This window comes from Scyliorhinus canicula, chromosome 7, assembly GCF_902713615.1.
Source record: "Scyliorhinus canicula chromosome 7, sScyCan1.1, whole genome shotgun sequence".
Lineage (NCBI taxonomy): Eukaryota > Metazoa > Chordata > Chondrichthyes > Carcharhiniformes > Scyliorhinidae > Scyliorhinus > Scyliorhinus canicula.
Genome location: NC_052152.1, coordinates 41,896,257 through 42,138,749, shown reverse-complemented (window position 1 = coordinate 42,138,749; position 242,493 = coordinate 41,896,257). Strand labels below are relative to the sequence as shown.

Below are 242,493 nucleotides of genomic sequence, written 5' to 3'. Positions count from 1 at the left end.
CCCTCCAGCCTGTTCCACGGCTGTGGTTGATGACACCTATTCATAGGCTATAGACCAGCAGGGAGACCCGCTACAACGATGCCCATGCAGCAACCAGGGGCGTGATCGAGCAGTGCTTCAGCCTCCTGAAGATGCGGTTTAGGTTCTGAACCACTCTGGAGAGGCCCTCCAGTATGATGCTGAGAGGGTCGCCTGCAACATGGCAGCCTGCTGTGTCCTCCAGCCGGAGAACCGCCGGGGGGGGGGGGGGGGGGGGGGGGGGGGGCGGCGTGAATCCCGCCCCCGCCTGCCGCAGAATTCTCCGGCACCGGATATTCGGCGGGGGCGGGAATCGTGCCGCGCTGGTCAGCGTCCGCTCGCAGTGGCCCCCCCCCCGGCAATTCTCCGGCCCGCGATGGGCCGAAGTCCCACTGGTTCTTTGCCAGTCCCGCCGGCGTAGATCAGACTAGGTCCCTTACCGGCGGGATCTGGTGGCGCGGGCGGGCTCCGGCGTCCTGGAGGGTGCGGGACGATCTGGCCCCGGGGGGTGCCCCCACGGTGGCCTGGCCCGCGATCGGGGCCCACTGATCCGCGGGCGGGCCTGTGCCATGGGGGCTCTCTTTTCCTACGTGTCGGCTGTATAAGCCTCCGCGCTGGCCGACGCGTAAGTGACCCCCCCTGTGCATGCGCGGGGATGACGTCAGCAGCCGGCTGGCGGAGTTCCTTCGGCCCTGGCTGGTGTGGCGCCAAAGGCCTTCCACGCCAGCCGGCGGGGCGCAAACCACTCCGCCGCCGGCCTAGCCCCTGAAGATGCGGTGGATTCCACACCTTTCGGGCTGGCCAACGCCGGAGCCACACTATGGCGCTTGTTCGGGTACACTGAGGGAGAATTCAGAATGTCCAATTCACCTAACAAGTGCGTCTTCGGGACTTATGGGAGGGGATCGGAGCACCTGGAGGAAACCCAAGCAGACACTGGGAGAATGTTTGGACTCCACACAGACAGTGACCCAAGCCGTGACTGCCTGGGTTCCATGTCCTGCCCATCCTTGCCCTCCCCCGCATCCTCCTCTTTAGACGATGACTGCCGTTCATCTCCCTCTTCCAGCATGTTGCCCCTCTGCTGTGCGATGTTGTGGAGGACACAGCAGGCTGCCATGTTGCAGGTGACCCTCTCAGCATCATACTGGAGGGCCTCTCCAGAGTGGTTCAGAACCTAAACCGCATCTTCAGGAGGCTGAAGCACTGCTCGATCACGCCCCTGGTCGCTGCATGGGCATCGTTGTAGCGGGTCTCCCTGCTGGTCTATAGCCTATGAATAGGTGTCATCAACCACAGCCGCAGTGGATCACCCCTGTCGCCCAGGGGTGAACACCTCAGCTGGGGCTGTGCCTCGAAGATGTCAGGAACCATTGAGTGTGCCAGGATGAAGGCGTTGTGCACATGGTCACACACCAGCTGCACGTTCATAAAGTGGCACCCCTTTCAGCTTGTGAAGACTGGCCTATCATGGGCCGGTGCTCGGAGGGCAACATGCATCCCGTCGACACCCACTGGACCTGGGACATCTCACCGATGGCAGCGATCCCTGCTGCCTGGGCATCGTGGTGGGTTTGGTCCACATTGAAATGGATGTATTGTGCCGACTGGGCATTTAGGGACTCTGATGGCACGGGATGCACCTGTGCACCAAGGACTGTGAGATTCTGGACAGGGTGACCATAACCTCAACGGCCTCTGGGAGCAGGTGTAACCCCCCACATTTCCCCGCAGTGCCAGGTGTGTCATGATCCAGTAGATATGTCGCACTGTCCCCCTTCTCAGCCGGAGTCTTCAGCAGCATGCCCTGTCCGGCAGGTACTCAAAAGACAGGCACTGTCGGTGCACATAAGGCTTCATGTGGTGTTTCATTCCCACATCCTTCTTCTCGGTCTGTTGGTCGGTGGCTCTCCATCCACACCGGCTGGCTCCTGTTACTTTGGGGCAGACTCTGCTGCTGCAGGGTCCTCCACAAGCAGTTCCAGCTCATACAGCCTCAAGGCATCCCCCAGGGCTGTGGTGATTAGGATGAAGGCCATGATTCCTTGTTCAATTCCAAAGTCCATTGACTGTAGGGGGTGACAGTCAGACATGTTACTGTATGTTCTTGTTGGATGGCCTGATTTATTACAAGAACACTGATAGTTTAAGTTATAAACAATTTATTAACATTAACTGGGGGTAAACTATGAACAACATGGGAAGCATGGTAGCACGGTGGTTAGCACAGTTGCTTCACAGCTCCAGGGTCCCAGGTTCGATTCCTGGCTTGGGTCATTGTCTGTGTGGAGTTTGCACTTTCTCCCCATGTCTGCATAGGTTTCCTCCGGGTGCTCTGGTTTCCTCCCACAAGTCCCGAAAGATGTGCAGGTCAGGTTAGACTCACAATGGGAAGCGCATGCATAGATTTTAAAATAAATTTAGAAGTGCTACTTTCTTACTTTAACTTATATTTAACTTATGGTAGCATAATGTAATAATTCTGCAGTCAACTAAAGTAAGTTCTTATCAGAACTCTGATCGAAGGTTTTATCCAATGCTTCCGGTCCAAAAAAAAAAGTTGCAGAGCCAATATGCAGCAGTGGCTGCAGGTTTGATTGCTATAATAAACTGACAGCATCAATTTCTCCTGGTCCTTGAAACTATATGAATAGAATCTGCATAACCCACCACCTAGTTCCCTTAGTTCATATTAGGAAACCCACAGAAACTTACCAGGAACGCTGCTCCTCTCTCACTGAATCTCCCTCCAATCAGCCGGCAGTGTCAATTTCAGCGGCCGGCTCACTTTGATCCGGAGAGGGAAGCTGACAGTTGGGGTCCATAAGCCCCCCCCCCCCCCCCCCCCCCCCCCCGCCGTATATAGCGAACCGCGGTACTGCGGAGCGCGGTATAACGGGGGACTACTGTATAGATACCTATTCACAAGAACAGCAAACATAGTATGTACAAATAGTCCAAATCTGCATATTGAGTTGATCAGGTTGTCTTCTTAACTGGTTGACCTTCTCAAAGTTTGACCATGCTCAGATTCAATGTTCTCCATGACATTCTCATGCTCAGGAACTGCTGAACTATCTGCCTCTGCATTTGCGTTGACTCTGATGTAGATTCGTCATCCATTACATTGTTGTGAAAGTCTTCTCTGATTTTCAAGAGTGAGCGACGATTTCTTCTTAAAACCAACCCATCCTCAGTCTGTACATTGTATGAACGAGGTGCTACTTCTTCAAGTGCAATGGCCTTTTTCGACCAAATGCCTGAATCTTCTACTCTCACGATGCCATCACTACTCAGAGGTGGTAAAGTTCTAGACGCTTTCATATTCCTGCTTTTGTTTCTCTTCAATGTTTTGCATTTCCACTGCTTTCTCTTCCTTCTTTGCCAAGAATGGAAGTGTGGTACGCAACCTTCTATTCAAGAGTTATTCTGTTGGCAATCTACCATGTGGCAATGGTGGCGCTCTGTTATATTGTTAAGCAGTGCTCCGAAAGCTAGTGTTTGAAACAAACCTGTTGGACTTTAACCTGGTGTTGTAAGACTTCTTACTGTGCTCACCCCAGTCCAACGCCGGCATTTCCACATCTTGGTATACAGTGATACACTGCTTGCCATTATACTTGACAGTACAGCCATTTCGGGATAATTTGAAAAATAGTCTATAATCTTAAATAATCTTTCCCCCGTAGGTGGAAGAGATCAGTATCTACTTTCTGCCATGGTGCTGCAGGTAATTCAGATATTTGAAAAGGTTCTATCGTTTGCTTGCAATGACGCGTTTGAGGTGGATCACAACAACTGACCATCCTGTCTATTTCCTGGTTTATATCTGGCCAATAAACAGAGCCACAAGCTCTCCGTTTACGTTTTTCAATCCCTAGATGTCCTTTGTATCCTCTGTAGTACATCCTTGCGAAGAGATTGGGGTATGACTATTGTGTTCAAAGTACCACTCCATTAATGATACTGAGTTCAGATCTTATATTGTAGAACTCCATACATTGACATCTGGGCCAATGTGAGTTGATATTCCTCATCACCTCTTGAAGAGTTTGATCCTTCCTGGTCTCTCCTTGGATCTCACGGAGCTTTGTATCTGATACTGGTAGTAGTGTGGAAATAAGGGCAGCACGGGGCAGTACGGTAGCATTGTGGATAGCACAATGGCTTCACAGCTCCAGGGTCCCAGGTTCGATTCCGGCTTGGGTCACTGTCTGTGCGGAGTCTGCACATCCTCCCCGTGTGTGCGTGGGTTTCCTCCGGGTGCTCCGGTTTCCTCCCACAGTCCAAAGATGTGCAGGTTAGGTGGATTGGCCATGATAAATTGCCCTTAGTGTTGGGTGGGGTTACTGGGTTATGGGGATAGGGTGGGGGTGTTGACCTTAGGTAGGGTACTCTTTCCAAGAGCCGGTGCAGACCCGATGGGCCGAATGGCCTCCTTCTGCCCTGAAAAATTCTATGAAGATGGACGTGCAGATCTACATCCTCAATAATCTCACCATCAATACTTTGCATCGGTGCTTCTGATAATGCATCTGCTAAGAACAAATATTTGCCTGGCATGTTGATGAGATTTAAGTCTTAGCTTTGTAACTTCATTATCAACCTCTGAAAGTGTGGAGACATCCGGTTGAGATTTCTTTTGATGATGTTAACAAAAGGACGATCATCTGTCTCAATTGTGAATGTTGGAAGCCCATAGATGTAGCCATGGAATTTCTCCAAGCCTACAACTAAACCCAAGCATTCTTTTTTGATTTGCGCGTACCTCTGCTCTGTTGTCGTGATGCATATGCGACTGGTTTCCAATCGGCATCCTCAAGTTGCAGAAGAACTGCTCCCAGATGAGTCTGTTGACACTTTAATCTGCTTAGATGGGTTAAAAAATGTGGAACTGGTATGGTGGTCAGTGAAGTCTTGAGCTTTTTCCACTCTTGCTCATGTTGCTCAGTCCAAGTGAAATCCATTGTCTTGTGCAGGAGGTCACGTAGATGTGTTGTTTTTGCTGACAGGTTTGGAATTAATTTCCCTCTAAAATTGATCATGCCCATCACTCTTAAGATGGCTTTCTTGTCGTGTGGTTTTGGCACGTTGAGAATTGCTTGGATTTTTGTTCTTGTCAAGTTCAATGCCATGCGATGAGAGCTTGTCACCTCAGAATGTGACCTCAGTTACTCCAAATTGGCATTTTTGCTTGTTGAGCTTCAGCCCATTTCTCCTGACACTCGTTAGATCTTTAAGCAACCTCTTATTGTGCTCTTCTATGGTTTAGCCCCAAATGATGATATCATCCAACTACACATATACACCTTCAATGCCTTCGATGATGTGCTCCATGGCACGGTGAAATATTTCTAATGCCGAAATTATGCCCATTAAGGCTCCCTCTATTACTTCCTCCAGCCAGTGCCTGGCCAGCTGACTTTACATTCACTTATATACTAGTGAGACTCCTAGTGATCAGTCAGTGAATTACAACACAACCATGATATCACTCCAGTTAGCATGGTGCGTACCCCCCTGACGAACAAGGTCCACCGGGCTACACCGTGCCCCAGTCTGCACTTCACACCATGCCCCGCATCTCCCTTCTCCTCCTCCAACATCCTCTCAGCCACCCCCGCCGATCCCCCTGGTCCCTGCCCTTCGCACCCCTTGCCCTGTTGGTATCCGGCAACATGGGGGGTCCTCAGGCCCTGGCGCCCGTTCCTGCTGCCGCGTGTACTGTTGGCTAGCGCTAGCTATGCCAGCAGTACGCTCCCTGGCCCCTGTCCGGCGCCCTCCTGCAGGGGCTATTGTGGCCACTGCCCTTGGATGGGCTGCGTGCTGCCCTGCCGATCGGTGGTGGGGGGGTGTTGGTGGGGTGGGGGGAGGGGGGGGTCTGGGGTCCGGCGGTAGGTGGGGTGGGGGGCACCCATAAGGTGGGTGGCATGACCAGGGCCACAGTGGGGAGTCAGTGGGGTGCGCAACAAGATGGCTACCTTGCCGGCCGCAAAAATGGCAGTCTGTGCCTTGACACCCCGCTCCTGTGGGGGTGGTCACCCATACCCCACGGCTCACCCCCTGGTCACCCCCGCTGCCCCCCCTCCCCCCGGGCCTGGCAGATGGCCTCCCCCTAGCCAGTCCTGCCAGCGGCAGGATGGACCGCCCACGTTCGCGCCTCTGCCCCACCTCCTCTCGCCCGCTCGTCAGCCATAGCACTTGTTTCCTGATTTCTGTAACCACAAGTGAGACTCACTGTCGGTAATTCCCACCGGCGGAGCATCGCAGAGACCCCGGAGAATACCGGATCAGGCCCGCTGATGATATGCCAAACGGTATTTACTGTGCGTGCGGAGTAGATCGCATTGATGTGGCTACTGAGACACCGGAGCATGGCATTCTGGGTGCCCGACTGATTCTCTGACCAATCGCGTTTCGTAATTACGTCAGCCGACGGAGAATCCTGCCCGTAGTCTTTTGTCAAATGCCGTGCCTGTTGTAATGCAGGAAACATGGCAGCCCACCGCAACAAGCAAATGGTGGGTCTTGTTTTAATATCTTATCCAAATGACGGCACCTCCGACAGCGTCGCACAACAACCTTGATCTTTGTGTTCAAGTCCTCGAGTTGCTGATTTAAATATGGTCCTGAACTCAACTTTGCTGTGAAACCAGCAGCAAATTCCCTGAAGTGGAGCCTGAATTGGGTGCGGGATGAGGTCTAATAAACTGCAACTGCATGGGAACATGGACAGGCTGCCTGTTGAGTGGGAAGGATGAAAGGGTGACTTGGGTTCTGAGGGCATTCCTATATCTATGAAAGTTGAATTGCTGCTTTCAAAACATCTTGTCGGCCAATCGTTAACATGTAGCTTTCTTGGTTAACTCTCTGCCTTTCCCAAACCTCAGGAGTACCCTGGAGAACATTGCCATGCATCCTGTGTACTCAGACTTTCAAGGATATTGGTTTTATTTTTTCCTCTGCATTTTCCTGGGATTGTTAACACTGGCTGGACATATTCCTCGAGCGTTTATAACCTGCCTGAATCCTATTGGCTGGGGACTATTGGTTATCCCAAGGAAATATTTTAAGTTTATTGACAACTCAAAAGTACAAAAGAATCAGCAAGATGCAAGTAAACACAGTCACGAATGACAGTACTATGCCAAAAGCCTTTACAAGATACAAAAACCACCTGCCCTCAGGCCAACACACACACACAACCACCCCTGCCCCCAACGGTAGCCCCACATCAGCAAAAAGGCACCCAACGAGCAGCACAGGTGACCGGATAAGGACACACTGGTATAGGGCACAGTTTGAGAGAGAGAACACCTCTCCCCTCCCAACCGCAGCACAGTAGCATGGTGGTTAGCATAAATGCTTCACAGCTCCAGGGTCCCAGGTTCGATTCCCGGCTGGGTCACTGTCTGTGCGGAGTCTGCATGTCCTCCCCGTGTCTGCGTGGGTTTCCTCCGGGTGCTCCGGTTTCCTCCCACAGTCCAAAGATGTGCGGTTTAGGTGGATTGACCATGCTAAATTGCCCTTAGTGTCCTAAAAAATAAGGTTAATGGGGAGGGGGGGGGGGGGGGGTTACTGGTATATAGTGGATGCGTTAGGGTGATCATTGTTCGGCACAACATCGAGGGCCGAAGGGCCTGTTCTGTGCTGTACTGTTCTATGTTCTATGTTCTAAGAAGGGGCCATAGTTCAATCCCAAACAATTCCTTTAAACAGGTGACCAGCTACAAAGCCCCCCCCCCCCCCCCCCCCCCACCACAACCAACATCAGTACAAACAGCATACATAGTCAATTGGGCCACTGCCCTAATGCTCTCAGTCTCGATATCTGGTCTCCAGACACCATCCAGTCTAAAAAGCCCGACAGCAGGCCAACCAAAATCCGCTCCTGGCCACACTCCAAGCCGATAAGCAGAAAGGCAGCCAATGACAAGTACGGGTCCCACGAGTGGCAACTGCAGGTAAGCACTCTCGTCTCTCTCCCCTGCAAGCAACTGGCAGCAGCAACTGATTCTCCTTTCCCTCCATTCAACCGGTCGTAGCACCATTCCCCCTTGCTGTAGTCCAGGCTTTAAAGGCAGCCAGCATGCAGAGCAGCACACCAGGTCCAGAAGCAGGGTTACAGACAGAGGCAGCAGGAGCTCAGAGTCAGATTCCCCTCCTGCACATTAGAGTGATGTGGAGATGCCGGCGTTGGACTGGGGTGAGCACAGTAAGAAGTCTTACAACACCAGGTTAAAGTCCAACAGGTTTGTTTCAAACACAAGCTTTCGGAGCACAGCTCCTTCCTCAGGTGAAGATTCAAACCTGTTGGACTTTAACCTGGTGTTGTAAGACTTCTTACTGTGCACATTAGAGTGTGAGCTACACAGATGGAGTGTATGCTCCCCCAATAAGGGGCACGGGGAAATCATTAGAAATTGCACCTGTATAAATAGAGGTGGCCAGTGTGGTACCGGCTACAGTAGGAAGCAGTGGTGAACTGCTTTTGTTGTAAATAAATTTACTTTCTGTTTGAATCCACAAACTTGTGCTGGATACTTCATGGCCCTCACAAAACTGGCGACGAGGGTTAAAGTTGGATAGCTGTCTACGCTGCTGAAGCCATCTCCTTGACCTGTTGTTGGATCCAGGTTGGAAGTTTATTTTTTCTGTTGCACCATGCCTCTTTACGATGTTTGGATGTCTTTGATGCTGCGCTGGAGAGTTGGGACCAGGAAGCACAATGGCCGTGTCACTACTTCTGAGCAAATAACATCACCGTAAATGAACACCAGGCGGCCATTTTGCTAACCACACATAAGTTTGGGGTAATGAGAAACCTTACATACCCAGCTGCACCTGACAGTAAAACGTTTGATGAACTTGTGACTTTGGTGGGTCAATATTTTGACCCCTCCCCACCCATGATAGTCCAGTGTTACTGGTTTAACACCGCAGAGAGGACCCCAGGAGAATCTCTTGTTGAGTTCTTATCCAGACTACACAAGATTGCAGACTACTGTGACGATGGTGACACTTTGTCAGAGATATTACGAGATTGTTTGGTTTGCGGCTTTACCAATTCAGCCACACAGAGGAAACTGTTAGCCGAGCCAGTATTGACCTTTCAACTGCCCATCCATATAGCGCTGTCCCGAGAGAGTCCAGACCCCACGGGGAGTGCAGGAGCTACAGGAATGGAGTCCATGCTTTGGGGTGCACCCCTTTCTGTCCAAAAGCATCTTCCCGCACCCATGCTGTATCTTGGGGATAAGGACTGACACCAGTGGCCACCGGACGTTCCACCCCAAAGGGAATCTTATCCAGAACTGATGGTTTAGGAACCGTGTCGGTGTAGGACTTGTGGGTGCCAACCCCGGCATGGACACCACTCCTGAGGACGTCAGAGGCCCCATCATTCCAGCAAAAACTGGGGCCAGCCCATGGGCTGTACTTTCCATTTGAATGAACCTAAGGGTACTACTCCTGAGGATGTGGAGATGGAGGACGACTGCCTGCAGCTGCATTGTGTGGCAGCTCCCCGAGTGGCCATCATTAAGGTGCCAATACGGGTCAATGGTCACCCGCTTGAGATGGAGCTGGACACTGGCGCAGTGGTCTCCATGGCTGGCCAGAAGACATTAGACCGTATCAACGAGGGTATACAGACCCTTATATTGACCAATTCACATGCCAGTTTGGCCACCTATACGGGGGAACTATTGGATATTGCTGGAACTGCGATGACTCCTGTTGCTTATGGACGTCAGGAGGGGTGCCTCCTATTCAAGGTGCCTTACGCCTTGCTTGAGAAAGTAGAAGAGGAACTCACTTGCCTGGGGTCCCTGGGTATGATCAGGCCGGTCCGTTTCGCCGACTGGGCAGTGCCAGTCGTACTGGTAGTGAAGCCAGATAATACGGTTCGGTTGTGCGGCGACTATAAACTTACGGTGAACACAGCTTCCCGGCTCAACCGATATCCCATGCCCCACATAGAAGGTCTCTATGCGAAGCTTGTGGGCAGACTCTCAGTCTGTGTGGAGTCTGCGCCTTCTCCCCATGTCTGCGGGGTTTCTTCCGGCCGTTCCAGTTTCCTCCCACAAATCCCAGAAGGTGTGTTTGTTAGGTGACTTGGACATTCTGAATTCTCCCTCAGTGCACCCGAACAGGTGCCGGAATGTGGCAACTAGGGACCTTTCACAGTAACGTCATTGCAGTGTCAGTGTAAGCCCACTTGTGACAATAACGATTATTATAAATTGGATATGAGCCGCGCCTTACTGCAGCTGGAGTTGGACCCTGCCTCCCGATCATATGTTACTGTCAATACGCATAGGGGCTGTATGAGTATACATGGTTGTCCTATGGAGCGTCCTCTGCCTGTGCTATTTTTCAATGCGTCATGGAATGCATCTTGCGAGGGTTGCCACGTGTCGCTGTTTACTTAGACGACGTCTTGATTATGGGAGCTTCAGAACAAGAACATTTAGATAATTTGGAGGCTGTACTTAAATACTTCTTGGGAGGTTGGAGTCCGTTTACATTGTGCAAAGTGTGCCTTTCAGTCGAAGGAAGTATTCCTGGTCTACTGGTGGATCGCAAAGGTTTGCACCCTGTGGCAGAGAAGGGGGGCGCAATCCCTGCCCCTGTTACGTTCTAGTGCATTGCAATGATTGAGTCTGTGCACCAAAAAACATCTGGTTCGTGATGAGTTAAGATTTATTAAATTACAATAACGTGGATAGAAAACAATACTATTACTACTAACGAACTGTTAACAACAAGAATACGAGAGCTAATAGAAAACACGACTATCCATGACGACTCCTCACCCAGACTCCCCAAGGTTGCAGTGTCATGTGGTGTAGTTCTACTGCCGCCTACTGGTTGGAGGTCTAACATACTAACATACAGAATTGCTTACGCATATCATTACAGCCCCGGTGGACACTTCGGCTCTTTGTTCTTTTCTCGGCCTCATAAATTACTACAGGAGGTTCCTCCCCAATCTGGCGACCACGCTGGCCCCATTGCACCTTCTGTTGTTGAAGAAGAATCACACCTGGGTTTGGGGTCAGCAGTACAAAACCACTTTTCAGCGAGTAAAACAACAATTGTTGTCATCCGGGTTACTAACCCACTATGATCCTGCAAAACCTTTTCTCAACGTGTGTGATGCCTCCCCAAATGGTATTGGGGCCGTCCTGTCCCACAAGATGGAGAACGGAGCTGAGTGGCCGATAGCTTTCGCCTCCTGCATGATGACTGCAGCGGAAAAGAAGTACGCGCAGATCGAGAAGGAGGGCCTGGCAGTGGTCTTTGCGGTGAAATGCTTCCACCAATATGTTTATGGCCACCACTTCACCATCGTGACCAATCATAAGCCTCTGCTTGGACTTTTTTGGATAAGCCAATTTGACCCATTGCTTTTGCGCGGATACAGCGCTGGGCTTTGTTGCTCGCTGCTTACTGATATCCTTTGGAGCATTAACCAGGGGCCCAGATAGGGAATACAGATGCACTGAGCCAATTGCCGTTGTTGACTGGTCCCTTGTCGACCCCCACGACCAGTGAGTGGCTGCAACCCCAAATTTTATGGACTCGTTGCCTGTCATGGCATCACAGATCCGTGATTGGACCCAGCCAGATCCAGTCCTGGCAAAGGTTTGGCACATAGTCCTGTATGGTGGGCAGCATAGACAGCTCCCAGACGAGTTGCGGGCATTTTCCTCCAAGCTGTCAGAATTTAGCGTGGAAGACGGTATCCTCTTGTGGGGGATGCGTGTGGTCGTCCCAGATAAAGGGCAGGAGCTGATACAACAAGAACTCCACAATGGTCATCCGGGTGTAACCAGAATGGAAATGTTAGCCCGGAGTTACGTCTGGTGGCCGGGCCTCAACGCCGACATTGAGAAGGTGGCCCAAAACTGCTCCATTTGCCAGGAGCATCAGAAGCTTCCATCGGCCAGGCCCCTACATCACTGGGAATGGCCAGGGCGGCCTTGGGCGAGCTTGCATGCAGATTCCGCTGGCCCTTTTCAAGGATCCATTTTCCTCTTATCGATCAATGCTCGAGGTGCATAGGATAGCAGGATCAACGCCCCGCGCAACCACAGAGAAGATATGTTTATCTTTCAGCACGCATGTCCTCCCCAAGGTGCAGGTCTCGGACAATGGCACAAGTGAGGAGCTCGCAGGGGTCATGAAGATGAACGGCATACGCCATATTCAGACCGCTCCATACCACCCGGCTTCCAATGGGTTGGCAGAGTGCGCAGTGCAACATTCAAACGGGGCCTCAACAGTCTTCTGGGTCCATGGTCACTAGACTGGCTCGTCGTTTGTTTTCTTATACCACTCCGCATGCGGTGACTGTGGTAGCGCCCGCGGAACTCCTAATGAGCTGCAGACTGCGTACCCACTTCAGAACCGATATTGGCGTGAAAGTACGGCGAAATCAGGAACGGCAGGGGGATTGCCCTTCTCGGCATCGGCTGGTCTGACAGTTTGCGCCCAGTGACCTGGTGATTGTTCGAAATTTTGTTGGTGATGCCCAATGATGCCCCCGCCTTATCCTTCGAATGGACCCAGACTCTTACCAGGTGCAAGCCCGGGGTCATATTCAACGCAAGCATTTAGACCACATTCGGGCCAGAAGGCCGCCTCTTCCGCAGATTTCCGCTCCCCAGAAATCACTTCTCCAGCCGCAGCAACTACTGGATTCCGAGACAATAGATGTGTGGTGGTATGATTAGCATAGCTGCCTGCCATTGGTGCAGAACACCGGCTTACCATTGGCCCTGGTCGGTCATGTGCCTCTCGACCGGTTGGTTGGGACCAGTCATGTGATGGCTCCCCGATTGGTCGAGAGGCTAAGTTAACCCCGCCTCCAGGGTGGGGTATAAATACCCAGTACACCCGGCGGTCGTCCATTTACTCTAATCGACCGTAGGGCTAACATCTAGCTGATTAAAGCCATACTTTTGTACAGCAACTCGTCTCGCGTTCAATTGATGGTACATCAATGTGGTTGCTGGGGGCGGGGTTAGCAGTGCCGGCGGGCCGATTGGAGCGGCTGTGAGCGGGGGCAGAGAGGCGCGCAGGCCGGGTGCAGGGGCCCGGGGGTGGGGGGGGAGAGATTGGCGTGGTGTGCAGGGAGGGCCCGGAAGGGCCCGGAGGAGGAGGAGAGGCACGCAGGCCGGGCGCAGGGGCCTGGGGGTGGGGGGGGGGGGGGGGGGGGGAGAGATTGGCGCGGTGCGCTGGAAGGGCCCGCAAGGGCCCGGAGGAGAAGATCCCTGGTCGCTGCGCGGCACAGCAACGACCGATTTGGCCTGGCAGACCGATGAAAAACGGCCCTTCTTCCTGCAGCTCTTACAGAGGGCGGAACGGGCCGGGTAGCGCGGGCGAGGGTGTCTAGCGAACCCACAGAAATAGCAGCGGGGCCCCGTGGCGCAGGCCTGAGGGGGGTCGGACGCGGCGGATGGCGGTGGGGAAGCGTGTCAGGGGGCCCAGGGCGCTGCAGTGCGGCTGGGGGCATAGGCGCGGGCGTTTAAGTCGGCGACCTCCAGGGAGGTGGAGAGAGTCCGTGCCTCAGTTAGGCTGAGGCCGTCTTTTTCCAGCATCCGCTGGCGGATACTAATCATTGAGGTCTCCCTCTGGCGCCACACTCAAGGCCTGCTCGTATCGTTACAGAACCCCATGGATATGCGGACGCCGAGATGACGGAGGTTCTTGACTCCGAATCCGAGATGGACATGCAGGACACCTCCGAGGGGGAGCCCTCAGTTTCATGGCCCGCAGACTTGCAGCTGTTACGTCATTCATCTCGGAAGAGCTGTTTGCCTTCTCATTACACACCGCCCAATCCAGCGCCTTGTGCAAATGATGCCCAGCCTGCTGTAAAACAAGTCGATGCCCTCCTTCGCCAAGGTCTTCGGTGGCCTCCTCAGACTTTTGGTGGTGGGGAGGGGGGGGGGGGGGGGGGGAATGTCATATTCTGCCTGAATACTATTGTCGGGACTGTTGGCTATCCCCTTGGAGAGTATGTGCTCCCCCAATGAGGGGGGGCGGGGAAATCATTAGTAGTTGCAGCTATGTAAATAGAGCTGGCCAGTATATTACCGGCTAGAGAAGGAAGCATCGCAGTAGGTCTGAAAGTATCTGTGGACAGAGAACGGAGTTAACTTTTCAAGTCTGGATGAAGCTAGAAACCTATAAACGTCTAACAGGACCCGACAGAGTTGGTGCAGGAAGGATGTTCCTGATGATGGGTGTGTCCAGAAACAGGGGTCACAGTCTGAGGATAAGGGCTAGACTATTTAGGACAGAGATGAGGAGACATTTCTTCACCCAGAGAGGCGTCGGCCTGTGGAATTTGTTACCACAGGAAGTAGTTGTGGCCAAAATGTTGTCAAGAAGGAGTTAGATATAGCACTTCGGGCGAAGGGGAATCAAAGGATATGGGGGGGTGTAATGACTTAGACCAGGCCTTTGTGATTAGCCAATTAGGATATGAGTTCCCTGATTAGTGGTCCAATCAGGGAACCCCTTTCTCTGTATATAACAGGGAGTGTCAGATACTCTGCATGCCCAGTGTAGACAGCAAGCTGAATGCACCTGCTTGTACGGCTGTTGGCTTTGTAAATTGTGGTGAATGTATTCATCTAATGCATGCATGATACTGTAACCTATGACCTGGAAGTGGTGATATGAGCTGCTTCCAGGTACTGTACTGTAACCCCGGTGGGCCCCGCCTCTGGCTCCGGCCTCACCGGGGCCACATATAGACCGGCCGCCTGTGGGCGTCATTCATCTGTATAACCGACTCTGGCGAGGCAAGTTCATGACTAATAAAGCCTAATGTTCACTCGCTCCCTCTGCCTCTCGGTGAATTGAAGGTATCTCAATTTATTAATCATAGACAGCACTATGGAAGCCGTTCTAAAGCCAGACAGGCTTGAACAAGACGCCCGCACGTCCGAAGCCAAGGAGATATTCAAACATTGGCTTCGATGCTTCGAAGCCTACTTCGACTCCTCCACAACGCCTCCCACGGAGACCCTCAAGATGCGACTCCTCCACGCTCGGGTGAACCATCAAATCTCAGTAATGAGCGAGAAAGCGGCCACGTACGAGGCGGCGGTCGCAACCCTCAAGGCACACTTTGTGAAGCCCGTAAATGAGATGTTCGCCAGACACCTCCTCACTACTCGCTGTCAACGTGCCGGAGAATTGCTGGACAAGTATCTGGAAACCTTGACTCTACTCGAGAGGAACTGCAGCTATCGAGATGTGATGGCGGAGGAGCGCATGAACTCACAGGTCCAGCATCCCTATATGGCGGGGTTCCACTCGAGCTATATCAGGCAACGCCTGCTGGAAAACGGGACCTCCGACCTGTGGGACACGGTAAAGCTAGCGACCTCACTAGAGGTGGCCTACCAGAACCTCAGCGCGTTCCCCAAGGGCCTGGCAAACCCCTCTTGGACACCCTCGTCACGGCCCCCGACGGACCCGACTACGTCGTAGGCCTGCACCGCATGTCTTCCAGCCCAGCCCAGGGAACCACAGTGCTACTTCTGCGGCCCACGGAAGCGTTGCCCAACCCGCACAGCGATGTGCAGCGACTGTGGGGAAAAAGGGGCACTTAGCTAGAGTCTGTCTGGGCCGACCTAAGGCTCAGAAATCGAAAACGCACCAGGCCCGACCCATGGACTCGCAGTCCCACAGACCCCGCAATGCGGCTGCGCGCCTGCTCGGAACACCCCCGTCAGATGCGTCATCAGCATGTGCGACTCGTGGGGGCCGCCAATGTTGGTCGCTGGCCCCAACACCGACCGACACGTGCGTCTCATGGGAGCCACTGGCCCCGGCACCGACAAACACATGCGACCGATGTGGGCGGCCAACATGGTCGCCATCATTGCCCCCGTCCGACACGTGCGACTCATGGGGGCCGCCATCTTGTGATTCCACCAACCACACAGGCTACCCGCAGCTGGGCGCAGTCACTCTCGACCAGTCGCAGCCAAAACAGCTGAAGAACTCCATGATGGTCGTCCGGGTCAACGGGCACGAGACCCCCTGTCTTTTCGACTCTGGGAGCACGGAGAGCTTTGTCCACCCCGACACGGTAAGGTGCTGCTCCCTCCACACCTACCCAGCCTCCCAAACAATCTCCCTTGCCTCCGGGTCCCATTCGGTTCAGATCCGGGGGTACTGTATCGCCAATCTCGCGATGCAGGGCGCAGAGTACGCTCGTTTTAAGCTCTACGTCCTCCCCCACCTCTGCGCCCCCCTACTGCTCGGATTGGACTTTCAATGTAACCACCGAAGCCTGACCCTACAGTTCGGCGGACCCTTGCCCCCCCCTCACGATGTGCAGCCTCGCGACCCTCGAGGTCTCCCCCCCCCCCCCCCCCCCGTCACTCTTTGCGAATCTCACCCCTGACTGTAAGCCCATCACCACCAGGAGCAGACGGTATAGTTCGCTGGACATAACGTTTATCAAGTCGGAGGTCCAGCGACTGTTGAATGAAGGGATCATTCAGGCCAGCAACAGGCCCTGGAGAGCGCAAGTGGTGGTCGGCCGGACCGGGGAAAAGAATCGGATGGTTGTGGACTACAGCCAGACAATTAACTGGTTCACGCAACTGGATGCGTACCCCCTTCCCCTCATAGCGGAGATGGTCAACCAGATCGCGCAGTACCATCTGTTCTCAACGGTCGATCTGAAGTTGGCCTACCACCAGCTCCCAATCCGCCCGGAAGAGCGCCACTACACTGCCTTTGAAGCAGCCGGCCGTCTCTACCACTTCCTCAGAGTCCCCTTCGGCGTCACTAACGGGGTTTCGGTCTTTCAGAGAACGATGGACCAAATGGTGGACGGTTTGCGGGCTACATACCCGTACTTGGACAATGTGACCATCTGTGGCCATGACCAACAGGACCATGACGGCAACCTTCAGAGGTTCCTCTAGGCCGCCCAATCCCTCAATCTCACATACAACAAAGAAAAGTGCGTCTTCCATACTACCCAACTAGCCATCCTCAGGCCTAGGAGTCCCAGGGCCCGACCCCGACTGTATGCGGCCCCTCACAGAACTCCCCCCTCCCCACATCCTCAAGGCCCTAAAACGATGCCTGGGGCTGTTCTACTATGTCCAATGGGTCCCCAACTATATGAACAAAGCCCGCCCACTTATTCAAACCACCACTTTTCCCCTGACGGCTGAGGCTCGCTCGGCCTTCAGTCGCATCAAGGCCGATATCACCAAGGCCGCAATGCACGCGGTGGACGAGTCCATCCCCTTTCAGGTAGAGAGCGACGCATCAGACGTCGCACTGGCCGCCATACTCAACCAGGCGAGCAGGCCAGTACCATACTTCTCTAGAACCCTCCACGCTTCCAAACTTCAACACCCCTCGGTCGAGAAGGAAGCACAAGCCATAGTGGAAGCCATGCGGCACTGGAGGCACTACCTAGCCGGTAGGAGGTTCACCCTTGTCACCGACCAGCGGTCGATCGCCTTCATGTTTAACAACGCACAGTGGGGCAAAATAAAAAAATGACAAAATCTTGAGGTGGAGGATTGAACTCTCCACCTACAATTACGATATCAAGTATCGTCCTAGGAAGCTCCAGGGCATTTCTGGCCATTGCAGGCGGGTTGGCAACCCTTTACCCCACATGGATTAATACTAATATGTTGCTTTCCCCCACCTTCAATAGCCCTTCTACCCTTTCCTTATTGTATATTGCTCTAAGTGTGATAACTCACTATCGTATGCCATGCCACTCAACCCCAAAGTTTTCTTCTCTCCTTGTTCGCCGTTTGACTTGCTTCAGGCCAGCCCTCAGTGTGTCTGATGGCTAAAGGCCTAACGATCAGTTGCCACCACCAAAGTCCCAACACCTTTTCAGAGTTGGCCTTTTAACAAGCCTTTAAGTAATTTCATTGGCTTATTGGAATTTGTTTATTGTCACGTGTACCAAGATACAGCGAAAAGTATTTTTCTGCGAGCAGTTCAACTGATCATAAAGTACTTGAAAAGAAAAGGAAATAATAGAAAATCCATAATAGGGCAACACAAGGTACACAAAGTAACTACACAACACCGGCATCAGGTGAAGCATACAGGGGTGTAGTGTTAATCAGGTCAGTCCATAAGAGGGTTGTTTAGGAGTCTGGTAACATCGGGAAAGAAGCTGTTTTTGAGTCTGTTTCTCCGTGTTCTCAGACTTTTGTATCTCCTGCGCGATGGAAGAAGTTGGAAGAGTGAGTAAGCCGGGTGGGAAGGATCTTTGATTATGCTGCCCGCTTTCCCCAGGCAGCGGGAGGTGTAGATGGAATCAATGGATGGGAGGCAGGTTCGTGTGATGGATTGGGCAGTGTTCACAACTCTCTGATGTATCTTGCGGTCCTGGACCGAGCAGTTGCCATACCAGGCTGTGATGCAGCCAGATTAGGTGGTTTCTATAGTGCATCTGTAAAAGTTGGAAACAGTAATGTGGACATGCCGAATTTCATTAGTTTCCTATATAGGCGCTGTTGTGCTTTCTTGGTGGTAGCGTTGACGTGGGTGGACCAGGACAGATTTTTGGAGATGTGTACCCCTAGGAATTTGAAACTGCTAACCATCTCCATCTCGGCCCCGTTGATGCAGACAGGGGTGTGTACAATACTTTGCTTCCTGAACTAAAGACCAGCTCTTTAGTTTTGCTGGCATTGAGGGAGAGATTGTTGTTGCTGCACCACTCCACAAGGTTCTCAATCTCCCTCTTGTATTCGGACTCATCGTTATTCGAGATCCGGCCCACTATGGTCGTATCATCAGCAAACTTGTAGATGGAGTTGCAACCAAATTTTGCCATGCAGTTGCGTGTGTACAGGGAGTATAGTAGGGGGCTAAGTACGCAGCCTTGCGGGGCCCCGGTACTGAGGACTATTGTGGAGAAGGTGTTGTTTATTCTTACTGATTGTGGTCTGTGGGTTAGAAAGTCGAGGATCCAATTGCAGAGTGAGTAGCTAAGTCCTAGGTTTTGGAGCTTTGATATGAGCTTGGCTGGGATTATGGTGTTGAAGGCGGAGCTGTAGTCAATAAATAAGAGTCTGATGTAGGAGTCCTTTAGGGATGAGAGTAGGGCCAGGGAGATGGCGTCTGCTGTGGACCAGTTGCGGTGGTATGCGAATTGCAGTGGATCAAGGCATTCTGGGAGTATGGATGTGATGTGCTTCATGGCCAACCTCTCGAAGCACTTCATTATGACTGAAGTCAGGGCCACCAGACGGTAGTCATTGAGGCATGTTGCCTGGTTCTTCCTTGGCACTGGCATGATGGTGGTCTTCTTGAAGCAGGTGGGGACCTCGCAGCGGAGTAGGGACAGGTTAAAGATGTCCGCGAACACCTCAGCCAGCTGATCCGTGCAGGCTCTGAGTGCACGACCAGGGATTCTGTCTGGACCCATCGCCTTCCGAGGGTTCACTTTCAGGAAAGCCGATCTGACTTCAGAAGCTGCGATGGTGGGCATGAGTGTGTTATGGGCTGCCGGGGCACTTGACAGCGGATTGTTGGTTTCCTGCTCGAACCGAGCATAGAATGCATTGAGTTCATCAGGGAGGGGTGCGCTGCTGCCAGAGATATTGCTCGGCTTTGCTTTGTAGCCCGTTATGTTGTTTAATTCTTGCTACAACCGCCAAGAGTCTGGAACACTAGTCTGTGACTCTAGCTTGGTCTGGTATTCTCTCTTGGCATCTCAAATGGCTTTGAGGAGATCGTCCCTAGAATTCGTGTGTAGGTCAGGGTCGCCTGACTTGAATGCCTCAGACCTGTCCTTCAGTAGGGAGTCAATCTCACGATTGAGCCATGGTTTTCGGTTGGGGAATGTACGTACTGCTTTCTTTGGCACGCAGTCGTCCACACATTTGCTGATGAAGTCTGTGATGGTGATGGCATACGCATTTAAGGTGGTCACTGAGTTCTTAAATATGGACCGGTCCACTGTCTCCAAGGAGTCACGTAGAAGCTCTTCTGTTTCCTCGGACCAGCACTGCACGACCTTCTTCCCTGGATTCTCCCGTTTGAGTTTCTGCTTGTAAGCTGGGAGAAGGAGCACCGTCTTATGGTCTGACTTCCCAAAGTGCGGCCAGGGGATGGAACAGTAGGAGCCCTTGATTTTTGATTAGCAGTGGTCAAAAGTGTTGTCGCCCCCTGGTGGGACAGGAGATGTATTGTAACGAGCGTGGGTGAATTTGGAGACCGGCCATGTCCCTTGCCATCACAAAACAACTGTCGAGCAGAGCTTCAAGCCCCATGAAGTTGCTACCATTTTTCTTTCCTGCCTACTTCCATCCAGTCCGAATTGGGCTGGGAAAATCTGACTCCGGGAATGGGAGTATGAACCCAGAATCTTGGGACTCGATGGAGCCACTAAAAATAGCGATCTCTATCAAGACATTTGATATCTAAGACAATCAAGCAAAAAGATGTTACCACTTTCAAGGTCTATTTTGATTTGATTTTTGATTTGATTTATTATTGTCACATGTATTAGTATACAGTGAAAAGTATTGTTTCTTGCATGCTGTACAAACAATGCATACCGTACATAGGGAAGGAAGGAGAGACTGCAGAATATAATACTACAGTTATAGAAAGGTGCAGAGAAAAGATCAACTTAATAAGAGGTAGGTCCATTGAAAAATTTAATGGCAGTAGGGAAGAAGCTGTTCTTGAGTCGGTTGGTATCTTTTTCCTGACGGAAGAAGGTGGAAGGTACGTCTATGAGAGACTATGGGCGCGATTCTCCCAAAACGGGAGAAATCGTAAGGCTGGCGTCAAACCCGGGCGGGTTTGACGCCAGCGCGCCCCTTCCCGACCGGGAACCGATTCTGGTCCCCGGTCGGGGCTAGCAGCCCGACGCCGCAAGCTCCGGCATCACGGGCTTAACGAATTTCGTTAAGCCCGCTTGCCGGAGTTAGCGCCGGCTGACGCGTCATATGACGTCAGCCGCGCATGCGCGGATTGGAAGACTCCAACCCGCGCATGCGCGGATGACGTCATCGCGTATTTGCGCGAAACCCGCGCATGCGCGGGCCGGGATGCCCCTCAGCCGCCCCGCGAATGGATACTGCGGGGCGGCGGAAGGACAAATAATGCGCGGGCATCGGGCCCGCTGCCCGCGATCGGTGGGCACCGATCGCGGGCCCATGGCACCCTTGGCACGGCCGTGGTACTGCCGTGCCAATCGGTGCCATGGTTATAAAAAGCGAGTTGTTCCCGCCGTTTTTACGAACGGCCAGACCAGGTCTGTTTGCCGTTCGTAAAAACAGCGTAAAGGGCTGGGACTTCGGCCCATCGAACAGCTGTGAATCGCTGCCGGCCGTAAAAAAACAGCGGCAGCGATTCGTGTCGGGAGTTGGGGGGGGGGGGGGGGGGAGAAAAGGGGGGGGGGGGGAAAAATGTCGGGAAGGCCCTCCCGCTATTCTCCGACCCGTCGTGGGGGTCGGAGAATTTCGCCCTCTGTTTCATTTCAGAGACAAAAAATCCTTAAAGCAAAATAACTTTCTTGCCGTCCTCGGTTTTCTTTTCATCATGTAATTTCCATAGGGTAGATATAGGGGCTTGCCTTATTTATTACCAAAATACAATCAAGCCGAGCACGCAAATATCGGTTTTTAACTTCCTGGTACATTTCTATTGGGGGCCAGTTTAGCTCACTTAACTAGACAGCTGGGGCTGGATTCTCCCCTACCCGGTGTGATGGAGGGCCCCGGCGTAGGGGAGTGGCACCAACTACTCGGGGGTCGGGCCTCCCCAAAGGTGGGAATTCTCCCCACCTTTGGGGGCCAGCCCCACGCCGGAGCGGTTGGCACCAGAAGACTGGCGCAAAAAACCGGCGCCCCCGGCAGTGGGGCTGGCCAAAAGGCTTTCGCCGGTCCGCGCATGCGCCAGCAGTGACGTCAGACGCCAGCTGCCGCTGACATCACCACCGGCGCATGCGCGATGTGGGTTTCTCTTCCGCTTCCGCCATGGCGGAGGTCGTTGCGGCCGCGGAAGGAGAAAGAGTGCCCCCAGGGCACTGGCCCGGAGTCTGAGCGGGGGCCCCGATCGCGGGCCAAGCCACCGTGGGGGCACCCCCGTGGTTCGCTCGCCCACCCGCACCCCCAGGACCCCGGGGGCCTGCTCACGCCGCTGAGCCCGCCGTTCCAGAGGTGGTTCAAACCTCGGCGGCGGGAGAGGCCTCCCAGTGGCGGGACTTCGGCCCATCTGGGCCGGAGAATCACCGCAGGGGCCTCGCCGATCGGAGTGGCGAGATTCCCGCTACCGCCACTTCCCGGGTGGCGGAGAATCTCTGCCACGGCGGGGGCCGGAATTCATACATGCCGGAATTCATACATGCCCTGACATTTTGTGTTGAAGGACATTTGGATAGTCTAGAAGAGTTGTAACCAGTAGTCATCGGTACACAGCCCAGCAGTTTGTTGAACTTCAAACGTCTCTTGATGCATTCAGAGTTTTCTTGCTCGTATTTTTCTTGTAATTAATGGATCACTTATCCTTGGTGATGTGACGTATTTATGTTATTCCAGACCTGATACAGTAATACTTTATTAATCTATGATTTAGGTTAACCCAAAGAGCAAAATCAGTTTCTCTGCTAAGACTCAAAATAGATCTCACGAAGGGAAAATGCTTTTCCGGGTCTCAGTTAAACAGGATCTCAGTTACTTTTTATGGGAAAAGGTCAGATGCGTCACTGATAACAAAATTGTTACCTCTGTCGTCGTGGGTCCTAGTCATTTAAGACAACCCAAATGAGTATCTAGGATTTTAAACTTTGAGAGTAAGTCTACATAGTATAATTTTAATAAAAGTATTTTTATTGTAAAATACTCTCAATTGATACATACAGAATTGCAGAGTTAAAAAATATAAATTGATTAACAGTCTTTAGTTATCTATGATGTGGAGATGCCGGCGTTGTACTGGGGTGAGCACAGTAAGAAGTCTTACAACACCAGGTTAAAGCCCAACAGGTTTGATTCAAACACGAGCTTTCGGAGCGCAACTCCTTCACCCGAGGAAGAAGCTGCGCTCCGAAAGCTCGTGTTTGAATCAAACCTGTTGGACTTTAACCTGGTGTTGTAAGACTTCTTACTTTAGTTATCTATTAATAATATAAAACAATTAACTGTCCTTTGTTATTTGCTAAAACACTAACTTCTCTTAAGAGAATGAGATATCTAAAACATGGAAAATCCTAAAGTATCTCCTATCAATTTCTAATACATTTCTAAGACGTTTAACAGAAACATATTAACAAAAACCACAATGCTCTTTGTTTGATGAGGCACGCTTAAAGAACAGAGCTTTTCTTCCTTCAGTAGCATGGAAGAAGAGAGAAGGGTCATTTTCGCTAAAGTGCTTCTCCTTATGTACATAAAGTCTCCTAATCGGTCAAGAATCTTTTCTGTAATCTTATCATTTATTGATGGTTAATTGCCTATAGCCAAATGGGCTAATTTGATGTACTATCATCAATAAATGTTTTAGTGATCTTAGTGTCTGCGTGGATGTCAGGTGTCTTAAGATATATTGGCATAGAGGGACTCGTATAGAGATCTGTCTTTTTTCAATGTTGCCATGTTTCTGAGATATATAGATTGTCAGACACTTTTTTGAGGGTGTTATTCTATGTGTCAAGAGGTAGATAGTTAAGGAAAGATTTGCTGTATTGTTTATCTGAAGAATGTTCCTGTCTTCATGGTTTGAATAATTATAGTTGCAGGGGAGTGATTTAGAGAATTTACAGTGTCTCAATGCAAGGATTTCCTTATCCTGTATTTGTTTGGAATGTCCTAATGATCCTTGAAGTCAGCTAGGAGTTTCTCCCAGCAAATGGTGACTTCTGGACGATCTTTAGCTGAAGTGGTTTTATTCCACTTTGAATTAAAATACCTCATGTATTAATCTCTGTTGCCTTATTTCAAACCAAATTCTGTGGCGAACGTGCTGTCCATCACAGTGACAGGTTCCATTACAATGATATTAGCTTTGAACCAGTCAGCAATTTTCCACTTTTGCTTCCCATATGTTCAGAGTGGTATATTAATGATTTAAAATATATTGGTAATGAGTTAAGGAGGTGTTCTGCATTATCTAAAGTCAATGTGTGATGAATCCTTGTTTTAAATAGAAACACATAATCTGATGGACAAAGTTGACCCTGGATATTATGATACCCTGTTAACCTTTCTTTTCTTAAAAAAAAGTCAGGATTTAAAATATTCTGTTTTGCTGGAATAATCCTGTGCTTAGATATCTGTGTCCTTTGTGACATTTTGTAACAGCCTGTGCCAGTATGTATAAATCATGATCGTTATCTTCCTTGAGGGGGAGGTAGTTCACTTGCTTGCACCCAAGAGGTGTCTTCAGGAAGTGGCTATATTAAACTGTTGAGGAGAAATGGTGCAACAATTCAGCTATAGTGTTTATTATCATGCCCCTGAGGAACCAGACAAGAGCAATAGATGAGACCTTTATTGTGAGCCAAGTTGGCACACCCGACAGCCCTGATTCAAGGATTGTACAGGCAGTAATACTTTATATGTAGTTACAAGAAGTTATCCTATGCCAATCATTTGTTCCTAGTTATTTATGTCCAATCTTGACTTTTGACTCGGTTTACATCATGCACAGCATATGAGAAACGGGCACATTAACAACATTTAGGAGGCATCTGGGATGGGTACATAAATAGGGAGGAAATACAAGTATATGAACTGAGTAAGGGCAGAAGGTTTTGTATTCGGTTAGGGCATCATGATCGATGCAGGCTTGGTAGGCTGAAGGGCCTTTTCCTGTGCTGTACTTTTGTTTTCTTTTCTTAGAACAATTATCCAATTACAAAAAGTGCACGCTTATCTAATTAGAATATCAAATCAGTGCAAAGGTACATACATATATCATGTATTACAATTATTTATATCGGTCCGTTATCTGGCTTGTGCCACGGTTGCTTCACTGTTCCAGGGTCCCAGGTTCGATTCCTGGCTTGGGTCACTGTCTGTGCGGAGTCTGCGCGCGTTCTCCCAGTGTCTGCGTGGGTTTCCTCCGGGTGCTCCAGTTTCCTCCCACGATCCAAAGATGTGCAGATTAGGTGGATTGGCAATGATAAATTGCCTTAGGTCCAAAAAAGGTTAGGTGGGATTACGGGAATAGGGTGGAGGCATGCGCTTAAGTGGGGTGCTCTTTCCAAGGGCCGGTGCAACCCGATGGGCTGAGTGGCCTCCTTCTGCACTGTAAATTCTATGAATCACCCTCCCTGACAGATACCCCTGCTGTTTAATGGTTCCTCTCAAGGACTGGAGTTTCCAAGGATGGAGGAAGAGCTGGTGAAGGGCCAAGTGGCCCCGACTGGGCTGTTTGAAGTAATGGAAGGATTGGAGGCTATACAGTCAGTCAGGGTACGCAGTGGAATTTTACAATATGTTTTCCGGGGTGCTGGGGCCCTTGCTGGTGAGGGCATTTAATGAGGCTAGGGAGCAAGAGGTTCTTCCTCCAACAATGTCACAGGCTTCAATTTCCCTGATTCTGAAGTGGGAGAAGGACCCGGAACAATGCGGGTCATACAGACCCAATCTCCCTACTGAACGTGGACGCCAAATTGCTGATCAAGATCTTGGCCTCGAGAATAGAGGATTGTGTGCCATGGGGTGATAGGGGAGGACCAGACGGGGTTTGTGAAAGGGAGGCAGTTAACGGCCAACATCAGAAGGCTGCTAAACGTGATTATGATGCCCTCCTAGAGCAAGGAGGTGGAGGAGGTAGTCGCCACGGATGTGGGGGAAGGCCTTTGTCTGGGTGGAGTGTGAGTACCTGTGGGAGGTCCTGGGGCGGCTCGGGTTTGGGCAGGGTTTTGTGGACTGGGTCCGGTTGCTGTACGAAGCATAGGTGGCGAGTGTGCAGACCGAGTGAGCTCGGATTATTTTAGGCTGCATCAGGGGACGAGGCAGGGATGCCCACTCTGTCCACTGCTGTTTGTCTTGGCGATAGAGCCACTGGCGATGGCATTGAGAGCATCAAAGGACTGGCATGGGATAGTGCGGGAGGGGGTGGGGGGTGGGGAGGAAGAGGGTAGAGCACAGGGTCTCGTTATACGTGGATGACCTACTCCTGTATATTTCTGAACCGCTGGGGGCAGTTGGAAAGATTATGAGGATCCTGGGGGAATTAGGACGGGGTATAAATTGAATATGGGTACGGGAGAGGTCTTTGTGATCCAGGCGAGGGGTCAAGAGAGGAGATTGGAGGGGATGCCATTCAAGGTAGTGGGAGGGAGTTTTCGATACTTGGGAATCCAGGTGGTGCGGGAGTGAGAGCAGCTACATAAATTAAATTTGGCTCGGTTAGTGGAACAGGTGAAGGAGGACTTTCGAAGGTGGGATATGCTCCCGTTGTCAGTGGCGGGGGAGGGGCTGGCCCTACCGAATTTTAGGAACTATTATTGGACGGCAAATATAGCTATGATCAGGAAGTGGATAGTGGGGGAGGGGTCAGTCTGGGAGGGGGTGGAGGCGGCCTCATATAAGGGCACAAGCTTGGGGCACTGGTAGCGGCACCTCTGCCGTTCTTGCCGGCTCGGTACTCCACAACCCAGGGTACTGGTGGCTTTGAGAGTGTTGGGATAGTGGCGGAAACATATGGGATAGGAGGGAGCGTTGGTAAGGACTCCAATTTGTGGTAACCACCAGTTTGTGCTGGGGAGGCTAGATGGGGATTTCCGACGTGGCAGCGAGCTGGGATTGAGAGGTTAGGGGACCTGTTTCATTTTGGAAGGAATAACAGGAAGACAGAGTACTGGGCTAATGGTAAAATTCTTGGTAGTGTGGACGAGCAGAGATATCTCAGTGTTCATGTCCATAGATCCCTGAACGTTGCCACCCAGGTTGAGAGGATTGTTAAGAAGACGTACGGTGTGTTAGCTTTTATTGGTAGAGGAATTGAGTTTTGGAGCCATGAGGTCATGTTGCAGCTGTACAAAGCTCTCGTGCGGCCGCATTTGGAGTATTGCGTGCAGTTCTGGTCGCCACATTATAGGAAGGATGTGGAAGTATTGGAAAGGGTACAGAGGAGATTTACAAGGATGTTGCCTGGTATGGAGGGAAGATCATATGAGGAAAGGCTGAAGGACTTGAGGCTGTTTTTGTTAGAGAGAAGGTTAAGAGGTGACTTAATTGAGGCATACAAGATGATCAGAGGATTAGATAGGGTGGACATTGAGAGCCATTTTCTTCGGATGGTGATGTCCAGCACGAGGGGACATAGCTTTAAATTGAGGGGAGATAGATATAGGACAGATGGTAAGTTCTTTACTCAGAGAGTAGTAAGGGCGTGGAATGCCCTGCCTGCAACAGTAGTGGACTCACCAATACTAAACACATTCAAATGGCCATTGGATAGGCATATGGACGATAAGGGAATAGTGTAGAGGGACTTTAGAGGGGTTTCACAGAACGGCGCTACATCGAGGGCCGAAGGTAAACTAAAGGTAAACTTGCAGGTTGAGTCCGTAATTAAGAAAGCAAATGTAATGTTGTCATTTATCTCAAGAGGCTTGGAATATAAAAGCAGGGATGTACTTCTGAGGCTTTATAAAGCACTAGTTAGGCCCCATTTAGAATACTGTGAGCAATTTTGGGCCCCACACCTCAGGAAGGACATACTGGCACTGGAGCGGGTCCAGCGGAGATTCACACGGATGATCCCAGGAATGGTAGGCCTAACATACGATGAACGTCTGAGGATCGTGGGATTATATTCATTGGAGTTTAGGAGGTTGAGGGGAGATCTAATAGAAACTTACAAGATAATGAATGGCTTGGATAGGATGGACGTAGGGAAGTTGTTTCCATTAGCAGGGGAGACTAGGACGCGGGGGCACAGCCTTAGAATAAAAGGGAGTCACTTTAGAACAAAGATGAGGAGAAATTTCTTCAGCCAGAGAGTGGTAGGTCTTTGGAATTCATTGCCACAGAGGGCGGTGGAGGCCGGGACGTTGAGTGTCTTTAAGACAGAAATTGATAAATTCCTGATTTCTCGAGGAATTAAGGGCTATGGGGAGAGAGCGGGTAAATGGAGTTGAAATCAACCATGATTGAATGGTGGAGTGGACTCGATGGGCCGAATGGCCTTACTTCCGCTCCTATGTCTTATGGTCTTAAGGGCCTGTACTGCGCTGTAATGTTCTATGTTTATTCACGGTGAAGTGGGCTCACAGATCGAGTCTGTCCGGTGCCTTGATCATTCTCTGTGATCGGCTCAGCTCCGACTTCGCTGCGGGCACAGGTGTTGGGATCGTTGATTCCGGGAGCGTGTCGTCTGGAGCTTTATCATGGTGGGTCGGCGATGGGGGTGGGGGGGGGGGGGGGTGGTATTCAGTGTAGGTGGGAGGGCGTAGGTGATGGTCGCTGGGGAACCAACGGATGCCAGATCTCGGAGGAAGACTGTATCTTGTTGGCCGTCGCGGTGCGCCACGTAGGCATACTGAGGGTTGACATGTAGGAGCTAGCTAGACCCTTTCGACCAGGGAGTCGGACGTACGGCTCCTGACGTGCTTCCGGAGGAGGACAGACCCCGGTGTTGTCAGCCAGGACGGAAGCGAGACCCCGGAGGTGGATTTCCTGGGCAAGACAAATAGACGGTCGTCAGGGGTCTCATTCGTGGATGTGCGGAGGAGCGACCGAATGGAGTGGAGCGCGTCGGGGATGACCTCCTGCCAGCGGGAAACCGGTGACTTCTAGATCGTAGGGCCTTCCATAATGTTGTGTTCTCCATCTCCACCCGTCTGTTTCCCCGGGGGTTGTAGCTGGTAGTCCTGCTCGAGACAATGCCCTTACTGAGCAGGTACTGAAGCAGCTCATCGCTCATAAACGAGGAGCACCGGTCGCTGTGGACACAAGTGGGAAAACCGAACAGGGTGAAGGTACTATGCAGGGCCTTAATGACAGTGGCTGCAGTTCGGGGCAGGGAAATGCAAACGGGGGTATTCGTCAACGACGTTGAGAAAATACACGTTGCGGTCAGTGGAGGGGAGGGGCCCTATGAAATCGACAATGAGGTGCTCAAAGGGGCGGGAGGCCTTCACCAGGTTGGCCTTGTCTGGCTGATAGAAGTGCGGCTTGCACTCCGCGCAGACTTGGCAGTCCCTGGTCATGGCCCTGACCTCCTCGGTAGGGTAGGGCAGGTTGTGGGCCTTGATGTACTGGAGAAGCCGGGTGACCTCCGGGTGACAGAGGTCGTTGTGGATGGCCCGAAGTCGGTCATCTTGCGAGCTGGCGCATGTGCCGCGGCACAGGGCATCTGGGGGCTCATTGAGCTTCCCTGGACGATACACGATATTGTAATTATAGGTGGAGAGTTCAATTCTCCACCTCAAGATTTTATCATCCTTGATCTTGCCCCGCTGTGTGTTATTGAACATGAAGGTTACCGACCGTTGGTCGGTGACGAGGGTGAACCTCCTACCGGCCAGGTAGTGCCTCCAATGCTGCACAGCTTCCACAATGGCTTGAGCTTCCTGTTCGAAAGAGGAGTGTCGCATCTCGGAGGTGTTCAGGGTACAGGAAAAGCAGGTCATGGGCTTGCCTGCCTGGTTAAGGGTAGCAGCCATGGCAACATCTGACGCGTCGCTTTCCATCTGGAAGGGATGGACTCATCCACTGCATGTCTCGCCTTGATGCGGCTGAAGGCCAGGCGGGCCTCAATCGTCAGCGGAAAGATGGTGGCTTTGATAAGTGGGCGGGCTTTGTCCGTATAGTTGGGGACCCACTGGGCATTATATGAAAAGAACCCGAGGCATCTTTTCAGGGCCTTGGGGCAGTGGGGAAGGGGGAGTTCCAGAAGGGGACGCATGCGGTCAGGGTCAGGCCCTAGGACTCTGTTTTCCACAACATAGCTGAGAATGGCCAGTCAAGTTGTGCGGGAAACGCATTTCTCCTTGTTGTAGGTGAGATTGAGGGCTTGAACGGTTTGGAGGAACTTCTGACGGTTAGCGTTGTGGTCCTGCTGATCATGGCCGCAGATGGTGACGTTATCCAAGAATGGGAACGTGGTCCGCAGCCCGTACTGGTCAACCATTCGGTCCATCATTCTTTGGAAGACCAAGACCCTGTTGGTGACGCCGAAGGGGACCCTGAGGAAGTGGGAGAGGTGACCGTCTGCCTCAAAGGCCGTGTAGTGGCGGTCTTCCGGGTGGATCGGAGGCTGGTGGTATGCAGACTTCAGATCTACAGTGGAGAAAACCTGGTAGGGTGCAATCTGATTAACCATGTCCGCTATGCGGGGAAGGAGGTACTCATCGGGTTACGTGTACTGATTTATGGTCTGGCTGTAGTCTACATCCATCCGGTTCTTTTCCCCGGTCCTGACAACCACCACTTGAGCTCTCCGGGGCTATTACTGGCTTCGATGATCCCCTCCCTCAAGAGCCGCTGGACCTCCGACATGATAAAAATCCTGTCCTGGGCACCGTATACAGTCTGAAATTATAGTGAAGCGGTGTATACACAAGGCACTGTTGTGGTACATGACCAACGTAATGAACTGAATTACTTAATGAAAACTATTGCAGTATTTTCCGGTTAGATTTTCAACCTGTTCAGCATTCAATGGTCAGGTGCAAGATCACTGTTTATGCAACCAGTAACTGACAATCACTGCGTTTTGAAGTTATCTGTAAATTGTTTCCTCTGGCGTTTGCAGCCGGAGGCAAGGTTTGGGAAGAGCGAGGGAGAGGCGACCTTCAGGGTCGCGAGGCTACATACGGTGAGAGGGGGTAGGGGTCCGCTGAACTTCAGGGTCAGGATTCTGAGGTTGCACTGGAAATCCAGTCCTAACAAGAGAGGAACGCAGAGATGGGGGAGGACACAGAGTTTAAAATGCCGTACTCGGCGCCTTGTATCGTGACGTTCATGACACAGTACCCCCGGATCTGCACTGAATGTGATCTGGAAGCAAGGGTGATTGTTTGGGATGCGGGGGAAATCTGGAGGGAACAGCGCCTTACCGTGTGCGGATGGATGAAGCTCTCCGTGCTCCCAGAGTCAAACAGACAGGGCGCTTCGTGCCCATTGACCTGGACCGTTATCATGGAGTTCTTGAGGTGCTTGGGCCGTGACTGGTAGAGAGTGACAGCGCCGAGCTGCGGGTAGCCGGCATGGTCGGTGGCAGCGGGGTGGTCCCAAGATGGCAGCCAAAATGGCAGCCCCCGTCGGTCGCACATGTCGGGCGGCGTTGAAGATGGCGGCCTCAGTCGGTTGCACGTGTCAGGCGGCGTTGAAGATGGCAGCCAAGATGGTGGCCCCCATGAGTCGCACATGTCGAGTGGAGTTAAAGATGGCGGCCCCCACGGATAGCACAAGGCGGATGACGCATCAGAAGGGGGCGGTACTGGCAGGCATGCAGCCAAGCTGCGGGGTCTGCAGGCCTGTGAATCGGGCCTGCGACTTTGGAACTTTGGTTTGGGCCAAGCAGACTTTGGCAAAATGTCCTTTCTTGCCGCAGTCGCTGCAGTTCGCGTTCTGAGCTGAGCAAAGCTGCCCGAGGAGCTGGTTCTGACTGCAGAAATAGCAGGGCGGCCCTCCGGGTTGCGCGGGCAGCCGCGCAGCACAGCCCTGGGACACCGCCGAGTTGCTTGATGGTCGCGCCTCTGGCGCCCACGAGGAAATAGTGTGGTTGGAGGGGAAAGCATTTAGGCTCTGGAAGGCTACCTCTAATGAGGTGGAAAGTTTTAGTCTCTTCTAGGTCGAGGGTGCCCTTTCCGAGCAGGCGCTGTCTGACATAGTTGGACCAGACTCCAGCCACATAGGTGTCCCGGATGGCGAGTTCCATGTGCTGCGAGGCCGTGACGTCCTTGTAGTTACAGGTCGTGTAGATATTCCTCCAGCGATTCCCTGGGGCGCTGATGATGTGTGGTGAGGATGTGCCGCGCGAACACTTTGTTCACCGGCCCCACGTAATGTCTTTTCAGGATCGCAACCGCATCTGCGTACGTGGTCGCGTCTTCGATTAGTACAAAGATTCTGCGGCTCACCCGGGCATGGAGGAGACTCTGCTTCTGTGCCTCGGTGATAGCGGGCGAGGAGGAAGCGGTGAGGTAGGCCTCAAAGCAGTGGAGCCAGTGTGAACAGATTCCTTTGGCTTCAGCTGCCTGTGGGTCAAGTTCCAGTCGATCAGGTTTGAGGGCGGCTTCCATTGCGATATCTTAGTTTATTAAATTGATGCGACCATCAATTCACACGAGACGATTAGTAGAAGTGAAGAATGGTTTTAATCAGCTAGATCTGTGCCTGCCTGCGACTGCTCTGTACTGAGTGCCGCCTACAGGCTTACAGGTTTATATACCAACCTGAGGGGGCGGAGCCCACAAGGGCATCAACATAATACAATACAATACAGTGGTGAATTGTAGTAGCAATACGTTCACCACAGAGGACCTGGTGGAGGAGTTTGAGCTGCCCGTGGCTTCTAGCGCCTCAGAGGGATACAGGACAAGGTAGTTTCGAAAGTGGGGGCGGGGGAGCGGAAGGTCTCGGAAATTTATAAAGAGCTGATGGAATGGGAGGGAACCCAGATAGGGGAGGTAAAGCATTAGTGGGAGAATGAGTTGGGCAAGGGACTTGAGGCAGGTCTGTGTGAGGATGCGCTGAATAGAGTCAACTTGTCCTCATCGTGCGCCAAGCACAGCCCGATACAATTTAAGGTGGTCTACAGGGCACATATGACTGTGGCCTGGATGAGCAGGTTCTTTGAAGGGGTGGAGGATAGGCGTGGGAAGTGTGCGGGAGGGCTCGCGAATCATGTCCATGTGTTTTGGACTTGCCCGAAGCTTGGGGGATTCTGGCAAGATTTGCCAATGTCATGACCAAGGTACTAAAGACAAGGGTGGCGCTGAGTTCAGAGGTGGCGATTTTTGGAGTGGCAGAAGACCCGAGAATCCAGTGGGCAAGAGAGGCTGACGTTTTGGCCTATGCCTGTTTGGTCGCCCAGAGACGGATCTTGTTACCATGGAGGGAGTATAGATCAGTGACATGGCCGGCTTGAGAAGATCAAGTTCACCCTGAGAGGATCAACGTTAGGGTTCGTCTGGAGGTGGCAGCATTTATCGACTTCTTTGGAGAAAATTACGATGGGGTTGGGGTTAGCTTAGGCGGGATCAGCGAGAGAGGGGACTGGGGAACTCTGTGTAAGCCATGTTGGCTGGATAGAGTTGTTGGTTGGGGGAGGTGTTGTTATTTACTGTGTTATGTTTGCTTTCAAAATTGCAGTTAAACATTACAAGCGCCTTAATAAAAAATTCTCCGACCCCCTGGCCGCCCCAATACAATTCTCCGCATTGGCGCCGGCGCGGCTCCAGTCAGGGTATGCGGCGACTCTCCGGCCCGGTCCGGCAAGCCAATTCTCTGGCTCGGATGGGTCGAGCAGCCATAATCAAAAATCTGAGTCCGCCGGCGACGTTCCAACATCCTCTGAGCCGGCATGACCTCGGCATTGAAGAGTCCGGGGATGGCCTGTGGGGTGGAGGGCCTCCGTAGTGGCCTGGCCCGCGATCAGAGCCCACCAATCGGCGGGCCAGCCTCTCTGCCCCCAGTCTCTTTTCCACCGCATCGGTTCCTTGCGCCATTTGGCGTCAGGGCCGGAGCGGGGAAGAAGGCCACTGCGCATGCGCTAGTTGGCACCGACCCAACTGCGCATGCGCGGACCCCGCAGCGCTGGGTTCACGTCGGGATCTGCAGCTGCAGCCGCGTAGTCCGCTCCAGCGCCGTACTAGCCCCTTGTGGGCCGCAGAATGGGGTCCAGGAACGGGCGCCGATGCCAGAGTAAAACACTCCCGTTTTTACTCTGGTGTCGGCACTTAGCCGCCTGGTGGGAGAATCCCGCCCATGTTTCTTAGTTTCTAACCTTTCAGCAACCCACTCTCTCTGCTACTATGTTGAACTTCTTAATCCAGTTGATGAAGGAGGAGCCCAGAAGTCAATGCCGGCCGGAGAATCGCACAACCGCGCCACGCCGCCCTGCGATTCTCCGAAGTGTGGAGAATTGGCGCCATTTGCGGCGGCACGTTTGGTGCGGCGCCGGTCGCGGCCACTGTATGTGGTGGGGTCGCCGATTCTCCGGCCTGAATGGAAGAAGCAGAGTCCCGCCAGCGCCGTCCATGCCTGGTTGCTGCTGGCGGGATCTCTGCTGAAGGGTTGGGTGGCGACTTGTGGGGGGGGGGAATATTCCAATGGGGTCTGGCCCGCCAAATAGCGGGCCGGCATCTCCCCCCCCCCCCCCTCCCCGGGCCTACTTTGTTGCGCATCCGGCCCCAGAACCCCCACGCCATGTTGCGTCAGGGCCGGAGAGTTCAGTAAGGCCACTGCGCTTGCGCCAGTTGGCGCTGCCCCCAATGCGCGCCAGGAAGTAAAGCTGGAGCGGCGTGAACTGCTCCAGCACTGTCTGGCCCCTGGCCAGAACCGCTAGTGCCCGCGCCCAATTCGCGCCGTCGTGACACTCTGTCCCGCGATCAGGGAATCGCGCAATGTTTACTCAGTTATAGATTTATTCACAATGTGATATTATAAATAAGTGTCGCTACATGTGCATAAGCAATGAGTGCCGCCATCTGTATCCCTTAATTTGTACAGAACAGTTAAAATGTGTAATGATAGCAAACTTGAGGGTGTTTCAACATACATTCATTGAGCATTTTTGTGAACCATTGTGATTGAAGGAATTTTCCGACTGGGAAGACCTGGGAATTCTTGTGGTAGCACGACATGAAGTCTGCAAGTTGGACATGTCCTCTGTTCATGCAGCCATGGTCCAATACACTACATGGAAAAACATGGTCAATCTATTTTAATTATTAAGTTTACAATTAACATCGATCTCTTAAGCATTGGTTACCGAGAGGTGCATGAACTATGGCGCGGTGATAATGGGATATTTGATCTACCCCGATATTGAGGTCAATGAATGCATTAACAACAGAAAGGAGAGAAAGTTCTGAAGTGAGTTCTGGACAATTTTGGTGAATTTCGTGTCCAACAAGTGAGGCAGCATTACTAGATCTAGTCCTGGGGAACGTGGGAATGGGCTCATGGAAAATGTCACACCCGGGGAGAATTTTGGGAATAATGACCATAGGATCACAAGGTTTAATCATAAAACAAAAATATAGCACCTTTCACGACCTAAGGGTAACCCAAATCAACATACTTTGGAAGTACAGTAATTCTTGTAACCTAAAATATACCGCAGCGAATTTGTGCACAGCAAGCTCCCAAAGCAGTGTGATTATGACCAAATAATCTGGTTTGATAATGTTGATTCAGGGATAAATATTGACCTGTCAATAAAGCCACTGTCACTTACTTCCGCATGCATCACTGTGTGCAGGTGATAGGTGTGAGAGAGCACTCTGCGGGCAGGCAGGAGTCAGATTATGGCACAGATTGAGGAGCACCAGTGCTCGGCTCTCAGCGGGTTATCACCACCCCCCGGGAAGCTTTGCTAAACCAACCCCAGGTGATATATTGGGGGCGATTTAATGGCCATGGTGCACCCGAAAAGCGGCTCACCGCGGTGCAGCATGGCCAATAAAAGCCGGGAGACCCTGCTCCCGGGATCTACCTGGCTCACTACGCATCATGAGATCCAACGCAATCTTGTAAAATGTTGCGATGTGAATCCCATCTGTTGTGGGCGGGATCACTTTTTAGAAATCTGCATATTAAAGCAGGTCAGCTAGTCTCACTTTAATTAATGTGCAAATTCCTGAGTTACCCGAGGCGTGGATCAATCTCCCTCCCCTCGGAGTGCTGTTTCGTACTGATCTCCACAAACGGGGACCAGATGGAACGGCACTCGTGGGAGTCTCCCATGGCATCAGAGGCCTCCAGGTTCATGCCTTTTGGGCAGGCTGGCACCCTGGCACCACCCAAGCATTGCCACCTGGGTTCCAGCCTGGCACTGCCTAGGTGGCACTGCTAACTGGCAGAGACATTGCCAGGGTCCTAGATTGGCACTGCCAAGGTGCCAAGCTGGCATTTTTTGGGTGGGATGATCACATTGGTGTGCCCTGTGGGTGTTGGGGAGGGTGCAGGGGAGGCCGGGACCCTCCCTTAGTGCGTGGGGGTGGGAGTCTCTTTGGGGGCCTTGGATGGCGTCCCGATTTCTTACTACACTGAGGAGTTCCGTCGAGTGGGACTCCTCAGTGCACAAAACAGGGCTATGTGCAGACTCGGCCGCAATTACTCCATTTAGGCCCTACATCAAACCTAAGTCGCGTTTTACAGCCCTGTGTTTCTCGGTAATTTAGTTAAATTATGCCCAATTTTGAGCACCATGCTTTAGGGGGAATGGGAAGGCTTTGCAGGGGTTTAACAGAATGGCTCAAGGGATGAGGGATTCCAGTGAAATGGATTGACTGGAAAGACTGGAGTTGTCTTCTTCAGAGCAGAGAAGGCAAAGAGGGGATTTAATAGTAGTGGCTGAAAGGATTTAGATGGAATAAATAAAGGAAACTGTTTCTAATGATTGAAGTGTTGTCCGAGATGCAAGGTGTTTGCCAAAACAAAATCAATGAGAAAATAAAATAATGCAACAAATTGGTCGAGTTTGGAATGCACTGCTTGATAAGCTGATGGATACAGATTCAATAGTTTCTTCAAAGGGGCACTGGTTAAATGAAGAAAATAAATTACAGGAATATGGTAACATACCAAGCTTTGCATTGTACAATGCTCTGTGATAGGCAGATTTGTAGGATATAAATTCACCCCTCTACTATTCAGATTTCAGGAGATCTCAGTTGCACCATTAGCAGAAACTACGGGTGTGATTCTCCCAAAACATGACTAAGTGTCATTTTGGAGGGCAGCACGGTGGTGTAGTGGTTAGCATTGCTGTCTCACGGCGCCGAGGTCCCAGGTTCGATCCCGGCTCTGGGTCACTGTCCGTGTTGAGTTTGCACATTCGCCCCGTGTCTGCATGGGTTTTGCCCCACAACCCAAAGATGTGCAGGGTTGGTGGAATGGCCACGCTAAATTACCCCTTAATTGGAAAAAATTTATTGGGTACTCTAAATCTATAAAAAAGAAAGTGCCATTTTGGGTGGGTTTGGCAGAGTGAATTCTGCCAGATATTTGGGCGCGATCCAGACCGATATTCAACTACAGTTAAATCATTTTTTGGAGCTTAAGGTGTTTCTCAGTGGAAAATCCCACTGTTAGAAATTGTTTTCTGCAGCGGGGAACTAAAGTCGCCATCAAGACTGGCTCCCCAGAGATCGGGACGCCCAGGCCTCTATGTAAAGTTGAGGGTTTCCCACACCCATGGACATGGCAACCCCTCGCAGACATGGACAATGCCCCCAACCCTCAACCGCAGAGGGGCAACCTCCCCCCCCCCCACCACCCATTAAAAATCTGGCCTCAAATGGGCTGCGTTAACGGTTCATTTAAATGTGATTATCTGTCCAGCAAGGGTGTGATCCACATCGCGCTGGGCGCCATGGGACAGGTGCATCGTGTGTGACTCAGCCCCTGTGCAAAACCCACTATGCATCTGGCGTAATGGGATCGGCGCCAGGGCAACGGATTGGAAAATTGCGCGCTAAGTGTTTCTCAGTCAAGAGCTGGTATAAAACAATCTGTAAGTATAATGCTACAATGCTCTCATACCTCCTAGTGGCTGGTTATAGATTGCAAGAATAGGTTATTTTTTTCCTGTTAGATATGTATTCTGTCGACATTTTGTTCTCAAATCGAAGTGTTCCTATTAAGAGATTTTCACTGTGATGGATCCTCTTTCTCTTTATTTGTTTTATAGAGGTCATAAAAATTAAGTTAATAAAGGCAAAATGTGATGATAATACCTGAGAGTGGAACTTGTGAGCGCATGGTAAAATAAGCATAGACTCTATAGCAAGTTCTTCATGACAGATCACACAAGGGTCTTGCTCATCAGTCTGCAAAACACAAGGATTATTTTGAGTTGCAACAGTTCTTACAGTATCTCAGTATACACAATGGGCTCATGACTTGGCAGTGCAATTGTAGATCAGCATGTAAAACGCAAATTAAAATCTCAAGTCCATTGACACATATGTATTAATTTAGTGAACTTCTCAATTGCTATGTTAACTATATATGTGCAGAAGATCCCTTTCACGGATGGTAAATGGCAAGGACACCAAGTGTTTTTTGCAAACTGAACGTACTCAAAGGAATCTTCTGTGCCTCATGTCCACACGCAATAATGAGCTCAGGATGCAACACCCAAGTTCACCCTGGGTCTCTTTCCAAACACGTTCCTTGTCTGAATAATAACTGTCATAATCCAAACTTAAAACATGCAGATTGTTTCATAACTGTTCGCCTTGTGCGCTGAACTCTTTTTGAGCCATGAGAATGGCTACTAAGTTCAATTCAAAATAAAGTTTAATCCAAAGTGACATCCTTCCACACTGCTATGTTATCTCTCTGCTATCTTCCTGCAGCCAAGGAGAGAGGAAAGTCTCGATCACAGACCTCTTCAGGCCACTGATAACCAGATTTTAGCTTATTGATGTTCAGTTGCGCTTGCTGAGGATTGCTATTTTAATCCTCTTCCTTGCCAACCCAATGATGGACAGAGACCCAGTCAAACAGATCCTATCAATAGTCAGCAAATTGTGATATTCATTGAGGACGGGGTTCAAACCAAGCCCTCTTGGGATGAGGGTTTAATTCTCTACTGCTGGCACTATCCACTGTAACTATGACCGTTTAAAATAAACTGTCGATGATGCCTCGTTAAAGTCCGCACAAATGAGCAACAAATTCTCCAAGTCATATTAGAGTTAAAATTCCAAATGAAAGCACTCTGGGAATGCATGTCACAGAATTGTGCAGTGGTAGCCTGTGATTTATTTCATCGATTACTTTGTAAAGATGGGAAATCTCAGGCTGGGAATGCAGGGTCTCATGCCAAGAGTAAAGGGCAGCACCAGTGATTAGCACTGTGGCTTCACAGCGGCAGGGTCCCAGGTTCGATTCCCTGCTGGGTCACTGTCTATGCGGAGTCTGCACATTCTCCCTGTGTTTGTGTGGGTTTCCTCCGGGTGCTCCTGTTTCTTCCCACAGTCCAAAGATGTGCCGGTTAGGTGGATTAGCCATAATAAATTACCCTTAGTGACCAAAAAGGTTAGATGGGGTTGTTGGGTTAAGGGGATAGGGTGGAAGTGAGGGCTTAAGTGGGTCGGTGCAGACTCGATGGGCCGAATGGCCTCCTTCTGCACTGTATGTTCTAACTCTTTAAAAGAAATGTACGAACTATATGTCTTTAAATTTTATATGCATAGTATCTCAGTACATTATGTATCATATGGGGCTGGTTTGGCTTTTAAAGCAGACCAAGGCAGGCCAGCAGCACGGTTCAATTCCTGTGCCAGCCTCTCCAAACAGGTGCTGGAATGTGGCAACTAGGGGCTTTTCGCAGTAACTTCATTTGAAGCCTACGTGTGACAATAAGTGATTTTCTTTCCTCTTTCAAGTGTAAATTACCAGTGCCCTGGCTCCTTCCCAAGATTGAAGCCCCTGCTGCCTCGATGAACGCCAAACAGATTGCTGAGAGGGTTTATTTTGACCACTGTAGTTGCTCTGAAATGCAGAAAGTCAAAAAGAAAAATATTAATTGCTATGGGAACGGGTTCATCCATAAAGCATAAAACTGCTGAACTGCTTGTTCCCAATTTTTGCAAGAGCAGTAATTGCTCAAATTTACCTCTGAGAGTTTTGATTCCACTAATTGTGCTACTTTATTAACAATCTCATCATAGGATAATCCCGAAAGGGATCCACCATTAGACAGCCTTACTTCTTTCAAGAAGTCTGTTAATGAGCCTCTAGAATGGAAACAGAAATAGAATTTTCATTTTAACATACCTCAAATATAAGACAATGTTCCAACTGTATATTAGAACATATGTACCAGAGTTGAAGAAAATAAATTGCATTGGGTATACTTCTGTGAGCAGAGAATTTGAGCCACAAATAATAACCTGGTAAATTGTGGATAGGATGTTGAAAGTTTCTCCATAATTCTCTCAAAGCTGTTCTTCCCACGGATTCCTATTGGTGTTGCTGCTGCTCCTGCGCCAACTTTTGTGGACTGCTGGGATGTGGTTTGTTCAGATTCTGGGACAGACCCTCGAAGCTATGGATTAATGCACAGAAACCTTTACTAATTTTAAAATAACATCAAAAGTAATCTATCACCTAAACCTCAACAAACCATATACTTAAAAGGTAACTAAAACAAGCGGAAAACAGGAGGAAATGTGTGTTTCTTCTCTCTATTTAAACAAGTTGCTTCATAGGTTTTAAAACATACACTGTTGTGATCCAGGCAGCACCGCTGGCATATTTTTTTTTCTTGTTGCAGTAAACTTCAAATCTTCACATCACAGCAAAGCTTTTACAACCCTGAAGCAATTGGCCTACACCCAATATTAGGGGTGTAGGGCTTACTCGGGAAGTCACTCCTTTGTGGTTCTGCAGATGGATTCTTCTTAACAATCACAGGATATATTTGCAGGAGGGAAAAACGCGAGTAGAACCTCCACCTGCCTCAGGCACCATACGAAAGACATGGCAACTATTTCATGTGCCCCATCCCAAATATTCCCCCTGCTCTTTACAGTCATGACCAGTCAAAATCCCCAATTGTGAACCATGTAGCACTAACAGATGACACAAAGCTGGGCGGGAGGGTGAGCTGTGACGAAGATGCAGAGATACTTCAGTGCGATTTTGACAAGTTGAATGAATGGGAAAACGGGTGGCAGATGCAGTAGAATGCGGATAAATGGGTGGTTATCCACTATCCAAAAACAGGAAAGCAAATCATTATCTGAATGGCTATAAATTGAGAGTGGGGAATGTGCAATAAGACCTGGGTGTCCTTGTACACCAGTCACTGAAGGTAAGCATGCAGCTGCAGCTGTCAGTAAAGAAGGCTAATGGTACGTTAAGTCTTCATAAGGAGAGGATTTGAGTACAGAAGCAGGGATGTCTTGCTACGATTATACAGGCCTTGGTGAGGACACACCTGGAATATTGTGTGCAGTTTTGATCTTCTTATCTCAGGAAGGATGTTCTTGCTATGGAGGGAGTGCAGCAAAGGCTTACCAGACCGATTCCTGGGATGACAGGAGTGACGTATGAGGAGACATTGAGATGGTTAGGATTATACTCACTGAAATTTAGAAGAATGAGGGGGGAATCTCAAAGAAGCCTATAAAAGTCTAACAGGACTAGACAGGGTAGATGCAGGAAGGATGTTCTTAATAGCAGGGGAGTCCAAAACCAGGGATCACAGTCTGAAGATACAAGCTAGACTGCAATGACGGTAGCATTGTGGATAGCACAATGGCTTCACAGCTCCAGGGTCCCAGGTTCGATTCCGGCTTGGGTCACTGTCTGTGCGGAGTCTGCACATCCTCCCCGTGTGTGCGTGGGTTTCCTCCGGGTGCTCCGGTTTCCTCCCACAGTCCAAAGATGTGCAGGTTAGGTGGATTGGCCATGATAAATTGCCCTTAGTGTCCAAAATTGCCCTTAGTGTTGGGTGGGGTTACTGGGAGAAGGTGGAGTTGTTGACCTTGGATAGGGTGCTCTTTCCAAGAGCCGGTGCAGACTCGATGGGCTGAATGGCCTCCTTCTGCACTGTAAATTCTATGATTCTATATTTCTTCACCAAGAGAGTGGCGAGTCTGTGAAATTCGCTGCCACAGAAAGCAATTGAGGCCAATTGTCTGTTTTGAAGAAAGACTTAGATATAGCTCTTGAGGCTAAAGGGATCAAATGATATGGGGGAAAGTGGGACATCATGATCAGCCATGATCATATTGAATAGCAGATCAGGTTTGAAGGGCTGAATGGCCACACCTGCTCTTATTTTCTATGTAGCAGAAATCACAATCAGAATATTAATCTCATTACATCAATGAACACTCCTGCTAATACAATGTCAAGGGGGAGATGGTGAAGTAATGGCAATGTCATTGGACCAGTTATCCAGAGCCTAGTGCTCTGCAGAAATAGTTACAAATCCCACTGTGGCAGCTGATTGAATTTAAATTCAATTAATTAAATTTGGAGTCAAAAGCTAGTCTCAGTAATGGAGACCATGAAAAACATCATTGATTGCACTAAAAACCCATATTTCATCAATAATAATAATCTTTATTAGTGTCACAAGTAGGCTTACATTAACACTGCAATGAAGTTACTGTGAAAATCCCCTAGTCACCACATTCCGGCGCTTGTTCGGGTACACTGAGGGAGAATTCAGACTGTCCAATTCACCTAACAAGTGGCATGCAGGGTGGGGGGCAAGGGGTTGAGAGGTAGAGCAGGTGGTAAGCAATGGGGGTAGGAGTGAGGGATAGAGAGGGTGATTCAGGATGGGGAGAAGATGAAGATGGGATTATGAAGCAGTTGAGGTAGCAGAACGAATAGATGAATTGGAAATTCTGTGAATGGGCGAGAGGTATTTTCTAGGCTGATTCAATCTGAGCAAAGAAGAGGTCCCCTCCCCACACAGACTCCATTTTACTTCAGAGAAAGTCAAGCAAACAAGAAAATAAGAGCCAAAGGCAGCTCCAGGTGCTTTGCGACACTTGGTGACAGAGTTGGGAAGTGAAGCAGACTCAGAGTGGTCAGGAACACAGGTAGGTCTGGGATAGGGGCCGGTGTCACCTAGAACAGTTACAGTCCAGACAGGGACCATTTGGATTATCATGTGTGTATCAATTCTCTGCAAGTTCCTCAGGGGAGCAACCCAGGCATTAACATTTTCAGCTGTTTCACCAATGACCTTCCCTCCATCCTAAGGTCCAATGTTTGATGTTCAATGTCAGATATTCACTGATGATTACAATGTTCAGCATCCTTCGATATTCCTCAGATGCTGAAGCTGTCCTTGTTCGAATGCAGCAAGACCAGAGGGAAATTTGCCATCCTTACCCTCTCTGGCCTACATGTGAATTCAGACCCACAGCAATGTGGTTGACTCTTAACTGCCCTTGGAAATGGCCAAGTAAACCATTCAGTTCAAGGGCAATTAGGGATGGGCAGCAAATGCCCATCCAGCCAGTGGCATCAACATCCCATGAAAGAATAAAGGACAAATAAAAAGCAGACCTACAACTTATGTAAACCAGCAAGAGTAATGAAAAGGAATTGGATTAGAGGAACTGGTTTAAGCCCCGACAAATGGTACAGACTATATTTTCTCCGCAAACCATTCATTTTAATTTTCTTCACACACCTTGGGAATCGATGCTATTTGGAGCAAAATTGCTAAAGTTTCAGAAAATTTATGCAAAGAAGAACTTTGAAGTTAACACTATTGTATTAGTTTTAGCTTGTGTTCAAAATTGAAAATTCAGCTCAATAAGTCACTTACTAAGCAAATAGGAAAACCATAACTATGGAAGGAATATGTTAAGTTGCGAGCACCTAGGAGGCTAACAAATAACCAAACATTAAGTATCATCAATAAACTGGATAGTTCAAGTTGGCTCAGTTTAGTCTAAACGTCACTGGCCTCCATTATTGGTCCAATAGGATTTATTGGTCCCCACCTGTTCTTGCACACCCGCAGAAACATCTGCCACGCCCGTGACATTTGTGGACCTTCCATTGGTAGACTTCGGTTGCTCAAATCCAGTCTGCACATTGTTTGCTTTTGCCTGTAAATGTTGTTCCAGAAAATGTTTCATCTGTAAATGAAAGGAGCAAAACACATACTGCTTGAGCTTTTAAAAAAAATATTTTTTATTCTCCTCCTTTTTCACATTTTCTCCCAAATTTACACCCACCAACCATAAACAATAATCAGTAACAAATATGTCAATCCCCATTTCAATAACAACAATCCCATCCTCCCACCAAACCCCAAACATTAGCACGCATGTTCACACAAACAAATGACAAAAAAGAATTTGGGATCTCCCATAATCGCCATTAACACACACAGCCCCCCCTCCCCCCAACCCTCCCACCCACCCACCCCAACTAATGTTTAATGTTATCCAGTTTTTGAAAGTGCATAATGAATAATGTCCATGAATTGTAGAACCCCTCCATCCTTCCCCTCAGTTCAAACTTAACCTTCTCAAGAGTCAGGAATTCCAACAGGTCCCCCCGTCACGCCAGGGCGGAGAGGCTGCTCTCCAATTTATTAGGATCCGCCTTCGGGTGATCAACAAGGCGAAGGCTACAACATCTGCCTCCGCACCCGTTTCCAACCCTGGCGGGTCCGACACCCCGAATATGGCCTCCCGGGGGCCCGGGTCCAGTTTCACGTGCACCACTTTAGAAATTATCCTAAAAGCTCCTTCCAGTAATCCTCCCGCTTTGGACAGGGCCAAAACATATGAATGTGATTAGCGGGGCCCCACCTGCAACGTTCACACACATCTCCTACTCCTTCAAAGAATCGGCTCATCCTCACCCTCGTGAGGTGTGCTCTATATACCACCTTCAGCTGTATCAGCCCCAACCTCGCGTACGAGGTGGAGGCGTTCACTCTTCAGAGAACCTCACACCAGAACCCCTCTTCCATATCCTCTCCCACTTTGCTTTGATCCCTGCCAGTGGTGCCTTCTCCTCTTCCAAAATAGCTCCGTAAACCGCCGACACTACCTCCTTCTCCAGTCCCCCTGTCGTCAGCACTTCCTCCAGGAATGTGGAGGCCGGCTCCACCAGGAAGCTTTGTATCTCCTTTCTGGCAAAATTTCAAACCTGCATGTATCTAAACATTTCCCCCTGCTCCAGCCCATACTTCGCTTCCAGCTCCTTCAATCCTGCAAACCGACCCCTAAGAAACAAATCTTTTAGTGTCTTAATCCCCTTCACCTCCCATTTCCGAAAATTTCCATCCCACTTCCCTGGCTCAAATCTGTGGTTCACCAGAATCGGCATTTCCCTTGACCCTGCCCCCAACCAGAATTGTTGGTGAAATTGCCTCCAAATTCTCAGTGAAGCTATTATTACCGGACTCCCTGAGTATATAAGGGCTGGTTTAGCACAATGGGCTAAACAGCTGGCTTGCAGCGCTGGTTCAATTCCCGTACCAGCGTGCCGAACAGGCGCTGGAATGTGACGACTAGGGGCTTTTCACAGTAACTTCATTGAAGCCTACTTGCAACAATAAGCAATTATTATTATAATATTATTATAATTTCCCCAGGGCCATCGGGAGCGGCGCTGTTGCTAGTGCTTTCAGCCCCGACCCCCTGCACAAACTCTCCTCCATTCTGACCCACTGAGAATCAACCAGTCTGACCCAGCTCCGCACCTTCTCCACATTCACCGCCCAGTAATAATACATCAGGTTCGGAAGACCCAAACCCCCTGCCTGAATTCCCCTCTGTAGCAGCACCTTTCTAACTCTGGCCACCTTCCCTCCCCATATGAACGAAGTAATCCTTCCCTCAATCTCTCTGAAAAAAAGCCTTTGGCAGGAAAATCGGCAGGTATTGAAAAATAAACAGAAAACGCAGAAACATGTTCATTTTAACCGCCTGTACCCGACCTGCCAGTGACAGAGGGAGACCATTCCACCTTTCCAGATCAACTTTCACTCTCCCCACCAAACTAGAAATGTTGTACCTGTGGAGCCCCCCCCCCCCAACTCCCGGGCAACCTGCATCCCCAAGTACCTAAAGTGAGTCCCTGCCCTACGGAATGGCAACCCCCCCACCCCTGCCCGAGACACCACAAAATACTCACTCGTCTAGATTTAGTTTGTACCCCGAGAAAGATCCAAACACCCGAAGCAGCTGCAATATTCCCCCTATCGACACACTCGGTTCCGACACGTATAACAGCATGTCATCGGCAAATAAGGACACTCTATGCTCTATCACACCCCCCCCCCCGCATTATTCCTTTCCATACCCCCGAACATCTTAATGTGATGGCCAACGGCTCAATCGCGAGTGCAAACAGCAGGGGGGACATAGGACTTCCCTACCTAGTCCTACGGTGGAGAGAAACTTCCCTACCTAGTCCCACGGTGGAGAGAAAAGTATCTCGAGCTGATGTTGTTTGTGCGGACACTCGCCCTGGCTCCTTACATAGTAGCTTTACCCAGTTCACAAATATTGGTCCAATTTCAAACCGCTCTAGAATTGCCATCAAGTATCCCCATTCTACCCGGTCAAACGCCTTCTCAGCTTCCAATGCCATAACCACCTGTTTCCTTCCCCTCCGCTGGTGCCATAACGACGTTCAATACCCTTCTAACGTTTAAAAAGAGCTGCCTCCCTCTCACAAACCCTGTCTGATCTTCATCTATTACCTTCGGGAGGCACTCCACCAGCCTACCCGCCAGTACCTTCGCCAATACTTTTGCGTCCACATTCAAAAGTGATATGGGCCTATACGACCCACACTCCGTCAGATCCTTATCTTTTTTTAGCAACAGGGAAATCGATGCCTGCCCCAAAGTTTGTGGCAACACCCCGTTCCCTATCGCCTCTTCAAACATCCCCACCATCAGGGGTGCCAGCTTATCCTTGAATTTTTTATAATATTCCACTAGAAACCCATCCGGCCCTGCCACCTTCCCCGACTGCATCCTTCCAAACGCATTCTTTATCGCCTGCTCCAATATCGCTCCTTCTAATGTAGCCGTGTCCCCCTCCCCTAACCTCAGGTACTCCAACCCATCTAGAAATTCCTGCATCTCCCAGGTCTCCCCAGGTGGCTCTGACCTGTACAACCTCTCATAAAATTCCTCAAAAACCTTGTTAATCAGATCCGGAGCCACCACCAACTTCCCTGCCCTATCCCTCACCTGAACAATTTCCCTTACCGCTGCCTCCCTCCGGAGCGGACCTTATCTCCATGTTTGTAAACTGCACCCCTTGCTCGTCTCAGTTGGCGCACCGCCTTCCTGGTGGACAGTCGGTTGAAGCTTGCCTGAAGTTCCTTCCTCTTTACCAACTTCACTGGGTCCCCATCTTCTGCATAACTCCTATCTACCTCCAACATCTCATCTATTACCCTCTGCCACTCCAACCTCTCCTCTTTGTCCACCCTGGCCTTAAACAGAAACACCTCACCCCTCACCACCGCCTTTAGAGCCTCCCAGACAACTGCCTTCGACACCTCACCCGTACAGTTGAAACCTACATATTCCTCAACTACCGTTTCAATTTTGTCACAGAACCCTTGGTCCCCCAAAAGTCCCACATCTAATTTCCACCCCGGCCTCTGCGCTACCCCCTTCTCCAGTACCATATCCATCCAATGCGGAGCACTCTGACACTGCAATTGTCGAGTATTCCGACCCCTTGACCCCAGCCAGCAAAGCCTTTCCCACCACGATAAAGTCGATCCGCGAGTATACATTATGGACTGCTGAGAAAACCAAGTACTCTCGTTCCCTCGGGTGCAGAAACCTCCAAGAGTCCACCCCTCCCATTTCCACCATTAGCCCAGCCAAAGCCTTCGCACCCCCTGATGGGACCAGCGAGCGCGGCTGTGACCTGCCCAGCCTTGGCTCCTGCACCAAATTCCAGTCTCCCCCCCCCGCACTCTCAGTTAGCGTGTGTCCAAGTCGGGGATGGCCCCAAACACCTTCTTCGTGAATCCCGCATCGTCCCAGTTGGGACCATATACACTTAACAGCGCCACTAACCTCCCCTCCAGTGCCCCTGTCACAATCACATATCTACCCCCCTGATCTGCCACCACCTTCTCCATCTGGAAGCGTCCTCCTTTGCTGACCATTATCGCTACTCCTCGAGCCCTTCCGTCAAATCCAGAGTGAAACACCTGACTAACCCAGCCCTTTTTAAGTCTCACCTGGTCCTTCACCCTCAAGTGAATCTCCCGCAGCATTGCTACATCGGCTTTCAAACTTTTAAGATGCGCAAACACCCTTGACCGGATCTACTAACCCCCTCCTGTTCCACGTGACTATCCTAAATGGGGGTCTCTCTCCCCCCCCCCCTTCTTATCCACCAACATCATACCACCGGGCCCTGCCCCATGAGCCTGACCCGCCCCTGTCCATTATTAACATCAGACCGCTGCCCCAACTTCCAAAACCCCCCCCCCCGACATTTCCTCTTGAAAAAACATCTCCCAGCATCAATCCCTCCCCGCCGCTCGCCTCGTAAAACCTGCTAACGAGGCTCCAATGTCCGCAGCTGTCCTCTGACCTCACCTCCGTTCACTAGCCGACTTTAGTTAGCGACCATGGGTGGCTCCCCCCGCCAACGTATACCGTCCCCTCCTATCCAGTCCCAGAGAAAGAAAAAACAAAAAACAACAATCCAACCCATATCATTCACTAAAATAAGATATAGCCGTCGCAACACAGAATGCCAATCGACCCAACCAATAACTTGAACTGTAATAATGTGAAGTGAAGTAAATTACAATACACGTCAGTAAAAAGAAAGTTATAGCATTTGTACATTTTCCAGCTCCCCAATCACAGTCCACAATCTCTCTTCCAGCTCCGCTCCTCACGTCTGTCCCAAGCCTTCTGCCCTCACAAGTGCCTCAGCCGCCTCCGCTGCCTCAAAATAAAAGTCTTTGGCATCATACGTCACCCTCAGTTTCGCCGGGTATACCATACCAAATCGCACCCCCTTTTTGTACAGTGCCGCCTTCACTCGCCCGAACGCCGCTCGTCTGTTTGCCAACTCCACCGTCAAGTCCTGGTGGATTCGAACTCCAGCACCTTCCCACACCACCTCACGCTTCTGCTTCGCCCAGCTTAACACCTTCTCCTTCATGCAGTACTATGGAAGCAGATAATTACTGCTCTTGGCGGCTCATTCACTTTGGGCTTCGGCCTGAATGACCGATGAGCTAGGTCCAGCTCATACCGGGAGGGGTTCTCACCCTCCCTCCATCAACTCCGCCAACCTCTTAGCGAAGTACTCTGTGGGCCTTGGGCCCTCTGTCCCTTCGGGCAAGCCCACAATTCTCAGATTGTGCTGCCTGGAGAGGTTCTCCAAGTCCTCGTGCTTTGCTCGTAGTCCTCTGTTGACCTCCACCTCCCTCTGCAGCTCGTCCCCCATCGAGGTGGACTGGTCGCTGTGCTGCGACATGGCCTCCTCCACTTCCTTCATCTTCTCGCCTTGCTCTCTCACCTCGGCCGATGTCTTTGCCACAGCTACCCCCATCGGGGCGATTGCCTCCTCCACCAACGACTTCAATGCGACCGCCATCTCCTTCTTCAAACCTCCATCTGCCTCGCAAACTGCTTTCCCAGCTCCACCGTCATCACCTTGGTCATCGTCTCCACTGTAAGCAATGCGGCCCCACCATGCAGTCCAGCATCCGCCATCTTATCAGCACTTTTGCTGGTCCTCTCATTCAGCACGGTAGCATGGTGGTTAGCATAAATGCTTCACAGCTCCAGGGTCCCAGGTTCGATTCCCGGCTGGGTCACTGTCTGTGCGGAGTCTGCACGTCCTCCACGTGTGTGCGTGGGTTTCCTCCGGGTGCTCCGGTTTCCTCCCACAGTCCAAAGATGTGCAGGTTAGGTGGATTGGCCATGCTAAATTGCCCGTAGTGTCCTAATAAAAAGTAAGGTTAAGGGGGGGTTGTTGGGTTACGGGTATAGGGTGGATACGTGGGTTTGAGTAGGGTGATCATTGCTCGGCACAACATCGAGGGCCGAAGGGCTTGTTCTGTGCTGTACTGTTCTATGTTCTATGTTCTAACAGCGAGCCCGCGTTTCCTCCCTTCTTTGACGCTGCTTTTCACATCCTTTTTTTTTTTAAATTTAGATTACCCAATTATTTTTTCCAATTAAGGGGCAATTTAGCGTGGCCAATCCACCTACTGTGCACATTTTTGGGTTGTGGGGGCGAAACTCACGCAGACACGGGGAGAATGTGCAAACTCCACACGGACAGTGACCCAGAGCAGGGATTGAACCTGGGACCTCAGCGCCGTGAGGCGGTTGTGCTAACCACTAGGCCACCGTGCTGCCCGAGCTTTTCGCATCCTTTAACGACTTATTATTTTTCCTTTTTTTTCACCCTTCTTTCCTTCTTCAATCTTTTTTCTTTATATAGAAAAACAAAAAAATTCTTCCTTCAAAAAAAAAAGAAAAAAAACTTTCACCAAGTTTCTTTAAAACTTCTTTCTCTTCTTTTTTGTATTCTTCCAGAATTCCGCTGGGACTGGACTTCAGTATTCTTACAACATTCTAGGTGGGAGCCACCTGATGTGGGACATCTCACCTACATTGCCCCCTGGCTTCGGGCCTGCCGCCTCGACCTCCATTTGGCTCCGCCCCCGTTGCTCCGACCTCCGCGCACGCTGGGCCCGATGTCTCAGCACCAGCCGCCCGATACCCATGCGGGGTTCCTCGCTGGTTTTCAAACCGGCCCCGCTTGATGCCCGGGACGGCCCCGAAGGCCGACAATAATCGGGGGGGGGGGGGGGAGAAGAATTGGGGAAACCCCCGAAAGGGCCGCAAATAGTGGCCACCGGCGGGAGCTCCTCTCGATGCGGCCAACCCGCTCGCAGACGCCACCCGAAGTCCACTGCTTGAGCTTTTATGGATGTTTTGATTGCAGACTTTTAACAGGAGCAACACAGTGGCTAGCACTGCTGCCTCCCTCAAGGGGTCAGGGAACCGGGTTCAATTCCGGTCTCGGGTGACTGTGTGGAGTTTGTACTTTCTCCCTGCGTCTGTGTCGGGTTTCCTCCGGGTGCTCCGATTTCCTCCCAAAGTCCAAAGATGGTAAGAAGTCTTACAACACCAGGTTAAAGTCCAACATGTTTGTTTCAAACACTAGCTTTCGGAGCACTCCATTCACCTGAGGAAGGAGCAGTGCTCCAAAAGCCAGTGTTTGAAACGAACATAGAACAGTACAGCACAGAACAGGCCCTTCGGCCCTCAATGTTGTGCCGAGCCATGATCACCCTACTCAAACCCACATATCCACCCTATACCCGTAACCCAACAACCCCCCCTTAACCTTACTTTTTATTAGGACACTACGGGCAATTTAGCATGGCCAATCCACCTAACCCGCACATCTTTGGACTGTGGGAGGAAACCGGAGCACCCGGAGGAAACCCACGCACACAGGGGGAGGATGTGCAGACTCCACACAGACAGTGACCCAGCCGGGAATCGAACCTGGGACCCTGGAGCTGTGAAGCATTTATGCTAACCACCATGCTACCCTGCTGCCCATGAACATGTTGGACTTTAACCTGGTGTTGTTAGACTTCTTACTGTGCTCGCCCCAGTCCAACGCCGGCATCTCCACATCAGTCCAAAGATGTGCAGGTTAGGTGGATTGATAAAATTTCCCCTTACTGTCCAAGGATGTGTAGATTAGGTGGGATTAGGAGGTCACGAGGACGGGATGGGGTGGGGTGTGTGTGTGCTAGGTAGGGTGCTCTTTCAGAGGGTCATGCAGATTTCATAATCAGGCCAAATGGCCTCTTTCTGCACTAGGAATTCTATGGTTCTAGGAATAAAAAATTATTCGAGCAAGATTAATCCAGGCAGAATATTCAATGTTGTAAAGAAATTACAGTAGAAAGAACTTACAACTGCATCAGGATGTGGAGGTGGTGGTGGGATTTTTATCTTTGGAAGCAGACTCAGTTTAGTTCCACTCTTCAAGAAACTTATCTGTTCGTCAAACTGATTCTACGAAGAAGAAATATCCAAATTACTACAAATTAAATAAAGATACCAATTATTAGAAAAGTTGATACTAGCACAGAAAGCCTGGTGAATGAACTAGGTTTGTATTACAGCATACGTTTGTAAGACGATCATATTCATACAGCCGTTGAAAAGTATCTTCTTAATTTCCTTCTCTCTTTTGCAGTAATTTAGTTTTATCTAGATAGTTTTCCAAAGTCACAAGGAACCTTCTGACATCAACAGCATTGCCTTTGTTTAAGTGCAATACCAGAAAATGAATGTTGGCAGACAATTCAATCATTTTTTGGGGCTTTCTTCATCCCCCTCCCCCCATCTTCCCCATGTGTAGCTCTGGCTGATCCGATACCCTAAGATTGCCACTATTGGGCATGGCTTCACCCTCACAACCTTGGACATTGCCTCGGAAAAGGCTGTCAGAACACAGCAAGCTTGGGGCAAGCCCAAAACATGTGGGTGTGGTTGGCCGGGCCCCTCTGGCACCGCTCACATTTATCCTCCGGGAAGAACCTACTCATTCGGGTTCTGGTCAGGTGTGCTTTGTACACCACCTGGAGCTGCATTAGGCTTAACCTTGCGCAGGAGGAGGTGGAGCTCACCCTGCTCAATGCTTCGCTCCAGAGTCCCCATCCTACCTCTGTCCCCAGTTCGGCCTCCCATTTTTGTCTGGTCCCGTCCAGTGGTGTTTGGGCTCTGTCCAGTAGCTGTCCGTATATTTTCCCACATAGCCCCCCACTTCTCGCTGCTTGTGCCTATCAGGTCCTCTAGTAGTGTGTTTTCTGGGGCCCCGGGTCTGTCTCTTTGGGGAGGAGTGTTTTATTTGGAGGTGTCGCAATTCCTGTCCTTTTGCTAGCCTCCACTTCCTCGTCAGTTCATCCAATGTCGCCAGTCTCGCCCTACGTAGAAGTCCTCAACCGTTAGTGTGCCCCCGTCCCGCCTCCATCTTTTGAAGGTGGTATTTAGCATGGCTGAGGGGGAATCTGTGATTGCCGCAGATGGGGGCCATAAGGGACATTTTGGTTATCCCAAAGTGCTGTCTCAACTGGATCCACGTTCTCAGCGTGGCCGCTACCACTGGGCTTGTTGTGTATCTTGAGGAGGATGGAATGCTGCTGTAGCCAGGGCCCAGAGGGTTGTTCCTTTACAGGATGCCTCCTCCATTTGTACCCAATCTGTGTCGGGTTCTTGTACCCATCCCCTCACTTTTTCTGCCGTTGCTGCCCAGTGGTAGTATTGTAGGTTCGGTAGAGCCAGGCCCCCTCTGACTTTCCCTCTTTGCAGTGTTGGTTTGGGAATTTTTGGGTTCTTACCCCTCCCACACAAACACCATGATTAGACTGTCTACATAGAATTACAGAATTTTACAGTGCAGAAAGAGGCCATTCGGCCCATCGAGTCTGCACTGGCCCTTGGAAAGAGCACCCCATCCTAGCCCCACACCTCCACCCTATCCCTGTAACCCAGTAACCCCACCTAAACCTTTTTTGGACACTAAGGGCAATTTAGCATGGCCAATCCACCTAACCTGCACATCTTGGGACTGTGGGAGGAAACCGGAGCACCCGGGGGAAACCCACGCAGACACGGGGAAAACGTACAGACTCCACACAGAGTGACACAAGCTGGGAATCAAACCTGGAGCCATGAAGCAAATGTGCTAACCACTGTGCTACCGTGCTGCCCTACGTTTTAGAAAAAGGTCTTGGGGATGAAGATCGGGATGGATCTAAACAGGAAGAGGAGCCTTGGCAGTACGTTCATCTTGATCGTCTGCACTCTTCCCGCCAGGGAGAGTGGGAGTGAGCCCCACCGTTGAAGGTCTTTTCTTACTTCATCCACCAGGCTGGTCAGGTTCCACTTGTGGATCTGTGTCCAGTCTCTGGCTATTTGGATCCCCAGGTAACGGAATCTGTCCTGGGCCGTTTTAAACGGGAGCCCCTCCAGCTCTGTCCCTTCCCCTTTTGGGGTTCACTGAGAATGTCTCGCTTTTGCCCAGGTTAAGTTTGTAGCCCGAGAAGGTTCCAAACTCTTTCAGTATTTGCAGTATTGCCTTCAGTCCCTCCTGTGGCTTCGAGACATAGAGGAGCAGGTCATCTGCATAGAGTGAGCCTCTGTGCTCTCCGTCCCCTCTCCGGATTCCCTTCCAGCTTTTTGGGTCCCGCAGGGAGACAATTCAATCATGGATAGGATCACAGTAAGGCACTTCACAGAGTATTAATCAGACAATAATGGACATTGAACCAAAAGAAGCGATACCGAAAGGAATAATTGAAACATTTGCTCAAAGAGAGATGGATCTACGGAGGAGAGGGAAGTAGAGAAACAAAGAAGTTTAGGGTGGAATTTCAGAACATAAGATTCAGACGGTTGGAGACACGCAGTCAGTGATGAGTTGAAGGGAGGGAAAATAGGAGGGTAGTAGAAGACTCACTGTCATCCCCCTTCTATCACTCTGGGTGCTGAGGTCAACCATAGCAGCTAAAGATCAGTTAACTGAGCATACATCAAGAATCAAACTATGATCTGTGTGGTTCAGTGCATTATAGCCTATGAATTCAAAATCTAACTAGTTATGTTTTGACTTTGGCAATGCAGAGAAACACGTCACGATGGAGGATTCCAATATTTAATTCATTGAATTTTCAGGGGCAAGGTAAGGAATGCATGCAGAAAGGGAATTCAAACTTCCGGACATCAAATGGAAGTGAAAGTTTGAGTGGCTTTGACATATAGACATGTAAGGTAAGGTAAGGTAAAGTCACCATCGTCCCAAATGACCATATGCTGCTTTCCTCTTTGAGGGAGAGAACGGACTGGTGGTGATTTAACCTGAGGATCATCATACCTCAGGTGAGGGGTAAGGTTGACAAGGCGGGCATTGATAAACACATGTATGACTAAAGCTCACAATTTCAACTTCCCTCACTCTCTGTTTCCAAAAGAAAACCATTGGACTACCAATAGGTATCGCTGTTCATTGCTTCCATCATCACAACTTTTAAAAATCTATTCATTCAAGTGGTGTGGCCATCACTGGCTAGGCCAGCATTGATTGCCCATCACTTATTGCCCTTAAGAAAGTGGTGAAGAGCTGCCTTCTTGAACCACTGCAGTCCTTGAGATGTTGGTACATCTACAGTGCTATTAGGGAGGGAGGGAGGAAGTTCTAGGATTTTCGACACAGTGAAGAAAGAGCAATATATTTCCAGGTCAGGATGGTGTGTGGCTTGAAGGGGAACTTGCAGGTGGTGTTCGCGGGTATCTGCTGCTCTTTCCTTCTAGATGACAGTGGTTGTGGGTTTAGAAGGTGCTGTCTTAGGAGTCTTGGTGAGTTCCTGCAATAGATTTTGCAGATGGTCCACACTGCTGCTACTGTGAATCTGTGGTGGAAGGAGTGAATATTTATGGATGGAGAGCCACTCAAGCAGGCTGCCTCGTCCTAGATGGTGTCAAGCTTCTTGAATGGTATTGGAGCTATACCCATCCAGACAAAGGGAGAATAATGGTATTGGAGCTATACCCATCCAGACAAAGGGAGAATATTCCAACAGTCTTGACATGTGGCCTGTAGCTTATGGGAGCTGAGTTACTGCTACAGGATTCCTGGCATCTGCCTTGTGCCTGGAGTATTTATATGGCTAATCCTGTTCAGTTTCTGCTCAATGGTAACCCAATGGTAAGCCCAGCAGCTACAGGTCAGTCTGTTGAACTTCGGTGGTGGAGAAACTTCTAGAAGCAATAATTTGAACCAATGGTCACTTGGGCAAACATGTGTTAATTAAGGAAAGCCAGCATAGATTTGTTAAGGAAAAATCACATTTAACTAATTTGCTGGAGTTAGTAAGAGGAGGTAACAGAGAAGATTGATGAGGGCAATGATGCTGATGTGGTATAAATGGACTTCCAAAAGGCATTTGATACACACAAACATGTGAGCAAAGTTATAGCCCATTGAACAAAAGGGACAACATGGTTATGAAACTGGCTGAGTGACAGGAAGTAGAGAGTAGTGTTTAATGGATGTTTTTTGTGCCGAAGGAAAGCTTGTCGCGGAGTTCCCCAGGGGTCATTGTTAGGATCCTTGTCTTTCTGATATTTATTAATGACCTAGACCAAGACGTACAGGTAACAATTTTAAAATATGTGGATGATACAAAAACTTGGAAGCATCATGTACTGTAAGGACGGTGTAAAACATCAATGGGACAAACTGGTTGGTGCAGTGTACAGACAAATGGCAGATGAAGTCAAAGAAATGTGAAGTGAATCATTTTGGTAGAACGAACATGGAAAGAAAATATAAAGGATACAATCTGAAAGGGTGCAAGAGCAAAGGGACCTGGGTGTACATATACACAAGTCATTGAAGGTGGCAGGACAGGTTGCAAGAGTGGTTAATAAAGCATATAGTGTGTCTCCCCCCCCCCCCCCCCCCCCCCCAACCCCCAACCCTACCTTGGGGTAGTGTAAAAGTCTGCCCCAAATTGAGTAATCAGACAAAAACTGAAACTGGTCCAATAATAGTACTTTAGCATAAGTTGGCATGGAAAAACTTACCTTTGTAAAATCAATCTTGTTTCTTATATCAGCTACAATTGCTTGCCAACCATCTACTGTTGCACGTACATGCGCAGACTCAAAACTCCTGTTAGCAAAAGGTACAATGGTTTTCATTAGATTTCAACAAGCATTGCATCTTGAAATACTTTTGCAAGGTCAAAGGTTTTTTCTGGATGAGACATTTGTCCGTATTTGCTTTATTCATCATTTGGACTTGGTGAAGGAGACTGTCTATTTAACACTTCTGTTCAAAGAAGAGAGAAAGTTTCAAACCAGGTCACTATAAAACATCCAACCTAACAATTATAGTGGCTAAGCCCCCAGAGGCCATAATTTGGGATTAAAATTATTACTGACCCAGAAAAACAGCCAGTATGAATTTGTAAAAGGCATGGTACCATTCTTCAAGAAGGGAGAAAGGGATAAACCAGGAAACTACAGGCCAGTCAGTCTAACCTCAGCTGTGGAGAAACTATAGGAAATAATTCTGAGACCAAATTAATCTGTATTTGTAGAGGCAGGGATTAATCAAGAACAGTCAGCATGGTTTTATTAAGGGGAGGTGATGTCTGATCAACTTGATTGAATTTTTCAAAGATGTGACCAAGGCAATGCATTGACGTAGTCCACCTGGACTTCAGCAAGGGATCTAAGGAAATTTGGCAAATTGGATCCAGAATTGGCTGAGTGGCAGGAAGCAGAGGGTGATGGTCTAGGGTGTTTTTCTGACTAGAGGTCTGTGTCCAGTGGGGTTCTGCAGGGATCAGTGTTGGGGCCCTTTTGGTTTATACAAATAATTTGGACATGAATGTAGGAGGGTTGATCAGTAAGTTCACGGATGATACGGAAATTGGTGGCATGGTAAATACTGAGGACAGCCTTTGATTACAGGAGGATATGGATGGGCTGGCCAGATGGACTGATCAGTGGCAAATGGAATTTAATGCGGATAAGTGTGAGGTGTTTGGGCAGGACAAACAAGGCAAGGGAATACATGATAACCACAGGACTCTGGGAAGCACAGAGGATCAGAGAGACCTTGGTGTGCATGTACACTGCTCTCTTAAGGTAGCAGAGCAGAGGTGGCAGCCATTCATCGACTTCTTCAAGGGGAATTGACTGTCAGCAGGGGGAGGGGGGTCAGCGGTGGGGGGGGGGTAGAAGCCTGGAAGCGACGATTAAAGGGTAGGAAATCTAATGTATGGCTAGTTAGGGTTCAGGGCTGGGGGAAGTTGGGTATGTTATTGTGGGCTTTTGCGTGTGTTGGATTTCTCTGTTGTTTAAAATTATAAATGCCTCAATAAAATATTTTCTAAAAAAACAAGGTAGCAGAGCAGGTGGATACAGTGGTTAAGAAGACATCATATGGTATACCTGCGTTTATTAGCTGAGGCGTAGAGTTTAAGAGCAGGGAGGTTACATAGAACATAGAGTGCAGGAGGCCATTCGGCCCATCGAGTCTCCACCGACCCACCTTAAGCCCTCACTTCCACCCTACCCCTGTAACCCAATGACCCCATCTAACCTTTTTTGGACACTTAGGCAATTTAGCATGTCCAATCCACCTAACCTGCACATCTTTGGACTGTGGGAGGAAACCGGAGCACCCGGAGGAAACCCACACAGACACGGAGAGAATGCGCAGACTCCGCACAGTCAGTGACCCAGCGGGGAATCGAACCTGGGACCCTGGCACTGTGAAGCCACAGTGCTAACCACTGCGCTACCCTGAGGTTATTCTGGAACTCTATAAAACATTTGTTAGGCCACAGCCAGAGTATTATATAAAGATGTAACTCTATGACTCCATAAAAAGCAGGTGGGTTTTATAAATAGGACCAAAATATGCAAAAGTAGAGATAATGAGACGCTTATAGTACTGAAATGAACACGGGGAAAACAAACTTAAAATAGGCATCTGATAAAGTTGGCTAACAATACTAAGCACATAGTAAGTAAGGAACTGAAGCAGAAAATTAAAAGGGCTAAAAAGAAATGGCACAAAACTAGTCGACAACGTAAAAGAAAATAACAACTTTTATAAGTAAAATAAGTTGTTAAAAGGAAGGCTTGGCCATTCAGCGATGAAGGAAAAAGAATTTGCAGAGGATGAAAGTAAAAGCAGCAGTAGGAAATAAATATTTTGCATGAGATTTTATAAGTGATGCTACATGAAATAGTTGAGGCTGTAAAGAAGGATATGGAACTCATAAGCATTAACTGTAGAAAAATAAGCTATCTTTTTATAATGAGCAGAACTCAAAGCAGATAGGTTACTGGCCTTATATAGCAGATGTTTTAAACAATGCTTATATGAATCCTACATGCAAATAATGACTTTTAGTCCCCCAGAAGTATTCCCCAGTGATCAAACAAAAGTCCCACCTTTTCAAAATAGACAGTATGCAGAAGTAAGTCAATAATACAGGGTATTTTCTTTGGGTTTTTTTGTGCAGATATTGACAGTTGTGGGCTTTCTGAATAACGGATACACTTCAGAACTGCTGTTTCACTGAAAAGCTGAGTGTAAATGAAATTTTTAAGGAGAGTTCAGCTGAACAGAAGTATCCTTAAAGAGGATAGGGTCTGCAGACTCCCAGAATACAAACTTCCACCGTGGCTTGCCAGGAGTCCAATGGTTATTGCTATTTTAAAATTAATACTTGTATTTGGAAGGCTGAAGTGACGGTCAAAAAAGAGATATGCTACGAGATCCACTGGTGCCAAAGTCAGCCAATGTGCATCTTCTATAGCATTGCTGTATGGATGAGCATCGATTCTCAGCAGACCCCGCTTGACAAATTTCTATCCCAATTTTGAGAAACTGCTACTGTCATGGAGTTCAGCTATTTATAGTAAAAGATAATGGGGCACGAGAACACAGCAAAGATATCAATGGTAATAACATGCATCCTTCAACAAGGTATAAATTGTACACTGATTTATGTTAAAACTATTGAGCTAGTTCTCTCACCGTGTCAAATTCTCTTCTGCAGCCCTAAGCTGAACCGAACAATCTTGCTCAGCCTGTTGCAACTGGAAGAGACCATGATCTCTTCGGCATTCTAAAAACAAAACCTGTAACAAACATTTAAATATATACAATGCAGTATGTGTGGACATGTACTATACACAAAATCCCGATAAATTATGTTAATGGATTCTATTGGGGATATGGCAACCAACCCAGAGGATAAAGCTTACAGCTCCTCTTGCATACGCATTCAGTAGACATCCAGGTTCGTTGTGCGCCCAGACATAACAGGCATAAATCTACTGCAGACGGTCAATATCAAAGGACGAAAGCAATGAGTATAACATGGGGGTGTAATTTTTTCTTTTTTATTCGGTCATGGGACGTGGGCATCGCTGGCTGAGCCAGCATTTATTGCCAATCTGTAATTGGCCATCAGGGGGCAGTTAAGAGTCAACCACATTGCTATGGGTCTGGAGTCACATGTAAGCCAGACTGGGTAGACAGGAGATTTCCTTCCCTAAAGAACATTAGTGAACCAGATGGGTTTTTACGACAGTCAACACTGGTTTCAAGGTCATCATTAGACTTTTACCTCCAGATTCCAGCCACAAAATTCACTCTCAACTTAGGTTGAAAGTGGGTCAGACTAATGATAACCGTGTCTGTGGAGTGGATACAGATGAGCATTAGGCCATGGAAACTACGTTCCAAAATACAGCACACTGCATTCACTTTGCACAGCGAAGGAATGTGCAGAATCAAGCTCCCCAAGTCAGTTATCCCGACTTTGAAGGATGGTAGAAGTCCCAATGTTATTGTTAATTGAATGCCCATGTGGCTGGTATAATAGTAATTTTTAAATTAAAGTATCTCATCTATCATTGCTGGCCACGTTGTTTCTTAATTAAAAAAGGAGCTACTTAATTTGAGCATTCACCCCATTTAGTATAATTTTAAAAATGCTGATAAATATCATCACTGCTGAAAACAGATGATTGTTTTAAGTGTTTCCAGCATAGATCCAATTAATCTTTGCAACATTTACATTTTCTTTTTAAATGGACAAATCTATAAGCTAACCGAATAATATGATGCAAACATAGATCAGCCAGTTTTAACAGCTGAAAATATCAAATAACTTGCAGAGACAAAACTAACAAAATATATTCCTGCGGTGATAACCACCTCTGAAATTCAGAAGTTCATCCAATAACTGGAACAGTTTGTTCCAATATTAGCAATAAAGCTTACCTCAGCAGCTATTGCACGCTTTGTTGCCTCTACTAACTTTGCAATGTTTTTGGCAGTTACATCTTCTAGTTTAGCTTTATCTTTATTCCACAAGGACCTACCATAGAAGGAACAACAGAGCTATAAGTATTAGCAATTGAATAGATACCTGGCAGCAGACGATGGCTGGTATTCTTCGCTCCCGGTCACTAAAATCAGGGGCTGGATTCTCTGCTTGCCGACGGCGAAATCATGAAACGGGAATGGGCGGAGAATAGCTTCCGACGCCAAAATGCCAACTGAACTTTTAGCCTGCATGGCGGTAGACGGCGGTTTGACGCCAAATCGGTGATCTCCGGCTGCACCCCGGAAATGGCGTAAACGCGTCGCCCGCCGTGCAGGCTAAACGTTCAGTAGGCATATCGTTAGCGGGCCTCACACCCGACGCTCCGGGGCCTCCACGGTTCACCGCGTCTGATGGGCCGATTTCCCGATGACGTCGTTCGCTTGTGGTTAGAAAAATCGTGAACCTGGCGTACTGGCTGCTGAATGTGAGAGTAGCAAAGATTTGTGTTTACAGATTCATCTATAAACACGGCAGCAGGGTAGCACAGTGGTTGGCACAGTTGCTTCACAGCGCCAGGGTCCCAGGTTCAATTCCCGGCTTGGGTCACTGCCTGTGCGGAGTCTGCACGTTCTTTCGGTGTCTGCGTGGGTTTCCTCCCACAGTCCAAAGATGTGCAGGTTAGGTGGATTGGCCATGATAAATTGCCCTTCGTGCCCAATAAGGTTAGGAGGGGTTATTGGGTTGTGGGGATAGGGTGGAAGTGAGGGCTTAAGTGGGTCGGTGCAGACTCGATGAGCCGAATGGCCTCCTTCTGCACTGTATGATCTATGTATATGTCAGAGAGGAGGTAGGAAATGGTGCGGAGTGACTGCGGGCTGCTGGGCCTGTCACCAGCCATGCCGGCTGTGGCGGCGGTGCCCTGCCAGAGATGGGGGGGGGGGGGGGGGGGGGGGGGACCTGGGGAGGTGCCCAGGTACTGACTGCCATTACAGCGGCCATCCTGCTGACCACCCACCTCGGCCCCTGGTTCGACACAGTGACATCGGCTATATGGGTGCGCCTACCCTCGCATCCCACCCCCCCATCATAGAGCCCCCCCGCCCCCAAACACCCTGCCCAAACGGCCGCCACCCATCGGGGGTCCACCCATGGCAATATTCACGGCAAGCCCCAGTGAGGGTCGTGCCAGCCAACGATACCCCAGGCAACAGGGCCGGGCACCAGGATCGGGGGCACCGACGGGGCCGGGCATGTCGCTCGAGGACCTGCCGGACCAGGCATGCAGACAGAGACTGCGGCTGATCAGAGGGACTGTAAGACATATCTGCCAGATGATGGCACACCTGGCATCGCAGGAGTATGGGGGAGGACACTCGCTCCCGGTGACTGTCAAGGTGACGGTTGCCCTCAACTGACCCGATACAACTATGCCCATACAGCGACCATGGGTGTGGTCGAGTGGTGCTTCTGAGTCCTGAAGATGTGCTTAAGGTGCCTGTACCACTATGGAGGGGTCCTCCAGTACGAGGCTGGGAGGGTATCCCGCATCGTGGTGGCCTGCTGCCTAGCAGAGGGGCAATGTGCTGGAGGAGGAGGATGAGGAGCAAGGGCAGGCCTTGTCTGACGAGGAGGATGCGGGGAAGGGCAACCATGAGCGGGACATGGGGCCCGGGCAGGCACAGGACACCGCACGACGGCATCAGCAGGGCCAGCAACACGGGACCCCCCCCCCCCCCCCATCTGCAAGACGTTTCACTGACTGGGGTGAATGGGTGGGGGGGGGAGGTGTTGCTGGCCGGGGACACTGACACTACCATCCTAGACCCACATCCCCTCACATCCCACATCACCAAACCATCTGCATGCACACCCCATCCGTTATCCATACCTGTGGCGCTACGAGCTGGGGGCACTGGGTTGGCAGTGACAGTGGGTCTGGTCCATGGGATGGAAGATGATGACAACCCACTCTGTTATGAGCTCCGGTGCGCCACATCGTACGACAGTACAGCAGGGGTGGAGGCGGCCTACTGTGACTCCTGCCCTGTGACAAGAGTCCCTGTTGGTGCACGTCTTGTGGGGCGCCCCGGCCTGGATTGGCCCGGCCGCTGCTCGGGCATCCCAGTTGGTGTGGTGCCACCCTGTTCTGCCCGCTGCCCAACAGATGCACCAGGGACAGGAGGGGGAAGAGTCCGAGGTGCTGCGCTGTTCCGCCCCTCCCCTGTGGGAGTCACTGGCATGGGCCCCAGCACCTCCTCCTCCCTCTGGGTGCCCGATGGCCCCCCGGGCTACATCATGGGATGGGGATGCGAGTGGAGCTATTCCCCCAAGACACCTGGCGCGTCCAGTTCCCGAGGCCCACTCTAGTCTCGACCAGGGTCTGCACGTTCACGGCCATGGAGCACAGGGAGTGGACCATCTCCGTCTGGAACTGTGCCACCACCCTGAGGGTCTATGCCACATCAGCCAGTGACTGGGCCATGTCCCTAAGGGTGTGGGACATCGCTCTCTGGGACTGGGAAACCTCCCTTTGGGACTGGGACACCCTGCCCAGTGTCTGCGCCACGCCTGGGCAATGCCGCCGACGTTCTCAGGCACAGCCTGCTGTGACTGGACCACACTGAGGAGCGCCGCTGCAAGGTCCAGGTGGATCTGGCTCATGGTTGCCTGTGAGAGGGCAGCCCTGCCCTGGGCCTCAGCCCCCGACTGCACAGAATGCCCCAAGGCTTGCATACTCTGACCCATATCCGACACTCGCCCTCATTCCCTCCAGCGCGGACGCCACGCGTGCAGTGCTGGCCTGGGTGGCATGCGTGACCGGCACCAGCCCCTGCTCTTGCACGCAGATCGACTCCTCCAACTGCGCCCACAGGTGCAGGACTTCGGCCGTCATCCCTTGTAGTCCCTGTCTCTCTGGCTGCATCTGCACTATGGCTGGGACTGGTTGTTCCAGACACCCAGGACCCGTCTGGACGGCAGCTGGTTCCTGGGCCGGAATGCCCCCCGATCGTCCGCCCCCTCGGCTGCTCCTACCTTCAGCTGCCGTACCAAATGCGATGTGTGGTGTGCACAAGTGTCATGGGGATCCGCAACTAAGCAGGGGGTCTCACTTGCTCGGCCACTGCCGACCTCCGCGTCAGCGACCTCCGTTTCATCTGGGCCGCCAACCACGTCCAGTGCCCTCTGCCCGGGCACGGTGAGTAGCCACACGTCTGGTGGACCCCCTCCGGTCTTCTCCCGCTCCTGGCGGTTGTGCGTAGCTTCTCCTGGGGGTGGGGGTGGGACGAACACAGACACAGACAATGACACTATTAGGTGTTCCGACGCAAGCAGTCCAGGGGTTGTGTAGATGGTGGTCTCAGTGGCTAGGGCACCCGGGCATGGAGGCTGGCATGGGTGCCGGCATGTGGGGCAGGGTGAGGGGGGCCGGGTTGCAGGTGTGAGGGGATGCGGGGTTAGTGCCAGGGGCACACCGCTGCCTACTCACCCTGGACACCCTGAGGAGGTCGTGCAGTTTCTTCCGGCACTGGATGCCAGTCCGGGCAATGTTGCCCACCGTGCTGACCGCATCTGCCACCTGCACCCAGCCACAGCGAACGGTGGCACCTGGTGACTTTCCACCCGGGCCGTGGTACAGGGTCATTCTTCTCTACTCCACAGCGTCCAGGAGGATGTCCAGCTCAGCGTCCCTGAACCGAGGCACTGCTCTCCTTGCAGCCATCTTGTTTACTGGGACTGTGTGTGTGTGGGGGGCGGGAGCGGATCATTTAAGTGCGGCTGTGGCGTGTGAGTCTCATGTGCGCCAATCACGGACCCGGTGAATCGGGCGGCGTTTTACATGGAACCGGTTGTGTTCCATGTGCCAATGGTGCTAGCCCATTTAGAATTGCTGAATCGGTACACCTGTTGAGCCGTTTTTGCTGTCGTAAAACACCACTGTTCCCACGCCAGCGTCAGAACCAGAAATCAGTTCCAGGCGGAGAATTCCACGTCAATCCAAAAACAGGATTGGCGCCAGGCAGCAGACCTATTCCCTGTCCCACCTCGCCGTCCACAGCTGGATTCCTGCACCACGTCGGGGGGCACAGGCCAGCAGCTCCTTTGCATTAATTTGAAGGTGATTAATGGTTTGGAAGCCTGAAGCAGCACCCTCCGGATCAGAAGTCACAATGGTGCGATTTGGTGCAATTATTTACAAACGGGGCTATGCTGCCATGGCCTTTGAGGGGGAGCAAGGAGGTAAGTACCTTCTTCAGGTCTGCTGGGGGTGGCCGTGTACATCTGGAGTTCAGCGACTAGTGGGGACTGACTTGGTGGCAAGGGTGTGGACTCGGGATGTCCCCCTCAGGATTAGGGTGTCCTGACTGAACCTCCCATTGCTGCTGTAAAAGACGAGCAACTTACCCTTTAGGTGTTATTTACAGGCTCCCAAATTGTTGACTGCTACTAGTCTCCTGGAAATGTTCGGAGGGCTCCTGATCATGTAGATATCCATCTACCCTGCCCATCTGGAAACCCTCACGTGTCTGCGATATAAAATCAAGGGAATGGGTGTGGCCATGCTCAAATCGTTGGTCTACCAGGTGTTGGGACTCCTCATTGCATTCCTTAGATGCACAGTTCCCAGCAGAGGAAGAAGGGGATTAACAGAGCTAACACCACTCAAAGGACACATGCTCCTTGGCACACAGCCCCTTAGAGTAACAGCCTCACTAGTGAGACGATCAGCTAACCCAGTCCTAAGGAGCAGGCGATTGCTCCAGGAACCCCAGGTCAACTGCGCCCCCATTGGTATCACACGGTATGAGTGTTTGTTGGATCCCGTGCCCACCCAGGAATCCTGAGCAGTTCCCTGTCACAACCTATGTGTTAAACCCAGGCCCCCACATCACAATGCAACCAATCTTCCAGCAAAGGCATCCCTCAATGACTCACATCTGTAGGATCTGCCCGCACACCAGTCTCTTTGTATAGAGCCAAATGCCTGCACAGTAGGAACGTCTGCACCACACAAGCAGCTGCCACCATTCTGGCAGGAAGGCACAAGGCTCACTCAAAGGGAACACCCACAGAAGACCCCAATGGACAGGGCCACAGAGTCCATCGTTAACATCTGTTGTGGCAACCCATTTAGCAGGGATGGGTGCATATCAATGCCAGCCTCTAATGAGGACAGGGCTGCAGTGTCAAGTACATGATGTGCCTGGCACTGTGAGGATTCGAAGGAGGACACCCACTCTCAGTGGCCATCAAGTTGATGGTTTCCCTCAACTGGCTCATTTCAGAGCTCGAGCGAGAACCTCGGTGCGATTTAGTAAATTTCCGCTGCCTGGACCGTTCTGGTGAGGCTCTCCAATACAGACCCAGAAGGTCTTGCGCATCGTGATGGCCGGCTGCATCCTGCACAACATCACCCAAGAGCAGAGCAATATGCTGGAGGGGGAAGAACGGCAGGCCTCGTTGGACGAGGACAGTGACCATGAGGAACCAGGAGAGGACCTGGAGCTGGCTTGACACGCCGTGGAATAAGTCGCTCAGGGCTGTCACACCAGGGACAATCTGCTCACCTCCCAATTTGACTGGGAGCCAAAAGACAGGAGCTCATCGCCATCATGCACCTTGGATACAGTCCCATTGCCTCCCCCCACCACATTTTCCTTAGCCTTTCACCCCATCTTCCCCTTAAGCCTTTCACCCCACCTTCCCCTCAGCCTTATATCCCATCTTCCGCTAAGCCTTTCACCCCACCTTCCCCTTAGCCTTATATCCCATCTTCGCTAAGCCTTTCACCTCACCTTCCCCTTAGCCTTATATCCCATCTTCCGCTAAGCCTTTCACCCCACCTTCCCCTTAGCCTTATATCCCATCTTCGCTAAGCCTTTCACCCCACCTTCCCCGTAGCCTTTCACCCCACCTTCCCCTTTCAACCCACCTTCTCCTTAGCCTTATATCCCACCTTTCCCTAAGCCTTTCATCCCTCCTTCTCCTTAGGACAGCTCCCCCTCATCCTTCCGAAGATCGTACCAGCGTCACAACTGGGTGTTGGCCCTGGGTTGGCAGTATCAGTGGGTCTTGTCTGCGGGATGGAGGAAGATGATGACTCGCTATGAGATGAGCTCTGGTGATCCTCATTGACAAAGTCTGACTCCTGCCTTTTAGCTAACATACCTCTGACTGCCTGGATGATCCCTAGTTGTGCGATGGGGACTCCTTCGCATGGGCCAAGACCCAGCCCTAGCCCAACCTTCCCACCCATGGGGCAGAAGTGAGAGGCAGATTGGACGGGTGACGGAAAAGCATTTATACAGATCGTGCCCACTTCCCCCTGACTAATCATGTTCTACTACACCCATGTTAACTTATGTGTCCTCCATCTTTCTGATCTCCTGTTGCCTTCCGTTCCTTCAAAGTGTTTCCCCAGACTGCAGATCAGGAGTGGAGGCGGCCTGCTGCTCGTCTTGCCCTCTGCTGCCCTTGGCGGCTGTCCTCTGGAGGGGCTGGACCGGGATGACTTTCGGTCTTCACAGGTGACGTTGTGTCACCCTGTTTTGCCCATTGCCCAACAGATGCTGGGAGGTGTTGGGAGGGGTTCAGAAGAACTGGAGTGTTCCAGCACCTCCCTTGCAGGAGGCCCTGGGATGGGCCCCATCCCTTTGGGTGCTCACTGACCCCCAGGCTACTCCAACAGATAGAGGACCAGCCACATGAGCTCTGGAGGCCTCATTGCCATCTGGCATTGTCAGTTCTGGAGTCCTGCCCTTTTCATACATTTTATTCAAACAGATTGCACTGTTGCTATCATTGTTGTTACAGGCTTGGAGTTACTGAAGCTGAATGTTCTGAAAGAATTGCTTCTGATCTCGATGTGTGGTGACATCCTAAACGCTTTCCAAAAGAAAGCTTTTGATGTTACAACATGTAATTATTATAGCAATTATTCATGCAGTGGGAGGAAATTAAATTAACAGGCATAATAAAAAGGTTTGAAAAATCTCAAAATATTTATTTGCAATTGCTTTTTATTTAAGAAAACTGAAACAGCATCACTAGCTTTGAACTCTCAGAAGACAAAATAACAAATTAAACAATCACATCTTATTCTGAAATATTTCCTTGCCAAATCTCTTCACGGAACAATATCAATGGTCCAACAACTTAAACTACCATCATTGAGTGGTTATTCCAGTTGAGGCTGATCTGGTATTTTATACTAGTTTAACGTAACATTCTTGCTTTTGAACTCTATACCTCTATTGTTAAAGCTTAGGAGCAGTACGCTTTAGAACATAGAACATACAGTGCAGGAGGCCATTCGGCCCATCGAGTCTGCACCGACCCACTTAAGCCCTCACTTCCACCCTATCCCCGTAACCCAATAACCCATCCTAACCTTTTTGGTCACGAAGGGCAATTTAGCATGGCCAACCCACCTAACCTACACGTCTTTGGACTGCAGGAGGAAACCGGAGCACCCGGAGGAAACCCACGCAGACACAGAGAGAGCGTGCAGACTCCGCACAGACAGTGACCCAGCGGGGAATCGAACCTGGGACCCTGGCGCTGTGAAGCCACAGCGCTATCCACTTGTGCTACCATGCTGCCCATCTTTATATGGGGAGGGTTTCCATCAGACCCCACCGCTTGCCCAAGGTTAAAATGTTTCAAAAGGAAAACCAGCAAAATCATATTTGAGCTCTGCACATTGTGCTCAAGACAGTCGGATCCTCTTCCGATGGGAGGAGGGTCTCTCGACATACGTACCCCGTGAAAGGAGCTTTTTAATTGCAGACAATTTAAAAAAAACTAGCGCGTGCATGCACCGACCCCGGGGTGGGGGGGGAACTCTGTCTCAGTCAGAGCTTTGGCAGCCGCACATTTTCCCGTTCCAACTGCTGCAGCGCACTCAGCCGGCTGCCTAAGCAGTGGTTTACTGACCACTCTCTCAACTTGTCCTGCCTTCGATGATTTATGCGCACATACACCTGTTATGTTTCTTAAAAGAATGCTAAAAGTCGTTCAGCAGTTGAAGGATGGTTTATTGTGCTCCACAATAAATTACTTTGTTAGCTTTTACTTACAGAATGGCACTTGTAAAGATACTGCTTTTCTATGCTCTGCAACTAGGCCTAACCACTTGTAGCCCTGAGCTCACCTTCCGTCCTGTCCTGCTCCCCTGCCTCTCCAGCCAAAGTGAGCGAGGACGGGCCTTCGGCGTCACTCTTATATGTCCTCGTGCTGCCCCCTGGTGGTACTTCCATTTCCCATCAGCCCCTTCTGTACACACTCGGGTGAGGATCACTACATCCCCCTTTTTCACTTTTTTTTTTTAGTTGCAGAGCTGTAACTAAACACAAATTCAAACAGTTAGGTTTATATACAAAAGACAAGGCAGGGCAAGCCAATTGTCAGTCCATGTTCATAAGTTCAGACGGTTGGGTGCATGTCTGATCCGGGTAGACCTCCTGAGTGGGCATGGAGGTCCAGAGTCTTTTACGTCCATTTGGACACCTGCTGCTGGAGTTCCAGGATGTTGCATGACAGAGTCCTGCAGATCTAGTGTTGGAAATACCTGTCGACGAGGTGTATCTTTTAGAAGGTCTCGGCGATTTCATCGAAACAGTGTTCCATCGTCAGACTGCACAACGTAGGATCATGGCGATATTTGGCGGAGAACCGTCGCCATTTTAGACCAGCCCCCAGCCGGGTGTCGCAACCTCACCGTATCGTTGATTGCCAACGGATGCAGTACTTTTGCCTCCTGGTCATAATGCTGCTTTTGCACTTGACGTTGGTGACGCATCTTATCCAGGACAGGCGAGTGATCGGGATTGGTGAATTGTAGTGCCGGTAATGTTGTCCGCACATCTCTGTTGAAGAGCATTTGAGCCGGTGATAGTCCAGAGCTCAAAGGTGACGAACGGTATGACAAGAGGGCCAAGTGTATGTCGGACTTTGAGTCCGCAGCCTTGCTGATGAGTTGTTTGATAATGTGGACACCTTTCTTCACCCTGCCATTCGATTGCGGAAAGTGTGGACTCGACGTTACATGCTTGAAGTTGTAGTACTTGGCGAAGTCCATCCACTCCCAGCTGGCAAAGCAAGGACCATTGTTGGACATGACCGTCCGTGGGATGCCATGCCTGGAGAAGGTTTTTTTGCAGGCCTTGATGACTGATGCCGCTGTGAGATCCGGGAGTTTCAGTACTTCCGGAAAGTTGGAGTAGTAGTCGATGAGCAGAACACAGTTGCGGCCCATGGCGTGGAACAAGTCAATGCCAACTTTGTCCCACGGTGACGTGGCCATCTCATGCTGCTGTAGTGGCTCCTTGCATTGTGCCGGTTGATGTCTTTGACACGTGTCACAGGTGAGCACCATGTTCGTTATGTCCTCGTTTATCCCTGGCCAGTAAACGGATTGTCGTGCTCTCCTTTTGCACTTTTCGGCACCAAGGTGCCTCTCGTGAATCCTGCGGAGCATGTCCGCCCGGAGCGCCAGTGGGATGACGATTCTGTCATTCTGCAGTATTATGCCATCCACCACGGACAGTTCAGTTCTGACGTTTTGGAACTGTGGGGCACCGCCCATTTGGCCAGCCATGCTGAAGGTTGTGCATGACTTGAAGGAGGGTGGCGTCCTCCTGTGTCGCCTGACGAATTTGCTGCAGCCTCTCGTCCGTTGCTAGGAGTGTCTCCTTGCACCACTGTGCATGAGCTTCCACATCATTGATGGAAGCCAGTGGCGGGTTGTCAGCGTCCATGGCTCGTGATAATGTGTCAGCTATTACAAGGTCCTTGCCAGGGGTGTAGACCAGCGTGAAGTCGTACCTCCGCAACTTCATCATCATGCGTTGTAGGCGCGGTGTCATATCATTTAGATCTTTGTCGATGATGTTTACCAGCAGCATATGATCAGTTTCCACGAGAAACGTGGGGAGACCGTACACACAGTGGTGCAAATTGGTCACGCCGGTGATCAGCCCTAGGCACTCCTTCTCTATCTGTGCATACCTGCACTCTGTGGCGGTCATCGCTCGTGAAGCGTAAGCCACTGGGACCCAGTCCGACTGGTCATTCTGTACAGAGAGGAGTTCAAAACTCCTCGACTTCGGTGGGAATGGAAGATCCCATCAACTGGAGAGGCTGGAAAATTCCACCCATTCTGTTCTTTCCAGTGAAATTTCTGCATTAAATTTCATCTGCCACTTGTCCAAACCTGCCTTTGTGCTTTTGAAACTCCACACTACCATCCTCACAGTTCACAATGCTTCCAAGTAAAGCATACAGCATCCTAGACTTTAACAATAGAGGTGTAGAGTTAGAACTGTTGAAATTCTGTCCTGTACACCGTTGGCAAAGTCATTAATATATATCAGGAAGAGCAGGGGAACGCCATCGAAACCCTTCCTAAAAACAATCAATAATTGCTTTTCTGTTGTTTCATGTCACTCAGCCAATTCATATCCACATTGCCATTGTCCCTTTTATTCCATGGGCTCTAAATTTGTTGACAAGTCTGTTGTGCCACACTTTATCAAATGCCCTTTGGAATTCCATATACACATCAACAGAATTACTCTCAGTAACTCCCTGCATCACCTCATCAAAAACTCTGGATTGTTCCTTGTTCTTTTCCATAGCCAACCTAAACCTTATAATCACTGTTTCCTAATGTTTCCCTCCTGACACTTGATCCAATTGCCCCACCTAAATTCCAAGAGCCAGATCCAGCAATGCCTCCTTTGTTGTTGGATTGGAAACATAATTCTGTAGAAAATTCTCCTGAACATGCTCTGTGATCTCTTGCCCCTCTCTGCCATTCACAAGATTACTTCCCCCATCTCTATTTGTATAATTAAAGCCCCTATTATATCTACTCTATAATTCTTGCACCTCTGTAATTTCCTGCAAATGTGTTCCCTCTACACCCTTTCCACTAGTTAGTGGCCTGCAGACTACACTGAACAATGTAATTGCATCTGTTTTTGTTCCTTAACTTTAGCTAAATGGATTATGTCCTTAACCCTTATGGGATATTCTCTCTCTCCAGCATAGCAATGTTCTCCTTAATCAATAATGCCACTCTTCCCCTTTCCTTCCTTTCCCATCTGTCCTTAACACCTTATTTCCAGGAATATTCAATATCCAGCACTTTCCTTCTTTGAGACAGATCTCCGTTATAGTCACGTTATATTTCCACATAGCTATCACCAATCTTATTTACCATGCTCCAAGCATTCACATTCGTGCAGTAATCCTTATTTAGACTTTATTATTTTCCCCCTTCTTCTGAATCCACTTCATTACTTACTATTTCCTCCTCTAGTGCTATCTGTGCGTGTCGCTCTCTCAATATTCTCTCCACCTTGGTATTTCTCTCTATTATCATCCCTCAACTCCCGCCAGTTCCCACACCCCTGCCATTTAGCTTATACCCTCCCCAATAACACTAGCAAATCGCTCCACAAGAATATTGGTCCTGGCTTTTCTTGAGCGCAACCCATCCAGTCTGTGCAAGTCCCATCTCCGCCAGAGCTAATCACAATGTGCCAGAAATCTAAAGCCCTCCCTCTGCACCATGTATCCAGCCACATATTTATCTGCTTAATCCTCATATTTCTACACTCATTTGCACGTCGTTTGCATGTGGTACTAACCCGTTACTAATTTTGAGGTCCTGCTTTCTCATTTCCTATCTGGCTCCCTAAACTGCAGGATTATGACCCTCTTTCTACCCATGTCGTTGATACTGATGATCATGGCTGCTATCAAATGTTTCACACAGTTCATACGTCTATTGTGCATCAGGAAAAAGTTAAAGAAATAAGCAGTGAAGGTCTCATGTAACTTCACTCGAGTATAAAGAACTCATTTTGTGATTAGACTGGAATATTTATGGCTTACTGTTTAGTCATGTTGCTGTCCTCTTCACAATTTTTATCTCTTCTTGCTGTTTCTCCTATTTCAACCTCTGCTTATTTCCAACTCATTTCTTACTTTTTTCCCTTCTTGGTGATTTCTTTGGTTATCACCTACTTTGAAGCTGCTGCGTTGAATTGAATTGTTCTTTTCTTTTTTAAAAACTTATTTGAATTTCTTTACGCTGTATGGTTAATGTCAAGTTCTTTCGCACCTCTCTACATTGCTGCTTTAATTTTCCTTTAATGTTCACAGTTTCTGATAGGGACTAGATTCTGTTCACATCACAGGGGAAGCCCAGGTAGGCTATGTTTTCCCCAAAGAATTACTTCTGTTGTGAGAGCACAAGACAGTTTTTTGATGCGTGTTTGGGGCCGGGAAGGGGTTGGGGAAGCACACTGAATTTTAATTCCTTATACAGTTTTTTCCAAATGTGTATTGGAACGTTAGCTCTGAACTCAAAAAGTAAGAGGTTCCAAGAATTAACTACAGGGCGTCATCTTGTCTGGCTGAGAACAGCAGAGACTGTAGGATGGCCCTCAGACTTATCCTTCACCACTCACAGCTAACTACATTGGAGTAATATTTTTATTTTTTATAAATTTAGATTACCCAATTATTTTTTCCAATTAAGGGGCAATTTAGCGTGGCCAATCCACCTACTCTGCACATTTTAGGGTTGTGGGGGCGAAACCCACGCAGACACGGGGAGAATGTGTAAACTCCACACGGACAGTGACCCAGAGCCGGGATCGAACCTGGGACCTCAGCGCCGTGAGGCAGTTGTGCTAACCACTAGGCCACCGTGCTGCCCACATTGGAGTAATATTTTACTAAAACACAAATTGATGTTTGCAGTTTTGGCAGGGATCTTACCGTTCATTTATAAACTGTGATGTAATTTTCTTTATTTCTTCATCTTTGCTTTGCAGTTGCTGGTTCAATCTAAAAGACACAAGTAAAAATGTTGAAGCAACAGGAGAACAAGGAGAAGTAAGGTCCATTGTGCTTGCTCTACCATTCAAATGTCATGGCTGAACTTCTGCCTCAACTTCACTCTCTCCATATCTCTATGTGGAGGATGCGCTTTTATATCTGTAGGTAATAATTTCCTTACATGTCTTAATGGGCTCCATGCTATGATCAATTTCACCGTTGAAATGGAGCAGTCAAATGAACTTCCTTTCCTTGATGTACTAGTTGAGAAATCTGCTGGGGGTTCTATACCACGGTCTACCACAAGTCTACCTTCACCAGTCAATATACCATTGGGATTCTTACAATCCCTTGCGCTAAAAGATTGGCCTTATCAGCAATCTCATAAATAGAGCCTGAGCCATAGGCTCACAATGTAAGATTGAAACTGAATAGAGCATATTAAAGACATCCTGCAGGATAATAGATATCCAATCATGTAAACTCAAGAATGGGTCAAAGACCAACACGTTCAGCCCTGAAGAGTACGCAGTCTCAGTCAGATTACCCTAGGAGGGCAAGGTATCCCAGAACTTTGAGCAACAGGTGAAGCTAGCTGCTCATGCTGCTACTATGCTGGGATACCCTCAATTACGACACAGGAGAGAAGATTGGTAATTCAAAGACTTTAATTACCAGAGAACCAGACAGCTGCCGAGAAGTGTGCTCACAGCATGCTGCCCACTAAACGTAACCTTATATACAGCTTCCTGGGGGTGGAGCCAGAGGCGGAGTCCCCCAGGGTTCCAAGCCCGGTCTTAAAGGGGCCATCGCATTAAAGGTAAGGTACAGCTATACAGATATCATTCATCACATATGTCGTGGCAACACAAGTGGTATTCACCATGAACAGGATGCTGCTGTCAAAGCAAAAACGGTGCTCTGTATATCACACAAATGAGTATCGCAGTATATGGATTTCAATGCCTGTGAAATGTTTGGTATGTAGGCCATATGCCTCAAAAATCCACGGATCATATGTAACAGCATGTCCCAGCCACTGTTTGCAATGGGCAAGTTACAAATCATACCAGATTTGACCAGAGAAAACTCAAAATAGTTTCCAACATTCAATGTGATTCTGCAATTGGACAACTTTTGCTAAATAATCCACTAAGAACTATGCTGATAACCAATTTAATATGGTCAGTCGGGCTCACAGTGTGATGCATTAGTGTGCACTGGAGGCTACATATATTAATACACAGGGCTCTGTTCTTTGCAGACAAAAATAACGTATGCATATTGCACCTGTTTCAGCTGAACAAAATAAGTGACAGCCATTTGCTGGTTTATTCTTCAAGGCAGTGCTTTGGCCTGCGTCAAGCTGCCTGGGTTAAATTTCAACCAATGCTTGGCAGTTAACTGTCAATCACCATCAACTGGTGCATTATCCATGTCACCACCTCTACCAATCAGAGTCCACTTGCCAACCAATCAGCACTTTCTTCTTATGCAGTAGAAATATTTTGATTTCCCTTACATTGGTATTTTTGTGTATTGTTTCTGATGAGTAGGAGACTAAAAGATTCGACAATATGTAGTTTTAAGCCAGATTAATCTCCATATCAGCCAATTGACTTAATGTCCAAAAATCTATCAATCTTAGTCATGAATATACTCATTAACTGACAAATCGCAGCCCTCTGGGGTACAAAATTCAAAAGATTCATAAACCTCCCAAGTGAAGACATTTTCTATCATTTCTGTCCTAAAAGGCTGATCTCTTATCTTGAGAGCATGGCCATTAGATCTAGACTCTTCAACCAGGAAAAATAGCTTTTCAGCATCTACCCTGTGATATATTTCAATGAGATCACCCTTCAGTCTTGTAAACTCCAGAAGAATTCTATTTATTCTCACCTTATAGGACAGCCCATTAATCTCAAGAATCTATCTCGTGAACCATTATTGCAGCCATAAATCATATTTTCTTTGAAAAGGAGACCAAACCTGGAGAAACATCTATTGTTTTGGTCTCTCCCAAAAGCATTAAATCCGAGCAAAATGTTATTACTCTTGTATCCCAGCATATTTGAAATAAGATTAACATACTATTTACCTTTGGTACCTGCATATTAATTTCCTGTGATTTTTGTCCAAGCCACCCCCCCCCCCAGGTCATAACCCTCTGAATACCCGCATTTCATTTTAAAGGAGACATTTTGGTTTCATTACAATTTTCAAAAGGGGTATTTTGCAGTTTGGTTCTTATTCTATTGAACCTGTTATAGAATTGGATACTGTTTCATACATTAGTCCAGATTTTGCAGTAATAATGAAACCACATCGGTGAACATATGCTGCCATTACTCTGTAAAACGGATAGTAATTTCACGTGCCCACATTTGGGCAGTTAAATTAATAAATTCAGAAGTTGCTGTTTGTGGTTCCCCACCCATACACAAGATGTGCTGTTGGAAGTCCGTGGATAGAAATCAGATTTTAAAAAAATCATTGCATTGGTTATCAACTTCTGCTATTTACTCTATTATCATCACTGTACCGGACCAGCACCCGGAGGAAACCCACGCAGACATGGGGAGAATTTACAAAGGAATAGTGTTTCACAACTCTCACTGAGGCAGTAGTAGAATAGAGAAACTGCAGGATGGAGCTTAAGAAAGCAATTAGGAGAACAAAGAGGGGATCCGAGAAAGCTCTGGCTGCTAAAAGTAGGGAAAATCCCAAGATATTCTATAAATCTTCTAAAATTTGGGGCAGCAAGGCGGCACAGTGGTTAGCACAGTTGCTTCACATCACCAGGGTCCCAGGCTCGATTCATGGCTTGGATCACTGTCTGGGCAGAGTTTGCACGTTCTCCCAGTGTCTGCCTGGGTTTCCACCGGGTGCTCCGGTTTCCTCCCACAGTCCAAAGGTGTGCAGGTTAGGTGGAATGATAAATTGCCCTAAGTGTCCAAAAAAGGTTAGGTGGGGTTACTGGGATGGGGTGGAGGCGTGGGCTAAAGTAGGATGCTCTTTCCAAAGGCCGGTGCAGAATCATTGGGCTGAATGGACTCCTTCTGCACTGTAAATTCTATGATTCTATGAAAATCCCTTGTAAAGGTTAAGTCTTGTTGAATGAGGTGTAAATTAGTTTTTTTAAACGGTGTACCAAGCCAAAATTACTGCTGAGAAAGCTTTCTGGCGCTGGAAATCTAATTTTATATTTGTAGAATGTCAAATTTCTCCATTCCATAATAAAAATTCTGAACATTAAAATAATGAAGATGTTTTTTAAATTTGTGATATTTCAACTTTTACCGTAATCCTGCATGCATATGTCCCAATTTTTTCTGAAAATTCTGGTCAGTGAATGATGAAATCAGCTTGTTACTTCCTGGTTTGCAGTCAGTGAGAATTTTCCAATGTGATTGGCTGCTTGGGGACATCATAAGTGCTGGACTCCAGAAATCCCCTTTCGTGGAGTGAAATTAATGTTGAGAAAGGGGGAATCCTTAGCACAGAGCTCACTAGATCTTTGTGGGCCGCTTTCTTTGAAGTTATGGGGGACACAGTGGCGCAGTGGTTAGCACTGCTGCCTATGGTGCTGAGGACCAGTGTTCGATCTCGGCCCTGGCTACTGTCTGTGTGGAGTTTGCACATTCTCCCCATGTGTGTGTGTATTTCACACCCACAACCCAAATAGGGCAGCACGGTAGCATGGTGGTTAGCATAAATGCTTCACAGCTCCAGGGTCCCAGGTTCGATTCCCGGCTGGGTCACTGTCTGTGCGGAGTCTGCACATCCTCCCCGTGTGTGCGTGGGTTTCCTCCGGGTGCTCCGGTTTCCTCCCACAGTCCAAAGATGTGCGGGTTAGGTAGATTGGCCAGGCTAAATTGCCCTTAGTGTCCTAAAAAATAAGGTTAATGGAGGTTGTTGGGTTACTGGGATAGGTATACGTGGGCTTGAGTAGGGTGATCATTGCTCGGCACAACATCAAGGGCCGAAGGGCCTGTTCTGTGCTGTACTGTTCTAATTCTAATGTGCAGGTTAGGTGGATTGGCCGCACTAAATTGCCCCTTAATTGGAAAAAAATAATTGGGTAATCTAAATTTATCCTAAAAAAGCTTTCTTTGAAGTTAGTGACAAGCAATTTCATCGCTGATCACTAAATCCAGGCCAATGTGTTTTGCATCTTCATCAGCAGATGTACACTGTGCATTTTCTATGTGGAGACATACCTGGATATTTCTAGCTGATAATATTCTTGGAGTCTTGAGTAACGGTTTTCTGTAAAGCTTCTTTGTTGTTGCTCTTCCTTGAGCTTAGTCATCAATTGTTCCAAGTTCCGTGTAAGAAGCTGTAAAAATTTCAAACAATTGAAACAGATGCTGAAGTAAAAGGTGTTTGGTAAAGCCAGAAATTCCCTCCATCAACAGTAATCAATAAAAAAGCTGCAAAATTATCTATCCAATGCCATTTTCCAATAGAGAGGCTTGTGGTCCATTTTAAGAAGTTCTGATGGCACATTGTCAGGAATGAATGTGTTACAAATGAAATAATTTTGGGGGAAAAAAAACTTACTTGGTTTTCATTTTGTGAAGCAATTAACTTTTGCCTCATTTCAGATTCCTCTTTCACATTTTGCCATATGCGCTCCTGCATTTTGAATGCTCCGTCGACAACCAATGGCGATGAATACAAATCCTGCAAGAGAAAAATCAAATAGCTTAAACTCTCTCAAGGGTAGCTTCTGCGTTGGAAAAATCACCAGTTCATCATATTTATACTTTTATCAGTGACATAAATCTCCCCCAGCAATCAGCAATTACGCTCAGGATAAGGAGACAGTCATTTAGGACTGAGATAAGGAGAAATGTCTTCACTTAAAGGCTGTGAATCCTCAGAATTCTCTTTCCCAGAGGATGTGGGTGCTCTATTTCTGACTAAAATTAAGGCTACAAGAGACAGGTTTTTGGTCAGTGAATCATGGGATATAGGGAGTGGGTGGGAAAGTGGAGCGGAAACCAAAATCAGACACTGTTGTATTGAATGGCAGAGCAAGCTCAACAGGTTATGTGTCTACTCCTGCTCCTATTTCTTGTCTTTTGATGTGTCCAAAGATCAGGAGCTAAATAAGGGCTAAATCAAGATCAAACCAAATGAAAATAGTCACAAACCCCTCCGCTTTAATGATTATAGCAAACTCACCATCCAATTCTTCTTCTCCAGAAAACATTTAACCTGAATCAAAGCAAATATTGGTTTGATTCTATGACTGCCGTATCCATATTTGAGTTGACTTTTAATGAGTTTCAAGCCCTGTGCAATAAGTTTTTTTTTAAAAAAATCATAAAAAATCATAAACGCAAATTTGAACTTACTGACGCGGTACATCCTGAGGAACCAGTGGACTCCTCATCAATGAGAGTATTATCAATGTCATCCAGCTCTCCATCGCTTTGGTATGTTTGATCAGGGAAGTCGTCAAGTGTGTTGACTTCATGACTTCTTATGGAGGGACCAGCATTACTGTTGTCAGTCACAGTTCCCAATGCCAGTAGTGGTGAGGCTGGTTCACTGCTGGAATTTGCCATTTGCTTGTTGCTTCCATTCTCATTCAGCTGGTTTTCTTGCACAGGAATTGATAGGGTCTCACTGTTATAAATAAAACTCAGTAAGTTGAACTAACACGTTTGGCGTTAACTAAAAATTAAGACAAACTGCAGCGAAAGTTTACTACTATTTTGCAAGAATGAAAGGCTGGACATTCAAATACTCATGTTTTATTCACAGGGGATTTCTTTATCTCCCACCATTTCTCCAATCTTTCCTGCATTCTTCCCACAGAAACAATATACATACATATCAAGACTGCTAATCCATAAAATGGAAAATGGCCGAACAAACCCTTCCTGGAATGCCACCCAATCCATTTAATGCTCGTCCATGGATGGATCGAACAGAATTTCAGAATACAAATAAGTTAAGAGCCCTTGGGTGGGATTCTGCGGGAATCGGCGGGGCGGGCAACTCTGGCGCGAAGGAGTGGCGTGAACCACTCCGGCGTCCTCCGCACCTTCAGGGGCTAGGCCGGCGCCGGAGTGGTTTGCGTCGTGCCGGACAGCGCGGAAAGGGCTTAGCGCAAAGGCAACCAGCGGCGAAGGGCCTCCACTGGCCGGTGCGAGTTGACGCATGCGCGGGACCGCCAGCGTGTGCTGGCGTCATTCCAGCGATTGCGCGGGTGGGGGTTCAGCTCCACGTTGGCCATCGCGGAGGTCCACAGCCTCTGACGCGGAGGAATAGAGTGCCCCCACGGCACAGGCACGCCCGTTGATCGGTGAGGCCCGATCGTGGGCCAGGCCACCGTGGGGCCACCTCCCGGGGACAGAGCCCCTCGCACATTTCCACACCGGGCAAGTATCTGTTGTAATTTACGCCGGTGGGACCGGCCGAAAATGGGCGGCCACTCGGCCCATTACGGGCCGGAGAATTGCCGGGGGAGGGGGGGGGGGGGGGGGCCCGACGGGGGGTCGGAGAATCCCGCCCCATGGTGTTAAGGGTAAGGTCCTGGAATGGATAGAAAACTGACTGACTGTCAGAAGGCAGAGAGTGGGGATAAAGGGGTCTTTTTCAGGATGGCAGCTGGTCACTAGTGGTGTGCCTCAGGGGTCGGTGCTGGGACCACAACTTTTCACAATAAACATTAACGATTTGGAAGAAGGAACTGAAGGCACTGTTGCTAAGTTTGCAGATGATATAAAGATCTGTAGAGGAACAGGTAGGAAGCAGGGGGGCTGCAGGAGGACTTGGACAGGCTAGGAGAGTGGGCAAAGAAGTGGCAGATGGAATACAATGTGGAAAAGTGAAAGGATATGCACTTTGGAAGGAGGAATTGAGGCATAGACTATTTTTGAAATGGGGAAATGCTTAGGAAATCAGAAGAACAAATGATTTGGGAGTCCTTGTTCACGATTCTCTTAAGGTTAACGTGCAGTATCAGTCAGCAGTTAGGAAGGCAAATGCAATGTTAGCATTCATGTCGAGAGGGCTATAATATAAGACCAGGGATGTACTTCGGAGGCTGTATAAGGCTCTGGTCAGACGCCATTTGGAGTATTGTGAGCAGTTTTGGGCCCCGTATCCAAGGATAGATGTGCTGGCCTTAGACAGGGTCCAGAGGAGGTTCACAAGTATAATACCTGGAATGAAGATCTTGTATGAGGAACGGTTGAGAACTCTAGGTCTGGACTCGTTGGGAGTTTAGAAGGGTGATGGGGGATCTTATTGAAACTTACCGGATACTGCGAGACCTGGATAGAGTGAACATGGAGAGGATGTTCACTCCATAGTAGGAAAAACTAGAACCCGAGGACACAATTGATGCGACCATCAATTCAACCAGAGACACGAGTTGGAGTAAACTGTGGCTTTAATCGGCTTACAACTGAGCCTGCCTGCGACTATGCTGAACTGAAGGTGGACTCGCAGGGCCGCAGCACTTATACTTCCTGAAGGGGGTGGAACCGAGGGCGGAGCCCTGTACATGCTGCTCATCTCCCCCTGTGGGCAGAGCCGTGCAACGGCTCACAGATGGAGCCCACAGGGACACAGTAATGTGCAGTGTGAATTATAGTGGTTACACATTCACCACATTCACCCCGTTAAAAAAATCAAGTCCGGCGGAGGTGACGGGTCTACAAGTTCAGTCGGTCCGGCACCCGAATTGTGCGTAGCGACCGACGAAGTACCGGTGTTGCAGCCGCCTCGGATGGCTGTGGAAGGATGTTCGGTGCTGGTTCAGGGGTGGACTCCGGGGATGGTTCTTCCTGAGCTTCCTTCCTGCGAACCCGTGTGTAGGGCGGAAGGGAGCGCGGGAAGCAAATAGGCGCAGGGCATGGGAAGTCGGGTGGGGTGTAGTGTGGGAGATACATCGGCGGTAGTGGTAGTAGAGCCTGCGGGTGCCAGGTCCCAGAGGGAAACGGTGTCCTGTCGGCCATCGGGGTGTTCAACGAACGCGTAGTGGAGGTTCGAGTGCAGGAGTTGGACCCTCTCTACCAGGGGTTTGGTCTTATGTGTCCAAACGTGTTTTCGGAGGACAGGGCCCGGTGTCCTCAACCAGGGTGGGAGCGAGACCCCCTTAGTAGTTCCCATAGGGAAGGCAAATAGGCGATCATGAGGGGTCTGATTCGTGGCCGTACAAAGGAGGGAACCTAATAGCATGGAGCGCATCAGGGAGGACCTCCTGCCAGTGGGAGGTCGGGAGACTCCTGGACCGTAGGGTCAGTAGGACGGTCTTCCAGACCGTCGCATTCTCCCTCTCCACCTGCCCGTTCCCCTTGGGTTTATAGCTGGTAGTCCTGCTCGAGGCAATGCCCTTACTGAGCAGGTACTGACGCAGCTCGTCGCTCATGAAGGAGGAACCCCTGTCGCTGTGGACATAGTTAGGGAAACTGAACAGGGTGAAGACACTGTGCAGGGCTCTGTTGACTGTATGGGAGATCATATCGGGGCATGGAATAGCAAACAGGAAACAGGAGAATTCATCTATGACGTTGAGGAAATAAACGTCGCGATTAGTTGAAGGGAGGGGCCCTTTGAAATCAATGCTCAGGCGTTCAAAGTGCCGGGATGCCTTTATCAGGTGTGCCTTGTCTGGTCTATAGAAGTGCGGTTTACACTCCGCGCAGATTGAGCAATTCCTGGTGACGGCTTTAACCTCTTCAGTGGAGAAGGGCAGGTTGCGGGCCTTGATGTAATGGGCGAGTCGGGTGACCCCCGGATGGCAGAGGTCATTGTGGATCGCCTGAAGACGGTCGTCTTGCGTGCTGGCGCATGTGCCGCGGGACAGAGCATCTGGGGGCTCATTGAGCTTCCCAGGATGATATACAATACCCTAATTGTAGGTGGAGAGTTCGATCCTCCATCTCAAGATCTTGTCATTTTTGATCTTGCCACACTGCGAATTGTCAAACATGAAGGCAACCGATCTTTGGTTGATGAGGGGGGTAAACCTCCTACCGGCGAGGTAGTGCCTCCAGTGCCGCAGGACTTCCACAATGGCTTGGGCTTCTTTTTCGACTAAGGAGTGTCGAAGTTCAGAAGAGGAGAGGGTTCGGGAGAAGAACGCTACTGGCCTGCCTGCCTGTTTCAGAGTGGCAGCGACAGCGACCTCTGAGGCGTCGCTCTCCACCTGGAACGGGACGGACTCGTCTATTGCACTCATGGCGGCCTTAGCGATGTCCGCCTTGATGCAGTCGAAGGCCTGGCGAGCCTCAGCTGACAGTGGGAAGAGGGTGGCCTTAAATAGTGGGCGGGCTTTGTCCGCATACTGGGGGACCCACTGGGCATAGTACGAAAAAAAATCTGAGGCACCACTTGAGGACCTTGGGACAGTGAGGGGGAGGGAGTTGTAAGATGGGGCGCATACGGTCAGGGTCGGGTCCTAGGACTCCGTTTTCTACGACGTAGCCGAGGATGGCTAGCCTGGTGGTGCGGAAAACGGATTTCTCCTTATTATAGGTGAGGTTGAGCTTTTGGGCGGTTTGGAGAAATCGGTGGAGATTGGCGTCGTGGTCTGCTGATTATGGCCGCAGATGGTGACATTATCCAAGTAGTTCTTTAAGCCGATTAAACTGATGCGACCATCAATTCAACCAGAGAAACGAGTTGGAGTAAACTATGGCTTTAATCGGCTTACAACTGAGCCTGCCTGCGACTATGCTGAACTGAAGACGGACTCGCAGGACCGCGGCACTTATACTTCCTGAAGGGGATGGAGCCGAGGGCAGAGCCCTGTACATGCTCCTCATCTCCCCCTGTGGGCAGAGCCGTGCAACGGCTCACAGATGAAGCCCACAGGGACACAGTAAAGTACAGTGTGAATTATAGTGGTTACACATTCACCACAACAATCTCAGACTAAAGGGCACAATCTCAGACTAAAGGAACAATCCTTTAAAACAGAGATGAGGAGGAATTTTTTTCAGCCTGAGGGTGGTGAATCTGTGGAACCCTTTGAAGACTGTAGAGGCCACTGTGAGTGTCTTTAAGACAGAGATAGATAGGTTCTTGATTAATAAGGGGATCAGGGTTAAGGGGAAAAGTCAGGAGAATGGGGATGCAAAAATATCAGCCATGATTGAATGGTGGAGCAGACTCGATGGGCCGAGTGGCCTAATTCTGCTCCTATATCTTATGGTCTAACACTTTTCGTTGTATCTCTTGGATTATATCAGCATGGAAATTCCAATAATCCTGGAGTTTAATGTGTTAACTTCAGCCCACTACACTTTCCCGTGATGAAGCTGCACCAAATCTAGGTGGCAGGGTAGTTTACATATTGGAGTCGATGTCCATGCCAATAACAACGTAACTCGGCACCAACCTACAGTTAAGCTGGCACCCAACCTACAGCTAAGCTACAATTTCAGAGTTGCATCATGTTGCTCCATGGAAAAGAGGAGAATGGTTTGCCTTCTTCCAAAGATCAATTTTGTTCCTTTGGTAGTGAGCTTCTCCAGTGCAAAAGGAGGCCATTAGGTCCATCAAGTCTGCGCTGACCCTTCGAAAGACCACCCTACCTACTCCCAATACTTGGGGATGGAAGGGCACCCAGGCAATCTGGGGGTCAGGGCTGATTTAAGGTGGCCAGGGTCAATTGCGGTGCTGGGGGTTGGGGGGGGGGGGGGGGGGGGGGGCTGCCGCGTAGGCTCGCTATTGGGCTGCCTGCTCAAGATGGCATTTAAAAATGGCGTCCGAATCTCTCGCTACAATGGGGAGTTTAGGCGAGCAGAGCTCCCCACTGTACAAAATGGGGCTATGTGCAGCACAGTCCCCATTCAGGCCCCTTACTCAAGCATCCGGAGGAAGCCCATGCAGACACGGGGAGAATGTGCAAACTCCACAGACAGTTACCCGAGGTCGGAATTGAACCCGGGTCCCTGGCGCTGAAAACAGCATTCTAACCACTGTGCCACCGTGCTGCCCTTATGATCATGGCTGATCATCCAACTCAATAGCCTAATCCTACTTTCCCCCCATATCCTTTAATCGCCTTCGCCCTAAATGCTATATATAATTGTTTCTTGAAAACATACAATGTTTTGGCCTCAACTACTTCCTGTGGTAACAAATTCCACAGGCCCACCACTCATTGGGTGAAGACATTGCTCCTCATCTCTGTCCTAAATCATCTACCCTGTTTCCTCAGATTGTGACCTTTGGGCCGGGATTCTCCCCGACCCGGCGGGGCAAGGGGTCCCGGCGTGTTGGAGTGGCGTGAACCACTCCAGCGTCGGGCCGCCCCAAAGGTGCGGAGGTCTCCACACCTTTAGGGGCCAAGCCCTCACATTGAGGGGCTAGGCCCACGCCGGAGTGGTTCCCGCTCCGCCGGCTGGCATGAACGGCCTTTGGCGCCACGCCAGCCGGGGCCGAAAGGACTTCGCCGGCCGGCGAAGGCAGAATAAAAAGTGTGCCCCCACGGCACAGGCCCACCCGCCGATTGGTGGGCCCCGATCGCGGGCCAGGCCACCGTGGGGGCACCCTCCGGGGTCACATAGCCCCACGCCCCCCCCCCCCAGGAGCCCGGCGCCCGCCCGCACCGCCAATCAGATAGGTGTTTTCATTCCCGCCGGCAGGAGGGGCTTTTCAGCGGTGGGACTTCGGCCCATTGCGGGCCGGAGAATCACCGCGGGGGGCCTGCCGACCGGCGCGGTGCGATTCCCAACCCCACCGAATCTTTGGTGGCGGAGAATTCGGGACACGGCGGGGCGGGATTGACGCCGGCCCCGGGCGATTCTCCGACACAGCGGGGGGTCGGAGAATCCCGCCCCTGGTTCTGGACACACCCACCATCGGGAACATCCTTCCTGCATCTATCCTGTCTGAATTTCATAGGTTTTTAAGAGATCCCCCCCTCATTCTTCTGAACTCCAGTTCAGGAATCCATCCCATCCCAGGAATCAGTCTGGTAAACAGTCACTGCACTCCCTCTAGGGCAAGAACATCTTTCCTCAGATAAGGAGACCAAAGCTGCATACAATATTCACCAAGGCCCTGTCTAATTGCAGCAAGACATCCCTGCTCGTGTACTCTAATCCTCTCTTTATGAAGACTAACATACCATTTGCCTTCTTTACTGCCTGCTGCACTTGCATGCTTATCTTCAATGACTGGTGTACCAGGACACCCAGATCTCATTGCACAATCCCCTCTCCTAATTTATGGCCATTCAGATAATAGTCTGCCTTCTCGTTTTTGCTACCAAAGTGGATAACCTCGCATTTCTCTAAATCATACTGCATCTGCCTTTAATTTGCCCACTCACTCAACTTGTCAAAATCACACTGAAGGATCTCTGCATCCTCCTCGCAGCTCACCCTCCCACCTACCTTTGTGTCACCAGAAAATTTGGAGATATGACATTTTGTTCCCTCATCTAAATCATTACTATATATTGTGAATAGCTGGGGTCCCAGCACCGATCCCTGCGATACCCCACTAGTCACTGCTTGCCAATTTGAAAAAGACTCGTGAATTCCTACTCTTTGTTTCCCGTCTGCCAATCAGATTTCTATCCATCTCAATACACTACCCTCAATTCCCATGTGCTTTAATTTTTCACTTACGCAGACTTTGTCAAAAGCCTTCTGAAAGTCCAACTATACCACATCCACTGGCTCCCACTTGTCAATTCTACTAGTTACATCCTCAAAGAATTCCAGTAGATTTGTCAAGCATATTTTCTCCTTCATAAATCCATGCTGACTCTGTCCAATCCTGCCACTATTTTCTAAGCACTCTATTAAAAAACTTTTGATAATGGATTCTAGAATTTTCCCCACTACTGATGTCAGGCTTACAGGTCTATAATTCCCTATTTATTCTCTACCTTCCTTTTTAAATAGTGGGGTTACATTAGCTACCCTCCAGTCTGCAGGAACTGTTTCAAAGTCTATAGAATCCTGGAAGATGAGCACCAACGTATCCACTATTTCTAGAGCCACACCTTAAGTACTCTGGGATGTAGATACTCAGGCCTTGAGGCTGTATCAGCTTTCAATCCCATCAATTTCCCCAACACTATTTATCTATTAATAGTCATCTCCTTCAGTTCCTCCCCCTCACTAAACCCTGCGTTCCCCAACATTCCTGGTAATTGACGTGTGTCCTCGCTTGTGAAGACAGAACCAAAGTATGTGTTTAGTTGCTCAGCCATTTCTTTGTCCCGTATTATACATTCCCCTGTTTCTGACTATAAGGGACCTACATTTGACTTCACTCGTCTTTTTATCTTCACTGAGTTATAGAAACTGTTACAGTCAGTTTTTATGTTCCCTGCAAGCTTACTCTCGTACTCTATTTTACCATTCTTAATCAACCCCCTTCTCCTTCTTTGCTGAATTCTAAACTTCTCCACATCCTCAGACCTGTTGGTTTTCTTGACCAATTTCTATGCTTCTTCCTGTGATCCAATATTATCTCTAATTTCCCTTGTAAGCCATGGCCACCTTTCCTGTTTTACTTTTGTGCCAGGCAGGAATAAACAATTGTTCCAGTTTGGACATGTGTGCCAACAGCAGTCGAAGGTCTGCTGGAGACCAGGACTCAGCTGAATCTCAGTCAGATGGCGAGTCTCTGGACAAAGTTCTCCCAGAGCTGATGCAAATGATAGGACCCAGCCATGAGATTCAGGAGGGGGTGCCAGCAATATTCCAATGACTGCAAGGCCGATTGGAGGAGTCCCAAAGGCTTCAGATGCCGGAGATGGTGCTGACAATGCATGGCACTGAGGCTAACACTGCTAGTTGGTGATAGCTGTGGAAAATCTGGAGCATGACTTCCACATCATGAGTGGTGGTGCCCAAGGTATGGCTCAGTCTGTGATGACAAAGAACAAAGAAAATTACAGCACAGGAACAGGCCCTTTGGCCCTCCCAGCCTGCGCCGATCCAGATCCTTTATCGAAACCTCTCGCCTATTTTCCAAGGATCTACTTCCCTCTGTTCCCCGCCTGTTGATATATTTGTCCAGATGCATCTTAAATGATGCTATCGTGCCCACCTCTACCACCTCCGCTGGCAAAGCGTTCCAGGCACCCACCACCCTCTGCGTAAAAAACTTTCCACGCATATCTCCCTTAAACTTTCCCCCTCTCACCTTGAAATCGTGACCCCTTGTAATTGACACCCCCACTCTTGGAAAAAGCTTGTTGCTATCCACCCTGTCCATATCTCTCATAATTTTGTAGACCTCAATCAGGTCCCCCTTCAACCTCAGTCTTTCCAACGAAAACAATCCTAATCTACTCAACCTTTCTTCATAGCTAGCACCCTCCATACCAGGCAACATCCTGGTGAACCTCCTCTGCTCCCTCTCTAAAGCATCCACATCCTTCTGGTAATGTGGCGACCAGAACTGCACGCAGTATTCCAAATGTGGCCTAACCAAAGTCCTATACAACTGTAACATGACCTGCCGACTCTTGTACTCAGTAATACATCCGATGAAGGCAAGCATGCTGTATGCCTTCTTGACCACTCTATCGACCTGCATTGCTACCTTCAGGGTACAATGGACCTGAACTCCCAGATCTCTCTGTACATCAGTTTCCCCCAGGACTCTTCCATTGACCGTATAGTCCGCTCTTGAATTAGATTAGGGGCGGTATTCTCTGTCGGCTCCAAAAATCACGGAGGCCGTCGTGAACTCGGCCGAGGTTCACGCCGGCCTCGGGGCCCGCTCCCCGCACCTAATTCACCCCCACCCAGGGGGCAAGGAGCGGGCCCCCGTCGTTCCCGGCCGCCGGTAATGAAGCCCGAACGGAGCTTCGCGGATATCATCCGCGCATGCGCAGGAACCCGTGCATGCGCAGATGACATCAGCGCACATGCGCGGTGCCGTTTTCTCCGCCGCCGCCCGGCAAGATGTGGCGGCTTGATCTTGCCGGGCGGCGGAAGGGAAGGAGTGCGTCCGTTTTGAACGCAGGCCCGACGATCGGTGGACACCGATCACGGGCCTGTCCCCTCTGGAGCACAGTCGCGGTGCTCCCGTCCCAATCGGGCCCCTGGATGCTCCAAACGGGCATCCGGCGCCCGTTTCACGAATGCAGCGACCAGGTGTGGTTGCTGCCGTGGTGAAATGGGCGTGAAGGGCCGGCCGCTCGGTCCATCGGGCTCGGAGAATCGCCGTTCGCCGTGAAAAACGGCGAGCGGCAATTTTTCCGGGAAGGGGGGGTGGGGGAGAATCGCTGGGGGCGCCGGGGTGGGAGAAATGTCAGGAGGCCCTCCCACGTTTCTCCCACGCCATGTGTGGAGCGGAGAATTCCGCCCTAGATCTTCCAAAATGCATTACCTCGCATTTGCCTGGATTGAACTCCATCTGCCATTTCTCTGCCCAATTCTCCAATCTATCTATATTTTGTTGTATTCTCTAACAGTCCCCCTCGCTATCTGCAACTCAACCAATCTTAGTATCATCTGCAAACTTGCTAATCAGACCACCGATACCTTCCTCCAGATCATTTACGTATATCACAAACAACAGTGGTCCGAGCACGGATCCCTGTGGAACACCACTAGTCACCTTTCTCCATTTTGAGACACTCCCTTCCACCACTACTCTCTGTCTCCTGTTGCCCAGCCAGTTCTTTATCCATCTAGCTAGTACACCCTGAATCCCATACGACTTCACATTTTCCATCAACCTGCCATGGGGAACATTATCAAACGCCTTACTAAAGTCCATGTATATGACATCTACAGCCCTTCCCTCATCAATTAACTTTGTCACTTCCTCAAAGAATTCTATTAGGTTTGTAAGACATGACCTTCCCTGCACAAAACCATGCTGCCTATCACTGACAAGTCTATTTTCTTCCAAATGTGAATAGATCCTATCCCACAGTATCTTCTCCAACAGTTTGCCTCCCACTGACGTCAAGCTCACAGGTCTGTAATTCCCTGGATTATCCCTGCTACCCTTCTTAAACAAAGGGACAACATTAGCAATTCTCCAGTCCTCCGGGACCTCACCCGAGCTCAAGGATGCTGCAAAGATATCTGTTAAGGCCCCAACTATTTCGTCCCTCGCTTCCCTCAGTAACCTGGGATAGATCCCATCCGGTCCTGGGGACTTGTCCACCTTAATGCCTTTTAGAATACCCAAAACTTCCCCCTTCCTTATGCCGACTTGACCTAGAGTATTTAAACATCCATCCCTAGCCTCAACATCCGTCATGTCCCTCTCCTTGGTGAATACCGATGCAAAGTACTAATTAAGAATCTCACCCATTTCCTCTGACTCCACGCATAAATTCCCTCTTTTGTCTTTGAGTGGGCCAATCGTTTCTCTAGTTACCCTCTTGCTCCTTATATACGAATAAAAGGCTTCGGGATTTTCCTTAACCCTGTTAGTCAAAGATATTTCATGACCCCTTTTGGCCCTCTTTATTGCGTGTTTGAGATTTGTCCTACTTTCCCGATATTCCTCCAAAGCTTCATCAGTTTTAAGTCGCCTCGATCTTATGTATGCTTCCTTTTTCATCTTAGCTAGTCTCACAATTCCACCCGTCATCCATGGTTCCCTAATCTTGCCATTTCTATCCCTCATTTTCACAGGGACATGTCTGTCCTGCACTCTAATCAACCTTTCCTTAAAAGACTGCCACATTTCAAATGTGGATTTACCCTTAAAACAGCTGCTCTCAATCCATATTCCCTAGCTCCTGCCAAATTTTGTTATACTTGGCCTTTCCCCAATTTAGCACTCTTCCTTTAGGACCACTCTCGTCCTTGTCCAAGAGTATTATAAAACGTATGGAATTGTGATCGCTATACCCAACGTAATCACCGACTGAAACATCAACCACCTGCCCGGGATCATTCCCCAATACCAGGTCCAGTATGGCCCCTTCCCGAGTTGGACTATTTACATACTGCTCTAAAAAACTCTCCTGGATGCTCCTTACAAATTCTGCTCCATCTACGCCTCCAACAGTACACGAGTCCCATTCAACGTTGGGGAAGTTAAAATCTCCCATTACAACCACCCTATTGCTCCTACATTTTTCTATAATCTGTCTACACATTTGTACCTCTACTTCACGCTCGCTTTTGGGAGGCCTGTAGTAAAGTCCCAACAATGTTACTGCACCCTTCCTATTTCTTAGCTCTACCCATATTGCTTCAGTGCTCGAATCCTCCATCGTGCCCTCCTTAATCACAGCTGTGATATCATCTCTGACTAGTAATGCAACTCCTCCACTCCTTTTACCTCCCTCTATCCCTCCTGAAGCATCTATACCCTGGGATATTTAGTTGTCAGTCTTGTCCTTCCCTCAACCAAGTCTCAGTAATACCATGGCTGAAGGTCTCAACATCATGTCCCAGTCGATGAGGGACATGTCCCATACACAGGTGGACATTGCCTCGGCACTCCAGAGCATGGCTGAGGGCGTCAACACCATGGTGCAGACAATAGGTAGTCTCCAGGACTGGCAGAGCCAGACGACTCAGATGATATATAAAACAAAAAAGAGTGGCTAAGGTAAATATTGGTCCTTTAGAGGATGAGAAGGGAGATTTAAAAAGAGATGAAGAAATGGTTGAGGAGCTGAACAGGTTTTATTGGGTTGGTCTTCATAGTGGTAGATACAAATAACATGCCAGTGACTGATAGAAATGAGGCTATGACAGGTGAGGACCATGAGACGATTGTTATCACTAAGGATGTAGTGATGGGCAAGCTAATGGGGCTAAAGGTAGACAAGTCTCCCGGCCCTGATGTAATGCATCCCAGAGTGCTAAAAGAGATGGCTAGGGAAATTGCAAATGCACTAGTGATAATTTACAAAAATTCACTAGACCCTGGGGTGGTCCCGGCGGATTGGAAACTAGCAAACGTGACACCACTGTTTAAAAAAGGAGGTAGGCAGAAAGCGAGTAATTATAGGCCAGTTAGCTTAACTTCGGTAGTAGGGAAGATGCTGGAATCTATTATCAAGGAAGAAATAGCGAGGCATCTGGATGGAAATGATCCCATTGGGCAGACGCAGCATGGATTCATAAAGGGCAGGTCGTGCCTAACTAAATTAGTGGCATTTTTTGAGGACATTACAAGTGCGGTAGACAACGGGGAGCCAATGGATGTGATTTATCTGGATTTCCAGAAAGCTCCTGACAAGGTGCCACACAAAAGGTTGCTGCATAAGATAAAGATGCATGGCGTTAAGGGTAAAGTTGTAGCATGGATAGAGGATTGGTTAATTAATAGAAAGCAAAGAGTGGGGATTAATGCATGTTTCTCTGGTTTGCAATCAGTAGCTGGTGGTGTCCCTCAGGGATCAGTGTTGGGCCCACAATTGTTCACAATTTACTTAGATGATTTGGAGTTGCGGACCAAGTGCAACGTGTCCAAGTTTGCAGACGACACTAAGATGAGTGGCAAAGCAAAAAAGTGCAGAGGATACTGGAAATCTGCAGAGGGATTTGGATCATTTAAGTGAATGGGCTCGGGTCTGGCAGATGGAATGCAATGCTGATAAACGTGAGGTTATCCATTCTGGTAGGAATAGCAGCAAACGGGATTATTATTTAAATGATAAAATATTAAAACATGCTGCTGTGCAGAGGGACCTGGGTGTCCTAGTGCAGAGTTGCAAAAAGTTGGTTTACAGGTGTAGAAGATGATTAAGAAAGCAAATGGAATTTTGTCCTTCATTGCGAGAGAGATGGAGTTTAAGACTAGGGAGGTTATGCTGCAATTGTATAAGGTGTTAGTGAGGCCGCAGCTGGAGTATTGTGTTCAGTTTTGTTCTCCTTACCCGAGAAAGGACGTACTGGCGCTGGAGGGTGTGAAGAGGAGGTTCACTAGGTTAATCCCAGAATTGAGGGGGTTGGATTACGAGGAGAGGTTGAGTAGACTGGGACTGTACTCGTTGGAATTTAGAAGGATGCAGGAGGGTGGGGGGGGGGGGGGGGGGGGGGGGGGGGGGGGGGGGAGAGAAAGAGAGAGAGAGATCTTGTGGAAACATAAAATTATGAAGGGACTAGATAGGATAGATGCGGGGAGGTTGTTTCCACTGGCGGGTGAAAGCAGAACTAGGGGGTATCGCCTCAAAATAAGGCTATAAATGGAATAATGGATTAAGTGGAATAATAAGTGAAAATGGATTTAGGACTGAGTTTAGGAGGAACTTCTTCAGCCAAAGGGTTGTGAATCTATGGAATTCCTTGCCCAGTGAGGCAGTTGAGACTCCTTCATTAAATGTTTTCCAGATAAAGAAAGGTAGTCTTTTGAAGAATAAAAGGTTATGGTGTTCGGGCGGGAAAGTAGAGCTGAGTCCTCAAAAGATCAGTCATTGAATGGCGGAGCATGCTCGAAGGGCCAGATGGCCTACTCCTGCTCCTAGTCCGTATGTTCTTATGGTTCTGGAGCTAACTCCCGCTGCCTTTCTGGGCACCACCAGGGAGGAGGAAGCACTGGAGGCCAACCGGGGGCCTGCCACAAAGAGATGACGTTGGTCTCCATTTCTCCTGAATCCCTCCTCCTGACACCGGCGAATCTCAAGGGCAGCGGGCAGAATAGGGTGGCACGGCGACGCCCATCACACCAGTAAGTTGGCCGGGACACTCCAGCTCCAGGCCCACCAGAGATCTTCCGTCAAGGGCCTCAAATGCCACAGAGAGTGGAAGGCAGCAGGCTGCCTCCGCCTCTAATGTGCTTCCTGGGACACACCTAGAGTAGCACGAGACCACAAACAATTAAGAAGAGCAAGGAGCACTGAGTGGGCACTGTGTTGTTCAGTATCTCTAGCTAGGGGGAATGGAAATGTAAAATGTACATAATCAAGACATGTAACACTTGATACATATGAAACTTCTTAATCATCACAGCGGGCCTGCCTGCATCCACATTCCGTAACCCTCCACCCCCCCAGCCCTCGGGCACAGTGGTCCAAGATGAAAAGCCTCCGATGCAGATTCCGTTCAGAGGATGGGTATGACCATGCTGTCAGCAGATTGACAGGAGTCAGACTTTTGCAGAAACGGAGGAGCACCAGAGTTTTTCTCACAGCGAGTTATCACCATTCTGCCTTGTATAAAATTGAGTACTAAAAGACTCCGGCGTGATTTGTCGCTGGGGAGTCAGGTAATTCCCAGGAGGCATTCGACTTCAATGTCGTTAATGAGATTGAAATGACTGTAAATGATGGTTAATGATATGCTCGCCATTTTTGGATGATATCGGAATGTGCCATGGGGGGGGGCAGGTGAATTGTAAAATGGTTTGCGGTTGGCAAGAATCTTGATTTTAGCCTTTCCCATTATTCACCCAGTGCGCCCTAATCCGCACCAGGCACAATGCGGTGGTTGAATTGAGCTCATTATTTCTTTTTAAGTCATATTTGATGCATCAATATTTCAATTCATCGTTCTCATACTGATCCAACAGGGATATAAACAGGAGATGCCAAGCTAAGGAATTGTGTCGCACTTTGGCTACAAATATAATTGAATTAAATCGAAATGTCCCTCAATGAGCTTATCCATGAAGGGAAGAAACAGAAATGGATTATGTTGCCAATTAAGTGCTCATGTGAAGAAGATTAGACCATTTAAAAAGGACCTTACCATTTGTCAGACGCTGCATCATGGGCTGCATTTTGATCCTCTTCATTTATTTGAGCCTGGAAGGAAAGGACTTTGTTTCAGAAAATTTCATCCACACAGGAGCGCTCGCAAAAGTCCTTTCCATCGAAATAATGATTTCTCATTGTTAATGAAATCATGTGGTGTTGGCACAGGTTGAATACAATGTACCCATGTGCTTCTTTGTATCTGGGTGGTAATAAATGGATTAGAGCCAACTAAACACGAGATTCAAGTGATGGTGTGTTTGTCTGTATTATTATAGAGCTCTTGACTTTGCATTGTGGTGAGTTATCATTTAATCGTTATCAGCTTCATAGAACCATATAATTCCTACAGTGCAGAAGGAGGCCATTTGGCCCATCGAGTCAGCACCGACCCTCTGAAAGAGTATCCCACCTAGGCCCACTCCCTCATAACCCCCACTAACCTGCACATCTTTTGACTAAGAGGCAATTTTAACATGGCCGATCCACCTAACCTGCACATCTGCCGCTGGGCCTCGGCTCCGCTGCTGGGCCTGCGCTCCGCCGCTGGGCCTGCGCTTTGCCGTTGGGCCTGCTCTCCGCCGCTGGGCCTGCGCTTTGCCGTTGGGCCTGCACTCTCAGCTATACTGACTCCTCTAGTGGTTAGCATAACCGCCTCACGGCGCTGAGGTCCCAGGTTCGATCCCGGCTCTGGGTCACTGTCCGTGTGGAGTTTGCACATTCTCCCCGTGTCTGCGTGGGTTTCGCCCCCACAACCCAAAAATGTGCAGAGTAGGTGGATTGGCCACGCTAAATTGCACCTTAATAGAAAAAATAATTGGGTAATCTAAATTTAAAAAAAAAGCTATACTGACTCCTGCCTAGGACGTTTAATGCTCGCTGAGGCACTTATTCCAGGCCGTCCAATCAGAGGCCGACTTCTCAGTCCATTGGCTGCTGATAGACTGACTAGTGCACCTATCAATAGCCCACGTAGAGTGAAAACCGCCTCCGATTCGACAGGCTGGAAGGACATCTTTTCAAACATTGCTTCCACGGATCCCTGGAAACCTCAGGGTTCTATGGAACCAAGGTTGTGAAAAGCTGCTTTAGTTAATAAATTAATGACTCTACCTCAACTCAACTGCTGAGAGCATATCCATCCATGTAAAATTGAGTGTCCCATGACCTGTTTCCATCAAATCGATGCTTCCCTGAGCTTGCTACAAACAAACACTCAGCATCACAGAAACCTCTCACTTCTGTGTGCGCTCCTTTAAAGTCCCTTAAACAGAGATTGGGAACTCACAGTGTGGGGTCTGAACCTGTGTTCTCCCTGCCATGATTATCTGTTTTGCTATGTCACAGGCAGTTGGCTACAGACTTCACCACTAAAAAGAGTCAAAAACCTCTTCTGTTATTAAAGTGTTTTTGCAAATCATTTTTGTGCAATTTTTAAAACACATTTTGTGTATCATGAACATAAAAAAGGGGCATGGAATAGTATTTTTGATTGGTCATCAGAAGTAACTTATTGGTACATGGTGTTTCTACCTACAAAAAATTATGACTGGGATTACTTGAAGCAAATACAAACACTGAAGCGTCTTCCATCAATAATCATTTAAACAACGTGTATTCTGACCTGCCACTGTGATTTTTTTTAAGCGCAGAAAACACTTAATTAATTCAGCTAAATAAAAACACAGCTTACTTTTTTACTCTTAGACTTCTTCTTTTTCTTCTTAGACTTGATTTTGGCTTTCAATACCTACAATAAGACCAAAAGAAAACAAACCAGTGAAATATTGTCCTCATTCAAAACTTTTCACCAATCTTTTGGTTTCATGTGGAGACCAAGTAGACAATTTGTTTCCTTGGCGGGCAATTCAGATTTGAGTGGGATGATCTTGTTGACAATGCCCGCCGTGGTTGTTGGCTGCAGATTCGGCATTTCCAGGATATTTAAAAATGTCTGACAGCAGACCACTCACTAATGCTACTGCTGCCAATGTCTTGAACAAATGCTTAAGTGATGCAAGGTTTAGAAGGCACTCGGCATACCTGCACTGAACAAATACAACGAGGAGGTGTAACATATGAAGAAGGAGCAGGAGATTCAGCCCCTTGAGCCTGCTCTATCATTTATCAAGTTCATGGCTGATGTGATGGTAACCTCAAATCTGCATCCCGCCTATCCCAATAACCTATGGCTCCCTTGCTTACCAAGAAACTATCGACCTCAGCCTTAAAAATATCCAAAAACTCTGCTTCCGCTGCATTTAAGGAGGAGAGTTGCAAAGACTCACGACTCTCAGAAGAAAATATTGCCTCATCTCCGTTTTAAATGGGCGGCCCTTTATTTTTAAACATTGATCCTTGGTATTCAATTCTCCCACAAGAGGAAATGTCATCTCCATGTCCAACCTGTCATACCCCTCAGAGTGTTCTATGTTTTAATTAAGTTGCCTCTTACTCTTTTAAGATTTCATCCTATTGTACTGCCACATCACCATAGAAGTGTTTTTGAAAGTATGAAGTTTCTTTTTCTTGCAATACTAGTGCAAAGTGTATTGATTAGAAACAAATCAGTGGTGAGGACTTGAAAAGAAGGAAGCAATTTTAAAAAGTCTTAACTGGGCCTTTATCTGACAAAGAGACTTTACATCTCTTCCTCCACATTCTAAAGATGGAAGAACCTTGTCCCATCTAACTGGACGGCATAGTAGCACAGTGGTTAGCACTGTTGCTTCACAGCGCCAGGGTCCCAGGTTCGACTCCCGGCTTGGGTCACTGTCTATGCTGAGTCTGCATGCTCTCCTTGTATCTGCGTGGGTTTCCTCCAGGTGTTCCAGTTTCCTCGCTCAAGTCCCAAAGACATGAGGCTGGATTCTCCATTATTGGGTGTATGTCCCCATGCCAGCGTCAAAACTGTGGACTTTCATGTCAGAAAAACTGGCGTGAAAGGATCACATTTTCCTAGCCCTGCAGGGGGTTAGCAGGGATCTGCCGTAGATCTAGGAGCTTTTGTTGCAGATATGGGCCCCCGCACTTCCGGGTCGGAGGCCACGCATGCGCACGCTGGCCGCGGCGTGCTCCATGGCAGACTCAGACCACGGAGCTGGACACTGAAAACAGATCTCCCTCAATCGGCCACCTGCCCAACCCCGACGGCCCGCCCAAACATTGCTCAGCTGCATATAAGGCCCCCCCCCTGCCCTCCGATCGGCCCGCCCCCAACTAGGGCGGTCACGGACTGAGTCTGTAGCCGCCTCGCTAGTATCCCGACCGGCAGGACCACATTAGACCCACGCCATTCGGGACTTCGGCCGGTCAGGCTGGAGAATGGCGGAGCGGCCCTCCAGCAATGGCCCCAGGTAGGTGCTAGGCGGTGCTTCGGGGCCCGCAGAATCGGGGAACTGCCGCTGGTCCCAATTCCGTGCAGAGAAATGGATTCTCCACCCCGACGCCAGCCATGATTTCGCCATCGGGGTGCAGAGAATCCAGCCCGTGCTTTTAGATAATTTGGACACACCAAATTCTCCCTCAGTGTACCCAAACAGATGCCGGAATGTGGCGACGAGGGGCTTTTCACAGTAACTTCATTGCAGTGTTAACGTAAGCCTACTTGTGACAGTAATAAGATTATTATTATTATTTTATTATTAGTTTCCAAACATAATCCAAAGTAATTTATAGGAGGGCGATCTTACCATTGAGTCATCAGCATCATCCTTTAAATCTGCTGGCTCCATTATTTTCTCTTTTGTCTCCACTGGAGCAGGAAGTGCAGGCAAGCTGGCTGCTAAACAAAATAACAAGATGTCAGCCTAACCTTTTGTTTCAGAATGCATTTGATCAGGTTTCTCAGTTTCAGGACCATTACTGGCAAAACCAATAATTTTGGAGGTGCTGTTTGTAATAAGGAAACAAAGTTGAACAGCCCACACGGTTAGCTGTTATTAAACCACAAATCATATGCCCCAAAATTGTGATTCCACAAAAATAATCCCAAAACAAAATCACTTCAATAATGAGATCACAAGGGCTGGGGAAAATAAATGTATCAGGACAGGGGACCACAACTGTCAATGAAACTCTGCTGAGGAGGAATCTCACTGTCAAACAAAGACCAATTTCTTTAAATATATAAATTTAGAGTACCCAATTCTTTTTTTCCCAATTAAAGAGCAATTTAGTGTGGCAAATTCACCTACCCTGCACATCTTTTTGAGTTGTGGGGGTGAGACCCACGCAGACATGGGGAGAATGTGCAACCCCCACACAGACAGTGACCCGGGGCTGGGATCGAACCCGGGTCCTCGGCGCCGTGAGGCAGCAGTGGTAACCACTACGCCACCGTCCTGCCCCTTAACAAAGACCAATTTCTGTACTACTTAGAAACACATGTACCTGGTAAGCAGATGTTTCATTTTGGAATTATTGTGGTATGGATTCAAATCCAAAAGTAACGTGACCGTTAATTTCTTCCAGAATAAATTGAAAGTCTAAGCAACGTAAGTAAACATGAGTCAGAATGATCTTGGATTGATTTCTGTCCTGCAGTATTGATCTCCGTAAAAAAGAAGGCACCATTGACACGGACATGACATGACATTGCAAGAGTGTACCTGTAGTACCCATTTTGCATGCCTGCCTGTCCATTATGTTCTATTCTATATGAACAAATCTGATCTCGAAAGTGAAACTGTTACCGGAAGCAAGGCTAAGGTGAGAATTATGCAAAAAGCAACTCAGTACATAATGTATTATGCAGAGTTGAAATTGTAAGGGACTCTTGTGGAGAACGAATGCCAGGGCAGTCTTTTCTATAAATGTTATAGAAACTAAATGGTTTTGTTAATTTCATGCTTTTGCCTAATTGATTCTCAATTCCATCAGCACTAGCAGCAATTAAAAATAACTCTGAAGTGACTTTTATCTAAATTCAGACCATGAGAAAGCAACTTATCCTTCCAAACAGACATAATTGTGGAAGATTTACAACTTAGTGCCAACAGATGCTATTATTATTGGTGCACGCTCAGCACCCGCCCAATGTGGCAATCAGTTTTGATTTAAAAGGCAAAATAGTGCACACAATTTCCATTAAATTGGTGCCGCACCTTCACCGATTCTGCTACCGGTGAGGGGCTAGCACCTGCGCTGTGTAGAACACCATCGAAACCCACGAAAAATGGTGCGGAATCGCCGGGACTGTGATGGACACTCACAGCCACGCTTAAACAGTGCACCCACCCCACACACACACACTGATCGGGGCCGAAAAGATAGGACAGGGAGTGCTGGAGCCAGAGGGCACCCAGCGGAGTGCCCCGGGGGCGACACAGATATGACCCAGGACACCAGGTTTAAAGCAGGCTGTTAGCGGCATGCACAGCTGCATGGCTGCCTTACCAGCTGCGGTAATGGTGTTGCGCACCCATCCACCCCGACCCTATAACTCACCTCCTGGCCATCCCCAACTACTCCCCCCAGCCCTGGCAGAAGCCCCCTGGCCAGTGGCATGGCTTTTGGTGAAGTATGACGGTACTGAACACTGTCCGTACGCTCTCTCTCTCATCAGCCACCACCAGGTTCACGATTGTGGACCGCGCCGCCGGGAACTTGATCCATTGGAGGCGGAGCATCCCGGGTGGGCCCAACAATGATATACAAACGGTGTTTCACCGTGTGTCTCATTAACGGCGTCTTTGAGGAGGCGGAGCATCGTAATTCGGCGTCAAACCACCGCCTGCCGCGATTTCAGTGTCGGGAGTTATTTCCCCGCCTGATCGCATGCTCCGATTTCAGCGTCGGCCAACGGAGAATTCCGCCCTACATTACTGTAACATAGTGCCAAAGATCACCAATACAGCCAACTACTTACTATTTGTTGATGGTGCTCCTTTTGCCTGTATGGGCAGCCCTATAAAATTTTAAAACAAAAGGATGAGAGTTTTATTAGCGATGGGCCACTTGGTGATGCCGAGAAGAGCCTTCAGCCCTCAAGTTACATTTTAGTATTTTGAATTTATTGTTAACAGCAAAACATGTACGTAGTTTGGTCATTTAGAAACGTTGCTCATTTAGTTCTCCATTAACATCAGTTTGCCTCTCTGGCCTGACAGAAGAGGGAGCTCCCAATCAATTTAGCTAAGGGGCTCATCCTACTCTATGCAACAGAGAAACAACAGTGTCAGAAGGGAAAGGAACATATTTATTTCATTTCATACTCTTTTTGTGCTTTTGATTCATATGTAAATGAGCAGTTTTTTCATTGTTTTATTCAGTTTGCTAAAAACATAATAGACTTTGGAAAATCAAACTTTAGGACTGTAGTATTTATGTTTAAGGACTGACATTATACTCATGTGCATACAAGAGTAAGACCATTATCAAAGATTGCTTCTGTGGGAACTTACAGTTTAAATCGCTCATATGGGGAATCTTGCATCTAATTAACAGTATTATGAGCATGCACTAGTATTAATAATTACTCTAACTATGAACAATGAAAACACATTGGCAAATTAGTAACAGATTCAAGATCATGAACAGAAGAATGAGGTGGAGTTAGAAGAAATTCTCCCCTCACCGCCTGTTTTTGGAATTATGGAATACTTTATCATAAGGGGCTACTTAGTAAAGGATAGGCAAATAATTAAAGAAGAATTAGATAAGCATTTGTAAAGGAAGAATACAAACTGACATAGGGAGGGCAGGGAAGTAAGATTGGATAAATGCCAGTTGAAGAGCTAGCATCTCCATAGGAATGGGCTGAATGGCTTCCTGCACTATAATCTATGAGGCAGCACGGTATCCCAGTGGTTAGCACAGTTGCTTCACAGCTCCAGGATCTGAGGTTCAATTCCCGGCTTGGGTCACTGTCTGTGGAGTCTGCACGTTCTCCCCATGTCTGCGTGGGTTTCCTCCCACAGTCCAAAGATGTGCAGGTTAGGTGGATTGGCCATGAAAATTGCCCTGAGTGTCCAAAATATAGGTTAGGTGGGGTTACTGGGTTAGGGTGGAGGCATGGGCTTAAGTGGGGTGCTCTTTCCAAGGGCTGGTGCAGACCTGATGGGCCTAAAGGCCTCCTTCTGCACTGTAAATTATGTGATTCCATGATTATATGATCAACGGGACCATTGAATACTGCCTAACATTTGATTGCCGCATGTTCATTGTATACACAAAAATTAATTCTATCCAATTATAAAAATATTTCCTGCTTTGTTTGTACTGTACCTTGTTGGAAAAATGACAAGAGCAGTTGCATGACATCTGCTACAGGTTTGCCTAGATAGCCAGCCAGTCGATGGTGATCTTCCCAGAGGTTTTCAACAGGGCAGTCTTTAAGCTCCTTTAATGTTTCGCTATCTGCTCCTAGGCTCACGAGAACATCTACGATTCTGTCCCACTCAATTTTAAATTCATGTTCCTCAATTCCCGTGTTCAGAGTTTCAAAGAGAAGTTTGTTTCGAAAGTTACAGAGGCGCAATATAGCAGCACCTTTGCTCTGATCATTTTCCAATGGTTCAGCATCCCATCCACGGCGTGGCGCAGGAAGGATCTTCATGTGCCAAATAAGTGATGCCAGTAATGTGATGTCAAATCTCTTTGAGTTGGGTGGTTCATTGTTAGGTGGGGTAAAGTAAGGCCCATTCACCTGTGTTAAGCATAGTCCTTGACGAGCCTTTGTGAAAAGGTTCCAAAGTGCGTTTGTTTTTCAACAATTCCCTCTTCAGTATCTGAGGTGGTACTGCCCGATCAAATATTTGCAAAACGACCTCAGTACCCTTTATAATGAGCAGATGAAGGAGACGGTAAAATAAGGAATAATCCATGATCTGGGATAGGGGATCCACGGGCAAAATATTTCCAAAATTAGGGACACGGCCTTTGTCTAAATGTCAGCAAGTATGAAGAACATGTAAAATAATTGGTTTATCATAGTAATATATCATGTACTCAAGTACCACAGATACAACTTTACAATTCCACAAAGATCATATATAAAGATGCACAAAGTTGTGCAGGTTAGGTGGATTGGCAATGCTAAATTGCCCCTTAGTGTCCAGGGATGTGCAGGTTATGTTACAAGGATAGGGTAGGGTGATGGGAGAGTGGACCTTGGTAGAGTGCTCTTTTGGAGGGTCAATGCAGACTTGATGGGCCAAAAGGCCTCCTTCTGCACTGTCAGGACTCATTGGAAAAAATATTTTGGCCAGGAAATTTGCCACGTTCAACTAAACTGTCAATTTATCTTTAGGATTACATGAGCAAGAGCAGATGTTACATATGGACTCTGTAATAGCCGCCTGCAAAACTAATATGCTGCCCTCTTAAGCTTATAACATATTTGGAGCAACTGAATAAAAAAATGTAATTATGCTGGTAAACATGCTAGCTGTTCCATGACTAATATAGCTTAGAACTTTTAACCAACAGTACTGCAAGTTACCCAGATCATTATCGAGAATTAATCTAGGAATGGTAGCTATTTAAAGCCAGCAGTATCCAATCAAATCTGAACACAATCCTAGGCCTTCCACCTGTTTCCACTTCTGCACTTCACTCCCCATCACCTTCATACACCACTTACCTGCTCTTATTTCTCTCAGCTTTCCACAAATATGGCATTGGCAAGGGCAGAATGATACACAGGAGACCACTTCATGCAACTGGGAAACATGGCCTCAGCTCTGTTTCATGCCATTTGCACACTTTAGATGGTCAAGGCACCAACCATCCAGAACTGCAAGACTCCAAGGTTGGGCTTCTTCATAAACACAGAGAGAGGGTTTGATTAAATGCGACCGGTGTAACTAATACATGCCCCACCAACCAGAGAAAAGAAAGTTGTCCAAAGTTCACCTGCTTGTTATTCTTTTTTCCTCTGTGAAAAGGCCCTGAAGTCTATTACTGTAATTATTTACCTCAAACTGTTACTGCTCCCTGAAGGAGATCAGACAGCCCATATGTTAATGGGCCAAAAATACAGTCAGGGCCAAGAGGCATCACAGGAGCTGATGCAAGTCCCAACTCCCTCATCACCCCAGAGATACTCCCCAGTAAGAAAGAGGTGGGGGGTAACAGCGATTCTAGGCCATCTTGTTAGGCATGGACACGGGTTTCCTAGTTCTAATTCGACAATTCCCTACTGTAGATCAGAATGAATGTTCTTTAGAGAGAAATTGGGTGGGAAGAACTCTAAAACTTTAAGTCTGGAATAAAATAATAACTACTGAAACCTTCCTCTTTGGTTCCAAGTTAAGGTCATTGTCTGACACTGTTCCCTCGTCTTGCAAATCAAAAAAAGGAACATTCGAAAATTGAGTAATCAATCACAAACCATTAGTACAATTCTATCCTCTGCAGTGAAAATTTTTGTACAGGAATGTAGCTTACAGTCAAGAAGTAGCTGACTTCAAAGAAAGCTGCACAATACATTTTGGAGCTAAAATTGGCACCAGTTGATTCTGTTTGCCTGTGTGCAGACTGAAGAGTGATGTGCTCTGTGCTACTTTTGACATTTTGATATTCAAAGATTAGGTGTGTCAGTCTGAATAAAATTTGTTGAAATTGTGATCTTGTTCTCAACTTACTGAATTTCTCAAACTCTCGGTCAAACTCTTCAAATAAAGACTTCAGGTTGGGAATCCGCTCTCGTTCGTCAGCCAGGGCAAACACTAGCTCTCCCATCTGCCAAAGATCTTTCTGAGTGGTCATTTGTTCCATCAGAACATCCGGCCTTTGTTCAAATGGGGTTGCATTGAGCACCTTTATTTCCTCTTTACATAGAGCTTTCCTTGACAGCAGCTTTTGAGCAAAGATGAAGAGATTTTCCATTTCAAAAAGAATCTGGATTATAGCTTTCTTGTAGCTATATAGGAAGCACAAGCTGCATTGATCACCTGAACGAAAAACATGAAAGAGATCACTACGTTTGGACACAAATGGGAGGCATTAGGAAATCTCATTCAGACACATAAAGGAGGTAAAAATGGTCTGCATCAGCTATTCAAAACGGGCTCATAGCAAATCAGAAAACTGTTTTTGTTGCATCAGCTTTTATTTTCCACTGATTTAGATAATATTGCCAAAATCTTTAATTTCAAAGCTAATAAAATAATAATGAGACTAGGAAACAGGTTTTTAAAAAAAAGAGCTTGAACTATCATTCTGTGAATTTCAAAGGAAGGAACAGTGAAATAGTGGCTGTTAATTCGCTAAAGCCCATTTCAAGTGGCTGGCTCTGACCTATTGTGTCTCCTGGGTCGAGAGCAATTAAAATTTGAATAACCTGCCAGTGTCTTAGGAACTTAATGGGATAAGAACAAATGGCACAACTATTATTAAGATACAAGAAAATGCAGACTGGGCTTAATAAGTGATAATAGGTACTTGCATATATAGAAAAATAAAACGAAGCAAAAAAAAATACTCTTGAATATATGTACCCGTGACAGCAGAAAAACAATAATATCAGTAGCTCAAAGGCGTGATTCAACGACCTCGTCGCGCCCAACTTGCTGTCGGGCTGAGGCCGTTCGCGATGCTCAAAACTTCTCGTGAGCTTTAACAGTCTTGAGATCTGTATCTCGCTGGGCTCATTTAAATGTGCATTTGCTGGAATCGCCCGGGATTCACCAGCTGCGCCTGAGCGACCTCGCCAGGGCGCCGTTTAGTACTGGTCCACTTAAACGTGGACCAATCATAATGCCCCCAAGAGGGGGGGGGAGGGGAGGGGGGGGCGGGGGGGGGGGGGGGGGGGGGAAAGAGTCTCCCAGGCCATTGGAGACCTCCAGATGGTTGGGCATTAGTCAGGGTGGTGCCCTGGAACTCCCAATGGCACCTGGGCACTGCCAGCCTGGTACTTCCACCCAGGCACCCCGGCAGTGCCTTTCTGTCGCTGCCAGGGAGTCCATATGGCACTGCCAGGCAGGAAAATGGCAGTGCACAGGTGCCGAGGTTGCCCGTGCCAGATGTCCTTGCTCATAAGAGGTAGAGTGAGGTAGGGCTCTAGGACTCCAGAAGAGTTAAGTTGGGTAAAGTGGGGGTGTCCGGAGGGGGGTCGAACTACCCCAATCCGCGAGTAATCTCTCAGCAGTAGCTGCAAGAAATTACGCAAGTGTGGCCTTGATGGGACATTCCTCGCCAATGCCAGAAAAACCCAGCAAAGTACCATTGGATAGCCGGGCCTTTCTTGGCAATGCAGGTGCTGAGAAACACCCTGTTAAATGCTCTTGAAACCAAACATAGAAATGTTTTGGTTGAATCGAGACCCATATTAAGATTATCACTGAATTCAGAGCAAGATGCTGGGGAAAATAAAGTTCTACAGTATAGCAACAATTATTGTGCTTAATGGCGATGATGTCTTTAAGGTGAAAGACTATTTGCTATGAAACTAATTGACATGACTTTCTACGAGATGAAAGACATGAACAGATGACAAGGTGGATGAGGAATCACACGTTTGCAGTACTTCACCAACCCTAGCCCTGACAAGATTTCTAAAAATCCATTCACATCAAATTTGTCATTCTAATTAAAATGGTGATTTTCAATTATGTCAAGGTCTCTGTATTGTAGGGAAAACTCAAATCTTACCTAGTTCCAAGATAAATCCCATCCATTCCTTTAATTCTGGGTGATTAGAAAGATCCTCATCTTTAAATAGAATTAGGAATCGGCGGATTTTAAAATTGCAGTTCCACCCCAAAACATGGTCCACAATCATTTCTGCTGTAATTTCACTGCTTTTCTCCATAAATGCTTCCTTCAAGCCACAGCGGGTCACTAGTTCAGACATTTTTCCGATTTCTGCAATGGCATTTTCAATCAACTTTCTTTTCAGAGTGACCTCACGGAACAAACGACACTTATCTGCAAGAGGTAACACAATTTTCAATCAAGTTAAATCAATTTAAGTTATACAGTAAGCCACATGCTTATATATTCATATAAGCAAGTAAACTGCATTTGAAACCCCCCTCACCAAATTCTACAATCCCTTACATTGAAGTACAGTGTGACATGTATATCAAGCCCATTACTGTCTGTGCAAAGTCTGCTCCTTCTCCCAGTTTCTGCGTGGGGTTCCTCCGGGTGCTCCAGTTTCCTCCCACAAGTCTCGAAAGATGTGCTTACTAGGTGAACTGGACATTCTGAATTCTTCCTTAGTGTACCCGAACAGGCACTGTATGTAGACTGTAGTGTGGTGACTAGGGGGTTTTCACAGTAACTTTGCAGCGTTAATGTAAGCTTACTTGTGACACTAATAAAGATTATTATTGTTGCATGTATTACATTCATATTTCAAACAGATGCATCATACTGCAGCAACATTTTAGGTTGAGTTTGGGATTACCACATGGTCTTTTTGAAACATAAGAACATAAGAACTAGGAGCAGGAGTAGGCCATCTGGCCCCTCGAGCCTACTCCGCCATTCAATGAGATCATGGCTGATCTTTTGTGGACTCAGTTCCACTTTCCCTTTATTCTTCCAAAAACTATCTATCTTTACCTTAAAAACATGTAATGAAGGAGCCTCAACTGCTTCACTGGGCAAGGAATTCCATAGATTCACAAACCTAAACTCAGTCCTAAATCTACTTCCCCTTATTTTGAGGCTATGTCCCCTAGTTCTGCTTTCACCTGCCAGTGGAAACAACCTGCCCGCATCTATCCTATCTATTCCCTTCAAAACAACTGCAATATCCTGTAAATTTCTGCTATCATTGAAATATCATATCCCAAAGAACTGCAACTCTTTTGGAAAGTCCAATCCCATTTTGCATGCACAGATGTGTATATGCATGACGTAAATTAGTAAATATAAATTGGCACGTCCTAGTCAACTTTAATTCAATAAAATTACATAGAATATGTACTAAACAAAGATTTGCCTGTACCAAACAAAGATTTCCCTGGTAATTTCTACAAATTTGTTTCCTATAATGACATCAATACCAAATTCAGACCGAGTATAGTGTTTTAGTATAAAAACAATTGAACAATTTCCCCCCAACTCCCAAACCACAGAAAACTAGAACTACACCCATTTATAAAAGAGATTTTAAAAAATCTAGAATGTATCTGTCATGTGAGAGTACCTTTAAGAAATTTTACATAGAATTTACAGTGCAGAAGGAGGCCATTCGGCCTATCGAGTCTGTACCGGCTCTTGAAAAGAGCACCCTACCCAATGTCAACACCTCCACCCTATCCCCATAACCCAGTAACCCCACCTAACTCTAAGGGCAATTTTGGACACTAAGGGCAATTTATCATGGCCAATGCACCCAACCTGCACATCTTTGGACTGTGGGAGGAAACCGGAGCACCCGGAGGAAACCCACGCACACACGGGGAGGATGTGCAGACTCCGCACAGACAGTGACCCAAGCCGGAATCGAACCTGGGACCCTGGAGCCGTGAAGCAATTATGCTATCCACAATGCTACCGTGCTGCTATCTTTAAGAAATGGAGCAGCTCATATTACTGAAGTGATGTCAGAGGGTGGGGGGAGCTGAGCTGAGCTCACTTCTTTTTTTGGTTTCAGGTTTGAGGAGAAAGCTGGGAGTGTTTGTGTGTTTTGCAAAAAGCTGCAAGAAGAAAACACAGAACTGGTCTGTTGATGTCTGAAAATCCAAAGACTATAAGTATATTGAATGTAACCTCATGTCTGTTGTTAAAGGTGAAGTCTTTTGGAGGTTTGAAGGAACATTTTGAGGGATTCTTTAGTGTTGTATTATTTTTGGGGTTATCTTTGAAGTAACGGGGTGTTAAGTGATCCAATGTTTACTTAAAAGGTTAAGTTGAATTCATGGAATAAACATTGTTTTGTGTTTAAAAACCCACGTGTCCATAATTGTAATACCACACCTGGGGAACAAGCCGTGTGCTTCAAAAGCAACAATCCATTAAAGGGGGAGGTTGGTTGAACTCCATGATACATTTTGGGGTTGTGAAAACACCGCTCCCATAACAATATCAAAGATGCAATGACAAGGCAACAATGAAAATTCAACTTAAGAGCAATTTTACTGCAGGTTACACCTCATGTTTAAATTGATCCCTTGTTGTTATTTGATATATAGTGCAACATATATTTGTGTTTATTCTTCGAGAAAGCAGGTGATTAAGAGCATTGGTTTTGGTGTGTAGGAGAAGAGTGGAGGGCATGTGTGAAATGAAAAAGGAAATCCCCAGTAATCTTAATTTATTTACAGCATATTTGATGCTCGAGTCGCATGGTATCTAGCAAACTAAAGAACCAATCTTGGTACAAATAATTAATTGCATGAAGTAGATCTTTAAAACACAGCAAAACAAAAAAACCTGATAAACCCACTCTGGACCATCACGGGGCTTCAAAATCAAAATAAAATTCTGACAACGTCATAATTTTTTTTTTAATAAACAATTTTATTGAGGTATTTTTGGTTTTACAAAATAAACAATGTGCAAGAGTCTATAAACATAGTGCAAAAGCTTGCTTCCTCCCTTACAGGTCCCACCTTTATTAACCCCCTACTCCAAGCTAAACTAACCCCCCCCCCCCCCCCCCCCCCCCCCCCCGCTTTCTGCTGACAATTAATTTTCTGCAAAGAAGTTGACAAACGGTTGCCACCTCCGGGCGAACCCTAACATTGACCCTCTCAAGGCGAACTTGATTTTCTCCAAACAGAGAAAGCCAGCCATATCCAATAGCTAAGTCTCTGACTTTGGGGACTTTGAGTCCCTACAAGCTAATAGTAACCGTCTCCGGGCCACCAGGGAAGCAAAGGTTAGAATGCCCACCTCTTTCTCCTCCTGGATTTCCAGATCTTCCGACACCCCGAAAATTGTCACCTAGCAGCCTCGGTCCCACCCTTGTTTTTAACACCATGGACACGACGTCTGCAAACCCCTGCCAGAATCCCCTGAGCTTTGGGCATGTCCAAAACGAAAACGTCATAATTTAATTATACTGTGGATGAAGAGCTGCCACGCATGTGTGGGAACAGAGAGATGAGGCATGTTCTGTAGTACAGGTTCACACTTAATGGGCTGGATTCTGTGGAGGTGACTCAATCCTGCTGCTGCTGGTTCTGAAAGTGGGAACCAAGGCCACTTCACCCAGCGGGGGACCCTGGGGCGGCAAATAGTGACGGTGGCCAATTAATGGTCTCTGTCAGGATGCTGTTCAGTCAAGGTAGACTGCATCCAACAGCTGCAATCACAAGGCCAACAGTTCAGCAGTGCCATACTAGAGGTGGCCATTAATGAAACACCCGCAGAGCGTGCAAAAACGGTGGGTCCGTGCTGGACATGCACAAGGCTGACAAGCTGCAGCCGTGCGTTGCCTACACACCCCCACACGAGCACCAATCGCGCCGGAAAAAATGGAGCCGATTGTGCTAAACCGTATACGCGTCCACCCCGATCCCACAACCCACCTTCTGGTCAGCCTCCACTACTCGTCCCCCAGTCCTGGCAGAAATTCTCCAGCCAGTGGCATGGCTCTCAATAGAGTATGGCGGTGATAGTCACAGTCCGCACGCCCTTTCTCTCACTCCGCAGCTGCCACGCCAGGGTCATGACCGCTGAGACCACACATGGCCCGTGCCGTCAGGAACTCGGCCCATCAGAGATGGAACATCGCAGGTGCAGCCATCTGAGATGGGCACCTGCAAAGGACCATGGGGATTATGGCCAACCCAGGACTCAGACAGACTCAGAGCTTGTGTGTATTTGCAAATCAGATAGCTAGATGCGATCGAAACCCCCCGCTCGTTTGCATTCTAATAGCCCATTTCCCCAGAACAATAGGACTGCACTCAAGAAACCGATACAGATACAGACTAATCGGCGTCACTCCCTTTACTCAGGGAGCCCAAACAGCCACGGTCAATGTCCGCTAAGGACATGCCCAGCCATCAAGGCACCCACCCCTTTATTGGCCAAAATCGAAGGCAGTGATTGAAGCCTGTCGAATTATTGGGTCCAAGTTAAGGACCACCCCAAAGAGCGCAAAATACCAGAGGGATAAGAAGAGACACAGCCATGTGCTCGGTCTCTCTTGGATCCGGTCTATGCCAACCCAAGCGCAGCATAACGACCAGACTGAAAAGTTCAAGACCAACGATCGCTCCCAGACGGATGAGCCCAGGAGAAACCGAGCCACTTCTTCACCCAGCCACACACGATCCGGACAAAGGCCTTGTCGCAAGATCCGGACAAAGGCCTTGTCTATCTGCATAGAGCCGGTTGCCCTGAAGTTAAGTATAGGTTATTAGTAGTTGTTAGGTGTAGTTTAACTTGTAGTGTTTTGTGTTGCATGTCGAAGTAATCCTTGTGTGTAAATAAACCATCTTTGAACTTGAACTAACTGGTTGTGTGGTCCTTTGATCGATATCCGATAAAGCCTTGTGCTGGTATCATTTGATACCAGGTGACTCTAAAGTGCATCATTATTAATTGACAACATTACTCCGGTGCCGATTTGGCAACGCAGGTGGGCCCGATAATTATATTAAAACGGGGTTGCGACTGTGCGCATGTCAATGACGGCAATTTGGAGGCGTCAAATCGGCATCTGCCGCGATTTCGGCATCGGTAACCATTCTTCGCCTGATCTCCATTCCCGATTTATGCTTCGGGCAACGGAGAATCCAGCCCTGTTTGCTTGTTATGAAGTGCTTCCTAGAAAGGGCAGGTTTTCTGTCTGAGTGCTGCCCCATACATGCTCTTTTTAGGAAGCGCTGCAGAACAGATAAACAGTTTCTTTTTTAAAAAACGGCTTATGAAAGAACACCTGCTCAAAAGAGAAGGAACTTTGGCGTTAATGGATTATGACAGGCTATCATAACAAAGCTAAATCCTCTGTTGAAATAGCCTGCACTTGGCAATCAAGAGATTTGTAAAAGATAATAGACCAATGCAGTTCAAAACTTTTAGGCTATGCAGCATGCCCAGAAGCTAGAAAACGTTAAAGAGGATTGAAATTGACTGTGAAAAGCACTTCAAAGCTTTCCAACACACCAAAGGGAACATTTTCACCTTCATCTGACAAATTACTGATACTGACATGCTGAGATAGACATTAAAGCGTTCCAACACATCAGAGGGAAGACATTTAACGACAATTTTACATTTGGAAAGAAAGTTTAATGATTTTCAAAGCTCCAGAGGGAAGACCTGCCACACGACCCCGATCTCAGGAAAGACCCCCGCCCCAACTCGAGCCCCTCCAGCCCAGCCCAAGCTCCCCTGACCCCCACCTCACCTGAAGGAACCCCTTGGTACCCTAGAAATGCAGAGAGGGTACTTACACAGTACCCCCACAGAGTCCATGACACCAGGTCCCCATTCGTCAGGACCTGCACTAATTCATGTCTGCGTAAATCCTGGCTGGGGGTTTGGGGGGGGGGGGGGGGGGGGGTTTAAGGAAGAACATAAAAAGGAGAAGAGTTAAGTTAAGGGAGAATTCCAAAGCTTCGAGCTTCAATGACTGATGATACACTCATCAACCATAGAACTAAGAAAGTGAACAATGCACAAGTTCAGAGATGAAGGAACACAGAATTGTCTGTTCTAGGGTTGGAGGAGGTTCTAGGGATGGGAGTGCAGCTGCGATGGAATTTAAATACAAGGCTAAGAACTGGAAAGGAACAATAGCCATGACTAAAATAATTAGAGCAGACAAACCTGTCGGCAGAGACAGATCTGCTCCTTTCTCTTCCGATCCTATCTCAATGTTATTCTGCTCATTGCATTTACTGGACTCCTCCAGGGCAACTTCTTTTTGTTCATTTTTTCTGTCAAAGGAGGGACAAAATATTAGATCAAAAGGAGATTCAGCTTATTTTGCAAAATAAACTGAATATAGTGAACCAATTTATAAGACTTAAATTTAAGCATAGTATCCCAATTTTGTGATAAAAATAAAATACAGTTTTGCAGGTTATTAATTACAGGTTATTATTGAATTTTTCCTTATACTGCTCCTTGAGACATTTTATTACTTTAAAGGTATGATATAAATAGCTACAAAGTATTATACAAATACAAGTGCTTGTTGTTTTGCACTTTGAACCTTTCATTGTCATGTGGTGTTGTAAATTTGTCATTACCATGTTATACCACATAAAGTTCTAAATCGGGTGCAAATCAGTAGGGAAAAGGTGTACAGGAAGGAGAGGTAAAAATTCCGGCATAAAACATGAAGATTATTCAAATATTGGTTATGTTTTTGTTTCTTTGCTACCCTTTTCACTCTAGATTACTTTTGCTCCCCCATCTTAGATCATTTGCATGAGCAAATTGCAGCTCCTCAGATATTCAAAATGTCTCTCCTGCTCTTGGGATAAAAGTATAAGCTGAGCTGAATGTTCTGACAAATTGCAATCTGGAAGTAAAGTATATGATTCAAGGTCCACAGTGGCAAGAAAAAGAAAAACAATCAAAAACCAGTCTGAGTAACATTTCCAGTTAACTAAAATACAATAAGTAAGCTGACAATCATCACAAAAAGCAGCTGACCACAAATATGATTTATTTTTAAATCACAACAAAAAGTACTGGAAAACCTCAGCAGGCCTTGCAGCATCTTTAGAGAAACAGAAACGCAGTTAACGCTTCAAGTCCAATAATATGGAAAATAAGTCACAGTGGACTCAAAAGTGTTAACTCCATTTCTGTTTCTCTCTGTACAGATGCTGCAGACCTACTGAGCTTTCTTATTTCAGATCTTCAGCATCCACAGTATTCTGCTTTAATTTATAAATGAAACTGCTTTGAGGGTATCATACACTTGTTCCCAAGTCTCTGCCTGCCCTAACAGGCTTTACTACACAGTGTAAATTTACCCTGAGCTGTACTTCAAATCTATACCTGCTCAAATCGAATCCCACAGTGCACTCGTCCTATCGAGGCTGCACCGAACCTCTGAAAGTACACTCTATCTAGACTCTACCCAGACCCACCCCGTCGGCCTACCCCTGTAACCTCGCGCATTGACCATGGCCAATCCACTTAACCGGCACATCTTTGGATTCATTGCACGTAATTCTGTCTCAAATACATTTTGCCTCCACCTGCTTCGATTTCAAGACTTAACTTGTTAAACATTCTCCTCCCTACATAAGTTCCAGCTTTTGTAGATTTCTGTCATCTATGTGTTTAACTAACTTGTTTGAGTATTTTGATGAGGCAACTATGGTTGATGTGTTGTATATGGCCTGTAATAAAGTGTCATATAATAGACTGAGCCAAAGTTGAAACTTATGGAATAAAAGGTAAGGTGGCAGGATGGATGAGCTGTTGAGTGACAGGAAACAAGAGTGATGGTGAATGGTCGCTTTTCAGATTGTCGGAAAGTACAGTGCGAGGTTCCCCAGAGGTCTGTACTTGGACCACGGCTTTTTAAAAAATCTACATTAATGACCTAGCTTCGTTCAGTAAGAAGTCTTACAACACCAGGTTAAAGTCCAACAGGTATTTTTCAAACACTAGCTTTCGGAGCACTGCTCCTTCCTCAGGTGAAGGAAGGAGCAGTGCTCCGAAAGCTAGTGTTTAAAACAAACCTGTTGGACTTTAACCTGGTGTTGTAAGACTTCTTACTATGCTCAGCCCAGTCCAATGCCGGCATCTCCACATCATAGCCTTCGTTGTGCAGTGTACAATTTCAAAGCCTGCAGGAAACAGGGGCAGCAGGGTAGCATGGTGGTTAGCATAAATGCTTCACAGCTCCAGGGTCCCAGGTTCGATTCCCGGCTGGGTCACTGTCTGTGTGGAGTCTGCACGTCCTCCCCCTGTGTGCGTGGGTTTCCTCCGGGTGCTCCGGTTTCCTCCCACAGTCCAAAGATGTGCGGGTTAGGTGGATTGGCCATGCTAAATTGCCCGTAGTGTCCTAATAAAAGTAAGGTTAAGGGGGGGGGTTGTTGGGTTACGGGTATAGGGTGGATACGTGGGTTTGAGTAGGGTGATCATGGCTCGGCACAACATTGAGGGCCGAAGGGCCTGTTCTGTGCTGTACTGTTCTATGTTCTAACACAAAATTTGGAAATACCATGAGCTGTGAGGAGAGGTTAGTGATAAGACTGCAAAAGAACATAAACAGGCTAATGGAATGGGTGTACACGTACCAGATGAAATTTAATATAGATGTAATGCTATCTGGTAGGAAGAATAAGATAGGCAATACAAAATAAAGGGCACAATTCTAAATGGTGTGCAGGAATAGAGAGGCCTTCAGGTATATGACACAAATTGTTCAAGGTAAGTTAAGAAAATGGCAAAAAGACATGGATCGGTAAGTTAAGAAAATGGCAAAAAGACATGGATCTGGGCTTTATAAATAGAACCATAGAGCACAAAAGCAAGGATGTTCTGATAGTATGTTATGGTTTGACCTTATCGGAAGCATTGTGTGCAATTCTGGACACTGCAACTTTAGTAACTATTTGAAGGCTTTCGAGATGGTGCAGAAAGTATTTAAGAGAATAGTTCCACCGATTAGGGAATTCAGCAATGTGGATAGATTGGAGAAGCTGGTGTTATTCTCCTAACAGAAGGTTGAGAAATTTGATTGAAGTGGTCAAAACCATGAGGAATCTAGATAGCTTAAACACCGATTCTTGTTGCTGGAAGGGTCGAAAACCAGAGGACGCTGATTTTAAAGCAACTAATGGTGACATGAGGACATTTTCTTTCAATGCAGCAAGTAGTTAACATCTGAAATGCAATACCCAAGTGTACAGTCGAGGCAGATTCAACTGTGGCTTTCAAAGGGAGAATGGATAAATGCATGACGAGAAAAGATTTGCAGAGCTACAAGGAAAGGGCAGATGAAGTGGGACTGGCGAGTTATCTTTGCAGAGAAAAGCAGTTTCCTTAGTTCATCATCCTGATCTTCACTGCCTTTGGCCCAAATTCAAAATCATTGACGACAAAATATTTGGCAGCTTTGCCACATCTTCCCCACATGTTCTTTGAACCTTGCATTCTGATGCACCCTACCACCCCCTGCTTCTCACACTTTGTGTATCCCACTACCACTGGTTTCCCCCCCCCCCCACCGACTCACTCAGCTCATAAATCCGAGCCCTCCCAACCAGGTCCTATTGATTTACTACTTCTCCACAATACCCACCCCATAAATTGTCCTTTCGGTAGATTTTTCTAATGTTCAAGCTGTTTCTCACATGTAATGTGTTTATTATACTAAGCAAAGAAAAAGTGCAGTTTGTTATTTTAAAATACTTACGCAGCTGGAATCTGAGATGACAAATCTGGAACTTTAAGTTCAAACTGTAAGAAAAATGTACAAAAGTTTTTTATTTAAACTTTACAAGTTATAGAAAGAGACAAAACACCATCAACAACCATAAATCGCAACCATTTGGAATCATGTAGCATTTCATGAAGAAATGGTTCACAGGGTAAGACAAGTTCCCAGCGGGGAAAGAAATGTGTGGAATGGCAAAACACAGCAGGTTTGTAATGATATTTGCCTTCCAGTTTTTTCAGCAGAGTTTTCCAGACAGCAGGATACATAATAAATGGAAGGTCAAGAGAAGATCAAAGGAAACACAAAATTGATTCATTAGGTCACAGGGATACTTGGAAGTGCATGATAAAATAGGACTGAGTCAGCACGGCTTTGTCAAAGGGAGGTCATGTCTGACAAATCTGTTAAGAGTTCTTTGAGGAGGTAACAAGGAAGTTAGACAAAGGAGAACCAGTGGGCGTGATTTATTTAGATTTCCAGAAGGCCTTTGACAAGGTGTCGCATAGGAAACTGTTAAATAAGTTAAGAGCTCACGGTGTTCAGGGTAAGATCCTGGCATGGATAGAGGATTGGCTGACTGGCAGAAGGCAGAGAGTGGGGATAAAAGGGGTCTTTTTCAGGATAGCAGCCTGTGACTAGTGGTATACCTCAGGGGTCTGTGCTGGGACCACAACTTTTTTACAATATATATTAATCCCCTGGAAGAAGGTACTGAAGGCACTGTTGCTAAGTTTGCAGATGATACAAAGATCTGTAGAGGGACAGGTAGTATTGAGGAAACAAGGGCAAATGAAATACAATGTGGAAAAGTATGAGGTTTTGCATTTTGGAAGGAGAATTTAGGCATACACTATTTTCTAAATGGGGAAATGCTTCGGAAAACAGAGGCACAAAGGGACTTGGGAGTCCTTGTTCACGATTCTCTTAAGGTTAATGTCAGGTTCAGTTGGCAGTTAAGATGGCAAATGCAATGTTAGCATTCATGTCAAGTGGGTGAAAATCCAGGACCAGGGATGTACTTCTGAGGCTGTATAAGGCTCTGGTCAGATCCCATTTGGAATATTGTGAGCAGTTTTGGGCCCCATATCTAAGGAAGGATGTGCTGGCCTTGGAAAGGGTCCAGAGGAGGTTCACAAGAATGATCCCTGGAATGAAGAATTTGTTGTATGAGGAACGTTTGAGGACGCTGGGACTGTACTCGTTGGAGTTTAGAAGGATAAGAGGGGATCTTATTTGAAACTTGCAAGATACTGCGACGCCTGGATAGAGTGGACGTGGAGAGGATGTTTCCACTTGTAGGAAAAACTAGAACCAGAGGACACCATCTCAGACTAAAAGGATGATCCTTTAAAACAGAGATGAGGAGGAGTTTCTCCAGCCAGAGGGTGATGAATCTGTGGAACTCAATTCACTGAGTGTCTTTAAGACAGAGATAGGTAGGTTCTTGATTAATAAGGGGATCAGGGGTTATGGGAAGAAGGCAGGACAATGGAGATAAGAAAATATCAGAGATGATTGAATGGCGGAGCAGGCCCGATGGGCCAAGTGGCCTAATTCTGCTCCTATGTCTTCTGGTTTTATGAATAGGTGTAGTAGATTCTGCAAGGACAGGTAGTGAATAGGTGTAGGAGATTCGGGAAGGACAGGTAATGAATAAGTGTAGAAGATTCTGGAAGGACAGGTAGTGAATAGGCATAGGATATTCTGCAAGGACAGGTAGTGAATAGGTTTAGGCGAATCTGGAAGTACAGGTAATGAACAGGTGTAGGAGATTCTGGAAGGACAGGTAGTGAATAGGCAGAGGAGATTCTGCAAGCAGGAAATGAGAGTGTTCTAAGCTATGCTGCCCTTTAACAGTCTTATATATCTAAAATTCTTACCTCAGTTTGCGTGCTTCCTACGGCATTGTGAATCACACATTTTATGACAAGACCTTTACAATCATTGTTCATACATTTCATTAAACAGAAATCCTGAAATATATAAAAATAAATTAATTTGAGTTATTTTACTATGAAATATGTCAAAACAAATGTAAAATGAGGCCTATGGCTAAATTTTCGCAGTCAGAAAGGTTTTGTAGGCCTTTAAAAATGGCAGTGGCACCTGGTTGCAGAAGTCTCAACTCCATTTCTGACAGATACAATTTTTGCTGTCAGAGGGGGTGTGATTCAAACAGTTGAGACTCCTGAACTTAGCAGGACCTTCTGAACTACCTGCTGCGTTCAAGTGGAATCAATTCTAGCTGTTTCATAGACTTTAACCCAGTGTGGGGAGCCATAAATTGATGGAGTAGATCGTGAAGGGAGGGCCAGATATCTTTAAATAGAACATAGAACATAGAACAGTACAGCACAGAACAGGCCCTTCGGCCCTCGATGTTGTGCCGAGCAATGATCACCCTACTTAAACCCACGTAACCCGTATACCCGTAATCCAACAATCCCCCCATTAACCTTACACTACGGGCAATTTAGCATGGCCAATCCACCTAACCCGCACATCTTTGGACTGTCATGATCTGAATCTTTTCAAAAGTTTCTTCTTCTAAACTTGAAAATAGACAGGTGGAAGCTGTAAGTGAGGGTCTAAAAAGAAAGTCAGCTGGACTGCTTTGATTGACAGGCCATCTGGTTAGATTAGAAAAAAAAGCCATCTGGTCCACAGTTACCAGCACTTGCGGGAGATTCTTAGTTCACAGTTTGGTTGACAACTTAAAAGAGGATATCAAGGAATTAGCTGTCTTGGATGTGACTGCGGAATAGAAATGTATTTGGTTTTATAAGAGATTAACCACTGGAGGCAATTTAAAAGTTCTAAATAGGTTTCATGAATGGGATTTCCGTCCCCCCCCCCCCCCCCCCCCCCCCCCCCCCAACTATCAAACATGTATGAGTTAGGTCTGTGTAACATTGTTACAAGTTCATTTTTAAAAATCTCCACATGACCCCTGAGGTCTGCCCATGGGATACTAGGTGGGTGACTATTAAAGTGGAATGAGGGGGCCCGCCGGCTTTGCCAGAAGGTAGGTGGGGGTCGAGTGTTGAGGGTTAGCGGGCTTGACTGCTTCTAAAGCAACTAGGATAAAATCCCAGATAACAGATGCAGACCTTCTAATCAGCCTGTCTTGGCACTTGGCCATGCTTTTGGGCATCTAATATCTGCCTCTGGAATTACAGGTTCTCTGGAGCAGAAATTGGGTCAAATGGGGCCATTTAAATTGGGGCTGAGTCTGCCAAGTTGGGAAATTTCCTAACTTGAGCTACCTGCTTTGGTAGTGAAAATCTGACCTTGATCTTCCTTGCCACTAGAAACTGCATCTGGACTACAGGAGCAGTGTTAGTGGTGGGGAGCATTGAATTTGGTAACCAATCCTCTTGCTTTCAACAACAGCTAAAATAAAGGAAAGGGGAAAAGAGAAATGAAATTTCAATCTTTCTCACCTGATTAGCTTTTCCACGATACTGGCAGTCCTTTAGCTTTTTCCAGCAAGTAGTATGATATGCGATCAAACAGCGATTATCACAGCAAAGTTCAACATAGCCCTGAAACGAGACAAGATTACATGCGTTGATGTGTCAAATTTTAAAGATTTAAAAACAAAAATGTTCCTTGCTGTATTTTGAGCGGAAGGCAGGAAAAGAGAGGAATAAGAAATTAGATTTTCAGAAACCTTTTGATAGAAGAACAAATGTGGCTGTTGAACTTTAGGGAAATTAATTTAATAGTACAAGCAGAAAATAGGAGAATGGACTTGCCATTTGTTAATATTGCATGAACATTGAATGCTTCCTATTGATAGCCAAACTGGGCCCCAATGATAAATAGAACTGCTGGATCCTTTACTGTCCATGGTTTTTATTCCTGATCTTCAGAAGTACACGGATAGCAATGTATAACCAGTGTCCTCCACAAGTCTGGCACCAAGTTTCTTCTCTTTTCATGTTTCAAAAATATGCATATTGCCGCAAGAGTTGATAGATTCATGGATTAGCCTGAATCAAACATCAATATAATCTTTGCGAATAAAGCTTACAAAATTTATGGGATTTACTCTGCTTTTAGAGTAAGGAACGTCTCAAAAACAAATCATGATTTTTTTTCTTTTCTTTCTTGCATTCAAGTCAATTAAGAGTAAAAATAATAGGAATTGGTTGGTGGTTGTCGATAATTTGTGTATTCTTCTTACATCTCCAAATTGATGGGATTTAAGTTATTCACTTTTCTTCTTTTGGTTTCTCCCATTATACTTGGGGGGTCACCACAAAAGCGGTTGATCACCTTTCTCCAGCTCCTCCTGTCAGTCACTTATTCTTCTTCCAATCCCACTGCATACAAGTCTCTCACCACTGCAACTTTCCATCTGGTATTCGGCCTACCTGGCTCCTTCTTCCTGGCTGTTCCATCCCCATCACTTGCCTCATCACATTTCCTCTCTATCTTCATGACAGATAACCATGCCACTTTAATCTCGGCTATTTTCTTCGATGCTCCAACAACCTTCACTAAACCCCTGATGTACTGGTTCCTGATTTTGTCCTTTCTCATTGCTGCACACATCCAGCTCAGCATCCGTATCTCATTAGTATGCAGTCATTATTCCTCTTTTTTGAACTGCCCAAGTTTCTTCACTATATAAGGTTCATCTCACAATCGTCTTGCAGATCAGATTCTTGCTACTTTCCTATCATGTAACACTCCACTGCACTTATTCCAATAACTCCAACCAGACCCAATCTGTTGCTAATTTCCATTTTCTGCCACCATTGATCTCAGGCACGTGAAACTCTTCACTTTTTCCAGGATTCACTTTGATCCTCTGCTCTTGGCTCAAACTGATAGTCTATAAAATTGGATCTTTGGTTTGCTGATCTTCATGACCCCGTCATCCAGCGTTTTTCCACAATTCTCTTAATAATGAGTCATCACGCCCACCACAAAGCTCAATATCACCTGCAAACATCATGGAACTTCCGGTTTCACTTGCTCAGTTAGAATATCCATGACAATCAGGAATAGGAAAGGGCTCAATGCCAATCGTTAGCGCAATTCAACTTTGTCTTCTAAACTCTCACTCTCCACCCACACGGTATCTTACTCTTGTACATGTCCTTAATATTCATATATGTTTCTCAGGCACCCACGAATTCCAGCACAACTCCACACTTCCTCCCTTAGCATGCAAACATTAGTCTTCTCTAAAGTCAATGAATACAATCTTCATGCTGTATTGGTGTCCCCAAAATCATTCTCACTTGGCTCAAAACAAAAAGGGGTGCTTCTTCTGGGCACAAATCCAAACTGACCGAAGCAGAAGAAGATGCTTACTTGTACAAATAAGACATCAGCGAATTGCTTAAAATATCTACAGACTCAGCTCTGCCTTGGTTGCAGGTCCTGATGGCCCTTGGATAAGCACTCTTTCCTGGGTAAATTACTGTATTTCTGCCTCTGCATTTTGGGGTGCAGATACTGCTGGGTGGATACAGGTGGTTCTGGGGCAGCCTTAACTCCCTCATCATGCCTACCATCTTCTCAAGGACAATTTGTGTTTTGGCAACAAATTGCTGGCCTTTCCAGGGATGTCCGCAATGTCAAAGAAGAAAACAAAAATGTTTCTCTTCATCCAAAAAGCAGAATGCGGCAGGATGACATCAGAGGCCAAAAAAGGCAGCACCAAACAAACGGTCACAGGATTCTCGAAAAGCTGCAATAATAATGGTGGGTGGAGGGAGAGCAGGAAAAGAAAGGCTTCAGCAATTACTTTTCAAAACAAAAAGGGCACCTGCTCATTTAAACCGGAGATCTGTTCTGAGATCAGCACTTTGCGACCCTCAGAAAAAGGAAGCAGCATAATAAAGCAGCACAAAAAGGTGGAATTACATTATCATGCAATTATTTACAGTAACCTCTCCTTAAACTGATAGATGCTCCCTGAACCAATTAAAATCATGGAAGTAGGCAGATATTCAGCATGATTTTCTAATGAACAATCTGATAACTGCTCATTCACATTTCTCAAAAGCTCTAACAAAGCAAGCTTTAGAATCTAGATTTATTTTTATCTTTACATTGGCAGCAAAGGCAATTAAGAACTATATCCCATGACAACTTCTACAAGGTCAGTGGGGCAATCTGGTAACAAGATTTTCGAGCAAGTTAAACATCAAAACATAACTGCTGGCAAGCAGTCATTTTACAACAGCTTTTTAACATACAAATACTCTGTATTTGAAAAACATTTCAAAGATCTGACCTTTAAGCAAAATCCAGATTGTTTTAGATTTTCTTATCAAGACATACCTTGTAATCTGCATCAGAATCATATATTTCCCTCTTGTAATATCCCTGACAATTAGCATCTTGGCAGATGCCTAGAGGATCAGGAGCATGTTTACACATTTCAACATATTCATTTATTTTGACCTATGGGATGATAAAAGCAAACTTCCAGTAGTCACATCATTTGTCAAAATAAAAACATAACTCAGGTTATCTATATTCCATACTTTATAGTCTCAATAGTAACTCCAGATAAGTGGCATGGTTACAAAGCAAAAGGAGTGTTAACTAAAGTGCTCTTAAAAGCATGATCAATGCAAGCAGATTGGCTGCATTTTCATCAGTCATTAATACTGAAGCAACATCTATTGACCTTCAATTCAGATAGCATACACCAACACACTATTTTTTAGCACACGGCTAAATCGCTGGCTTTGAAAGGAGACCAAGGCAGGCCAGCAGCACGGTTCAATTCCCATACCAGCCTCCCCGAACAAGCGCCGGAATGTGGCGACTAGGGGCTTTTCACAGTAACTTCATTTGAAGCCTACTTGTGACAATAAGCGATTTTCATTTAATTTAATTTTCATTTCAATATGACACCACCCACCCACATTAATTTTATTGAAAAATCTGGAAGGGTAAAGTGATAATGAGTATGTTTTTGCATGGCTGAGCAGTGTCTTTTCTGATGTGCAGTTACACTTCACTGAAAGCAAAACACCAGAAACACCAGAAATAACGCCCTGCTCTGAATTAGTGCCATGCAAAATTTTACATCCACTTAAAAGGGTAGGCCACAGTTCAACATCTCATTCAAGTTGTGCATTTCCTTAATATCGAATGAAACGTCAGCCTTGCTTTTTGTGCTCAAGTCTATTGTAGTAATGTCAATGGACTGGTATTTGGAGGCCTGAACTAATGCTGCAGAGACACGAGTTCAAATCCCACTAGTAGTAACCATCATGAAACTAACTACCATTCTAAAACCTATCTGGTTCACTAATACCTTTCTGGAAGGGGAATTCACTATCAAAGCGGCTCTGCTTTGAATCTCACGAGACATTTCAGGCGCATGAATCTTGAGACATTCAACAGCCTTGTCCTGACACAAAGTCGGGCACGACAAGGTGACTGAATTGCACCCATAGTCTTTCCAGTGTCTTGACCTTACTAGGTCAAAATCTTCGAACTCGTTTCCTAACCACACTCTAGATGTACATGAAAGAAAATGGCTCAGTACAACTTTCTCAAGGATAGCTAGACTTGGGCATTAATTGTTGACCTTGTCGGTGATGCTTACTTCTCATTAATTAATTTTTAAAAAGAAATAGGACTCTTACTACAAAATTTTCCGGTTTAATTTCTTCTGCTTTTAACACCACATCAGTCCACTCTATAGTTGGGGGATTATGTTCAAATTCTTGCTTGGATTTTTGAAACCATTTCATAGCACCTTTAAATCTGCAAAAAAAATATTTTCAACCTTAGATCACCACTAATGGGAGTACATAAACATACATGAATTTGGTTAGATCGGAGCGGAGAGCAGTATAACATATAATCAAATGGCTACAGAAGTCTGTAATATTGAATTGATGGAAAATTTGAAAGGACACTTTGGACCAACATCTCACTAACGTGAATTGCCAAACTTCAAGTATTCTTTGATTCTTTTTTAAAAAGAGTAAATCTTTGGAAATGCTGCTTACACAATCCAATAGAGTAAGACAAATGCAAAAAACGAACTTTTAACTGTGAGAAGGCATCTTTTAATACAGGTAATGGGAAATCAACAATGGGAAACAAGGAAACTGCAGAAGCATTAAACAGGTATTTTGTGTCTAGTTTCACTGTAGAAGACACAAAGAAATCTGAAGAATTCTTGAAAATCAACAGGTTAAACAGTTGGAGGAACTTCAAACAACCACGCTCCCAATGGAAAGGGTGCTGGAAAAATTATTAGAACTAAAGGCCGACACATCCACTGGATTTGATGGCTTGCATCATAGTGTCTTAAAATAAATGGATGCAGAGATACTGGATGTATTGATAGTGAGCTTCCAAAATTCCCTAGATTTTTGAATGGTCCCAGTGGATTGGAAAGCTTCAAGTGTAACACCGCTAGTCAAGAAAGGGGAGAGACAGAAAGCAGTAAACTAAAGGCCAGTATGCCTAGACACCTGTCATGGGAAAATGCCAGAAACCATTATTAAGGAAGTTATAGCAAGGTACTTTGAAAATCATATTACAGTCAGGCAGTCAACATGGTTTCATTAAAAGGAAATCAAGTTTAACTAATTTAGTGGAATCTTTTGAGGAAGTAACAAGAAAGGTGGATAATGGGCAACCGATTGATTGGATTCTGAAAAGACATTTGAGAAGGTGCGACAAAGGTCATCGCACAACATAAGAACTCATGGTGTAGAGTGTAAAAGTCCTTCCTGTTTATTTCCTTTGTTCCCATTTATTTTATTTTATTTTTTATTATTTTAGTCTAAGACCTGTAATTGGGATGTGCCTTTAAGCAGAAGTCTCAAAGTAAAAACAGCCTGCTTGCCACTGTGTTCCCAGGTTTTGTAATTTGGAAGGGAGAAACCAGACTCTTTGGCAATGAGTAAATCTTAGGAACCAGCTACGGAGGGACTCAGTTCGATTGGTTAATTGGTAACCGGTGAGTTGGCCAGGGACAGTGTTCTGCCTGACAACGGTCAATGATTGGTTTCTATGTGATGCTTTCTGAAAGAACTGGGCGGAAGCGTTTAGACCTTGGAAGTGAAAAGAATGTTCTCGCTCTCTTTCCTGATGGTCGAAGTGAAAGAATTGCCCTATTGTTTTGAAAGCAGTGAGTGCCTGGCACACCCTGTAAAGAGGTAAAGTGTTTACAAAGGCAAATAGATAGTTAATTGAGAGGGCAAAAAATTGGCAGATGAGTATAAATGTAGCAAAATGTGAACTTGTCCACTTTGGCAGGAAGAATAGAAAAGCAACATATTTAAATAGAGAGAGATTGCAGAACTCTCCGGTTCAGAGGGATCTGGCTGTCCTGGTACATGAATCTCCAAAGGTTAGTTTGTAGGTAAGGCAAATGGAATGTTGGCATTCATTGCAAGGAGAATAGAATATAAATGTAGAGAAGTGTTGTTACAGCTGTACAGGGCCTTAGTTACACCGCATCTGGAGTACTGCATACAGTTTTAGCCTCCTTTCATAAGAAAGGATATATCAACAGCAGTTCAGAGAAAGTTCATTTGACTTAGATTCCTAAGATAGAGGGGTTATCATATGAGAAACGGTTCTGCTTACACCCATTAGTGTTTGAAAAAATCAGAGATGATCTTATTGAAACATAAATGTTCTTGAGGGGACTTGACAGGGCGGGTTGCTGAGAAGGTTTCTTGAACGAGAGTTTAAAAATTAGGGCTCTCTATTTAACACAGAAGAAATTCTCTCAGATGGTCATTAATCTTTAGCATTCTCTTCCTACAGGGAGCAGTGGAGGCTGGATAATTGCATATATTTGGTGCTAAATTAGGTAGATTTTCAATCGACAAGGGACTCAAAGGCAGACAGGAAAGTGGTGTTGAGGCCACAACTCAGATCAGCCATGACTTTAACTGAATGATGCAACAGGCTTAAGGGGCTGGATGGCCTACTACTAATTGTGTTAACAAATATGCTTTTAAAATATATGATTTGAAAAGCCGCTGCATCATCAGCAGTTTGAATTATTTTGGACATTGGGAATGGAGAAGTGATGAATAGCTCTGGTCACATTAGGAAGAATCTTCATGATTTAGGATGCAGTGCAACCAGAGCAATCTTTTTCCTGGAGTACCAATTTTCAAAGCAGGCTAGTCTTGGCTAAGGTGGCACAGCAGCACAATGATTAGCACTGTTGCTTCACAGCGCCAGGGTCCCAGGTTCGATTCGGGCTTGGGTCACTGTCCGTGCGGAGTCTCCACGTTCTCCCCGTGTCTACGTGGGTTTCCTCCGGGCGCTCTGGTTTCCTCCCACAAGTCCCGAAAGGCGTGCTTGCTAGGTAATTTATACATTCTAAATTCTTCCTTTGTGGCAACTAGGGGCTTTTCACAGTAAATTCATTGCAGTGTTAATGTAAGCCTATTTGTGACAATAATACAGATTATTATTCAGAAATGAAGCTGCCCTTCAATGCCTTGTTGCCACAATGTTAATGCTGTATGCTCTGACATTACACATTTGAAGTCTTGCACTTTCACTGAAACACACACTCCCTGTCTACAAAACTATGCTTCCCCCACAACATTTATACATAAACTTCTAACATTATAAATTCACAGAACCACACTTAAAAAAATATTTTTCCTATCCAAATTTACTATCCTGTAATTGCATGCTAGTTTTTTTTTTATAAGGCAGAGCCAGATAGATTCTTGATTATCAAGGGATTAGGCAGAAGTGGGACTGAAGTTACAACCAGATCAGCCATGATCTTATTGAATAGCGGGACAAACTCGAGGCGCTGAATGGTCTACTCCTGGCTCCTAGTTTGTATGTTCGTATAGGTTCCCCCCAAAATTAGTTCTTACATTTTTCAGTGATGCACCTTTTCTCCCCAAGTAACTGAAAATTCTAACATCCAAAATTAGGGTTTGAACAAAATATATCTCACAATAGCGTAACTAAATGTATTCAATTACTATCTTGTGTCTTTTAATACATTCTTAGAATACAAAGAGATTAAGACTAACTACTGTACTGTTAAGCTAATTTTACTATAAAATACATTTTTCTACACAAGAAGAAAATGTAATCCCTTTCTTAAGGTTCACTCCCCACACCATGAAAGAAACCCAGAAGTATAAACGAATAACACAAAACATACAAGTATATAAAACAGGAAGTAAATACTACATAGACATGTTCAGATGATGTCATCCAAACTGAATGCTTGTTTTCCGTGCAGGTAAATTCCTGTTGAGTGTTATTTAGTTTTTAAATATCCAACTTCAAGCACAGATTCCTTACCTATTTTGCTTGAAGTATAAACAGCCTAATGTGTGATAGGCTACGTACAGAAAGCTCTGACATTCTCGTGTCTCCTTCGTCATCTTTTCAATTGTCTTAATCTGCTTTTCAGCTTCAGAGAGATCCTAGAGATAAAATAATGTAAAATGGCTGCAAAGCAAATGACACACAAACTGTGGGCTAAAAAATGGATAACACCAATAGATAGATACAATTCATAGTCTGCCTACAGCACAGGGCTAAATTGCTGGCTTTGAGAGCAGACCAAGGCAGACCAGCAGCACGGTTCAATTCCCGTACCAGCCTCCCGAACAGGTGCCGGAATGTGGCGACTAGAGGCTTTTCACAGTAACTTCATTTGAAGCCTACTTGTGACAAGAAGCGATTTTCATTTCATTTCAGTGTCGCCTTGATTTTCATGATTGTAGCTCAGGGCCAAACGGCTGCTGCACTGCAGGCTGCCTGTGTGTGTTGCTGGTTGCCCTTTGCTCATTCGGGGGCTGAACAGCGCTGTGCTGAGAACATGTGGAGCAGCCAACTGTCTATTCTTAAAGGTGCCCATTAAAGAGGAGCTGCCCTGAATGGCAGGAGGCTATGGCTGAATGTTACTGTTGCAATTCTAAACAAGAAAAAGGGAACATCAAGCAAAGGGGGGATTTTCAGAGTTACAGGTGCAGCATTGGAGATCTTAATGGGGGAGGTGGACAAGTGTATAGAACCATAGAATTTGCAGTGCAGAAGGAGGCCCTTTGGCCCATGGAGTCTGTACCAGCCCTTGGAAAGAGCACCCCACTTAAGCCTATCCCATCCCCATAACCCAACCTAATCTTTTTTGGACACGAAGGACAAACTATCATGGCCAATCCACCTAACCTGCACATCTTTGGACTGTAGGAGGAAACCGGAGCACTCGGAGGAAACCCACGCAGACACGGGTAGAACGTGCGGACTCAACGTGCGTGATCGAAGCCCCCCACCCCTCCCTGCTGACTTAGTTGTCGTGGAAGAAATCAATAGACAGTTTTCATCTCCGAGCAAACCCATCCATCAACCCCCTTAAGTCTATTCTCAAGCCTAAGGAAATCCATGAGGTTGCTCACCCCCACCCCCCAGTTTCGGCGACTCCGAGTCCCTCCACCCCAACAGGATCCATCTCTGGGCTACCAGAGAGCCAAAGGCGAGAACGTCAGCCTCTCTCACCCCCTGGACTCCCGGGTCTTCCGACACTCTAAACACTGCCAATTCTGGACTCGGAACCACCTTCACCGTCAGTACCCCAGACATCTCATCAGTGAACCCCTGCCAAACTCCCTCCCGCTTCGGGGAGGCCCAGAACGTATGGACATGGTTCATGGGTCCCCCCGCACACACCTATCCTACACCCCCTCAAAGAGCCTACTCATTCTAGCCACACTCATATGCGCCCTGTGGACTACCTTGAATTGAATGAGACTCAGTCTGGCACACGAAGAGGATGCATTCACCCTCCTCAGAGCCTCCTGCCATAACCCAGCCTCCAGCTGTCCCCGCAGCTTCTCCTCGCTTAACTACTCCTAAAGGGGCCCTACCAAACCATCAATTCTTTATATATCTCTGACTCCCTGCCCTCACCAACCTCTGTTTTCGACAGCACCTTGTACTGAACCCTGGGGGCGGCAGATCAGGAAATGACGGCATCCGTTTTCTCTCATAATTCTACACCTCTATGTATTGGAACCCGTTTCCGCTGGGCAACTCCTCATACTCCTCTACCAGTCCCTCCAAGCTTGGAAAGCTGCCCCCACGAATAAATCCCCAAATCTCTCGCTACCCGCCCGCCGTCAACCCAAAAACCCCCCCGTCCAGTCCTCCCTGAGAAAACCTGTGATTCCCACAGATTGGAGCCCAAACCAAGGCTCAACAGCGCCCCCAAACTAGTCTCCTTACAAAAGGTTGCCATCATCCATTCCCATACCAACTCCTCCCCCACTATCCACTTCCTTATCATGGCTATATTTGCCACCCAGCAGTAATTTATTGAACTTGGCAAGGCCAGCCTATGCAACCAACCCTCCATGCTCCAACAGGGCCTTCTTTATTTATGGGGCCATCCCCACCCACACAAATCCCGATATCAATGTGTTAACCTTCCTAAAAAAGGCCTTTAAGAGAAAAATCGGGAGGTTCTGGAATACAAACAAATGCCTTGGGAGCACAGTCATCTTCATGGACTGCACCCACCCCGCCAATGACAACGGAAGCACACATCCCACCTTTTAAATTCCCCCTTCATTTGCTAGACCAGCCGAGCCAGATTCAACTTCTGTAATTGCTCCCACCCCGCGCCACCTGGATGCCCAGATACCTGAAACCCGCCCCCACTACATTAAACGGCAGCTCGCCCAGCCTCCTCTCCTGTCCCCTCGCCTGGATCTGAAAGACCCAACTCTTCCCCATGTTTAACTTATACCCTGAAAACTGGCCGAATTCCATCAACATGTCAATAATATCCTCTATGCTTTCCAGTGAGTCCGCTTTATACAGCAACAGGTCGTCTGCATATAGAGACAACCCCCCCCCCCCCCCTCCACTATCCCTTTCCAACCCCTAGACGCTCCAAGTGACATTGCCAGTGGCTCTATCGCCAAGGCAAAAAGCAACGGAGCATCCCTGCCTCTTCCCACGATACAGCCTAAAGTACCCCAAACTCACCAATTCGTTCTTACACTTGACACCGGCGCCTGGTACAACAATTGAATCCAATCCACACGTGCCCAAACCCGAACTGGCCCACTACCTCCCACAAATACTCCCATTCTACCCGACCAAAGCCTTCTCTGCATCCATCGTGACCGCCACCTCCACATTCTGTCCCTCCAGGGCACCATTGTGACACTTAACAGACGCCTGATGTGGGCCGACACATGTCTTATTTTTACAAACCCGTCTGGTCGCCCCGTCACATAGTCCTCAATCCGCGAGGCCAAAATCTTAGCCAACAACTTGGCATCCACATTCAATAGTTATATTGGGTGGTAGGACCCACACTGCTCCTTGTCTTTCTTCACGATCAGAGATATTGAGGCCTGCGCCAATGTAGGGTTGGGGGGGGGGCTCATCCGTCTCCCTCGCCTCATTAAATGGCCTCACCAGCAGCGGCCCCAGGTCTCCCAAAAATCTTTTATAAAATTCTGCTGGAAAGCAGTCCGGGCCGGGGCCCTACCCTGCCTGCATTGCCCCCACCCTGCCTGCATTGCCCCCTGCCCTCTATCACCTTCACCAGTCCAACGGCTGCTCCCAGCCCCTCTACCAGGCCCTGCTCCACCCTGTGAAATTTCAGCCCGTCCAGAAAATTCTGCATTCTGTCCTCTCTAGCAAGGGCTTCGAATCATAAAGCCTCCCACACGAGTAATCCCTGTGCACATGGGAGAAGTACGAAAACTCCCCCCCACCCCCACACGAGTAATCCCTCTGCACATGGGAGAAGTACGAAAACTCCTTCACTCTCAGCCTCCCAAACCTCCACAGGTCCATTCCTCCCATGCGCTCCATGAATCCCTTCAGCTCCCTCGCCACCACCGCCACTTTCCCCGACCTCGAGCTCAACCGGTCCATACCCGGATCAATGACCGTGTAAAAGTCCCTCCGCCTTAATCAGCGAGTCCAGGTCCGGGATCTTCCTCAATACTCGCCTCATAAATTCCACATCATCCCAATTTGGGGCATAAACACTTACTAGGATCACTGGCATCCCCTCCACTTACCATCATAAACCTCCCGCCCCCAAACCCGCTACTATATTCCGCACCTCAAATGTCACACACATATTGACCAGCATTGCCACCCCAAGCGTTTTCATATCTAACCCCGAATGGAAAACTTGTCCTACCGATCATTTCCTTAGCCTTGTCTGGTCCCCGATCTTCAAATGTGTCTCTTGTAAAAAGGCCACATCTGCCTTCAAACTCCTCAGGTGCGCGAAAACACGCGACCGTTTGACTGGCCCATTCAGCCCCCTCACGTTCCAAGTGACCAGCCTGGACAGAGAGCATCCCCACCCCCCGCCCCCCCCCACATCAACCATCCCCCCCCAGCCCCCCACCGCCCTCATCAACCATACCCCTTCTTAGGCCAAACCCACCCGTGCCTCACGACCCTTCAGGCCCACCCCGGGATGTCCACCGTCACCACTCCCTCCCATATAACCCCACATCAACAACACCTTCGTGAGCAGCCATCCCCCACACTAAACAAAACAACGCTATCCCCCTCTACTTCACTAACCACCTGCCCCACCATTATGCCACTGTTAACTAGCCCCCCAGCTAGCCAGGTAGCCCCCACCCAAGGTGCCTAAACCTCCTAACCGACACCGATTCCCCTCCCCCCTGCTTGCACACCTCGCAACCAACAGTATAACAAAACCAACAGGAACAAAAGAAAACTCAAAAGTCCAAAAGATGCACTCACCCCCTCATTGCATCAAAATATCTCAGAGGAGAAAAGTTCCCCAACCACCAAAAAAAAACAAAAAATACAGAAATTACCAAAGAACAGGAAAAAAACACCCCTCCTCCTTCATCTGCCAGTCCATTGTCTCTCAAAAATCCCTCACCGGCTCTGGTGTTCCAAAATAATGCTCTTTGTTATTAAAGGTCACCCAGAAGCGAGCCGGGTACAGCATCCGGAACTTCACTCCCTTTTTAAAGAGTAAAGCCTCCACCCAGTTAAACCCGGCCTCCTCTTTGCCAGATCCTGGCCCAGGTCCTCATACACCTTCAGCTCACTCCCCTCCCAGGTGCATCACGGTAGCAGATGTGCAAACTCCACACGGACAGTGACCCAGAGCCGGGATCGAACCTGGGACCTCAGCGCTGTGAGGCAGCAGGGCTAACCCACTGCGCCACCGTGCTGCCCAGGAGCAGAACTTTTGACTCTTTATACAAAAGCAGCTAAACGTCTAACAGCACAGTGGTTAGCACAGTTGCATGTTCTAAGGTTCGATTCCCAGCTTGGATCACTGTCTGTGCGGAGTCTGCACATTCTCCCAGTGTCTGCATAGGCTTCCTCCCACAGTCCAAAGATGTGCAGGTTAGGTGGATTGGCCATGATAAATTGACCTTAGATTAGGTGAAGTTACTGGTTTACAAGGATAGGGTAGAGGTGAGGGCTTAAGTGGGGTGCTCTTTCCAAGAGCCGGTGCAGACCCGATGGGCCAAATGGCCTCCTTCCGCACTGTAAATTCTATGATCTTCTCGTCTGCCACGCCCAGCTCAGGATCTTTTCCTTATCTAGGAACCGGTGAAGACACCCCACCACTGCCCTCGGTTGCTCGTTCACCTGCGGCCTCATTAGCGCCCTGTGCGCTCGGTCGACCTACAGGGGCTGGCCAAATGCCCCCTCTCCCATCAGCTTTTCCAGCATTTTGGCCACATATGTGGCAGCGTCCACTCCCTTGGTGCCTTCAGGCATCCCTACATTTCTCAAGTTCTGCCACCGGGGGCCTCTGCTCCACTCGATCGATTCCCGACTTCAACAGATCTACAGCCTTGGCGAGGTCCTTATGGGCCTCTCCCCTCTGCTGGCTGAACTTCTCATTTAAGAAGTCCACCAGTTGGCCATTGACCATTGGGTATGCAGCACGGGCCCTGCACCCTCTGCCATTTAAGCTGAGGCACACAAAGATTCTCCTGCTCCCTTCCTTCTCCTTGACCCACTTATGGTCCATGGATCTATCCATCAGTCCCACCAGTGGAGTCAGACTTCCCTCTGGCAAACCGGACACCTTTTTCAGCCACACATGCACCCGTGGAACGGGGAAAAGGTCTGAAAAAAACAGCCTGAAGTGGGAGCTGCCAAATGTGCAACCGCTCACACCATGGCCACCACCGAAAGTCCCAGTGAATGCATCTTCAAATTACATTTCCTACCTTGTTGCTCCACAGCTTCCCACGCTGTTCAATGTATCACACTCTCATCACTTAGGTCATCAGCAGCCCCTGGCAACCAGGCCTCACCACTTACAAACTAGATATCACACCACCCATATATATCTTCCAACACTTCTAGTTGTGCGTCAAATAAATTAAAGCATAATCAAAAGGCCAGAATTTGACAAATGTAAATTCTCGGAAGGCTTGTAACAGATTACAGAGAATAAAGGGGAAAGGCCTTGGAAGGGTTTGAACACAAGGATGAGAATTTTAAATTGAGGCGTTGTTGGGCAGCAAACCAATTTAAGTCAGCGAGCACAGAGTTGATGGGGAATGGTTTGAGTAGGGATGTGAGCAGCAGAATTTTAGATGACCTGGAATATTTGGAGGATGGGAAATGGTAGGGCTATCTAGGAGATCATTGGAATGTTGTCCAGACTGAACTATTCTAAATGTTTTCCTGACTGGCCTGCTATCCTACATAAACTTCAGCTTATTTAAAACTGTACCCTCAAGGTAAAATCCTCATCTTCATATTTAATTTGCTGCATGGTCTCATTGCCTTGCTCCCATCTCCAGTATCCTCCAGCCCTACTACCTCATTTCCTGCAACTCTGACTAACCTTCTGTGCATCTTTTCCATCCCATTATTGCTGATCGTACTTCAGCATAAGTACTATGCTCTGGAAACCCCTCCCTAAAGCTCTTGAGCTCCCTCTAGTTCATTATGGCCTTCTGTAAAATCCACATCGTAAGTTAAGCTTTTGGCCATATCTCAGTCTTTTTTTTTCATTATTCATTTGTGTCCTATTACCAAGTGCCTTGGGACATTTTGTGTTTAGACTAGAGAAGATATATAAAATACATGTTGCTGTCATATCATAGAATCCTAACAGTACAGGATGCCATTCGGCCCATCGACTCTGCATCGATTCTCCGAATCAGCACCCTATCTAGGCCCTTGCCGCACCCCATCCGCTGAACCCAGTAACCCCACCTAATCTTTTGGATACGAAGGGATAATTTAGCATGGCCAACCCACCTAATCTGTACATCTTTAGACTGTGGGAGGAAACCGGAGCACCCAGAGGAAACCCACGCAGACACGGGAAGAACCTCCAAACTCCACACAGTCACCCAAGGCTGGAATTGGACCCGATGCTAATCACCGTGCCACCATGCTGCCCATAGTTTAGCAGACAATCCTTTTATGTTTCGGTATAAACATACATACTCATAGGCTACACTAAGTAGCAGTATTTTACCAAACCTTTGTTTGAGCTCTCTTAAAAACAAAACATTTGGAATTGGAAGTGACAGTTTAATGATGGTAATCCACAATGACTTCAAACAAATGTTAATGGAAAAAAGATGTACCTGTGCTTGGCCTCTGGAACAGAGAGTCATAACAAAGTAATGCAATAGCAAGAGATATTGTACTTCACTTATCTGTCGCACCTAAGAGCAAGAAACATAGAAACATAGAATGAAATCTATTGGGTTGTTTATCTCCAAATTTCTGCAAGAAAATAGTTAATTCATATTGCACATTACATAACTTCAGGACACCCAATGCAGCCAATAAAGTACTTTTCAAGTATTTACATTTGTAATTTGCCAATTTGTACACAGTACGTTCCTCCAAGCAATAATAGAGTAAAGACCTGCTTTACTGATAAATATTGGTCCCAAAACATGGCAAAGCACCTCTGATCTTATTTAATCTTATTTGAATCATCAGACCTTTGTGATCCCCATGAGTCTCAGTTCATCCAAGTCAGCCTCTCTGACGGTGTAATACTTCCTCGGTACACTGCTAAAGTGTCAGGCTACCTGCTGACGTTACCAGGTTGGTATATTCACCCACAATCTTCTGAATATGATGCAGTGTATCACTGAGCCACAGATATAAGAACTAGGAGCAGGAGTAGGCCATCTGGCCCCTCGAGCCTGCTCCGCCATTCAATTAGATCATGGCTGATCTTTTGTGGACTCAGCTCCACTTTCCGGCCCGAACACCATAACCCTTAATGCCTTTATTCTTCAAAAAACTATCTATCTTTACCTTAAAAACATGTAATGAAGGAGCCTCAACTGCTTCACTGGGCAAGGAATTCCATAGATTCACAACCCTTTGGGTGAAGAAGTTCCTCCTAAACTCAGTCCTAAATCTACTTCCCCTTATTTTGAGGCTATGTCCCCTAGTTCTGCTGTCACCCGCCAGTGGAAACAACCTGCCCGCATCTATCCTATCTATTCCCTTCATAATTTTAAATGTTTCTACAAGATCCCCCCTCATCCTTCTAAATTCCAACGAGTACAGTCCCAGTCTACTCAACCTCGCCTCATAATCCAACCCCTTCAGCTCTGGGATTAACCTAGTGAATCTCCTCTGCACACCCTCCAGCGCCAGTACGTCCTTTCTCAAGTAAGGAGACCAAAACTGAACACAATACTCCAGGTGTGGCCGCACTAACACCTTATACAATTGCAACATAACCTCCCTAGTCTTAAACTCCATCCCTCTAGCAATGAAGGACAACATTCCATTTGCCTTCTTAATCACCTGTTGCACTTGTAAACCAACCTTCTGTGACTCATGCACTAGCACACCCAAGTCTCTCTGAACAGCGGCATGCTTTAATATTTTATCGTTTAAATAATAATCCCGTTTGCTGTTATTCCTACCAAAATGGATAACCTCACATTTGTCAACATTGTATTCCATCTGCCAGACCCTAGCCCATTCACTTAACCTATCCAAATCCCTCTGCAGACTTCCAGTATCCTCTGCACTTTTTGCTTTACCACTCATCTTTGTGTCATCTGCAAACTTGGACACATTGCCCTTGGTCCCCAACTCCAAATCATCTATGTAAATTGTGAACAATTGTGGGCCCAACACGGATCCCTGAGGGACACCACTAGCTACTGATTGCCAACCAGAAGCACCCATTTATCCCAACTCTTTGCTTTCTATTAATTAACCAATCCTCTATCCATGCTACTACTTTACCCTTAATGCCATGCATCTTTATCTTATGCAGCAACCTTTTGTGTGGCACCTTGTCAAAGGCTTTCTGGAAATCCAGATATACCACATCCATCGGCTCCCCGTTATCTACTGCACTGGTAATATCCTCAAAAAATTCCACTAAATTAGTTAGGCATGACCTGCCCTTTACGAACCCATGCTGCGTCTTCCCAATGGGACAATTTCTATCCAGATGCCTCGCAATTTCTTCCTTGATGATAGATTCCAGCATCTTCCCTACTACCGAAGTTAAGCTCACTGGCCTATAATTTCCTGCTTTCTGCCTACCTCCTTTTTTAAACAGTGGCGTCACGTTTGCTAATTTCTAATCCACCGGGACCACCCCAGAGTCTAGTGAATTTCAGTAAATTATCACTAGTGCATCTGCAATTTCCCTAGCCATCTCTTTTAGCACTCTGGGATGCATTCCATCAGGGCCAGGAGACTTGTCTACCTTTAGCCCCATTAGCTTGCCCATCACTCCCTCCTTAGTGATAACAATCCTCTCAAGGTCCTCACCTGTCATCGCCTCATTTCTATCAGTCGCTGGCATGTTATTTGTGTCTTCCACTGTGAAGACCGACCCAAAAAACCTGTTCAGTTCCTCAGCCATTTCCTCATTTCCCATTATTAAAACTCCCTTCTCATCCTCTAAAGGACCAATATTTACCTTAGCCACTCTTTTTTGTCTTATATTTGTAAAAACTTTTACTGTCTGTTTTTATATTGAGCAAGTTTACTCTCATACTCTATCTTACTCTTCTTTATAGCTTTTTTAGCAGCTTTCTGTTGCCCCCTAAAGATTTCCCAGTCCTCTAATCTCCCAATCTTTGCCACTTTATATGCTTTTTCCTTCAATTTGATACTCTCCCTTATTTCCTTAGATATCCACGGTCGATTTTCCCTCTTTCTTCCGTCCTTCCTTTTTGTTGGTATAAACCTTTGCTGAGCACTGTGAAAAATCGCTTGGAAGGTTCTCCACTGTTCCACCATAAAGTCTTAGCTCCCAGTCTACCTTAGTTAGTTCTTCTCTCATCCCCTTGTAATCTCCTTTGTTTAAACACAAAACACTAGTATTTGTTTTGACTTTCTCACCCTCCATCTGTATTTTAAATTCCACCATATTGTGATCGCTCCTTCCGAGAGGATCCCTAACTATGAGATCATGAATCAGTCCTGAGAGATATCATCTCTCTCTGATGCTTATGGTTTAACAGAAAAGGCAACACTTTTAAAGAAAACCTTTAATATTCTCTTGGCCTTGGCATCCTTGTGGTAACAGTTGCACCACTCAACTTGATCTCCTTTGCCTTGCCCAAGCAGAAAATCTTTAAGCAGGTGGTATGTCATTTATGATGAAGGTATTACTCTCCCTTCACCCAATGGCTACATATATCTGCTTCCAGCAAAAGTCTCTGGATAATGATCAGGACAGAGAATCCCAACTATTTTTGTTTTTTTACTACCTTAGATTAAGCTGTACAATCCTCAATTGAAGTCCCCCCTACCTACTGAGTACTAACTAAGGATGAAACCAAGCTTATTCATGGTATGTATGATTTAGCTCCCCAAACAGTGCATTCACTTACCAATTTAGTTAATCAGGGAATATGGGGGGGGGGGGGGGGGGGGGGGGGGCATGTGAAGAAGTGAGGGGAGAGCAGAGAAAGGGGTAAGAGTTGGCCTCCGAATCAATGTACAAGTGCAGGGCTGCTGTTGGCATTTATTATTCTTGTTGGCAAAAATGATTCGACAAAAAAAGGGAACCTGAGCTCCAGCATAAAATCATAGAATCCCTATAGTGCAGAAGGTGGCCAGCCGGCCCATCACGTCTGCACTAACCCTCCGAAAGAGCATGCTATCTACGCCCACACCCCTGCCCTATTCCCGCAATCCTATCTAACATGCACATTTTTGGAAACTAAAAGACAATTTAACATGGCCAATCCACTTAACCTGCACACTTTGGACTGTGGGAGGAAAGCAGAACCAGATCACCCGGAGGAAACCCACGCAGACACAGGGAGAACATGCAAACTCCACACAGACAGTCAGCAAAGGCTGGAATCAAACCGGATCCCTGGAGTTGTGAGATAGCAGTGCTAACCACTGTGCCAGCATATCACCCATCCTTATCTATACAAAATTACAGAAATAGAAACACATTGCTTCAGCACTAAAATCATTTGTAGAATGAATAATTACTGACATCACTCTCCCAACTGATTCAGCCAATGTCTTCCCTGCTATTTTTTAAACCTTTCATGGAATGTGGATATCATTGGCTAGGCCAATTCTAATCGCCCTTGAGAAGGTAGTGATGGTGAGCTTTTGAACCACTGCAGTCTATGTAGTGTAGGTACATCCACAGTTCTGTTAAGAAGAGAGTTCCAGGATTTTGATATAGTGCCAATGAGGCAATGGTGATATAGATCAAGACAGGATAGTATGTGGCTTGGAGGCGAACTTACAGGTGGTGGCGTTCCCTGTTGTTTTTGTCCTTCCAGGTGGTTGAGATCACAGGTTTGGAAGATGCTACAAAGAAGCTTTTGTGATTTGCTTCAGTCCACCTTATATATAGCACACACTCTCCCCGCTGTCTGTCAGTTGTGGAGAGAGTGAATGTATAGGATGGTGCATCAGGAGCTTTGTCCTGGATGGTGTCGAGCTTTAAATGCAGTTGGAGCCATGCTCATCCAGGCAAGTGACTGTGAGTTCTGTTCACTAAGTGGATAATGGGCAAGTGAGTGAGGGTGATGAGAGGATGGTTTAAAGCCATGAAATGGTTCAATTGTACATTAGGTGAGCCAGCACCGTGCATAGACTATTTTGAGAATAGAGGCAGGCCTTTAGACCTGCGCTGGACTTGGCCCACCTCTGTTTCCACCTCGTGCTTGAACCTCAGCCGCAGTTGCTGGGGATCTTGGGTTAGCCCCGATTCCCACCTCCAGTATGAAAATCTGGTCCCAAATTTCTAACACTTTTGTTTTGTCCCAATTGTACATTTAATATGAACAGAATGAGACTGGGGTGAATGACACATAGATAAGTTATCAGTTCCTTTTGTAAATGCTTGGCATTTATTTTCATAGACCTTTCTTTATGACAGATTTCAAGGAGCATTACGACGATAAAGCAGTATACTTTGTGTTACCAAGAACCACAACTCTGTCAGTTTAATTTCATTACGATGACCTTTCCTCTCTGTACTCTGGGCAGTGTTGTGCACAGTAAAATAACTGAATATGATATTTTTTTGTTTCACATTAATACTCACCAAATCATTTATCAGTACAGTTGTGAGAAAGGTTTGGAATTGCTTTATCTTTTCATCAGTACTCATTGAAGGGAATAAACCAAGCTTCTGGTTTATGTCTAATAAACTGTTTCTGGACAGTCCTTCAACATGACCACTCTCCACCTTAGAAAATACATCATAATCAATGAATATAACTGCCCTCACGTTATTTTAAGAATAGTACTTTCAATACAAAAATACATCTGTCAATTCTATACCTATCTTACGAATTGAGTAATAAAACAACCTAGGAACTACAAAGCAATGGGATCTATGCAACAGCAACTTGGAATTAAATTGCACCTTTAACAGAGAAAAATATCCCAAGGCACTTCATAAAAACATAATCAGAAAAAAATGATGCTGAACAAGAGGAGGAGATAATAAAAGAGAGGAACTAAAAGCTTGGTTGAAGCAACGGATATTTAGAAAGGACTTGGAAGGAGAGAAAGAGAGAGCTCAGCAGAGAAATTGAGAGAAAAAATTGCAAATTGTAAGGTTGGATTGTTGAAAGCACATGCTTGTTCCAGAATTTGACGAGTCTGAAGTTTATGGCGGATGAAAGACTGTCCACTAGAGTTCTGGTTTATTCAAGTCTGGACATGATAAAAGCCGAGTTGAGATTTTGCTAGCAGATAGGCTGAGGCAGGGTCAGAGGCAGGTGATGTTACAGAAGTGGAAAAATAAACAGTTTTTGTGGTGAAGAGGCTAAGTATTCAGCAACTCAGAAATTCCATCAGGACTTCTGGAAAATTAAAAAACATTTGAAATATCAGCCTGCTATTGCTATCTAAAGATGTCAACTAACCTGGGGCATATTTTTATCATTTTATTTCACCTTTGAAGGATAAATTGCTGAAAATGAAAAATGGAAATCCAACCTACCTCTAAACAAGTTAGTTTGACTTCAGCCTCAGGACCCATCTTGGAAGAGTGTTCGTCTTGACCAGTTGTGGCATCAACTTTTGCAAACTCTGTGCAATCAGAAAATCAGAAAAACAGCTCAGTCAAAACCTACTTCAGTTCTACTGCTTCAGTGATTATAGACTTTCGGAGCATGGGGAAATTCCAGAGTAGAACATAATTTCCCCAAAGTTTCTGTTGTATTTTATATTTTCCCCGCGTCTTGACTGTGATAGAGAAATTCAAACAGCATTCATTAGGTAAGCAAAACTGAATTTTATTTCCGAATTTAGAACTGACTGCTAGCAGTATATGGCTGATACTTGGAGTCGGAAAGCAGTCAATTACAAACTGCTGAGTCCGTCCCAAGTCTGCGATATTACAGGAAAAGAAGGCGATTCTTATACATTATAGGATCAAGATAACATGAATACAACTCGGTTAGGAATTTGATCAAAAGTAAAACATAAGTAATAATCGTTACAATGGCGTCACCTTGCTGACCTCCAGGGGACTTGAGTTTCATATCATTATCTTGTCTTTGTTTTAAGAAAGGGAAGAAGTTGTTTAGGAACAGGAAGAAATAGTTGTTCAGCTTGTTATGTATTAAGATTACTTCTAGGTTCAAGCCTTATCTAGACTCTCAGGACATGCTGTCTATGTGTATTCTGAATCTGTGTCTTAGGTTAAATTCAATTGTACCAAGAAGACTTGACTAGTTTTCCCATCATGCCATTATTTGCTTCACACAATACCGCATTTTCCCCTGAAAGGTCAGTTGGCTGGGAGGCGATGGCAAAAGGTCTGCACTTTCAACTTTCCAAGATGTTGATGTCCAAATGGGACTAAACTTTACCTCTAGCATAACTATCCTGTCATCGGGACGAATTGAAAATCAGGAACAGGGACAACAGAGCAATCTTCCTGGAGGCAACCAACCAATAAACCACCTTCAAGAGTCCCTTCCAATTAGGGACAGCATCAGGGTTTCAGTTTCTGGAGGTCCAATCAGCATGGTCCAACATGGATAGGGCTGTCATCAGCCTTGGCAATGTGGACAATGCCTGGCCATGAGCAGGATTAGCATTGGTGTAAAACAGGAAGCCATTTTTATAGGTTTCCCAGCCCCTCCTCGATTCCAAACACATCTCCATTGTGTCATCAATATTCAAAGCAAAAGGTTTCATTCTTTAAGAAAAGAAAACTCCCCACTGCTTTTTTCAATTTTATACACCACCTAAAACTTTGCTTTGGCACATGTCCTGTCAAGTTCTTTTTAAATTACAGTCAATATTTGGAGGATTTTTATAATTCAAATTTACACACTGATTAATTATTAATTTGTTATGTCAGGTATTCTGTAGCTAATGTCCGTAACTTTCAAGCTGTGGGCCATTGTAGCTGAGGAACGCACCTGGAAAGTCCTCACATCCTCTCAGCCAAACTCCCAATCATAACCACTTGACCCACAATCCACAATCACCCAACTCCCTGATTGGCCACACAATCCTCCCCCCAATCCTGCCATTGACCAACCGACCCACTGATCCAATAGCACCTGACCGATCATCCCCACTCCCCCACTGGCCACCTGACCCTCCCCACTGACCAACCTCAACCTCTCCACTCCTAGATTCTACACACTTATCTTACAAACCAATCTTTCCCATGGCTTCTGAAAATGGCTCAACCTTTAATGTACCTGCTTAAAGGCAGCAGCGCCATTAAAAGAAACAGGCGGTGTAGCTTCCCTCTCTCCACCCTACAGCCTTTGACCGAAGGCCTCAAGAGTGCGCTGCCGAACACAGTTCCCACCTGGCCTGAGTTGGAAAGGATCGGCTTGACTTTGAGGTAGATTCTGATTGCCACTCCGCAGAATTTCAGGCCTATTTTACTGAAGAAAGGACTTGGTTCCTTCAGTATCATCAACCCTCTCATAGCTCAGTCAATTAGCTATTCCTCATGTGTGAGTCGTGATCATGTGCTGGCATACCGTGTGGGTTACAGTTCAGGTTCAATTTTAAATCCAACACTGTGTCCACATAAACATCAGATGTGGTTGCCTTCACTTTGGCTAAGAGCAGATAAGAACAGTATGGAAAATAAATGAGTCGAGGAATCTTGCCCCATGCCGCAGAGCAAGTACCTCATGGGGGCCTAATCTCAGTTGATTCCATTTAGCACAATCACTTCACAGCTCCAGGGTCCCAGGTTCGATTCCCGGCTTGGGTCACTGTCTGTGTGGAATCTGCACATCCTCCCCGTGTGTGCATCGGGTTCCTCCGGGTGCTCCGGTTTCCTCCCACAGTTCAAAGATGTGCAGGTTAGGTGGATTGGCCATGATAAATTGCCCTTAGTGTCCAAAATTGCCCTTAGTGTCCAAAATTGCCCTTAGTGTTGGGTGGGGTTACTGGGTTATGGGGATAGGGTGGAGGTGTTAACCTTGGGTAGGGTGCTCTTTCCCGGAGCCGGTGCAGACTCGATGGGCCGAATGGCCTCCTTCTGCACTGTAAATTCTATGAAATGACTTAGTAACAGGTTTATAATCCAAATCTAAATTTTAGAAAATGAAATCCTATTAACTCCATGGAATCAGAGGAAATCTACTTGTGTTAAAATAGAAATCAAAAGTTACTGTCATGTAATCTGAAGATCAGGATGGATGGGATTTCTGGGGAAAAACAAGCTAACCGGTGCCAGTTAAATTCATCATCAGTGCTCATGTTGTCCACATAACCCAAGATTCACATGACACTGATAGGCAGCAATCATGCAAATTGAAAATCATGCAAATCGAAAATCTCAAAAAATATCAGTTTAAAATTCTAGACACAGAAACTAATCCCCCCCCCCCCCCCCAACCAAAAATCAAATGTCATAATCCTAATGGTCTTCCCCCAACAGCGTCAGTTATTGTCACACACACCCTTCTTACTGCTCACAGGAATTTATTGAATGAGGGAGCCCCTAATGGCCATTGATAAACCAGAATTTCCTTGGTAGCTTTCTGGAGGTGTAGAAGTGGATTTCATTTGGAACTTCGCTGATAGGGTTAATATAACAGTTCTGAAAAGCTCTGTGAAAGAGATGTCAACAGGTCAAGGGATGAAATAAAGGGAGTGTGTCTGACCGGCATCTGTAAAAGCAAAGATGTCAGAAGGTTATGGGATGGAATATAGGGAGTGTGACTTTGGTACTAATTAATGTTCTGACCCGTATCTGTAAAAGCAGAGAGGTCAAAAGGCAAAGAATGGAATGAATGGGAACCGTTACTTTATTGCAGAGATAACATAATTAAGCTCGTTTGACCAGTTGGAACAAATAAACATTGAAATGTAAGAGGGACTGTCTTTGGAGTGAGTTGAGCCATATGGCCATGGGATACAAAAACCTTTGTATTAATATTGATAGTGACTTGTGCTAATGATTATGTCAAAAATAACCTCCCGACCTCGAAGAATAATTCCATATATGTACATGTTCTGGATCCTTGCCAAATCATTGGTGTATCTAGGAATTTAAGGGGACCACCTCTAAGCTGTGATTGTATAAAGAGACAGTCCATATTTTGGACTTTGGCACTTCTCGAAGGTGGTTACCCGACTGCTTAGAGATTTGTCCCGGCCGTAAATAAACGAATATTCGTTACTGACGTGTTCGAGTGTTTTACTTCTGGACTGACGATCAGATACGTGAAAGCGCAATTCACAGAGGCACTGGAGATCCATGAGATATAATCCTTCAGCCACCATTAAATCCCACTGGGCTCAGGATAATTGGTTTTACGTGGCTCATTAACAAGCCTAATTGCATCGCTGCTGCGACCAGCACCTTCCTGCTACTCACTAAATGCAGGACTGTTTTCCCATTGCTGGGAGTCAGGCGCAAAGTCTCCTACTCAATTCTCTAGGTCCATACACAATCTTGCCCATTCTAGCAGGCTCCACTAAATTCCACTCATGTCTCTTCAACCAAACAGACTTAAGAATTCTCATTAAAACATGCAAGAATTTAAACCATGAATAGTCAATTAGAGTACTTCATTCAATGCAAAATCATGTACAGAAAGCAAAGTGAAAGAGAATGAAGATGTAGTTGAGAGAGAAATGAGGGGGATATAAAGTTAAAGAAAAAATTACAAAATCTCTAAAAATAATTAAAATCTGTAGGAATGAGACATCACACATATAAAAGTGAATTTTCAATGCCAAAAGTGTTTGGCAGCAATTAAGATTTATCTATTATGTTGTTGAAAATTCACTTCAATGGATAAGCCCTAGTCTTTTCTGGTGTGTTTAGTGTATAAGTACCGCAACTTTTGTTGCACAGTGGGTAGCCTCTAAGCCAGAAGCTCCAGGTATGCTCCCATCCCATGATATGATGACCAAGGAAGGTGCATTCATGACTTGGTCAAATGCGCCGAGTATCAATCTACAAATCCTTACAAAGCTTGTCAATGGTAAGAGCAGGAGAGATTCCTGAACAGTCATGTGATGAAAAGAACATTAGAGCCGCCACCATCACTTCACATATCTCCAGACTACAATATGCATGTACAAGTGCATGTTGCCATAGAAACTTGACTCCCTGTGAACTGTAGCACACCACCACCTCCTGTAAATGAATATTTTAGAACAGTACAGCACAGAACAGGCCCTTCGGCCCTCGATGTTGTGCCGAGCAATGATCACCCTACTCAAACCCACGTATCCACCCTATACCCGTAACCCAACAACCCCCCCTTAACCTTACTTTTAAGGACACGACAGGCAATTTAGCATGGCCAATCCACCTAACCCGCACATCTTTGGACTGTGGGAGGAAACCGGAGCACCCGGAGGAAACCCACGCACACACGGGGAGGACGTGCAGACTCCGCACAGACAGTGACCCAGCCGGGAATCGAACCTGGGACCCTGGAGCTGTGAAGCATTTATGCTAACCACCATGCTACCGTGCTGCCAGTACCGTACTGAGTCTATCAGCAAGGTACTGGTGTATCAAAGCTTGCAGAAGAACAGTTCATCTAAAGACAGCAACTCTTTATTTCCATACTTTACTGTGCAAGTTTGGATGCTGGAGATTGCTGCCCAATTTACTCTGTAATAAGTGAGCACCAATATCCTCACCATTATTCTTACTGCTAAATCGGTGGCACAGTGGTTAGCACTGCTGCCTCACAGCTCCAGGGTCCTGGGTTAAATTCCGGCCTCGGTGACAGCCTGTCTGGAGTTTGCACTTTCTCTGTGTTTGCGTGGGTTTCCTCTGGGTGCTCCGGTTTGCTCCCACAGTCCGAAGATGCGCAGGTTGGGGGGATTGGCCACGCTAAATTTCCCGTTACTGTCCAAAAGATGAGTAGGGATTATGGGGATAGGGTGGATATGTGGCCTTAAGTAGAGTGCTCTTTCCAAGGGCCGGTGCAGACCTGATGGGCCGAATGGCCTCCTTCTGCACTGTAAATTCTATGATCTATATCTAGGCCAACACATTTTAGAGAAATTCATTGAGGGATAAATGCTGGCAGAGACCCAGGGTAAACTCCATTGTCCTTCGTTGAAATTTCCTTTTATATCCGGTTATGGGGAAGGACAGAGCCTTGGTTTAACATCTCATCTGCAAGTTAGCACCTGATACTGTAGAATTCTGATTGTATGGTACTGAAGGGTCAGCCTAGGTGCTGCGCTCAATCCCTGGTGTGGAACTTGGAACCTTACAGTGCACAGGCAATAGTGCTACCACTGAGTCATGTCTGGTTCCTAGCACCTTACACATAGGGTGCGATCAACCAGTCGCATCCCACCGGAATCAGGACACAACGCAGCTGGTAGATTCCGGGAGAGGCCTTTTTCAGGATTTACCAGGCTAGCCACGCCTCGAGAGATCTAATGGGTTCTTGCGACACGTCTGCTCTGGATCTTGCCCACAATGGGCGAGATCCATATTTGGCAAATTTGGATATTAAAGTGAGCAGCTAGTCTCCCAGGTGATTGGTTGCCCCTGGGTGGTACCCAGGCACCCCTGATGGCACCTGGAAATGACAGCTGAGAACTGCAAAGGTGCCCAGATGGCACGGCCAGGCTAGATGTACGACCAGGGTGCCAGGCTGACAATGCCAAGGTGCCCAGGTGGCATTTTGCCTGCGCCGCAGATGGGGCCAGGGGTTGCCATGCCCTTATTAGTTGAGGTATGGGGGTTCGATGACCCCTTTATTAGGTATGTTTCGGGGGGGGGGGGGGGGGGGGGGGGGGTGTCCCCAGTAGGTCATGATGAGAGGTCTCGATAGGAATGGAGCTCCTCAGTGCAGCAAATGAGACTTAAATGCAGCCTCGGCCGGAGTTCCCCGCTGAGGTCGCGAAATGAAAGAGAATCCCATTAGATAGTGGGGTCTTTCTCAGCACTGCCAGGGCCAGGAGACAACCGGCTAAATGCACTCATAAAATAATACAGTGCCGAAGAGGCACTTCGGCCCATCAAACCTGCACCGTGCATGAAAGACACCTGACCTGCCTACCTAACCCCATTTCCCAGCACTTAGCCCACAGCCTTGAATATTATGACGTGCCATGTCCTCATCCAGGTACCTTTTAAAGGATGTGAGGCAGCCCGCATCCACCACCCTCCCAGGCAGTGCATTCCACACCATCAACACCCTTTGGGTAAAAACATTTTTCCTTAAATTCCACTCCTCCCCAAAAAACCTCCTGCCCTAACCTTGAATTTGTGTCCCTAACTGACCCTTCACCTAAGAGGAACTGCTGCTCCCTATCCACCCTGTCCGTGCCCTCATAATCTTGTACACCCCAATCATATCGCACCTCAGTCTTCTCTGCTCCAGCGAAAACAACCCAAGCCTTTCCAACCTCCCTTCATAACTTAAATGTTCCATCCCAGGCAACATCCTGGTGAATTGCCTCGGCACTCCCTCCAGTGCAAACACATCCTGCCTATAATGTGGCGACCAGAATTGCACAGTACTCAAGCTGTGCCCTCATCAAAATTCTATAAAAGTCCAACACAACCTCCCTGCTTTTGTAATCTATGCCTCGATTAATAAAGGCATGTGTCCGATATGCCTTTTTCACCATCCCATTAACGTGCCCTTCTGCCTTCACAGATCTATGAACAAACACATCAACGTCCCTTTGTTCCTCGGAACTTCCCAGTGTCATGCCATTAATTGAACACTTGCTTGTCAAATTATTCCTTCCAAAGTGCATCATTTCACACTTTTCAGGGTTAAATTCATCTGCCACTTTTCTGCCCATTTGAATATCCCGTCAAAATCCTCCTGTAACCCAAGACACTGAACTTCACTGTTAACCACCCGGTCAATCTTTGTGTCAACCGCAAACTTACTGATCCCACTTCTCACGTAGTCATCCATGTCTTTTATATCAGTGAGAAACAATAAGGGCCCAGCACAGATCTCTGTAGTTCACCACTGAAAGCTGGCTTCCAGTCACTAAAGCAGCCGTCCAGCATCCTCCGTCTCCCACCGCTGAGTCAATTATCAACAGCTTTAGCAAATCACGCTGTATCCCATGTGCATTTGCCTTCTTAATAAGTCTCCCATGTGGGACCTTGTCAAAGACTTTGCTGAAATCCATGTAAACTACAGGGGCGATTCTCCCAGTCCCGTGCCAGGACAGAGAATCGCCGCAACCGCACCATGACGCCAGCGCGCGATTCTCCGAGGTGCGGAGAATCGGCGGGGCCGCCAAATCTCTGGCCCGGATGGGCCAACGGCCGCGCCTATACGACAGAGTCCCGCCGGCGCCGTTCACCGCTGGTCGCTGCCGGCGGGAACTCTGCGTGAACAGTCGGGGGGCAGCCTGTGGGGGATGGGGGGGGGGGGGGGAAGAGCGAGGCTCATTCACCGGGGGGGGGCTCCGATTGGGTCTGGCCCACAATCGGGGCCCACCGATCGGCAGGCCGGCCTACCCCTCCCGGGCCAATTTTCTGGCGCGGCCAGCCCCTGAACACCGACGCCATGTTGAGTCGGGGCCGGCGCGCTAATGAAGTCCCCCGCGCAAGCACAGGTTGGCGCGGTGCCCATTTGGCGCCGCAAAAGGAGACTGAAGCAGCGTGAACCACTCCAGCGCCGTGCTGGCACCCTGTGGGGGACAGAATTGGTTGTACCCGGTTCCGGTTCGCGCCGTCATGAAATGCGGCGGCGTTCACGACGCCGCGAACCCTTGGGCTCCATATTGAAGAATCACCCCCTACATCAACTGCACTATCGTCATCTACACACCAGGTCACATGCTCAAAAAAATCAATCAAATTTGTTAGGCATGCTCTCCCTCTGACAAAGTTATGCTGACTATCCCTAAGCAAATCTTGCCTCTCCATGTGGAAGTAGATTCTCTCCTTCATAACTTTCTTCAATAGTTTCCTTACCACTGACGTGAGATTCAGTGGTCTGTAGTTCTCTGGCTTAACTCTACAATCTTTCTTAAATAGTAGGACCACATTAGCTGTTCTTTAGGCCTCTGGCACCTCCCCCTTCGCCAGAGTGGAATTAAAAATTTGGGTCGGAGCCCCTCCAATGTCCTCCCTCGCCTCCCACAGCATCCTGGGACACAATTCATCCAAACCTGGAGATTTGTCCACTTCTAAGCCTGCCAAAACCCTATAACAATTTGCTTAAGAACCTCAGTCTCTCTCCCAGAGTTCCATATCTACCTCCTCATTGTCTTAGGTGAAGAAAAAGATGTGAAGTATTCGTTGAATCCTACCAATGTCCTCTGGCTCCATCCACAGGTTTTGCCCTTGGTCCCTAATGGGCCGTACTCTTTCCCTGGTTATCCACTTCCCATTGATATATTTAGAACATACAGTGCAGAAGGAGGCCATTCGGCCCATCGAGTCTGCACCAACCACTTAAGCCCTCACTTTCACCCTATCCTCGTAACCCAATAACCCCATCTAACTTTTTTGGACACCAAGGACAATTTAGCATGGCCAATCCACCTAACCTGCACGTCTTTGGATTCTGGGAGGAAACCCACGCAGACTCCGCACAGACATTGACCCAGTGGGGAATCAAACCTGGGACACAGGCACTGTGAAGCCATAGTGCTATCCACTTCTGCTACTGTGCTGCCCAAAATTTAGAAGATTTATAGAATACCGTAGGATTTTCCCTACTTTTAGCAGCCAGAGCTTTCTCAAATCCCCCCTTTGTTCTCCTAATTGCTTTCTTAAGCTCCATCCTGCAGTTTCTCTATTCTACTAATGCCTCAATGAGAGTTGTGAAACACTATTCCTTTGTACGTTCTCCCCATGTCTGCGTGGGTTTCCTCCGGGTGCTCTGGTTTCCTCCCACAGTCCAAAGATAAGCAGGTTAAGTGGATTGGCCAGGCAAAATTGCCCCTTAGTGTCCAAAAGGATAGGTAGGGTGACAGGGATAGGGTGGGAGTCTAGGTAGGGTGTTCTCTCAGAGGGTGGGTGCAGATTCTATGGGCCGGTTGGCCTCCTTCTGCACTGTAGGGATTCTATGAAATATGTTTTAATGAATTTGCATATTGTTAAAGGACCTATTTGCCACATGATCCCCCTCAACCTGGCAGTGCGGGACCCCAGGGGACTCCTGAACTACCTGCCTATTTTTCTTGGACTGCCTGGTGGCCACCCAGTCCCTTCCTTCCTCAAGTCCCTTCAGCTGTGGTGTGACCGCCTCTCTAAACATGCTGTCCACGATGTTCTCAACTCGCGGATGTTCCACAGTGGCTCGAGCCGCTGTTCCAGCTCTGAAACCTGAGCTGCAGCTGGACTCGCCCTGCACACCTGCTGGTCCCAGGGACTGGAAATGTTCCCAGATTCCCACATGGAGTAAAACACGGCTTTGAGATCTCCTGCCATGACTAAACCCTTTAAATTTAAATCTTTAGAAGACTATTATATTTTTAAACATAAATCAACTCAGTCCCTACCCTTGATAAAACAATGACTTACAATTCAATCTTGTTTGAAAAATACCCCCCCAGGGCTTACTCACCAGTCAGTTGCACTCTCTGTAAACTCCTAGGACCCCTCACAGTCTTTGAGGACAGGTAGGAAACGAAAGGAGCACCGTGCTCCCTCCTCACCAAACTCCCTTAGTCACAAAACTCCCACTTTAGCATTCTAATGCAGCCTGAAGTCAGCGCACAGATTGCCCATGTTTATACCATCCGACTCCAGCCTCTGAAAACTGGTTTCAGCCAGTTATCTAATGAACAAGTTGCAGCTGCAAGCAGAGCGTGTATGAACCCTGTTTCAAAGCTGGTCTAAAACTCACCTTCTTACACCCCAAAACTGCAACTTTTAAGTTAGTTATCAAATAATTAAGTTTCACATGGGTCTCACGCCCACAGAATATTCAGATGAATCATACAAGATTTTAGGCAACCTATTGAAGAGGAAAACGTATTTGTTTCTAATTTGCATCCTGGTTCTCCCAGTTTCTCCATCGTATCTGAAAAGGCAATGTCACCTTCCACATCAGGATTTCCAATATGCCAGGAACATTTCCAGTGCTCGGGACCAGCATGTGTGCAGGAAGTGTCCCCAGCTGCAGCTCCTGGAAGCCCCGGTTTCGGAGCTGGAGCGGCAGCTGGGGACACTGTGGAGCATCTGTGAAGCTGAGAGTGTCGTGGACAGCATGTACAAAGAGATGTTCACACCGCAGGCTCAGACTTCACAGGCAGGAAGAGAATGGGTAACCACCAGACAGAACAAGTGAGCTAGGGAGGCAGGGCAGGAATCTCCTGTTGCCATTCCCCCCTGCAAAACAGTTATACCGCTTTGGATACTGTTGAGGGGAATGACCCCTCAAGGGAAAGCAGCAGCAGCCAAATTTGTTGCACCACGGTTGGTTCTGCTGCAGGGGCGAGGAATAAAAAGTGTGTAAATGCAATAGCTGCAGGGGATTCAATTGTAAGGGGAATAGATAGGAGTTTCTGCGGCTGCAAACGAGACTCCAGGATGGCATGTTGCCTCCCTAGTGTTACGGTCAAGGATGTCTCAGAGCAGTTACCGGACATTCTGGAGGGGAAGGGTGAATAGCCAGTGCTCATGGTACACATTGGTACCAACAACAGAGGTCCGAAAAGCAGAAATAGGGAGTTAGGAAGAAAGTTGATACGTCGAACCTCAAAAGCAGTGATCTCAGGATTACTACCAGTGCCACGGGCTAGTCAGAGTAGAAATAGCAGGCTATAATCGGATAAACACGTGAATGAAGAGGTGGTATGAGGGGGAGGAATTCAGATTCATGGGGCATTGGGAACTGGTTCTGGGGGAGGTGGGACCAGTACAAACTGGACAGGTTACACCTGGGCAGGACCGGGACTGATGTCCCAGGAGGAGTATTTGCTAGAGCGGTTGGAGAGGGTTCAAACTAAAATGGGAGGGGGATGGGAACCTATGCAAGGAGTCAGAGGTGGAGGAAATAAGGACAAAAACAAAAGACAGAAAGGGGAATTAAAAAAAGTAAGAGGGAGATAAATCACGAGCCAGATTCAAACAGGGCCACAGTGAAAAATATTGGGAGTGGGACTAGTAATGTTGAAAAGACAAGCTTCAAGGCAATAAAGTGATGAATTAATTTGGGTTTGATCCCAGCCCCGGGTCACAGTCCCTGTGGATTTGCACATTCTCCCCTTGTCTGCGTGGATCTCACCCCCAAAACTCAAAGCTGTGCAGGCTAGATGGATTGGCCATGCTAAATTGCCCCTGAATTGGAAAAAAAGAATTGGGTACTCTAAATTAAAAAAAAGAAGGCTAATGGTATGCTGGCCTTCACTGAGATTCGAGTACAGTAGCAGGGATGTCTTGCTGCAATTATACAGGGCCTTGGTGAGGACACACCTGGAATATTGGGTGTAGTTTTGGTCTCCTCTAGAGGAACTGCAGCGAAGGTTTCCCAGACGGGTTTCTGGGATGGCGGGACTGACGTACGAGGAGAGATTGATTCGGTTAGGATTGTATTCGCTGGAGTTCAGAAAAATGAATGGGGATCTCATAGAGACCTATGACATTCTATCTGGACTGACTGGGTAGATGCATGAAGGATGTTCCCGATGGTGGGTGTGTCCAGAACCAGGGGTCACAATCTGAGGATACGTGGTAGATTATTTAGGACAGAGATGAGGACAAGTTCCTTTATCCAGAGTGGTCGGCCTGTGGAATTTGTTACCAAATGAAGTAGTTGAGGCCAAAATATTGTATGTTTTCATGAATCAGTGAGGTATAGCATTTGGGGCGAAGCGAATCAAAGGATATGTGAGGAAAGCGGGATTAGGCTATTGATTTGGATGACCAGCCATGATCATAATGACTGGCAGAGTAGACTCAAAGGGCCAAGTGCTCCCCCCCTCCTATTTTCTGTTTCTATAGTGTGTGTGAGATGGCATGGATGAGCAGTGTGAATGAGACATCACTGCCGGGATTCTCCAACAATTGGCGGGGCGGCCAGTACCGGCAGGAAGAGTGGCGTGAACCACTCGGGCGTCGGGCCACCCGGAAGTTGCAGAATCCGCCGCACTTCCGGGGGCTGGGCTGGCGCTGGAGGGGTTGGCGCTGCGCCAACCGATGCCGAAGGGTCGCCGCCAGCCTACGCGAGTTGGCACATGCGCAGGACCGCCAGTGTGTTCTGGTGCATGCACAGGGGGTTTCTTCTCTACGCTGGTCATGGCGGAGACTTACAGAGACCGGCACAGAGGAAAAGAGTGCCCCCACAGCACAGGTCCATCAGCAGATCGGTGGGCACCGGGGCCGGATCCCCCCCCCCCCCCCCACCCCCGAGGACCCTGTTGACGGCCGACAAGCCAGGTCCTGCCGGGGTGGACTATGTCCATTTCACGCCGGCGGGACTGGCCAGGAATGGGTGGCCGCTCGGCCCATCAGGGCCCGGAGAATTACCGGTGGGGGCGCTGCCAACGGCCCCCGACCAGCACGGCGCAATCCCCGCCTCCACCCAAAAACCAGCGCCAGAGAATTCGGCAGTTGGTGTCGGAGCGGGATTCACGCCGCCCCCCCGGCGATTCTCCGACCCGGCGGGGGTCGGAGAATCCTGCCCCACGTCTTAATTAACCTCTGGGGCATGTAAATGGGAAACAAACTAACATGTCTTCATTTATAAGATGTAAAAGCTTGCTGATGAGTTATTTAAATTATTGAGGCAATTATTCCAAGGGTAAGAAGATCCATGCATCCACATACAAATATGTCTGATCATGGGCAACAAAAGGTGACATCTTAAATTTACGTGACAGCACCTATTTGGAGGATGGGCTAGTCAGTCCTGCCATCCCAGGAATTAGTCTATTAAACCTTTTCAGCAAGAACATCCTTCCTCAGATAAGCAGACCAAATCTGCACAATATTCCCGGTGTGGCCTCACCAGGGCACTGTATAATTGCAGCAAGACATCATAGAACAGTACAGCACAGAACAGGCCCTTCGGCCCTCGATGTTGTGCCGAGCAATGATCACCCCACTTAAACCCACATACCCCTAACCCAACAATCCCCCCATTAACCTTTACACTACGGGCAATTTAGCATGGCCAATCCACCTAACCCGCACATCTTTGGACTGTGGGAGGAAACCGGAGCACCCGGAGGAAACCCACGCACACACGGGGAGGACGTGCAGACTCCGCACAGACAGTGACCCAGCCGGGAATCGAACCTGGGACCCTGGAGCTGTGAAGCATTTATGTTAACCACCATGCTACCCTGCTGCCCCTGTTTCCTGCAGGCTTTGAAATTGTACACTGCACAACGAAGGCTATGATGTGGATGATGCCATCACTGCTCATGTACTCGAATCCTCTCGCTATGAAGGCCAATATACCATTTGCCTACTTTACCGCCTGCTGTAGCTGCATGCATACCTTTAGTGACTGGTGTACGGGAACACCCAGGTCTCGTTGCACATTCCCCACTCCCCTGGAGGCCCCCTCCTGGCACTGCCCTCTGCAGAGGCTGGCACTGCCAGGTTGGGGAGGGGTTCATGTGGGGCAGCATGGTAGCATTGTGGATAGCACAACAGCTTCACAGCTCCAGGGTCCCAGGTTCGATTCTGGCTTGGGTCCCTGTCTGTGCGGAGTCTGCACATCGTCCCAGTGTGTGCGTGGGTTTCCTCCGGGTGCTCCGGTTTCCTCCCACAATCCAAAGATAAGCAGGTTAGGTGGATTGGCCATGATAAATTGCCCTTAGTGTTGGGTGGAGGTGTTGACCTTGGGTAGGGTGCTCTTTCCAAGAGCCGGTGCGGACTCGATGGGCCGAATGGCCTCCTTCAGCACTGTAAATTCTATGATCTATGTGGCCAATCAGCCCGTTAAATAATATGCCAATTCATTAAAACATATTTAAATTAGGTTCCAGGAACCCATTACAGCACCAGTGATGAGTGGGGAAATGGGAATCGAGATCTTGGCAGCGGGAATAGTGGTTCCCAACTCTCACAACATTTTGTGCCCGTGTCTCTGTTTACGTTCACAACGAACGCGGGCATAAAAATCTGCCCCCCAGAGTTTTACAGCACAGAAAGAGGCCCTTTGGTCCATCATGTCTACACCAGTCACCCAGCATCTATCTGTTCTAAGCCCATTTTCCAGCACTTGGTCAGTAGCCTTGTATGCTGTGGCGTTTCAAGTGCTCATCTAAATGCTTCTTACATGTTGTAATGGTTTCCACCTCTACCACCCTTTCAGGCAGCGAGTTCCAGATTCCTACCACCCTCTGGGTGAAAATGTTTTCCTCAAATCCCCTCTAAATCTCCTGCCCATTACCTTAAATGTATGCCCCCTGGTTATTGAAAAGTTACTTCTTATCTTTTTATGTCCTTGATAATTTTGTACACCTCAATCAAGCCTCCTTTTCTCTAAGGAAAACGACAACCAGAACAGCCTCTCTTCATAGCTGAAATGCTCCAGGTCAGGCAACATCCTGGTGAATCTTCTCTGTACCCTTTCTAGTGCAATTACATCCTTCCTATAGTGTGGCAACCAGAACTGCTCACGGTACTCTATCTGTGGCCTAATGAGTGTTTTATACAACTCCATCATAATCTCCCTGCTCTTATATTCGATGCTTCGGCTAATAAAGGCAAGTATCCCATGATCCTTCTTAACCAACTTATCTACTTGTCCTTCAGGGAGCTTTACATGCTTTACATGGGCTGGTTTAGCACACGGCTAAATCGCTGGCTTTGAAAGCAGACCAAGGCAGGCCAGCAGCACGGTTCAATTCCCGTACCAGCCTTCCCGAACCGGAATGTGGCGACTAGGGGCTTTTCACAGTAACTTAATTTGAAGCCTACTTGTGACAATAAATGATTTTCATTTTTTTATTTCATGCACCCCAAGCTCGCTCTGGTCCTCTGTACATCCTAGCATTCTACCTTTCATTGTGTCTGCCCTTGCATTGTTAGTCCTCCCAAAATGCATCACCTCACACTTTCAGGTTTAAATTCCATTTGTTACTGTTCCGCCCACCCAACAAGCCCATCTATATCGTCCTGCATTGTAAGGATTTCCCCCTCGCTAGTTTTGTGCAAATTTACTAATCATACCTCTCATATGTAGTTCTGTTTATTGCCTGGCCAGTGAGTCAGTATCAGAAAAAATATTTTTAGTCCTCGATAGCTAACAACGATTTAATTCACAAAACAGTAGTCAAATTTTAGATTTTACCAGGCAAACTTTCATTTTTACAATACAAATATTGATGGAATTTCTTTCATTGTCTGGTCGAAACCAGTGAGTCAATATCAGAAAATAATTATTTGTCCTTAAGCGACTACATGGTATAATCCACAAAACGGTCAGCACTGAGGAGATAGATTGAATAATTTTTAAAGTCTACATTTTTTAATGACCCTACAGAATTATAATATCACAATGCAGGTACTGTGTCATGGCAGCTGTCATATTCAGTACATGTATGAGAATCCTGGATATTATGGACTGGATAATCATACTTTGTGAAAATGGCTATGCGCCGACTCTCCGGCCTGGGCCTGTAGAAGCCTGATAAGGAAGTCTGATAAGACAAACACTTTTCATTACAGTTCTCCAAGGACAAGGGCTGAATCCATGGCAACGAGGTGGAGGGTTCTACTGTTCTCACGCCATTCGAGATTAGAGTGAATCGCATTCCATAACTTATACAAGCTGAAACATTTTAGACTATGTTGCCTTGTTTTTAATAAATGGACAGTTAGAACATCGAATCAAATATATTTGATTCCAACATTCTCAAAACAACAATTTTATAAAAGCAGCATAATTCACTGTACTAGATTGAAATAGACAGTTTGATTTATATTTTTCAAGTCATTGTCCAGCATGGCATGACGAGATAGCATGAGGTCTCCAGTGTTGTAGTAGTCAGGTCAGCATAAAACCAGTTTTTGCTGGCTTTTATAAAGCACAATATCACATTCTTTAACATGCACAAGTATGCAGATAGGCAACAATTAGAAGTAATGTTACATATTGAAGATGGACAGCTTGTCGTCAAATCAAATGTGTTTGAGTCTAACCCAAACCAATTAGGATTATATTGGGGTGTGATCAGATCACTTAAGACAGATATGAAACAGTATAACAGAAGAGACTTGCCGCCATTTTTGGAGAGAAAGAGAGAGAGAGAGAGAGAGAGAGAGAGAGGCTAGTTTTTTAGATTTAGGTTTTAGTTTTTAGGTTAGTTTTCGGATAGTTTTGGGGGGAATTCGTTTTTAAGGATAGTTTTTTGGGATAGTGGGGTAGGTAGCTTCAGTTAGTCTTTGGTAGGTTTTGTTGGTCGGTTAGAAGCATCTATACTTTGATCTGAACTATTCACTGTCTCTCTGTATTCATATTTCATTTTCAGACTTTGACTTTTAAAAGTTATGTTTCGAGCTGTTTGCTTAAGGAGATAATTCCTGTGATTCTTTGAAGGCTTCAAATTGTCTACGAATTGCCTTTTAAATGACTTTCAAGTTGTAATCAATAGAAGACAAATAAAACAATTCTTATTTGTACCCGACAAGTTTTAACTTGAATTTCTACTGAGTTCCAGTAATCGCAAGTGCAGCTGGTAACCTTGAATTGATGGTTTCAAAATCCCTCAACTGACACAGTCGAAATCCTACAGGGCTGCCGCGCCGACTCTCTGGCCCAGATGGGCTGAGTGGCCGTCATCAAAAAGCCGAGTCCCGCCTGCGCCCTTCTAACATCCTCTGAGCCGGCGGGACCTCAGCGGGGGGGGGGGGTGGCCTGTGGGGGGGGGGGGGGGGGGCGACCCCGGGGAGGGGGCTCCGTAATGGCCTGGTCTGCAATCGGGGCCCACCAATCGGCAGGCCGGCCTCTCTGCCCCCCGGCCTTCTTTCTTCCGTGCCAGTTCCTGTAGCCCTGCTGCATTTGGCAACGGGGCCAGCGCGGGGAAGGTGGCCACTGCGCAAGCATTAATTGGTGCCGGCCCACTGCACATGCGCGGACCCCACGGCACCAGGTTCAGCAGCTGGAGTGGGCCGCAGAATGGGGTCCTGGAACGGGTGCCGCTGCCGGAGTAAAACACTCCCGTTTTTACGCCGCCGTCGGCACTTAGCCGCCCGATGGGAGAATCCCGTCCATGAAGTCTCGAGAGTCAACTGTTAGCTCAGAGAGCCATGTTACACAAAGGAGAATATTTGAGCTCAAGTTGGGACAAAGATACGAGTGACTGACCATTTCAACTGCTATGGTATCGTGGTGGTCTGAAATTAATGGTCAGGGACTGCAGTATAATACAACCAGAGCAAATCAGTCTGAGAGAAACATCTGAAGCTACCAGGAAGCATCTGAAACATCTTAGCTGAAAGATGCCGCCAAGGTACGGTACCTGTTCCAGCTTTCAAAGTTCACCTGAGAATCAACCCCCTGGCTATTCATCTACAAGAGGCTTCACAACATCTTGAGAATCCTTTGTTTCTATAAGAACACTCTGGCCTGCACTGATATAAATGCGGAGTTATAAATTCTAGATTTATCATTTTGGCTTTAACTCAGTATCTGAGTGACTGAGACGTTGGGCGGGATTCTCCGGTCAACGACGCTGAAATCGCATTCGGTGATTGGCCGAAGAATCAAAGTTTGCGCCGAAATCGGGGGCGCTGCCACTTTCGCGATGCTCCGTCTCCTTTAAAGCGGCGTACTCTAGGAGTACGCCTCCCCCCCCGATGCTCCGCCCCCGACTAGCCGAGTTTCCAACGACATGGGTCTCTCATTGTATTACTTGTCGGGAACTCAGTGTGGCGGCTGCGGACTCAGTCCAGCGCCGCCATAGTTGGGGGAGGGCCGATCCGCGGACAGGTAGGACTTTGGTTGGGGCTGGGGGCAGTATTGAGGGGTGGTCCGGGGATCGGAAGCCGGCCAAAGGGGGGGCATTATTTGGCAGGACGGGTCTGCATGCGGCTGGTGCCATGTCGCACGGCGATGCCGCTGCAGGCCGCCACTGTGCCCATGCGCGGCCATGGACCTGGCAATTCTCCAGCCGTATCAGCAGCTAGAGCCGGGTGCTCTACACTGTCTGCATGCTAGCCCCCAGCAAAACGGTGGATCGGTGGCCGTTTTGAGGCGAATGTTCAGTCTTAATCAGGACATAGACTGAAAATCGGAGAATTCAGCCCATTAGACATGGAACATACAGTGCAGAAGGTGGTGATTCGGCCCATCAAGTGTGCACCGACCCATCCAAGCCCTCACTTCCACCCTATCCCGTAACCCAATAACCCCACCCAACCTTTTTTGGTCAGTAAGGTCAATTTATCATGGCCAATCCACCTAACCTGCACGTCTTTGGACTGTGGGAGGAAACCGGGGCACCCGGAGGAAACCCACGCAGACACAGGGAGAACGTGCAAACTCCGCACAGACAGTGACCCCGCGTGGTTCAAACATCCAAGGAAAACAAGATAATAAATAACCTCTGATTATTTTTTTAAAAGACCAAAATACCTTGCTACTAGAATTAATTTAAAATAGGAAAAATCAGGAATTCTGGAGCAGAAATGAGCTTAGCGGTCGAACGAAAGGTGGCGCCAACCGTTCAAACTTATTTTTGGACCTTTTTTAGCCGAGGAATGGGCACCAAATCTGTAAAAAACCAAACCAACCACCCCCCATCAATAACTCAGCCAATTTGGGATGCCAGCGAACCACCAGACAGATCGCAAGGGGATCAAAATCAGAGAAAGACACCAACATCGGAGCCAGGGGACACTCGTAACACAAATCTGGTGGGCCCAGCAGAATCACCATCACCGTTCCAGTCTTCGATGGAGCAACTGATGGAGTTCACCTCGATAGAACTCCAAAAGCATAGGAAGGCAGTAAAGGACCTAATGTCAGCGATGAAGACAGAAATTAAGACCCTGCTGGTCCCATATGTAGAACGATGCACAAGGTGTAACGACAGTTGGAGACCCAAGGAGCGATGATCCGGGAAGTGGAGAAAGCCATCACTGAGCGAGACAAATGAATCACCTCGCTCCAGGCCAAAATAACAAGGTTGGTAGTGACCCAAAAGAACTGAAGGCCAAGATAGATAAGCAAAAAAACAGGTCTCGGCGCCAAAATCTCCAGATCGCTGGACTACCAGAGGGTAAAGAGGGGAGGAGGCCAACCGAGTTCATGTTAAACATGCTTGGGAGCCCGTCGGGTATGAGGGCTTCACAAAACCCTCAGAGGTAAGCTGGGCCCACAGGTCACTCTGCCAGAAACCAAGAACGAGGGAACTAACGTGGATGGTAATCATCAGGCTACCCAAATATCAAAGACCGAATCTTGAGTTGGGTGACTTGCAAATGAGAAGGACATATCATCCGTGTCTACCAAGGCACTAGAGCCAACCTAGCCAAGCGCAGAGCAAAATTCAATGGACAAAGTGGCAATCTTTTAAAACAAGGCGAGTTTCTGCATGCTATACCCGGCAAGACTCTGGGTCACTTACAAAGACAGGGGGTGGGTTTCTCTGAGCCCCGTGCCAGGCTAGAGAATCGGCGCAACCGCGCCACGTAGCCCTGATGCGGCACGTGATTCTCTGAGGAGTGGAGAATCAGCGCCATTTGCGCCAGCGCGTTTGGCACAGCGCCGGTCGCGGCCAGGCTGCCGATTCTCCAGCCTTGATGGGCGGAGCGGAAACGGCAGAGTCCCACCAGCGCCATCCACACCTGCTCGCAGCCGGCGGGAACTCTGCGCGCAGGGTCAGGGCCCACCGATCAGCGGGTCAGCCCTATTTTGTTACGCGGCCGGCCCCTGAACCCCCGCGCCGTGTTGCACGGGGCCGGCGTGGTGCCCAGTTGGCACCAGGAAGGGAGGCTGGAGCGGTGTGAACACTCCAGCGCCATGGGGGCCAGAATCTGTAGTGCCCGCGCTCGTTTGGCGCTGTCGTGAAACGCGACGGAATTCACGACAGTGCTGACTCTCTGCCACCATATCGGAGAATCCCGCCCAGGGATTATTTCTTCAACACGCCTGAGGAGGCAAATGATTTCAAAGGCAAAGGAATGGACTGGGCAAAAACTGAATGGGATTGTGCAAAACTATGGGCCTCTGTGAATGGTGGTGGGGGTATACATTGTCTAAGGGAGTGATTTTGTTTGTTTCGCTTTTCATAGAATCACAACAGTGTGGAAGGAACCCATTCGGCCCATTGAGTCTGCACCAACCTTCTGAAAAAGCATTCAATCCAAGCCCACTTCTCTGCCTTATTCCAATAACCCCTTGACTTAACCTTCACACCCCTGGACTCTAAGGAACAATTTAGCATAGCCAATCCACCTAACCTACATACCTTTGAACTGTGGGAAAACCGGAGCACCCGGGAGAAAATCCCCGCAGACACAGGGAGAATGTGCAAACTCCACACACCACCGAAGACCAGAATTGAACCCGGGTCCCGGCGCCATGAGGCTGTGCTAACCACTTGCCATCATTTGGCTCCTTTATTTCCCCGGTTCAATATTTTGACCCGGTTGATGGGTAATCCCTCGTTGTTTCGTTCTGCGATTGTCTAAATGAGAACCAACACATGCATTGGCACCGTGAACTATCGCATAGAGCTTGTGGGATACCGGGGGTTAGGGCTGCAGGGAGGGACACTAAAGGCAGTGTAACCAGGCCAACGGGGCGAGGAGGGGACTAGCACTCCTCCTTGGGCGTCAGGGCCAACCGACCGCAAGCCCAAGACATGGCGACGCTAAATAAGGAGGGCAAAGAGTTGGATTACTCATCCAAGCATCTCGGCAGCCTTTACACCTCGTGGGATATACCCAAGTCCCGCAAGGTGTCAAAATCAGAATTCCACCCAAAGGGGGCGTGACAAACGGCACGCGCCTAAGTAGGTTTTAAACCGACTTAGGCAGGCTTACGCAGGATCTATGGGCCTCCCAGAATCTTCCAGCCTCCCCAGCAATGCCTCGGCAGGGTGACTCCCTTGCCCTCACCCTAGAATTCAGGCACCATGGCACTGCCCAGCTGTCAGTTTGGCACTGCCACCCTGGGAGGAGCACTGCTAGGATGCCAGTACAAGAGTGCCAGGGTCACACTGCCAAGGGTCAGGGCCTGAGGGGGGGTCATGCACATGACAGGAAGGTGGAGAGGATGTTTGAAGGGTGTGGGGTGCAGGCTAGAAAGGTAGGAGCCTCTGGGAGATTGTGGGGGATGGCGGGTGGGGTCTTGTAAGGAGCCGTGTGGGGGGGCCTGAAGTGAGGGTCCCCCAGGGACCCCATAGCGAGATGTTCTCACTGGGGGGAGTGGGGGTAGGACATTGCCCAGAGCTACAACATTCTAAGTGCGGGCTAAACCAGTGAAAACTCCCCAGGGCCCAAAAAAGTGGCTAAGGGCCACGCTGTGCCTGAAAAGCAGCTCGTTGCGGCGCAGCTTGGCCAATAAAAGCTGGAAGACACCGCTCCCAGGATATACCCAGCTCACAAGGCCTTGCGAGATCCAATGCAATCTCGCGAGACATTGCGACGTAAATCCCGCCCACAATGGGCAGGATCACTTTTTAGAAATCTGCATATCAGAACGAGACTAGCTGCCTTGCTTCTATGTGGTACCCGAGCCTTTGGGATTCAAATCCTTCACTCGGAGACCTTGGCGAGTGCCGTTCAGCACTGGTCCCCACAAATGGGGACCAGATGGAATGGCACTCATGGGGGTCTCCCAGGGGATCAGAGGCCCCCAGGTGCACTCTTTGGGCTGGGTGGTTCCCTGGCACTGCTGGTGCCACAGGGGCACCCTGGCAGTGTGACACCCTTAAAGTGCCACCTGGGTGCCAGCCTGGCATTGCCAAGGTGCCCAGGTGGTGCTGCCAGCTGGCATGGGCACTGCCATGGTGCCAGGTTGGCATTTTCTGCACGCGATCAGGCCGGGGGGCCCCGAGTGGGTGTTGGGGGGGGGGGGTTCGGTGTGGTCCGGGAACCCTCCCATAGTGCGTCAGGCTGGAGGGTGAGAGAGTCGGTGATTGTCTCAGGGGCCTCGGAGATCGGGGCTGCATTTTAAAATGGCTATATAGAATTTAGAGTGCAGAAGGAGGCCATTCAGCCCATCGAGTCTGCACCAGCCCTTGGAAAGAGCATCCTACCCCACACCTTTACCCTAACCCCGTAACCCAATGCAACATATTTGGACACTAAGGGCAATTTAGCATGGCCAATCCACGTAACCGGCACATCTTTGGACTGATTTGAATCAAATATTTGAATCAAATATGACTATCCCTTGCACCAATAGCTCATACAAATTCGGACTGATACTTTCCCAGGGTTTGTGAGTCATTCCCCAGGCCAATGATTTATCACCAACCCCACAGAGTACAAGTTCTTAGTGCTACATTGAAGTTGAAACCTAGGGTAGAATTTTGCGAGACGTGCACCAGCAGATTCTCAGCTCACTGCCAGTTAATGCTCACGTATATTGTTGGTCTGTGCATTTTCCAGCACGTCATGACAAAAAGTGGGAATCAGTATTTGTTGACCATTTATTGGCGGCATGGTAGCACAGTGGTTAGCACTGTTGCTTCACAGTGCCAGGGTCCCAGGTTCGATTCCTGGCTTGGGTCACTGTCTGTGCGGAGTCTGCACGTTCTTCCTATGTCAAAGTGGGTTTCCTCCGGGTGCTCCAGTTTCCTCCCACAAGTTCCGAAAGACGTGCTGTTAGGTAATTTCGACATTCTGAATTCTTCCTCATTGTACTCGAACAGGCGCTGGAGTGTGGCGGCTAGGGGATTTTCACAGTAACTTCATTGTAGTGTTAATGTAAGCCTGCTTTTGACAATAATAAGGATTATTATTTGGAATAACCGGTATGACATTTGGAACGAAGAATGTGCCAACAAAATTCCAAAATATAATCAAAGTGGCTATTTCTGGATTAGAGAATTGTGCAGTGTACATAGATGATCTGAGTGGTGTTCAGTCAAATGTGGAAGGCATATGGAACAGTTGAAGGAATTGTTTGATTGACTACAAGAGACTGGCTTTGTGGTAAACTTGACTGAAAGTGAGTTTGCGAAAGCCAAAGTCACATTCTTAGGCCATACTGTTGGACATCGTCAGATGGCCCCCATGGAATGAAAATGAAAGCTATTGGGTAATTCTCAATGCCCTCAAAGAGGAGAGAAATTTTGAAGTTTCTGGGGATGTGTAGTTTCTACAGATAATTTGTGACAAATTTTAGCAGTGTTGCGCTCCACTGATTGAACTCTTAGAAAAGCACAGGAAGTTTAATTGGATGTCAGAATGTCAGGAGATATTTGGCAATCTGAAGCCATCTTTTCATGTTGCTGGTTTTTTATTTAAGTGGGGAGGTATGATGAATGTAGGCAATTGTTATATTTTATATTTGTTGCAGTAATGTTATTAACCCTGGGTTAAAATACAAGCAGTGTGTCTGCTAAAGCTGTGATTACACTAAAGCGTAAAGGTGAGGTAATCATTGATTTTAACCATTTACTTGTTTACAGAGAGATGGCTAATGGAACATTGTCTTCATTTTGGAGGTTCCAAGAGTGGAGTTAATTGATGTGGGATGGTGCTGAGTCCTGGATAAACAGGTCATGGGACATCTTAGTGGGAGAATTAAAGTTTGTTTTAACAAAAAAGATACCTATTTATTGGTCAATGTTATCACTCCTATGATGAAGCATTCTTTCCTCACAGTTTTACACATTGCAAATTGTTGGACCTCGCCTCGGATCCTAACACCTTGGAGTGCTAGCTCCGAGTCCCTCCACTCCAGCAAAATCCGTCTCCGGGCTACCAGGGACTCAAAGGCCAGATAGTGGCCCCTCTCGCCTCCTGGGTCTTCCGACACTCTAAATATCGTCAGTTCTGGACTCGGGGCGACTTTCACCCTCAACACCTCGGGCATTACGTCCGTGAACCCCTGCCAGACCTCTTCAGTTTCGGATGTGCCCAAAACATGTGAACATGGTTCGTGGGCCTCCCCGCACCCACACCTGTTCTCTACCCCCTTAAAGAACCTGCTCATCCTAGCCAGCATCATGTGCGCCCAAAGAACTACCTTAAAGCGGATAAGGTTTTCCACTCGGAGGGGTAGTGGTATTGCTGGGCAAGAGGTGAGGTTTTAGATGGAGAAGGTGGTGATGGACCGGGAGGCAGGTACGTGACAGTGACGGCAGTTTTAAAACAAACAGTTTTATTGAGGTATTTTGGCATTGTAAACAGCAACAAGAAACAGTAGTGTGTAAATATCAATAAAGAAAAAACAAACATAGTGCAAATAGCCACTCCTCTCACACAAATAAACCTGCCTATTCTTCCCCCTACTCTACGCTATTCTACCCAACCTCCCCTCCAGCTGACAATTAATTCTCCACGAAGAAGTCGATGAATGGCGGCCACCTCCGGGCGAACCCCGATAGTGAACCTCTCAAGGCGAACTTAATTTTTTTCCAGGCCGAGAAAGCTTGACATGTCCGAAAGCCATACTTCGGTCTTCGGGGGCTTTGAGTCCTTCCAGGCCAACAGTATTCGTCGCCGGGCTACCAGGGAAGCAAAGGCCAGAACGTCGGCCTCTATCCCCTCCTGGACACCTGGATCTTCCGAGACCCCAAAAATTGCCACCTCTGGACTCATCGCCATGCCTTGTTTTCAGTAACTGGGATATGATGTCCGCAAATCCCTACCAGTACCTCCTGAGTTTTGAACATGCCCAGAACATGTGAACATGGTTCGCTGGTCCTCCCACGCATCTTGCACACTTGTCTTCCAGCCCAAAAAATTTACTCATCCGGGCCACCGTCATGTGGGCCCGGTGGACGATCTTGAACTGAATCAGGCTGAGCCTGGCACATGTTGCGGTTGCGTTTACCCTCCTCAGAGCATCCGCCCATAAGCCGCCCTCTAACTCCCCACCAAGCTCCTCCTCCCACTTGAGTTTCAGTTCCTCGGTCCGTGTCCTCTGCTCCCATAAGCTCTTTATAAATATCCGAGACTCTCCCCTCTCCCCTGGAAACTACCCTGTCCTGGATCCCCCTCGGTACCTGTCTACGAAATCCCGCACCTGCAAATACCGAAAGTCATTTCGCCTTGCCAGTCTGAATTTCTCCTCCAGCTCGAGAAGCTCCCTTCCAGGAACAAGTCGCCCATCCTTTCCACCCCCGCCCTCCGCCACGCTCGAAACCCGCCATCCATTTTCCCCAGGGCAAATTGGTGGTTGTCACATATTGGGGACCAAACCGATGCCCCCACTTCTCCCGTATGTTTCCTCCATTGGCCCCAAATCCGCAGAGCCACCACCACTACAGGGCTGGTGGAGTATCTGGCCGGCAGGAGCGGCATAGGAGCCGTGATCAGGGCTGCCAAGCTGGTGCCCCTGCACGAAGCAGCCTGCACCCGCTCCCAAACCGACCCCGTACCCACCATCCATTTCCTTATCATGGCTATGTTAGCCGCCCAGTAGTAGTTGCTGAGGTTCGGCAACGCCAGTCCCCCCCTTACTACGGTTCCTTTCAAGCATCCCCTTCTTTAACCGCGAGGACTTCCCTGCCCAAACCAATCCCAGGATGATTTTATTGATCCTTTTAAAGAAGGACCGCGGAATGAACATAGGGAGATACTGAATCTCGGAAGGATTGTCATCTTCACCGTCTGCACTCTGCCCGCTAGTGACAGCGGGAGCACATCCCATCTCCGAAACTCACTCCTCATTTGCTCCACCAGTCTGGACAAGTTCAACTTGTGCAGCCTGCTCCAGTCACGCGCCACTTGTATCCCTAAGTATCTGAAACTGTCCCCAAAGAGCCTAAACGGCAGCTCCCGCAGCCTATTCTCCTGACCCCTCGCCTGCACTACAAACAATTCGCTCTTTGCCATGTTCAATTTATACCCCGTAAACTGGCCAAATTCCCTTAAGATTTCCATAATCCTGTGCATCCCTGCCACTGGTCCGACACGTATCAAAGCAGGTCGTCTGCACAGAGCGAGACCTTGTGTTCTACGCCACTCCCCGCCCCCCAACCATTCTTTCCAGCCCCCTGCAGCTCTCAGAGCAATTGCCAGCGGTTCTATGGCCAACGCAAACAGCAGTGGAGAAAGGGGGCATCCCTGTCTTGTACCGCGGTGTAGTCTAAAATACTCAGATGTCGTCCTGTTCGTCCTTACACTAGCCTCCGGGGCCTGATATAGCAGTCTAACCCAGTCCACAAAGCCTTCCCCGAACCCAAACCATCCCAACACCTCCCTTAGATAGCCCCACTCAACCTGGTCAAAAGCCTTTTCGGCATCCATTGCCACCACTACCTCCACCTCTCTGCCCTCCGGGGGCATCATAATCACATTAAGCAGCCTTCTTAGATTGGCTACCAGCTGCCTGCCCTTTTCAAACCCAGTTTGGTCCTCCACAATCACGTCCAGTACGCAGTCTTCGATTCTGAACGCCAGGATCTTGGCCAGTAGCTGAGCGTCAACATTAATCAGGGAGATTGGCCTTTAGGACCTACAAGCTTCCGGATCTTTATCCCATTTCAAAATCAGCAAGATGGTGGCTTGCGACATCGTCCCCGGGGGGGGGGGGGTATTTGTCTCTCGCCTCGTTAAACACCCCAACCAGCACCGGCCCCACTACCCCCGAGAACTTTTTGTAGAACTCCACTGGATACCCGTCCGGTCCCAGGGCTTTACCCGACTGCATGGCCTTCAGGCCCCCCCGTTACTTCTTCAGCTCTAATTGGGGTCCTCAGCCCCTCTACCATTCCCCTGCCCACCTTTGGGAAGGTCAGCCCATCTAAGAAGCGCCTCATCTCCTCCGGCCCCGTGGGCGGGTTCCGAGGTATACAGCTTGCTGTAAAAGTCCCTGAATACCTTGTTCAGTCCTGCCAGGTCTCCAACCCGGTTTCCTTCCCCGTCAACTACCGTTCCTATTTCCCTGGCCGCCTCCCTCTTCCTAAGTTGCTGTGCAAGCATTCTACTAGCTTTCTCCCCATACTCTTACACCGCGCCCCTTGCCTTTCTGAGCTGCTCTACGGCCTTACCTGTAGATAGCACCCCCAACTCCGCCTGCAGTCTCCGTCGTTCCCCAAGTAGCTCTGCCTTCGGGGACTCCGCATATTCCCTGTCCTTCCGTATAATCTCCTTACCAGTCTGTCCATCTCCGCCCTGTCAGTTCTGTCCCTATGGGCTCGAATGGAGATCAGTTCCCCTCTCACCACCGCCTTCAGCGCCTCCCAAAGCACCGCTGCTGAGACTTCCCCTGTATCGTTGACCTGCAGGTAGACCTGCATGCATTTCCCCACTCTCTCACACACACCCTCATCTGCCAACAATACCACCTCTAACCTCCATTGTGGGTGCTGGTAACTTTCTTAGCAGACCAGCAGGTCGACCCAATTTGGAGCATGGTCCGAAATAGTGATCGCCGAATATTCTGTATCCTTCACCCCTCCAGAAAATCCCTGCTCATAATAAAGAAGTTGATTCGAGAATAAACCTTGTGAACATGTGAATAGAACGAGAACTCCTTCCCCTACGGCCGACTGACTTTCCATGGGTCCACCACCCCATTTGCTCCATGAACCCTCTCAGTTCCCTTGCCATTGCTGGGACCCTGCCCATTTTGGAACACGACCAGTGCAGATCGGGATCAAGGACTGTATTAAAGTCTCCACCCATAATCAGCTTGTGCGAGTCCAAGTTGGGAATGTTCCCAGCAGCCTCTTGAAGAAATCTACATCATCCCAGTTTGGAGCATATACATTTACTAGGACTACCCTCACCTCGTCAAGCTTATCACGGACCATGGGAAATCTGCCACCCACATCTGCAAGTATGCTGTCCACTTGGAATTGAACCCGTTTGTTGATCATGATCTCAATACCTCTGGTCTTAGTGTCAAGCCCCGAATGGAAGACCTGGCTAATCCAGCCCTTCCTTAATCTAATCAGGTCCGCCACTTTCACATGTGTGTCCTGCAGCATAATTACATCTGCCTTCAGAGCCCGTAAATGCGCGAACACATGCGCCCTCTTGACTGGCCCGTTTAGCCCTCCAACGTTCCAGGTGACCAGCCTGGTTGGGGAGGCACCTTGCCCCACCGCCCCCCCCCCCCCCCCATGCCAATCAAGCATTCCCCTTCTTGGGCCCACCCCTAGTCCCTGTGCCACGCCTCCCCTGGTCCGCCTCCTGGCAGCTCCCAACCCCGACCTCTTCACCGTTACCTGGTTCTGTTCCCTCGTCAGCAGATCAACTTCCCCCCCTCCCTCGCCAGCAACAACCCCCTGTAACCCGACCCCTGCCATTAACTGGCTGTATGCACACCCTCCACCTCACTCTCGTTGACTAGCTCACCCAGCTAGCCTGATGACTCTCTACTCCAGCGCCAACCTGTCTCCCACCTATTGTTCCCCCGCCCCCCCCCCCCCCCCCCCAACCACCCCTTCACCCATCAACACCCCTTCCCCAGATCAGCCCTGTTCGAGCAATCGCTCCGAGAGAAAAAAACGAACAAAGATCAACAACCACCCCAACAATAGTGCAATTCAGGTTGTGTAAAGAGGTGGGCGCTACCAACTACCCCCCTCCGAACATTAAAAGAAAAATAGCAAATAGCACCCATAAAGCCCTCCAGGACCGAATAACATTGACTCCCGTTGTTTCCCGACAAGCACCCCGAATTGTGAATAAAAGAACATGCAGAGCCAAATAACTAAACAGAAGGGCAATCTAAGAAAACATGTAAACATCACTTAAAACACTCTAACTTAAGTCCATTGACCCTCAGTTCGACAACAGTCCTTGTCCCTTTGCGAAGTCCATCGCGTCCTCGGGATCCTCAAAATAACGTTGCTGTTCCTGGTATGTGACCCAAAGATGCGCCGGGAAAAGTTGTCCGAACTTCACCATATTTTTGTACAGAATCTCTCTAATTTGTTTGTAGGCTGCCCTCCTTCTGGCTCAGATCTTGCTAGATGAGCAGGACACTGTTGTTCCATGTGCAGCTCTTTGTGTTCTTGGCCCACTGTAGAACCCGCCCCTTGTCCACGAACCTGACCACCATCGCCCAGCCCCCCGCCACCCCCCCCTTCACAGCTGCCTCGCCTGCACTCGTGTGCCCTGTCCAGCTCCAACGGACGCGGGAAGAAATCATCCCCCACCAGCATCTGCAGCATGTCTGCCACATATGCCGTGGCATCCACTCCCTCAGCCCCCTCTAGGAGGCCAATGATTCTTAGGTTCTGCCGGCAAGACCTAATTTCCAGGTCCTCCAGCCTGTCCATCAGCCTTCTTTGTTGCTCCTTCAACTTTCTAATTTCCACGTCCGCTACTGCTTGGAAATCCGCCTGCTCCTCCACTGCTTTCTCCAGTGCCTGGACCTTCTTATCCTGGGCATCCAGCCTTTGGTCCAGCCGCTCAAATGCTTTCTGAAGCGGTTCCACATTATCCCGCTTCACCACCGCGAAGCTCTCTTTCATGACCTTCAGCACGTTGTCCAGTGCTGTCTGGACCATCCGTTCATCGGCCATCTTTACTCCTGCTTGAACATCCACACCGCCTTTGTTCAGCCCCATCCTCACCTGTTTTCACTCCCTTCTACTCCTTAAGTCCATACAACTCTGTATGGATTCAGATCTAGAGTGCTCAAAATTTTGAAAAAGTCAGGGAAAAAGGACTAAAATTCCAGCCGGAGCGAGAGCCACCAGATGTGCGACTTACTCCCTCATAGCCACCACCGGAAGTCACCTGCAAGTTATACTTAGGATGCACCTCACAAAATCAAGGCTGAGCCGGGTGTTCGATAATAATCTTTATCATTGTCACAAGTAGGCTTACATTAACACTGCAATTAAGTTACTGAGAAAATCCCCTAGTCGCCACATTTCGGCACCTGTTCAGGTACACTGAGGGAGAATTCAGAATGACCAATTCACCTAATAAGCCCGTCTTTCGGGACTTGTGGGAGGAAACCGGAGCACCCGGAGGAAACCCACGCAGACACGGGGGAGAATGTGCAGACTCCCCATAGACAGTGATTCAGGCAGGAATCAAAGCCAGGACCCTGGAGCTGTGAAGCAACAATGATAACCACTGTGCTACCGTGCCGCCCACTGAGGGGTGGAAGATGACAGTGAGCGATGTGGAAGGGGCCCCCCGAACTATGTTCATCTGTTTTGGCCCTGCCGGAAGCTGGAAAGGTTTTGGACAGTATTCAGTACAATCTCGGGGGTCTTACACATGGATGTGGAGCACAGTAGTCCTAGATGCCATGTTTGGGGTGTTGGATCGGCCCGAGTTGCAGGGGGCAGATGTTTTAGCCTTTGCATTGCTGATCGCTCATAGGCGGGTCTTGTTGGTGTGTAGGCCAGCTGCTCCATCCTGCACCTCGGCGTGGAGGGGGACATGTTGGAGCTTTTGACCATGGCAGCACAGTGGTTAGCGCAGTTGCTTCACAGCGCCAGGGTCCCAAGTTCGATTCAGCTTGGGTCACTGTCTGCAGAAACTGCACGTTCTCCCCGTGCCTGCGTGGGTTTCCTCTGGGTGCTCCGGTTTCCTCCCACAGTCCAAAGATATGCAGTTAAGGTGGATTCGCCATGATAAATTGCCCTTAGTGTCCAAAAAGGTTGGGTGGGGTTACTGGGATAGGATGGAGGTGTGGGCTTGGGTGCCGCTGCAGACTCAATGGGCCGAATGGCCTTCTTCTGCACTGTAAATTCTATTATTCTATGATTCTACGGGGAAGGTGAAGTTCAAGCTGAGGGGGGGGGGGGTGGGGTGGTGGTGAAGGAGAGGTTCTACAACTGTTGAGATTTGTTCATCATGCACTTTCGGGGGTTGGTTACTGTTGACTGTTGAGGGGGTGGGGATCTGGGGGAGGAGGTTTCCTGAATTTGGATGGGATCATTCCTTATATTGTTAGGGTTGTTCTTCTTATTTTTCTATTGTATGGTGAAAATTTCTCAAATACAAATATTAAAAAAGACAAGCTGAGAGTGGGACTTCTACCCTTGAGGGAAATCCGCCCTTGAGGGAACTCTAAATAGAGACCATTACTGGGTCTACAAAGCCCCAACAAGAGGGAAGGGGAGAGTTGGGACCAATACTCTTATTTCCCAGTTTTTACTAATGTTCCTGGTGTTAAAGTATTGAAGAGCAGTTCTGACCAGTATTCTTATTTTGCCGTTTTTTACTGTTTTATGCTGGGATGGGGGGAGGTGTTATCATTTTGGCGGGTAACCACAATGGGCACCCACCTCACCCCCAGGCCAAAATGGCTAAGGAGCAGCCTGGCCTGGGGCACAGGGTGGGTAGTACTTGTTACCCGGCCAGTTAAAAATAGCCCCCAGGGCAACTCTGATGATGCTTACCTGTCCAAGGTTCTCCCTCCCCCACCACATAAAATTCAAGCCCACCGCGATTACATATATTAACCGCAGCTGAAATTCTGAGTTTCATTTCTAGCATCCTGTTTTGAACAGGGTGCCGCCGCCGCCGCCGAGGGGGTTCACGTCAAGGCGAGAAACACGGCGGGTGCTTGGGGAGGCGAGGCTATAAAGTTGTGCCGATTTGGAAAGACAGGCCCTAAAAGAGCACCGGAGCGGCTCCAGGTTGGGAAGGTGTCTAGATCCTGTCTGTGCGGCCCTGGAGTTCTGTGTTCAACTCGCCCGCCCTTCATTTAACCTAACCGCAAAAAAAAGTACCAACAACGAAGCAAACAAAACCAAATTACTGTGCAGCGCAGTCATGCCGCCCCCTCCCTCTGACCCGCCTAGGCCGCCCCCTCCCTCTGACAGACCCTAGTGAAGCTTACCTTGTCCAGCCATGACTATTATCTGAGCTGAGGCCTCCCTGCAATGTAATCAGACCGGGAAATGCCAGTACGACGTGTCAGAGTTTCACTTCAACAGTCGCTGACGCGCAGTCTGGGCAAGAATGGAACAGAGATAGAGGCTTTCCACAATACTATTCGAAAGGGTGGTTTCAATTTCAAAACCCCATCCACCTCTTTACATCATTTCCGCCACCCTCGCCTCAGGTTTTTGTATTCGATTAAAGCCAAACATCTGCCGGGGCTGACGCTCTGGAAATACAGGCATGTTGTGGCAAAATACTGTGTGTGTTGCAAATCTGAAATATGAACAGAAAATGCTGCGGCAAAATACTGTGGGTGTTGCAAATCTGAAATATGAACAGAAAATGCTGCAGCAGAATACTGTGGGTGCTGCAAATCTGAAATATGAACAGAAAATGCTGCGGCAAAATACTGTGGGTGCTGCAAATCTGAAATATGAACAACATGCTGCGGCAGAATACTGTGGATGTTGGAAATCTGAAATATGAACAGAAAATGCTGCGGCAAAATACTGTGGATGTTGGAAATATGAAATATGAACAGAAGATGCTGCGGCAGAATATTGTGGATGTTGGAAATCTGAAATATTAACAGAAAATGCTGCGGCAAAATACTGCAGATGCTGGAAATCAGAATCAAGAAGACGCGGGAAAAACCCATCAAGTCTCACCAGCCAGGTTGTCTTCTTGCTAACGTTTAGAATCTGTATGACTTCTTCAGACATTTAATTTGACACAGAAAACTGACACTTTATGTTATTGGAGGATTATATAGGGCATGTTAGCTAGGTCACAGATCCAGTCATCAGCTCATTGAATGACGGGCCAGGCTGGAGGGGCTGAATGGCCTACTTCTATGTCCCCCGACAAATCTCTAACTCCAATCGGGCAAAATGTTCACTGAAATCACTGCACCCCCCAATTTAATCTAGTCATTCCAACTGGTTGCCACGGGTTTCTGATATCACTCCCCGTGATCCCAACTGCACCTCTTGGTACAATTGATACCCCATTATGGAGTGAGTCTGACTGAAATCCAGAGCAAAATTATAACACAATACTGACAAAATTATAACACTTCCCCTGAAGGGAAGAGATATGTGTGACCTCATTAACTGCTGCAATCTTCAGTAATCCAAGATGTTCCTATGAAGGAGGAACCTGATTCAAATAAAAGCGGTTAGCACTGCTGCCTCACAGCGTCAGGGACCCGGGTTCAATTCTGGCTTTGGGTAACTGTGTGTAGTTTGTACGTTCTCCCCATGTCTGTGTGTTCCCTCCGGATGCTCTGGTTTCCTCCCACAGTCCAAAGATGCGCAGGTTAAGTGGATTTGTTGTGATAAATTGCCCCTTAATGTCCAAGGATGTGCAGGTTAGGTTACGGGGTTGTGGGTATAGGGTGGAGTGGATTGGTGCCAATTTAGTGGGCCAATTGGCCTCCTGCACTGTAGGAATTCTATTTTTTTTAAACGGCCTATGACCAGATAACTCCAGAAGGAGCTTCCTGATGTATACTTTTATCCTGGGCTATCTGTTGTCCTTTCTTTCCCTCTTTGCCACTGTTTTTAAATTCCACTGCCACTAATATTGGATGGATTTTAACCCCAACTACATGTTAACTGCAACCTTTCCACTGCCCAACACCTGACCATGCTTGCTCTTTGTTTGCTCAATGATTACAAGTGATCTTTTTCCTGGTCATCCTTGGCTGTCAAACTGCACTTTTGCATTTGCCTGAATTGTGCTGACACACTGGTATGCTGCTCAGCTTTTTAAATTTTAAAGTCACTTTGTCAAGCCTATAACCCAGCCCTGTCATAGTTATTACCTGCTGTGCTGTACAGGTGTGTAACTTCCGCTACAGTCTGGCTTTTTTTTGTTCGATTTGTTTATGGGATGTGGGCATTTCTGGCTAGGCCAGCATTTATTGCCCATCCCTAACTGCCCTTGAGAAGAGTGGGGAGCTGCCTTCTTGAGCCGCTGCAGTCCATGTATTGTAGGAAAATCCACAGTGCTGTTGGGAAGGGGAGTTTCAGGATTTTGACCCAGTGACAGTAAAAGAATGGCGATGTAGTTCCAAGTCAGGATGCTGCCTCTGTACACCAGTGGTGGCATGAGTGAATGTTGAAGGTGGTGGATGGAGTGCCAATCAAGCAGGCTGCTTTTGTCCTGGATAGTGTTGAGCTCGTTGACTGTTGGGAGTCGCATTCATCCAGGCATGTGGAAAGTATCCATCACACTCCTGAATTGTGCCTTGTAGATAGTGGACAGGGAGTCAGGAGGTGATTACTCTCCCCAGAATTCCCAACCTCTGACCTGTTTTTGTAGCCACAGTATTTATATGGCTAGTCCAGTTCAGTTTTTAGTCAATGGTAAGCCCAGATTTGGTAGCAGAGGATTCAGTGATGTTAATGCCATTGAATGTCAAGGGAAAATGGTTAGATTCTCTCTTGTTGGAGATGGTCATTGCCTGGCACTTGCATGGCATGAATGTTGCTTGCCACTTATCAGCTCAAGCCTGAATGTTATCCAAGACTTTCCTGCATATGGACATAAACTTCTTCAGTATCTGAGGGTCATGAACATTGTGCAATCATCAGCAATTATCCCCACTTCTGACCTTATGATGGAACGAAGGCCATTGACGAAACAGCTGAAGATGGTTGCATCTAAGAAACTACCCTGAGGAACTCCTGCAGCAATGTCCCGGGATTGAGTTGATTGAACTTCAACAAATTCAAGCATCTTCCTTCGTGCAAAGCATGACTAGCCAGTGGAGAATTGTCCCCCAATTCCCATTGACTTCAATTTTTCTGGGGCTCCTTGATGCCACATTTGACCAAATGCTGACTTGCTAACAAGGGCAATCATGCTTTCCTCGTCTCCTGAGGTCAGCTCTTGGACCAAGGCTGTAATGAGGTCAAGAGCTGAGTGGGCTGGGCAGAACCTCAACTGAGCATCAGTGAGCAAGTTACTGCTGACCAAATGCTGCTTGATAGAAATCGAGCTTAACAGTGCAGAAATCCAGGATTTATCTATTCTAATCCTATTTTTCAGTGCTTAGTCTGTAGCCTTGGATACAATCCAAAAGAGAAAATGCTGAAAAAACTCAGCAGGTCTGGCAGCATCTGTAAGGAGAGGAAAGAGCTAACGTTTCAAGTCCAGATGACCCTTTGTCAAAGCCCTTGGATACATTGGTATTTCAAGTGCTCATCTAAATGCTTCTTCTGTGTTGATCAAACTTTCCATCACTTTACTGATGATCAAGAATATTGCCTTGAAGCAAGCTAATGTTATTTGTGAGGGTATCCCAACTTGGAACATGGGTTTGTGGGGTTGTATAGTTTGTTTTGGTGTGAGGAGACCAGTGACATCCCCACGAGAATAAATAGCTCAGTTATCGTGTAACAATTATTAAAGTCTATTTATTAAAGGTAAGACAAATACACACAAAACGCACTACTCTACTCTCACGCAATCTAAGAGCACACAGTTTCTATTGAATGTACCATTTGTTACAAAATATATCTAAAATACCTGAACTCTATAAGACTTCCCCTGTTCCCCAAATATCATCCAACTTGAATAACCAGCTATAGTTACCACACTATAGGGGCCGGTTTAGCACAGGGCTAAATCGCTGGCTTTGAAAGCAGGCCAGCAGCACGGTTCAATTCCCGTACCAGCCTCCCCGAACAGGTGCCGGAATGTGGTGACTAGGGGCTTTTCACAGTAACTTCATTTGAAGCCTACTTGTGACAATAAGCGATTTTCATTTTCATCCTTCCTCAAATAAGGAGACCAAAACTGGATGCAATACTCCTGTTTGGGTCTCAACAACACTCTATACAATTGCAGCAACTTTTCCAGTGCTTTTGCAAAACCGCTAAAATTCCATTTGCCTTTTTTATTATATACTGTACCTGCAGACCAACTTTTATGCGATTCATGAACAAAGACACCCAGATTCCTCTGTCCAGAGGCATCTGGTATCTATATTATCTCCTGCCTAGTCCTCATTAAGAGCCAGGATAAAAGTATTCTAATCCTGTCGCATAACCTGTGTTTCATTGAGTCCAATGAGGAAAGATGGGAGGAGGCTGAAGTGGAGCATTAATGCCACATAGACTGGTGGGGCTGATAGGTCTCATTTTGCTTGACATTCCAGATCTAAACACATTGCTTCTATTTTCACTTTTTTCTCCCCTTTTCCTCGTTTTATTGTTTATCCCTCTTGTCCATATTCTTCTTTTCATTTCTCTCCCCTTGGGTACTGTGCCCTTCGAAGATTCTGTCCCAACCCATCAGCACTCTTCCCCTTCCCACTCCCCTGTTCCAATCCTAACTCCCTCTTGGATAAGCTTTTTGCAGCCCTTAATACCTTCTGAAGGACTTGTCAAGGAATACATCATTGCTTCTCTACAATCAGAAACCCAACTGTGCCATCCTACTCCTTTGCTAACCTTTCCACCTAGGGGCACCCACTGGGTCTTAATCTTTTCTACAATTACTCAACCCTACCAGTGCTGGACTCTGGCAGTGGATCAGCTATCAGCACTTATCCACACATTCCCGTCCAGGGTGGCTTTCACTTGTGACCAAGGCCCTTGCCATCTACAAACTGTTTGTGGATGATTACATTGGCATCATGGCTTTAATGGAAACCTGGCTGGGGATGATGATACCTTCCCCTGGCTATATCCTCTGGCACTTGTCCAGCCCAAACTGAGGCAGCAGCTCTGTGGCTCTTTTCACCAAATCACATCTTATTCTGTTCCCCTCAGCCTCTGACATGTTCTCTTCCTTTGAGCATTTCACCTTGTTCCACATCTCTCATCCCTCAAATTCCTCATCCCCTACCACCCACTCATATACCATGTCAGTTTGTGTGCCAAAGTATCTTCACTCCTTTCCTGCCACAACCCCTGCATCAAACAGTTTCTCATGCTCAGTGATATGAACTTCCATCTCAAATCATCTTGTTTTCTCTCCTGGGTTTACTCATAGCCTTGCTTATTCCACACACCCCCCTCCATAGGAATAGCAAGACCATTTAAGATGACAAAGTCAATGGGTTGACTGTTAAAATGATCTGCAATGTCTTCTCTTCCTGTTCCCCTACTGTTACCTGTCGAGTCCCACATGGATCTATCCCGGCCCCTGTAGCCACCTGGGGTGGCCACGTCCCGATTCCAAAATGGATGCCCGCAAAGAGTACAGGGAAAATTGGCCAGTTACAAGGAAAACAAGCAGGTGCAAGGTTTCCTGTGTATTAAGATTTGCAGAACCCAGACAGAACCAAAACCAATAGCCATCTATATACTAATGAGCGATCCCCAGAAACAATTAGAAACGTTGAAACAATCGGGACCAAGACAGACTCCCCGGCGCCAGTGGGAGCTAGGACAAAGGCAGGCCAACGGACACATAGGGCCCACCCAACGATCAGGGAACACCTCCGGTATTGGAGAAATCGATTAGAATGATTGGGACATGGTCCAATTAATTGGGACCAAGTCCGGGGACCGCCCACAAGGGCGCGAAACCCCTGGGGACTATAAAATAGCGTCCCCAAGTTCAGTTCGCTCTCTTGGCAGCTCTCAAAGAACTCTTGACCTTGACTCTCAGCGAGGAGAGACCTGCCTAGCAGCTGCATCAACCAAGTAAGTCTCACATCAACGCACGCTACGAGATAGACACTCCTAGCTACTATTCCGTACCAGTTTGAAGCCAGCAGATTCAGAACCGGACAAAGGCCATTGTTCCTCTGACCTGGTGGGCCATTCGAAAGCTAAGTATAGGCCTTTAGTAGCAGTGATAGTTTAGTAAGTAGAGTTTATGCATGAGTAGGAATTGACTGTATAATAAATGTGTAGTGATTTGAAACTTACTAACTGGTATATTGAGTTATTGATCAGTACTCGTGGTGGTATTAGAAAGATACCTGGCAACTCTAGAGCAAAGGTTATTAAAACAGAGCAATTAAAGAGAAAGCATAACGAGCAACACCCCCTTTTTTTCTGATTTATATGCTGCCCTTCAGTGACATCAACTGAAACTAGAACATCAGGTTCCATAAGCATGCTGATGACACTCAGTCCTACCTCATTACTCTCTTGACTGTCCACTGTCTCTCAATTGCTCCACTGCTTTTTTACATCAAGTACTGAAAGGACAGAAATTTTCTCCAATTAATTATTGGAAATGCCAAAGCAATTGTCCTTCATGCCTGCTACAAATATTATTCCTCAGCTACAGACTCCATTCCTTTGCTCAGTAACTGAGACTGAACTAGGCGCTGGCAACCTTGGTGAATATACATGTCCCAGAGATTAGCTTCGGACCACATATTCACACCATTAATAAGACTGCCTGCTTTCACTGTAATAGCACTCACCTCTACTCTTGCATCAACTCATCTGCTGCTGAAACCCTCAATTTTATCTTTGTTACAGCTAGGTTTCACTATTCCAATGCACTCCTGGCTGACCACCAATGTTGCACCCTCTGTAAACTTGAGATCCTCCAAAACTCATGCTGTCCATGTCCTAGCCCACGCTGCCCATGTCCTAACCCATGCTTCATCCCGTTCACCCATTATGCCTGTGCTCGCTGACCTACATTGGCTCTTGGTTGAGCAGCACCATATTTGACAAATCTCATCCTTGTTTCCAAATCCTTCCATGATCTTGCCCCTCTGTATCTCTATAACCTGCTCCAACCCTATAACCCGCCACTCGAGCATGGCAAAGATTCACGAGAACCGTTCCAGCTATGAGGATATTCAGTTATGGAGATAAATTGGAGAAGTCAGGACAGTTTTCCTTGGAGAAGGTTGAGAGGAGATTTGATGGAGGTTTGCAGAACCATGAGCGATCTGAACAGAAGATAAACTGTTCCTATTGATGGAAGAACCAGAGGGAACAAATTTAAGGAATTGACAGAAAAAGCAATTGTGACAAGAAGAAAAATATTCACACCGAGGGTTTAGGATCTGGAATGCACTGCCTAAGAGTGTGGGGGATGTGGGTTCAGTTGAAGAGTTCAAGAGGGAATTGGATTTTCTGAAAATGGTGAATGTACAGGGATATTACTAAGTGAATTGCTCATTTGGAGAATTATAGAATCATAGAATTTACAATGCAGAAGGAGGCCATACAGCCCATCGAGTCTGCTCCGACCCTTGGAAAGAGCACCCCACCCAAGCCCACATCTCCACCCTACCCTAACCCAGTAACCCCACCTAACTTTTTTTTATGATGTGGAGATGCGGGCGTTGGACTGGGGCGAGCACAGTAAGAAGTCTTACAGCACCAGGTTAAAGTCCAACAGGTTTATTTCAAGCACTAGCTTTCGGAGCGCTGCTCCTTCCTCAGGTGAAACTACCTTTTTTTTAAAGCACTGATATGAAGGGCCAAATGGCCGCCTTCTGTGCTGTAGTCATTCCATGATTGTATGAAAACACAAGAGAAGTGGGCTTGGTTAAACTGAATACTTTCAAAATGATCCAATCGAGCCAGATTTTTTCGTTGAAGTTTTCATTATTTGGTAACATGCTTAGGTTTCGGCTCCTGGAAGGGGGTTGAACAGAGAACCACTCCCAGGGCGGGTTGCCACGTAGGAATTGCCACGGCTGAACAATCAGCAGCAGCCAGGTCATTGCAAACAAGGGGGGGGGACTGGAAAACCTGTGATTTGACTTTATAATCGGGCAAGGGCCAATCATTTCCCACCTTTACTGGTTTTCCCTTCTGCTCGTTTAATTTTAAAACATTTGGGAAGCTTTTTGAGACGTTAATTACGACAGAAGGATACAGCGCATACGGAAATGGAAAGGAGACATTTACTTCCGCAGTGGGGACTTTCCCAGAGCTTGGTGGAGTTTCCCGGCGGAATATTCCGGTGGTTGCAATCCACCGATTGCCGCGATGGGATGGAATATTCACCCCACAGGAGCCAGCCCGAACTGCACATTGTTCACAACTGGCCCCTTGCTCCATGAACCAACTCGGCAATACCCACCGGAACTGATACCGGATGAGACACCGCAGAAAACTATTTTGCGAGGCATATATCTGCTGAGTTTCTCCTCCCCCGTCATCTCCTGTTGCTATTTCTTGATAGTGAAATAATTAGGTGAATTTGAAGTACGGTCAGCAAAGAACTTCTGTTCAGCCACAGGATTCCTTGATTCCCAGAATTGAGTGGCTGAATATGGGCAGAGCAATGTGGCTTCCTGGTATCATTCCACTTCATCCAGAAAGTGGAAGCAGCTTCCCAACTCGGTCATACAGCAGTACATCTACTTCAATACTCCCGACACTTTCTTAAGAACAAGGCTAGCTCCGATATTTTGATTTTGACAAACGTAACAGACATAATTGTACATTTGGTTACGAACTCGTTAAAGCTGTTCAGGAACATATCTTGACCGTTTACAATGTGCACTGACTTAAATCAGAATTTGACACGTGCTAATGGCGTAAGGAACGAATTTCATAGAATCAAAAGAATGAATGATTCGAAGCAATTGAACGTTTTCCAAATGCTAAAATTTGTCTTATATTATTCTTAAAGGGCGAGTGTTACAAATAGGCAAACAATATTTAAAACATTTAAAAAAATTAGAGTACCCAATTAATTTTTTCCCAATTAAGGGGCAATTTAGCGGATCCAATCCACCTGCCCTGCGCATCTTTGGGTTGTGGGGGTGAGACCCACACAGACACAGGGAGAATGTGTAAACTCCACACGGACAGTGACCGGGGGCTAGAATCGAACCCGGGTCCTCAGGCAAACAATACTTCTTTCCTCTCAGCAACTGTCTGAGCAGAAGGCATTTTGAATTATTTTTAAAGTATGTGTTTTCCCAAACCCTTGATCTAATTAACTAATAGCTCGCAACAAACACGTGTTATGATTAACTCAGAAAGAAGGCTAGTTTATTCCGCATTAAAAACCCTGGAGGAGGAGTGTTCGCAATCTTCCACTCCACCACACATGCAAATAGAAGGTGGGAGGGGTTGAAAAAACGTTTACAACTATGAATAGTAACAGTACAAGAACCACAGAAATGAATAATTGTTCATGCCTGAGAAATCAATGACCAGAGGCTCTCTTCGTGGCTGAGTTCAGTTCCAATGAATTTCTATTTGAGGAAGACAACATGAAAATCCCTGAAGTGAATGACACCTCAACATGATGGGCCTTTTGCGCTTAGACCACCTGTTTGACACTAATCAGACTTTTAAAAATCAAGCAGGTTTCAGGGAGTTGAGGGCCGGTAACCGACTGCGTGCTTAGCCAGTCGATTTTATCTTTGTTACATCCAGGTTTCACTATTCCAATGCACTCCTGGCTGACCACCAATGTTGCACCCTCTGTAAACTTGAGATCCTCCAAAACTCATGCTGTCCATGTCCTAGCCCACGCTGCCCATGTCCTAACCCACGCTGCCCATGTCCTAGCCCACGCTGCCCATGTCCTAACCCACGCTGCCCATGTCCTAGCCCACGCTGCCCATGTCCTAACCCATGCTTCATCCCGTTCAACCATTATGCCTGTGCTCGCTGACCTACATTGGCTCCTGGTTCAGCAACACCATATTTGACAAATCACATCCTAGTTTCCAAATCCTTCCATGATCTTACCCCTCTGTATCTCTATAATCTGCTCCAACCCTATAACCCGCCACTCGAGCGTGTCTGTCGGTGAGGCCAAAGATGTAATGTTAAAACTGGTCAAAAGGCCAGCCGCTTGTGTCAGTGTATCAACACTTGCAGATATTCTGAGTTTATTAACAGCTCCATGATACAAAAGAACACAGCCGAATACAAAATGATCAGCAATACGCTAAAAACATCCACAATACACCAAAAACAGAAGCCAATGAATCAACTCAAAAGCAAAACCACCAGCTTTCAAACCAGCATATGCACACCACCGACCACATCCCAACCCCCACCCCAACGGTAGCCCCACCTTGGTGGAAAGGCGCCCAAAAGAGCAGTGCAGTCCACCGGAAAAGAACACACCAATACAGGGCACGGTGGAAGAGAGAATTAAAGAACACCTCTCCCATCCCAAGACAGTTCAACCCCAAAACAGTTCCATTAAACAAAATCACCAGCTTTCAAGCCAGCATTCGGCCGCCTCCCACCCCCAACCCAATGGTAACCCCAAATCGGTGGAAAGATCATAAACATACGAACTAGGAGCAGGAGTAGGCCATCTGGCCCTTCGAGCCTGCTCCGCCATTCAATGAGATCATGGCTGATCTTTTGTGGACTCAGCTCCACTTAACTGAACACCATAACCCTTTATTCTTCAAACAATTATCCATCTTTAGCTTGAAAACATTTAATGAAGGAGCCTCAACTGTTTCACTGGGCAGCACAGGTACCCAAATGAGCAACACAGAGTACTGGAAAAGAACACACCGATACACAGCAGAAGAGAGCGAGAAAACACCTCTCCCCTCCCAAGAGGGGGCACAGTTCAACACCCCCCCAAAAAAACCACTCCATTACACAAGAAATAAAGACAAAATACAGGGTAATCACCAAAAAGCAAAACCCAACAAACAATCAAGAAGAAGCCAAAGCCACCAGTACTCAAGCCAGCGCCACTTCCTCCCCACCTGGCTCCAACAACAGCCGGTATAAACGTGTGCACAAGCAGCACAGTCCACTGGAAAAGGACAAGTGGAGCACGGTTTTAGGAAAGAGAGCGGGCATCCCTCACCAGCACCGGGAGCATCCCTCAACCTCCAGTGCACACAAGCATGAGGGGCCACAACCGGCGAGCACCCAGCCGCTAAACTCAAAAACAATAAACAACAGGAATACAATAACAAACATACAATTCCCCAACAGTAAGGCAAAAACACAACATCAGTGCAAAGAATTACACAGTCAATCGGGCCGCCACCCTGCCACTCCTACAGTACCGGTACCCAGTTTTCGGACACCAAAATCCACCCCTTGCTTCACTGCAAGCCAACAAGCAGAAAGGCAGCTATTAGCAGATACACAGTCCCAGACATGGCAGCTACAGGCAGGCAGGTTCTCTCCCTCTTACTAGCAACTTGCAGCAGCAAGCTCCTCTTTCCCTCCATTTAACCAAAAGGAGTATTGTTCTCCATTGCCTCAGTCCAGGCTTCAGAGTCCGAAACGAAAAGGCAGCCAGCAGCCAAAACCTCAGGTCTGGGGAAACAGGGTTATAGCCAAAAACAGCAGGAGTCCAGAGAAACACAACCCACAGCAATCGCATTATTTGGCAATTACATTGTTAAAGACAGGGGGAGTTAGTAACTGTACTGAGCTGCATGGAGACTAAACTTGCTAAAGGCAAAAGACAAGCTGCTGTATTATTCTTCCATTATATACTATTAATGGGAGTAACATGGTAGTAGAGGATGAACATTAAGCCTTGGTGATTGGTTGCTACAAAAGAAGATTTTTGTCTCTCACCTCTAAAGGAAGCAAGTATACTGCTGCTGACCAATAAGGAACAGGCTGGCAGAAGGACGATGCAATGTAATAGGCCTTGACTATCCTCTGATTTTTCTCAGAGGTGGTACCACATCTGCAATGGAAACGTGAAGTTGCTGTGTGGACACAGGTTACTTCATTACCCCAGAAGAAGCATGGTATGGCTTTAGCTTTGTCCTGAAAACAGTACAATTAGGAGTAGAGTATTTTCAGAGTGGAACGTGAATGGTTTGGACAGCTCCTTTCGTCCGGGTCTTGGACATTTCACACCTTCCTTATAACTTCCCCCACTCATTCATAATCTACCCCTGAAACTGGGCATAAAAGTCCTAGAACCAGAGACTTTAGCAGGAGCCACCTACAATGAAGAAAGTGCAGATGACACGAGACAGAGAATGACAGAACAATCATGCTTGGGAAGACTGTTGATCTACATTTCACTGCCTGCCATTAAGGAAGCCAGAAATTTCTCATCAAAGAATTCAAGAAGTTCTGTTAACTTCTGGGAATAAGAATTTGGCAGACGAAAAGATCATTTGGAAATTGCATAGGTGGTTTGCACATCTGGGGCCACAAATATCGAAATTCTTTATTGCGAGATGCTGGAGTGCTTGATAAAGAATACAACAACCTTATTGAGCAAGTCACAACTCAGTGAAATTTATGTAAAATTACCAAAAGGCACCACCACATCATGTTCTGAGCTTGCCACTAGCCAGGGAGTTTAACAATGTGGCGATGGACTTAAATGTATGGAGCAAAAATGAGGGGGTATTTTTCTGCTGCTCGTTCTAGATATGGTGACCAGATTAACCTACTGATAGAAATCAGATTTTCTGGTTACATAGAACATACAGTGCAGAAGGAGTCCATTCAGCCCATCAAGTCTGCACCGATCCACTTAAGCCCTCACTTCCACCCTATCCCCGAAACCCAATAACCCGTCCTTTTTGAACACTAGGGGCAATTTAGCATGGCCTATCCACCTAACCTGCACATCTTTGGACTGGGAGGAAACGGGAGCACCCGGAGGAAACCCACGCAGATACTGGGAGAACGTGCAGACATTGACCCAGTGGGGAATCGAACCTGGGACCCTGGCGCTGTGAAGCCACAGTGCTATCCACTTGTGCTACCGTGCTGCCCACTTTAGCTATAGATGAGATAGATAAAAGGTTTAATTGAAAAATCATTCTGAGTAATTGACTGAATCATATTAACCATGATAGTGAGGAAAGCTGACTAGCTGGGAACTAATCAGACAAGACTTAAAATGTTGACATTTTGCAAGTTGTTCAAGACTGGCCAGTGACAAAATACTTCATTGTATGCAGATGCCTTCCCGGGCATGGACTGGTCCGTTTCCATGGTAACAGTCAGTCAGGGCCATAATGACTTTTCGTAAACTGTGTTAATCTAATTAATGTTAGAGGCATAATTGGCAAGCCAGGGTATGGAAAATTACAAAATCACACCAAAACATTTATCCCTTAAATTGACACAGTTTGGTCAAATTGAGTGAATTATAAATTAGTTGAAGCCAATCACAACTGTAAAGAAGGCAAAACTTTAATATAAGATTCTTCTTAAAAATCACTTGTCAGGATGGAAAAATTCATTCTGGAATCAATCTATCACTTTCTGAAACCTATGTCTTGCTGCTGCCTTTGCTGTCGCCATTTTTCTTTTGTTGAAAATCAATCTGTAATTTTGTACCGTGTATTATGATTTGAAGAGTTACCACGAGTTGTATTGTAAACTCAACCACTGTATTCGCTAAAGACAATCAATCTGACCTAAGTTTGTATTGTAACCAAGAGTTTACCAGTAGAGACTAAAGCTGACGATAAAGTTCAACGTAACTTTGCCAAAAAAACACAGCCTTGAATTTCTGTTAATTGGGAACTAAGAAGGGATAACGCATATCCAGGGTTCCGAATGGACACCGAGATCCATCACCTACCCACTGTAAGATATGGCAATGTCAAATGGAACATTGTCGATAAGGTCGTACAGAAATGGGTGGGAACAGGATTATGGACACCAGTGAATTCTTAACAGATAATGGCAGGGAATTTGCCAATGAGGAATTTCGAGAAGTGTGAAAATTTAAACATCATTTGAACACTGACTGAGCCCATTCAGCAATTGTTTGTGTGAGGGAAACCATGCAATGACATGTTACATAAAATATTGGCAGATTGTAAATGGCAAATGGTGCTGACATGGGCAGTGCATGCAGTTGTATCAATTGGTGTATGGCAGACATCTCAAGTTGTCTGCGGTCCTGTCAGATGCTCCCTTTGCTCTAGAAAGGACTAGCATTGGCTCTACCGTTTTCTGTTCATCTGAATGCTTTTCACACAAGCAGAAAGGTTGTCATTAAAGCCAAATTTTGGAGGGAATTCGGCGGGCCTTAGACAGGGAGACCAAGGAGAAGAGTGGAAAGGTCCTGGAAAATAGTGATAGGCAGTGAAGGAAAAATAGTTATTGTACAACATATGAATCAAACCATTAGGGCTCATTTTTTGAGGCTAATTGGCACTAACTATACCTTGAGGTCTTGTGGCGCAGTGGGGAGCATCCGAGCCTCTGAGCCAGAAGCTCTGAGTTTTAGTCCCACTCCAGGACTTGATGGCCAAGGAAGGTGCGTTCATAATGAAGCCAAGAAGTTGAATGTCAACCTGCAAAATCCTTCCAACATGCCAAAAGCAGGCGGTAAGAGCAGGAGACACTCCTGCTCAGTCATGCTTGATGTGGAGCAGCACTTCTCAAGCTAGAAGCTGCTGGCAACAGACTAGCGACCTATTCCAGGGATAACCAGCTATGGAAACAAACAAAAGCCTTCCTTAAAGGTCATAGCTTGACCAGATAAGAGAAGTACAGAACAAAATGGAAATATTACTAGAAGTAGAAGCCTGATGATAGAGAAATGTTAGTAGCTGTTAATAAATTGGTAATAAGCTGATAAAATAAGTAAAAAAGAAAGAGCTGAATAGTTGGAAAGAATTCGGAGTATTCTACTAATTAATGATGCAGATTAATGGATATGAAAGCAGCGTTTTTGCAAGGTCAGTAATGTAAATGGGAAGTTGTTTTGAAATCCCCTAAAGAAGCCTGTGATATAGACGGAAAACTGTTGGAATTGATCAAGTGTGTTTATGGATTGAATGATGAGTCAAGATTATGCTATTTTTCCATGTGGTCGGTCCTTTAAAAATGTGTTGATTCCAGTTAAAAGCAGACTCTACAATGTTCCATTACTATCGCAAGGAGAGACTAGCAGGAAGTGTTATCATGCATGTGGATGATTTTCTGTGGGGTGGATCTGTAGAATTTGAACAATGGGTGATCGATAAAATTAGGAAGGAATTTAAGGTTGGGAGCCAGGCTTCAGGGGCCCTTAAATGCACAGATTCAAATATTAAACAAAACAAGGCAGAAGTGACATTAAACCAACAATCCTATCTAGAAAATGTTAGTTGCATCCCATAAATTGGATCAGATCTTCACAAAATGATGAGCCAGCATCCAAGGAAAAAAATGATCAATTGAGATGTTTTATTAGACAGTTGAACTTGTTATGCTCTCAGATTAGAGCTGATGTCAGTTATGACATGTTGGAGCTGAGTACCACAATGAAGCATGCCGCGGAAGAACAAGTTCTGAGAAAAAACAAAACATCAAATAAATTAAATTTGGAGAAATTTATACAAATTCCAAGACCTGGCTGAACCAGACGATATGAAATTTATCAGGGTTTAGATAACTCCAAAGTATATCATGATGTTCACCTGGCCCACAACTGTTTATAGATTTTGGTTATGAGGAGCATAAGGGCCTACCTTTCAGGTTGTTATTCAACAGAGGCCTTAAGCACTTTTAATCAAAAACAAAGTTTATTCTTTGAATTTAGTTAACATTTTTATAAACACACACAATAGGCATTTTTTATCAACTACAAACATAAATACCCCACACAGCCACAGTACTCTATATATAACCCTTAATACATTTCTCCTTTGAACTGTTCCAATTTAATAACAAGATCCCATAAACCAGAAAACCCTTTTAAAAGGTATGGCCCAGCACACAGCACTCAAGACCTGGTTTAGATGTCTTGTGACCTTTCCAAAACAGCAGGTTTGAATTTCTTCCAGAAAACAATTATTTATTTTCAAGTTATAACGTAATCTGGATACAGCTTTTACAATGCAGAGGGAGACATGACAAGACTTCACTGTCTGAGTCCAGCAGCCAATGTGAAAATGAAAGCAAAAAACTCAGAGCCACAAAACAGCACCAAACCAAAGCAAAAGTAAAACTCAGAACCACAGCCCAGCTCCACCCACATAATGACATCCCTGAAGCCATGTGATAAGACAAAACATTTCTTAAAGGGACACTCCCATGACAAGAGTTACAAAGTAGAGCTCAGAGTGTGGACAGGGACAAACCCCTAATCCAGCTCCTTGCTGGCTCCAAAAACCAATTCAAATTGAATCTAATTCATGGTCCCCACAAGAGAGGACATACCAGATCCAGGCATTACACCTGACCTCACGCTCATCTTAGCCAAAAGGTCGAGAAGCAATGATATTAGTCATCTTTAGTGATGCTTCAGATGCAGATTTTCCAGATAGATATTCAAGTACTGTAGGATTCATCATATTTTTGGTAGGAAAGAATGATAAAAATGCCCTTTTGCTTGGGAGGCCAAGAAAATTAAATGAGTTGTGAAAAGCACTTGAGCTACAGAAACCCTGGCATTATTTGAAAAAATAGACATGTCACTGAAAAAAAAGGCTTAGACCTAGTTAGCGTAAAAGGGAATGTTGTGGGATCTATAATATTAAAGCACATGACTTCCATTTGTTTGGATTGAAAAAAAATATTCCCTAGAATTTATTTTTGATTCTAAAGCTTAAACAAAGAGAAGGGATCTGCCAATGTATCAGCATTGCATCCCTTGGCAATTACATTAAGTTAACTGTATTTTGGAAGACAGATAGTGGTCATTGGTTCAATTGCCAAACAAGCATAAATGGACACAGCTGAAACAGTTTAGTGTGGGGAGCCAGAAGTTGTTTGTAACTCTACTAAGCTGTATAAAGGATAAACTTGGTAACGGTAAAGGACAAGCTACTGTCTAAACCTTCCACCATATACTATTAATGGAATTACCAGCTTGGGTCATATGACATGGTGTATGAATGGTTAACTGCCACTTAACCAATAATTTCTGTGCTTCTGGTCAGAATTCCATTAGAACATAGAACAGTACAGCACAGTACAGGCCCTTCAGCCCACGATGTTGTGCCGACCATTTATCATAATCTAAGATCAACCTAACCTACACCCCTTCAATATACTGCTCTCTATGTGCCTGTCTAAGAGTCGCTTAAATGTCCCTAATGGCTCTGACTCCACCACCTCTGCTGGCAGTGCATTCCACACACTCACCACTCTCTGTGTAAAGAACCTACCTATCTCTCAGAGGTACCTACCTCTGTACCTTCCTCCAATCACCTTAAAATTATGTCCCCTCATGACAGCCATTTTCACCTGGGGAAAAGTCTCTGGCTATCCACTCTATCCATGCCTCTTATCACCTTGTACACCTCTATCAAGTTACCTCTCTGCCTTCTTCGTTCCAGTGAGAAAAGCCCTAGCTCCCTCAAACTTTCTTCATAAGACATACTCTCCAATCCAGGCAGCATCCTGGTAAATCTCCTTTGTACCCTCTCCAAAGTATCCACATCCTTCCTTGAATGAGGCGACCAGAACTGGACACAATATTCCAAGTGTGGTCTAACTAGAATTTTATAAAGCTGCAACAAAACCTCGCGGCTCTTAAACTCAATCCCCCTGTTAATGAAAGCCAACACACCATACGCCTTCTTAACAACCCTATCAACTTGGGTGGCAACTTTGAGGGATCTATGTACGTGGACTCCAAGATCCCTCTGTTCCTCCACACTTCCAAGAATCCTGCTTTTAACCCTGTATTCAGCATTCAAATTTGACCTTCCAAAATGAATCACTTCACAGTTATCAAGGTTAAACTCCGTCTGCCACTTCTCAGCCCAGCTCTGCATCCTGTCAATATCCTGTTGCAACCCGCAACAACCTTCAACACTATCTACAACTCCACCAACCTTCGTGTCATTGGCAAACGTACTAACCCACCCTTCCACTTCCTCATCCAAGTCATTTATAAAAACCACAAAGAGCAGAGGTCCCAGAACAGATCCCTGCGGGACACCACTGGTCACCGACCTCCAGGCGGAATACTTTCCATCCACTACCACTCACTGTCTTCTTTCGGCCAGCCAATTCGGTACCTAGACAGCCAAATTTCCCTGTATCCCATGCCCCCTAACTTTCTGAATGAGCTATTGTTTCCTCACTGGGCTCTTTTTGAAGTGGATCTGGAAAGGTTCCAGATGTGAAATAGGTCTGTTAACAGCTCTGCAGGCAGATGAGTCTCACTCACTCTCTCTTGCTAGTAAGAAGTCTTACAACACCAGGTTAAAGTCCAACAGGTTTGTTTCAAACACGAGCTTTCGGAGCACGGCTCCTTCTTCAGGTGAATGAGCCGTGCTCCGAAAGCTCTGGTTTGAAACAAACCTGTTGGACTTTAACCTGGTGTTGTAAGACTTCTTACTGTGCTCACCCCAGTCCAACGCCGGCATCTCCACATCATGACTCTCTCTTGCTAGTTCTGGTTGGGGAACCTGTCAATCTGCACTTGGGTCTATACAGCTCGGTGTGAGAGTCTACAGGTTGCGAAAGGAATTATTTTGTTCCTGTGACTTCTGGTGGTTTTCCCAGAATCCCTGTGGTTATGTGATATTCTAGTAGTCTTTTTTTGTTTGAAACATAGCAGAAGAATAACATTTTTGGATTTATTTTATGTCATGTGAACCCAACACTGGGAGGGAATTCTTCTGTGAATATGTATCTGAGGGTGTAACATTCATGTGCTCATTAATTTCAGTCCCCCAGTCATATGGAGAGCTGAAATAAATGCACTCGATGAAACTCCAGCATTTTCTGTCCAAAGTGTGATTATTTCTAACTTTTGGGAACCAGAAGGCAAAACACAAAGTCCCTTTGGCGATATCATAGTTTGTTTCTCTTTGTTTATAGGATATGAGCATAACCAGCAAGGCCAGCATTTATTGCACATTCTTGAGATGGTGGTGGTCAGCCACCTTCTTGAACTCTTGCACGTGGTATAGGTGCACTCACAATGCTATCGGGAAAGAAGTTCCTAGATTTTGAACCAATAACAATGAAACACTTCAAAAGTACCTCATTGATAAAGTGTTTTGAAACAGTGTGGTGGTCAGGAAAAGTGCTTTTATAAAAATGCAAGTCATTCATCCAAGTCAAGGTGACTTGAAGAGGGACTTCCCAACAATTCTACTTTACTGTTTTTAAAATTTCTATGTAACTATGAATGATGCTGAATCACAATAGCAATGAAAGGTACAAACAGACTGTATAACTTTTTTTTTAATAAATTTAGATTAGCCAATTATTTTTTCCAATTAAGGGGCAATTTAGCGTGGCCAATCCACCTACTCTGCACATCTTTTGGGTTGTGGGGGCGAAACCCACGCAGACACGGGGAGAATGTGCAAACTCCACACGGACAGTGACCCAGAGCCGGGATCGAACCTGGGACCTCAGCGCCGTGAGGCGGTTGTGCTAACCACTAGGCCACCATGCTGCCCTCAGACTGTATAACTTAATGAATTATGTACAATACGTGGAGTCAAGGGACAATGTAAATGGATAGCAAGCTAGCAACTAAACAAAACATTAGGAGCACGATTTAATGGAAAAGTGTGGTAGCGAGTGGGAAATGCCTCGAGCTCCCCAATGCTCGGCCCGGTGAGGACATCACCGCGATATAATGTTAATTGGTCCAATTAAAGAGGCCCCACAGGATTCACACCGCAAATCATGGTTCACCGGCTAATTCGCATTGCGTTGCGTTGTGCTTGGGTGACGTTGTCTTGTGACTGATGAATCTGGGATTGACCACTCTCGTTACATCGAGGGTATCTTGAATACCATTGTACAAGGAATCACCAACTTCTGTCACGACACAACGGTCTTCTTACAGAAACTCGGCACCCATGGACCTGTTGAACCAGGAACTTTCCTAGTCACAATGGACATCTTGGCAGTCTACACCAGCATCCCCCATGACGACGGCATTGATGCAACAGCATCAGCACTCAACACCGACAACTGCCAATCTCCAGACGCAACTCTACAACTCATCCGCTTCATCCTGGATCACAACATTTTTACCTTTGACAAAAAGTTCTTCATCCAGACACACGGAACAGACATAGGGACCAAATTCGTACCTCAATACGCCAACATATTCATGCACAAGTTCGAACAAGACCTCTTCACCGCACAGGACTTCAACTGATGCTGTACACCAGATACATCAATGACATTTTTTTCCTTTGGACCCATGCCGAAGAACACTGCAATGACTACACAATGACATCAATAAGTTCTATCCCACTATCAGACTCACCATGGACTACTCTCCAGAATCGGTTGCATTCGTGAACACACGCATCTCCATCAAGGACAGTCATCTCAGCACTTCACTTTACCACAAGCCCACGGACAACCTCATGATGCTCCACTTCTCCAGCTTCCACCCTAAACACATTAAAGAAGCCATCCCCTATGGACAAGCCCTCCGTATACACAGGACCTGCTCAGATGAGGAGGAACATAACAGACATCTACTGATGCTGAAATACGTCCTTATAAGAACGGGATATGGCGCTCGACTCATCGATCGACAGTTCCAACGCGCCACAGCAAATAAAACGCACCAACCTCCTCAGAAGACAAACACAGGACACAACAGACAGAGTACCCTTCATCATCCAGTACTTCCCCGGAGCGCAGAAACTACAACATCTTCTTCGCTGCCTTCAACACGTCATCAATGAACTTTTGTGCCAGACAAGAGTAAACAATTGTTGCAGTTCCTCCATCGCTCTTTGTTTGCCATTGCCTATCCACTGTCATCCCTTTAAGTAACATTCTCCAATCAATCATAGCCATCTCACGCCTCATTTCATTGTAGTTTCCTTTGTTAAAATTCAGGACCCTAGTATCAGAATCAACTACTTCACTCTCCACCTTGATGAAAAATTCTATCATATTATGGTCACTCATCCCCAAGGGGTCTTACGTAACTAGATTGCCAATGATTCCGTTCTCATTACACAGTACCCATTCTAGAATAGCCTGTTCTCTAGTTGCCTCCTCAATATATTGATCCAGAAAACCATCCCGCATACACTCCAGGAATTGCTCCTCTACGGTATTGTGGCTAATTTGATTTTCCCAATCTATATGCAGATTAAAATCACCCGTACTTATAGTTGTTCCTTTATCGCATGCGTCTCTAATTTCCTGTTTAATGCCATTCCCAGCAAAATCACTGCAGTTCAGGGTTCATATGTGACAGCCACAAATGTTTTTTGTCCCTTGCTGTTTCTCAGCTCTAGCCAAACAGTTTCCACATTGTCGGAGCTAATATCCTCCCTCACTATTGTGTTAATTTCCTCCTTGGCCAGCAATGAAACCCCACCGCCTTTTCCTTTTTCTCTGTCTTTCCTAAATACTGAGTACCCCTGGATATTCAGTTCCCATCCTGGTCACCCTGCAGTCATGTCTCCGTAATCCCGACTATATCATGCAGGTTCATGTTTGTTTGCACGATTAGTTCATCCACTTTATCGTGAATACTTTGCGCGTTAAGGCACAAAGCCTTTAAACTTGTCTTTTTAACATTACTAGTCCTGCTCCCAATATTTTTCACTATGGCCCTGTTTGAATCTGGCTCATGGTTTACTGTCTATCACTTTTCTTACTCCCCTTTCTGTCTTTTGGTTTTGTCCCTATTTCCTCCTCCTCTGACTCCTTGCATAGGTTCCCATCCCACTGCCATATTAGTTTAAACCCTCCCCAACCACTCTAGCAAATACACCCCCTAGGACATCAGTCCCAGTCCTGCCCAGGTGTAACCTGTCCAGTTTGTACTGGTCCCATCTCCCCCAGAACCAGTCCCAATGCCCCAGAAATCTGAAACCCTCCCTCCCACACCATCTCTGAGGGTGCAAGGTGTCAGCCAGTGACTTGTAGGAGGTGTGGTGTTGGGAATTTGAGGAGGGCAGGAGGTACTGATGCCCGGAGAGGGGTGGTAACTTTCCCTTGCAGCTCAGTGGAGGTCGTTGGTCTTCTTCCGTCATCGGACACTGATCTTCCTGGTCACGCTGCCCGCACTGACAGCCATTGCCACTGCCTCCCGGGAGGCATTGTTGACCCTGTGCCAGTCCTCTGCCCCCCTTGGGGGAACAGGATAGCCCGGCTCTCATCTACAGCGTCAAGAAGCCTTGAGAGGTCGGCACCCCCAAAGCGAGGAGCAGGTCTGCGCACTTCCATGCTTGAGTGTTGACTGAGAGTGAGTGGTGAGGGAGCTCTTAAAAGCATCTCCCTCTTGTTAGCGGCAAGACGCTAAGGCGCAAGTCCGGCGAATCGTATGGCAAGACAGCCAGTAATGGTGAGAATCTAATGGGGGCTCATTTTTGGCACTAAGTGCCATTGAATACTGGCCGCGATCCCGCCAATGCACCCGTTGAGAAACACCCCGCCCAACCGCGCCAAAATGACACTTAAAAATGTTTCCGTTGAATTATGCCTAGTGTTAATAAAGTCACAGAATGGGTGTGTAAATAGCAAGTCAATTTCATCATAGATAATTGGAGGGATGCAAAGTTTATGCCAAATGGCAGATTTCAGACATTGGGGCCTCAGCAATCTACCATTGGCATCTTCCTTTCTGACTTGGAAGTGTCAGTTTGATGGGTGCTGTGAGCAGGAACTGCCGTTTGACTTCGGGCAGCTTTTAATTTTTGCCTGAGCTCTAAAAGGAAAATTGGAACCAGAAGCTGCATGAAGATCGAAAGCAGCAGTTCCCACTGGACCATTAAAATGATGCCTGCTGTTAAATGTTTCCTTAAATGTTTGCATTGAGCGGCATATATGAGGATATAGGCTCATTACAGTGTGTGTTTGTGTGGTAGTCACCACTGTTGTATTGTGTGTACTGCATATGAGGGTATTACGCTAAGGCCCCTGTACTACAGGTACGGGGGTAGATCCCTGCCTGCTGGCTCCGCCCAGTAGGCGGGGTATAAATGTGTGGGCTCTCCGAGCTGCAGCCATTTCGGCAGCAGCTGCGGGAGGCTACACATCTCTGCGTAATAAAGCCTCGATTACTTTCTACTCTCGTCTCGTCATAATTGATAGTACATCAGTTTGGGGTGGGTAGAGGAGAGAGAGGCTCAATAGATCTTCTGTCATTAGGTAATACGAAGAGTTTGGCTAAAAGCTGTAAGGGGAACCATTTTAGGCAGTGCTCCTTTCAGCTATTTGCTTGTAACAGTTTTGCTGAATTTCAGTGGCTTAACTGATTCATCAAATTGTGATGAGTATTTGTACCAGGTGTAAACAGGGGAAATTAGTCATGCAGCGTTTCAAAGGGTAGTGAAAGACGACAGACTGAAGAGACTGTTATACATGATAGGAAAATGGACAATATTGTAAAGGTGCGCAGTGAATTGCATCTTTAAAAGGTTGACCTTTGACTGCACAATCCTGTGACTGTAGAAGTGATAAATTCATTATCAAAGCGTTCAGCAGAGTGTGATGAGGAAGGGGGAAGGGGAAGATGATTAACTTTAATTGATTAAAGCTTTTGATATTAAGGAGACCAATCACAGCTGACATTTGGCCCAAGCTATGAATTTACCCATTATTGTGTCATGATAAAGGTGCACAAGACAGTGATAACTACGTCAGCAATGTTAACTATATCAGCTAAAAGAAATTCACCTTGAAGAAGGCACTGGCTCTTTGTAAGATCCACAGCCAAACTATATATAAGTGGGCACTTCAAGACAGCAAACTTTGCAGTCAGGAAGAGAATGATCTGAGATTCACTGAGGATGTGAAGAGAACTTTTCTATATATTCCTTCATGGGATGTGAGCATCACTGGGAAGGCCAGCATTTTTGCCCATCCCTAATTTTGTTTGAGAAGGTGGTGGTGAGTTCCAATGGGGTCACATTGAGAAACAGTTTGCGATGCACTGCCATAATCCATTGCTTCATGTCACATGTACATAATCAGGCAAGGTCATTTTGCAGCTCAACTTCACCTAAAAACGACTTTGTCTTAACTTCCTGTGTACAATGCTAGAAAGAGCCATAATAACAAAAACTACTTGAGTCAATTTTTACAGAAGACTTGATAAGCCATCATTTATTTTTAACAATTCCTTTTTTTCTCTAACATCGTGAATGTGGGAGAAATGATTATCTTGAAACCTTATCACACATAATTGGGGAATTCCCGAGTAAATTCTTAGAAAAATTGTTACTCGGAGTAATATTAGATTAATCAAATTTTATTTGTGTCTGAAATCAATCATTCAAGCAGTTTTTCCAGTTACAGCCATTACTGTATCGTTATTAGTACTCTCTCCTCCCGTATTGGCAGGTTGCAGGTTCAAGTCCCACTCCAGAGTCTTAAGCACAAATTAAGGCTGCCATAGCAATGTGTGGCGACTAGGGGCTTTTTACAGTAACTTGAAAATGAAAAAGAAAATTGCTTATGGTCACGAGTAGGCTTCAATGAAGTTACTGTGAAAAGCCCCTAGTCGCCACATTCCGCCGCCTGTCCGGGGAGGCTGGTACGGGAATCGAACCGTGCTGCTGGCCTGCTTGGTCTGCTTTAAAAGCCAGTGATTTAGCCCAGTGAGCTAAACCAGCCCCTAACTTAATTGAAGCCTACTTGTGCCAATAAGCAATTATTATCATCATTAACAGCGTACTGAGGGAGTGCAGCATGTGCCATCTTTCAGATGAGACAATCTAAGTCCCCAAGCTGCCCTCCCATAGGGGTGTACAAGGTTTCCTAGCACTATTTTGAAGAGTAGAGGAGCTACACGCACTGTGATGCCCAATATTTATTCCTCAATCGGCATCACAAAAACAGATTAGTTGGTCATCATCACATTCCTGTGTGCAAAGTGGCTGCCACATGAAATGAAATGAAATGAAAATCGCTTATTGTCACGAGTAGGCTTCAATGAAGTTACTGTGAAAAGCCCCTAGTCGCCACATTCCGGCGCCTGTCCGGGGAGGCTGGTACATTTCCTACATTACAACAGTATCTACACTTCAAAGGTACTTCATTGGTCATAAAGTAGCTTGGTCCATCCTATGGTCTATTACACCATTTGTTTGTTTCCTTACTTTATGCACACCTTTGAACATATCAATGGAAGTGATAATCCCCTTACAGAGAGGCAGAGGGGTAACGGCGCTATACAAACAATTAGTGTCTCTCATTCTCAAGATGCCAGCAGGTCTGTCCTTCATAACTCTCTGAACCAATACCCACCAGACTTCCTGCTGCTCATGGGCTCAAGAGTCCCAAAATAAGCATTGACTACATTTTACAGGCTTTGCTAAGAGTATTATATTTTAGAGGATTAATAACCATTCTTGCAAGAAAGGCATCATGAGTTGACAAGGCTTAAAAAGAAAGTTATGGCTGGATGACATTGAAAACCACTGGCAAAGTGCCCCGTGATGCAGTAAGGAGTAAGTCCTTTTTCAGAGATTGCCAATTGTCTAATTAGTGAAGCACAGCCTCGTTATGCATGGCACGTCTGAGAAATCCAAGCAAGTGACTCGACGTGTATATCCTATGTGCTGGATTATAGCCTCCTGCTTCCCCTCAGAAGCCACATGGTTGCAATTCCATAATGTTTGTCTTATCTGGCAGCTTACCAAAAAACCTTCTAAAAGATCATATCTATTAACAGCTAGTGCATTCACTTTGTCACTATTATTTTTCTATGTTCTCCCTGAAAAATAAATTATAAACTCTGCATTAGTGTCTTTCAGAACCACCAGATATCTCAAAGCACTTTACAGCCAATAAAGTACTGACGATGCCTCAGCTCAATGCAGTTGCTAAAATTCTCATCCATACCTTTTGTCATCCCTAGACATGGCTGTTCCAATGCACGTGAAATCAGCCTTCCTTCAACCTTGCATGCTCCGTGAACTCGAGCTCATACAAAAGTCTATCCCGATCTCGCACCGTCCCATTAACACATCGTCCCTCCGCGTGCTGACCTGTATAATTCCTTTCTTAATTTGAGTCAATGTTGATTTGCTTCAATGTCATTCATAAAATAGGTATGAGATATCTTTTTAACCTGGAAAACATCCTAATCTGTATCTCTGCACATTCTATATGTGCACGTGGCATGTTCCGACATTCCCCCCCCCCCCCCCCCCCATGCCGTTGGGGTCAGTGCGCTACCCTTGGGGGACTTCATCTGGTTTCTCTTGCTCCCTCGCTCCTGCCCTTGCTCCATTTCACACCTTCCATTCTCACGTTTAAACTCACGGTACCTGTGGTCACACTGGGAATTCTTCAGCTGGCCTGCACCTTGCACCTGTCCTTGCTCTCAGCAAGCACTGAAGTCCCAACTACTTAAGCTGCTCTCTGCTCTACCCAACTTTCACCACTAGATAGAGCCCAGTCAATCCAAAACCAGGCAGCAATGTTTTAACATTTGTATTCATATTGTATTTCTTTAATCATATTTTAAAAGTTGTTTCATGTATGAATGTAAACATTTCGGAATTTACAGTTCCGTTTTTCTACTTGTAGTGTACCCAACTATTTTACATTTCGTGATTTATTTTATTTTACAAGTTATTGCAGGTGGAATAACTTCATAACTGCAGTTATTCCACATGCAGCATTTAAACTTTTACTTTGGTTTTTCTAGGGAAGAAAAGGACCTAACTTGAGTTTTCTTATGAGAGCCTATGACTTTAAGAAACACGATAATGACTTTTAAGTGATGGCTTACTATGGCTCCTGCTCTGATGAGCCGATCGATTTAAAAATTATGTACTTCTGCACACAGTGGTAAGATAGCTACCGCAAGGCAGAATATTTATCCTTATGTTTCATTTAAGGAGGAGGTAAGTACTTCGCTAATTTTTTTAAAAAGCTGTCCATGTCAAAACCAGAAAGACGATATTTGCACGTCTAAATTGGGTTACTTTGTTGACATATCGGAATGAAGTTGAGTAATATTAAACAAGATCAGCTTTGAGTGAGGCTGGGGTTTTTACCTTAATGCAGAGAAGGCTGTGGGAATCCTCATTGAGATGTGCACAATTATGTGGGATATGGTGCAGGGGGCATAGATTTAAAGTAACGGGCAGAAGATTTTGAGGGAATTTGAAAACAAACTTTTACACCTATAGGGTGGTGGGAATCCAAGTGATCATTAATGTTGTCCCAAATAATCCAGGTTCAAATGGCTGGCTTGGATAATTTTTCCATACACTTTTTCAATTTACAATTCACCAATCTTCTGGAACATCTTTCACTAAGAGACTCCTGAATGAACCTCTTACGGACTGAACTGATTTTTCCACGCATCTCCTCTACTGTGTAGCACTACACTCTGTGGGCTGGGTTCTCCGACCCAGCGCGCCACATTTCTGTTTCACCCCGCCAGTGGGATTTCCGTAATGCCAGCTGGTCAATGGGATTTTCCATTGTGGGGCAGCCCCACGCCGTCGGGAAAGCCCTGCGCTGCCGGCAAAACGGAGCATCCCGCTGGCGGAGAATCCAGCCCTGTATGTTTCACCCAATGTCTATGTCTATGTATTTACATTGTGTATTTATTGTATGTCCTATGTTTTTCATGTAAGGAATGATCTGCCTGGACTGTATGCAGAACAATACTTTTCCCTGTACCTCGATACTCATGACAATAATTCTAAATCTAAGACTGAAAATTATGGCTGGTACCTCCGCAGTTACGCTGTTCGTTCCCTCCGTGCCCTCCTTTTTCACATTTTCTCCCAAATTTACACCCACCAACAATAAACAATAATCAGTAACAAATATGTCAATCCCCATTTCAATAACAACGATCCCATCCTCCCACCAACCCCCAAACACCAGCCCGCATGTTCACACAAACAAATGACAAAAAGGAATCGGGGATCACCCATAGTCACCATCAACACACACAGCCCCCCCCCCAGCCCTCCCTCCCACCCACCCCAACTAATGTTCGATGTTATCTAGTTCTTGAAAGTGCATAATGAATAACGCCCATGAATTGTAGAACCCCTCCATCCTTCCTCTCAGTTCAAACTTAACCTTCTCAAGAGTCAAGAATTCCAACAGGTCCCCCCGCCACACCAGGGCACAGGATGGAGAGGTTGCTCTCCAACCTATCAGGATCCACCTTCGGGCGATCAACGAGGCAAAGGCTACAACATCTGCCTCCGCACCCATTTCCAACCCCGGCTGGTCCGACACCCCGAATATGGCCTCCCGGGGGCCCGGGTTCAGTTCCACATGCACCACTTTAGAAATTACCCTAAAAACCTCCTTCCAGTAAACCACTAGCTTCGGACAGGACCAAAACATATGAACGTGATTAGCGTGCCAGTCCATCAATTCCTAATATATCTCTGACACCCTGCCCTCTCCAACCCCTACTTTCGACAGCTTAACTTGCAGATCAGGAAAGGACGGCACATGCTTCCTCATGTAGGTCCGCACCTGTAAATATCCAAATCCATTTCCCGAGGCAACTCCTACTCCTCCACCAGTTCTTCCAAACTCAGGAAGCTGCCCTCCACAAACAAATCTCCAAACCTCTCAATCCCCGCCCGCTGCCAACCCTGAAACCCCCCCTGTCCTGCCCCCCCCCCCCCCCGAGCAAACCTGTAATTTGGGGGCTTGTGGAGTACCTGGCCAGCGAGAACGGCAGAGGCGCCATCAACAGCGCTCCCAAACTAGTCTCCTTACATGAGGCTGCCTCCATACACTCCCAAACCGACCCCTCCCCCATTACCCACTTCCTTACCATGGCTATATTTGCCGCCCAATAATAATTCATTAAATTTGGCAAGGCCAACCCCCCCCCCCCCCCCCCCCCCCCCCTCTTGTCCTCGCTCCAACAGCGCCTTCTTTAACCAAGGGGTATTTCCCTCCAACACAAATCCCAATATCAACAGGTTAACCTTCTTGAAAAAGGCCTTGGGGATAAAAAAAAATGGGAGGTTCTGGAATGCAAACAAAAACCTCAGGAGCACAGTCATCTTTACAGACTGCACCCGCCCCGCCAATGACAACGGAAGCACCTTTTAAATTCGCCCATTATTTGCTCCACCAATGGAGCCAGATTCAACTTGTGTAGCTTCTCCCACCACCGCGCCACCTGAATACACAGATACCTAAAACTCACCCCCACCACGTTAAACGGCAACTTGTCCAATCTCCGCTCCTGCCCCCTCGCCTGAATCGGAAATACCTCACTCTTTCCCATGTTTAGTTTGTACCCCGTAAACCGATCGAATTTCACCAAAATGTCCATGATACTCTCTGAGCTTCCCAATGGGTCCGATATATACAACAGCAGGTGGTCCGCGTATAGGGATACCCTGTCTGATTCCCCCCGTCATCTCCAGCAGACAGTCCTCAATCCGCGAGCGCAGAATCTTAGCCAGCAACTTGGTATCCACATTCAACAGCGATATTGGACGGTATATACACACTGCTCCGGGTCCTTGTCCTTCTTCAGGATCTGAGATATTGAGGTCTGTGCCAAAGTAAGGGGAAGCTCACTCTTTTCCCTCGCCTCATTCAATGCCCCCAACAGCAAGGGCCCAGGTCACCCAAAAACATTTTATAAAACTCTACTGGGAAACCTTCCGGACCTGGGCCTTCCCTGCCTGCATCGCCCCCACATCCTTCAGCATCCAATGAGCGCTCCCAACCCTCAAGCAGACATTCCCCCACCTTGGGGAATTCCAGCCTATCCAAAATATCCCGCGTTCCCTCCCCCTCAACTGGCGGTTCTGACTCATAAAGCCTCCTGTAAAACTCCTCAGCAACCCATTCACTCCCACCGGATCCAATACCACTCCACCCTTGCCATCCTTCACCCTGCCAATCTCCCTCGCCGCCGCCTGCTTCCTGAGCTACTCGCCTTCTCCACCTACTCATACACTGCCTCCTCTGGCCCCCTGTAACTGCCTCGCTGCCTTCCTTGTGGACACCACCCAAACTCCATCTGTAGCTTCTGCTTCTCCTTCAAATACCCCGCCTTCGGGGCCTCGGTGTACATTATGCGGTCCACCCGCATAATGTCGTCCACCAACCATGACATCTCTGCCCACTCCTCCTCCTTCTCCCTATGGACCTGAATTGATATGAACCTCCACCCTGACCACTGCCTTGACTGCCTCCCATAGCGTTGCGGCCAAGTTATCACCTGTATAGTTTACATCCACATACCCCCTGACGGTAGCTGTCACCCGCTCGTACACCTCGATCACCGAATATCCCGAGTCCACCACTTCCGCCAGCAATGACTTACTCACCACAGCAAAATCAATCCACGAGTAGACCTTATGCACATGGGAAAAGTATGAAAACTCCTTCGCCCTCAGCCTCCCAAACCTCCACATGTTCACTCTCCCCTCTTGTACTCCATAAACCCCTTCAGCTCTTTCACCATCACAGACTCCTCCCCGATCTCGAACTCGAACGGTCCAAGCAGGACCAATGACTGCATTAAATGCCCTTCCCTTCCCATAATCAGCCGGTTCAAGTCCAGGTCCGGGATCTTCCTGTAGTAATAATCAGGGCCTAGTTTTAAGGCCGATTAAATTGGATATCTTAAATTAAAGAATTGGGCACTTTAAAAACCACAATCCGCAGAAGCCTGCAGAATCTGAATATACAGAACTCAGACAAGCTGCCGGGGTCTGTCTGAAGCAGACCATCAATTAATTATCGCTGCTACTTGAGATGCATTGGCCTATTGTCCACAGTTCCTGATAACCCATCAAGCAATAATCACTCCTCCCAGGGTGGGCTCAGGTGCCCTGTCAACAGGTCATCAACCAGACCATTGGGCACTGAGACCCTGCCTCCTAAGACTCCATTGGCCGAAGGCAGGTGGAGAAAAGAGGTGGGTGGCGAAAGGGTGATAAAAAAAATAGGCATTCCAGACATCTGGGGAGAAAGGACTGGAAGCTAAGGCTGGAAGCAAAGACTCAAAGTAAAAGACTCAAAGTAAAAGACGCGAAGCAAAGACTCGAAACGTGGTGTGTGAGGTGACCTTGACCAGACCAGAAGGAAGCAAGCAAGCAACAGCCAGTGAGAATCACCTTTACAAAGAGGAACCAGAGGGACTCAGGCATCGGATCTGCAGCTTACCAAATCACCTCTGCGGATAGTATAGTCAAATCCTGGTTGTTTCTTGTATGTATCGTGGGTAATTTATGGGTTAACTATATTTAATAAAGTGTGTTGCAATATATCTGTGTCCTAATTTGTTCTACTCATAAATAAAGACACCTGGGTAAACTTTAATTAAAGAGCTGGTTGAAGTATCTGAATTGGACAGATACAACATTCCCCAATACGCGCCTCATAAACTCCACATCGTCCCAATTTAGAGCATAAACATTAACTAGGAACCCCTCCAATTTCACACTTACCATCACGAACCTCCCCTGCCCCCCCCCCCCCAAATCCGCTGCAATATTCACCACCTCGAATGCCACCCACTTATTGACCAGCACTGCCTCTCCACGTGTCTTCATATCCAACCCCAAATGGAAAACGTGTCCTACCCACCCTTTCCTTAGCCTTGCCTGGTCCCCAATCTTCAGAAGAGTCTCTTGCAAAAAGGCCACATCCGCCTTCAAATTCCTCAGATGCGCGAAAACATGCCATTATTGACTGGCCCATTCAGCCCCCTCACGTTCCATGTGACCCGCCTAGTCGGAGGGCTTCCGGCCCCCCCCGCCGATCAATCATACCTCTTCTTAGGCCAGGCCCAAGCCTGCGCCGTACAGCCCTCCAGGCCAACCTCTGGATGTCCACCGCCACCACTCCCTCCCATGTAACGCCCCAGCAACAACACCTTCGTCAGCATCCCCCTCCCCTAAACAAAGCAACAACCCCATCCCCCACTGTTACAGTACCCACCTGATCACCCCCCCCCCACTGTGCTCCCTTTAACTAGCCCGTCCAGCTAGCCTTGCAGCCCCCACCCAAGGCACCACCACCTCATAGCCCTACACTGATTCCCCTCCACCCTGCTAGCTCCCCTCACAACAGTGCAACAATAGACAACAAAAGATAAACAAAAACCCCACTTAACAGCCAAAAACGGTGGACTTACCCCCTCATCACCTTGAAGTATCTCGAAGGAGAAGAGTTCCCCAACCACCCATCAAACCGAAAAAAATACAAGAATTTCCAAGAAGAACAGAACAAAAAAAAACACCTTCCTCTCCACACCCCTTCTCCACAGTTCAGTGTCCTCCTTCAGTTGTCAGTCCATTGTCTCTCAAAAATTCTGTTTCCTCCTCTGGTGTTCCAAAATAATGTTCTTTATTGTCAAAGGTCACCCAGAGCCAGGCCGGGTACAAAATCCCAAACTTCACCCCCTTTTTAAAGAGGGTAGCCTTTACCCGATTAAATCAGGCCCTCCTCTTCGCCAAATCAGGGCCGAAGTACTGGTATACTCGCAGCTCACTCTCCTCCCAGGTGCATCTCCTCGTCTGCCTCACTCATCTCAAAATCTCACCTTATCTAGGAACCGGTGAAGACGCACCACCATTGCCCTCGGCGGCTCGTTAGCCTGCGGCCTCCTCATTAGTGCCCTGTGTGCTCGATCGACCTACCAGGAGATGGCAAAAGGCCTCCTCTCCCATTAGCTTCTCCAACATTCCAGCCACGTACATGGCAATATCCATTCCCTCAATGCCTTCAGGCATCCCTACAATCTTTATGTTCTGCCTCCGGGAACGGTTCTCCATCTACTCCTGCAGCCGCCTCTGGTTATCTTGCATTACTCCCACTTTGGCCACTAGTGAAGCCAACTCCTCCAAGTGGTCCCCCATCGCCTCCTCCACTTTCCGGATGGCCTGACCCTGGGTCTCCAGCCTCTGCTCCACCCGATCAATCCCAGACTTCAGCAAGTCTCCCACCTTAGCAAGCTCCTCATGGGCCTCTCTCCTCTGCTGGCTAAACTTCTCATTTAAGAAGTCCACCAGTTGGTCCATCGACCATTAGGTATGCAGCGCGGGCCCTGCATCCTCTGCCATCTTAACCTGTGGCGACAAAGATTCTCCTGCTCCAGCTGCTCCCTTCTTCTTGCATTACTTCTGGTCCTTGAATCCATCCACCTGTCCCACCAGTGAAATCCACCTCCCTTCTGTCACGTACTACACCTTTTTAGCCACTTAACCAGCCACCAAACGGGGAAAAGGTCCGAAAAATACCAGCCTTGAGCAGGAGCTGCCAAATGTGCAACCATTCACACCATGGCCACCACAGGGAGTCGCTCTATTGCTCTTATTAAACTGCCCTTCTATTTTTAGATTTCTCTCAAATTTGTCTGCAGTTTTTGGGTTTGTCTAGCTCCCTCTCACTACTTCATGGTCTCTTGTAAGCATGAAGTAATGTGACAGATCTCTTTCTGTTCCTTCATTCCAATAAAAAAGATCACTCTTTGAACCTTCTAGTATATGTGTAGAATTATAATCTGATCCTTGATCATATTGCTATACTCCACCTCCTGCCGTTTTTTCATTTCCTTGCTTGTCTGTATATATTGCAGCCAGAAATGTTTAGTTTCTCTTCCTGTCCATGTGTGTGAGCAATGTCTCTGTTATTACCGCTATGCTGTAACCCCAGTGCCAACCTCTGGAGATGGAGATGAAGGGAAGTGCTCCGTGAAGACCCCATGTGGATAATGTCGCCTGCTAAGTGTGGTAGTCACCACTGTTGTATTGTGTATACTGCATACGAGGGTATTATGCTAAGGCCCCTGTACTACATGTACGGGGGTAGATCCCTGCCTGCTGACTGCCCAGTAGGTGGAGTATAAATGTGTGGGCTCTCCGAGTTGCAGCCATTTCGGCAGCAGCTGCGGGAGACTCCATATCTCTGCGTAATAAAGCCTTGATTACTCTCTACTCTCGCCTCGTCGTAATTGATAGTGCATCAATTTATTACGCAGATTTTAAAACGATGGATCTCCGCATCAAGCCTGATCGCCTGCAGCTGCACCCTCAAGCAGACAACACCAAGTCAGCCTTCGCACATTGGCTAGCTTGCTTTGAGGCATACATCGGATCTGCGACTGAACCACCTTCAGAGGCACAGAAGAGACCCAGATCCTTTACACGCGGCTCAGCTCTCACATCTTCCCCCTCATCCGGGATGCGCCGACGCACGCTGAGGCCATGGCACTACTGAAGGAGAACTACACGCAGCAGACCAACAAAATCTACGCCAGGCACCTCCTGTCCACGCGGCATCAACTCCCCGGTGAGTCTGTGGAAGAGAGACTGCGATTGCCAGGCCATTTCGGCCGCTGAACATTCAGATCTGCTACTTGGGGACGCATTCGTTACAGGTATAGAGTCGGCCTACATCTGCCAGCGACCCTCGACCTTGCCACGACCAACAAACTCGCTCTCGCTCAGAGTCACCTCATGCAATATATAGGCGTATGCCCCTGACCGCGCAGCCACCCCTCCTGGACATCACGGACCCCGCCAGCAAACACCCTACCGTGCACCCCACCAGCGGCTTCCCCCAGCCAACCTCAGGCCTGCGCCGCGTGACAGCCACACAACCCCGGGGGACCCAAGTGTTACTTCTGCGGACAGTCAAAACACCCCCGACAAAGATGCCCGGCATGGAGTGCGCTCTGCAAGGCCTGCGGTAAGAAAGGACATTTCGCTGCTGTGTGCCAGGCACGCTCAGTCGCCGCTGTTGCCCTGGCACCCCTCATGCAACCCGCGGGTGCCGCCATCTTCCTCGCCTCAGATGTCGTGCGGCCCATGGGCAGCGCCACCTTGCTCGCCCAACACGTGCGGCCCGTGGGCGCTGCCATCTCGCCCGCCTCAGGATCCCTGCTCGTCGGACACCTCATCGGGCCGCTCATCGCCTGCAACCGCCGCCGACCAGCCACGTCTGGCCTCTGTCACGATCGACCAGACACAACCTCACGACCGCGTCGACGACACTGAAGGTCGACGGGCAGAAGGTTTCCTGCCTTCTGGACTCCGGGAGCCCTGAGAGCTTCATCCACCCCGATACGGTAAGGCGCTGCTCCCTCACGGTCCACCCCACCAACCAGAGAATCTCCCTGGCCTCCGGATCCCACTCTGTGGTAATCCGGGAGTACTGCGCCGTCACCCTCACCATCCAGGGCATAGAGTTCAGCGGCTTCCGCCTCTACCTCCTCCCCAACCTCTGCGCTGCCTTGCTACTCGGCCTGGACTTCCAGTGCAACCTCCAGAGCCTGACCTTGAAATTTGGTGGTCCCCTACCACCCCTTACTGTATGCGGCCTCACGACCCTTAAGTTCGACCCACCTTCCCTGTTTGCGAACCTCACCCCGGATTTCAAACCCGTCGCCACCAGGAGCAGACGGTACAGTGCCCAGAACAGGACCTTCATCGGGTCTGAGGTCCAGCGGCTGCTGCAGGAAGGCATCATTGAGGCCAGCAACAGCCCATGGAGAGCCCAAGTGGTAGTGGTGAAAACTGGGTAGAAAAACAGGACGGTCGTTGACTACAGTCAGACCATCTATCGGTACACGCAGCTCGACGCGTACCCCTCCCACGCATATCTGATATGGTTAATCAGATTGCACAGTACATGGTCTTCTCAACAGTGGACCTAAAGTCTGCCTACCACCAGCTCCACATTCGCAAGGCAGACCGCCAGTACACCATATTTGAAGTGGACGGCCGCCTTTACAATTTCCTTAGGGTTCCCTTTGGCGTCACTAACGGGGTCTCGGTCTTCCAATGGGAGATGGACTGAATGGTTGACCGGTACAGACTGCGGACCACTTTCCCGTACCTGGATAACGTCACCAACTGTGGGCGTGACCAGCAGGACTACGACACTAACCTTTCCAAATTCCTCCACACCGCCAAACTCCTCAACCTAACCTACAACCTTGCAGTTTCAGTGCGTGGGAGGAGCTGAAAGGGATTCCCTACTTTTAAAAAAAACTTAACTTGCAGTTTGCAGTGAGTGGGAGGAGCCGAATTGCGCTCTGGGAAGGTGAGGGAATTGATATATTTGGGCAGCGGCTAAACCCGAGACACTACACGTGTAGTGTCTCCCACCCGACCTCCTCCTCTAACCAAAAAAAAAAGACTGTGTTGAAAAGGAGCAGCGGACATCAGATTCTCGGCGGGGGCAAGGTACGTTTACCTCTTTAAAACTTAAAAAACTTACCTGGAAGAGCGACATCACAGCAAAGCAGAGATCTGATTGGCTGGGAAGGAAAGTGCTCCAATTATCAGCAGCTGGGAGAAATTTAACTCTTCGTGTGTTGGTAAGTATTGTGATTGGTAAGTAAAATCTTTGTTCCTTTCACTTATTCATTATTTGATAGTATAGTTTGTAGTCAGTTAAGGTAAAGGGTAAAAATGGCAGGAGTTCCCAGACCCGTGTTATGCTCCTCATGCTCAATGTGGGAGTTCAGAGACGCGGCCGAAGCCCCTGACTCCTTCATGTGCGCGAAGTGTGTCCAGCTGCAGCTCCTGTTAGACCGCATGACGGCTCTGGAGCTGCGGGTGGACTCACTTTGGAGCATCCGCGATGCTGAGGAGGTCGTGGATAGCACGTTCAGTTAGTTGGTCACACCGCAGATTAGGATTGGTGAGGGAGACAGGGAATGGGTGACCAAAAGGCAGAGAAAGAGCAGGAAGGCAGTGCAGGTGTCCCCTGCGGTCATCTCCCTCCAAAACAGGTATACCGTTTTAGATACTGTTGGCGGAGATGACTCGCCAGGGGAAGGCAGTAGTAGCCAGGCTCATGGCACCGTGGCTGGCTCTGCTGCACAGAAGGGCGGGAAAAAGACTGGCAGGGCTATAGTCATAGGGGAGTCAATTGTAAGGGGAGTAGACAGGCGTTTCTGTGGTCGAAAACGAGACTCCCGAATGGTATGTTGCCTCCCGGGTGCTCGGGTCAGGGATGTCTCCGATCGGCTGCAGGACATACTAAAGGGGGAGGGTGAACAGCCAGTTGTCGTGGTGCATATAGGCACCAACGATATAGGTTAAAAAAAGGATGAGGTCCTACAATCAGAATTTAGGGAGTTAGGAGATAAGTTTAAAAAGTAGGACCTCAAAGGTAGTAATCTCAGGATTGCTACCAGTGCCACAGGACAGTCAGAGTAGAAATTCAAGAATAGTCAGAATGAATACGTGGCTTGAGAGATGGTGCAGGAGGGAGGGGGTTCAGATTTGTGGGACATTGGAACCGGTTCTGGGGCGGTGAGACCATTACAAACCGGATGGTCTACACCTGGGCAGGATTGGAACCAATGTCCTAGGGGGTGCTTTTGCTAACACTGTTGGGGAGGTTTTAAACTAATGTGGCAGGGGGATGGGAACCAGATTAGGAAGTTAGACGTCAGTAAAGAAGCAGCAACTAAAGCCGGTAAGGTACGAGATAATAAACTCCATGTGACTAAGGGGAAGAGTCGACAGGGAAGAGATGATGAACACAAAGGGACAGGTGTCCTGTCGTGCATTTGTTTTAATGCGAGAAGTGTAGCAGGTAAGGCAGATGAATTTAGGGCTTGGATCAGTACCTGGGAATATGATGTTATTGGTATTACTGAGACTAGGTTGAGGGAAGGGCAGGACTGGCAACTGAATATCCCAGGGTATAGATGCTTCTGGAGGGATAGAGAGGGAGGTAGAAGGGGTGGAGGAGTTGCATTACTTGTCAGAGATGATATCACAGCTGTGATTAAGGAGGGCACGATAGAGGATTCAAGCACTGAGGCAATATGGGTGGAGCTAAGAAATAGGAAGGGTGCAGTAACATTGTTGGGACTTTACTACAGGCCTCCCAAAAGTGAGCATGAAGTAGAGGTACAAATATGCAGACAGATTATAGAAAAATGTAGGAGCAATAGGGTGGTTGTGATGGGAGATTTTAACTTCCCCAACATTGAATGAGATTTGTGTAGTGTTGGAGGTGTAGTTGGAGCAGAGTTTGTAAGGAGCATCCAGGAGAGTTTTTTAGAGCAGTATGTAAATAGTCCAACTCGGGAAGGGGCCATACTGGACCTGGTATTGGGAAATGATCCTGGCCAGGTGGTTGATGTTTCAGTCGGTGATTACTTTGGGAATAGCGATCACAATGCCGTAAGTTTTAGAATACTCATGGACAAGGACAAGAGGGGTCCGAAAGGAAGAGTGCTAAATTGGGGAAAGGCAGAGTATAACACAATTCGGCAGGAGCTAGGGAATGTGGACTGGGAGCAGCTGTTTAAGGGTAAATCCACATTTGAAATGTGGGAGTCTTTTAAGGAAAGGTTGATCAGAGTGCAAGACAGACATGTTCCCGTGAAAATGAGAGATAGAAATGGCAAGATTAGGGAACCATGGATGATGGGTGAAATTGTGAGACTAGCTAAGATGAAAAAGGAAGCATATGTAAGATCGAGGCGACTCAAAACTGATGAAGCTTTGGAGGATTATCGGGAAAGTAGGACAAATCTCAAACGTGCAATAAAGAGGGCTAAAAGGGGTCATGAAATATCTTTGGCTAACAGGGTTAAGGAAAATCCCAAAGCCTTTTATTTGTATATAAGGAGCAAGAGGGTAACTGGAGAAAGGATTGGCCCACTCAAAGACAAGAGAGGGAATTTATGCGTGGAGTCAGAGGAAATGGGTAAGATTCTTAATGAGTACTTTGCATCGGTATTCACCAAGGAGAGGGACAAGACGGATGTTGAGGCTGGGGATGGATGTTTAAATACTCTAGGTCAAGTCAGCATAAGGAAGGGGGAAGTTTTGGGTATTCTAAAAGGCATTAAGGTGGACAAGTCCCCAGGACCGGATGGGATCTATCCCAGGTTACTGAGGGAAGCGAGGGATGAAATAGCTGGGGCCTTAACAGATATCTTTGCAGCATCCTTGAGCACGGGTGAGGTTCCGGAGGACTGGAGAATTGCTAATGTTGTCCCTTTTTTTAAGAAGGGTAACAGGGATAATCCAGGGAATTACAGACCTGTGAGCTTGACGTCAGTGGTAGGCAAATTGTTGGAGAAGATACTGAGGGATAGGATCTATTCACATCTGGAAGAAAATAGACTTATCAGTGATAGGCAGCATGGTTTTGTGCAGGGAAGGTCATGTCTTACAAATCTAATAGAATTCTTTGAGGAAGTGACAAAGTTAATTGATGAGGGAAGGGCTGTAGATGTCATATACATGGACTTTAGTAAGGCGTTTGATAAGGTTTCCCATGGCAGGTTGATGGCAAAAGTGAAGTCGTATGGGGTTCAGGGTGTACTAGCTAGATGGATAAAGAACTAGCTGGGCAACAGGAGACAGAGAGTAGTGGTGGAAGGGAGTGTCTCAAAATGGTGAAGGGTGACTAGTGGTGTTCCACAGGGATCCGTGCTCGGACCACTGTTGTTTGTGATATACATAAATGACCTGGAGGAAGGTATAGGTGGTCTGATTAGCAAGTTTGCAGATGATACTAAGATTGGTGGAGTTGCAGATAGCGAGGAGGACTGTCAGAGAATACAACAAAATATAGATAGATTGGAGAGTTGGGCAGAGAAATGGCAGATGGAGTTCAATCCAGGCAAATGCGAGGTGATGCATTTTGGAAGATCAAATTCAAGAGCGGACTATATGGCCAATGGAAGGGTCCTGGGGAAAATTGATGTACAGAGAGATCTGGGAGTTCAGGTCCATTGTACCCTGAAGGTGGCAACGCAGGTTGATAGAGTGGTCAAGAAGGCATACAGCATGCTTGCCTTCATCGGACGGGGTATTGAGTACAAGAGTAGGCAGGTCATGTTACAGTTGTATAGGACTTTGGTTAGGCCACATTTGGAATACTGCGTGCAGTTCTGGTCACCATATTACCAGAAGGATGTGGATGCTTTGGAGAGGGTGCAGAGGAGGTTCACCAGGATGTTGCCTGGTATGGAGGGTGCTAGCTATAAAGAAAGGTTGAGTAGATTAGGATTGTTTTCGTTGGAAAGACCGAGGTTGAGGGGGGACCTGATTGAGGTATACAAAGTTATGAGAGGTATGGACAGGGTGGATAGCAACAAGCTTTTTCCAAGAGTGGGGGTGTCAGTTACAAGGGGTCACGATTTCAAGGTGAGAGGGGGAAAGTTTAAGGGACATGTGCATGGAAAGTTTTTTTACGCAGAGGGTGGTGGGTGCCTGGAACGCTTTACCAGCGGAGGTGATAGAGGCGGGCACGATAGCATCATTTAAGAGGCATCTAGACAGGTATATGAACGGGCGGTAACAGAGGGAAGTAGATCTTGGAAAATAGGAGACAGGTTTAGATAAAGGATCTGGATCGGCGCAGGCTGGGAGGGCTGAAGGGCCTGTTCCTGTGCTGTAATTTTCTTTGTTCTTTGTACAACAAGGAGAAGTGCGTGTTCAGCACTAACCAATTAGCCATCCTAGGCTATGTGGTCCAGAACAGAGTTCTAGGGCCCGACCCCGATCGCATGCGCCCCATCATTGAACTCCCTCTCCCCCACTGCCCCAAGGCCCTCAAACGATGCTTGGGGTTCTTCACGTACTGTGCCCAGTGGGTCCCTAACTATACCGACAAGGCCCACCCACTCATTCACTCCACCGTTTTTCCCTGATGGCCGAGGCTCATCAGGCCTTCAACCGTATCAAGGCCGACATCGCAAAGACCACGATGCACGCGGTCGATGAGACGCTACCATTCCAAGTTGAGAGCGATGCAACAGACGTTGCTCTGGCCGCCGTCCTCAACCAGGCAGGCAGGCCCATGGCATTCTTTTCCTGCACCCTCCATGCCTCCAAAATTCGGCACTCCTCTGTGAAAAGGAGGCCCAAGCCATCGTAGAAGCTGTGCGACATTGGAGGCATTACCTGGCTGGCAGGAGATTCACTCTCCTCACTGACCAACGGTCGGTAGCCTTCATGTTTAACAACACACAGCGGGGTAAGATTAAAAATGATAAAATCTTGAGCTGGAGGATTGAGCTATCGTCCCGGTAAGCTCAATGAGCCCCCTGATGCCCTATCCCGAGGTACATGTGCCAGCACACAAGTGGACCGACTCAGCACCTGCACGACGATCTCTGTCACCCAGGGGTCACCCGCTTTTATCACTTCATAAAGGCCCACAATCTGCCCTACTCCATCGGGATGTCAGGGCTATCACCAGAGACGGCCAGGTCTGCGCGGAGTGTAAACCGCACTTGTACAGGCCAGACCAAGCGTGCCTGGTGAAGGCCTCCCGCCCCTTTGAATGCCTCAGCGTGGACTTCAAAGGGCCCCTCCCCTCCACCAACTGCAACACGTACTTCCTCAATGAGGTCGACGAGTACTCGAGATTCCCCTTCGCCATCCCATGCCCCGACATGATGTCTGCCACCGTCATCGAAGACCTCAACACCATCTTCGCTCTGTTCAGTTTACCCGCCTACGTCCAGCGACCGGGGATCCTCATTTATGAGCGATGAGCTGTGCCAGTACCTGCTCAACAGGGGCATTGCCTCGAGCAGGACGACCAGCTACAATCTCCGGGGAAACGGGCAGGTGGAGCAGGAGGATGGGACGGTCTGGAAGGCCATCCAGCTGGCCCTATGGCCCAGAAACCTCCTGGCCTCCCCGACGCACTCCACTCCATTTGGTCGCTCCTGTGTACTGCAACTAACGATACTCCCCATGAACGTCTCTTTGCCTTCCCTCGGAAGTTCACCTCCGGGGTTTCGCTCCCAACATGGCTGGCAGCTCCAGGACCTGTTCTCCTCCATAAGAACGTGCGGCTCCACAAGGCGGACCCGTTGGTTGCGAGGGTACAGCTAATCCACGTGAACCCGCAGTACGCCTACGTAGCGTACCCTGACGGCCGCCAAGACACAGTCTCCCTCCGGGACCTGGCACCAGCTGGATCCCCACACACCACCCCCCTCTGCCCCGGCGCCACCCTCCCTCCCCCCGGCACACTCCACCTCAGCCCCCGCTCCAGGACGATCCATCCTACCCTTAGTCCCACCCGGGGATGAAGATGAGGTCAACATCGACATGATCCCCCGGAGTCCCCGACGACCGAACCAACGCCTGAATTAACACCACAACTTTGTCGCTCGCAACGACGGATCAAGGTGCCTGACCGTCTAAACTTGTAACCTCGTTCTTAACATTTAAACAACCTGTATGTAAAATGTTTCCACCACCCCCGCTGGACTCTTTTTTAACAGGGGGTGAATTTGGTAGTCACCACTGTTGTATTGTGTATACTGCATACGAGGGTATTACGGTCAGGCACCTGTACTACAGGTACGGGGGTAGATCCCTGCCTGCTGGCTCCGCCCAGTAGGCGGAGTATAAATGTGTGGGCTCTCCAAGCTGCAGCCATTTCGGCAGCAGCTGCGGGAGGCTACACATCCCTGCATAATAAAGCCTCGATTACTCTCTACTCTTGTCATAATTGATAGTGCATCACTAAGATTCTGTTTTCTCCCTGCTCCTCCTTCCTCTGCAATCATTTGATCTTTCTCTTTGTTGCTTGTGCTCAATCTCCCTCACATGCTGCGGCCCAAGGGCAATTGTGACTACAGCACCCATAACTGTGCAGAAGTGATTTGTGCAGATGTCGTGCATTCACACCCAAGGCCTTCTCCGTTTGCACCACCATTCCCGGCAAACTTCTCAAAACACCAAACACTTATACAAACTTATACAAACTCAAACACAGCCAGTTAAAATATAATAAGCTACCAACCTGCAAATTGTTGATGACTCCATTAAATAGCATTATCTGGGCGCCTTCCTGCTATACTGGCACATTCAACAGTACAAGGTTAAACAGGATGCTAATTCAAGTGAAGAAGTTCAAAATAGCAGGTCTGGGGTCCAATCGCTGTTACATGTTAATAAATGTTACGGATTGCATACTTTGCATACTTCCGGCATTCACTCATGACAGCTGTCTGCATGCTCTTGTCAAGAAGGCATTCTGTGCAGGCCATGCCGGAAGTGATCACACATGTAATATTGATTCAAAAACAACATTCATTAGCACAAAATCTACCAGCTTCACCTTGCCAACTTTTGCAGCTGTGTTTTCTAAACAGTCTACTTATTTGATGCTTCTAACTGGTTCCTGGTTCTCGATGAAACTATTCTGTTGTTAAAGAAAAGGTACTGTTCAAAACACAACTGGTTCCTGTGTCTAATAATATGCCTGTGTGAGAGCGAGATGCATTGCTGTATGTTTAAATATACAGCTGGATAACAATAATAGGAATAACAAGAAAAACAGCGCAATAACAATGTAAAAGTGGCTGATCTTATAACTGGGAGTTAAATGACTTATCCTTCTGTGCAATTTGGAATTGTACCACCAGAGCTGTTGCTATTTACAGTCAGCTCAGAAGAATTTCACAGAACTGCGATTTCACATTCATCCTACTTTGTGCTTGCATTATGATCCCAATTGGTGTTACTACTGTGTCAAGTCAGATCCCAGTGTGGAACCCAGCTTGATAGATACTGCGCTGGATTCTCTGTTTGAGAGACGATGGGCTGAATTCTCCGCCATTGGGATTCTCCGTTTTGCCGGCAGCCTGGGGATTTCCCGCCGGCGTGGGGCTGCCCCAAAATGGGAAACCCCATTGACCAGCCGGAGAATCCGGATGGGGATTCCCGGGACAGAGATTCCCGCCCCATGTTCTCCCGCCAGAGCTGCATCGCACCAGTTTTACCATACCCTTGGGTCGCAAAGCAGGATGCAATTCAGTGTTCCATGCAAATTGGTATATGGCGTGGAATGCGAAGGATTCCACCACCATCTTCAGTGGGCAACTCAAGAGCGAGGTTCCGAGGCCAGCCACCACTCCCCACACATCGCAAATCGGCCCCAACACCCCCAACCCCAAATATGGGGGTGGCCTGTCCCCCCCCCCCCCCCCCCGGCCGCAGGACCCCACACAGCGACCCCTGTAATAGGGAGATGCCACACAGGGACCCCTGTAATAGGGGGAACCACAGACAGGGACCCCTGTAATGGGGGACCTCCCCCCACAGAGACCGCTGTAATAGGGAAACCGCCATAGGGAAACCTGTAATGGGCGACTTCCCCCCCCCCCCCCACAGAGACCCCTGTAATAGGGGGACCCCCACAAACCCTTGTAATAGGGAGACCGCCATAGGGAAACCTGTAATGGGCGACCTCCCCCCCCCCCCACAGAGACCCCTGTAATAGGGGGACCCCCACAAACCCTTGTAATAGGGAGACCTCCCCCCCCCCCCCATAGAGACCCCTGTAATAGGGGGACACGCCACAGATCTCTATAATTGGGGGATCCCCATCAGGACATCCTGCCTAAAGGAACCCCTTCCACATATCCCCCAAACACATGGACCCCCCCCGCCAGAAAAGGGCCCCCTGTCTGGGAGTGAGACAGCATTCCAGACAGGGGCCATGGGAAACATTCCAGCCGTAATATTTACCTTGCAGCTCCACGTGTCCATTCCTGGAAGGAGAGCAGCTGTGCCTATGTCTGGTTGCCATAGATCCATTAGCTGCAAGCCATTCATAGCTTTCTAGTAGTGGTCAGTGATTAACAGCTTGTACAAACCATCTGCAGCTTTGATCTATTCATATCCCTCATACTTCAATGGCCTGAGTAGCAAAACCTCAATGTTTGTAAACATAGACCACATCAAAAAGATGAAAGTGCACTTCCAGCACTTAGTGCATTCCAATCACTCAAGCGTGTGATTTCACTGCACTTGCCAGTAGAGGGGTGGGGGGGGGGGGGGGTGGGGGGTGGGGGGGGAGGTGAGCAGGCTGTGTATTGTTGGCGGGGTGGCACTTAGATTGTCTCTACCAGCGTGGGGATGGCATGGTGGACCTCGTGGTGGGCCAAGGTTGCCCCTTGGCCCAATGCGAGGTTCACTACGTCAGGGCTACACTGGAAAAAAACACAAGTGATCTGCAACCACATGATGCCTGGACACGTGGACCAAGAATCACGGAGGCCAGAGCATAGGGCGCCAGGCCCGCTAAACAGATGCAATGGGTCGTTAAGACATATTTACATTTATTTACACCCCCACTCCCACCGACATTCATCGTGGACCTTGTTCACGCCACCAGCGAGGGGTCGTAGTATTGCATTTGGATCGACACCTGACGTCAATCTTGATTTTCCCCTGGCGCCCGATTCTCTCCTGGCACCTGATTTCCCGGGATATGCATTCCGGGCATCCCAGGAGGGAGAAACATGCCCCCTAACTTTTATCTTCTGTTTAGAAACGAGGAACGCAACTACTGAACAGAGTGATGAGAACATCTGATGAACATTTAACAAGCAAATAAAATATTTATTAAACAAGAGAAGATGAAATATAGGAACATAGAAAATAGGAGCAGGAATAGGCCAATCGGCCCTTTCAGTCTGCTACACCATCTATTATGTTCATGGCTGATCATCCAAATCAATAGCCTGATCCCGCTTTCCCCCCATCCTTGATCACCTTCGGCCCCAGCACTATATCCAACTGCTTCTTGAAAAGAAACAGGGTGGGATTCGTTGTCGGACAAAGCCGGAATTGTGAAATGTGATTTGGCGGAGAATTAACTCCGACGCCGAAATTGCGGCGGGCGCCAAATCACAATTATCCGTCGCCTTCACAGCAGCATCAATGCGCTCCACAATGCATGTACAGTAAACACCATTTGTATATCACTAGCTGGCCCAACCCAGTATTCTCCAGGGCCTCCGCGATTCTCCGCCTCCGATGGGTCGTATTTCCGATGGTGAGGTTCACTTGTACTTTTAAAAATCGTGAAACCGACATCGTGGATGATGGGGGAGAGAGTGGAGGTAGGACACAGACAGGCGTGACCGAGGGCTGCCAGATCGGACACTGGCCGGGCTGGTAGAGGTGGCAGGTGGAACCTGCCAGGGCCGGGGAGAGGTGGGTGACGGGGGAATGGGCCAAGTGGCCGGGGTGACCCCCCCACGGGACTGTAGCAGTGCCCAGGGAAGGACTGTCAATTCTGCGGCCTGCAAGGCAGCCATCTTGCTTGAAGTTAAAACTCACCACTATTCTTAGAATTCCCCCTATACCAAAAAAAGGTTGATATTCTAAATGGTGAACAGGGATTCTCCCTCCCTGACTCCAGTGCAGGCTTCTGTGAGTGTTATTCAGGTCAAACTATCTTTTCAAGTTATCCCCCGGTATAACCCATACCTTCACCGAAGAATTTTACCTACTTACCCCTTAATAGCATTGATGTCCTGGGTCCTGCGTTATTAAGGAAGTGAAGTAAGCTAATAACCACTTTTTCAGGTTAAGTTATTTTTATTATTATATTTTTTCTTTTAAAAGCTGCAAACACTTTCTTTACAGAAAGGAAAAAAGATTTTGCTTCTGGCTGCTTCAGGCCCACCTTGGCAATCGATCTTCTTAAAATCTGGTCTTCTTGAGTTGTATTCGCTGGTGAACTCGGTTGCTGTGTCCTGTTCTTCCCATGCACCGAGCTGTGAGAGCTGGCTCTACTAGCTATCTCTAAGCTGACTCTGACTCCTGTTTAAATTCTAGTCTTCCTTAGATGTATAACTGTTTAAACTCGGCTGCTTGCCTTGTCTTTCCCATGACCGAGCTCTCTCTCTCTCTCTCTGAGTTCTCCTCCCCTTCTCTCCTGTTGCTGTTCTCTCTGTCCTCTGTCCTTGTTGCTGCTGCTCCCTGGGTTTATATTCTCTTTCTGAGAGTTATTAAGTTTTAACGACTTTTGTAAATGGGCTTGTTTCACTTTGATAGTTTAAAAGTATCTTTGATGTAAACATCTTACTACAACTAATTATTCATTTTGGGCATATCGTCTCCTCTCAGATCTGATTAAACAATGCTTTGGTTTCAATAGGTGTTACTTTTAATTCTGTGATTTCAAATCATTTAATTTTCCAATTGTCCCCAGCTCATAACTTTGCCTTTGATTTTGACTTACATGATGTTTCTCGTAGACAGGTCGTCTCCAATTTTCTTTTAATTGTTTGATGTTCATAGAATTTTACACTTTAAAATTGACACCAAATTTGACTGAGTATCTTCCATCCTTTCCAGCTGTTTACTAAGAGAGTTTATTTCAATTAAGGTGTGAAATTTTGCTTTTAGCTGTATGCTAAAATTTAACTTGGTTATGACTTGAAAGACTTGCCTGTTTTAAACATTCGTCACTTAATGCAATTGAAACTCTCATCCATGCTTTTCAGATGCTTCCTGAGATAGTTACATTCCATGAAGGTGTGAGCCATTGTTTTAGCTTACCACATGAGACTGGTGTGTTTGATTAGCCTGCTTGTGAGCAAGAATCTGCATTTTACAACCCTGCTCTTTGCAGCTGCTATGAAACTTTTGTGGGATCTTTCCCTGTACCCTCTCAAACCAGATATTGCCAGATTTCCATGTTTCAAATGACACATTTTTCTGTATTTTCAAGAACACCCCGTCTTGACATTTGAAACATAACTATATAATTTGGTTAATTGTCCCCCCATCCAATTGTACTAACATATATCCCCGATCTTTGTCATTTGTATGCATGTGTTGGAATTTCAAATTGTGCACCAAAATCAACACGTAAATGCATCCATATCTCAGACCAGTGTCGATAAGAGTCTTTTCTTTTTTCCTCAAGTCCAATTACCGTGAACCATAGCCGTTGTTGCTCAGGAAGGTAACAATCGCTTTCCGTGTGTTCCACTACCTCCAAAGCATTTTACTTCCTTGGGATAGCAGCACCGTAGAAGCTTCCTCATGTCCCTTAGAAACAGCACACAACTCAGTCCATCAGTAACCACAAAGGTCTTTTGTCCATCACTGGCTGTTACGTGTCCCATTTTTCCGTCATCCAAATTGCTTTTCCATTGCTGATTGGAATGGTAAATTTTGATATCATGTACCACCCACTGATTCCCTTGTTTCATTAATTTAAAATGTTCAATTGATCCTGCTTGTATTCCTAACTTCCCCATTAATGTCTAACATTGTCGTGAATCATGTAAGTCTGCCAACCCCTGGTTTACATGAGAGAATATCTTTCTGACAAATTTCCTTCAAATCCCTTTTATCTGTCATCATTTCCCTTACAACATGAAAGTGTATATTTTCCATTACAGCATTTGTAAAACCACATTGAACTGTCACTTTTCCAAATAAATTCTCCCTATTGTTAAATACACAGTAAAAAAAACTTAAGTCTTATCTTAACACATTACTCATTACCTAACCACACAAATAGACTGTGTGCTACAACTTTACATATTTGCAACTGTTATCACAATTTAAATACTAGTAATAAATTACAATATCGAAACATCCCTTCTTGGCTTTGGGACCAATAGTCATTACATACTAAATATGGCATATAAACAACATCAATATTATTTGTAATGTTCTATGTAGTTAAATCAAGAAAACACACTAAACTATCCTTCTATTAAAACATTCACACAGTTTAGAAATGCGGATCAAATTCTTTAACGGCACACCTACCCCCCTTATCATATATATATATATATATATATATAGCAGTCCCTATCAATTTACATGAATTTTTTTTTTTTTTAACAATTACAGCTCTTCAATGCAATATTGTTTTGCTGCATTGGTAACAATTTTCCCGCCGTGGTATCAAGCTACAAAAATTCTTAAATGATTGTCATTTATCATGTTGGGGTTCCTCGTCAGTCGCTGCTGTCTGCCGAGACCCTTAATAACTCCACCGTGTAGTACATACCCCGTGGAAACCACAGATCATCCATCAGCTAATGTCCAGTTAGAGATGTCTGACCGGAGGTTTCACTGTCCAGTTATAATTTGATATTTTGATTTGTTTCTAACTCGTAACGTTTTCCTCCGGGTTCTGTCATTTAATTCCCTCAAATATGTAGCCAATTCTATCATTAGTTTCCCCCCAATCCTGTCGAACAGATTCTTCTCTGGAGCGTAGTTCTCTTCCTTCTTGTGAACTGGTTTGTTATTAATTTTTTCCATCTGAAAAATCAAATGAACAGATCAAGGGTGGAGAGGGCCCTATTCTTTAATTTGTACTTTCTATTTTCATTTGGATTATCCCAGAAGTGCCCTCTCCAGGACTTCCGGATTTCTTTTGCCACCATTTCTTTTTGAACTGGTTTATTTTCCATATCCTTGACGTACATCATACCCTTAAAGCCTGTTAAGCCTCCTTCTGTCATTGTCAATTGGTTTTAATATTTTAATTTTTCTGCATCAATTTGTATTAAATCTTTTCCGGCAATCAGATTCTAATTTCCTGATACTGCAATTAATTCTCCTAATCTAACTTCTGGTCCAATATCTTCATTCTCTAAAGCTCCTTCTTCAATGTATTTAACATTCTAAACATCATTATTTCTGCTAGTGACTGTATGTAATCGGCGGGCACTAGGACCCTGCGGAGCTATGCAGTGTCAACTTCATCGCAGCAGTTTCAAAGTCTGCAGCAGCACAAACTCTTTATCTGTTTATTCTGAGACCAATTTAGTTCTGAACATACTGATTTACTCATAATACTGATCACATTTCTACCTGCCATTTATAACTTCCAATTTATGTGAAAATCGGCTTTGTAAAACACAACATTTTTAAGAAATACAAACATTAACGGAAATTCACAATTCCTTATTAGACATACACACACTCATTCATCCACTCAGATCTTGGATCTTTACTCTGCAGGATTTCCCAAATCCTTATTAAACACACATTTATCCACTGAGATCTTGGACCTCTATTCTGTAGGGTTTCAGTTACTCTTAACAAAAATTGAGACCCCTCCATGCTGTTAAGTTTCACTTCTGCAGGAGTTTTTTTGCCTCTGTTAAGCTTTTCTACTCTTGTTTCATTGTTTCAACTCTCTTGACTGTATTCCAGGGCAAGAGAATTACCCTAATTGCCATTTTTTGGATTTTTTTTCTGTTCCTGGTTGTCCCTTTCAGGTGCACTCTGAAATTAAGGATAAGTACCCTTTCTGGGCCCTATCCAAGGCTGCCTAAGGCACTATCTTCCTGTTTTAGTTAAGGGTCGATTGGTTATTGGTTTCTGAAGATTCTAAGCGTCCCTATTTTCCAGAAAATGTCCGCACAATCTGCCTTACTCTGAGGATGATTTATTCTTTGGCCTCTTTTACCAGTAACGGATGCAAGATTTTAGTGCTGTCACCAAAATGTCTTGCAGACTTTCTCTCAGGGTCAGCATCTTCTAGTCTGCTGATTCACACCCAACCTGAGCTTCAGTCCCCTCGATCCACAGAATATCCTTACAAAAGCCAATCACACATGACTTTCCAGACTAAACTCGGCAGGTAAAGTCTGACTCACACATAGACTAGAAACTTCTAATATTCTAGCCTTTGTGCCGGTTAGAAACTTCTAATATTCCAACCGTTTCTTGGGAACTAGAAACTTCTAATATTCTAGCCACTACTCTGCTTAACTAGAAACTTCTAATATTCTAGCCTCGCTTTACCTAGAAACTTCTAATATTCTAGGCTCACTTTACCTAGAAACTTCTAATATTCTAGGCCCCACGTTGGGCGCCATGAAGTTAAAACTCACCACTATTCTTAGAATTCCCCCTATACCAAAAAAAGGTTGATATTCTAAATGGTGAACAGGGATTCTCCCTCCCTGACTCCAGTGCAGGCTTCTGTGAGTGCTATTCAGGTCAAACTATCTTTTCAAGTTATCCCCTGGTATAACCCATACCTTCACCGAAGAATTTTACCTACTTACCCCTTAATAGCATTGATGTCCTGGGTCCTGCGTTATTAAGGAAGTGAAGTAAGCTAATAACCACTTTTTCAGGTTAAGTTTTTTTTATTATTATATTTTTTCTTTTAAAAGCTGCAAACACTTTCTTTACAGAAAGGAAAAAAGATCTTGCTTCTGGCTGCTTCAGGCCCACCTTGGCAATCGATCTTCTTAAAATCTGGTCTTCTTGAGTTGTATTCGCTGGTGAACTCGGTTGCTGTGTCCTGTTCTTCCCATGCACCGAGCTGTGAGAGCTGGCTCTGCTAGCTATCTCTAAGCTGACTCTGACTCCTGTTTAAATTCTAGTCTTCCTTAGATGTATAACTGTTTAAACTCGGCTGCTTGCCTTGTCTTTCCCATGACCGAGCTCTCTCTCTCTCTCTCTGAGTTCTCCTCCCCTTCTCTCCTGTTGCTGTTCTCTCTGTCCTCTGTCCTCTGTCCTTGTTGCTGCTGCTCCCTGGGTTTATATTCTCTTTCTGAGAGTTATTAAGTTTTAACGACTTTTGTAAATGGGCTTGTTTCACTTTGATAGTTTAAAAGTATATTTGATGTAAACATCTTACTACAACTAATTATTCATTTTGGGCATATCGTCTCCTCTCAGATCTGATTAAACAATGCTTTGGTTTCAATAGGTGTTACTTTTAATTCTGTGATTTCAAATCGTTTAATTTTCCAATTGTCCCCAGCTCATAACTTTGCCTTTGATTTTGACTTACATGATGTTTCTCGTAGACAGGTCGTCTCCAATTTTCTTTTAATTGTTTGATGTTCATAGAATTTTACACTTTAAAATTGACACCAAATTTGACTGAGTATCTTCCATCCTTTCCAGCTGTTTACTAAGAGAGTTTATTTCAATTAAGGTGTGAAATTTTGCTTTTAGCTGTATGCTAAAATTTAACTTGGTTATGACTTGAAAGACTTGCCTGTTTTAAACATTCGTCACTTAATGCAATTGAAACTCTCATCCATGCTTTTTCAGATGCTTCCTGAGATAGTTACATTCCATGAAGGTGTGAGCCATTGTTTTAGCTTACCACATGAGACTGGTGTGTTTGATTAGCCTGCTTGTGAGCAAGAATCTGCATTTTACAACCCTGCTCTTTGCAGCTGCTATGAAACTTTTGTGGGATCTTTCCCTGTACCCTCTCAAACCAGATATTGCCAGATTTCCATGTTTCAAATGACACATTTTTCTGTATTTTCAAGAACATGCTGCGAGCCCACTGACCACCCACCGTTGTCCCTGGTTCTGCAGAGTGCCACCAGCCATATGGGTGCCCGCAACCTACCCTCTGCCATACCCCCCACCGCCCAACCGGCCGCCACCCACCGGCGGGGCACCAGGCGGCCCAACCAAGGACAACAGCCACACAACGATACGGGGGTGCCGGGCGGGGCCGCGGAGCGTACCGCTGAGAAGGGCAGCGCCAGCCGACAGTACCCCTGGACAGCCTTCCTCCCGGGCCAGGGTATAGGGTTATCCTTCTCTCCTGCACGACGTCCAGGAGGGTATCTAGCTCAACGTCCCTGAACCGTGGCTGCTCTCCTTCCAGCCTTCCCATCTTGTTGGCTGGGACGGTGTGTGAGGGGGGAAGGGCCATTTAAGTGTGGCTGCGGCATGTGAGCTTCATGAGTGCCAATGACGGACCCGACTAATCTGGCACTGTTTTGCATGGAATTGATTGTGTTCCACGTGCCGACAGTGCGAGCCCATTTAAAGTAGCTGAATTTGTGCTGGTGGTGCACTGGTTTTTCTGTCGGAAAACACCTTACTTCCTTCAAAGGGCCTGTTGATACTGTGACCCAATGGATAGTTTATGGGCATGATTCAACTATAATATTTCTTTTAAAAAAAAATAAATTTAGAGTACCCAATTCATTTTTTCCAACTAAGAGGCAAATTAGTGTAGCCAATCCACCTACCCGGCACATCTTTGGGTTGTGGGGGCGAAACCCACGCAGACACGGGGAGAATGTGCAAACTCCACACAGACTGACCCAGAGCCGGGATTTAACCTGGGACCTCGGCGCCGTGAGGCAGCAGTGCTAACCCACTGTGCCACCGTGCTGCCCAACTATAATATTTCTTAAGGGCGCAATTCAACTAAATGAGAACAAACTCCCATAGCGAGCGGGTTTAGTTGCCTGTTTCCAGGCTCTCGCAACACCAAGAAACACATGGCCATAAAAAGCGACTTGCATTGTATAAGGAGCCTCAGCGGGAAATGCACGGCCGAGGCCGCACGTAGCACCGTTTTGAACAGTGGAGAGTTCTGCACACCTGGGTACCAGGGTGCCAATGCCTGGATACCCAGGTGGCACCAGCAGCATCAGGGCACCACCCTGTCCAAAGAGTATGCAGCTGGGGGCCTCCAATCTCCTGAGAGATCCCCACGAGTGCCATTGTGTCTGGTCCCCAATATAGGGACCAGTGCTGAATGGCGCTCACACAAAGTCTCCGAGGCAAAGGGGCTGACTCCCAAACCATCAAGTCCCTCAGGAACATTAGAGCGAGTCTAGTTGTCTTGCTCTAATATGCAGATTTGCTAAATAGTGATCCCTTCCATCACAAAGTCTCGTGAGATTGTGTTGGATCTCGCAAGGCATTATGAAGCGGATAGATCCCAGGAGCAGGGCCTCCCAGCTTTTATCGCACAGTGAGCTGCTTTTCGGGCATTGCGTGGCCATTTGATCGCCTCCTAGGTGTCATGTTCGGTCAGTTTGACGGGTGTTTCCTGCTGGTTTTTTGGGTGAGATTCAGACCTGGATTCACCGACACTTAGGGCACGATTATCTTGCCACGTTACGCTCAAGTGAGAGCACACCGCGGCTGGAGAATCCCAGGAGAGGTGTCCTGCGGACCTCCCGACAGCCTCCGCACCTTGTGGGATTCACCAAAGTCCCCGGAGACATCAGAGTCGGAACTCTGCCCAAAATGGGTGTGACCGAATGATGCTCGTGGAAATAGGTTGTAAACCTACCTGTCAGGATCCACTGGCCTCCCTCGATTCTTCAGCCTCCCCAGGGAGGTTGCAGCCGGACGCTGATCAGTGCTGGTCCACACAAAAGTGGACCGGGTGGAACGGCACCCAGGGTGGGTCTCCCGGGATGATGGAGACCCCTGGGTGGTTAGGGTAAGTACAGGGTGGCTCCCTGTCCCTTCCCCAGGAACGTGGGCACCCTGGCACTACCAAGGTGCCCAGATGGCACTGCCAAGCCAGCAGGAGCACTGCCTGAGTGCCAGGGTGGCAGTACAAGGGAGCACAAATGCCAGGGTGGCACTGCCATTGACCAGGGGTGAGTGGACCATGCCCATGAAATGAAGGTTGAGGGGGGTTGAAGGGTGGGGGAGTGCAGGGCAGGTCAGTAGGGGCCTCTGGGAGGTTGGAGGGGTAATGGGTGGAGGTCCTGGAAGAGAGGGGATGCTGTAAGGGGGCTTGGGGGGCCTAAAGAGGGGGGACCCCCAGGGACCCCATAGTGGGGAGATCCCCAGGGACCCTACAGCGGAGTGTCCTCACTTCAGGGATGTGGGGTAGCAGCCATGTGTGTGGGGGGTGACATTTCCCAAGGGTGGGGGAACCCACAAGCTCACTCAGAGATCAGGGCACCCTTTCAAAATGGCGGTTGGATCTCTGAGTTCAGTTCCCCAGTGTTGAAAGTGCGGGCTAAACTGGTGAGAAACTCCCCAGTTCCCAAAAAAGTGACTATGGGTCATTGAATACCGGTGGGGAACTTGCTGGCAGTGACAGTGATACATGTGCCGCAACTACAAGGGCATCCTCGGAGCTCTTCTCTGAGGTGTTCTCCTTGGAGTCAGGAGAGGGTGCCCCCTGGGATGAGCCGGCGCCGCCGACTGGAGGACCTGCGGGAGAATGGACATGTGGTCAGTGGGAAGGATGGGTCAGTCAGTAAGGCAGTAAGGCGTTTGAAAGGTCCTTCGGGTGGAGCCCGGTGGTTCCTCACCTCTGCGGCGTCCGCCTGCCTTCGCGTAGGTGACTGCCCTGTCCTCGTCCACCCCGGTCTCCTCCAGGGCCCACTCTTAGAAGGAGGTGAGGAGTCTCAAGTCCGGCACTTCACCGCCTGTCTGGGCCCACTCCCGTCGATTGTGGGAGAGCTTTTCCTGAGGAGACACAGAGAGAGCATCGTTAGCCACAAGCGTGGTTTACAATTGTGACAAGGGGTGTGAAGGGAGGGTTGGGGGTGAGGGGGTTCAAGGGGAGGGTTGAGGGGGGTGGAGGGAGGGTTGGAGGTCACCTGTGGTTTGTGGAGGATGGGTGGATGCTCCCTCTGGGAGGGAGGTTGGAGTTGTCTACTTCTGCTGCCCGGTGTAGGTTGTTGACCTTTTTCCGACATGGGAGGCCAGCCCTCCTGGTCACACTGCCCAAGTTGACAGCTGCCGTCACCTCACCCCAGGCAGCACTGGCAGTGGAGGCTCACCCTCCGGGGGAACAGGACATCCCTCCTGGCCTCCACAGCGTCTAGCAGCCTCCCTAGGTCATCGTTGTCATGATATGCACTCATGCACAACATGAGATAGATAGGCAGTGACAGACACCCAGTACCCGAGCCTGGTGCCCTGGCTCACTTGGGTGTCTGTCACTGCCTGCTTTTACCTCATGATGTGCATGGGTGCATATTATGACATCCCCCTTTTAAAAAAAAAATTTGTCGGCTGATTATAGCGTATACGACATATTTACAAAAGGAACTATTTACAACAATTCGTGAGTGATTGGATATGTACATGTAAGGTGTCTAGCATGCAGAAACATAACAGTATATATACAAAGGAACTATTTATAAGTCCAGTCGTTGGGGCTGTCGTCGGATTCTTGTAGACCGCCTGAGAGGTGGAGGTGGGGATGATGGAGTCTTGACAGGTTGGCATGCAGCCAGACTGGTGGCCTCGTGGAGCGAGGTGTCCGGATAAGGCATAACGACATCTGGGAATGTGAGATCTGGTGGTGGGCAGGCAAGTGCCCTTGTGTTGAGCCTGATAATGGATCCATCAGCCATGCGAACCACAAACGACCTGGGTGCAGCCTGTCGAACCACAACAGCTGGAGCTGACCATCTTCCATCAGGCAACTTGATGCGTCCTTCGGAGAGAGCACGAGCATATCAGTAGCATGACCATCATATGTCAGCTTTTGCCGGGTTCTGATTTGCTGCATCTTTTGCAGCACTGTAAGGTGATCCAGGTCAGGTAAATGAATGGCCGGAACAATCCGCAGGTTACGATTCATAAGGAGCTGTGCCGGAGACATACCGCTGGACAGAGGGGTTGCTCTATACGCCAGAAGAGCAAGATAAAGTCCGAAGCTGAGTTTGCAGCCTTACAGAGCATCTACTTCACGACATGGACTCCTTTTTCAACCTTCCCATTAGATTGCGGGTAATGCGGGCTCGAGGTGACGTGTTGGAAGTGATATTGCTTGGTGAAGGCGGACCATTCTTGACTATAGAAACAGGGACCGTTGTCGCTCATAACCATGAGCGGGATACCATGCCTGGAAAATGTCTCCTTGCTGGCCTTTTTGACAGTCCTGGATGTTAAGTCGGACAGTTTCACTACCTCGGAATAGCTGGAGAAGTAATCAATTATCAGGACGTAGCCACGCCCGTTGGCGTGAAAAAGGTCCACTCCGACCTTAGGCGGCGGAGAGGTCATGACCTCGTGCTGCTGGAGCGTTTCTTTGGGCTGAGCAGGCTGGAAGCGCTGGCAAGTCGTGCAATTGAGGACGACGTTTGATATGTCCTCGTTGATGCCGGGCCAATAGACAGCCTGCCAGGCCCTGCGCCTGCACTTCTCAATGCCGAGGTGCCCCTCGTGGATCTGTGTGAGCACCAAACTCTGGAGGCTGTGCGGAATGACGATGCGATCCAATTTCAGGAGGATCCCCTCGGCAACAGTGAGGTCATCCTTCACATTATAGTATTGGGGGCATTGCCCTTTCTGCCAGCCATTCGTGAGGTGATGTATGACCCGCTGGAGAAGAGGGTCGTTGACGATCTCTTCTCGAATGATGACGAGTCGTTTGTCGGATGTCGGGAGGGTGCTGGCACACAGCTGCACCTGCGCCTTAATGTTGTCTACGAAGTCTACCTGCTGACACGACGAGGTGATGGCACGTGACAGGGCATCCACGATGATTATCTCCTTTCCAGGCGTGTAAACAAGTTCAAAATCGTACCTGCGGAGTCGAAGGAGAATGCGCTGGAGCCTGGGTGTCATGTCATTTAAATCCTTGTGTATAATGTGCACTAGGGGTCTGTGGTCTGTCTCTGCTGTAAAGGCCGGGAGACCATAGACATAATCGTGGAATTTTACGATGCCAGCGAGAAGGTCCAGGCATTCTTTCTCTATTTGAGCATATCGTTGCTCAGTGGGGGTCATGGCCCTGGACACGTAGGCCACTGGAGCCCAGGACGAGGTATCGTCCTTCTGGAGGAGCACCGCCCTAAAGCCGTCCTGGCTGGCGTCTGTGGAAATTTTAGTCTCCCTCGCAGGGTCACAAAAAGCTAGAACAGGAGTGGTGGTTAGCTTCGCCTTCAACTCAAGCCACTCTGCTTGATGCTCGGGTCGCCACTGGAAAGTGGTGGACTTTTTTACCACGTGCCTAAGGGCCGTAGTGTACGACATGAGGTTGGGAATGAACTTCCCCAAAAAATTCACCATATTGAGGAAGCGGAGGACCGCCTTCTTGTCCTCTGGGGTCTTCATTGTGTTGATGGCCCTGACTTTGTCCGAGTCTGGTTGTATGCCCTGCTGGGAGATCTGATCACCCAGAAACTTAAACGAAGACTTGCCAAAGGAGCATTTGGTTTTATTTAATTTTAGGCCGTTGGCATGTATGCGCCTCAAGACCTGTTGCAGATGCGACATATGTTCCTCCGGGGTCGTGGACCAGATGATGACGGCGTCAACATAAATCTGCACACCGTCAGTGCCCTCTAGCATTTGCTCCATTATTTGATGAAAGATTTCGGAGGCTGAAACAATACCAAACGGCATGCAGTTGTAGCAATATCTTCCGAGGGGTGCATTAAACGTGCAGAGCTTCCTGCTGGACTCTTCCAGTTGTATCTGCCAGAAGCCACGCGATGCATCCAGCTTTGTAAAGAATTTGGCATGCACTCGTCAGCACCCCCCACTTCGGGATTGGGTAGTGTTCCCTCATAATGTTACAGTTCAGATCCTTGGGATCGATACAAATGCGCAGTTCTCCAGAGGGCTTCTTGACACAGACCATTGAGCTGACCCAGTCAGTCGGTTCTGTCACCTTGGATATTATTCCCTGATCCTGGAGCTCCTGCAGCTGCGCCTTTAGACAGTCCTTCAGGGGCGCCAGCACCCAGCGTGGCGCATGGATGACAGGGGTGGCATCAGGCCTGAGCAGAATTCTATAGCGGTAGGGCAGCGTACCCATCCCAGTGAACACATCCGGGTATTGCAATAGTAGCTCCTCAATGTCGGCCTGAAGAGTGCTGTTGGCAGAGGACATGGCATGTACACGCTGGACGAGATGGAGTAGCTTGCATGCATGGGCACCAAGCAGAGAAGCCTTGCCGGGCTTCACGATCTCAAACCGTAAAGTGGCCTTGATGAATACATGCAGGAGATAGGACCCTAACGCGGTGATGGCATTCCCATTGTAGTCGAGCAACTGGCAGGCCGGCGGAAGAATTGTTGGCTGCCTTTGGATACGAGCAAAATCTGCTTGGGATATTAAATTGGCTGAAACACCAGTGTCCAGCTTGAACCGGATGCTACAATCGTTGACTTGTACTGTGGCACGCCGCTCGTCCGCATAATCCACATTGAAGATGGGCGTGTGTGTTGCAGAGTGTGAGGAGGCCCTGTCATGCATGGTGATGATGCCTACTTGATATGGGGACTCCGGGCAGTCGTTCTCTGGATCCGTGATGGGATCCGGTTCCAAATCCAGCAGCCTTGCTGCACATTTCTAATGCTTGGAGCTGGGATCAATTGGCCCCCCATCGGAGGTGCAGACCTGCACCAAGCAGCATAATGGCCAGGCTTCTTGCAGTTGAGACATCGCCTGCCTCTTGCAGGGTATTGCCACTTTAAATGGGCGGTGCCGGAGTTGGGGCACGTCATCACGTCGACATCGTGATGCTCGGTGCGTCGTCGCACATGCGCAGTGCGATCAGCCGCCACTCGCACCTACGCAGTGTAGTCTTCGGCCGCTTCGTTCTCCCGACCATGGTGCGCATGCGTGGGATCCCTGGAAAAGCACGCGAAATGGCCGCCTTCATCAATGCTCAGGCCCCGCATTCAGGTGATGGCCTGTACACTCTCAGCCTCATGGGAGGCAAGTTGGTCCTGCTCTGCCGACTTGAGGCGGGAATAACGACTTTCCGCCTATTCGTAGACCTTGCACGTCTCGATGACCACTGGCAGGGTCATATTTTTTATTTTTAGGAGCTGCTCCCGCAGGGCATCGGAGTGGACACCAAACACGATCTGATCCCTGATGAGGGAGTCAGCGGTGTCACCGTAGTTGCTGGATTGCGCTAGAATGCGAAGATGAGTGAGAAAAGACTGGAAAGGCTCATCCTTACCCTGAAGGCGCTGCTGGAATACATAAAGCTCAAAGCTTCCATTCGTCTCGACCTCACAGTGATTGTCGAATTTGGCTAACATGGTCTGGAACTTGGTCTTGTCCTTACCGTCAGCAAACATGAGTGAATTGAAGATTTGGATGGCCCGGTCGCCCGCAGTCGACAGTAACAGCGCGAGTTTTCGTGCATCGAATGCACTTTCGAGGCCCGAGGCCTCAATGTATAGACTGAATTTCTGCTTGAAGACCCGCCAGTTGGCGCAAAGGTACCCGGAGATCCGGAGCTGTGGAGGTGCCTGGATCATTCCCATGCCGCTGGAAGACAGTTGCTGGTCGTCAGTGAATTTTCAAAGTTAAATGACTTAGAAGCAGTTGTCACTCCTGGTACCATGTTGTGTTATTCACCCTGGGGTAACACGGACTGCAACACGATGCAGTTGACTGATAAAGCACACAGTAAAAAAAAAATTGCTTATTGTCACAAGTAAACTTCAAATTAAGTTACTGTGAAAAGCCCATGGTCGCCACATTCTGGCACCTGTTCGGGGAGGCTGATACGGGAATCGAACCATGCAAATGTAGGCGTTGGTTCAATAGAGTTTATTTAACTCCAGTAACGAAACACAGCTGCCTGTGGGTTGACTCTCTACTCCTCTAAGTAAACTAATACTAACTATCTAGACCAGCCTAGCTCTGATCCACGTGTAGAAGGTGTTGAATGATTTGTACACCCTGACTGTCACTACAGCTGTCACCAGTGGAAAGAGGCAGAGTGCTGATGCCTCGTGTGTTTTATAGTTGGAAGCCCCCCCTTGGTGTTCCGACCTGTGATTGGTCGTGTTCTGTATATTGATTGGCTCACCTGGGTGTCTGTCACTGCCTGCTTTTACCTCATGATGTGCATGGGTGCATATTATGACAAATCACGCCCTATATCTCTTTCCAGACTTGCTGTTTCCACCAAGCCCTTTGTTTACAAAAGTGCTTTTAGTTGCTTTGGTCGAGAAACAAATGAATAATCTAAACCCTTATTGAAATAGCTGTAGACTTCAAAGAGCTCAGAGTTGGGGCATCTATTGTTTAGATATTCTAATTTATAACTCTGAGCTTATTAAATAAACGCAGGTTACACTTTGAATTTTAATTATGCCAGGTCTGTTTACCAGTTTATCAACCAAGTGTTTCCATTTAGCTACATTAATGTTGTGAGGGCCACACTTTATTTCCACAGCAGCAACAGTTCACCACTATTCCCTACTCTAGCCAGTACCACAGTACCACACTGGCCAGCTCTATTTATACAGGTGAAACTACTAATGATTTACCCGCCCCCCCACTTTGCAGGAGCTCATACTCCCCTAGATAACCAGGCCCCAAATACATTATGGGTTAACTAATAGTCCCCAGCCAATATAATTCAGGCAGGTTATAACAGTTAATTTCTGAAATTATAAGTTATATTCTAAAACATGGATTATAAAATCAGATATCACAAGACTCCATTTTAGCTGGTGATCTCCTCTGTGGTAGGAAATCACCCAACTGTCAACAACTTGGTGGCTGCAAGGTAAAATGGCCCTTTATAAGACCTGTACATATGGGAATTGGCTGCTCGCCTCTATGGGGTAGCCTTCCTGTCCACCTTCACTCCTGCTCTGGGGAAAACTCCATGATGGTCGAACCCTGTGGGGGAGCTGCTGTCACCCAGCACTCCCTGGTTTTACTGGCCCCAGTGCCTCACAAACCCATTACCCTGCTGGTAAAATTCAACTAATTTTGTTTGCAAAAATTAAAATTTCAATCAGGGACACGCGACATTGGGTTTCCCAGAAACCTGACTGTTCACGGCACTCCCTGAATTGTTTTTGTGGGAAATCCAGTTGCATAGTGCTACTAACAGCTTTGCAGTCATGTACCATCTTTTCCCAGGGCTAGAATTGTGGGTCAAAATCCTGGAATTCCCTAACAGCACTGTGGGTGTACCTACGCCACATGGGCTGCAGCGGTTCAAGAGGCAGCTTACCAACACCTCCTCAAAGGCAATTAGGGAGCGGCAATAAATGCTGGCCTGGCCAGCAACTCTCACATCTCAGGAGTGAATTTAAAAAAAGATACACTACTGGCTGTTTCCTGCGTGGCCGTACCTCATTACTGGAGGATATGGGCACACACGGCAGTATCCTCTGCAAGCATCAGTAGGTGTTAATTTGGTGCTGTCCTAACATCACTCAGGCCAAGATGTGTTTTGCAACAATGTTATTTTAAGGGGTAGGCACCCAAGCTGATTGCAGGTAGAAACCTTTTTGAACTTTTTCCAATTTTGAACTTTTTGACAATTATCTGAAAGTAGTCTGGAGTGTTTTGGGGATGTCTTAGTGAATTCCGTCATTTGCCAGTGAATGTTTCCTGAAGCTCACAGGGAAATCAGAGGATTGGCCATTTGTTCATACAAATGCTGCAGCAGGCATTGGGATTGTAGCGCCAGTGTCTCTGGTTCTGCAGAACAACAGAAGATCAGAAGGTGTGGACAGGGCACTTTCTGGGCTGAAAGTTCCCTGCTGCTGGGCTGGGAGCAGATTCTTCCATGCTCTTTGACAGTGACAGGAGGTTGTCTGGCAGGCCAGCCAATGCTCTTGATGTGATTGTCCACTCAGTTCTTTCCTGTGGCTGCCCCATTGAAGTGCTCAGCTGAGTCCTCTGAAACAGAACCTCTCTGTCACCTTGCCCTCTGGGCAAATGTTGGCAAAATGAGCCATCCTTTACTTTTGGCCAGTTCGCAGCCGGTAACTTAGCCTCCAATATGTATGCAGTGCCAGTAGCTGAGCTGGTGCCTGTAGTAGAAGTCTCGGTATCTTAAAAGAGTACAGTACTGTCCATACGGTGATGTAAGAAGGCACCTGACCTAAAGCTAAGGGCAGACCAGAGATAGGTAGCAGCATGTAAGGACATTGTATGGGGACCTCTCCATACCTTTGCCCTCTATTCTAAATATGTACATAGTTCAATAATATTAATCAAGATTTATTTGTATCTTCAACAAGACTGCTTCATTGTGTCCAAGAATCATGGGTAACAACATCCAAACCGATCAATGTCAGACCAAGTCATGGGGCCTCTTCATAACTGCTGTATCGTTGCTCTCTTTTCTCTTTCTGAAGCTCCTGTGATTGGGCAGATGGCAGTTTTTGAGTTTCTGAAAGTAGAAACTCAGAAAGGGAAGCGGTGTGAGGGAAGGGCTTTGAGATGGGAGGCAAGAGATACATGATCACGTGATCAGCAGCTTGCTCATCATGGCAGCTGGGAAGAGGGTGTGAGGAGTTGAGAAGGGCATAGGAAGGAACATAATAATAATAATAATTTGTCATCTTCAATGTCCTCAGTGATATCAAATGCAAAGAGCTGTTGTCACAGCTTGCACCATAATGTAGAAAACCATCTCCCCTGTAGGGTTCAGGTGATGCAAGAAACCTTGTCCCTTGCCTGTCCTGATCCAATCCCTCCTATTGAGTGCCACTTTATCCAGAGAGACGACAAGATGTAAGTAGTTGTGTGGAATTAAGTTTGGATGAGTTTCCTGCCATAGTTGAATAGCTGAAGTCAGTGAGAGGTGGGTTAGAGTCTGGCAGTATGTGAAAGTAAGGCAGGGTATCTGTATGTTAATCAAGGGTTCTGAGTGCCAGGGAGTGCTGCTGGGTAAGTGATAGGGGTGGGTTTATTCAGCAGCACGAGAGGCTCAGTTATGAGTAGGAGATGTCATGTGAAGGTACATTCGCTGACCTTGACCACCTACACGAGATCATTAGACCTCTTGTGGCAGTGCTCCTAAGATCTCGAGTCCAGATTCTAGCTGCTTCCAGTTCCTTCTGAGGGTGCTTCCTGAATAGGTTGGGTACATGTGTTTCACATGTTGTCCATCACAATCTGAATTGGCATGGGCACGTTGCAAATTGCAACTTCCACATCCAAAAGTTGGGGCAACCAAATTTCCAGGTCTTTGGGTTCACCATGGAAAATCAGAAAGAGGAGCATTAAACATACGTGCAAGACCGATTTCCACGCGGCTGGAGAAGTGTGCAGCAGCTGCTTTCTGATCGGCTGCCATGATCTTAAGAGGATAATACTGTGTGGCTGATGGAGCGGGTTAATTTTCTAATTTGTTTATATTTGGCAAACAGAGAAAGAGAAATTAGCACAGTGGGCTAAACAGCTGGCTTGCAATGCAGGACAATGCCAGCAGCGCGGGTTCAATTCCTGTACCAGCCTCCCCGAACAGGTGCCGTAATGTGGCGACTAGGGGCTTTTCACAGTAACTTCATTGAAGCCCACTTGTGACAATAAGCAATTATTATTACATTTCTGAAGAACCTTCCATGACTTTGAGATAGCCCACACTGCTTTGCAACCAAGTACTTTACAAGTGCATTCTAAAATGTCCAAAATATTGCAGCCAGTTGAGATGAAACATCAAGGTGTTAATGGTTAGGGCCACCAGGGAGAACTCCCTGCTTTGTTTTGAAGTAGAGTCATAGGATTCTTGAAGTCCACCAGAGGGCAGATGTTCAACATCTCCTCTGAAAGATTGCACGTCTGATAGTGCAACATTGCACTCATGTTTGAGGTTAGGTTTTGTGCTTAAGCCTTTTGAGTGGCACTGTGAATGAGCAGAAGTAGGCTATTCGGCCGAGCCAGTCTTCTCCGCCATTCAATGCGATCATGGCTGATCTGATATAATCCTCAACTCCACTTTCCCGTCACTACTACCAACTGAGTCACGGCTCACACTTCGGGGAAGCTCTAGCCACATGCAACTTTTACAAATTCAGTAAGTGGACTTGTCGTCCAATAATCAAAGAAAATAATGTTTTCAGACTTGACCATAAATATTTTATTACGCTGCTAATTTCAAACATAATTCCATGCTTACCAGCTTCTACATGGCAGTAATTTACTGTATATAAATTCAGATAAATTGGAGGCTGTTACCCCACACTGTCCAAAGCTGCTGCAAAGGATCCTGTGGTTTTTGAGATAATAAAGTGGTCAGGCATCAGTACTGCAGTTTTTTTTAAATTCCTGTTTGACCAGCATTTCATCAAAGCTTTTTCCAAGCAAATGACCTGTATTCGATGATCTGAACATACCCTTTTGAGTTCTCTTCCAATTTTCATTGGTATTTTTGAACAAAGCAAGATTACATCAAACAGAAGACAAGGTAAGATTGCATCTTAATTTACAAATATACATGATGAAGTTTAGTGAAGTTATGAAGCGTTACGGTTAGGTATAAGCTGTAAGTTAACCTGTCTGGTTGTTACTGTATATACTTGCATTCTTAAAAATGCAAATTATTTATGATGGCTTTTAACTTGCAAAACGTGTACAAATGATGTCAAATGCCGAAGAATCCATCTGGTTAGATTTTTGAAAGTTTTCAGGAATATATTTTTATTGAAAACTTTTTCATTTGAGTAAAATTACACAATAATATAATATAAAACAGATGCTTCAGTTAAAATGTAAAAAGAGCACAATCAACAATCAAGAACACATCCAATCCTAACCTCCCAACATCAAACTAAAAAACGCTTGAACAACTGATGGTGACAAGCTCTTCAAAAAAAGAAATGAATGGCTGCCATCTCAGATAGAACTCCTCTCCCGACCCTCCAAGAGTGTATTTGACCTTCTCCAAATGTAGGAACTCCATCAGGTCACCCAATCAGGTCAAGGCATTGGGCGTAATAGGAGACCGCCATCCAAGAGGAACTTGCCTCCGGGGCTATTAATGACGCAAAGGTGAGGACACTCGCCTTCACCCCTGTTTACAGCATCGGCGAGTACGAGACCCCAAAAATGGCCACCAGCGGACAAGGCTCCAGTTCTTCCTTAAGAATCTCTAACATGGTGTTGAAGAAGGAGACCTAAAAACTTAATGCTTAAACAGAACATATGATTATGGCTAGCTGATCCCCGAGAACACCACTCACACCTGTCATCCAGCCCAGAAAAAACACTCATCCTCGCCGTGGTCAGATAAGTGTTAGACGTATTAGATGCTGTGGTATGAAGAGGCAAAAGTTCTGCTCCTTTTTCATCAAACCACTTTTATTTGTCCCAACTGACTCTGCACAGAACTCTGCACATCACCTGATCCAGAGGCCACCTGAAGCCCCTCTACATATCAGTGTCAATCATTGAACACTTAACATAAATTAGACAACTAATTGCAATGTCTCTTAACCCATTACTTAACAGTCTCCCCTTCCTTGGAGAAAAAAACCAATTAGGTGAAAACAAAATTTCAAGAAACTAAAATTTCAAGAAACTAAAACACACACGTGATTCCCCCCTTCTTTTTTTTGAGTAGAAGAAAAACAACATTTACAGAAACAGGCGCCCTTCATTCACAATATCCAAAAGTTTCTGTGAACTAGCCCTCTTTTCGTAAAACAGTCTGATAGTTGATAGCTACTGTCAACCCATTTAATTTTTGTTATTTCCCCTCTGTCCAACATCTGCTTCAAACTTGCGATGTCTATCCGTAACCTCTTTTCATTGACACTTTTTGTAGAGTGCACATTTTCCCACAGGGATTTATTGTCAATGTGACAGTCAATAGGTATATTACCCAAATCCCCATATCCCAAAATTTCTGTCAATATCTGACTTATATAAAAGGCCATATCCACCGCTTCCACTAAGCTTAACGTCTCAGCAGCCAAAGTGCTTTTGACCACTCTCCTTATTTTCTTTGTTTCCCACACAAGAGGGCAACATTTACCATTGTTCCCCAAAAGGAAAATTATAAAACCTCCTGCGCTTGAAACTCCATCACATAAATTTGCATAGGACGCATCACTATAAACTATGAGTTTCAAATGCCTAAGATCACTTAAAACCGGGAACTTCAAAACACACTCCTGCATTTTTAGTTTGGCCAACACTTTATTTGCTCTTATTATGTCTTCCACTTTGGGATCATTCATTTTTGTCCTCAACTCGAAGACATCAAAACTCACGTCTGGTCTAGTCTGTCTACCTAACCAGTTCAGTTGTCCAATTAAACTTCGCAGTTGCTCTTTTTCTATCTTCGAAACCATTGCGTCTTTTTGTGAAACCCGGCCATGACTAATTGCTATTGGGCTGATGCTTTCCAAATAAGATTGCTGACGTAAAGTTACCGCTAATTTAGTCTGTCCGATTTCCAGTCCATCCGATTTCCAGTCCAATATATTTAAATGCACCGGAAGCCTGACTTCCAACCCTGAATTCTTTCCTCAAACCAGAGATTACAAAAGCTTCAAAATCACTAGTCCCACCCCACAAAAAATCATCAACATGCATCATAAAGATGCCATCAAGATTTCCTTTATAGTGCCAGTAAAACATTGCAGGATCTGCTTTCAACTGGCAACAGCCTAACTTTAACAAGACTGACCTTACCGAAAGGTACCATACTCTAGATGCATCATTTAATCCATATACACATTTGTTCAACTTCCACAGTACCCCTTCTGTGTTAGCTGCTTCTTTAGGAGGAGGGAGAAAAATGTCTCTCTGGAGCTGATGCCCCTGCAAAAAGGCAGCTTTTATATCTATAGATTTGCATTCCCATGCTTTTGTGGCTAATAGAGCCAAGAAGATCTTTAAAATAACCTTTCCTGCTGTAGATGAATCTACCCTTAAGTCCTGATCTTCTAAGTTTTCTTCAAATCCCCTTGCCACAAGCCTGGCCTTTGCCTTATAAGTTCCATCTGGAAGAACCTTTTCTGTACAAATCCATCTGTGGGATAGAGCTTTTTGTCCCCTATCCGGTACTTCCGTGTGTACCCCAAATTCACTCCAACTATGCAATTCTTGCTGTTTAGCATCTCTGATAACTTTTTCATCTAATTTATTTGAAGCCACCAAAATCTCACGTGCATGTGGGCTCCTACTTCTATTAGTATTCTTGGTCTTACTCCTGTTCCGAGATCTTGATAAACTACGTCCCCTCCCCTGCCTGGTATCTCGTTCTGCTACTGCTTGATCTTTCTCTTCTGTAGCGGGATGTCCTTTCAATAGTTCTCGACCTTTTCCTGCGAACCTGTTCACTATCTGATGTACTATCTGAACTGGCACTGCGTTTCTGTGCCCTCCATTTTTGAACTTTGTTTTCCCAATCCATTGTCTTAACTTCCTCCCCTGAATGCTGTACATTCAACCAATGTTTATACTTTCCAGTGGCCTTCCCTGCTCTACTAATAACAGTTGCATCCTTCCATTGACTAGACCCTTCAGGCAAGTATGCCACTTTTGTACCAACCTTTGGCAGTTGGCCTTTTGGAAAAATGGCCTGATCTAATTTATCAGAAGTGTCGTGTTCCTCTACAGAAACCCTGTCCATATCGGTTAACTGGTCCTCATAGTTCTGTAACACATGCGTACCAGATGACTCTGGTTCCTCGTCATGTCTGTCTACTCTGTCTAAATTTGAAAATTTGTAATCGGTACCCATTATCCTTGATGAATGTACCCTAACAGTTTGATTACCATGTTGCAAAATAAATGTTTTGCCATCTATGCCTATGATCTTCCCTGGGCCTTTCCATTCATTAGAATTGTCTCTCTTATAGTATACCATGTCTCCTTGCTGAAAAACGGCATCTGATGGCCGTACATTATGTCTTAAAGCTCTGCGAATTCTTTCAGAGACTTCTGTTAGTAGTGTATCTTCCATATTCTGCCTTATTGCAGGCTGACCTATTTGGGTCATCAGAGGCATTGGAATCGAATGTTTCCCCAGACATTTTTAAAAAGATGTTGTCATCTGTTCGAATAAGGTATCGTTATCCGTAAACTGAACTCCTGTCAAAACCAGGAGCCTATCCATGTTGCTCACTCTAGCACAGTCAAGTAATTTAAAGGCCAACACAGACTGTGGAAATTCCAGCCTGTGTTTCTGCAGCTTTTTATATAGTCTGCCAAATTCCATTATATAGTCTTCCATAGATAAATCCTCCATTTTCCGGAACTTATCAAAATTCGACCATGCTTCATACGCACTTAACAAGTCATCTTTCTTATAAATCTTATCCATATAAAGTAATAAAGTCGCCAGACCTTCTTCTGAGTCTAACTCTTCCGACTCCAGCTCAGAAAACACTTTGTTTCGGATTTTACTGCCATATGGTAAAGAAAGAGCTAATGCCATACCTTGTTTTCTCTTTCCTAAAGCAGTCACCTTAGCCCACATAACTACCGCACTTCTCCATTGGTCGTATGATTCCCTTTCAGAAAATAAGGGAGGATAATCATAGCCAGCCATCTTTGTCCTGGGTTCAGCCATATATCCCCTTTTTTTTTCACTCCTTGGTTTGATCTGGAAAAATTGTATCTTTCAGCCCTTCACATTTACATAGCAACCATCCTCTGCTACCAATTGTTAGACGTATTAGATGCTGTGGTATGAAGAGGCAAAAGTTCTGCTGCTTTTTCATCAAACCACTTTTATTTGTTCCACTGACTCTGCACAGAACTCTGCACATCACCTGATCCAGAGGCCACCTAAAGCCCCTTTACATATCAGTGTCAATCATTGAACACTTAACATAAATGAGACAATCACTGAACACTTAACCTAAATGAGACAACTAATTGCAATGTCTCTTAACCCATTACTTAACAAAAAGCCCTGTGTACCACTTTGAACTACATCAAACTAAGCCGAGCACAGGGGGACATGGAGTTGACCCTGCAAAGAGCCTCGCTCCACACCTCCTCATCCAGAATATGACCCAATTCACCCTCCCATTTCACCTTCATCTCATTCAACTCCGCTGATGGGATCTGGCTGTAAATACGCAAAATACCAGCCCCAGCCAAAGATAAACTCCTCTTCAACAGGGAGCATGGTGGTGCCAAGGTGAATGAAGGAAGTCTCAAGCAAAAAAATCTCGAATCTGGAAATATTTAAACAAATTGGTCTCAAGGAGTTAAGATTTTTCCGACAGTTCCTCAAAACTGGCAAACCTTTCCTCCATGAACCAGTCCTCAAACTACACCAAGACCTTCCCCTCCAATTACCGAAACGTTGAGTCTAAGCCCACCAGCACAAAGAGACGACTACTGCAGATAGGAGTAAACCACGACATGAAGCTAAGTTTAAAATGCCGTCTGAACTGCTCACAGATTCGCAGGGTGGACACCACTATCAGATTCAAAGAAATTCACACAGGAGAGAACGGAAGCGAGGCAGTTACTAAAGCATCCAAACTAGAGCTCCTACAAGAACTCGCCTCCATTTTCCCCCATAAGGAGCCAGGATCACTCAGCCATGCCTGTACTTTCTCAGTGTTGGAAGCCCAATAATAAAATAACAAATTGGATAAAGCTATACGTCCTGACTGTCTATCCCTCTGAAGAAATGTCCCATGGATCCGTGGGGTTTTGCCTGCCCAAATAAAAGAGGACACTAACTTATTAACTCTGACAAAAAGGAATTTGTAGAGAAAAGTGGGGAGACACTGAAAAATAAATAAAAATCTCGGGAGGACATTCATTTTTAAAATCTGAGACCTGTTCGCAAAGGGCAGGGAGAGGTTATCCCACTTTTGCATGTCAGATTTGACTCCATTTGCCAGTCTGGCATAATTTAACTAATGGAGCGAGGCCTACATTGTAGGTCACCCGGATTCCCAGGAAATGAAAGTTAGATCTGGCCAGGTGAAAAGACAACATCCCCAGATATGCTTCCCTCACTGGGGAGATAATTGGAAAATATTCGCTCTTGTCCAAATTCAACTTATACCCAGAGAAGGAGCCAAAACTCATAAGTAGCTTCATTATCTCATCCATAGTGGAACCTGGGCCCATAATATAAAGAAGCAAATCATCTACGTACAAGCACACCCTCTGCTCCCTCCCTTCCCCGATTTATCCCCTTCCACTTACTGGAAGTTCTTAATGCTATGGCCAGTGTTTCAATTGCTAAAGCAAATAGATGCGGAGATAATGGACACCTCTGCCTTGTACCCCTATTCAGCGGAAAATAACCCATACTCAAGGCATTTGTGCGAACACCAGCAGTGGGGCCCTATACAGTAAACCAATCCAGGATATGATCTTTTGCCCAAAACCAAATCTCCAAAGAATCTCAAAGAGATATCCCCACTCTGCCCTATCAAACGCTTTTCGGCATCCATGGAAACAATCAGCTCCGGTTCGGGCACTGGAGTGGGGGAAAGGTCAATATTTAACAGCCGACATATATTGGGCAGCAATTGCCGACT

At 47.3% G+C, this 242,493-nt stretch overlaps 1 protein-coding gene across 1 annotated transcript; it reads right to left on the bottom strand.

The window, feature by feature from the left end:
• Positions 1 to 34,588: 34,588 nt before the first annotated feature.
• LOC119968895 (E3 ubiquitin-protein ligase DZIP3-like) lies at positions 34,589 to 172,388 on the bottom strand. The gene is given in 33 exon segments (XM_038801860.1): positions 34,589 to 34,877; positions 37,925 to 38,017; positions 39,594 to 39,689; positions 39,814 to 39,934; positions 40,091 to 40,245; positions 43,676 to 43,813; positions 51,640 to 51,741; positions 56,317 to 56,404; positions 59,294 to 59,397; positions 60,548 to 60,644; positions 73,386 to 73,454; positions 77,669 to 77,787; positions 78,012 to 78,134; positions 78,812 to 79,085; positions 94,061 to 94,116; positions 95,759 to 95,815; positions 97,758 to 97,849; positions 99,935 to 99,973; positions 101,293 to 101,692; positions 101,694 to 101,950; positions 103,653 to 103,961; positions 105,661 to 105,936; positions 111,748 to 111,857; positions 115,307 to 115,350; positions 117,211 to 117,303; positions 118,774 to 118,875; positions 121,634 to 121,756; positions 122,956 to 123,076; positions 126,623 to 126,747; positions 133,912 to 133,992; positions 138,846 to 138,989; positions 139,752 to 139,840; positions 172,051 to 172,388. Coding segments are annotated over 33 exon segments (4,245 nt in total). The 5' UTR covers positions 172,064 to 172,388; the 3' UTR covers positions 34,589 to 34,742.
• Between the last annotated feature and the right edge of the window lie 70,105 nt (positions 172,389 to 242,493).